At 40.9% G+C, this 288,358-nt stretch overlaps 7 protein-coding genes and 3 long non-coding RNA genes across 29 annotated transcripts in view; 4 read left to right on the top strand and 6 right to left on the bottom strand.

Annotated features, from left to right (window-relative positions):
* Positions 1-53,075, bottom strand: part of prdm16 (PR domain containing 16) — a 149,263-nt gene extending 96,188 nt beyond the window's left edge. For 4 of the 7 annotated variants that reach the window (XM_088369962.1, XM_088369954.1, XM_088369956.1 and 1 more), the window contains exons 1-2: positions 52,812-53,074; positions 1,378-1,808 (exon numbers count right to left, since the gene is read on the bottom strand). In XM_088369962.1, the coding sequence (XP_088226088.1) occupies positions 1,378-1,808; positions 52,812-52,848 (468 nt within the window). In that variant the 5' untranslated portion in view covers positions 52,849-53,074. Of the gene's footprint in view, positions 1-1,377; positions 1,809-52,811 lie in introns of all 7 variants that reach the window. The other 3 variants (XM_088369958.1, XM_088369957.1, XM_088369959.1) reach the window with 2 other exon arrangements.
* Positions 52,615-62,089, top strand: LOC148402747 (uncharacterized). 2 transcript variants are annotated; one of them, XR_015857313.1, is made up of 5 exons: positions 52,615-52,928; positions 53,058-53,269; positions 53,864-53,901; positions 54,522-54,596; positions 61,737-62,089. It is a non-coding gene; the product is annotated as an uncharacterized LOC148402747 (long non-coding RNA). The 2 variants fall into 2 exon arrangements; XR_015857314.1 differs by having other exon boundaries at positions 52,615-53,006; positions 53,162-53,269.
* Positions 62,090-102,028: 39,939 nt separating this feature from the next.
* LOC148402746 (chymotrypsin-like elastase family member 2A) lies at positions 102,029-104,053 on the top strand. Its single transcript, XM_088369025.1, has 6 exons — positions 102,029-102,225; positions 102,941-103,063; positions 103,202-103,338; positions 103,451-103,596; positions 103,678-103,830; positions 103,949-104,053. Exons 2-6 carry the CDS (start codon positions 102,966-102,968, stop codon positions 103,964-103,966), a joined length of 552 nt encoding a protein of 183 aa, XP_088225151.1. The 5' UTR covers positions 102,029-102,225; positions 102,941-102,965; the 3' UTR covers positions 103,967-104,053.
* Positions 104,054-104,368: 315 nt separating this feature from the next.
* tmem51a (transmembrane protein 51a) lies at positions 104,369-110,310 on the bottom strand. 7 transcript variants are annotated; one of them, XM_088369020.1, is made up of 5 exons: positions 109,079-109,875; positions 108,540-108,765; positions 107,725-107,817; positions 106,781-107,254; positions 104,369-106,347 (listed from the first exon to the last, which is right to left on the bottom strand). In XM_088369020.1, exons 4-5 carry the CDS (start codon positions 107,200-107,202, stop codon positions 105,957-105,959), a joined length of 813 nt encoding a protein of 270 aa, XP_088225146.1. In that variant the 5' UTR covers positions 107,203-107,254; positions 107,725-107,817; positions 108,540-108,765; positions 109,079-109,875; the 3' UTR covers positions 104,369-105,956. The 7 variants fall into 7 exon arrangements, with proteins under 7 accessions (XP_088225146.1, XP_088225144.1, XP_088225147.1 ...); XM_088369018.1 differs by lacking the exons at positions 108,540-108,765; positions 109,079-109,875 and adding an exon at positions 110,046-110,310; XM_088369021.1 differs by lacking the exons at positions 108,540-108,765; positions 109,079-109,875 and adding an exon at positions 110,092-110,310.
* A 2,000-nt stretch (positions 110,311-112,310) lies between these two features.
* kazna (kazrin, periplakin interacting protein a) lies at positions 112,311-217,655 on the bottom strand. Of its 3 annotated transcripts, XM_088359624.1 has the most exons (20): positions 217,565-217,655; positions 217,224-217,310; positions 214,669-214,771; positions 191,325-191,482; positions 175,571-175,760; positions 144,776-144,883; positions 130,830-131,021; positions 124,678-124,814; positions 124,058-124,228; positions 123,327-123,410; positions 122,072-122,261; positions 121,040-121,176; positions 119,958-120,078; positions 115,468-115,667; positions 115,038-115,156; positions 114,555-114,786; positions 114,364-114,465; positions 114,088-114,254; positions 113,865-114,006; positions 112,311-113,270 (listed from the first exon to the last, which is right to left on the bottom strand). In XM_088359624.1, exons 3-20 carry the CDS (start codon positions 214,742-214,744, stop codon positions 113,112-113,114), a joined length of 2,685 nt encoding a protein of 894 aa, XP_088215750.1. In that variant the 5' UTR covers positions 214,745-214,771; positions 217,224-217,310; positions 217,565-217,655; the 3' UTR covers positions 112,311-113,111. The 3 variants fall into 3 exon arrangements, with proteins under 3 accessions (XP_088215750.1, XP_088215755.1, XP_088215761.1); XM_088359629.1 differs by lacking the exon at positions 123,327-123,410; XM_088359635.1 differs by lacking the exons at positions 144,776-144,883; positions 175,571-175,760; positions 191,325-191,482; ... (1 more) ...; positions 217,224-217,310; positions 217,565-217,655 and adding exons at positions 140,114-140,204; positions 140,329-143,524.
* On the top strand, positions 126,734-127,727 carry LOC148402744 (uncharacterized). Its single transcript, XR_015857063.1, has 2 exons — positions 126,734-127,212; positions 127,463-127,727. It is a non-coding gene; the product is annotated as an uncharacterized LOC148402744 (long non-coding RNA).
* prdm2a (PR domain containing 2, with ZNF domain a) lies at positions 217,427-225,348 on the bottom strand. 3 transcript variants are annotated; one of them, XR_015853970.1, is made up of 4 exons: positions 225,272-225,348; positions 224,062-224,126; positions 219,617-223,675; positions 217,427-219,058 (listed from the first exon to the last, which is right to left on the bottom strand). XR_015853970.1 is itself a non-coding variant. In XM_088359602.1 (4 exons), the coding sequence occupies exon 3, from the start codon at positions 223,616-223,618 to the stop codon at positions 219,695-219,697; it is 3,924 nt and encodes a 1,307-aa protein (XP_088215728.1). In that variant the 5' UTR covers positions 223,619-223,675; positions 224,062-224,126; positions 225,272-225,348; the 3' UTR covers positions 217,427-219,058; positions 219,679-219,694. The 3 variants fall into 3 exon arrangements, 2 of the variants coding, with proteins under 2 accessions (XP_088215728.1, XP_088215734.1); XM_088359602.1 differs by having other exon boundaries at positions 219,679-223,675; XM_088359608.1 differs by lacking the exon at positions 225,272-225,348 and adding an exon at positions 225,172-225,253 and having other exon boundaries at positions 219,679-223,675.
* LOC148402741 (uncharacterized) lies at positions 224,905-227,114 on the top strand. Its single transcript, XR_015853987.1, has 3 exons — positions 224,905-225,153; positions 225,322-225,419; positions 225,765-227,114. It is a non-coding gene; the product is annotated as an uncharacterized LOC148402741 (long non-coding RNA).
* A 3,997-nt stretch (positions 227,115-231,111) lies between these two features.
* On the bottom strand, positions 231,112-243,572 carry pdpn (podoplanin). Of its 2 annotated transcripts, XM_088369503.1 has the most exons (5): positions 243,242-243,572; positions 235,171-235,560; positions 234,953-235,061; positions 234,348-234,384; positions 231,112-234,007 (listed from the first exon to the last, which is right to left on the bottom strand). In XM_088369503.1, exons 1-5 carry the CDS (start codon positions 243,288-243,290, stop codon positions 233,942-233,944), a joined length of 651 nt encoding a protein of 216 aa, XP_088225629.1. In that variant the 5' UTR covers positions 243,291-243,572; the 3' UTR covers positions 231,112-233,941. The 2 variants fall into 2 exon arrangements, with proteins under 2 accessions (XP_088225629.1, XP_088225628.1); XM_088369502.1 differs by lacking the exon at positions 234,348-234,384 and having other exon boundaries at positions 243,242-243,568.
* Positions 243,573-245,204: 1,632 nt separating this feature from the next.
* LOC148402739 (forkhead box protein J3-like) lies at positions 245,205-288,069 on the bottom strand. Of its 2 annotated transcripts, none has more exons than XM_088369294.1 (12): positions 287,759-288,069; positions 276,420-276,907; positions 266,155-266,229; positions 264,876-264,959; positions 258,561-258,662; positions 256,443-256,589; positions 255,178-255,382; positions 251,514-251,741; positions 250,367-250,468; positions 249,176-249,430; positions 248,125-248,253; positions 245,205-247,667 (listed from the first exon to the last, which is right to left on the bottom strand). In XM_088369294.1, the coding sequence occupies exons 2-12, from the start codon at positions 276,807-276,809 to the stop codon at positions 247,549-247,551; spliced, it is 1,836 nt and encodes a 611-aa protein (XP_088225420.1). In that variant the 5' UTR covers positions 276,810-276,907; positions 287,759-288,069; the 3' UTR covers positions 245,205-247,548. The 2 variants fall into 2 exon arrangements, with proteins under 2 accessions (XP_088225420.1, XP_088225421.1); XM_088369295.1 differs by lacking the exon at positions 287,759-288,069 and adding an exon at positions 279,740-279,971.
* Between the last annotated feature and the right edge of the window lie 289 nt (positions 288,070-288,358).

Below are 288,358 nucleotides of genomic sequence, written 5' to 3'. Positions count from 1 at the left end.
ATATGCAGTTGACGGGCAGAAAAGAAAGAAAATACTTGGCGTGTGTCATTTTTGGAGCGGTGCCCTTTGCACCTTGAATGGCGACGCATAATATGAATGTTAAACAAGGAAACGCCGCTGCTGCTCAGCATGCATGCACCGGCGTTCTTTAATCACCAACACATTCTAAAATTGCTCTTAACGGAATGAAGGGACATGCATCAAGGTGAATGAAATCCCTTTTGTGTTACACCATTGTCAGGACAGCTGTTTTATTTTTTATCCTTCAATATCTATCCATTATTTTCTAAACTGCTTATCTTCATGAGGGTCACGTGCTGGAGTTTTGGGGCGGTGGGTGGGGTACACCTTGAACTTGACAGCCAATCTCAGGCTTCAAAACGCATTCATTTATTTTTCCTTACTACTCTTAGAGATTAGTCTCCAGACTCTGCTGAAGCATTCCACAGCTGACTTTGGGGCAAGAGGTAAACTGGTAATCAGTCAATTGCAAGGTACATTTAGACTAGCAACAATCCACATGCGCGTTCAACATTTCAATATTAACATTATTTTAGGATGAATAATTTTGCTAAGTAAAAGTTTTCATAATTTGTTTGGCCCTAAACAAATTAGTTCTATTTTAGCATTTACCATGGGAAAAACTATGCATTTAACAAAGTGTTCTGGGCAGTGAATGAGCAGTCCGACATTGAGTCAGTGAAAGGAAAAGTGAGCCAGAATATTTCATGTCTGATTGGCCACATGAGAGAGAAAAGAACAGACAGAAACCAGTTGACTTTCTTTTCTTAATGAGCTTAGTGAAGCAACTTCAATATCGCCTAATGTCTTGTCAAAATGAAAATTAATAGTGCAATATGCCGCCATTGCATTTGGTCATGCTTCTTCCATTTCCATATCAGGTGGCGTGACCAAATGAGCATGCCCGCTCACGGCGACGCCCCGAAAAGCTGATACCTCCGCTAATCAGCAAGATTTTTCCATCTGACATTGCTGCGCAGCTAGATATGTAGACGAGGGCGCATTTAGCGCATGTGTGTGCGTACGTGTGCGCGAGTGTGTGTAGTCAAAGATGAGGGCCAATCATGAGATGGTGATGCAAATAGAGCTGGCCCCAGCGATGATGATGAGATAGATGCTTATGAATGAACTGTGATTGCTCGAAATGTGCAACGTGCGAATGCAGAGTGACTCATTCATCACTCAGCCTCCTCACAGCAATATTACACCCCACCCCCCTTTTTGTCACTACTCTTTGTTAATATCATATGCACTGTATGTATTGCTGTTTGTGCCCTCACACTAAAGAGGTCAAAGGTGATACACAGTTGCTATGAATATGAAAAAGGGCATAGAAACAAAACACAAAGATCGTACCTCCCATCCGAAGGAGCTGCCTTTGCTGTGCAGACCGAACCTCTCGCCGACTCTGATACGGGTCTTGGCCCAAACGCCCAAGCCGGCACCCGGTACCGATGACTCCCGCAGCTCCAGATCGGCGGGAATCGGAATGTCGTCGGGAATGTAGACTGGTGCCTCGTAGGGCGAGCCTTCCTTGGGCGTAGTGAAGTCCTGGTCATTGCTGCTGCTGTTGTTGTTGAGGAGGTGATGGTGGGTGTTGTACATGTGGGGGTGCAGCAGCAGGTGGTGGTTGTTTGGGTGGGAGGGGCTCGGTGAGGGCAGGGGAGACATGTTGATGATGCCATCCTCTGCGTCGTCTTCAGGACTGTCAGTGCAAGTGCCGCCGGCCGCCAAGCCCGGAAGGTCGGCCTCTGTGTCGTACATGCTGTCCACTGGCTCGCTGTCATCTGATGACACAAAAGACAATGACTGTTGAAAAATTCTGCCTTGCTCATCGGTATTAGGAAAAACAATCGGAAACAAAACAAAATTCTTTGACAGGTTTAAATGCATACAAAATGTATCTGTGTCATTATACACTTTGGAAACTGCCATGAAGTCATTTTTATTTTTTCAATAAAATCCTATGTAAACGTGGACTGGCATTTGGCTAACTCAAGCCAAAATGACATCAGCAGTGTTTTTAATCAATCTCGCTCCATGTGGTGGAACACGCCAAGCTTGCAAGCTCGTCCCAGGTTGTCGTTAGCACCAAATGTTATTATTATACTTCTATTTATTTAGTTTAATAGCATGTGATGTTTGAAATGCATCAGTCATAGGTGCAGTACGTAGGTTATGTTTCAGTGCTGTCATGGTAATGAGGCTGTACGGGAAGTGCTTGGAGATGTATCGAATGAGCTAATCAAACACTTGTGGAATCATGGGAGATCATTTGCAGCACAGATCATCTTTTTGTTCTGTGCTAAATATTTGGCCTTCTGCCCGCCGACAGATGTGGCCTGTGAACGCTGTTAAATTAACTGGCATGTAAGTTTTTAATGTGAAACGTAAAACTAGCAAAGCACGGGACAGCGGCTGTCCAGTGCTTGGCAAAGCTGAAGCCGCTCCACGAGGCTCCAGGAGACGTATCACATAAAGTTATAGCAGTAAAAGTCTGCCTTTTATGACCGATTTTGCGTCATCCAGCGATTTTGACGGGAAAATACTTTTTTTTTCTTTAATGATCACCATTTCATTGGAGTTGGGATCAGGCGCACAGCTCCCACTGTACAATCAAAAATGTTTTCAGGCTGCTAAACACTTTTTCCCCATTCCTATCCCTTCGTTCATTCCTCTACTCGCGCTAAGACTTGACCCACTGAGAGCAATTTTGACAAGCGTAGAGACAGCCTCGGAAAATCTATTAAATTTGGCTTAAGAGCCTCCATGCACATACAATTGCCCAGATGACTTGACTGAATGCACAGTCTTCATATATACTACATTAAATTGCACAAAATGGTAAAAGAAAATACAAAAAAACAAAGATTGCACATGTACATTGAAAATCTGGTTTATTATTTAGGCTATATACTCCATCTTTACACATTTTTCTTTTACCTGAAACACCTAGTCCTTATTTCCTAATGCTTAAATTTGAAACTACTATGTTATAAGTCTTTTCTTATTTCATAAACAATAAATATTTTACTAAGTTTATGTTTTTAGCCTTAATCACTAATCATGTCACACTACTGTTTCAAAGTAGACAAAGTTCGGCGACATCCCATGATCTAAATTCCCCACACGATGCAACCAGGGTGTGTGGCTCAAAAGTTTGGGAAATACTTTTTTAACCAATATCAGCATAACACCACCTTCAAGGGTAAGCACTTCCCTTCACCCAAAAATACATCCAAACATTTAAAACCAAGCTGTATGATTTAACAAATAAAGATCTGGTGGAGGTATAAAATAAATAAAAAAAGAGGAAATGTTCATTTGCGAACCTTAACTTTTGCAAATACTCTGGGTGAAAAACATGTAAACGGGTAATTATTATTCCAGACCACAATTACAGTTTAAATATACCGTTTAAGAGTCCCTGCTCTCGGCTGTAAAAGGCAGCAGTTAAAAGAAAGATGAGAAAGAGGAGGAGGCGAAGAAAAGTGACGACTGGGCTGCTTTTAAACATCTCTATGTTAGTTCTGCGTCTCAGACAGCCAAAGGAGAGATGTTAGCTTCGCCTCCCAAAGGACCTCTAAAAAAACAGCGCGGCCAGATAGTGCCTTCCTCTCCCTGGCTGCCGATGTTGTTCTTTCTCTCTCTGCTCTTCTCACCATCTCCTTCTCTTTTACGGGCAGCTATTTATCCTGATTACATCAGGGGTCAATCATTAATTCGCACCTTGGGGGTCCCGATGCTGGCTGTGGCTACAATGGGCTGCTTGTGTTCAGTGGCTGTTATTCTAGCGGAAAACTCCACCTGAGAGCCAGGCGCAAGCCACATGAAGGCATCTAATTTTACTTGAACAATTATAAATGCACAAAATCTGTTGAACGCTCGCTCTAACAAAGTCATGCATGAGCTTCGATGCAAGCCGACCGCACAAACGTCTGTTTGCATCTGAAGGAGCTGCTACTTCACTCAAGGACAGGAGATCAAACGGTGGTTGGTAAAGATGATATCATGTAACTGGTGCACAACGGCACTAATACAGTTGAATGAAAATGCGCAGCAAAGTCAATTTGCAAAGGTAAGAGGCAAAAAAAAAAAAAAAAAATCATGATCACAGTCATCAGTCTTACCATGGCAAAATAACTTGAGACGCAGCTGAAAATCAGCGCTTTGATCGTAGGGTCTTACAACGGGTAAAGTGTTTTGTGGTTGAGTTTAATCAGAGCACTCCAGACTTAAACACAGTGAGATACAGATCTGCCGTCATTTTCTGCTGTCTGCCTGGACGTACACAAACACATGCTTTGTAGCCTGCAGAATAAGTTGGACTGTTAACCCGGGTTGAGGAACAAAATTCACTGCATAGATTACATCGGGTAAGAAATCTCCAAATGGGACCCAATGCACTCATTTAGTGGGGGAAAAATAACAAGGAATCTCTGAAAAATTCTAATCAAATAAACAATTCTAATTGCAGGCAGACATACAAACATTGAAAACCTCTGCAGATCCCAAGTTCCAATGGAAGTCAACAATAGTTTGTGCTTTCAGAGCCAGGTACATGGTTTGCAAGAGCATGGTTGTGGCTCAGATAACAATGAAAGAGAGCTGGAAATAGGACATGCACGGCAGTGACGGCCATCATAAAGTACACGCGTCCCATTTCCCTGTCTAACACACACACACACACACACACACACACGCACACACACACGCACACACACAGGATCGTTCTCCACTCGTAAAGTGATCTGGTTCAATTCAAAAACGAAAGGCCAAGGAAATGTCCAAACTATGCAGAATGACTCCAAATATGGGGAGAAAAGTGTGTCTCGTGGAAGGAGGGAAATGGCAAGAAAGACAGATATGAAAAATGAACTCAGAAATACGTGACTAAAACATTTTGAAGAGCACACATGCCCTTGGAAAAGTGAGATGCACGCACACTATTGGCCATCGTGACACTTTATGATGCTTTTGCACGGCACCATTCCAGATTGCTTTGGAGTGGTTGTTTTTCCAGCCATAAACTGTCAAATTCACATCACTCTGAATGCACTGCGACATGCTTGCAACCTGCAATAGTGGAGGGGAAGGAGACTTTCATTTTGGCCAAAGTAATGAGACAAATAAAATTGAGGGCCGCAATGAAATGGAAATACAACCAGGTCGTCACTGCTTTTTGCTACAACTGTAGCTGAGTCTCCCAAGTTTTGATAAGTCAACGTAAATATTTTACACAAGAAAAATATCTGGTTAATTATGTGCCTGCTGCCATCTAATGAAAAAGCATTTTGTTGTTATGACTGTTACTACATAGTTACTGGCATAGATAGATGAACAAAGATACATCATTTGCCATAGTAGATAAATAATAATTTTCAGAGCATTTAAGTGGAATTGTGTAAATTCTCGCCGCACACGCTGATGAGCTATCGGGGCAAACTATTGTGCTGTGGCACTGTGGTTGGGAATCATGGCACTGCACTAACCCAGAACACGACTACCAGGTAGTCCCCAAGCAGCAGAGATGAAGCCGTCAAAATCAAGTCAACAGATTCAAACGGCGAGAGTGTGTGAGTGAAAACCGAAAACCCGTATGGTGTATTTTTCCACCGAGGGGTGCCGGTTATTCAAGATGACGTATACATGGAAGCATGTTACCAGGCAGTCCATAAAGCAAAAAAGAAATGACTTAAATGGGGGCGGCTAGTTGGAGGAAAGGTGTGTATTTTGTGTGTGTGTTTACATGGAAGTAGTGAGAGTGCAACGAGGGCACAGTCAGCTACAATAGCAGCAAGCCACTCCGAATGAAAACACTGTTTCCCCTTGTAAAAGCACCAGGGAACATTTCCAAGCAACATGCAGAGCTCAAACTGGGCGTCCTCACAGTGAATGAGTGCATGAGGAGCGAGCATATGGAGGACGCAAATGGAGGAGATGAGTGAGAAAACGCAGCCTCCGAGAGGCACATATGTATTCCCTTACAGAGGTGCATACATATACCCTCTGCTTATAAATATACAGTACTGAACTGTGCATATGATTGAGGCCATGATGAGGTTTGTTTTTATGAGGACTTTTTTCTAGCAACTATTTTGGCAAAATAGTATAGATATTTGGCAGAACAAAAAAATACTGATAGCAATCAGTCTGCCTATTAAATAAAGAATACATCTAATTTAAAAATAACTCCTTTTAGTCTTTTATTACTTACAACAACAAAGATACATACAAACATTTGACTGTTTACAAATCTTATCTAACTACAACAGAGAAAAAAATCTGAAATATTTGGCTGATATTTTATTGATTTTAATTTTGAGGGGTTATTTGAATGTCATTAATATTGTCTCATAATGTACTGTGTAAATGTATAAGGGAGCTGCAAAGAAAAAATCATCAAAAAAAAAGGCTGATTTATTTTTTCCAAATTATAAAAATCGGCCGATTAAACTGGCCGTCTGATTAATCGTTTAGGCCCCAATAACACTTGAGCCATTTTTATTTGCTTAACTCTTTTTGTGCGTTTCTTAAAAAAAGCAAATAAAAAATAATTATCGATGGACTTAAACAGATTTTTGCTCTGTGCTAAATACATACAAAGTTACAGTTTTTATTTGTTTTAAATGACAGCAATTATATTATAATACTTTAATTATAAAAAATAGTCACCATTTTTACTTCCTGACACGGTTTTCTATTTCAAACTCTGTCCATTGTGCCACCAGGTTAATCTAATGCGCCGATCAAAACATTGTTATTGCAACACGAGTGTGTATGCACTGTATAACACTTAGTAGAAATGTAATGTATTGCATTTGCACAGAAAAAAAATACACTTATACATTTGTGTTTGTGTGCTGCACTGAAACAACACAGTTGATGTATTGATGTGTTATTTGTGCTGAAAAGGCCTCAAGGCATTGCATCCAGCAGCGTGCATGTGCATGTGTGTGCGTACGCGTGTGTATGTGTGTGTGCACTCGTGTTTACGCTAAAAGGCGCAATGGAGGCTCCAGGCAAATAGAAGACAGCGTGTGTACAGTCTCCTGCTGTGTGTGGTGTCCCCGTGGTCCCAAGAGGGCCCGTGGCCAAGGCTTGTGCAGACATTTATTAACAGGGGAGATTAATAGCACCATAGCAAAACATATTCACGAGCATGATAAATATCAATAATAATCAATATCGAGTTACATTTGCCAAATTGAGTCGCAAAGATCACCCAGGGGCAGGGGACTGGAATAGGAGAGGGAGTCATGTAAAAAGATGAGTATGACAAATTAGGTACACCTGCAAAACTAATTGAGAAACAAAAACAGGGCCTTTATAAAATGATACTCTTTTTAATTCGACACCATTAGAAAGATGTTCAGCGACTGCAGCAATGAGTACCGATGGGTGTTATCTGACATGAAACACCTTTCATAAATCAAATACACAAAGAGTTGCAGTCCCCTTTAACAGTGTGCATAGCAGCTCACTAAAATCTGATTTATGTATACACGGACTGTCGAACAAAGGAAGACTGAGAACAGTGTCAATAGTCAGAGGGGCCAATCAATAAAATCTATAGAACATTATTTCATTTGATGACAGCTTAACATGTCAAGTCAGAAGTAGGAGGCACTTTTACAAGGATGGCTGTAGAAACTCCAAGATGTCCTCCAACGTTCAGATGAATAGTTATAACACAACAGGCCGTGTGCAAGTGTACGTGCGTGTGTGTGTGTGTGTGTGTGTGTGTGTGTGTGTGTGTGTGTGTGTGTGTGTGTGTGTGTGTGTGTGTGTGCGTGTGTGTGTGTTGCCGGTGCAACTTCCTTTAACAAGCCTTTGGAGAACCCTCAAAGCGAGCGCAGCGACAGACAGCCCACACAACAAACTCATCCACGCTTATTAAATGGGGCTAATAAAGAGTTAGGTGCAGAGTGACCCATGGCGTTTTCTTTCATAGTTTTTCAAAGTCTTATCCTTTTGCTCATGCGTGATCCTAAAAATGTAAAAATGCTATCTATGCCCAAATGGATCACTTTGTCTTCATCACTTTTTGTACTTATTTATTAGAATCAAGCAATAGACACGACACCAGATGCAACCTGTTTTAGGTCCGCGCTCATTGTGAAATGTACGCCCCACAATTTGTTTTTTGTTAGGATGACTTATTCTCCAAGATCACGCATTTTACAGTGTGTAAAATAGAGGTCGGACAATATACCAATATATTGTACCGCAAAAAAAAAAACCAAAAACAACAAAAAAAAAAAAAAAAAAAAATATATATATATATATATATATATATATATATATATATATATAAAAAAAATATATATATATATATATATATATATATATATATATATATATATATATACTTTTTTTTTTTTTGCGGTACAATATATTGGTATATATAGATATATATAGATATATAAAAATATATATATATGTATATATATATATATATATATATACACATATATACACATACACACACACTGCACCACACACACACACACACACACACACACACACACACACACACACACACACACACACATACACACACACACACACACACGCACACACACAAACTATGACTCCGTTCGTTCGATTGGGCCTGCTAAACCTGCATATTGTATCAGTGAAAATGTCCTCACGTGATGATGGAGGTAATTCTATTCACCTCTGCCACTGCATGCAGCGTCCAGTCATACATCAGTCTATTACTCGCCAGTCTCGCTCCCCTCTGCTCTTCTCTTCTCCTCACCCACTCTCCCTCCAGTCATTAGCCAGTGAATTAACGGCAATCCAGCATGCTATTAATCACCCTGACAAATGTGTTTGCATCGCCTCGTAAGGCCGGCACGCAAACGGCGGCGTGGGGGCGCTGGATGGGCCAAAATGAGCATTGGCATGTGAGTCATACTGTGGCAAAGAAGTGCAAAGAAAATTGAGTTGTAGCAGAATGAAGCACTCAAGATGACATGCACTATAGGTGGCGCAAGAAATAAGGGTGTAGAGCTCCAAAAATAATGGACGTATAGTACCAGAAGTAGTTGTTGTAGGAGAAACATTAGTTGCTTTCATTAAAAAAAAAAAAAAACATTGAAATGATCATACCATTTAACTAATTTAAGTGCAAACATAAAGATAAACAAAACAAACAAATAGATGTATTTTTTAAACTTTTTAACAAGCTGTCTATTTATTGGCTTATAACATTTTATATATTTCTTTAATCTGGTTAGAAACGTTTTTAATAATTTTTTAATGTGGTTAGATAATTTATTTAAGTGTCACAATGCTTAGCCATCTCATTAAAGTAAATTATACACGAGACAAAGCAAAGCATGTACGTTGTAATGTGTATTATCTCGAACCCAAATCCGGCTCCCATAAATCCAACTAATCATCCCTATTGGTGTTACCTCCCTCTCCAATAGGGAGACCACCTGTGGGAGGCCCGAGCTGAGCCAGTCAGGTGGGTCGCAGCCATCATACAATCCCGTGTCATCAGGCTGTCACTACAAATGCAACTGACATGGGAGATATGCTAATCCACTTAGCTTCTAGATCAGCCAGGAGTCTGGTAAGCAGCCCTGGCTCAGTCGACAATCAGAGGAACACACGCACTGCACAGCCCAAGGCTCGACACAAAAGGGGGCAAATGCGGGATTTTTTTTTTAGAACATTTACAGGATATGAGTGTATAATAGGGGACCGTTGTAGATTGCACAGGAAACGTCATGATTTATTTAATTTGAACATTTGTAATCATTCTGATGAGCTGCCGTACTGAAATGAATCTAAGAATAAGTTGTAAAACAGACAGATGGATAGACAGAAAAACATATGGATAGTAAGGCTGACAGGCACACACATTTTCAGATCAACAACTTTATCCAAAATCTACACTATAATTTGTTCTAGCATAATGCTGAGAACAAGCAGGATGGAAACAAGTCCCTTGCCAAAGGAAAATACTGCAGATTGAAACATCATCTTTTAAAACCAATCAAAGAATGATGGCAAGTGAAGGCAATGCATCGAAATAGCGTATTCCTGCTTGCTCCTGATCAAAGCTTCCAGTCAGCAACAAGGTGTCAGAGTTCAAAACTATTGCGCCACTCAGTCAGATGATATCTCAGACGGATCCATCTTATTTCCCGGCCATGACTTCCCCTATTAGGAGCCGCAGCCTCGTTCTTACTAATCAGTTTGCTATCCCACAGAAACAGGAAGGAAGAGAAGGAAACAGATGGGAAAGCGGGACAATGGCGAGCGAGGGACACAATGCTGACTTCTCCCCTCCTCCTCCTCCTCCTCCTCCTTCTCTCGGCCGCCGCTGCCCAGCTCGCACTCTGTGGCCAGCCGTGCGGCCAGAGAGAGGGGAGGCTCACAATCAGCAACAATACTGTATACAAGTGGCGGTGAACAATGGAGGCCGGCCACAAAGAATTCTGGGAACAGGGGCGCAGCCTTCTTCTCCTTTGGGTCAGCTCGATATGCATCGGGCTGCTGAGACAGCCCGGTGCCAGACAGAGAAGGAGAGAGACACACACCGAGACAGAGAGAGAGAGAGAGAGAGAGAGAGAGAGAGAGAGAGAGAGAGAGAGAGAGAGAGAGAGAGAGAGAGAGAGAGAGAGAGAGAGAGAGAGAGAGAGAGAGAGAAAGATGAAGTTGGTTTACGAGAGCTGGAACATCACACACACACACACACACACACACACACACATGCGCACACACACACACGCACATGCGCACACACATACACACACACACACACACACACACACACCACCTGCTGTGCTACACTTTATCAGCCACAATGTCAGCATGAGGCACTCTTAATCTGTCCCTCTTCACAAACGGGCACACATTTAGGGTGCAGTATGGTCAGTCAATTCTGTGCATAATTAACCGCGCATAAGAACTACACAATCAACTGGGAATGGGTATGAAATGTGCGCCAATCAGGATTTTTTTTTAAGCACATGTTCATATAGACAGTGCTTAACATATTTGTATTAGACCACTATACGACTTTTTTTCCCCCCAAGAATTGAGTCGTCTTGTTTCATGACAGGTGGTCCATTTTGTTAGCCACTATCGAAAATTTTTTTGTGCTTCACATTTCCACAAAGAAAGAACTAGAAGTGGAAGTGCAGCAAGGCCATTCCATTTCCCCTTCCCTTAAGTGTTCAGCCTGCGCGGTGAATGAGAGACATTTGGAAATAATTGGCTGGTAATTAGGTGGGGGTCGACAGGTCGATTTAGGAACAAATGACTGTCTTTTGCTCAGGTGGCCCTCTACACGAGATAATGGGACCTTTATGCCCAAGCAACATCCCCTCCCTTCCGCGTCCTTCATCTTCTGCCGTGTTCCCTTCTTTACCGTTCTTCTGCCTCCCTAGAGTGCATTCTAACACAGTCTGGGGCCCTAAATATTAGCCCTACAGATAGCAAATACGAGTGATGACTAAAAGATATGGATTAAAAGCTGGAGAAGAGATGCCAAGGATCAAAATGATGCACCTCTACCCAAAAGAAACTCGTACCTCAAAATGTTTTTGTTTTTTTACCACCTCTATCTATTAATTTAATTTTTATATCTTCTCCAATCTCTCCATTTTAATTTGCTTAGCAGAAATACACATTTTTATTCGACAGATTAGTATTTAGATTATTAATTTTATTCGTGATGACATTTAGTTAATCAAGAAACAATGCGGCAACTAAAAATTTACAGACTTTAAGCTCGTTTTCCAACATTAGTGGCAACTTTTAAGAATGAAGAAACTTCTAAACGACAAAGGATGCAAGTAATGCATGAACCTTATTCAGCACAACCTTACACTCACTGTAAGGAGCACAAGGTTGTGCTAAATAGTCTCTCACTCTCTCTTGCTCTTTCCTCCATCACCCCATCCTCCTATTCAGCAGTAGTAGCCTCTTGTTTGGCTTCCTGCTGTTTGTGTTCAGACAGGGTCTTGATTTGAATACTGATTCCCCTTTGATAGGCGGCACTTCCGATCTCATTAACTTGTTTTGTCTTTGTTTAAATGGGAATGTCCAGAAAGGGTGAGGGAATGGGAAAAGAGAAGCGACACCAAACAATGCCGCGGATCTCTGCGGGAGAGAGATGCTCCGTAAATAACAACAAGCAAATAAAAACAGGATGAAGATAAAGGAAGCGCCACATGGAGATCAAATTTGATTGTGGAAACGATCAGTTAATGTCGGAAGGTACAATAGAGCGATGAAACGCAAAAGCTAAAACTTTGTTTTAAGACCAAGTTAAATTCCTCTTTAGTATGGAAATTATATATAAAAATATAATCTGGAATGCAGCACAGTGAAAACCTTTGACAAAGATGACGCTGACCACCAACTGGAATATTACTGCGGTATTCACTGACGGGGTTTCTCCTTTCAACAAGAATAGTATGCGTGGGAAAAACGTTCAGCATTAATTAGCTTCATTCGGGTCCACACATAAAATATTTTACTGCTGTCACTTCGTAAAGCTTCCTTCATTTTAATTTCCAGCTAACTGACAGTGCTAAAAAGATAACCTCATTGGTAACGGTAAGCATGACAACACTAACGTTTTGCTTAAAGAAGCCCCATTGACCTCCATTTGACCTCAAAGTTTTTGCAAGCCCTCAGGTTTTACCTGACTGGCTCCTTAGGCCCGTGTGCTTTAGTAATTCAACTCCTTACAGCTCCTTTCAACTTTCTCGTGTCATTTCCAGTGAAAGGATAACCATTCAACTGATACTAATTGACCTCAAATGTTATCATGTTATGAGTAATTTATACAATAATATTTTGCAAGGGGCACACCAGGAGATAGGATCTAAAATGCAACATATTAGTCATAAACTACAAACGGCGTACCAACAACACTGCTGGAAAAGAAAAGGCAGGAAGGCCTCGGGTTGGTAGGAGGGAGCAGCCCCTAAGATAAAGTCATAAGGCCAAAAATAAACTGCATAAACAAGAGAGAGCCAGAGAGGCTGAGGTGGACTAAAGAAAAGAGGAGAGGCGGGGATGGGGATGGGGGGAGGATCAAAGTTGATGTCCGCTTTTGATAGCCCACCTCAGATAATATGTGCACGCAATTAGCGAGCGGCGATGATTTCCATTAAGACTAATAAAATATTTATACTGCTTTGTGAGTGTGTCACAAGGCCACCCCAGCCTGCATATCATGGTGACAGTTGCCTAATGAAAAGGTGGGTGTGGAAAGAAAAGAAGCAAGACAGAAAGCAGGTAAGTCTGAAAAAAGAAAAGAAAGAGAGGTGCACATTTGGTTTGCAAATGGTAAGAATTGTGTCATCAATTACAAAGCTATTGTGTGTGTGCGCGCGCGCGTGTGTGTGTGTCAGCGCGCGTGAAAAAAGGACGCAGCGGAGATCTTCCAGAGTCATTAATCAAGTTGGCCCGCTGCACGAGCAGGCCAAATTGGGCTCATCAGTCTGAGCATTAAGCAGGAATGGAGGTACAAGGATGAGTAATGCATGACAGAGATACAATTTCTGGTTTTAAAGAAAAAGAAAAAAAAAACATCACCTAGTATTAGATGCACACGTGACAGTGGCACTCTCTTGTGAGAATGTTCCTCTTAATAATGATGCTTGGTCAGCAGAACTTGAATAACACCTCAGAGAAGAGCTAGGGTCTGCTTCACGTGGGAATTCATCGTGAGCGAATAATATAGCCAAATGCATTTTTATAACTCGCTCTTGCAGAGAGCTTCCTGGTTAGCTTCTTCCAACCATGAGGAACAGTGACTGCCGATGGTATGGATGGATATGTCACGCATGCGCAGAAGGTAAGCGTCATTGTCTGTCTGTCTTTCTTTCCAACGGGTAGGCGTCGGTCACATTTGGTTGATGTCAGATTTCTCTATATCGGCCTTTTCTTTTTTGGGTGCGGTATTAATTCAAAAATATGTTTAATATTGTAGCTGCTCTTGGAAGAGGTATAGAAGTACACTGCATAACACTAAGAGCCATTTCAGACACTGTAGTTCAAATAAACATGATAACAAAAAAAGGGAGAACATTATTATCGCACATTGACTCTTATTAGCTTGCACAATCATACCTTAATGATCACATGTATGTTGATCTTCCCTTCACATATGAAGCAGGCTTCCCAGCATTTCCTTTGAGCTGCTTTCAAAGCTGGTCAAGCAACACAATCAATCGAGGGTTAGTAGTAACAAGGTGGGCGGGCCCGTAGAGGTGAGAGGTCAAGTTTTGGCCCGATAGACTGATGGAGGAGAGTGGTCAGCACTTGAAGGATGAGAAAGGTGTGAAGGATGACCCTGCTGGGGTAGTGTGACAGAGTGGGATATAGATGAGCCTGCACTCTAGTGTGACATGGGAACATAAGATTGTTTACGTGAAACCGAAAAACCTATTTAGTGTAATCAAATTGAAGGTAACGAGGTGCAATGTTTTCACCTTTAACGTTTCTGAAACGTGGTACTTCAAATACTGCCTGTATGACAATTTGAAAGACACCGTGAAAACTAAGAGCACCGAGGCAGACCTCTCCGTCTAACCTACATATCTCAGGATAGGAGAAAATGTCCGGGTAACTTGTGAGGCAAACTAATCCCAGCACAAGCGATAACATTCAGCAGGTGAAGCCATGACGGATGAGTATTGATCTCGAGGTTGTTGGACGAGGGTAAAGTAGATAACTAGAGCGCTTTATTGATATTGATCGGCCAGTCAAAAGGGACCAAATAACACCCAACAACACGTATTGTGCAATAAACATGGATTACGCTCACAATAGTGTAAGTGAAAAAAGCGATAAAAGTGTTGCAAATATCTGCGAAATAGAGAAACCGCAACTTTCGTGTCAACCAAATGAAAATGTTGTCTCCTTCTAATTTTAAACGTAGGATGATCATCCTGCTCAGTGAACTGTACCATGGAGCAAAAAGAACAGAAATATCCCAACACAAACGCCTAAGAAATAAAAAACAGCACAAATAATGCTTCTAATATCACGTAGCACCACGCTCCATACGCAGGATCGGAACTCACCAAAAGCCGACTTCTCACTATGGTGCCGTCCAACTGTGAGATCCAGGCTACCCATAAACTTTAGTTACCAATTAACTGTGTGTGTGCGTGCGTGCGTGTGTGTGTGTGTTAGAGATACCCATGAAGCACAGGGGGTGTCTGGCAGGCCTATCTGTAGCGCTGCGATGCGCTAACGTGAAAGAATGCCAGCGTCAGTGCGACACAGATATGAGAAGTGCGAGGGGCTTGACAGGCGGATTGAAGGTCAATTTTGAGGTCAAGCCCCAAAGGACTGGACACACATATCGTGCCAAAGATTTCGAGGGCGCTGAGAGCCTCAACATTGGTCGTCAACAGATAGCTTGGAGGCTAAAATAATTTATTTTACATAGCTTGGGTGTTAATGCTGAATTAAATAGTTAACTATGGGCCAACTTGATTGGGAAATTAGGATTTTACGTGCAAATCTGAGCACCACTGTTTTTGGTCTTGGTTTTTGTAAAATATATATCATTTAATTGAGCAATGTATAGTCCAGTGCAATTATTTTTATTTTCTTAATCTTCATGGTGGTATTACTGAGCGTAAAAAAATATTCAATAATGTTGTCTTGTTGTAATACAGTGTTTGTAGTTGTACCACAGGGGTACAAAAGTATGTAGCGTCTAAATTGTGAGAAGATTTCATGGATGGGGGAGGTCATGGGACCTTACAATGCAATGACACTAGAATGATGTTGGTGGGGGCTTGAGGAATAGATGGCAAAGGCTTGGTACAAGGTGGTGGGGAAGAAGGCTGTTTTGGTGTATGTGTGTGGGTCATTAGCACTAAATCTCTTCCATATGACACACTCAGATGGCCTGGACTCTCTCTTTTTTTCCTATCTGTCCGTCAGACTGAAAGAGCAATGAGAGGACGTTTGTGTGTTTAGATGAGGAATGGAAGCACATTGGCCACACCTCATACCATTCTTAATACCGTGTTGTATGGACCCCGGGAAGATTAGCGCTTGTACATTGCATGAGCTAATGGGCATCCAATGATCAATAAACAATAACGCAAATTTTGCTACAACTGCAATATACCTTTGAAGGTTTTATCCCTCGTAACATAGCGACAGAGGGAAATACAGTCATAATACAAGACAAATATAAAAGGAAGCTAACGCACAAGAATAAGGAATTACTACATGGCTTATCAAATAAGACATAGAGGATATTACTAATAAGAGCAATGCTAGTCCCGTAAAGTCCCATAAGACCCCTTCGTTCTGTGAAGAAAAAAAAAAAAAAAAAGAAACAATTGCTATAACTTGAGTATGTTGAGATGCCATGTACTGGCACGCACAAAATTGAAATGTCAATCAAATGAACGGTGTTCTATTCACAAAACAGCACCTGTGGATGACATATCCATTGTATCCAGTAAGACGTTTACAGGTATTTGACAATACATAACTATAAATCCATTACTGTGGCTGTAGTTTCCAGGTGTTAATTATGAACACAATGTATATTGATTTAATACCATGACAGACTTCAAAAGTAAACCAATGATCCATAATGGTGATATGGCATGTCCGCGTCTTCTGACGATAGTGTTGACCCTTGCATGATACCCTTCTCCTCCATTTGACAAACTTGCATCAGAACATCTTGCTGCCCAATGTAATAAACAGATCATCATAATCAGCACTTGTTTAAACACAGATCGCTCAATGAAGATCTTTTTGTTTAGAAATCCGACATTGTTGATCATCTGTTCTCCATCTTTAAAGGCTGTCCTTTACAGTCCGCGAATCTTTCTGTCCTGGGAGCCTTGTCCGCCTTAACCCACATACAACTTCGAGACTGCATGTTACCAATCTTATCCAAATTAAAATTTGGAGTTGGTTAACTTTTATTTAATATCAACGGTCCAATATTTACCTGAACTTCTCTTTTCCTGTTTTTTTAAGAACCAACTATTATACTTACTTGTGAGCCACACACAAAGACACATCCAAGAGTGAAGTAGCCTGGCAATTGCCCAGGATCTTACACACAGACACACACACACACACACACACACACACACACGCACACACACACACACACACACGCATTCACACTAATCACTTTTTGACTCTATACTCTGTTCCTCTATCTAGGAAACAAAAGACAGCCTTGTGTGACCACCTCCACCACTTGTACAAGAGGCTTAGGACATTTTTCTCATTTTTTAACAGCTAATATCTTGCAAAAGTTCTCTAATCTCTATGCAGTTTAAGTGAGATGAGATTTGCACCCTCACCCACGACAAAACCTACCCACCCTCCCTTCTCCTCCTGTCTGACATCCCACTCTGCTGGGCTGCTTAACCCGACCGTTTTAATTAGGTTAGGTTTGTGTGTGTGTAGACATTCCAGTTGATCTAACGAAGTAAATCAGGTGAAGAATCTATCAGAACCACTAAAATATCACGATTAATAAAGCTAATCAAAAACAAAAAAAATCCAGTTATATTCTCTATCACAGCAGCTTATTTAGTTGAGCAAAAGCTTATCACAGCTAACAGGCCACATTTTGACCATTTGTACAACAAAGTCATATCCAATCAAGTAGTTTGACTTCACATAAATAGTGACCTGCTTTCACACTACCAAAGAGGTATTTAACATCTTTCTTATTGTAATTGCAGTGTGCAGTGATCTAAAATTTTACTGCAACATAATGAGAGCAAGCTAATATTTTGGTTACCTCAATTAACTTCATGGGCATCACCAGTGTAGTACCATAAACATCGAAAACAGAGACCGTAATGACATAAAATGGGTGCATTTCAATTAGTTGAAGCAAACAAGAAGCCAGTTGAGTGTGACAAAACCCTGGCAATGCATTGCCACTACAAATTCTCTCAGTCAAAGGAGCGAAGGCTACCAGGGTTACAGGAAGTGCAAGAGAGTTGGAAAGTGACAAAGAGACTCCAAAAGAAGGCAAAAAGAGAAAAAGAAGATGACGGTGTGCTTGTAAAGCTATAAGACAGACGACTGTTTCCTGAGAGTTGGCCATGCCAGCTTCAAGGGTTCATGTTGCGAGTTAAGTAGAGCACTTTCTGTAAGTCTGCATTATATTTTATTGTCTGTGTTTACGCAGGGTGAGAATGAAAGTTTTTATTTTTGTGTGTGAACACGATTCCATCTATACTGTCCAAAAGACAAAGCCCCACAGAGATGTGGTCTAAAATGTTGGCAAGCACACTTCTCACTGTGCTGAAACATTTTACCACAAAAATATGCAAAACTTTACCAACATTTCCAAGTAGATAATTGTTGTTTTTAACTGAAATCATCACATTCAAAAATGTTTTTACTTGGTGATTCCTGGTAGCACAGCAATAGAAGTGATTCCTATTGAATTTATTACAACAACCCATCACTTCATTTGAAGCCTATCGCAGCGGACCTTGGACAGGCCACTAGTCAATCACAGTCACAACACAGGCATTCGTGAAAATCCATCCCGCACCAACTGCACAAATGTCGACTAGGTGAACCACTATGTCTTCTAAAATGTACTGAAATCTGAACCAATTACTCATCACTTGTAACCAATAGAGCATTTAGCTGAAATCAATCACACAGATAGCTATGTGAACTAATACATTTCTGGTGGTCCTTGCTATATGAAACCGTTCTATACCCTGATGCAGGCTCGGTAGACTCATATTTTCACCAGCAAGTTGTACAACCGTTTTTGATTAGAGACCTCAAATGGATCAATTTAATATAGAAAAAATATCAATCATTCTGGGGTTATCTACATCTGTAGCAGTAAAATGTGCAGCATGATCATGTATTACTGTACACAGTTACAACTTACAACTGTCTTATGTCTTTTGCCAAAACTGACATTTTGCGGTTATCTAAAGTCTTCTGAGTTTGACTGAACGTTTGAGTCACAAGGTCAAACTGATTCCAGAACAACAAATACACTCAGGTTCTACTGTTGCCATTGTGTTGTATGTGGCAGCTGTTCTCCCTCTTAAAAAGCTGTAGACAAAATGTACATTAGCATAGTTTGGAAGAAAAATCTCTGTAATGTTCAAGCTTATATATTACTAACCTTTTATGTTTTTTCTATCTCAACATAAATGTCTTCTTCCCTATTAGAAAAAAAAAGCCCAACTTTTGCTCAGCTTGGGAAGTTGGCATAACACAGCAGCAGACATTCTCTTCCTCTTGCTTCATGTTTTTGGATGGCGGGAGCTTGTACATTGGACTGCTATGAGTTCACAATAATGTGTTTGAGCTATTTTGGGCCCAAATATGTTGTCAACCACCCTTAGTTGGTCACACAGGTCTAAATATCAAGAAAGAAGAGCAGAGACGGCTGGCTTTTTCCATTTTTGCTCATTGAGTTCTTGTGTTTGTTCACTTATTCAGCAGCTCTGATTACAACCGTAATTAAAAGCTTCGTTAATTGGTGTTGAGGCCAACAGCGGCCCAGTTCATTAAGGACCCCTATACAAGTCTCCTTCTACATTCCACTCAATGGCAAATGGACCTGCAATATTAATTGGCTACACTCAGGGGACAAGTCAAGTGTGAAGGAGAAAGACTGAGAAGAGAGACTGAAGTCAAGAGCTCGTTCTACATCGATCCCTCAAACATTGATCCCCGTGGTCAATGTTTAAAGGCAAACGTTGGATGGTGATAGATTGGGGCAGTCGGGATCAAAGGCGAGGTAGGAAGTTCATTCCTTGAGTCTGTTAAGTTATTTTACTGACCCATGAAAGCAAAAATTGAATAAAACTTCAACTACATTGAGACATATACGGTCAATCAGCAGGATTATCCCAATTACACCTCAAATTAAAATGTGTCCACAGAACTTTGACAAGAGATGAGACATGGCTAAGGGAAAACCCATTACAAATCTTAGTAGAAAGTGCACAAATCCTGATGACAAAATTTGCCGTCGACACGACAGTAAGTTTGAAAGTGTACAAACCGGTGTTGCTCTAAATGCCTTTTTCCCCTGACTTTTCCTGAATTTCTATTGGAGTTGGTTCACAGGACTAGGTGAAAACCATCCGTCCGTCCGTCCGTCCGTCCGTCCGTCCGTCCGTCCGTCCGTCCGTCCGTCCGTCCGTCCGTCCGTCCGTCCGTCCGTCCGTCCGTCCGTCCGTCCGTCCGTCCGTCCGTCCGTCCGTCCGTCCATCCATCCATCCATCCATCCATCCATCCATCCATCCATCCATCCATCCATCCATCCATCCATCCATGGTATGAGGGATAATGTATGCTGTTAAAATACAACAGTGTGCCTATTCCCTCGCTAATAAAAGTCCATTGTGTTGAGCACATGCCACATCTACAGTATATTAACCTCCAAATGCTTAATTTCTCACTCAAATGTCAAGTTAATGACAGTCCCATTAACGCAGTCTCCCCCTAATCACCAATCAGGAATCAAGAAGCAATTTATTCTCTCAGTTTGTCACAGTGAAAACATGCACTGCTGTTGGTCTTTGCCCATTTCTCATTGGTTCTGTGTGTGTGCATGTGTCACTGTGCATGTTAGCCTCAGGTTCCAAGGCATGCTGCTTTCTGACAGGCCAACAGTGTGCCGGCTGGAGTCTGTGACACCTGGAAAGCTTTAACACATCAATGCCAATATTCAGAGGGGCCAACATCAAGACGCCGTCTCCTACGTCAGTTTCCTGCCCTATAAACTCTTTGGGGGAAACAATGACTTTTTCATGGCTGTCTTGTGAAGGTGATACTTGGACACAGTATCATCACTGTAAGAAATCTGAGAGTGTTTCGTGATAAAAATGTTTGGTTAACGAGGTGCATGCAAAGGTTAAGTGTACATTAAATAACAGGCTCTTGTCCCGCTCCCTTTGTCCGTAAAAAGTCTAGACTGTTCCCCCCTATGGACTGTAGCAGGTCAAATGTTGACACAATGAATCCCTTGCAATAACACGCTTGTTTTCGTGTCCTCTCCCGTGGCATTTATATTCAACAAGCGCACACACACAAGGATGCTGTTCAGCATTCAGTGGCCAAGATTGAATTTGCGCACAGTGTAAATGAGAAGGAAAGTATGCAAGTAGGGGGAATTATCATTGTAATCACATGGTGAAATAAAAAAGTTGAGCCCTGCCATCACCCTAACCTACGAACATGTGCCATGATCATCACTGGCGATTACTATTATTGAATAGTAAAACGTCAGCATTTTGAATGCAAGCATGTGTTCATGCATGAGCAAACAAGTCAATATCACAATAATGCGCCTTTGAGATTTTACCATTGCAATAAAAAAGGTAAAATATTCATTAAACTTCAAGTCAAAGTCAAAAAGTCAAAGTCTGCTTTATTGTCAATTTCTTCACATGCCAAGACACACAAAGAGATCGAAATTACGTTCCCACTAGCCCACGGTGACAAGACATAGTTCACAATGTACATACAAGTAAACAACACAAAAAAATAAAACAAGAAGGCACAAACAATGAATAAATAAGAGTGATGAATAAATAATAAATAAACAAATAACACAACAAATAAGTACAGGACGCTACGCAGAAGGGGGAACAGAGTTCAGGATCCTAACAGCCTGGAGAATGAAGCTGTTGGTGAGTCTGGTGGTGCGGGAGCGCAGGCTCCTGTACCTCTTCCCAGAGGGCAGAAGATCAAACAAAGAGTGAGCGGGGTGACTCACATCACTCACAATCGTGGTCGCCTTGCGGGCGAGACGGGAGGTGTAAATGCCCTTCAGGGAGGGGAGTGAAGCACCAATAATTTTACCAGCCGTAGATTATTGGTGCTTCACTATGCGCTGCAGGGCCTTCATGTTGTATTTAGTGCAGCTACCACCCCAGACAGCGATACAACTGGAGAGGACACTCTCAATGGTGCCACGGTAGAATGTAGTCATGACGGCCGAAGGAGCACTTGCTCGCCTGAGTTTCCGCAGGAAGTACAGGCGGCGCTGAGCTTTCTTCGCCAGTGACGCGGTGTTGGCCGACCAGGAGAGGTCCTCACTGATGTGCACACCCAGGAATCCAGTGCTGCTCACCCTCTCCACCACAGCACCGTCGATGGAGACTTCATATGCATTGTATTGTTATGCTATTAAAAATGCACCCATGTGTTTTTTCTTTTTTCTTTTTCAAATTAATCTCCATCAGATAATGTAGATGGGAAGAGTCAAATATGTGAGCATACTGACAGGGTGGTCATGTTAAAGTTGACAACATCCAAATATGTAGTATAGTAAATTACAAAATATAGCATTGAATGTTATTCTGGTATGTGTGGAAATGTTTTATAGAAAGACCAGAGACTCATTATGTGCTAAATCTTTGTGACGAGTGAATGATTCTTAAAAGGACACCATGGGCGCTTTATCGTGGTATTGAGCAAAGTACACAGCTTTGGGCCCTGTTACATGGTTGAAGTCTTAAAAGATGATGATGTTTTCAAAGCAAAATATGATTTTTTTTTCTAACCCATGATATGGTGTGGCTGAGGTGCCACCATTTTCTGGACTTAAACCCAAGCCAGAGACTTTCCTCGTGTCCTGAGCAAACACGAGGCAGCATTCCTGTGTCTGCCATTTTAGCTGTAGTCAAACCCCACATTGACGGGAGGGCATTAAAGCATTAGGGGCTAATGTTTTTAAAAGTGTACGGTATCTTGGAAGGATTCAGGGGGTGGGCGTCATTTGTGTGTGTGTATGTGTAATGGTGGATGAGATGGGCCCGCACATGGCAACCATTACACACACAGGCCCTCTAATCGCTGCCGACCTGCCTCTTCGCCTGCAGCGATCCCACCTCTGACTGTGTGTGTGTGTGCGTCTGTTTGTGTGTGCCTCTGCGCACGTATGTGCGTTTGTCAGGGGGCATCCCAGGTTCAGAAGAGCAGAATGTTCACATAGATGCATATTTTCATCACATTAACACACCAACACATACATTGAACATACTTTGAACATTTTAACAAACAACAACTCAAATATTTACGTCTGCCAAGGGGTTCTTTGTTTGTTTGTTAGAGAACAACACGAAAAGAAATTGTAGCTGTTATCCCAAATCTTTATGGCGTGTTTGGACGAGGGAAACCGAAGTCATTACTTGAACGTGTATACCTGTGTTATGAGGATGCTCTGGGCATTGTAAACGGGCATGTTGTCATGACAAATCAGCCCTGAGGTGTTCTGGCACAATTGTTTAAACAAAGTAAATGTCACAGAATGTCTTTTTGGAGATAGCTCTGGTTGATCATTTGGCCAATGCAGAGGAAAAAATAAACTTCTTTACTTCATATGGTTTAAAAATCTATAGTTTGAAATGCATCTTTTCTAACACCAGTATGATTTATTTTATGTGCCTGGCGATTGACTGGGGTGTACATCACTAATGTCAGTTTTGACCCCTATGAAGATGAGCACAAATATGCACATAAATGCATACATCTTTTTGTGGCTCAATACAATTCCTAAAGAAAAAAGGATAATAATTATGGCGTTACATGAAAATATTGAACAATGCGTCTTTGTGCATGTCTGCGGTACGTGTGTGTGAAGGGTTTAGTCTAAATATTATGGAAGGTTTTGTTGTATGTTTATGCCATGAAGTTGTGTATGCATAGCCATGCTTTTGATCCCCGCGTGTGCAGGACATGGCTCGGAAGAATTTGGTGATGACGGGTCACATGTCAAGCGTGGCCGCTACTCGTCTCCATGAGGACGAGCACACACAAATACACAGGGCATCAGGTGAGCATCTCTATGTTTGTGTGTATGATCTGGAGACTAGGGGGGGGGGGGGGGGGGGGGGGGGGGGGTAACTCTGTGGTTAGACCACACAGAAGACAGCTTTCAACTGCATAAATACCACATCAAAACACACTCACAGCACTGGGTAGAGTTTACTCGCCTCCCTCTTGTGTAATTGACAAAAGGTGCCACCCATTAAAACTTGCTGACATCACTGACAGCTAAATATGCAGGGAACAAACAAGCTTCCAAACAGGTTCCAACTTTACTGCCAGCTACCTGCAGGATTGTGCACAGGCCTGCCAAACACGCGCACGCATACACACATATTCACACGCATTGCATTTTCCTATCACAGCTCCCATTTGGGTGTGCTAGAGTGGGTGTACTGCTGACATCCATGTGAGAACATGCTTTTGCTTCATATGTTTTATGCTTATTTTCAGGCGTGCAGGAAACCAAAACAATAGAGCCACGATGGCAAGCCTGTATTCCTCCGTCCCTCTCTAACGCACCTAAGATGAGAAGAGAAAGATGCAAGGTTTGCTGCAGCCTGAACAAGCCTAATTAAGTTTAGTTAACTTAGCTCAGAGACTTCTATTTCACGCGTGTGCTCTTACATAGACACACACACACTTGGGCACATATGCACACACACTCAGTTTGGCTCACTCCCTTTCTCTATTAACACCTGCTTCTTTTCCAATTAGCCCCCCCTCTCTTCCAAATAGAGACAAATGGGCCAGTGGGGTCTGATTAATTCACTTCTGTCAAGGACTCTGAACAATGCCATCACGGCACTCACACAAGCGTGGACGTGCACAAGCGCACACACAGACACACACATATACAGACTACGACTAACCACATGACATCACACTGCAGTACTGACTAGAATGGCACTCAGAAGAGCACAGATCGCAACTGAGGCTGAACAACCCTAACTTGGATCAGCTCCCGACAGTCGGGCTTCTCACCTCCTGTAAAGTAGCCCCTTTTGGGGCAGGGAAGTAGTCGATTGATCGATCTTCATATCATCTATGTATGGGATAGGGAATGTGTCATGATGGTAGAAAGTGTGTGCTACGATGGTGAGAAAAGATGAGTGACAGTTCAAATAATTAAAAAGGAAATAATGTAAAAAAAAAACTAGAATAAATAAATTGTTTTTGCCATCAATAGCCCTTTTTTGATCTTCTTGATCAGTCTGACACTCTTTTGCATTGTTCGGTGCTCATATTGTCACAAAACACAATATTCTGCGTGTCTGTGAGCAAGCAGCGAATGACAAAACATTTAATAAACATCAACTAATTGATTCGTGGGTTGATAATAGTTCCCATGGTCTATTGAGAAAATCATAGTGCGTCCCTGCAAAATAATAGATACCGTATCCCTGACTGTGATGACTCAACATGTACAAGAAATGCAAATTTACAAGTTTTTCTCTCCTTTTCAACTTTGGACCACTCCTCTTCCGGGGAAAATTCCTCTTGTATTTACGTGAGGGTTTTAAAGGGTGTGTATCGTGTGTGTGTGTGTGTGTGTGTGTGTGTGTGTGTGTGTGTGTGTGTGTGTGTGTGTGTGTGTGTGTGTGTGTGTGTGTGTGTGTGTGTGTGTGTGAGTCTGTGTGTATCGTGGACATGTGGACTCAGGATGCGTGGATCCCATCAGTTTTGCTCTGCTGTCCTCCCTTGTTTGTTTAAGCTGAGATGTGTGTTTGCTTAGTGCTGCATGTCCTCCACAGAGACTGCCATGCAACACAACCACTTCAAAAACCAACCTATATGCTGAACACCCCCCCCCCCCCCCCCCCACACACACACACACACAGAGGCAGCGAACAAAGACAAGCCAAGGCCTCTTTATCTATACCTAAACAACACAATATCGTTTACAGTAAAGGTACAAAGTCTGAGTTTTACAAAAAATACCATTAGGTAATGTTTGATGAGGATGATCATGCATACATGTATTTTCCTAGAAACAGTTTCTTAATTATTGGTTCCAAAAGTATGTGTATTTTGCTTTGTCAGCAAGGGGGTAATTTGACAAATTGTTCAGAGGAAAAATTTGACAATGTCACCTTTGACCAATGAATAATGACGACTAATCTTTTCCTGAAGATTACCCTTGTTTACTCAGTGGGTGGAGGTACACGTTTCCTTAAAGAGACAGTTTGGTCCAAAGCTTTGTCAGATAGGCAGGTGTGTTTTTCTTGTCTACATTATGTTAAAATAGAGCACCAAGACTTGTATTTGCAGCTAATTGTAAGGATCACGGAAAAAGGAAAATAACATTTTGTTGCCTTTTGCATCCAAAAATCAGCATTTGTCCTTTTCCATAATAATTTTAGCAGTTTTCTTACAGACACCAATTCCATCAACCTCAATTGTCAGCCGTCTTGAAAATGGTATAAGCGCCACTGACCACCGGCTTATCCAAGCACACGGACCGAGTCAAACACAATGCTAACATGGCTCCAAATCTGTGTACAATAGCGCTGCCACACATTACTCCCACAGCAAATAAATAGCTGTTGCTTCAGTTCATAAACTCTGGGTTCAGAGGTCAAGCAATGTCAAGTAGAGAGCTGAATGAGACGCCATGGGATAAAGGGAAGAGAGAATAAGGGATTTAGACAAGGGGGTGTATGGTGGGGGTGTTGGCTTATAGAATACTCGTCATCTCCTTTTCTTCAGTCCACCCGTCGCGTCTCGAATGCCACTATAGTGTTGGCCCTATTGTGCATCCATCCCGAGAGCTTGTCTTCAATTAGCCCGATAAGAGGAGAGCATTGGGGGAAGAAGTTGGGGCAGTAAGCGCTTTGATGTCATTGGGCCCGCAGAAGCTTTTGTCGGTTTTGCCCCCCGCGTTGGTGCCGGGGCAAATGGCAGGTCTGGAGGCAGACACTTTTACTTTTATTGTCTTGAAAGATCTGTTTGATCGTGTGTGAGGTACGAAAGGAAAGTGAGGCGTGAAGCTGAAGTTCGTTTTCGAGCATAACATTGATTATTGGGTGTCCTTGGACCAACAGAAACAAAGTATGCTGATTACATTTTGTAGGCCTACGTCTGTGTTGGTTATAAGGATCCCTTAGCACCCTGGATTTGTATTATTTGTGCCTGAAGCATGTTAGGGTTCAACAATTGAATATAAAAACAATCCCCTCTGACACTAATTAGGAGTTTCCTTCTTCCTCAATATTGTGCGCGATAATATAGTGCGCTAAAATGCATTACAGCTCCTGTTTTGGTAGTATTTTCCACCTGTTGTTGCATTGAGATGTCATCAGAATTCACCAGCCTGCGAGTATCTTGTCACTGTCTTATCAGCATGAGGCCCTCATTGGCAAGGCCACAGGCTGTGACAGCTGTGAACTCTCACACGACTACAGAGCAACACAACGGGCAGCTCCCTAACCCTAAAATAGCCCATTTAGAACCGTTTACCCAACACAAACAGCACTAATATAAAAAAAAAAGGAATTAAAATATGTCATGTTTATGAAAACCACTTGTCACTCGTACAGCAACCATTTGTTGAAATATTCTGCCTCGTGCCGATAATGCAAAGTAATTAGTACTGTAGTTGACTAGCACGGGTTTGGAATGCGTTAAGCCAGAGTTGGGTTCGGAAGTGTTAGTGTGTTAGCGTTGTGTCTGTGCTGTTGTGTGTTTGTGTTTTCCCCCATGTGTTAAATGTCCGGGCATTCTACGAGGGCTCTACAAGCATTATGTCGTCTTGCCTAATCACTGTCATATGGAAGGGATTGAGGTGACCACTGCCACGCAATGGGCTGTACCACAACACATCGGTCACCAACTAAATCCCTTTGTGTGTGTGTGTGTGTGTGTGTGTGTGTGTGTGTGTGTGTGTGTGTGTGTATGTGTCTTTCCCTGCTATTGATAGGTTAAATTATAATATGCATCGTTCTTAAAAATAATAGACAGTTTGTATTCCATGCGGTCCCGCTTGTTGTGGTGGGGATAAACCTTGCACAGTCACTTTGCGGGCAACGGCCTACCATGGTGCAATCATTTAATTGCAGTGTGTCACATGTAAGACAAAGTTTGTATTGTGGTTGGGTAGAAGGTGGTTCAGGGTAGAGCAGACGGTTCGTGAGAGACATGCATGAGGTGTGCAGGAGAAGCTACATTTTTTAAGTGAAACGGGTCAAGTGCGGCAAGCAAACAGCGCCAGCGGATGACCATCTGTTCATGCTTATCATGTCGAATACCGCCCTCTGACCACACACTCAGCTGTTGGGGAGGGACAGAAGACAGAGACAAGACTGAGGCCATGAGAAGAGAGACAGGTGACAGAGAAAAAAAATCATAGAAGGGAGACTGGACAACACTGAGGTCTGCACGTATCAGAACAAATATATCTAATCACATAACAGAATGCAATGGACTACTCTTTCTGAATCCAAACGGATGTGGTTGGAAACCCGGTTGGAAAACTCTGCTTCTATTGTTTTATAGTTTAACTTTGCTACTGACAATGTAAAGCATTTAGAACCAGACCACCAAGTGGTGTAGATGTGTCCCCAAAACAGCGGCAATCCCCTCTGACCCCACATACCCAAACACTGTTCTCAAGATCATTTGTCCCCACAACACATCCAAGGCTTCCGTCACCTTGGACAACTCTGTTTTCCGCGTCTCCCGCTGACTACCCGGCCGGCATCCAACCCAAGTCCAGCCACAGAGCGGCCCATTCTTCCTTGTGCCCCCTTCTACTGACCCCTGTTGTTCTCATCCCTTTGCCAGCGCTGCCACCCCCTTTCCCCGAACCCCGTTTCACACTAATTAATTTAATCCTGTAAGCAGGTGTAAGCTCTGTCATTAAGTGGTGCCAAGTCACAGTAAATGGGGGTGAAGTGAAGAAGGGCACATTGTGAAAGCGGGGGAAGACTGGGCATAAGCAACAAATAGGGAAATTGGTGTCAAAGCGGAAAAAATCCCATTTTTCTTACAAAGGAATGAGGGAAGCCAGGGCAATGGCATTGAAAAAAACAAAATGGGAACTTGTTCTTTTTACTTATTCCAAAGAAGTCCAGCGAAGGCGCATTCAGAGAATGTTACATCGATATGTCTGACTATCAATTTCTGTTTAGCTCTCTTTATGAGCCTCCGCTTGGTGATCATTCCATTGGCAGCAGACTAAAAGAAAAAGGAAGAAAGAGGTAAAAATGGCCACTCAGGGCTTGGAATAAACAGAATCAGGCCCAAGTCCAATCACCCTTTCTCCATCTGTGTCTTTTGCCTTTTTTGTGAGACTCGGGGTGTTTGAATTGGATCAGTGCGGAGGTTGTGTGTTGTAAAGCAACTGGTGATGTCCCCTGGAGTGGAGCTGCAGAGATGTGGCTCGAGAAAAAGATGGCGAGGGCACAAAAGAAAAGAGGGGTCGGATTTATGCGGTGGCATCCAGACACCATGCCAGGGGTTCCTGAGTTTCTTCCGCTGTGGCTTCTGTGTCTGTCCTCCAACTGGGCATGCATGCAGTTCACAGCCCAGGAGAAAGCAGGCCGAGCAGGCCGCCATTCTTCTCCCCTGGCCTGAATCCCTCGGCAGCAGTCAATCAATTACACTCTCCCATCTCCTTTCCTTGTGTCACCTTCTATCAACACTTCCATCTGCCTCCCCACGCACATCTTCTGGCAAAATAGAGAACACAATTGAGACGCTCACTTTCTCCAACTCTCGCTTGCTCTTCCCTAATTCCTTTTTAACTCAGTGAGAGGGTGTCAGGGATACAACCCGGTGCATTCCTGCTTGGCTTGTAGCGCAACAAGCTATTGAAGAGAAGATAAGCCTCTCTTTTAAAACGGGTTGAGGAGGATTGAATTCAGGCCCTGAGTGACGGGAGGAGGAAGATTTATCCCCTCGATGGACAATGCCGCCTTTTCGGAGACTTTAATCTCCACAGGACAATTGGCGTGGTTTTCATCCTACCACCGACTCTACCACCGCCACTGCCTACATGCTCACGCACTTTTCCCACGATAGTTGTTGATGAGCATTTTCGGCTGATTGGACTTTGGACATTTGTGTCGCCTGGTTTCTTTTGAATTGGGTGTCATCTGTTCTTTTCATGCCATAGAAGACCTTTGGAGGAAAGAGCTAAAATGATGGGGCTGACATGAGGTAGAAGGGACGCCAGGAGAAGTGAGTGCCAAGTTCACTCAGTGTGCCAGAGACAGAGAATGAGTCGTCTCGTCGGGAGAGACATATACACGAGCAATACATTAAGCTGTGCACCCCAGGCCAGAGTTTTCCTTGTTAAAGGTAAGCTATCAAGTAAATCTATGAAAATGAGAATAAGCCTGAATAATTTTTAAAACAATCGTGGCACAAAAACTAACTGGTTCTAAAACATGGATTACATTGATCTTTGAGATTATAACAAAACAAACAAAACTGCCGAGTGACTCACAACCAATGCCCTTGATGTTATATTGAAATGGAAGAGATGACGGTGTTGTATATAAATGCATTCCAAGTTCCACGTATATGGTTCTATATTTGCAGACTATTTGAAAAGCTCTGATCCAAAATGCAAAACTGCCTGTCAATAAAAACTTTTTGGAGCAGCATCACAAAGGGACGGATGTAGGTATGTTTACAGACATCTGAGGTTGAAAATATCTAAACGGATCCAATCGATTGCTTGAGCATGACAAAATGTATTAAAATTTTGCATATCAGGGTAAATCGTAATTTTTGACAAAAAATAAATAAATAATAATAGACTAACAACTCTTTGGAGATGAGCTCTTTGATTAGAAGAGAAAAGATAATTTTGATATAAATTAAAGAAAGGTTTCTGGGTAAAATTCACATGAAGACTCTAACCAATGGTAAGTGTTGTATGTATGTATTGTATGTTGTTCAAAGCAAACAATTTTGAGGACAGCGATAGTCCCATGGTCCGCATGGGCTACCCAACAGTACTTGAGTTCACTTTTACACACACATGAAAAAAAACAAAAAAAAACACTCACTACACTCACATTGCATTGGCTCCCTGAATTACGGATTACCAAATGATATTCAATGGAGTGTGCTCCCTTTTCTTCTGCTCAGCTGGAAGTTTTTGAGCAGCGCATGTTTCCACGTCCAAACCACACCACGGGGCGCTCCTAACTCGAGTGGTACAATCTGAAAAAATAAATACTGCCATAATTACAGAAGAGAGAGACATTGGCGGCCATGTCTGACATGACAAAGCCCAGATGAATATCTTCGCTCTAACAGTGTGCGTGTGTTTGTGCGTCTTTCGGAAACATGACCTGCATTCCACATCTACATGAGCTCTGCTGTGTGTTTGGTGATGGATCATGATGGCGAGAATGTGAAAGACCGCAAACTTCAATGAATCGGCACAGACTGGAGAAGAACAGATAAGGGGTGAAACCAGAAGGATGGAAAAAATTAAAATAGAGGACGATGAAAGCAAAAGTCACCGTAGACAGAGGGTATCCCTGGATATGATTTAGGGAAGTAAATATTTCCTGAATCTGTCACTGGGAGGATGATGGATTCCCAACCTGTTGTGCTAACACACATTCCAGGGACTGTTATACGACTATGACATGAACTTAGACCGAGACACACAAAGACTGACACATCTCGAAAAAGCATTCTTCCGTTGAAGAGAAGATTAGTAACTCAGATTAACCCTACTTGTTTTTCACATTTTCCTCTAAGTGTGCTAGCATGTGTGTTTCGCAGCCATTGATCGTGCTCAGTGTGTCGACACAAGCGTCCTCCTGAAGGAGAATAGCATGAGCCGCAACCTTAATCACACTGGCTACCTGTGTAACCCTAAAGCCTTAACGCGACAAATTTGACAAGAAAATGAACAACATTCTAACACAACATGTTAAAACTGAACCCTATTTCCAGCCCCACTCAACAAGCCTAAAATTGATGCCAATGGTCTTGATACAGACGAGATTTGTGTTTTGACAAAATTTGAATTTGGTGTTTGGTATTTTTGAGGAACAAAAAAAAAAAAAAAAAAAAAACACGCTCAAAGTCAATATTCCAATAATTAATTACAAAGAATTACTTTTGTACAATGCGGCTCGGTGGCGCACTGGGTAGCACGTCCGCCTCACAGTTAGGAGGGTGCGGGTTAGATTCCACCTCCAGCCCTCCCTGTGTGGAGTTTGCACGTTCTCCCCGGGCCCGCGTGGGTTTTCTCCGGGCACTCCAGTTTCCTCCCACATCCCAAAGACATGCTTGGTAGGCCGATTGAAGACTCCACATTGTCCCTAGGTGCGAGTGCGAATGGTTGTTTGTCTCTGTGTGCCCTGCGATTGGCTGGCAACCGGTTCAGGGTGTCCCCCGCCTACTGCCCGATGACGGCTGGGATAGGCTCCAGCACACCCGCGACCCCCGTGGGGACAAAGCGGGTCAGAAAATGGATGGATGGATACTTTTGTACAAACGGTTTAAATAATCATTCTGATAATGGAAGAAAATCATTTACCACTGCCTGAATTCTGAAATTTTGGATGTTGCAAATGCAACTTCTGGCGCTGGTTTGGTCATAACATCTTATTGCGTGCTTTGAAGCGCACTTGATTCAGCCTAACCTCACAATGGTTACAATCGGTTGTCAATTTGCAAACGCAGTAAATAAGCATCTTCAAAGTTTGAGGGTTCTTGCTATGGGGAAAGGAATACAAATAAAAATTAATGGGCCGAATCACTTGTTTTGATCCATGCTCATGACATTCTAAGCGGTGATTTAGTTTTATTGAAATGCCTGAAAAGACAAAGGAAGGGCAGGGAAGACAACATTTTGATGTTCTTTGTGACCGTCCAGTCGCTTCACTAACGATGTTTTTCTTTTTTCATTTTCTCACTCAGGGTTATGAAATCCAGAATGATCAGTCTCAGGAGACTATTTTCTCAGAGAATACAAAATTGCTGGAGATCCCTCGTGCAGCACGCCTGTGCGCTTTATGTCCCTCTGCACTTCTCCTTCTGGTCATCTATCTCCCCTCAAGCCCTCCATTTTTTTTTTAGGTTTTCCTTCCCATCTTCCGAAATAGTCTTTGTAACGAATGCAGGGCCATCCCTGTTCCCAGCTATATAAACAGGCCCTAGTGGCCAAAGATGCTGAGGGAATGTGGTTATTATTGCACACACACGCACACATATTCAGAGGCCCCTTTCTGGTAGTTCTCTAAATGATGCCCCAAACTAAGCTCGGAGCAGGACTGAGTCCAAGGTTTCGTCTCATCATCATCATCATCATCTTTCCTCAGTGGGCCCATGACTCAGCCTGGGTGACATTATTTGTTCCAGAGAAAACATTTTCATGTCTGTCAAGGCTCCCATCTCGGACTCTCGCTCTGTTATTCTTACTTTTCTTATCGTTGTGTCTCTGCCTGTTTTGGTCCGGCTGCAAATGGCATCTCAAATTTTTCTCCTTCCCATTTTGTGCCTCTCACTCTCACAAAAGACGATCCCTGCCCTTTTCCCCTTTTTTTTCCACGGACAAGCTCGTCTTTTTAAGGAGCAGACCGGAGTAATTCAAAAAACATGGTTCTAATTTGCTTTGACATGTTTCATGTCTGACCTCACTTCAGATAACCATCTTGCATATTGCTATTTCTTTTCAGTGTACATGTCCCTTTTCCCCTCTCTCATTCCGGGACAGGCTTTAGATGAACCCTGCCTATTTGTGGAAGATGCATTCATGCTAACACTTTTGTGGGCACCCAAAATGACCAAAATGTTTGCATTTGCTTTATGGAGCATAGAAATAACCAAGGTTTGCTGGAGGGCTAAATTTGTTGAGAGGCACCGAGAAATGCCTTTTCGGGGTTTTATCTGAAAAGGCTTTCAGTGACAAGATTTTGTGAAGAGACTGTTACTTTCAATATCAAAAGTCACTGTTGAAAATCCAAACAAACATTGGCAATGTTTCACCAAAGCCAAAAATGTAATTTGACATTCTTTGCAAAATGTGAACGAGCGACGGTTAAGGAGGAAATGACTAAACAGTTCAATTTGTGTGCTCGGTAAGTCAGAGTGAAAAAAGCTTGACGAGCGCAGCACACTGGGCCGCCAACCCCAGAAGCCACAAATATGAGCGTGTTCCCTGAGAAGCTGGCCTTGTGAAAACAAAAGTGGCTGGCAGTGGGCAGCTGAGGGGGGCTGAGGCAGGAGACGGGAAGAAGGACGGAACCGCGGAACTTTCATTTGGGTGAGAGGTCAATGCACAGCCAACGAGGACACTCAAGTTGCTGATGCGCTATGCTTATCCAAAACACGACAATGTCTATCAAGGACCTTGATCGAAACCTTTGCTACAGTTATACTCACAACAATTGCAATGGTGGTGTGGTGGTACACGTCGCTGCCTTTCATGAGACGGCACGGGTTTGACTCTCGGCCAGTGCCCTAACACTGCCACTTGAGCTCTCCGGTGCCTCTCCCAAGATAAATGCGAGGTTTGCGTAGAGGAGGGTGACCAGCGTCAAAGCTGCGCCAAACAAATCACACCAGTGACGTTTTGTGGCAAAAACCTGGTGCGAGGAGCCAGACGTAAACTACATATTCTGTAAAATTGATTTGAAGCGTAAATTGTGGAAAGTGCTCTTCAATTTATCAACTTGCTTCAACAAAATCTACTGAACATAGTGTGGGAGGGCAAGCAAGGCCTCAACAATTTGGGGCACGCAAAATACCTCGCCAATAAGTAGTAGCTACAGATATAATAATTTCTAAATTACACTGGGGGGCATATACAACATTCAATTTCCTCTACTTACTGTGCTTGCCCTTCCCATACCCATTCAAGAGTCTCTGTCGTCACAGCCAACTGTGTGGAGCTCTCATCAGAATGATATTTGCATTGTGTGCATATAAAAACATAAATGTTACATAGCTGCATAAGGCATATATTGCTGACCTTGAGCTAGTAGTTACACAAAACATTTAGTGCACATGTCAAGGCTACTGGATGATCCGTGGCTTCATAGTCGTAATGATGACTATCATAAAGCTGCCAATTGTTATGCATGTGTGCACAAAATTGTACATTTATGGCTCCCACACAAAGACTCTAGCCATGATCCTTATGTAGATCATGCACATCCCTTACAGAGGCTGTATTATTGTGGGTGGGGTAATAGCATACAGAGGCCAGTAGTGTGTTAAAATGTGGCATCAGGGCGGCCTCGTGCTTATAGTCCCAAAACTTGAAGTCAATTGTTTACTTGGAATCCTATTGAACTCCACTGAGGTCCACTGTGAAACTATCATGCAAAAGGGGCCTTAATGTGGAAGCTATGCTTTTGCAAGTCATAGATAGGCTGTTTTCTTTCCTCCCATTTTGGAACCATAATACGTGAAGCTTACCAAGCCACTATACTACAAAATTCAACTCCAACTTTTCCTTATATAATCTTTGTCTTGAAATGTATCCATGCCAAATAATGTCATGTGATCTGCCTACTTTACCTGCTATTTACAGGACCTGTTTCCTGAAAACCATTCATAACATCCATCCATTTCACTTTGTGATGGCTTCCTGAAGCCTAAAATTGAACCAATGACCCTTCAATGGCTGGGACTTCCACTGATGACAGAAACCTGCAGAGCCAATTTGATTAACCACCACGTTTTCTTCCAGTGCAGCCTTAGGTAATGCGCAATGTCTGGAAGCTAGTGGTGGGGGGCAGATAAGAGAGGGTTGTTGGTGTTTGGGAGCTTGCCTGTGTGTGTGTGTGTGTGTATGGTTTAGGGGGTGCAGGACTCTCCAAACTTCAAAGGCTTCATATTGGACATGAAAAACACACGTTATGAGGAGCAGGCAGATCTAATTTTCCTATAAAGGGGGAAATACAGACAATGAGGAGTTGAAGGTAAACTACTTTTGACCCTACTTTTACCTGTTTAACCCTCACCCCAATCCACTCCTCATTTAATCCCTCTCCAGATTTGATTAAGCCACATCGGAGGGAGCCCTCACTTGTTGACCAACCTTGTCATGACAATGACAAACACAAAGCATGACCTTCCTTAAATTGGAAACGGATCCACCGTGGTGGACTCGGAGGAAGCATGAGAGATAATCGAATTAAGGCTGTTGGGGGCAGTTGGACAGATATATCTTATTATTGATACTTCAGTACAGCCAAGAAAGAAATTGATTATTGAGACCACAGGAACTTTACACCAGAACGAGGACATTTTGTGGGACTATTGTGTGTTCAGGCCACGGGCTTTGTGGCTTAAATATAGTTTGGGTGTAATTTAAGGACCGGTCAAGATCTCATACTATGAGATCTTGCAGGATCAGAACGCCACGAGAATCCAATGCATTATTATTATTATTATTATTATTATTATTATTATTATTATTATTATTATTTGAGATCTATTTTATTTTTGCTATCTTTTTTTTGTTTACAGACTGATTGGCACAAACCAATTGGGGATGTTGTCATATGCTGGAACAGCTCTTCTGCAGCTCAGAGCTACATCAAAAACTTGACACTTTGGATTGCAGTGACATTTTCGTTGTTGAAGATCTAGCGAGAATCCTGGGTCCACTCAAAACTGTTACCACTGCTTTGTGCAAAGAAAAATACAATGCGGAACATATGCGTTGGATAAATACTCATGTTTGTAAATCATTCATAACATTTGAAGTGTGTAGTGTCTTTCACACAGTTTGATGCTGCAGCAACTCCTTTTATAACTTTATATACCTTTGAAAGCCCTTACTATGCCAGTGCTTAAATCAATGACTCGGACATTTTTCTGGGGAAAAACAGTCTCATTACTGCTAAAATGAGGATCAAAAGACATACCATCATTGTTGGGGTAATCCAATGTCTCCCATGAAACCTCTTAAAAATTCAAGTTCCAAAAATGGAAAACAAAAAGGTGCAAATGTGGATCTGTTTCTTCCCAAGACAAAGTATTCCCTCCAAAACAAATACAGAACAAATGTGTCATTCTTCAGCTTTCCAAGGGGCTAATTATCTGCGGCGTCATGTTGGTATTTTATTGTTTCTCTCCACAAGGATGCCAGTTAAAACAATCTCTGTCTTGGTAACCATGTTCTAATAGATGGAGAAGCACTTATATTCCGTCACTTGCTGGCTGCCAGCATTGGGCACTTGACTAGAAATTCACAGTCATGCGTTACGAGGTGCATGCAATGAGCTAACCTGCATAAAAAGTTCTGAGTGAAAAACAGAGCCAGCTTGTGGCTAATTATCATCAACAGTGTAAAGAATTCAATGACTTCTGATCAATGGAGCCAAACGCAAACACTCTAGCTGTTGTCTCTCTATGTTGTCGAATATTATTGTTCCCAAGAAAACACGTTAACCCATCCAGCGTTTGCTGCGAGGACTATTTTAAAGCACTCTGTGCAATAGACTTCAAACATAGCTTATAATAATTTGAACAGGAATGAGGAGTTCTTTTTTATCCAAATCAGAGCTGGCAACTTGCTGTGTGTACTAGTCGCAGTATACGAATAACTGAAATGAGGTCAGGTTTCTGAATTAAAGTGCGAAAAAAATGATAAATGGGTGCCCAATGCTTAACCAACAGTAGCAGACCGCACTCTTGGGGTGTTCTTGTTCCTTACAAATAATTAAAGTAGTATAGCCACAGGGAAATGCGCCAAATGGGGAAAGTGACTGTCAAACTTTATTTTGAGCAATTAAATTCAGCATCACATTGTGTGCCTGAATAAAACAGGAAGGAAGTCATTTAGCTCAGCAGCCTAGGGACTGTTTGGGAGATTTGTAATGGGTTTGAACACGCTGCAATGAATAAACATGTTCAATAATAGATGAAGAAGATAGCAAAGGCTACGTGGAAAAACACAAGAGGCAGGAGAAATTGTGCACCTTTCGTCATCTCATCCGGCAGTCTGTCCCCCGATATGTATGTTTACAAGTGAGAAAACGTGCCTCTGCCCAAAATTTGCGGTCAGGGCAGGAAACACACATCCAGACAGAAATTGAAAGGCAGCTGCTATTTGACACTGCCTGATGTGTAAATAAACACCTAAGTGCTTTGCAGCCAAACAAAACCAATTTCTCGGCCTCTACAAACACACATGGGTGACATTGGCCTTTTCTTTTCTTCGGAGGAACCGCTCAATTAATATGTCACCACTAGTCATGACCACAAGATCCTGCTCAAATAAGTGGGCCACTTCAGCTCTGGCCTCTGGAGAGAGACGGACGGGTGAGGAACATAAATTGCCCTCTTTAGTGCAAAAGAGTCATCCAAAGAGCCAATAAGCTGTGAGCGAGCACCTGCAGCACTCAAAATAAATAATTTTCTTTTTACCTCAATTCACTCTGCTTGCACCTTCGTTTATTCATGAGCAACCTGTGAAAACAATTGTGTTTACCCAATTCCATCATCCTATTTGATCACGCATTCCTACAGAGACACAAATCACATAATTGTGTTTGACCAAGACAATTCTTACCCCCAACCATGGATTATTTTTTTTAGCTAACACGGCATTTACATTAAAAAGAAAAACTTATATATTTGACATACTGTTAAAAACATAAATGCTTTATAATCTGATGATATGGGCACTACTTGACTTCAGTCACAACATTGCACTAACCTTTTCACATAATTTACTAAATTCTCATGGGAACTATTTCATCTCTATTTCAGCTCCTCCGTGTGATCGTTGTATCAAAGGTGAGTGAAGACACAAGAAACTGCTTGAGCCTAACTTAACTTGGTTGTGCACGTACAGGTGTGTGTGTGTGTGTGTGTGTGTGTGCGTCTGGTGTCCCTTGACAGACCCAGATGGCAGACGGGTAGGCAGCAAGGTGGGTCAAGCGGACAGGAAGCGTTAAGAGAGAGTTTTGATTACGGGGATCAGACGGCGAGATGAATTGCATCCAAAGCGACCGCCGCTACCGTACTCAAGGTGTTGCTTACACTACTAACACACGCATACATACAAACACACAACATATACACACACTTTTTTATATGTAAATATATATATATATATATATATATTTCAACACTCTCCACCTCTCCGAAACAAATCCACTTCAAAGGCCGCATACCAACTTTCAGCAACCATCTTTAATTGATCATCACTCCACTGATAAAAACCAGACAATAAAAAACCGCCGGCACCTATCAGCAACATGTTGCCTCTAATAGCGACTTAATAAAACACCCACCCCCTCCCTTCCCGCAAGACTTCATGCACATAGAGGAGGAGGATAAAGGGATGAAGTGCGTTTCCTCGCTAAGCGATTGAGACGCAAACGATATGGTGATACACATGAAAAAGAAGCGGCGAGTGCAAATAAAGCCATAAGTGTGTCAATGAAAGATGACAAGCAAAGCGGGAAGCGTGTGGGCCTGCTGCTAATTTCCCGCCCTGAGTGCGGTAATCTGAGGGGAAGATTAAGGTTGGGGAGTTATTCTTGACTATTTTATTAAGAGGCGCTTTAGGCGCTGGAAGAAGGGGCTTTAGCGCTCCTCCAGCAGTGTGCCATACAATACAAGACAAACATTTGCTGTTATTGCACCAAAGTACTCTCAGATGTGCTGGGTCGGGCCTTCGCCTTGTGCTGCAGAAGAACCCAAATCAAAGTTCCCTGCTGTTTTGTGAAAACAAAAAAAAATGCAACCCTCTCTTCCGGGGATCCTGCCTTCAGCAACTGTGAGGTGTCAAAAGTAACGGTGATGTTTTTAAAGCAACCCTATTTTGTAATTAAAAAGGGGACAAAGGGATCAACTGAAAGCAAAAGTTACACACACATAGTCTCATTATGTTAGATCATATCTCTCACTGCTCTTGTGTTACCAAAACTGATCAATGCAAATCAGCACATTTCTGTGCAAAAGTTTTTTTTTTTTTTTTTTTGCTAGCTTCACGCATTTACCTTCTTTATATGCTTTCTCGTTGCTTTGCCATTCTTAAACACTTACAGCTCTTCTCAGCGCTGTTACAAAACAAAACGCATCTGTGAGTGCATGCGTGCGCTCATCCAGAACGTGAAGAGAAACACTTTTGCGAAGACAACCCTGCACTGAAACCATGCCAGTGAATTAGCACCAAAAAAAAGCGTGAAAGTGAGGAAATGGACTTGAATGAACATTCAAGTGCACACAATTTTTGGAATCCCGTCTGAAGTGAGACTCACAAATCTTGGGAAATGTCAAATGATCAACGGAGATAGACAAATCTCTGAAATTGTTATTTTTTACACAATTTAAGATGTGGCTCTTCCTCCACACTTTTGAGGGGAAGAGAAGATGTGGTAAAACTTGATAAAGAGAGATGTAAAGAACGGCACACAGGGTGATTGGAAGCGTCTTCTGACAAAGTCTAATAAGAAGATCACAGCCATTTGAGGCTTACAAACGACCAGACAAGAATTCATTCTTAATATGGCAAATCTTTGCACATTTTATCATCTTCTTAATGAGAGTAGCTGTAACTGAAAGTCCCAAACACATCCACGCTTTCAATTAAAGCATTGAACACAAATTGTGCAAATAGAGCCTCCTGGAAAAACACTAGAACATTTCCGTGTGTGACTCCCTCCATGACATTTACTTTTGATGCTCATTATGGTCAAAATGGCAGAGGAATCAAGCAGCCCGGTTCATGACATCATCACTTGTCCTGGAGGTGATGATGTGTGAAATGTACAGGGCAGGGCAGCTGTGGCTGGGGGAAAAATGCAGCAAGCAGAGAGATACTAACAATATCCAGGCCGCATGAAGCAACGCCAGTGAATAGATGATGACACCAGCCTAGTTTCTCTCCCCTCGTGTTCAAATACAAACCCACTTCTAAATCAAATTACTTTCATTTTACCTTTTAACAAACCAATGGGAGTCGAATTTTGCCAGATGAGTGTAACAGGTCTAGGTGTACCATCCAATGCAGCCCGCATTGTGCTGCGGTCAGCATAAACCAAGGGGGCACATCTTTGCTGAGTATTCATTCTGTCACTCTAAATGCATGGGAATGGCCCGCTGGCTGACACATTTATCGGTACATAACTCTCTGTTCTGTATGAATATTTTTATTCACCTCGGGTAGATTTTCTTTTCACACTGCTGTATACATTTGCTATACACGTGTAACACGTTCCCACACATGCAAGGAAAGGAAATCGTAAGAGACTGTGAGTAGCTTTGAGATGTCTTGTTCAAGGGTGCCTTTTTCCAACACTGCTTTCTATATTTCTAGCAATCATATTTCCCGTTTGGAAAGGAACATGTTACTGGTGGGGTCAAGTTAGCGCTGTCTTGTTTTCCCTCAGCTGACAATTATAACTGTGTAACCATAAAAATATACACACTCCTCCTGCAACATCATAAAGGTGCTATGTTTGGTTGTTATTTACATGCATAGCGTGTCCTTTGCATGTATGGCTTGCCCCACAATTGTTTCCCAGCTTTCCATGTTGAATTGCATAAAGGAAGGTGGAAGGCCTTGAGTTTGTTAAAAAGCTACTTAAAATTTAAAGGAGTAGAAGTGCGCTTAAATTAGTCATATTTGTGACCTGCGTATGTTGCTACATTTCATAGTTCTGCAAATGGTAGCTTCGCACCATTGGCTCCTCAAAAAGCAATTCAGTGGGAAGGTTTGCCAATTGGCAGAGCACTGGGCCTATGTTGAAAAGCAATCCATTCAGCATGTGAAGAGAAGGTCCGATTAATAACTGATGCTCAGAGTCCCAGAGGAGATGCGTCTGGTCACGCGGATGCAAGAGTGTAATAGAGCTATTTGTTTTCCTCAGAAAGCTGTCCGAGTGCCCTCGCTGGAATCACCAGACGGCACAAAGACCAGCTATGAATTGGCCAAATCCTCTGGGGCAGGCTATTGATTTGGCCTGCAGGCGCTAGAAAGCAAATATGCAATTAATTAGATATTTGTGTTTCGACGGGTGAGTGGATTAACACCGCTGCAACAGCGAGTCAATCTGCATTCAGTGCTGTGGTCAGATTGTACAAGCTACCACATTTTAGTTTCTCACTTTGTACAAGGTGTGGCTGACATAAAATTGTCGATGGAATAAAAATCAGCATTGTGGTCATACTTCCTGTGCAGGGAAACATGGCTCACAACCTAAGAAACATAAAGTAAAGGTTGTGGGACACCCGGTTATTGAATCTAAAATAATTTCAAAAGGAACAAGGGCCTTTTCCAAACTATTCCCAGTGACCAACTATTCTCAGTGGCCAAGTGTCTTTGATTCATAATCCCTGAGTGGTCAACACATTGTTTGATAGATTAAAAGATTGATTTAATTACTTATGGCCATGTATTGTACGTATATGCTATACAACCTTCAGCATCTCGCACACATCCACGGCATTCCTTCGTCAGCATCTCCATTTCCAGCGAAAGTAGATTGTTGGGGTCAGAAAGCAATTTAAAACCTCTATTAATGAGAGCCGAAGTGAGGGAAGATGAAGAGAAAGAAAGAGATGAGGCAGTGGGAGAAGAAGAGGATGAGGAAGAGGAGGGAGGGCCAGGCCGGGGTGTCAGCCATCAAAGCGGGCCAGGAGAAAAGAAGGCCAGGTGCTGGTTGTGGGAATGCGCCGTCCATGCTAGCAGAGACCAGGGAGCTGGTGGGGGCTGTGAGGGGTAATTAGCCAAGCCTGAAGGAGAGAGCAAGGGAGAGCGGGTCCTCCGGGGCCCGCGGGGATAGCCCCTCCGAGAGGATACCATTTGCACTTCTACAGGAGCCGCCAGCCTTGGGACACAAAGAAGGGGAAAAGGGGAACTATGGCATCCTTTATCAGGCCGGACAAAGACGCCGCATCGTTTCAAAGGAGGCTAGAGAGAGAGAGAACTTGCAGTGTTCCAGAGGAGCAGAAAAACAGACGGGAAGAAAGAATCCTTGGACTGATCATGAGCTAGAGAGTGTCAGTGTGTGGGTTGCGGAGCAAGACAGGAGGGTACGGTCACGCTGTGAGCCAGTCAGTCCTCTGAGACATCAGAAATCCACTCATGTCCAGCCCCCAATCCCACCACCCACTCGACACACATACAGACCAAGTTACTCAACTTGATTGCCAGCGCCCCAAACAGGCAGCCTATTTTCAGTGTCTCTATCAGTCATCGCTTTTGTGAGCATTACAACGTGTATCAAGTTTGATTGATAAAATGGTCGATAAGGGCCACCCTCGGGGCATCTCGAGAGATTTGCCCTCGTGTCGAGTGAGGGAAAGTGGAGGTCAGTGACATTACTTTTACCTATTTACCTTTGGAAGACGACTGCACGGGAGCCTGAATGGTGGCCTTTGAGGCTGTGGGGCTTTGTGCCCCCAGTTGGAGAGGAGTCTGACAGCCTCCGCTGAGTGGAGGCCAAGGGTCAGACGGGTCATGTGATAAGGCGTTTTCAGACCTACATTTAGGGCCTCTTGCTGAAGAGACTTGAAGAACTTCAAGATCTCCCCCCCCCCCCCCCCCCTTCTCTCCATCTCCTCTTCCTTTCTTTGCTCCGTCCCCACTCTCTGGACACAAAATGCCATTTGTTGTCCGTCAGTCAGTAGCACGGGTCCTGGGCCGGACTCAGTGCTGAAAGCTCCATTCACACACCCTCTCACCCAGGGATGTTTTTGCAATTCAATATTTTCACACGCAGGCTGCTTCGTCGTTACTTTGGAACCGTACACTTGGCAGGATGAGGTTGGGGGCCTCTGGGACAGAGGGGCTGAGAGGTGCAGAGGGGAGGTGGAGGGGGTCAGCAGAGAGGAATCCCAGTGTCGGGAAAGGGGAAGAATCTGCAGCGGCTAATGGGCCATCTTGAAATGTTTTAGTCAAGACCCCTCCAACAACTACACACACAAACAAGTGCACGCACACTCATGATCACACACATTCCAACCACCTCATCGCTTCAAAACCAATCTGACTTTGTGTTAATGAGGGAAGGGGGGCTCTTATTTCACCCATCATAACCTTTTGGCAAGTAGTGTCATTATATCCTAACCGAGGCTTTCCTCCATCACCATCACTCAGACTGCATAGCATCTTTTAGGGTCTGTTCACTCCCAGGCATTTTTATAGTCTGAACAAATGAAATGTTGAAAATGATTGCCTGTGATAATTAGAAGCATTCAATTTGAGTAGTCATAACAATGACAAGTAACATTTCTGCTGTTACAGTGAATCTAAAAAGTCTACACACCGCTTTTCAAATGCCAGTTTCGGTAAAATCGAAAAATCAGACCAAGCTCTATCATTTGAAAATGTTTACCACCATTAATAACGTACAACACAATTGTAAAGAAAGGGAAAAAATATATAACCAATTAAATAATGTATGCTAACACAATCAACCAATCACACTCAAACAGAAGTCAGAACACACTGGCCACCATTTAAAGTGCCACTGATTACCCCAATTAAAGTTCAGATGTAGGGTTCCATTTATGAACTCACATCTTACAGGACAAGCCACAGCATCAAAGACATCTCATCAGTTAGCAGACAAACAGAAAAAAACAAATCAATATTCGGATATAGATTCAGCATTCAAATATCAGTAACATTACGAAGACCAAATTCAAATACAAGAGGAAAACTGGTCAGGGGGGCTGCCAATGGGATGACAGCAATATTGAATGAGCTGCAGAAATTTCTGTCAAGTACATGTGACGTGTCTGAGCTAAGGGGTAGGTTGGCGGAAACATTCAAGCCTGGCTACATTTTGCCAAATCCGACTTGACAGCTCTCAAATGCGATTACGAGTCGATAAAACAAAGGTAGATTTTTTTGAAAATTACTTACAAAGATTTGGAGAAGTTTTTTGTTCATTTTATCTTTGCAGAAGCAGATTTACAGCCAGTTTAATTTTTAAGCATCGCCAAGGCCTTAATTTTGAAAAATGAATCCGCAAACAGCGCTTAACTTTATCAAGAACTCTGCTCAAATGCTACAAATGTGTTTACTGAGACAGCAAACTTAATACCGTCCCTGTGCACCGCATTCTACTTAATTGAATTGAAAAACACTAGTGAAGGAACTTTTCTCTGGGGGGTTTCTGTAATCAACATGCCAACAGCTTTCTTTTATAAATAAATAGCAGCTAGTTATATGGGCCTAATTACGCTGCAGCGTTGAGGAGCTAAGAAAAGAAACTTACATCAGTGATGTAGCAGAGCCAATTTTCACAGAGAGCGGCGTTGAAGAGAGGTGCACCAAATAAGTGGAGACATTCATCTCTGGGCTGACACTCCACTTCCGTACCACCCCCCTTTCTCTGCTGTCCATCATAGTCACAAAGAAAGTTATCCCAACTATTAAACAAATAGGACGCCTGCCGAGGCCTACGCTCTAGCACCTGGCAGGGTCACTGGATAATGACAGCTCAATTACTGTGAATCTTCTTGTCTGCCGTCTGGCCAGTACAAACCCCACAACCGCCCCACCCGGAGCAGCAAATTTGTCAAAGCCACCAAAACGACGGGCCTGACAGTGTAATCGCTAACCGTCCTGCCGACATGAAAGAGGTCTTTATCTGGCCAAATCAAAGAACCTGATCTGTGAGAGAAAAGGGGCTGGGGGTGGCGACCGGAGAACACAAACGTTCCGCCTTGGTCGGTCGGCCCTTGTGAGACGCGGAGATGTCTCTAATCCGCTCTAATGAGACACAGCGAGCACATCTTTGCGGTAATGATGAAACCCAGTGAGAAACGATCGTGAGGAGGGAGGGAAAGAAAAGCAGAAGAGATAGAAGTGAAGATGGAGCCAAGGCTTTGAACTGGCGGCTCGATGAAAGGGGATGGAGGCTGAGGGAGTTGAGAGCCACGCTGCCTTCGCACACTGTGGGCTATTTAAGGGGCAGACAGACAAACAGCCCAGGGGAGAGCAGTTTGTCTGCTTATCATATCTGGACAGGATGAGCATCATCAGCAGTGCCAGGCTGTGACTGAAGACATGTCCACACATCCACTGGTGTTTTGACAAACATATTTTCCCTACGCTGGAATCGGACAATTTCTTTGATCGCAACAAAATATTTATGATGAACGCTTTGCTACGTTGGATGTGCTACACATATAACTACCAGAATCTTAACATGTACGAAAATGCAGAATAATATTAAATTACAATAAGATAGCTCTTGGCACACAATATAACTACGCTCACGGCAGTGCACAGAATCGCAGGACAAGAGTGGAAAGTGATTGACAGAAAAATCAACAAAATGGACTCAGCTTAATTTGCTCTGGTGGGTCCCTGGGCTCCACAGGTTAAATGAAGGCTAAATTTCTTCATAGGTGCTATGTCAGTGTGAGCCATTGTTTGTCTAAATGAGCCCTGAGAATGGCTGATGACCAGTCCAGGCCCCAGCTATCTCTCATTGGAATAGGCTCCAGTGACCTGAACGAGCACAAGGGTTACAGAAATTGAGGGATTTTGTGTCAGTTGCTTCTGGTCATTCTGGATTTACAATGGTCACAGACAAACAATGGAAAACAAGTACCCACTGTTAAACCCACACAAACATTTTCGAGACAGAGAGAGGTGGCACTGGGGACAAGGGCTTGAGGATCAAATGAGCAGAGTCGGGACAAATAAAGAAATAAAAGGGGAAATGGGAGAAAGAGGGTAAAAGTGACCTGGCTAATACCAAACAAATCGGGATTAGACTCAGATAAGACTAGTCACAATGCTGAGCAATCCCTAGGACGCCGTGACATGGAGGGAATCATGAGGGCTGCTGCAACAAGCTCATTAGGACTCCACACATTCGGCCCTCGTCTGGCAAACAGCGCGCGCCGCTTCACAGTGGGTGGTGCAAAACCCATGCCAGAGAGAGAGAGAGAAAGAAAGAGAGAAAAATCTTAGCAATAGTTGTACCCTGGAAATTAAGATAGAAGTGTTGTATCAATGTTGTATTCTTAGCTTAAAGATACTAGACAGTCAACAGTAACATGTCAGGCAGAGAAGTTGCTCATCATCATCTTGATAGTTTTCATTGGATGCTTCGTGGCTATTTTTAACAAAGACTCTGCCCCATTTGCCCAATTGAAGGTTAGAGGAGGCAGTGGCACTAAAGGAAACATCAGGGAAATATCTGAAACTGCCAAACCATGTTTTCACAAACACGGTAGATGAAGTCATGGAGCAAGGCGGGGAAGAGGAATATTTGCCAACTGGATAAGGTGAGGTCAGCGTATCAGTGGAATGAATGGGATTTGGAGCCATGTGCAAGAGCTTAATGGTTCATGGTATTTGCATGTCAACTCAATATGCGACTAGCAACTGCACCACACTGCAGAAAGAAGCCTGGGTGTATGTTTTGGAGGTGGCCACCCATCGTTGTGCCATACTGAACAAGAGCCAGAGCAGTGACAGGACCCCCATCACCTACAAACACGCAGACTCACAAACACACACACACACACACATACACACACACACGTTGCCAGCAACATTGCCAACTCCTGCTGTTTAGATGACATTTACACTCAGCCTTTCCATTTTGTGATTGATGGAGGTTAAATCCTATCATTGCCTCGAAATCTGTCACCTCAAAGTTGTCTATGTATGTTTACATGCATGTGTGTGGTCACTCACTCAGTATAATGGCACTTTACTTGAATATGCACTTAAACCCCACCACAAAATGGAAAGCTCAAATATTTCCGAACCATCATTGGATCTCATCACTCCCAGGCATTTAATGATATCTATTATAACAAGCATTTAACCAACACTCATGTCATAACATTTGGTTCACCTGCATATACGTATGTGTCTAATACTTAATATAAGAAATATAAAGTATATTTAAATTAACAAAGACACTGCAGATATTCCTACTGATTACCACTGTACATGAAAGTCAAAATACAGTGGTGCCCTGAAAGGAATGGAAGTAACATTATTCCATTTCAGACTTTCCCACACCAAAAAATGTGTATTTTTATATGCAAAATATATATCATATTTATGAAATATAATTGCATAGAATTTAAAGAATTACAGAAAACAGTAGGTAAAACATGATTTCATCATTCCTCATTATATACTTTCACAGAGCAGTGCAACACAGACATGCAGGCAGAAACGTGAGAGTTTCTCAACTACTTTAAGTGACACAGCAAGCTGCAGCAATATTCATAGTTTTTCTGCGCAGGACAAAAATTATCTGCCTGTGAATATTATTATTATTATTATTATTATTATTATTGTTTGTCTTCATGTTTTGCTGCATCATTTGTGTTTATGTCTATTGCTTAAAGGTCTATTAAAATCGTCACGTAGACACTATTTGTTAGCCCCTCTATGGATGTTTTCATTCTTAGCATTAAGTTGAGTGCCTTTCCTAAGTTAAAGCCCTATGATTATTTTCAATACACACTGTTATTTTCTCAGTTTTATGTTTACTTTGATCGTAAACTTCAACTGGGAGTGGCTACCAAACTGTTGCTTGTTAAGTGCATGCAGCACTTTGGTCTAAAATTTTATATCACAAATCGGGAAAAAAAAAATCGGATGAACGTCGGCTCTAATCTCAAAAACTCGTAGGTCGGTGACTCGTATTCAACGCATGTCTGTATTTGAAGCAGCTCTTAGTATGATGCAGTGCTGCCTTACACCACTGAAAACTTCAACCACGATAATAAACACAGGATTATCAAATTACTGTCAGAATATTTGTATTTGATCACTACGCTTGATATTTTATAGCTATGCTTGTCGTTCGGACATTGCTGTTTTGTTTCTAGTGCTTTGTTTTTTTTTTACATTTAATGGCCCATGTGTGACCAGTTTGGAGTCCCCCAAATCTATCATTGGCAAAGCAGCAACAGCACCAGAGGAGTGACTCAATCACTATGGAAGTATTTTCCTGGAGACAAACAACATCAGAGTGTGAGTAAGAGCAGAACAGTTGTAAAAGCAACTAAAAATATAATATTCTAATAAATGCATAGGCAGAATTGAGAGCAGGTGAGTCATCATTGTCTCATATTTGAATTTGTTCTTGGTAGTGATTTAGCCAATATTGAACGAGACCACAAAAACTATACAGAAGAGTGAGGAGGAATGAGACCTGTACATTTAGTACTCAAAGTGGGAAGAATCTGCTCTTTCGATTCATCTTAACTTATGGTTGCATAAAGCAATTCATCTGTATTTGTATCACTTTATGTGAATCAAATGAAGACCATATGCTACAGAACCAGACACCAGATAGACTTTGGACTTACTGGAATCGTGACAAAAACTCAACTCAAATTGAAGGAATAAAAAAGTTACACTTTGACAAGTTACAAAGTGGCAAAATCATTGTGAGGTTTAATATGATCCAACAGATCAGTACAAAACAAGTGTGCATGCGGTGAAGGAGATTTTATAGCAGACATGGAGACACATTTTTTTTCAATAAATATTCTGGAAACACATTTGGGAAGTAGACTTCGGGCCCAAAAGTCCACAATCAGCTCAACATAACATGAGCAGATGTGATAGGACGAGGAACCTGCCTCCCAAGCCCAAAACTAAATTAAATGAAAGTAAAAATGAAAAGGTCTGGTGCAAATGAATGGCAAGAAGAGGCAAACTTGTCACAATTAGAGGGGGATAATTGAAACAAACACTTGGAATAAAATATTAAATGACTGATGTTTACAAAGAGCAAACAGCAACATATCAAGCATGAATGTAGCAACATATTATATTACTTTTGGTTTTGGTTTTGACAATATAAGCAGTGAAATCCAACACTATAATGATGCTAACCTCAAGCTGATCAAATAAAAGCCATCATGTGCAAATCAAAGTGACTTGTTACATTACTGACAGAAAACATGCCAAATCCCCAATCATTGACAATGAAATGAGTGAAACATGTGCATGTGTGTGCAGTTTGAAGTGAGGTAGGTAAGATGGGAACCTTCAGCCAGGATTCAAACCTGAACTTTAAAGCATTGTGGCCTTCTTATTACATCTGTCAAAACAATCGTCAAATGGGCTAAATTCAAGAGAGCAGCTTCTCCTAATAATTGCCATTGTGCTTAAAACAATCTGGTAATAGTATGCAAAAAGTTTCACAGAGTGTGGGGGCAATAAGAGGTGTGTTGTACGCATACACACGCAGACACATACACACACACTGGCAGACACACACACACACACACAATATCAATCCGTCCTTTTTTACGACAGTTATTCGGGTGAATAATGAGCTGGAGGCTACTCCAGCTGACTTTGAGTGAGACCTATTCGCAGGACAACACAAAACATCCAATATTTTTAGCGACTTTATGACAGACTCCACAACAAAGCAAGCAATCAATAATGTTTGTTTACTTCAGACGTGTGTGTGTGTGCGTGTCCGTGCGTGTGTCTGTGCGTGCGTGTGTGTGTTTATGCATACGTGCATTTCTGTGTATGCACACGCGTTTTATTGCTGTATTGCAATACTGTTCTTCGTGTGTGTGTATTGTATACAGGTTCTGTACGCACGCACGCACGCACACACGCACGCACGCACGCAATACATATATTAGAGTTGTCAAAGTCAAAGGGTGGCCATTGTGGTAATTTGAGTATATGAATAAATAGCATAATCATATATATATCATATAGCATATATAGCATATATATGTTGATAAGTGTATTTGTATACTAAAGCTGAGGATTATGAAAAACATCTTGAGCACGATTATTATGGTAATACTTTAAATTACAATTAATCAATCGATCATTTTTGTTACAAAACAAAAAAATACCAATACATTTATTCGAAACTCTATAATTATGAAAGTTCGTTTTGAATTAACCCTAATTTATAGAATTACATATTTTAAAACATTAAAGAAAGGGTGAAAATGAATGTTAGCGTTTGGTGTCCTTGTATGAACAAACAGTGCATTGAAAATCAATTAATTAATAATCCTTTTTATAAGACTATGCCAATGTTGTAGTATTGTAGTCTTTGTAGTTTTTTTTTCGTACTTGTAATTGAATTTCAACAGACTTAAGAAATGCATACATGCGTGTATAGTATGTAAAAAGTGTGTGTGTGTGCGTGTGTGTGGGGGGGGGTGCGCGCGCGTGTGTGAGCGTGCGTGTGCATGTGCGCGTCTAACATAAAAAATATATTTATTGTGTTGGAATCAAACGTGGGAATTTGCAGAGCCTCACTGACTGTAAACATTGCACATCACACACACACGCGCGCGCACACAAACACGTGCGCGCACATGCTGTGTGTGGTGGCACACGTTTTAATGGGATCACAGACTTAACTTTGTGAGAGAATGCGAAGGGACTGTAATTCAAGGAAAATAAGTTGCTTCAAAACAAAATTCACACATGCACACGAGGTGCACGCGCAACTGGCTGCTTAACACCTCCCATTCAAAATTACGCTGCTCGTTTTGAATGCCCAAATGGGTTTTTGTTGCCCATTCCCGCTGATCTGGGGTCTGTGCGAGGAGGGCTCAACAAAGCCAGGTATTTGTGTTCATTAGCACCAGGATCAACAGACTAGCAACTCGGGCTGTTTGCAGATCAGGACCGAGAGTGCACACTGCTCACAAGGAGCGCTCTGCTCGACACGTTTAAGTAATTATACTAAGCAGACCAATTAGCTGCTTTCTTTTATGCCCGAAAACCTAAAAAGTGCATGTTCTACGCGAACGGGGGCTTAATAATAATAATTCAAAAAAAAAAAAAAAAAAAAGGCTTAGCAAAATGTGATTTTAAGAAAATAAGAATTGCTTTATCATGGCCTGCGAATAAACAGTTAAATCAAATTTTAGCATTAAGAAAAATGTGAGAAAAAATAAGAAATACGTGCAGAATTGTTTTTATATTATTTTACAGCATTCAATAAAATGTAAGCCATCAGTGGATAAATCTTATGCTGTTGCCCACAGTCTGACAGTGATAAAATGCTTCCCGAGGCCTGTCAGAATGATCAGCATGTAAAGGGAGGGGGGAAATCAGCATTCAAATATTTAGGCCGAATTAACAAATACAAGGCTGCATACTTATATTTCTGTCCAATTTGGGACGTGCGCATGAAAGCTCGCAATGTGTTGAAATAGAATGTCGCGGAGTGCCTGCCAGCAAGCCTATACACAATTAGGCCACTTATCATCATCATCATCATTATCATTAGGTTATCACCTTAATGAGTCGCGTGAATAAACTGATCACAAAGGGTGCCAACAAACAAGTGGATTAAATATCAGACCGAAGAAAGAACTGGGGAGAAAATATTAAAACAATTGTACGTATGCAAGGTTAGTCTGCAATTCCAAGTATCAAAAGAAAAAAAATGTGCTCAGTTGCGTCTCTCTTTGCACTTATTGATTGGCACTTCCTTGGAGGGCGGGGGTCAAAAAAAAAAAGGGGGGGGGGGTTACCATTTGTGTATGCATGTAAACGGAGAGAGAGTGTTGCAAAACAAACGAGGCACAAAATATTCACCCCCACCCCCACATACACAAAAGTAAAAATAAAATACAATACAATAAAAATGTACGCCCCGGGAGGAAATGTTTTGGGACAGTACCACAGCGCCCACTATAACACGAGTAGGGAATTTTGTGATCTTGGAACACCTCTATTTACAAGAAGATTCGGATGCATTTTGACAAGTTTGCCGAAACTTTCAGGAACTAGAAAAGTAAAAACCTCGCGTGAAACGAAAGAGCGAATCTGGAAGCTGCAGTCATGAGCGCACTGAAGCACCGGCGTCAAAGTTTTGCGCAAGGAAGCATACACCGCAAAGTGCACACAAACTGTAGTAGCCCGCGCGAGCAGCCGCAACGAAGGGTCCCCCCCAAAAAAAGTTAATCAGAGTGGCCGAAGAGTATCGCCCTCCTTCTCCGCGCAGACACCGGACAGGAACGCGCAAGAAGCGCTTTTTTTTTGTTGTTGTTGTTTTTTTTTTCCAACCCGGGAAGGAAAAGACCATAAACGCGGAACCTACTTTTGGCCAGTTTTCTTGCCCTCGCCTTGGATCTCATCTTGTCGCCTTGTAGATTCCTCTCGTCGTCCACCGTGAGCCCAGAAGCAGCAACAACACTATCTTCATCTCACCAGCATTGTCAGTTTGGACACCTTCGCACATGCGCACAGCTCCATTCAATCTGACACCCTCGCCGGGGCCAAAAAACTTTCCAATGTATTCATCATCATCACTTTTTTTTTTTTGGTCCTATCGTCTCCCCTTTAGATCACTTATCTCTTCCCCTCCTCCTCCTCCTCTACCTCCTCCTCCACATGCTGCTCTCTCCTCACACTCGCACCTTCTCCCCCTCCCTCCTCTCCCTCCTTCAGCTCCGTTCTCCCAGCCCACCCAGCTCCGCTGCTGCCAGCACCCACTTGCATTTAACCCAAGGCGGCGACGCGCTTCTCTGCAGCCGGCCCGTGCACGCCACCATGCAGGTAAGAAGACAAAGATTATTATTATTATTAATTATTATTATCATTATCATTATTATTATTATTATTATTATTATTATTATTATTGTTATTATTATTATTATTATTATTATTATTATTATTATTTAAAAGAGGACAGTGCACATTAATCAACATTATACAATGTAAATTTACCCGAGTTAGTAAACTAAGTTTATTATCATTATATTATAATAATATAGTATTAATATTAGTATTTGTATTTAATTAATGGTTTTATTAACACAAGCCTGTCTTTTTTAACATTTTGCAGACTGCTTGACGTGCAAGTCTGGCAAAAAAAAATTGTTATTTGATGGCTCTCCACTAATTGCACAGTTCAAGGGATATTTCTTGTGCGTGTGTGCGTGCAATGCAGCAGCTAGCAGCTGTTTGACGCATGCATGCCCTCCTCCTCCCCCTGCTGCTCCAAACCAAACATTCTGTTGGCTTCATTCTGTTGGTTTGCCGTAAATAATACATAAAATAAAAAACGGTGCATTCAAGGGATTATGAACTGCAGGCTGGGTAAGCATGACTCTGCACCTGTCTGCTTGTATGTTTGTTTGTGTGCTGCAGGCAGGAACTATGTGGCTTTGACTGGGCTCCAAGTACAGGTAATGTTTACCTTCAAATTTGACAAAATGTACAACATAATAAAGATCTTCTTTTTTTTCTCTCTTTCATGAAATGCATGCATGATATTATTGTAATTAATCTGGTCATATTTAGACGTAGGCCTACAATGCAATTATTATTGTTAATGAATTGTTCCATGTTGCAAAATGTGAGAAAACTCTGTCAGCGTGCATTTGAACCCGAGCGGTGGACCGGGCTCCACATGGTGCCTGGGCCTCTAGCCTACATGTCATATGGGAATGGTTTCCGTCTGGTTTGGCTAAATAAAGGCGGCTCTGTGTTGGGGCCTATTAAAGATCTGCGATGATGGAGCGACTGCAGTCTGCTGGATGTCGCACACATCCACTCACTGTTAACATAACACAACGAATTTGCAATTATTGTCATTATTATTATTAGTAGTATATTAGTAGTACACTAGTATAGTAAAATATTAGTAATAAATAAAAAGTGTCAGACAAATACCGCATATCATCATTATTATTATTATTATTATTATTATTATTATTATTATTATTATTGTTATGATTAATGTTAATCATAATGTGTTTAATTTGAACTTCTTGACATTATACTGAAGGATTTTGAACTCTCACAGGCTCATCAAATACATCTCCAACACTGCAGAAATCGCCTGGGATGTTTCCCCACGAGTGGATGTGAAATGCAGACGGTAATCATTAATCAATAATAATAATAATCAGTAGCATTTAGCATATTTGGTGGATACTCTAGGGAGCCTCTCTTGGAAAACTGGTGGTGGCGGAGGAGAGTGGAAAGATTCCTCTGTTTAGTAACGTTAAAGCGCATGTGGCACTTAAACACTGGCATCATTTTAAACATAATAATGCTGTTTTTTGACACTATTATAGAAGTTGATTAATTCAACAATATATTAACCAGCAATGCAGACTTATAATCAGTAGCTATTAGCATTTATTTGGTGTTTCCTCTGGGGAGCCTGTCTTGGAATATTGGTTGGGGGCGGTAGGGGGGGGGGGATTTTGCCTGTTTTTTTATAACTTTGAAGTGAGGTATATAAGCCACTTACACAGTGGCATTATTTTAAATATAATGTATTAATTCAAAGAGCTTTTTTAAATTATTTCGACAGTCAGAAACAAGCAAAAATAGTGCCATACAAAAGAAAGGACGACAAACAAATCATAAATAATGTGGTGTGCAAAGGTTGAGCCCTTTAGTGGGCGAGGAAACAGCGTGAGAATGAGCTATTGTCTTGATCAAATGACTCAGATCGATTAGGTCGGACTCAAAGACAAATACGGAATAAAACTGTGCAAGGGTGCAACACACGCTTAAGCACACGCATATATATATATATATATATATATATATATATATATATATATATATATATATATATATATATATATATATATATAATTATATATTTATATCTATATATAATTATTTAATTAATATTTATCATGATCATGACGATGACTATGACTATAATCATTATAATAAATGTTATGATGAATGATTGTTGTTATTGCTTTGGTTACACCCTTGGAAATTGCCCCCCCCCCCCCCCCCCCACCCACCCCCCAAATAGCACCTTCAAAACAAAATGGTCGACAACTTGCGTTTCACAGCCAGGAATTAGGGGCCCCGTCTGAGGGGCGGGGTGGGGGGAGGGAAGCGAGATGTAATATATTTAATTTTGTGTTTTGGACCCTTGTTTTGGTCGTTTTATGTTCTGGGTTTTTTGGGGGGGCTGCGTAAGTCATAAGTGTAAAAACAAACCTACAACAAGAAAACCAATATGATTTCAGGGGGCCTTGCGCACATGGTCGCACCTTCATACTAGGGTTCTAATTAAATTGGAGATTGCAAAAGTAAAACATGCAAGCAAGAAATGAATCCACTTATTCCACCATATGCACTATCATGGCGAGGGTGCGCGTTTGGGATACAGGGACGCAGATGAGAAGTTTTATTTTCACCCCAAATTGCTGCGGTCAAGACTGTGGTGACTGAATACACAGACGTACACAGACGTACACATACACACGAACAAACACACGTACCCCCCCCCCCCCCCCCCACACACACACACACACACACCACCACCACCACGCACACACTGCGAAACCGAAGCTTGGTCCGCGGTGGAAAAGGCTGCGGGTTTCTGGATTAAGCGCAGATAACATCGGCGCACACTGGACATGTGAGACGACCGAGTGCTAAGGCCCGCACATGAGGCGAGCTTGCCGGCAGGCGGGCGGGCGTATAGCTAAAGGTACATGAAGCAACGAGCGCGCACGTACAGAGTCCATAATTGTGCTAAAGCACGTAAATATGATGACTCTGGAACATAATACAAGCTTGAAACCACGCATGGATGCACACACGCGCGTATACACGCGTACACGCACGCGCGCGCATATACGCCGCGCGTGCGCGCACACACACACGTACACACAGATTTATTGCACTTTTCCTTTTCTTAGTTGCACTCGCTTTAGACATAATGAAAGGCAAACAGCAGAAATAAGCGACTTGAATGTCTCACCATTTGTATTGTCCTAGTATTTCTATATTTCGATCTCTATTAAAGTGAGCACTGAAGCTGCTATTTTGACTACTCTTTTTGTGTTCTCATCTTCATTTATTTAGATGATTTGATTTCATTATTCATTTTATTATTTTTTAAAATGGGATATCCCATGAACTTGGTCAAGCGGGTATTTACAGAAGATGATGAATCACGAATAGTAAAATATAGCATTTAATATGTAAATATGAAACAACAAATATCGTCATAATAAAAGCAAAAAAAAAAGCATCAGCGTCGAAATGGAAATAACGTTATTCTGATTTTCACGAGCATTCTGGAGTGTATAATTTGATGTTAATCTAAATAATAATTAAAATATACACCTCTACTCTATTGATAATAACTCTTGAATGTAAAATCCGTGCGTAAAAGGCAACATCATTTTTCAAAAGGGAAAGCAGCCGTGCTATCACCATTAAAATTGTTGTTTTTAATTAATCGCTCGTTAATGTCGCCATCTATTTTCCGTAGATGAGACGAGCGAGAGAGAGAGAGAGAGAGAGCTAGAGCGAGCGACAGCAGCGCCAAACAAATGCACATTAAAATATGGCCCGGAGGCTCCAGTTGAAAATTACCCTGATGTCGAAATGACCTTAATACAATGTGATGTAATCAATCACATTGTCTACTGGGACACTGGGAATCACAATGTTAATCTTTGAGTTTGAAAATGGCCTGTCATAATTTTACAAGTCAGCCAAAGAGCGCGCAGACACGTGCGCACACACGTTCGGACATACACGCGAGCGCGCACACACGATGTAAAAATCCCTATCACATTATTATTTGGCATATACAGCCTACACGCAGAAATTGGAAAGGCCAACTGGGCCTCAGGCCTTTTTGCCCCCAAGGGAGATTTAAAAACAACAACAACAAAAAGACAACAACAATACACGCATACACCCATTCAGACTAAGTAAGACTTGTAACGTTATGCAAATATAACGGTCACAACAAACATCTCCATTTGTGTTCATATTAACTATTAGCTAATAACTAAATTCGGATAAAATAAAATAAAATTTAAAATTGCCACAATTGTATCCCCCTTGAATTTTGGTGATATTCTTTAAATCGATTAAGATATTACACAGTCGTAGAAACCTCTAAAACGCCGTATGAACTCAGTTTATAGCAGCATTAAACTGTATGAAATATGAAATTTTACAAATATGTTATCTAAAATAAGCGAATGAAAATGTATTATAAAAATGACTTTCGATACTACTACAACTCCTACAACTACTACTAATAATAATATGTATACACATTAATAGCAATACCTTCAGTGTAATATAATTGTTGTTACGGTCATTAATAAAAATATAATCACTGGCAATAACAACAGTAATAATACTAATTTTAGTAATAATAATTTTAGTAATAATAATAATAATAATAATAATAATAATAATAATATAATGTAAAATCATCGTTATCATTTTTATTTAAAAACAATGATGTTGACGATTTAAGTAGCCTATCATATATCTAATTAAAATGGTTGCCTTGAAAAACTACCGGAGAAACAGATACATTTTACCCAGTCATCGTCTTGAAATGCCATAGAAGATCATACTTAGTAGGAGTAATCTGTGGTTATCACACAATTAGAAGTGAAACTTATTTGAGAGCCATCACGCACACACGCGCACGTGCACGCACGCGCACATGCACGCACGCGCGCGCACACACACACAATTTGGCAGGCTCTACATGAGTCTTATGTGGGCAGCATCAAGTGGCGGGGCCGGTTATCGACACGTGTTATCATTAACAACTGCAGACAGATCCAGTAGAAGAGGGCCAAGCCCACGAGTGTCCATTTGACACCCACCTGGCATGTCAGTGGGTGAAGACTGGAGAGGGCGCCCTGGCTGCCACCCCATCAGCGGCTCTTTCAAATTCACCAGGATCTCGCCCACCCCCCCACCACCACCAACCACCCTGAAAATCCAACATGGGATTCGTGTTCTCACCTGCTGTAAAGGTCCGAACTGGGATTTGGTCCTACACCTACAAGAGTACATCACACGACGACTGGGCCACCATTCAACTGTGAAACCAATTATTCCTAAGCAAGATCTGTAAAAAAACAAACAAAACAAAACAATTGAGAAAGTGTGCTTTGTTGAATATGAAATCAAACTTAAGTAGACTGCAAATACTGTTGGGTTTGAAAACAAAAACTCAAAACAATGCATCCGCACAACATCGTAAGCTTGCGTAGAGCACAGTCAACAGAAACAGGCGTAATCATTATACCGCATGTGGGGGGGTGACGTAAGTGTAGCTACAGGACCCCCACGCACACATGAAACAATGACAATGCTCACCAAAAGGAATGGTAAGGATCGTCTCATATTGCATTTAGAGATAATTTCAAAGATTAGTCCACCTCAGGGCGCCAGAACCACTTATAGGAAGGTTGATGGAGAAGCCTTATGAGCTTAAACTTAAATAGCTCCAAGCCTAAAGGGGCCAGTATTGGTGCTTACACAGCCAAAGGTATGCACAAGCTCAATCCAAAAAGGGATTTTTGCAAATCACAACAAATGACTACAACTTAACCTCAAACAGCAACATGGCTACACCCAGTAAAGTGCTGCGCTACTGAGTGAGGAAGCCTATTTTTGTCAGCAGCAGCTCTTCAAGAGTTACTCTTTTACTCAACATCAGCAAAATAACTTATGGGAACAAAGAGGGATTACATACAGAAGGGAAAAGTGGGAATGGCCACATTCAATTTACTGATAGAAACAATTGTTTATTATTGAACTGGATTGAATTGGATTCTAATCCTGAACAATTATCATTTGGTATGTGTTGTATTATTATATCTCCCCAATATACTTGGAGAACAGTCAAGACTGACAATTCAATCTGTTCATATTCACGATCCTGTGGAACTCGGCTTCAGGCTGGCATGGTGGTTTTTGAGCGCCTCATTGATGGTGTTGAGAAGGAGTAAGAGCAAGAGGGACGACAAAAAAAAAAAAAGTCTGACATGACAGTCTGTGGACTAGGGCTTGGCATTGTCAGGGCATTCGAGCACATCAGCCTACTTTCAATGTATCCAGTGGATATGTTCACAGCATTGGAAAGTGGAAGGAATGGCTCGGTCTTTCATCTTTTGAAGCCTCATTGTAGAAAACTAGGCATTTCTTTCACTCAGACAAATGTGTAAGGCCTGTTAATACTCTTCTCTGTGGTGTGTCGAGTGTATAAAACATATTTATTATTTCACTTGCAAAACATCTTTGTATTTTCGGGCAATCTGTAGACCCAATGGCACCACAGGTCAGTACAAGTGCTGCAATATCCTTCTGGTTTGTGATCGTTAAGTGTGCGGTGTTGTGTTGGACATTTCCAACTATATGGCTTAAACGATAACTGCAGCAAAAGCACAGCGTTTGATTGTTTTTATGTGGGGCCTCTCACTTAAAAAACTGGTTAAGGTGTTAAAAATCTGTGTCTGTACCAGGCTTTACTGCACATTTGCGAACCAAGCTATCCACACTCATTAAAAAGATGAGAAGCTTTGCTCATCAAAAATCTGACAGTTGAAAGTCTTAACACTTACGGATATGGTCTATCGATTGAAGATTCTAAATTGCCAGAAGGTGTGAATGGGATCATTGTTCTCTATTAGTATGTGCCAGAGATGACTGCACTCTTGCCTGAAGTCAACAGAGATGAGCTTTCTTCTCTTGAGGACCTAATTAGGACAAATTTTAGCAAATGGAGTAATGGCTATAAATTGCCGCACTGTTAATCATGCATTATATTCAATCATTAAAACAATTTTGTATATTCAAGATTGCAAGTAAATAGCTATAATGAAATAATTATAATTTGGTTGATGAGTATAATGAAATTTCTGGATAATACTAATTATATGATAGCATTTAAGGTATAGGTAATTTGAGTTAAGATAAGTGCTAAAAGCCAAGGCACATATAGTATTTTATGTTAGAAGAATAATGTTGGAATTGTTTTATATTTCATCATGCATGATATAACAGCATCTGGATTCAAATACATTTTGTTAAGCAGTAGTCTACCTATAAAATGCATCTGAAGCCAGATGTTCTTATTTTGCACAACCACTTGACAAAATAAAAATGAGTACATTCAACACACGTTTTTAATGTATAATGCATAACGTTTTAATACCGATCAATAAATGTTAGCCCTAATGTTAACTGCAAATTTTTATTTTATTTATAATTATAAACCAAATGATATAAAATTGTGCACATTTACTGTGAAGTCAAAGGTAATTGAAAGCAAAGGTGAATAAAGTCATTCAGATCATCAGTTGTACGATAAAAAACAAACACTTGAAGAAAAGAAATTTACACTCTCAGCCATTTTAAGAGAAGGGCTTCCAGCACCACTACTGTAAATCTAAGCAGTAGTGAGATCTGCCTACATGCGGAGGAAGTGTTGAAAGACTGCCCTCCTGTGTTGGACACATAAACACATGTTGCACAATAGGCTTGCACTCAGCCTCCCTTCCTTCCTTCCTTCTTTGGCCAGACCTCACCTCTGTGATGGGCTGCCTGCATCAATGAAAAACACCCAAAGCAGAGAAAAAGGCAACCTGCATGTGATATATGCTGATTGTCTCATTAACTGAGAGAGTAGAGGCGTCAAAATCAGAATGTCTTGATTTGTGTGAGGGCAAGACACGAATGTTGGCTTTCGACCAGGCTCGAGACTAACATTTTTCTTTCAGCACAGAGCTCCAATCACAAGATGATTTTAAGCAGCGAACATGCGTAAGGAGTGACGGTCTCTCGTGCAAGATGAATTCCCACACACCATTGCTCATTTCTCTCTCTTGTAAGCAATTGTGCTCTGCTCAGTGCTTTCTGCTCCGTGATTTTAGAGCATCGACTTTTTTCTCCCACATACCAAAACAAGCTTGTTACATTAATTATTACATAAATCTAAATTCTTGTGAACATGAGTGTGGATAGTTGTTTTTTTATGTGTCTGGGAGTGAAAATAGAAATTACAAAATTAATAGAAAATGGATAGATGGTTGAGCATCAAGAATCACTGACAAAAATCTGTTTTTTGCCCAATCTTGGTGACTTTAACATTTCTGACCATATTGAAGACTGGACAATGTGTCACTTCGTTTTATATAGTTATTTAATTTACTGCCTGACAGTTGTAACAGAGGAATACTGAAATAAGGTTTTGTTTTGACCTTTGCAGGAGTGAGAGGGAACAAGGCTACCGTGTGACACTTATAGCCTTGTCAGCTGCCAGCATTTCACTTCATGCAAGGCTCAGCTTAGGGGCACCTGTAAGCTTTGGCTCACGCTGGCACCTCACCACTTTTCCAAGCCTCTTCTTCTCGGCTACATACACGCTCATTCCCTTTAGATTCATTAAGTCGACCTGTTCTGCTGTTCGCATTTAGCTTGTTTTGTATTGTAGTATCTAATTTTTGATGTACCCATGGCAATTCACTTCAATATATTTACAGTCCATTATTTTATTTTATGTTCTGTGCCACCGTCTATGGGACTAAAAAATGTTAACTGAATATAACTTCCCTTGTCCAATCACGAGGCGAATAAATATTGCACCTAAAATTCTAAATTAGTTTTTCAGCTCTAAAACAATACAGCAAGAGCATCATTTGCAGTGGGGGTAAAAATGTCACAGTCAAGAGAAAAAACATTTTTTTTTTTTTACGCGATGTATAGAACTCAGTTTTAGATCAAGATGGGAGAAATAACATGATGTAAGGAGCAGAAAGAGGATAAAGATAAATGTGCATGTGCGTATGTCTATAACTCGGGGGGGCATGATTCTCCACTACTTTGAGCTTATCCAGAGAATCTGTTCCGTTTCAAGAGAATGAAGGCTAGAGGTCCGAATTGACTAGTGTGCCACACACTTGCTCCACGATGTACACACAAGCCAGGACTTTGTCAGCATGACCTACCGCGAAGCGTCCCGGCACCCCCGCTCCCAAAATCGGAGCTCCAATAACAAACTCCACTGGCTCTTCTGATTGGTCGTGACAAATGCTCTCCGCAAGACTGGCTACGGGTAATGTCGGCCAAAAAGGGTTCGACGGCCTGTCGGCCCGACTCCATGTCACTCTGCGAGTGCATATGCATGTGCACGTGTGTCGCTGGATGAGTGTGGATATGCATTTGTTTGTCTGCTTTAAGATGAATGTAAGCACTGAATCAAGCAGCATTAAACATAACAATGGTGCATTCATGGGAATTTTGCAGGAGATTGGGGATAAAGTCAAGTTTAAGCACTGAAATATTTTCCAGCAGTGAGGTGGTCCAGAAAAGCAAACTATGTTTCAATACATTCCACAAAAATGGAAGACATGTTGGGGACATGTTTAATTACAAATAGGGCTCGTAAAAAAATGCTATTCCGATCTCGTTCGATAAATTTTGTGCAGTAGGGCATTGTTTGATTTGCATCTGCTATTAAACCTGCATATACAACAACGTCATCTTGTTTTTTCTTGTTGTACATTGTTTGAATACATGTAACTCCATTGTGAAAAGATTTAGAATTACATTTTCTGTACAATACCAACTTGTCATGTTTTACTTAAATAGGACATTATATTTTTACATTTTTGTTTTGTTTTAAATGTGATTGAAAACAGCAGTATGACATTGATGACTGAATTGTATTGTGATACTATCACTATCGCAAAACATTTTGTCGCTTGAGTTCTTCAGTTATTACTATATTTGAAAAACTATCAAATCTGTTTGACTGTATGGCAACACAGCTTTTGCTTGACTTAAGTGATTGCAAAATTATGGGAACAGTAAAGACAAAAAAATTCTACTGAACAAAAAAAACACAAAACAAGACAAACAAACTTGAACTGAACATGGACAAGAATCCATTTGTTTTCATCACCCAATAAAAAAGTGACACTGATTGCTCCTCTTGATATCTTAAGGACAGAACATGTGACTGCTTCTAGTCTAGTCTGCTGGATGTGGACCCCACAAGAGCAGCAGGTAGGGTAGTAAGCTTGCACTAGATGACGGAAAGCGGGGATTTGTGCAGCGAAGCTCGGGCATCTGGTGGTGGCCCTCAAGTGTTGGTGACAGCAGTGGAAAAAGGAGCAACCCCATGCCTCCTCGGTTCACTGAAGCAGAGCGGGATTTACAGTATGCAGGCCTACCTCCACTTTGAAAGGCTTCTCAGTTTTGTTTAATTGTAGCCCAACGTCAGCCTTGTGTTGAGAAAGAAAATGTCACTTCCTGGCTTTACCTAAGAAAATAGGTGAGAGCCTCCCCACTGGATAATTACTGGAGTGACTAATTCTACTGGCAAAAAGACGTTTAATCCCAGCTGCAATCAAATGAGTGGCTTTGCAGTCTTTAAAACAATAGCCACTAAGGCGGTCAGTAAGGATCTATACTGAGGCAGCCAAATTGCTTAAATGGCAAAACTCACTTTGCTTAAGGGGTCCCCAATTCTAAAAAATAAGACAAAGCCTAACTTAGATTCTTCAATTAACCAAACATGCACATTTTTGAAATAGTAGACAACCACGCCTCCGCCCTCCTTTCCATAAAGACGCATATACTATCTCCAATATGAGACTTGTGGAGCAATGATACAAGCGCATAAAGATTAATCAAATTAAAAATTGCGAGTGCAAGTAGTGGCCTAAATGACATGCCGATGGACGAGCAGTGATGCGGTCACTAGTACTTGTCATCATCAGTCCCGTCCCATTAGCTATCCCGCCCCCGCCCTATTCTCACCGTGGCCCGTGTGCCGTGATGCGCTGCGGTAGGTCAGGTGAGGAGAGACCCAGAGAGAAAGAGAAGCACAGAAGGGGTGAAAGGGGAGACTTTATTATCACTATTGTTTGCCGCTCACTACCTCCGCATCGCCCGCTGCTCAAATGTCCACTCTTTTCAACACACCTGAACTCTCCCCTTACCCCCACACTTTTCTCTTAAATCTCTATTTTGCAAATCCACCTTTAGCCCGCCTAACAACTCCCCCCCCCCCCCCATTTGCTTCACTCCTGTTCCGATACCCCCCGCCCCTGCACCTTGCCTCTAAATGGGCTCACACAGGGAAGAGAGGGTGAGAAAGGCAGACGATGGGAAGGAGGGAGAGTGGCTTGGCCTGTAAGGGAAAGTGCACCTGGATGGGCAGACTTCCTGGACATGCTGTGAGGGGCTATTGTCCTGCATGTCAGCAGCCCCTCTCTTTTAATGGGGCCCGTATATCATCGTTGTGATTATAGCAGATGACTGGAACCTGCAGGGAAGGAGGGGCGGAGCTGGCGGAAGACAACATATACTTATGAATGTGTGTGAATGAGTGAGAGAAGCGAGAGATGTGGATGAAGGGTCAGTTTTGGGGACAGAGGACTATAGACGCAGGGACCCCCAAATCCCCCACAGACTGAAATCCTAGCACTTAACCCCAGCTATGGTATTGTGTGCGCTCCCCTGGGGATTATTTCCTCTCCTCTTTTTATGTGGCTCTCTATTCATCGACAGGATTCTTGAGTTGACATTTTTTTTCATGGTTCATGATTTAAGAGGTAATCGTGAGGGAGTTACCAACTCAGAAATACAGCTGTCTATGCGACTCGCAAAGTCAAGAAACGGAGACCCAGGCAATAAATCATCATTTTCAACCAAGACTGCTGCAGTCAAGCGAATGTCGCGTAATTGCAAGTTGTACAAGTGCAGCAAATAAACCTGCATATACATCCTATAAAGTATATTGCATTGCCCTACCCATAATATATTTCTTTACAGATATATACAGTACCTAAGTGTTTTTACATACTGTACATTTAGGAAATGAAGTACCAGGGGCTGATCCAGTTAAGTTGCTTATTATGGAGTGTTTGTACAATGAAGAGCAGGTCATTCATTCAAGGAGACAAATGGCTGCTAATTGACGAGGTGTTGTAAGAACCTGTCTGGATACCTTTCAAATGAGCAAAGGGTCATATCCCTTCTTAATTAGTTTGTGTGTGCGTGCGTGTGTGCGCGCGTGCGTGTGTGTTGGACAGATTTCGGCAACGAATTATCACATATTCAGCAATATATCACGACATACATTGTTTTTTTTCTCTCAATATTAGTACCATTTTTTAAATGTTTTCATTTGAGTGTTCCTCTTCATCAACAATTATACACAGTTAAAAAGGAAAATGGCTCTAAGGCTAAGTTGCAGTAAGAAATATTTGCTGATGCCTCAAATAGTTACAAGTGGGCAGTTTATCACGTGCATGTCAGATTACTTCCCAGTTGGACACAGGAAACTGTGCAGAAGGAAATGCATAATGCCTCCACTGGGCCTGAATCGTGTCATTGCAAAAACACAGAGTTAATGTCCGCTAGCTGCGCCAGATGAGAGGCACTTAACGTGTCAGTAATTGGACAAGCAGTATATTTTGGGGAAAGCCCTTTATAAAAATATCCACCCACACTCGTAATGTGTGTGGCGCGCTCATAATTTTAATTTACGGCTTGAAAAGTAAACAAACAAACATATGAAAAGGGGAATGAATGGAGGTGAGAAATGAGGTCGAAATAGCAGCTGTGTTCTTCGGGCAGCTCTTAGGCGGATTGGTGGGATGCAAGTCGGCGCTGGGGATGACATCACACCAATAGTAGGAGCTTTCCTTAAATAAAAAAATAAAATAAAAAGCTCCTTGGTTTGTGCAGAGGCCGGTTGCTAGAGCCAGTTTGTGGGCGGGGCGGAAGCATCATTAGTGAGGTTTTATTAGCGCACTGGGGAGAAATCACTGCTGCATGGGTGCAGACGCACAGGAAAACAGGGTTCAGACGGCCTATGTAGTGCAACCATTTGATTGCTCCCAGACTCTCGCTGCAGTGTGAGAGAAAGAACTGTGTGTTTGATTTGACAGTGATTAACATGAATGGACCAAAACTGTGTGTACGTGTGTGTATGTGTGTGTGTGTGCCATGCTTAAGGCTTAAAACACAGAAGTCTGTTGTGTGTTTGCAAACATTTGATGGCACGCGTGAATAATTGTCCTTTCCTTTATAGCCGTGCGTGCGAGTCTCATCCTGATGAAAACCAGAGTGATGTTGCAGCCGCGGGGGCCAGCTCCGCAAGTGGGCCGTGCAATGACGTTGACTCCAAGTTCTCATAAAATGCGTCCAGGCTATGAGGCAGAATGGCTCGTCTTTTCAGAGCCAGTCTAGCCACCTTTTGCCTCTTTGTCCCGATGAACATTGAAACAGCGACAGCTAAGAAATCCAGGGCTAGCGTGTACAAATCCCACTCTGTCACCCCCAGATAGGATGGCTGCCATTTTCACTCAGAGCTTAGCAGTAGCCCGGTGCGTTGTTTCACTCCATATAAAATGAAATCAACCACATCTTCAGAGGGCGGCAAAATGTGATCCCGCTCCTCCAGTTACAAATGACTAAAACCATTTGGAGGAGCTTTGACTTGGGTGAGCATGAGCCGCTTCAAAATGCCCAATCCGAGTAGTGTGGCGTACATGAAACAGAACAGGCAGACAGTGGTTCGACACACCGTAGATTTGCTCTGTCTGCCCAGCCCGTCACTCACAGCCTGGGGGAAAGGCTAGCACCACTGTATCCTCTCCATCACACCACAGCTCAGAAATGAGCCATTCATTCTGGCCGCTGCCTGTCGGGCCGTCTGACCTCTCAGGGCTCAGAGGACCACCGTGGTCTCGTAAAAAACGCCAGTCATAAAAAGAGCCCGAGGGGCTGAGACGCTCCGCGGCGTTTAGGAGGCGATGCTGGCTGAGGTTTCAGTAGGTATCAAGTGTTTGATTGGATGATACGAGCAGGAAGCCTTGTGTCACATGCGGGAATGATCTACCTCTCATTCTTAGCCAAGTTACAGTTCAATAAATTTAGCACTTGACTATTATATAGTATTTCCCATGCATGCCGTATCCTTTGTATAGTGGTGCCTTGAGATACAAAATTAATTCATACAATACTTGAGAGAATTCAAAGACAAGTCCGTCGTCACCATACACTGGGTATCATAAACATTTGCTCAAAGTAAAAATAAAATTCTCAATAATGTTGGGGAAAAACTCCCAAGTAAGGTCACTCGTATCTTAAGGTATTTGCTTGGCAACCAGAGCCTGAATGACAAGACCAGTAAACACCAATTAGTCAAATAGCCTCAAAGCTTTTAAATGCTCTTGTAGTATCAAGTAGGAGGAAATAATTATTCGCGCTTAGCTGCTTTAATGGTGCAAACAAGGCTACCTAAAGTAAATATTGGGCTTTATGACTTCCTGCACTTCAAAACAGCCCATGTTTGATTGCATTTGCTAATGTTACAATAATTAAGGGCACCCGGTTAAAACAGCATGCTGAACTCTACCAAACGCAAAAGTCTCAGGAACATTTTGATTTTGTCAGGGACACTTCTGACTCAGGAAAATTATAATCTGTAACTTCTTTCATTGCATACACCCTGAACTGGTCACCACCCAATTGCAGGGCATGTAAAGCCAACAAAGCATTCACACTCACAATAACACCTATGAGCAATTCAGTTGTTTTGGAATATGGGAGGAAACTGGAGTGCTCGAAGAAAATTCACGCAGGCACGTGGAGAACATGCAAACCTGAAAAATTGATTTTTTAATTTTAAATAGTGATGCAAGACACATTTTTTTCTAGATGTTTATCAATTTGTTGTTCATAATTGATCTCTATTGAAACGAATGTGGTTTCAGAGAGACTTGTGTAGAAATTGTCCTGCAGCCTCAATCATTTATTTCAAAATTCCGTGCTTAGATTTAACAATACATTAGTGCCGAAGTTATTCTGTTAAATACACCTCATCCTTTTTGTGTTGTCAGAAGTGCCACTTATTGGCCACCATGCAGGTCATGATTATAGTGACTTTTCCACGAGCGGCTTCTGTTTATACATCTTCATTGTTTTGTAGATGAGGGAAGATGCGATGATGCCAGAAAACGTCGACACGATTTACTTGGTTGATGGGTAGAGTCCAAATCCCCAAATCAAAATCAATCAATCACAACCTATGGTAGTTAACAGACGCACTTGCAAACTCCAAGTTATTTATTTGCATATGTCAATGTTAGTCCTCTCCGCAACATTTTTGACTTTTCTAACATGGGAATACATGGCAACCGCCTGTAACAGACATTTGTGTGTATTGTAAAGATGGGGTAAGTTAAAGGTCAATTGCAAGCTTGTCTTAAAAAAAAAGCGCTTCACAATCAATGAAAAAACTTGGTTTTGAAGCCTATTGTCATTAAAGAAAAACAAAGCCAAAATATGTCTTATTTTTTAAAGATATTTTGAGCATTATGTTTCACATGAAATCAGTACGCAAATGAGCGCAGGATTAACACACTCATACATTCACAAGTGTTCACACATACCACCAGTTCTTAATCCTGTAAATATTTTCACAAGTTGGTCAGTCAGTGTGTGCATTGGACACTGAGATGTTTGCATTACACTAGCCATGATAGCTAGCGGCACTAGGTCGTCTATCAAAATTGAAAGTGCTCTCATAAACAGACTAATTAGAAAGTACTTGATTTTTATGTTGCCCACAGATCATTAACTTGGTGTAAACAAGCATATTAACCCCTGATTACGTTGGCCATGTTGTGTCATCACTTTGCCACATTTGTCATGAACACTCGGGGCAACGTCATCTTTAATGAAGCCAAAAAGTACTGCTCATTAATCATGGTTTATAAAATTAGATGTCCAACTTGACAAATGCTCCATGATTGAAGCAATAAATGACTTGTGAGGATGCCACACATGAAATGAACTTTTTGGAAATTGTGGGCATTGTTTTGTTTGAAAGAAGTAATTAGTTTGGCAAATGGACACGACACTTGGACAGATGCAGTGACATGGATATTGCAGGAAAATAGCCGAGCCATCAAATTAAATATTTAATCTAAATGTACATGATATCTGCTTTATTTAATTATCCATAAAAAGCAGAGTATTGTTCTTTTTTTAACTTAAATTTGAATGACTTTTTATTAAATGCCAATATCCTTGGGGAAAAACATTTTCAAAAAATATTTTTTTTGGCCTTTATATGGATGAATAAATGCACTAAATAGGCAGACTGCACCTGAGATGTACTGTTTGGATCAGTATTAAAATAATGCTCCAGCAGATTTTAAATTTATCAGAAACATTTTTCTTGAGCAAACACTTCTCAGTCAGACTACACAAAATAAATTTATGTTGCATGTACAAGTCTGACATTGTGTGTTAAGAGGTGACTCTACATTGCCGTAAAGTGTCATGCTACCTCAATCGTGGAACATAAAATCCAATTTTTCCAAACAGTATACGTGACAGGTGCGTTACGTGTCGATTTTCTAAAAAGGAATTTGACTTAAAAAATGTAATTGTTATGATAGCTGATGTCGTCAAATGAATGATCAATATTGTACAATGAGGAAACGAGGAGCTGGCGCAAATCAAGACTGACTGCAGTCCGCGTCTGTTATTGCTGTCATAAGTGAACTAAAACTTTAGCTGATCTTGATGTCAGTTTAAGGAAGAAAAATGAACATGAATTGAAGCCTATTTTCCCCAACTCTAGGATTATGTGCACAAACAACACAATGCTGGATGAAACCGCATTTCATCCCTGGTTCTCCTTCATGATTTATGTGAGCCATTATCAATTTCAAATCTTCCTTCTTCTAAACAATTCAATCCTGCCTAAAATCTTGACAGATTAGGTTAAATCCAGAGGATGGTTTTGCGATTACAGTAATGACTTCAAATAGCACATAATGACGGCCACGGTGGAACAATGTGCAGATGGGGGAGAATCCCTTTTGGGAAGGAGAGTTGATATCACAATAATGTTTTGTTTGTTTGTTTTTTGAAAAACAACTTTATGATTCTAACTGGGAAGGAAAATCATCCAATTTGTAGCTGAAACATGGCTCAAGATATGATTAATTTCAAGCATGGTGCATGCATATACAGCACAGCACATGCGAGCTTTCTCACAGGCAGATCTTTGCGTGAGTATAATTGGCAGCAGAAGGAAGCATCTGCGAACTAACATCTGCAGCTGATTTTGGGCGATAATAAATCGGATTTCTCTCTCGGCTGGTGTGCCTCCACACTGTTCCCCTGTCTAGTTCACTATGTCTTACACTCTTCCTCACACCAAGGATTGGTTATATAGAGTAAGTGCAAAAACACTGGACTCTGCCTCACTTCTGGGGTGGCCACACAAGTGGAATTGTGAACCTTGCTTCCAAGTAAAAGCTGTACGAGCTGGAGAGAAAAATGAAGTAGAGAGACTGCTCTGTGATTACCAGTCTGTGAGGAGGTGTACGGAGACAATGAGGTGTGAACAGACCACAGCTGGAGGAAAGTTCTGCAAAAACCTAAAACTGCCTATGTCGAGCCCAATTTATGCTGACTGCACCTCGAGTACCTATGCCGTACCACCCGTGGTACGGCTGAGCTGACAGCAAAGGGCATTTCTCTCCATATCAATTTCCTGTTCAGAGACTACCTCAAAACCAATTTTGGTGGGCAATGACAGCTGTTTTGATGATGATGTTTGCTCAAGTAAGTATGACCAAGAGACAGCTGAAGTTAAAAAAAAGAAAGATGGAATTTTTTTGGGGGGGGGATTTGAATAATTAGTTAAAACAAAATTTGGAGTACATATTCCACTGAGGTTTATGGACCTCATCACACACATCATTGTCTATGACATAGACTCTATGTGGTTGCTGGGGGATAAACAATTTTGTGTTGTATCATTTTTCATATACTGGACCGTAAATTTGAGAGAAATTCTCTGACGTAGGGAGAGAAGTAGAACAGTAACATCTTCCAATCAGATGATTTACAAACAAGCCATTGTATTATAATTCAATGATTTTGAACAATTTAACATTTTGGGGGATGGTATAATGACAGAGGCAGTAGTTTTGTTTTTGTTTTTTAAATCTGTCTTGTTAAACAGTGAAGTCTATTCTATTAAAAACAGCAATTCTGGGGAGAAAATATTATATCTATCTATCTATCTATCTATCTATCTATCTATCTATCTATCTATCTATCTATCTATCTATCTATCTATGTGTGTACACAAATATTTTCATTCAATTCACTTATCAAAACCACACCTTAACTTTAATACTATGTTACTCCAGTAGGAGATTAAACATGGATTGAAAAATTATAGACAATTCTATTTATTATTATATTATAGACACAATTATAGAATTTTGGGGCGGCGATACTGAATTGTGATCAAAACACATCCAAATTTAGTTGGAATTTAGAAAAGAAGAGTAGCCACATTAAAAAAAAAAACACAATAAACAAAATTAGAATCCACGAGTAATCTCAGATAACACAAAGTTGTTGATTCACAAATTCATGAAATACCCCAATGACAACTAAATCTCAGCTCTTGTGTTACTAATTGAAATGAGGATAATGGTGGGGAAATACAATTTACAAGAAGCAGCTATTATTTCTATGGTAAAAAGGAGGAAAAATTGCAGTTGGAGTAATGGGGCTGGAAAGAAAAATAAAATCCCATGAAGAACTAAAATTATATTAGAAAATAAATCACATTCGACTCAAGTACTTTCACGAAATTCGGGTGATGAGAGCTAATGAAACTGGCTGTCAGTCTGTAACTGCTTTATCCACTCAATCAAGTAGGAAACTCGACAGTATTACTGAAACTATATACCACTACCATTGTACTTGGAGTATATCTACAATCATGTTTTCTTCAGCATCCTTCCATACAACTGTAAACATTGAGCCTCAGCCTGTCAACACCGATGTGTGTTTCTGTTTCAACCGCAACTTAGCACTGATTGTCAGCATTATGTGGCTGCAGTGTAAAGTTACTTCAGTACAACCAAATACATTTCGTCAAGCACATTTGGATCTCATTCTAAAGAGTCTTTAGTGGTTGTGGTGGAGGAAGATCTATATTTCCTTGCTGTTATGAAATTTGTAAGACCTGCTAAGTGTTAGAATATTGGAGTGATGTCCTTGTAAAGTGTCACATACTGTAGATTACAACCATGTTGTGAATTATGACAATAGGAGAAATGTACGACACAATTTACAGTACTGCTTATATTCATTTATATCCATTTACTTTGAAAAAAAAAACTACTAAAAACATAAAAACATTAACTTTCTTCAGACCTATTTGGCTTAGAGGGCATCCAGCATTATGATAGCGCTCAACCATATAATTATTATATCATATTGATTAGGTAGTTCAAATTGAATTGATTTCAAATTGAATATACTTTATTTAAATGTATCAAACAAAACATGACAATAATTGTATTTTTCTATATGATGACATGTTAAAATTTAGAAAAACAATGAAATAAAACTTTATGCAGCAGTAGCTTTACATTAGTTCTAATTTATCAATCATTGTACATCTGTCTGTATCAAAGCTGGCCAAAATTGATTTTTTTATATTCTCCATTATATTAGATGGCCTTATATTTATTTACAAACATACTCTAACATGGTCTCTATGTCACACCTAATATGTGACCCTGGACCAGGGCACAGTTGAAGTATACATGGAGTATTAAGCTTACTATACACAGGGGCCGTGTCACAATTTTATTACGGCTTTACAACTCACGGGTGAAATAACAGACACTTTTTCTGTTGGCGGTGAATGAGAAAACGAGCCTTGTTTTGACCAGGTGTTGCCAGATTTTAAATATACTAAGTCGCTAAAGTCTGAAGTTAACTGTGTCTAGCCACTTACAAAATACTATGCCATGTATGTGTCGTAATATTTTTAAATGTTCTTTCTTTCTTTCTTTTACAAATGTTGGAAAAGTATTAAATCACAGTGACTTGCGAAACATGTTTAGGCAAAATCCATGTTAACATTTGTCTTAGTTTGTGTTGTGTTTTACACAATACATAAGTGATATTTTTAATAATAATAATTTTTAATAAATAATAAATATAATGAAAATTCTTTTTTTTTATGCCTAATGTCCAGGAAGTCTCTACAAATTGCCCATTCTTCTTTTGCACAGTTGCGTGTAATGTAAATTCCCTGCTTGCAATATATATCAAATATTAGCAATAACATTTCGGGCAAAATATGTCAAATGTAAGAGTGGGGATGGCCTTCATTCTAAAGAGCAACGTAAAAACATACAAAACGCTATACTGACACTAAAACTGGAGACTTGCCAATGTAAAACAATCCCTTCATTTATTATAGATCTATATAATGTGAGATGTTCAGGTTATTGGCACAATTGACTTGAGTTTATAGCTTTATAATCTACATAGCTCTGAATGAATGTTGTCGGGCAGTGCGAGGGATCAATTCACGGCGGTAAGGTCTGCTATTGAACACGACACCGAGGGACGAGCGTGACTAATCCAGCTTTTAACTTTAAGGGGGCGTGGGCGTCTTTCTTCTGAACATGACCATTCCATTCCAGCAGACTTACGCCTCCAAAGCAAAGCTGGAAGATACGGTCGTTCAAATTATTATTATGTACAAGTGTTAATGTTCATGTGGGAGATGGGAACAGGACCGGCCTCTGTTCCATGCCTCATGCCCATCAGCTCGCTGAGAAAATCCCAGTTTGCCTGCGATGCCATAGTTCCAACCAGGTGTTTTGCTCATTAGAAATTCTGCCCGTTAGAAGCACTACGGTGCTTGCTGAACTGTTATATGACCAAGCGCCGTGCCCGGATCACACCTCCACAGCTGTAAAGAGCAGCAGGGTGAGGTGGCATGCGCAAGGGGGGGAACAAGGCCAAAACGCCAGCTTTGTTCTCTGGGGGCTCCAATTACCCCCCTGCTCTCCTCACAGACCGTGTGACATTCAATACCGCAACTGTAAATTTTACATTGTGTGTGAAATCACAGATGCACATGTCACAGCAGTGTCATAAAATGAATTTACTTACAGCACGCACCTTAACTCTTCAAGTCTCCATGGGTATTGTTGAGGGGAAATTACTGCAATGGACCCCAAAAAGTTCAATATACGTCCATTATATTCAGGGTGGACACCTGGTCCCATTCAGCTCGGCAACATTAACCCCCCCCCCCCCACACACACACACACCCCAGTGCTGCAGTTTCAATGGTAGTGCATACTAAACAATAATTGATATTTGAATATGGCTTACAGCTTGTTAAAGCATTAATGGTCTGTGAATGTGAAAACTAAGAGAGTGTGAATGACCCTTACAAGAATAGCTCAGTGGCTGTGTAATGTATACAACACATGGAGTGCAATTAGGAATACGAAACAAGATGGGGCATATGTATGTTTTTTTAATCAAAATGTTATTAGTTCTTAAACATCCCAACTCAGCAGGCCTGCCAGTCCAAGTGTTTGCTGTTAACAGCAAGATCCACCTGTTCTCATCTCTAAAAATAAAAACATGGGAATCCTGACAAGTCACAGAGACCGAGAGACATCCTGACATTAAGCTGCCGAGCTGTGAGATCAGATGGGAAAATGGGATGAAAAAACACAACGTAATACAATTAAACCGCAAATAATTCACCAAACAATTTCTCCACCAATTCCAAAGATGATGCCAATGCCATGTAACAACCTAATTTGTTCTGCATAAAATTGTAAATCTGATACACTGGGCATATGCTGATGGGATGTTGCCTCCCTCTTTTTATTCTGCAGAACACCGTGAGCCGCCGATCTCGTGAGAGTATTCCGCAGCTTGAGGGGTGAGGGGTAGCCAACATTAATGGCTGGTGGTTTGTAAAGTGAGCTGGGAAGTTTAATTGATCTTCAGGAATTTTATGTGGCGTACTGAATCGCTGCAGACAGCAAGGATTTACATCGCAGCCCGGCAGAAATGAACATAATATCGCAAGGCTTTTATAGCAGGAGAGAGACTTTTTTTTTATCGTGGCCACAAAAATGATTTAGGTGGTGTTGAGTAAAAATACCGTTCATTAACAATTCTCGTAGCCAATTGTGACTCCCATTCTAATGCACCAAGATGGACTGCAAGGTTCGACTTCAAGCTTCAAATATGTTCTTTCAAAAGTATCGGTTTAGTTTAAGATAATCAATGGTCTACTGTCAAATCAAGACTGATTTTCTGATTTAAATCATTTCCGTATATTCTATTCATATATTCCGTGCCGACTTCCATTTGGTTCTCAGATGGACAAGGGCTCCTGGTGAGTTGAAACAAAGTTAAACCTACCAGCCCAGACAAGCACCACAACTTTGCTATCCATCAAGCATGACAGAATTTACAGTGTGACCCAATCGATCATCATTTATTACTTCACTGGCCCTAAGTGGAGGCAATTGCAGGCTGGTGTTTGTGTAAGAGGAGACCTCCACCTGCGAGGGTCTCCCATTAAGAGCATGGGGGGTGGGGTGCAATATAAGTCATATGTCAGTATACGTTTGGAGTGGAAACCGGATTTTGCCCAGACCAATTTCTGTTGTTGATGCTTTCCTGCTCGAAAGGTTACTTGAATCAAACTACACAAGACGCTAATGTTAACGAGGCATGCTCGCCTTCACAACAGGCCTCACGACTGGCCCCTTAAAGGAACTGTTTGAAAAATTATTCATCTGGAATTCACTCAAAACCACATCTTTAAACAGCAGCAGTACTACTATAGTAGAATAACCATTGGAAGAGAAATCAGCCAACCGTTTATGTCCATGTTGTCTCCTTTTGATCAGTGAAAGATCTCAGGGTTGGCCTTAAAAAAAAAACAAAAAAAAAAAAACTCCAGGCCAGATGATGCTGACCTTACACCACTGAATACCTTCCCTGAAGCTACTCTCACCTCGGGGTATAGCCACAGCTTTGAAGTGAAGCTAATATTGGCCTCTGTTCCAGCAGCAGGACACGTTCTTTAAACGCTCCACTGAACGTGATCAGTCACTCTGCTAATAAATGTATAACCAAGAAGAAGGAGGGGGGGTTGGGGGTGTAATTTGAGAGAACTGAAGAAGGAAGTCATGAATCATTTGCATACATGGACAAAAGCTCTGGACACTCGGGATGTTTTTAGAGGGAAAAAAAAACAGAATTCAAGTGTAGGGAAAAGGGAAAGCATGACGAAAATATGCCTGACTCAGCACAATATCCACGTTTATGATTTTTTTTCCCACCTCATTTCCCACGATATCAATGAATGGTCATGTAAAGTCAAAACTATGATCAGTATACCACAGCGATTTTTTTTACAGTATAAAAATCAACTATTTGGAATTTGCATAAACACAAACACAAGGGTTGGTCATTTGTGTTCGTCTTTAGCCACAAACAAGTTGAGCTGGAATCAACAGCCTTCCGGTCAGATTTGCCCCACTTGCTTCATTTGTCAATCAATTCCACACAATCTACTGGATTCTTTACAAGTTGTAAATGAATTGTAAATTACAATCAATTCATGAATAACTATTGCCATTCTAATGGAATTGAAAAGAACATGTCAATACTTGTAGTGGTAAAAAAAATCTCAGATGAAGGACAAAACTGGTTAAGTTGTTCCCTTTGTCAAGATGTGCATAATTTAGTTCAAAAGGTCCAGGCGAGGAGACAAAAATACCAAGAGACCCGAGTGAAAACATAACATCCGATGTGGAAATAATTATAGAGCATTTATACTGAAGATTATTATGTTAAATGGCATTTCTTGTAATTGTGTGCAACTCTGAGTCGATGTTTTCTTGGGCAGGCTCAACCTACTAAAAAAGCACCAAAGTATCTCTTGGCTCCTTTCTGCAAAGCCGCACAAAAAGCGTCCTCAACTGGCCCATGTAAAGGTGTGGGAAACTCAAGCCGCAGCCTGGCATTGCATAGCTGACAAATAAATAGCATGCCCTCTGTCAACTCTCATCTAATTACGGGTATGGTTTACCAGGGCTGCCTTAGTAGGGTTTCCCCTGCAAGCTATAAAAACTAATGACACTATTTTGTCGTTACCTTAGTTTTCTTGCACCTCCCTTTCTTTCCACGTTTGCAGATAGTGTTGATTATTTTTAGCCCTGCCTGGTGAAACTTAAATACCTATGGATTTCTATCCCTGGCTCAGCATTGAATACACAGCCTTGGGTTTTAAGGCTTCTTTTCTGTATGTGTACAGAATATGCAGTAGCATTTCAGCAGAAGATAATCAACTGGATGTTATAAGAGAGCCGTTCTGAATTTGAGCTGGAAATATATTTTGCCGCCGTCTTTATTTAATTCACCACAATAACTGCCACAAATTGACCGTGGTGTTAAACTTCCTCTCTAAATATTCTGACAGGCAGCCTTTGGTACTGACTACTTCTGGTAGGCTTGCTCCCCCTGGTGTCAGGGGCTATAACTTCAAAAAGAAACTCTTGAAATCATTCGCACTGTTGATTCCGCAAAAGATAAACGTCTAGCATTACCTTTTTTTAGTTCTTAAACAAAATGTATAGCTGTAATGAAATACCCAAATGTCAAGCCATATAAAGACAATGTGAGTGAGCTTACATGCCTGTGTTGGGCGTGCTTCACTGCTGTGTGAGAGCATTGGATTGTCCAGACACTAAAGCAGGCTTGAGTGACTTTAGTGCGGTCCTGAGGGCAGTCAGAGTTGCTTTGACCTTCCTGCATACGCAAGAGCGACAGTGCTCGTGAATGCTGTGTTAACAGTTGGTTCTGCTTGGTTAGGATTGGGCACAATAAAGGTTGCAAAATATGACCTCGAAGGTCAGTACAATTGTTGAACAGTGTTAAAGGTGACATTTCTCCAAAAGTGGTTTGTCACAGGAAACGCTTGCTCACGTTGGGCTGCATGAAACATTAGGACTAGTGAGAGAGAGGAAAAAAACAAAACACGGAAGCAAAACTGTCACAGCCGTTTTGCCTAAAAGACCATGTGCATGTCTTGCGTCCATTATCAAACATGCAATGGCATCCATTAAAACATCTTGTTTGCCTGTTTGTTTTCTTGCACCAGTAGAAGCCCACAGCTTGTCAGCATTCAAGCCATTCCATAGTGTTTCAATATTCACAATGATGTAAAACAAGCACATCTAATATATTATTTAATCACGGTTCCTGTTAATAAAACACTCTTTTGATCCTGACATTGTATTTCCATTATTTTCTCTTTAAACATTAACCATGGCTCTGTTGAGGATGCATTTCATCATCGCCTTCTGCTTAAAGATTCAAATGGCGTACTGGGCTGGACAGACAGGCCGTAATGTTTTAACAGAGCAGACAGAGGAAGTAGAGAAAGGAATGTTTGACCTGAAAATGTGCTGAAAAATCTTTTTTTTTTTTCCCACCCCATGTCTTTCACCCATGCCTCCATTACAGTTACAGTGCTCTGACTGCACTTTCTCCTCTATTGGAGCTGTGTAAGGACTTTCAGCACCAGCCTTATAATAACCCTATGATACAAACTCACAAAAGGATGAATTGTATCGACCCCTGCTATTTTGGTGTTGACTCTGCAAGACCCAAAATAAGCTCTTGTCAAGATCCAAGATGTGCATCACAAATTTCAGGACACACATTCAGGTATGTTCTTAAGTATGTCACAAAAATCACTTGCGAAGGTAGTCATCAAGACTATGCAAATATCAACATACAATAGCTATATGAGCTACTTCATATTTTGTCAGAAGTCAAATGAAACTGTACGTATGTGTGTGATGGATATTTTTAGACACAAGGTAGGAAAAATGAGAAGACACACGAAGCTGAAAAGTATATTTTTGGGTTACGGTATGTTACGCAAAAATATATATATTTTTTTCAAATGTGTAATTTATTATGTGATAACTCCAAACAGCTCACTTAAGGTGAAGAGAATGATTACATCGGCAACAACATAAAAAAAGTAGACGTTATTAACAACATTGATTATTCTAAGCCACTGATATTGTAGAGGTGGTAAGAATCTTGGTTATTTGATTTAAGAATCAATTGATCATTTATACCGTAATACAAGAACAAAACCAGATTCCATCAGGGGTACATTTATAAAACAAGTGAATGGCCCGATCTGGTAGATCCAGATTTTACCAGTTGGTTCAGCAGATCAACTGCACCTGGTTATTCAAAATTTAAGTTGTGGCAATGACTAAAATCACAAAATGCCTTCTTTAAATAATTACTGCAAGATTTCTGTCCTTTGATATTGTAAAGCGTCTGACTAAATGTTTCTGAACGGTGACAGGATTTTGAGTGTCATTATTAAAAGGTTCCTATTCTGCTCCAGCGCTCTCCTCCGTAAACCAGCCCGCATGTCCCTTCATGCTGATAGTCTGCTGATTGTCAATCGGCTGCTTTTCTCACATGGTGCCTCGGCTGAATCCGAATCAGATGCTGATTAGACCAAATTGCAGAGAGAAACCTGTATGCCCCTGTCTGCCCATCTTTGTATCACACCAGTGCCTCAACTTAAATTGGACTTTAGGACACAGGAAAGCCGAAGCTTTGATTAGACATTGTCATCTAGGGCAGCGGTCCCCAACCACCGGGCCGCGGACAGGTCCGTAGGTCATTTGGTACCAGGCCTCGCAGAAAAAATAAAAAAAATAAATAAAAAAAATAAACAAATAATATATATATATATATATATATATATATATATATATATATATATATATATATATATATATATATATATATATATAAATAAAATCAACGATCAATTAATTCAGGTCAAGACGCTTGTCTTGGTCACATGACGTTTCCCCAGTTGAACTCGCAAAGTTAGCAAAAACGAGTAAGAATTTATTATCATTTTATTTCATCGTATTTGTATATTTATTAGAAATGTATTATTTTTTCATATATTTATAGAAAGGCCGGTCTGTAAAAATATTGTCTGTAATGTAACTGGTCCGTGGCGCAAAAAATGTTGGGGACCGCTGATCTCGGGGATATTGAAATATATGGAGCTGTGGGCTTGCTTGTTAGGAGTAGTGGAGTCCAAACTGCAGATGGGAAGTTCACACAGGCTTGCCATCAATTGCACATCCCAGCGGCAAGCAGAGAAGTGCAAGTGATCCACAGCTAGGCCAAATAGTAAAGGCCTCCAATTTAATTTCTCAGTGGCTGCAGATTCCTCCTTTGTGACACCGCAGAAGTAAACTGAGAAGCCATCTCAAAATCTCTTGCAGTACAACTAGTGTCTAATCATATTCATAAACTACTCAATATTATTATATACAGCAACGATCAATTCAAAGGAAACTCTGTGATGTAAAGCCTGATATTCCCCCCAAGAGCAATAGGAAATGATGGAATTTCACTTGATTGGCCAAGAAAATAATATATTCACAACTATTAATGTATTAATAGTAATAATAATTTTTGAGACATGTTCACTGGTGTGTTGAGATTTTTCAAAAATGTGTGCTTTGGCTCAATAATGCATACTGCACATCATCATGGGGGGGTCATCAGGATTTATTTAGAATGGAGCTAGGTAATAGGGAAAAAAGGGGAGGGGAAAGAAAAAAATCATTTGGGAGTGGCGGGGCCGTATATCAACGGCCCACTGAGGGGACAACAAGCTGAGAGGCATCATGACCAAAGCTATAGATCAATAACTCCACAATTATGGGGTGGGAAAAGAGAGCAATGTTTTGGTAGCGGGTGGGCCAGGGGGGGCAGTGAAGCAATTATGGATTTGCTTGACAAGAGTATATGCATATTGAAGGGCCGCATAAACAAGTCCACAGAGGACCAACAGTGATGCGGAGAGGGCGGTACACCGCCAGAGTGCAGCAGGGTGAACGCCCCGGACGTGCTCCGGCATCATCCCTCCCTTAGCAGATGAAAATGAAAGTCAACGGGAAAGGGCTGGTGCGCGGCTGCTGCCATGATAGCCAACATCCGTTACAAGTAAATTGAAATGTCAAACGCACTGTGTCATTTCCATAGCTGGATGAGAGGGAGAAGCAGAGGCAGAGAGAATTATGGCTGTATTCACAGGGTGATAATGTGCAGCGGGAATGTTCTGGCAAATTAACTCTCAGCGGACGGCTGTCAGGAAGATAGAAGGATGGGAGGATAAACAGGCAGAAATCAGAAAGGAGTGCTCATGAATTCAAGGCTTATTGCTCCATTTTCTGTCTTTTGCTCACTTATGGTATGAAAACACATTTTGGCAATGACCGCATTTGGTTCATAACCGACAATTCAACTCCCCCAAGTCATGAGTCATCTTTCTAGACAGTGTTTGCAGCAGGACAATGTTCATTTTCTGACAGCCAAGTATTTCAAAACTACGTACATGAAAGCTAGTCCAGAGCCCTACCCTTAGAAAAATGTTTTTTATTGTAACTGTCGCAACAGACTCAGCTCCAGGACGCTGTCGTGATGAGCCCATTGTGTTTCTGTAAACATACTGCCAATCTCATTTACTTCCAAATGTTTTCAAAAAGCTAAAAAAAGGATGTGATCAGATTAAAAGAATTACCTAATGAATTGAAAACAGCCATGTAATTAATCATGATTATTTGCACAACCAATAAAAAGTCTCACATGATGCCAAAACTCCAGTTTTCAGATCCCTTCACAATAAATGCATATCTTAACTGACACTCATATTTATATATATATATATATAAAAATATATATATAAAATACAAACCGCTCTGGTCAGTTGGTTCAGGGCTTGAATTTCATGTTTTTCTTTTAAACATGTAACTGTTTCTTATGGTAACTTAGCTTGTCTTTGTTAGCCATACATGGGCAGAAAAATGTTATCCATAAATAAATGTGTTTACTGTACATTATGCTGGGACAAATGTCAAAGCTGAGTGTGCTGTGTTTACAAAATCTCTTCCAAATTGACATCCTACCGCTCTCGTGCGTGTTTCTGCTGTTAATCTGCATGAGACGACATGTGCCAATGTTACTTTATGTGCATGCATATTAACTGAGACCCGCATCCACTCTCTCAATCCTATTAAATATTTATAAAGATACCTATTATTGTATTAAGTATTTATTGATTTATAATTTAAAAGATTTATAGTGAGTCTTTGGAACTGCAGGCTAGAACAACTTTAGTTGTGACATCCATGGGCATTTATTGTCTTAAAATGTTAAAGCTACATATGCCCGCGAGCCCCCGAGTGCTTAACAAAAGACAAATCTGAACTCAAAAGCAAAGTCAGACACAGACAGGAAAAAAAAGTGAACCGGAAGCAAAATCGGGCTCAATATTGCTCCTGGTTAGACATTGTTGAGCTATTTTTGCTGATGCTTGTCACGCACTGACAATCCAGACAGAAGCTGGACAATGAGAATGCATTGCCTTGCTCCATCTTTTATTGATTTACACCTAGAGCGTCTTTGGAGTTGAAGTGCTTTGCAACTGGCCTCCTGCTCTCACCTTTGCTGTCACTGACTAAAAACTATGTACTGCAACAGAGCCATTGGCATTTGGCGAATCTCACCTAAATACCAGCAAAGAACCACAAGTGTTACCGAGATATCATCTGAATCACTATGTACATAATCTATATCCTGATGTATATATAAAAAACATACCATTGGTATTCGAGTTTTGTAGACGAGTCTCAGTGCACGTGTTTCAGGTGCTTAATTGAAAAGCAGGACAGAAAAGACACCTGGAGTGGTCAACAGGTGGAAGGATAAATGTTCTGCAAGTGGCAGGCAAGAGGAAGTGGAACCAAACTAAAAGATGGCTGCTCGGGAAAAGCAGAGTGTGCTTTTATTCAGTGCCTGGTGAATGACCAGGAAACCATTAACAGAGTGGTGCTGGCCAAAGGGATTAAATCCACATAAGCATGGCTATTATTCAGGCTAATTAAAGCTCTTTTTAGCCTCTGTGCCCTCTTATAGCTCAGCAACAAAGCCAACTGAGAGAAAGGCAGAAAACCATTCAGGGATTTTTGCTAAACAGACCGATATTTGCTCCCAGATGATTCAGCGGGATATGTCAAAAGGTTTGGGGAAGTTCACTTAAAGAAAGATAAAATGCACCAAATGTTAAGTACAGATGTATTAGAGACATTAGCCCATTTAACTTATCATTATAACTTATCAATCATCTTTATGACAGAAGCAACTATTAAAAGCAGAGATATAACAGAATGACAGGTGCTTCTGTCAGCTGTAAATGACTGTCGGGTATCCTCGCTTTGGGAATTTCACGTTAACAGCTCCTTGGAGACCACGTGAGTGTCGGCAGTGGCCTCTCATCATAAGGAGCTCAGTGAGCCAGACAGCCGAGCAGATCGAGGGATGGAAGGGGGAGACAAGCGGGGATTGCGGAACATCACTTTTCTGATTTTACACCCACGCCACAGTGGATCCGTCTGCTGAGATTGCAACAGACACTTGATGTGCGACCAAGCAGAGCAGACAGACATGGAGGGAAGAGACCAAGCGTGAGTGAAAGCAGAAGAGAAGGCAGAGTGAGGAGAGGGAGAGCTGAGTGGATGACGGACAAGGTGCTTATGGAGAGAGGCGGGTGTAATGGGGTGTGAAGTGGAAGACCTCGGGAGACAGCAAAAGAGCCAGTCTGCCTGTCACACCAGCGCTTTACTCCTCCTTTCTTACAATCTCAATCAGGCTGTCACAACACACAAAACACTTCACTGGTCAGGTCAAGAGGGGAGATAAATCAACTCGAGAGATGCTCCATTTTTCACTATAACTACAGTATCTGACATTTATTGGTGAAGGCTGCTGCTTACAAAAATTCACAACTGAAACAAGAGTTGACAGCGCCATGGAAAAGAGTTGATGCAAAGCAACCTGAGGAGGAAAAATAAATAAATCAGCAAAGGCTGCTAAACAGTTAACGTTGTCTGTATATTGATTACAGAACAACAACTTGAATGAATTTATGATGGGCTGTTAATATGGGGGAGGAGTGCTTTTAACAGTTTCCTGTCATTTCCAAGTGACAATTAAATAAATCTTAATGACATGCAGGAACAATTAAGCGCAACATTTGGTGCGGTGTATAGCGTAGAAAAGGGCGTTTCAGTTTCTTAATGTTTTGATGGCATGCTCATCCCACAATTAGATTCCACAGAAGTAATCTTTCCGAATGTTTTTTTTTTACTTCTCTCCTCAGTTTACATAACTCGTTGTTAGAAACAACATGGTGAGTGATCACCGCAAACCACATCATCAACCCATTAATGGTCTCGCTCTCTAGTGTTTCAACTTTGCAATGGCATAAACTTTGATAAGAGTATTGAATAGTTGATAAGTGTGAGCTGAAGGAGATAACGAAATGCTTCTGTTGAACCATCCATCCAACCATGGCTTCTGCTGGAGGCTCTGTTTTTCTTGCCTAATTACATCTCTGTCGTGGGCTAGGCCTCTTTGCATGTCCACCTGAGGACTGTGATAAAAAACAGTAACACTGGAGGGGGACCCAACTACTTCTTAATTTTCCCTGACAGCCCCCTTTAAACACACAGGCCCAAATCCAGGATCTAATTGAAAGCACATTGCTATTCCAGACAAATTAAGCCCAATTAAGGCCCCTGAGTTATGAGAATCTATCAGTGTGCAATGTTTTCATAAAAATCACAGCGCTTCAGATCAAAGTCTCTCGACCCCTAGCTTTAATTGCCTCATTAAGCGCTCCGACTTCTTTGTGCTTCAGGCATCATAAACGCGGGTCTGCTCATTTCATTTGGGAATTACACTAAAAGACGCCCCCTTAAACTAATCACTTCCACGTTTTCAATAAAGGCTCATCAGTTTTATGGTGCAGGGTAAAATGTGATTTTCTTGCATTTATGGAGCAGTTTGCAAGGGCCCTTTGCCTGGGAATGCGATTTATCATTTCATTGTGTCCGTGACAAACCTGCGAGGATGTTTTGCAACTTGACAACACATGTTACAAAGACCGCTATAACTTGCGAAGCGTCCGCTTGCAAGACCCGAGGCCCCGCAATCCTGTCTCTATTAGCTCTCAAGTCCTAGGTGTGGCATTTGACACATCATAGCAGGTGAAAGGAAGAAGGTGTCACCGCCAGGAACCAGAAAATCACAAGACAGGAAGATGATTGTGCGCAGCTGAATGGAGGCCCCTCCTCACCAGTGCCCTCATCATCGCAAAACGCAGTCCAAGCATGGCTGGCTTTTAATTTAATCTAATAAATGAGGTGCTCACTCAAGAGAAAACATGCTGTTTCAATTTGAGAAGGCTGCTTTATTGGGGGACAGTGACACGAAGGGAAGAAGGGGGCAGTGGTAGTGAGGCAGGAGAGAGAGAGCGAGAGCAAGGCAGGAAAAAAGATGGCGGTATGGAACATTTGTTAGTAATCCCATTCCACATACCATATGGCTTCATTACCATTATGCGGGAGAGAAGACTTCAGTCAGTCTGAAAATAAAGAGCTACTTAGCCCCATCCAAACTGACCCCAAATGAGACATGTTTGTCTCTGTGTGACAGTGTTAGTGTTATTGCCCTGCTCTTACATTCTTTGCGGTCGCCTTGCAGCTGTGCGTGGTTTGGCATGTGTGTGCGCGCATGCATGTAGCAGCCTCGGTGTGGGTGTGTGCTAGATAGGGATCGGGCTCTTTCCCACTGACTGATTATAACGGAAAAGAGTCCTTGGTCATGACTGCAGCGGGTGAGAGAGAGAGAGAGAGAGAGGGAGAAGAAGGTTTATAAGCCAGCTCCATTCACATGTGAAGATGACTGATAATGCGGGAGCAGCGGGACCCCTAGCTGGGTTCATTGGCCCCTAAGTGCTGCTTTGCCGAACGCGTCCCTTATCTTGCCCTGACAGCAGTAATAGAATATGCATAGCTCTATTAGCATACAAGGTAATGGCACCCTTGAGGGAGGGCCCTGACATAAAACTTTAAGTAGAAATCAAAACATTGGTGAAGGCGGACGTGGAATAAAAGGTTATTGTCACTCAGTGCAAACATGGCCCGAGGACTTGACTGTGGCTGCGCGCAAGCTATGCTGCCTTTAACGCTTCTGTGCACATATGTGCACGGACGTACGCTGACAAAAAGACAATTTAATTGGCTGTCCTATACCTAGTTCATACATGTGTTTAACTCAGTGCTTCTCACTTATGTTCTGTTGTGCCCGCCAGGAAGAAAATATTCCACACCCCCACCAACTCTCAGCCACGACAATCCAGTAGATAGCATCATTTCTCTATTAAATTTTTAGTGACCCTCTGTATAACATTCTATCCTTGACAAAAAATGAAAGCACTAGAGATCAACTTACAACAAAGAAGATTGTTTGTTTACTTTCTCTTTACATTTCTTTTCAACCCTGTTAAATATTTTTTCCAGGATGTCTCTCAAACTTCACCTGAGTGCTACCACACTGACTAGGAGAGCACCACTACCACCCACTGTAGTGGCTATGCAATTACACTTTATTTGTGGGGCAAAAAAATACAAATAAAATTTGTTTCCTAGGTCACGAACACTGACAAACACAAAGAAAAAAACACGAAGAAAACAACACTACCCAAGAACGTCAACTAAAGATGTAGCAGCATTAAGGAGTTGCGGGTCGGACAAAAGTACACAAGTCCCGCCTGCGCACCCAGCATGAGAAAGCAATTTGCTCACCCCAAAAAAATGATAGCAAGAGGTCAGGTCCACGGAGAGCGCTAATTTATTCTAGAGGGACAGAGCAGGAGAATGTTAGCTTTTGCACATATTAACTTTTATTAAAGACATTAACCTTGAAGGACGATGCCGAGGAAGTGGTGTCAGAAAGGTTAAGAATTAACAGCAGCGGTTGGAGAACTTTAAACTTTTTTCACGGTGTATGTTCAATGCAAAAGCAGGACTATTGAGGGAATAATATCAGTAATTGCATCCTCGCTAGTAATTATTGTGGTTATGGAATCCTCTTTGATGTGCTGCTCATGCCCACTGTCAATATGAGCCACATGTGAACATGGGGAAATGATGCTAAAGCAAAAAATGTAAAGTGAAACAGAGTTCAACACCATGAGTGGTAAAGCACGTTAAGGAATATTACTCCCTGTGTAGCGTTTTCAATTGTTAGAAAGTGGAAATAAAGATGCGGCCAACTAGCCATGTAGCTCTTTTTACATGCTCAGTGTAATAACTACCATTAATATAAGACAGATATTCTACAACCAGTGCATAACTACGTAGACAAACTGCATGGCACGAGAGATCAACTTGACCACCAGCTAACAGCTTATGTGCAAACAGGCAACAGGCGCAATTAAAAGCCATCAAATCCTTCTTGAACTCACTCACTCTCATTTGCAGGGTGACCAGGTAAACAAAATAACTAACATTCATTGGGTGGTTGGTCACAACAACATTTCATTTAAACAGCGCATGGGCAAAAATGACTGTGACAAACCTAGAAATACAATATGAGCACAATGTATTACACCTGAATATTACACTATAGTTGTTGTATGTGGCGTCTAGGTTGCACTTTAAAATTCAGACATTTATCTATGATGAAAAAGGTAGTCGTAAAATTAATATCTGACGCACAGTCAAAAGGTTTGGTTAGGCCTTTTAGTGTGGAATTTTAATTTTCACATTCCCAAAACATAATTAGCTTCACCTAATGTGAGTGGGCTGCTACTTTTTGAAAGCGAATGAATCGCAACCAGTGAACTGTGTATGCCGCCTATCACCCAATTTCTGCTACGATGGGCTCCAGCTCATCAAGTAAATTAATTAAATCTTTTGGCTAATGTCAATATCTCAAATTAAACCGAGACCTGCTTTCTACGCACAAAGAAATCACATGTGGTGGGCAACTAAATATCCAATGTATGCCAATTAATCATTCTGACATTAGTTGTGACCTGTTCGTTGCCCCTGCGACTTCGTTTTTCAACATTTAAGACTTTTGGACAAAAGTGGTGTGTACATTGTGGGAAAAGTTTCGTGCAAAGCGCTTTCCAACATGACAGTACCCGAGTGCACAAAGTGAGGCCCATAAAGGCATGGTTTGATGTGTTTGGTGTGGAAGACTTGGCGAGCATAACCTCAACTCAATTATGTAGTCATAGTTAAGGGTTTCCGTTTCGTTTGTCCTGCCCTGTGCAGTTAAAGATGGACTGGAGAAAATACTGTTTCCCTCTTGTCCGTGCAGATGGTTTGGCATGGTGACAAGGCAAACTGAGACTTGTATCAAAGACCGACCTCTTTTTTTATAGTGGTTACTCTCTTGCTAGATCACTCGATAACACTTGTTGTATGAGTAAGGCGGGAGGGAGGTTGGCCCGTCCTCTGACCGATTTATCAAATCCATTTCAAGCTCTTATTTAAGAGAGAGGAACAAACAAGAATAGTGTTGACAGTTGAAAACAATGCACAGCCATTTACATTCAAGCAAAATAATGCGCCTGGATGGCTTTACTTTGCAAGCAACATGATAGATGATGTTGCACTCCAAATGAAGAGCATGCTTCTTGCCACATGGCCTTTCCTCCAGGCCCAGGCTGGGACTCGAAATGAAAGTGCTCAGCTCACCGCACAGTCTCACCAGGATCCTCAGAAAAGGGCTTGCAATTTTTAATGATTACTTTGTGAAGCCCTCCAGTATACAGCACATGTATAGACAGATTCATGACTGGAGCAAACATACACAAATCTCGTGCACGTTTCACAAGCCACAAAGAGGATCAATCAAGAGATGCAGAGGAATGAGATGACTTGCGGCGAATGAGAGACTTCTGTCTGACCACAAACCAAACAGATGTCAACATGCATAGTTGGCTATAGTACTGTGTTCACATTATTTATTTATGTACTGTATGGCTGCCACTCCATTGGTGATAGTATTACTGGTGTTGATTTCATTCTCAACTGCCTGCAAATGCACATACGCCGTCAGCTATCACATGTATAGTTTATTTTTGTTATATTCTATTATTATTGCTGCGGTTCATGCTCACTTCTATAGAACTGTATCAACTTATTCATGTGCAATTTGTTGTTCACATACATAAGTTCTCGTTTTCAGGGATACTTTGGGGAAATTTCATTAGTTATTATTATTATTATTATTATCATTATTATTATTATTATTGCCCACATTGCTGCTGTAAAAACATTTTGTGGGACTGAAAGGGACTTCTAGTGAAAAAACTGTTGATAATGCCTAGTTGAAGAGTAACAACTAGCATGTACTTATTTGACTGACAATATCAGTTATTTGGTATATTTTATGACCATCAGAATGTGCTGCTTGTATTCAGAGCAGGAATCATATAAATGTTTACTAAAATTATGGTTGCCACATTGCCCGTTTGGTGATGTATATCAGTATGGGGTACTACATTTTGTTGAAGAACTTAAAGTTGCTCACAGCTTTATGTACATTGTGGACTTTTTGTGGCACCAATTATTTCACAGCATCATTAATGAAGTCGCTGGCTGTAAAATGCCCATGACCGATTCCCTTTTAACTGCTCATTTCTGCTCATTTGTTACTAAAGTATATGCGTAAATGAAAAAAAAAGGAGGGGGGGGGGGCTTAGCAGTTCTAAACAATCCAATGATCACCTCCCAATAGTACATATATCCCCTCGCTCTGCAGCAGGTGTCCTTGGGATGGTCAGCCCAGCACAGCTACGGTTTACCTAATCATGAGATTGACTGGAGTATCCACATGCAGAGATGGAATTATTTTGATTACCTATTACTTAACTAGTAATGTATTCTGCCTCTTTATTTTGTCTGCATGTCCCGCACAGCCCCCACTCCATCTCTGCGCTCCCCAAATAAATGGAAAAATATTCACCGCCGTAGGCTAGTGCTGAACTTCTCACTCTGCATCCAATTTGAAGCAGAGCTGGCGTGATGTCACTGGAGCGTCCAAACCGGGAGACAAAAGGAAAGGGAGGAGGCTGGCAAGCAACAAGCAAGGGGAGATGGCAACCTACAGACCTCCAAGGTCACACATCTTAACCCCACCGTGGAAAAATCCAATAACACTTTATGAATGTTTTAGTTAGAAGTCATTAATGCAGCCAGGCATCTGCTTAGAAAAGAATACAAATGAAGTGCTGTCCAACTGCAGACTTCCCCCAGCACCACACTTGCAGATACGTACATACGCACACAGTGCCTCTGGGTAAAACATCCTAATGTTCCGGGGGTTGGGGGGGTGGCCCGAAGGATCTGCACTCCATAATGCTAAGCCAGAACCATCTCGACAGATTTGACTGGCTGCATATTTTAAGTCACCCAGACAGGTTAAACATCTGGCTCCCCACATTTCAAGTTATTCAGCAATGCTGCTGCACATTCAGTTGCTGGCTCATGTTACCTATAAAGTGTCAATTTAGGAATAAGGCATCTGCTGTGCTGACTGTTAAATGCACACTGCACCCAGCATAGGCATCATAAATGCATTCGGCAATCACATGAAATTAAAGATTCCATGAAAGGGGTTGCCAGGTCTTGAAATGATGAAGAATTAAATTTAAATTAGAACATTTCTTTGGTTTTGCATTTGCACAATATTTGCCACAAGTGCTGCTTTAGTTGCTCTGGCTAATCTCTTGTGACCAATGAGAGACCAAAGTGAAATCATGTTTTATTTGACAAATTTTGACAATTTAATTATCTTATTGATCAGTTAAATTTAGTTGAATGGCGATCACCAACAGCATCATCATGATCCTCCCCCACATAACTTCAGCTCTTTTAGGTGAGTGTGCAGTCGACCTACACTTACTATATTGCCAAATAGAATAATCTCCCAAGCATGACTCCAAACACAAAACCTCCCGACACACTCGATTCAATCTCTGCAAACGGAATTTAATACAACTGAATAAAAGCTCAACGTTGAACAAAGGATTGTGTGTTTGTGTGTGTTGCGCACATGAGCGCCTCAGAGGCACAAAAGTGAGTGAGAGGGCTCAGCAGTTTAAATAAGCCAACAAGCTTTGCCTATGTGGGCGCCGGCGGTCACAAGAGGAAAGGCCACGGGGATGGAGGGAATAGATGTGTCGTGGTGGCCATGATGATGATGGAGTGTCTACAAATATGAATCCAAACAGGGTCATTTTGATATGGCGGCAGTACGCAAAGGCTGGCCCGTTAACTCCTGACCTCTTGAGTATGACCTGCGGGGGAGGGGCCCATCCGCTCGGAGAGGACCGAAGGAAGGAGAACACGGGGCTGCGCAGTGTCAGGCCCATTATGACCTGCTAAAAACTCAGGTCGCTCCACGGTGAGGAGCCATCCATCATCGGGGCCTCTCTAATCAGCATGTTTGTCACTGTAACTAAACAGTGGACTGAGCCACATCGCCACACTATTGGTCCTGACAGGGAGAAATAAATCTGCCGCTGGCCAATGGGCTGCAGGCAGCCGAGCATGACAGGAAAGGTGACAGACTCTTGAGGTCTCAAGCATTGTGGAGATTAAGGGGAAGTAGTCCAGAATCTGGGGCGGAGGAAACATTTGAGCACGTTTGCTAGGCTACATTGGCGTAGGTGCCTTTGTCCTCCAACAGCAGGACAGGTCCATTTGTTCAGTCAGACAGAAATCGGGCTCAGGTAACGGATAGCCGCTCCGTTTACTTTCCTCGCGACAATTTGATTTGAGCTGTAGAAATCATTTTGGTGGCGGCCACACAGGACTAATGCCTGACAAAGAGGGAATTGTATTCAAGCACATAATAATAAACTCACCACGAGTAAACACCGACTTCAATCCTGGCGCCTTGGGAAAATATCTTACAGTAAGATATATGAATAAAGTGCCAACTGACTCGCACCAAAAAGTAAGCAAATTAACTATATAGTCAAAATAATCCCTTTTTGGCATTACCAGTTGAGACTACATACTGTATTGAATCTCATTACATAAAAAATAAAGTATCTGGCCTGTTGGGAATAAAGTCTACTCTGCATTGTCTGAAAATATATTGTATACCTTAGCTATTTTACACTAACCTCTGTCTTGCTTGCTCATACTTGAGCAGACACCGTGAACACATATGTGTCCGCATGGAGAAATATCTTCTGACTAACAGGAATCTTTGTGTACAGCAAGCAGTTTCTCACGGTGTTTTGCCGCCAGCTTACAACGACATTTTTCAAATCTGGAAAGTATCAATAAATCAAAACTGTCATCATATTTTCAAGGGCTGACAATTTGTATCATAACTTTGTTCTTGGCCATGGTTTCAGCAAACTTGGCTGTGGGTTTTTCGGCATATGTGAATTATACATGCAGATTCCTCGAACTGAGAACACACATGCACGCCGGCCCTTCACAGTCCATCATAGTGAACTTTTCTACACCCGACCGGCCCACTAAGATTTGGAACTATGCAGCCTGAAGTTGCTTTGTATACTTTGAATCTGGGCGCAAAAAAAAAAAAAGACTAAATTCTTAAGGTGTTAAGGTGTACGATGCTTTAAGATTCAAAATCTGAAATTTATCTTCATATTTTTCCTCCAAGAATCAACAAAAGCAATCTTTAAAGCAAATCCGTGTGAAATTTTTGGGATGATTTTCAATCAAATAAATAATTCTAGGGCCAATTTGCAAAAATGTATTATTTTCTTGCCCCTGGTTACACTGGTCCTAACACCAGATTGCATTTCTTTCTTAATGGCTTGCCGTGGTGAGCTGCAGACAGGGGGGAGAACATGCATACGCCCATTTCGGCAAAGTAAAATGACACTATATCAAATCAAGCATTTCCATATGTGGACTGTCGCTGCTGTTGTGGGTCTGGCACTGGCAGAGAAAGCACCGGGGCAGGGCAATCTACCAAAAGATGGCTGAGCTCTTCCAATATGTGAACTCTAGAGCCCCCTACTGTCCTAAAATAAAAACTGTCTCTTCTACGGGGTGAGCCGGTGTCCTGTTTTCCAGGTTTTAAGGCATATTAAGCAATATTGTAAACCACATGACTGATGATGACTTTAAGATAGCTCTACTATAGACAACAAAGAATTTTAATGTCCACTTTCGACAGCTGTAATCACTGCTCGCCCCAAAAATTTTTTCAGACTAACCTTACTCCTGAACATTGGAATTCCGGCCATAAAGCTCAAGGTCACAACTACATCTAATTGGGTGACCCTCTGCCACATCTTTCTTCTGTAAGAGGAAGTGTTTCATATGTCAGTGAGCTTCAAGGCGTCAGCCATTTAGGATTTGCAGCAAGGTCAGCGTGACCCTCTTCCTCTAATCACAAGAAGTCTTCCTTGGGTCAAGGAAAAAATACATTCAAGGGAACATGTGTGTAGCCTAACATTTCCAAAGATGGTAGGGTATTTTTCCTTTTTTTGTGGTAGTAGAGACATTACTGCTTCCTTCTCTCGTCTAAAAGAAATTAAATTAAATTAGTCATCATGTTGGGGTGCGGGTCAGTGGCTAAGGCAATGGCCTTTTACTGGAAGCTCTCCTTGGCCAAGCTTGTCTTTAGAGAAATAAATTAAGTCTAGGAGTGCTTGGCTAAAACTGTCAGGGACAAACGAAGATTGAGCGATGAGGTCGAACAGGGCAGTTTGAAGACCGCAAGCACTAGCAAAATGGGGAAACTCTTGTCCTTCGCCCCTCCCTAACTGACCCCCCCCCCCCCCCCCTCCTTCAGCCAAAATAACGGAGGAGGAGACCTCCAGGTCTGAAGTACACAAATTGGCACAAGTTAGAGTTCAGGAAGTCCAAGAGACGCCTCTGCTTACCCCAAGAGTGAAACTTAAAACCAGTGACATAGCCAATACATGTCATATTCTCTCAGTCATGAATGGTTTATTTTTCGAGGAATTTCAACCTAAAACCTGTTCTTCATAATTACCCTGATTTGTTTGGAAAACCAAGGTGGATAGTCTCGGCCCAATTGCCAACAAGAGACCACTGTTATGTTCTGCATCATTTTTCACATTTACAAAACAATGACAAACTACATTGAACCTGTATACAGTCCACAAACATGCAGTTATAACAATTCAGTCCAAAATTCAGACAATTGATGCATCACAATGTTGTAAAAACGGCAGATTTAGTCAAACACATTCAATGTAAAGATTTTGCAAGCTGTGTGGCTAAATAACTCGGATACTGAAAGAGGGACTAATCCAAGAGCACTCTGCTTGAGGCCTCTGTGAGACATTTGTGCAAAAGGAACAAAAAAATAAATCATTTTCAATAGCAAACACACATACCTCAGGCAATAAACAGCTGATGATTTTTCATACGGCAAATAAGTCTTTACTTCCTGCAGGGCATTTATAGAGAATGTAAGGATACAGGGTGTACCAAAAAAAAAAAAAATCAAGTACTTGAGATTTTAAATTATAACCATAATATATGTGTCTATTTGGGGAAATTTGATCAGTCATTGCAATTGCAATCAAGGCTGAATTCACAATAATGCTGTTGCTATTCATCACTGTGATTCAGCATCCAGGTTCAGTGTGCCAATGTGTTTCAGAAGAGACAGAAGTTTTTCCGTTTCGTCCGAACAAGATACATGACGATATAGGTTCAGATAATGTATGCAGTTTTGTTCTTGGCCTCTGCCGTTCACATGAATAATCTCATCACAGTAGACATCACACCTTTTAAATTCAACTGTCATAAATTTGGGAAGTTTAAGGGTGCTAACCACCAGTAATAATAAAAAATGCGTACAATGCACAGTAAAATGCAATTCGCTCAGAAAATTGGAGCTAAAAGGTGCTGTATTCTCCAGATATCATATATGACCCATTAAGATGTAGAGATTTCATTAGAGCCCTCTAATGGGATGCGTCGAGATTTGAGCTGATCCCATGACATGATTGCGATGTTCTCTGTGATCTTGTTTTGAGTTATTGGGTAAGGAAAGTCCAAAATTTGGGCTGTAAACAATAAAAACATAGCTGTGACCTGCATGTTTTAATCCAGTCTTGTGCACCATTAAATGTAATTAAAATGAGCAGGGCCATCATTCTTTGACATACGTGTATAACATGATGTTCTCGGTGCAAATACTAAAACTGATGACATAAGGACGTGGGAACAAAGAGATTCTGATCAAATAAAGCATAAAATACACAAATAAATAAAACTAAATTCTGCACATGCTCTGTGCTGTGCCTGCTCCAAGTTTTTTTTTTATAATAGCTCCAAGTTGGTGAGGCTTGCTACGCAGTGGGTAGGGTGGAGGGGATCCACTCTTCTGTTTAAAAGACCCTGAGGTATTAGGGTGGACTAATCTTTAAAAGGTTAATTTATTCATAGAGATTTTGACAGAGATGTATGGCCGAGCCAACATCTCATGCACCTCTTCCCAGAGGGAGACGACTTGTGCACACAACAGAGCGAAGGGAGGCGGGCAGGGGGGCAAGGGAAGGGGTGGCTTTCCGACTTGGTCGGAAAGATGGAGTGCAGAGAAGAAGGAGAGTAGGAGTCAACATGATCTAAACACAAACACATAATTACCTCATAGGGACTGACAATGACTGTGGCCTTCAACCCGCTACACTGAGCTCTCCAGCCGGCCTCTTGGCTCAAAAAGAAAACTGGTCGCCTATACGCAGCGCAAGTTTAAAGAATTGGAAAATATGGTGCTTTGTAGCCACGATGTATTTTCCTTTGTGCTGTTTTTCATTCATACAAAGAGAACAATGAAGGGATTTACAGTAAGTGTGGCAGAGTTGTCCCATATTTATTGATAATGACTGAACTCTTTGCAATGTAGAGTGAGATGGTCAGTAATGGATTCATGGTTAGAACCTTTTTTTTGGGGGGTTCGTACCCCGCGACTGGCTGGCGATAAATTCAGGGTGTAGTTTGCCTCTCACCCAATATCAGCAGGGATAGGCTCCAGTACGCCACGCGACCCTGAATGGGATCAGCGGTGTTGAAAAGGGACGGATTGATCATTTTGAATACTTTGGGAAAGTAAGTTACTAGGGTCACAATGTTGCAATTGCACCCAAATTCAGGACACATTCAAGACAATGTATTGATCAATGTCAACCGTCAAAACATAATACTTTGTCCTAGGACCCTTTTGACGGACGTTTGTTGTATTGTTGATCAATCCAGTTTCTGTTTAGTGACATTTGCAGTGGTTGAATTAGCTAGTTAAGGGCAGTGCCTAGAATTCACCGTATCAAACTATTTTTATTAATTTCTCCTTTTTGTACCTGGCTGGTTGTGGCAATGTCACAGAGGCAATCAAGCTAAAGAATTTCTATGTTTTTTTTTTCATAGAATACAAGAATGCCTGCATTAAAATGTAGAGAGGATCGATGGGACTGTCACTACCAAATAGTTTGACTTTATTCCAGGGGTTTCTCCTTGAAGCCCGTTATGCGAATGAACATGCCATCCTCAGATGTTCCTCTGAGTTTATGACACAAATGACTTGGCAACAGTAGCATAGAAAGAGTGAATAAAGCACTTCGAAGATATGCAGGTGAGACTAATATTAACCAATCATCTAGAAGTGGTAAGAAAAAAAAAAGAGAAAATACAGCAGAAGCTATTTCTAAATGCTTCATATTCTCTCGCTTTGTTAAAAGTACAAATGTGAAATGAATCCAAGCTTTGCCCTATAATAACATTTTGCTAGTAACGGAGGGAATTTGTGTCTTTTTGAAAAATTTCAATCTTGCTTTTAAAGTGGTTAGGGGAGTACTAGATGCATTTAAAGCCTTCACTTTGAGTTAAAAGATGTTGAAAGCATGAGGCAGAGATTTCACGCTGTCAGTTTTTGACGACGAGGGTTTTTTCTTAAAAACGTTTAAAGACTATGAAAATAAACAGCCTATTCTGACCAATCAGGGTTTCCGCATGCCTCATGCCACGGAAAACCCAAACACGCCGGGGCTCTATGTGGCAGCTTGTACAAAAGGGTAACGAGCAGGGAGACGGCAAACGAAGGAGGGGCGAGAGATTGTAAGACTCTATTAAAATCAGTGATGGCAGTTTTTGGTTTATCACTTAAATTGTGGTATCTTCTATATGCATATACTACATACATAGGATTGCTCAAGAAAAATGTGACCTAATTGGTTTTGTACAAAAAAAGGCTTGTCCAATTTTTTAACCCACTTCTCAGTTCTGAGGTGGAGGGGTCGATTCCAGCCTTCCTGTGTAGAGTTTGCATGTTCTCCCTGTGCCTGCTTGGGTTTCCTCCAGGTACTCCAGGTCCTCTCCCCCCTGCCCCTCCTTCCCAAAAAATGCATGGTAGGCTGATAGACCACACCAAATTGTCTGTAGGTGTGATTGTGAGTGTGGAGTTTTGTTTGCCTACGTGTTCCCTGCAATTGTGTACGTACTCTGCCTGCCGCCCGCAGACTGATGGGATCCAGCACACTTTGGGATAGCTGAAATACCATCACATATATAGAAATAAAAGTAAGGGAACTTACATTTTGCCTTGAGGTTCCAAGCGATGCGAATCCATGTGGATCAGTATGACTTCTGGAATATTCAAAATTTTGCAGAGGAAATAATGTGTTAGTTTAGCAAGACTGGGTGAGAACCAAAGAACAATTTCACCGAAATGTTTAGTTTTTTTTAAACAATACGATAAGTACAACAACAACAACAACAACAAATAACATATAGATAGAATATGAAGTAAAACAAATATGTAACAAATACTTTTCCCTAAAAATTCAATTGATATATTGTATGGTAAACTCTAATTTTAGAGAGTGGGAGTTGGCAACAAAGTGGATTTGCCCAACTTTCAAAGTAGTTTCATTTAATCTGTTTTTAAAATTCCCTGAATCGCTTTACCTCACGAGGGTCGCGGGCGTGCTAGAACCTATGCCAGCTGACAGTAGGCACTCTGAACTGGCCGCCAGCCAATCGCACGGCTTTTTAAGCCAACGAAGCACTCACAATCACACCTAATTTAGAGTGCCCAACGAACCTACCATGCATGTGTTTGAAATGTGGGAGAAAACCCTCGCAGGCACGGAGAGAACTTGCAAACTTAACACAGGATGGGCGGAGTCGAACTCAAACCCACAATGTCAAGGTCACTGCATAACATATATATTTTCAGTTCATTCTATTCTGCATGTATTTGCTGGAGACGCGAATAGCACAAATTTGATGGAATGGCCCGTAAATTTAAACTTGTCTGGAGTTCACATTTACTGTACTGAGTATCCAAGAGTACACGGTGGGGACTCGGGAGACCAATCTATCTCGATACTTGAGAAATTTTAACGTTTATGAAATCAAGTGAAATCAAAACCCCTTTGCCAATGGAAAAGTGTGATTGTCAAGTGGCCCACATTTTGTGGGGTTAAACTGCAGCTCCCCACTTGAAAGGCGCTTGGACAAAAGGGCTTGAACTGGACTTCACTCAGTGATCATGACTGTTTTTTTTCCTTGTCTTTGTTTTATTTTCATCTCCAGCCAAACACAGCCAACACAGGTGAAAAACCTTAAAATAAACACAAATAGATGGTCAAACTCTAAACCATAATTAGGCTTAATTTTTAAATACTAAGTCAGGATGACTTAGCCATACAGCTTTCAACCCTGGTAAGTACACACAAACATTTTTCCCGATTTCTTTTTTAGCTTTTACTTTTTAAAATACACCACATGATTAACCACCATTTCCAAAGCCACCCAGATGTGAGCCCCATATTCAAATGTCCAAAGGCTCACCGGCTCCTTCTTTTGTTTCGTCTACCAAGCTTTCCGCTGCAGTCCTGCCCTTTGGAAATGCTGCCTTGCCAAATCATAGCAGGGTACCATGAGCTCCAACACTCTCCCTCATAATTAACCCCACCTGGTGCTCCCAACAGCCTGCCTCCTTCTGTGTGGCGGAGACACACCCAGGCAGAGAGGGTGCGGCTTGCAACTCGTCTCAACACAAATCGTGTAAAAACTACAATACCTACTCATCTGCGCTATCCCCCTGTACCTTTGCTCTGGCCGCATCTAATTGAAAGCAATCTTGAGCTGCGAGGGTTCCGTTTCTTCTCTAATCCAGTCCAGTGGATATAAGGATTGGGGGTCTCACATGGTCTCAATTACCCCCCATCCCAGAACCCTGGATCCCCCTCCCTACTCTCTATCCGTTTCACCAAGGTGCTCCTCTGCCAAAGCGCAGGCCCGGGTCCTTTTCACCAGTTCATGTTATTAAGTACATACTGCAGAGTTCCTGTTCCTCACCGGAGCCTGGAGATGTTATCTCCCCTGCTGTCGTATACAGTTACCTCCAAAATATTCCATAAATTAGATTGGGATTGGCACATCATATCATATAGAGGTGGAGGCCATGGTGGTCAGGGACTGGTTAAGGATGGGAGGGTGGAGGAGCGCTGTTGAGAAACCAGGAAGCAAGGCAACAGACTATGAGGATCCTCCGGTGTTTATACTGGATTGAGAAGCACAGTGAGGTCATTGGAAAGGTGAAGGTGAGGGCGCTTAAAGGCTTTGGTGGATAAAGCAAATCCTAGTCCTATACGGAAAAAGTTGATTGTCTGACGAGAGTCAGATGGAGCTTTATTTGGGTTGAGAGAAGGAGGTGGCAGAGCAGCAGGTGGCGGTGAGGGTGTTCAGGTTTTGTGTGGCTGTGAGCATGCATCAACCCCTGATGACTTCTTTTTCTAGCTCTCAAGAGCTTTGTAGTGAGCCTCTGGACCCACACATATCTAATGGAAGGCAGAACCTGTGTGGTCGGCACATTAAATGATCATTCTTCCCTTGGAGGGACATCAAGTCACAGGAATCTTTTCCAGGAAGATGTTTGGGTATAAAATAATGTTGTTGTTATTGTTGTTGTTTTTTGAAGCAGCAAATAATAGAAATATAGAGAATCCGTTACAAGGTCCAACAATACTTATGATCGTAAAACCTTGATTCATTTCTTAATGTTATGCAAAAGTCAACATAAAATGTGTATTTTTTCACGTTGTCAAAATACTCCATGGATCAAGAATTCTGACATATTTTACCACATAGTTCAAGCTATGCTGTGAGAGACCGACTGGGTGAGACACAGATTATACAGCTGGACAATTTGTCACTAAATCAAGTTTAAGACAGGAGGGCTGCCTCGTCCAAACTCACCTCAAAGGGCATTGTTGACGACTAATACTGCAGTAGACATAGAAAGTACATATTGATTCATCAAACTATCTGTAAAGCAGTATCATGATGGCCTAGGGCAAGTAGGGTTATTTCATTGTTTTCAAATGAATTTTCATCAGAAAGGAAATGCCCTTGGCAAACGTGTCGGTCAAATGTCTTCATCTGTTGTATTCTCTCCCGAAGCTGGACTGTCATTTCTTGACGTTGAGTAGCAGTCAGTCTGTGTTTGTCTGTCCTCCACTTTGGAACATGTGGTTTTAGTTACACAATGTTATAATGCTCAACAATGTTTCTGCCTTGGATCTCGGCACACTGCATAAAGGCTACTTTGTCCCATGATGCCCCCCCCCCTCTCACACACACACACACATACACACAGACACACACACACTCACTCATGGTGATGATGACTTCATCTATATGTTGTTAAAGCCCTGTCAATTAGGGCGCTCACCCTTCCTGCTTGACCAGCACACTTACCAAGTTTGCGGTGCATTGCAATATTGGAACCACCAAACTCGAGGTCTGACACAATTTGGTATTCACTACACAACAGTACACAAAGTAAAGGAAAAGGATACAGGATTTCTGTCATTTTAGCTTTGGTCAAACATTTTAGGTTCATGTTTGCCATTTCTCAGAGCCCTTTCAAAAAAATTCAATTCTACCAAATTTGAGGTACTTATACAAGATGAATAGGACTAAATTAGGAGAGGAAAAAAAAATAAGGTTTTGCCACTGTTCAGGTTCCGAGCATGGCAGCATGTTTTCAAGAATCATCATCATAATTATTGATAATTTAATGATCACGCTGCCTCACAAGTTCAACGGCAGCCCACACTTCTTGTGTGTTACGATTATAAGATACTTAATGATAAGAAAATGAGACTCCAAAAGTCCTCAGATGTATTTATAACTACTGAAAAAAAAACCTGAATATAACAATGTCCCTTAGCACCAGGACTTTATGAACCCTGTTTTGAGCCTTCAGACAAAAGAAACTCAACAATCATCAATGATTAAATAATTGATGAAAAAATGATTAAATAATTGATGAAAAGTTGAAGTACACATACTTGATACAGTTGCGATGTAGTCAAGGAGACCAATAAAGGCCATAGACGCCAAGGGGTTTACTTTTTTTTTTCAAACCATTAAAATTTAATTTCTAATCTTACTACATGCAGTAGTATAGTGGTGTCAAGTACAGTGAGTAATCAAAATAAAATCATGCCCAGATAAAAATGCTTAAGTATTTCCACAAAACCAAATGCAATCATTTGTCTCCATCTTGTGTCAAACTGCAGTACTAGTAAAGAGCCCGATTGATGTGTTTTTCTGCAAGGCATTTTACTGAAGTATGTTGGCATTTGTCTGCATCAATTGATGATATCTGTAATAATTTTGCACTGATTTAAAGGCCACATGAGTTACTCACAGATGGGTCCTTTTTTTGCAAGCTGCCATGGATCAAAAATAGGCATTTCATACTGTTTGCCTGCTACGTAATCGTGTTGTGCAGGTTTCCCTCCAGTCAGACAGCAGTGGGCGCTGGAGTCATGTTTGTGGAGGAACCTTGATTGCATCCGAGTGGGTCCTCACTGCAGCCCACTGCGTCAAGTAAGACTGACTGAAAACTATATGAACAAGTGCACAACGCAAAAAGAACTCAGTCGGTAGGGGACAAAATGCACAATAATGCACAAAAGTACAAAATAACAAAGAAATACTTGAGAGAGACAACTGTGATGGAAATCAAGCACACAATCAAACAGGACAACCAGCAAAATGCAACATTGGGGCGGCCAGCTTCCATCTCCTTAAACAGCCAGCTCATGAGGCTGCCAAACAGGTGTGTGCCAGAGGCTACGCCCATCCACCTGGCTCTGGCAGTGGCAGTGGAAAAACACCGGACAGTCAGTAACAGAACCAAGAACCATGACAGGGGTCAATTGCTTGTTTAGACCAAGCAGAGGGAAATAAATATGACATCACTCAATTCTGAGGGAAAGAAAATACAATCATCTTGAAAATTTTGATTCTCAAAATCAGCATTCTGCATCAGATTAGATCTTTTTAGTCTGCAGTTAGGCAATCACAATTTAGAGGTGAAAATAAATAAATAAATAAATACATATATAAATAAATAAATAAATAAATAAATAAATAAATAAATAAATAAATAAATAAATAAATAAAATCCCAGACTTTTACAAGTGTAAACAAGAATTACTACAAGCAGTCCTAAATCATCATAAATATGGATCACACACAAAAAGAGTCAATATTTCTGTCTAATCTCTCAAAGGAAACACTGTCATGTACCCTCCCACAGTGGCCATTACAACTACAGAGTGGAAATGGGTAAACACAGCTTAACGGCGAGTGAGGAGAACTCAGCAGCTCGGTGGGCCGCCCGGATTATCACCCATGAAGGCTACAACATCCTGCTCAGCCGGTAACACCATCAACACGACAGCCATCCACATGACTTCATAACGGCAGGGCCACATCCGAAAATGAGCTCTCGTTGAGGTGTCAGAACTTTTGGTTTGACCTACAATCATTCGCTTAGTATGTCCTGTGGCTTTTGCAGCAACGACATTGCCCTGATCAAGCTTTCTACCCCCGTGGTCTTCTCTGACACCATCATGCCATCCTGCCTCCCACAACGTGATGCCGTCCTTCCCCATGGCACTGAATGCTACATAACTGGCTGGGGTCGGTTGTCCAGTGAGTACGCAGTCAAGGGTCATGTGTCAATTGTGCTCTGCTGAGTGGCTATTCAGAAAGCTCAAGCAATAGCCCCTAGTTTTACTTAGCATGTCTGTGTTGTTTCGCTCAGCTGAGGGTGCACCAGCTGACATCCTGCAGCAGGCTCTCCTGCCCGTGATCAACCATGACACGTGCTCACAGCCCGAATGGTGGGGCGTCCTGGCAACCGACAAGATGGTGTGCGCTGGTGGAGATGGCGTCACTGCTAGCTGTAATGTGAGCTAAAAGGGAAACTGCAAATCAAGTCATCGAGATAGTAAACAAACCTGTAGGATTTTTTTTGTGCATGATTGACAGGGAGACTCTGGGGGTCCTTTGAACTGCCAGAACCCTGATGGCTCCTGGACTGTACATGGTGTGGTGAGCTTTGGTTCAGGGCAGGGCTGTAACTTCTTCCAGAAGCCAACAGTGTTTACTCAAGTCAGCTCCTATCTGGATTGGATTGATAGAGTAAGCAACACATTTTGTGACTCATTTCCACATGCATAGCCAAATGTGAGGTAGATAAAAAGCTTTGTTTGAGCAAAACCAGGGTGTGTATGTAATATGTTTTCTCTTGTGTCTGCAGGTTGAGAGCAACAACTGATGCGGCTGTTAAAACTTATGTCATTGGTAAAATGGAAAACTGAAATGGTTGGATTTGAACAACAATAGAAAATCTTACTTTACGGCATTGCTTCTCAGTTTTTTTTTTTTGTTACGTGTTACACCCCCCCACACCTACTGTTGAGGATGTGCGATTGCGCATCATACTCCTACTGAGAAAGAAAAATATAACATGTTTCCTAGCATTACACACCCGACAATTTGCAAAAGTCCGTTTATGGGTATGTCGGCATCGTGCTGCTTTAATTTTAGTCGACTGCAGTTTCCTCTTCGCCCTTGTCTCCTTTCTTATTGCAGAAAATAAAAACATATTCGGTTTGAAGTTAGCTTAGCAGGTTTAAAAACATCTATCATGTTTTCATCTTTCAAAGTAAAAAAAAACTGCAGTGAAATCTTTATTTCAATATAATACTCTCAAAATAATGTGCTTTCAGTTCACAGTGGTGAACAGTGGTAACCAAAATATTTTCACAATAGATAAAAAAACACATTGAAATGAATCCCTTAAAAATACAAAACAGCATTACATGTTTTCAGACATTCAACGGAAACACGTTTTCAGCAATTGCCATCGACAAACCAGCATATTAAAATCATTATTCTGTAAAATAAAATCTTACAAGCAAATGAGGTACTCCATGACCAGAAAAAGTAAGTACAACAGAGAAGGGTTATTCCAGCAGATGTTAGTGACTCAAAGTTATTTGTTCTTTCATCCAAATGCTCGCAGTGTATCATTTTTTTCTTTCCCCAATAATAACACCACTTGACTCCATTCAAGCACAGGGCCGAAGAACGCTTGCAAAGTTCGATCCGTGTATTCCCATGCGTGTTCTTCTCATCTGACATTGGCAGGTAGTGATAAAACAATGCATGCTAATGGCAACATTTGGCACTGAATGGAGAGCTTTGTGCTGCGGGGCTCATTGCCAACATTGGGAGGAGAAAACAGGGCTGTGAGTCAAGTTACGGTTGATGAGCAAGCCTTGCAGTTAGAACGGTGCAGCTGCACACTCAAAGACACTCTCTGTTGGTCATCTTGACTAAGACGTCAACCACAAAAAAAAAAAAAAAAAAAAAAAGGCCTATGTGATGTCTACGCCTCTGCTTTCTGAGTGCGAGTGCTATTCCCATGACGATGACTTGAAGTCGAGCCCCGTGGCTTTTCACAAGCTTCTTCTATTGTTCCCTTCTCTTTCCCAACAGGATGTTTTCAACAGAACAACTGACAGTCTATTGGGAATAGCACAAGTCAGTTTGGTTGGTAGTAATGATTGAGGTAGGGGCAGTCAAGTTGCAAAGTGGGGGCTGAGACAATGGTCATGATTTCAAAAGTACATCATCGTGCGTTTGTAACAAGTAAACTGTTTGTTGTTTGGTGATGCAATAAGTGTAGAGTCACAATCTTTAACCACGTCCACAAAGTCCTGTGGAAAAAAAAAAAGCATTCCACAACATTATGAAAATTACAAAATGTATAAATATAAATGAAAGGAGATGGTTGTCAGAATGCAGTCACAAGTATATAGAAAAAGAAAAATCCACACTGTAATTAATACAATGTAAAGTGTTACATGAAAAAAATATAAACGAAATATAAATCTTCTTGCTTGGAAGGTGACGCTGCATATCACGCTGGTGAAGTGATGTTTGTTGTGCTGGGAAATATACAGTTCCAGTATAATACTGTCGCTGATTTTAGCATAATTCCCTGCTGAATTCTACTCCAGATTTGATTAAATCAAAAAGCATGTTGGTCTTAGGTAATGAGGGATGTGCTTCTTGAACAGAAGCCAACACTTGTCCAAGTTGTCTTTGTTATGAAGCTAAAAAAGCAATATCAGCGTCACTCGGGGTGTGGGGGTCAAGCCTGCAGAGACAAACATCATTCGCTCTACCAGGTGGATTCAGTGAGACTTGTTTCAAGGCTAGTCCAAATGGAAGATTCTATGCAGGTTTAAGAGTCATCATCAAAGTGGGGCCACCTTGTCATCATACTGTGGAGGAGGGGTGAGAGGTTCTATACTAATGCTGGCGGTCGGTTGACAATTGGGCACCTTCTCCGATTTGATCCTGCGGATTTTGATGGGGAGGAGCTTGCGGGCACTTTTACCAGGTTTTCGATTTGAGGCAGAAAGAGCTGCCGGTGCGGTGCTGGAGGTGGAGCCAAGCTGCGATCCAGGATCGGCAAGTTCTGCGCCTTCAATTTCATACTGCACCCCGTCGACCTGCACCAAGTCATCGTAGGAGGGCAGCTGGGAGGGGCTGGGCTGAAGATTACTTTGACGGACAGGGTAGTGGCCACTGCCTACTGCCTCCTCATAGGTGGGCACAGCATAGCGTTGGGTGTCTTGGTCGGCACTGCACACAGGAAATGTTGGAGTTACCAAACACCTTGACATAGTATCTTGGATTGCTATCATATGCTGTTGCACACCAACATAAACCAGACAAGAGGGCCACTCCTTCGCATCGCCAGTCAATCTGGTGACCAATAGCTAAATGCTACCTGATGTGAACAGTTAATTAGCCAGCAAATGTTTCTTATTATGAATGATGAAATCTCTCGCGCTGTTATGCATGGCAAAAAGAAAGACAGCCTTATTTGATTCTATCCTTGGCTACAGTGCAGAATGGAATCCACGTTCCAATCTGAACCTGAACGAAAAAGCGAGCACCAAATAAGACACTAAAAGCATTGATTGTATTTTCACTTGTGGGGGCAGCACTTCATCAATATTGAATTACACTTATTTTAACACTGTATTGTAATGTCTTTATACATTCCACTTACGTTTCGACATCCCCATTTTCCCTGGCTGTCACGCCTCTTCGGTTCTGGGCTTCCTGGAGCATGCGCTGCTCCCTCTGCTTGTTCCTCATTCCCAGACACAAGGACAGCATCAGCATGACCACGCCCGAGGCCACGAGGACAAAGGCCACAGAGGAAGCTTTACTTTTCCTGTTCCCATAAGAATCACCTTCTCCTCCACCTGCACCACTGTTGCTGTTGTTACCAGTCGGGCTTGCAGGCACCACGCTCCATACGATCATGACAATGCCCAGTGCTACGAGTCCGACGCCCAGAGCGCAGAGTGCATACTGGGAACCAGAATTTCCATTGTTTTCATTGATGCTGCTGCTGTTGTTGTTGTTGTTGTCATTTGTGTGTCCTCTGCTGAGGGGGCTGGCTTGTCCATCCACACTGGAATGCATCTTGAGAGTCACTCCAATTCAGTCAGCTGAATATGTGCAATGTGGTCAAAAACTAGAGCAAAAAACACACAAGTAATTAGCACTTCTGTGAAAAATACTTGGAACTATCTGGTGAGGCTTTGACTGGTCAAAACATCAATGTCATGCATGAACCTATGAGATAAGAATTTGCCTCCACCCACTTTGGGTCAGATTTCATAGGAAAACCCATAAAACAAAGTGACACATAATTCCAGGGGCATGTCTATGTGTGTTGAAAAGTTAAATATTTGCAAGTAAGGATTTTCCGCAGTGAAGAAAGACGCTGAATATGGTCAGCCGCAGCGACTGTAAAAGACATACAACATCCAATGTGCTATATGCTATACTGGATCCAGCTACATTGAATATGGTTAATTCTGCTTAGCATCATGGCAGCCACTGTTTTTGGCTGTATCATTTCACACTTGATGGGAGAGCAGGCACTCAACAGATCTAAATGTATGGATACCAAAGACCAAAACAGAAACAATTAAATCTTACCAAAAGACCGTGATCTCTTCTTGGCTGCTGCTGCTTGCAGTGTAAGTCATAAATCTCCTGTCATCCATGGCAGTGCCTGGGACTTGTGCCAACCTTAAAAGCATTGAAACAAATGTCTTGAAAATGTCTACTTCTTGATGAAATGATTATGCAGATACACAAAATGTTAAATAATAAAGAAAGGGACACACCAAATATTTTTTTTTTTATATTCTTTGTATGCAAATATTTGGTTCTCTGGTGTGCCAAGTCATTTTGTTTGCTTTATCCCCAATTTATTTCTGAAAATGTTTCTGTGATGAGTCCATTCTTAATTTTGCAGCGTCAACAACTACGTGTACTGTAGTAAGTACCGTATTGGCCCGAATACAGGACGACCCCGATTATAAGACGACCTCCTGTTTTTCAAGACTTAAATTTGAAAAAAGACTTGACTCAAGTTTAAAAAAAAAAAAAAAGACTTTTTGAACACCAAATTTAATTTTTATACAGAAAACAATTACAGTACATCTGAAATAAATGATTATAACAATCCTATATTCGAGAGAAAAAGCATATTTTGCCTCATTCAAATCATGCAAAAACGTCTATCACATCTTAATATTTGAACATTTAAATACGTAACCTAAAGTGCAATCACATTTGTAAATTAATGGCTTCTGGTTTTTGAAATGTAAATAAACCAATCCAATGTGATAAAACAACAAAATTGCAATAACCGCATTAACCATCAAAGTGAAGTCTAACTGTAACTGTAGTGTTGAATCAAATCTGAATAAGGAAAATCATTGCAATAAAATAATGCAAACTGCTACCGCTATTGTTGGGGAGCCTGAGGACTGTACAGGGGGTTGGCTCGGATGGTTATGCTCTTTTCGCCTCCGGGTGTCGGTCAGAACACAGGCGGGAAGATGTGATTCAGTTTGATTGCTTTACTGAATTATTGGCAAAAAAGTAACAGGCACTGTGGCTCATAGGGGCACACAGGCAAACGGGTATTGTGTGAAGGGTGTGTGTGGTTTGTGGGGTGTGTGTGTGGTTCTGCAACAGACAGAAATACAACACGTAAGTCAACGCTCAACCTCTGACATCACACGACGCTTGTAGGCGGCACACATTACATAACTAACGGTTCCGCTATACTAAATAACCATACATGAAATACTCTCTGCAACACACCAAACATAAGTCATCGAGACAACAAAATACATTTGCTGGCGACCGTTAGTCGCAAGATGCGAGGCAAACTTAAAGGAGCGCGCCGGAGCTGTCAATCAAACGGCGCGCACACAAACCGCGATCGGACAAATGGCAAAACAGTGGACAGTAGTAACAATGAAATGTATATACTCACTTTGTGTCAAAGACGCACACGATCACAGCAACATACTCAATCGATTATGAGCTGAAACATATTCAGTCGATACCAGCAACCTTTAACTTACCGCTGCGCACAAGTGAAAATGGGTATAATGTCCAGACCCCGAATATAAGACGACCCCCACTTTTTCAGTCTTATTTCAATGCAAAAACATCGTCTTATATTCGGGCCAATACGGTACATTCTTGACAACAACAGACTGGGCAGGCCTGGAATAATAAAATGACTGACATGCCATCACTGCAATTAAGATAGCGGACTTTTCCAAACCACTTATAAAACATTAAATGAATCGTAAGTCAGGGCAGCAATGTCTTTTGCCATGTCAAAAAGAAAAATATTCCAATCCTTCCATCTCCCCAATCGTATTTGAATCGTACATGCGTCGAATAGTAGGAAAGACCATGTGACCAAACACGATGACATATCAGGCAGTAGATATCTAAGACGGTCAATTTGAAAATCTTCCATGAAAGCGCTCTCGCCCCACAATCAGGCCCTATATCGCTCCAGGCATCCACTGTGCAATGCACTCCACGGAGATGGTCAGTTTACATGCAGTCGCAAACAACATGCACACACAATAGATCGCCAAAGAATGTGTGGCATGAACTTAAATTATGACGTGGACAGCAGAACAAAGTCTCCCATTTATGTCAAGCGGTCTCTGTCGATGCCTGCTACCGTCTCAAAGCCACAATAAGGCGACTCAAGGGCAATCAACAAGGAAGTAGAATCCAAAAAAAAAAAAGTAAATGCAGAAGTTAAAGCGATAAAATGCTACCGTCAGCAGTTCAACCCGAGTTCAGACACTCTGGACGCCCAACGCAAAAAAAAAAAAAACAAACATACATGTTACGTCACACCAAGTAGCGACACACCCCGCGGTTGTTGTAAACTTTGTAAATAAAAGAAGTGGTCGACGTATAATTTCTAGTACCGTATGAGCTTTGGAAGAAGAAAGCGATGAGATTTTTTGTAGTCACCTCCCGTAAAATGGTTCTCAGGATCGCCACGTTGTCTGCATTTGGTCGTCGAATGATTATGATGCTCAAATAAGTCGCCGGCAGTACATTTTAGTGGCAAAGCGCCTTGGAATAAACGAGCTGCTTTGGTTTTGAATTAGACGGTTGGTTCCACAAAGAGCGCTAGAGCGAGAGACAAACACACTTCCAGTATCAGACAGGGAAGGAGGTTGCTTGCTTCTACTTCTGGGTTAACCCTTTACTGACCTCAGCTACTGACCTTTACTGTCAGCCTTTCTCGGGCAAATCTTTTGGTTTAAATAATATTTATTTTTTTCAAATAATAATAAAATCATTATCTTAAAATGCATGTTGTCGGCATTGTGGACTAATGGTTATGTTTTCCGTATAATTGAGAGCTTCTTATTTCCAATCTACATTTCCAAAACATTCATTTTGCGTGAACTAAATATTTGTCTTAAATCACTGGTCCCCAACCTTTTTTGTGTTCTGGCATAGAAACAACCTAATTACTGATGCCTACATCCAGTTTTCTTTTTTGTTTGTTTCTGTAATTGAAGAAAATCACGCTTCACAACCGATATTGAATGTTGGTAATTGAAGCAAGGTATTGAGAGTTGTATGGTTCCGTAAGAAGTAGGACTGCTAATAATTTATTTCTAGGAAGTTGAAGACTCTTTTCTATCTTATGACGTGGCCTATCCGAAGAAGCCTTCAAAGATACTGGTGTTTGTTTTGTGGGCTTACTTTTTTTTTTTTGCCTTACTTTTTTTTTTTTTACCTACATTAAGCTTATTTTTTTTTAAAAATAAATGAATACTGTAATTTGAAAGGTGAGTGATAACAATACCAGGTAGTCCATACTCCTTGGGAGTTTGTGTTGAACATGCATAGTCTGAGTAGTTTTGCCTAAATAATACACTGCACAAACTGGAACTTTAACATGCAACACATTGTGCTTGAGCAAACATGTGTGCTTCCATTAACAGTCTGACGTAAGCAACGTCCTGCAGAACTTACATGCCAGAAAGAGTTTACATATTTGAAAGCAAGAGTTATGTGGTGACATGAGACAATAGCATGAAAAGTAACCCACAACCTAATTAATGAAGGCCATTCTGACAAATGTTTGAAGTTCAAACCTTGGCCATTAGCCAATTGCTAGTTCTCAAACTGCCATCCGCTTTATTTTTCACAACCGCTATTTGTTTATGGACATGTCAAAAGTTGCACAAACAAATCCACTCCATTTTTCAGATGTGTTTCTCCATGACTTAAGCAAAGGCATTGTTTGACAACAATGACAAAAGCAACCTAAACCCAAGCCACTTTTCTTCCCATTCACACTGTTTGCCCTCTTTTTTAAGTCACATGCAGGAACTGAGACAGGAAAGAACAGGGAAAGGCCTTGATTGCAGCTCGGGCTTTCCCTTGAAGCAAATAATTCAATGTAGTGTATAAATGGAGCATATGTCCTATGTGGTTTAAATGAAATTGTATTCGGTCAAATAAATTCACATTAACCATGCAGTAGATATTGATATTTTTGATTTTCAAACCATACATTTGAAATTGATAGACCATGTCTTCGCGCTACAGACCATTAAAGTAGAAAAAATATAGTAATAAAAGTGCCTTTTGGCTTTTCTTGTCTTTCGACAGCTGTCAAAATTAAGGCCTGACTGATATGGAGTTTTTTTTAGACTCATGATACTGATATTTGGCAGGGGAAATAAAAATAGAATAAAGCACAAAGGAAAAATTTGGTTTTATGTTAACACTGTCAGCCAGTCAGACGACAGTCAACTCATTTCAGGTTGTGTCACCATTAGAAAACTTTATAGGTTACTGGTCATAATGACTAACAGGAGGAAGTTGCAAAATGTTAACAGGGAATTGAGAAAACCTGCAACTCATGAATGAATCATCAGAATACTGTAAAGCCCAAGCTTCATACATAAATTGCATTTCCTCAATTACCTTTTTTTTTTTTCCAGGTACTCTGTTTTCTTCCCACATTTCAAAAACATGCAGTGTAGATTAATTGAACACTCCAAATTGCCCGTAAGCGTGATTGTGTGTGTAAATGGTTGTTCGTCTCTGTGTGAACAAACACACACACACACACACACACACACACAAACACACACACACCTGGGATAGGTTCCAGGGTGCCCACGGCCCTCATCAGTGAATAATAAGACAGGGCTGCGAGGATCTGCAGCGTTAATTAATGAACCCTTATTTTATTTGTTGAAACAGTCAAGCAATGCCATTTATCTGTTAAACGAATAGGCAGAAAAACACAAATTGTTGAGCTGCATATGTCAAGTAAGTTATACAATAATATCCTATTGGCATCTCTCTTACACTGTCCCTCTGAGACAATCTATTTAGGAGGTTGCATCGTTCTTGTTTAGCATCACCTTTAGCACTTGCATCTTGTTCCTGGTTCCTGCTGGCTGTGACACGGTACACATAACTCATTTATATTCGATTTAAAAAAGAAAAAAAAAAGAAACTGCCTTTAACTTTCACACACAGCTTGTATTCATTTCGAAACCACAAATGAAAGTCAAGAACTGTGTATGTGAGTGCGTGTGCGTACAAGTGTGTGTGTGCGTGCGTGCGTGTGTGTGTGTGCGTGCACACATGCATGGGTATATCTGTGTGCAAAATGAAATTGACCAACATACTCAGCAGTTTTTGTTAATTGAGATTTGCTACATTGACCAGGCATCACACATCAGAGCTTGAATGCTAATCATTTTACATTTGTAAGACATCTTTGTAATCAAGTACCCTATTGAATACATAATCCATCCATACAAATCTCATTAATCCAGACAAACGACAAATACAAAAATAATTAAAATAGCTTCAGATCTCCATCTTTTGATTCTGTTAAAAAAAAAAAAAATCAAGGTGATGCCATTTTTTTTAAACAGATATTTGAATGAAGACGTAAGTGCAATCTGTCATCAAAAGGTTTCTCGGCGCCGTGTCACACTGTCACAACCTCACACATTGGTCACCCCGATGTTGGCGTAAGCCCGGACGGGGCTCCCTTGTGTCCTCGGAGGTGTTTGCTCTCTGACCTCACGAGGTAGTGACCCATAGCTGCTGTGATAGCTCAAGTCCTGTCCGTTGCGTGCCTTAGGGCTGAATCCGGTCGGCGGCTGCAGCAAAAGAAATGAGAGAGACACTTCTTGGGTAGTGATTCATGCCAAGGCAAATCATATGATGCACACTCATGAAATAACAAATGCTTTCAAACGACTTAATAATAGGCAACAGATAATTATATGCAACCCTTTTTTTCAATAAATCTCTGGCAGTGCTTCTGCAACTTTGGTAGAAAATATATCAACTTTCCCATCACAGGCGCTATTTTTAGTACAGGCTCACAGGCTACTCGTGTGGTCCTTGGGGGCTACCTGGATTAAATGTACCTTTTGGCATTTAGAAACGCATTTGTTTGTTTTGCCTCTTAATATACGTTGCATGGAAAAAAATATATTATTATTTTGTAGGAAATAAAAGTGTAAAACTGTATGAACACTTGTATCTGTTGCACTGTTCCTCTTTAGGGCCATCAATGTATTAAGGTTAGAGAAGTTAGTATTTTGTTATAAACTAATTTCTTTTGAATAGTAATGACTCAAAATATAACACGTATATTACCAGTTATATTTTGCCCAACACTAATTTTGATATACATACTATACATTTCGAGTTCAAGATGATAAGATGAGGTAACTGCTTTTTCCCACCTTGACAGCCCTCCTCCTAAGTGAGCCCTCATCGTCCGTGTGTCGACTGGCAGAGCCAGGCGACCTGCTCGGGGAGTTTTGGCGAATGGGAGTTGGCGGTGTTCCCAAAACTAAGCGCTCAACCCCTTGCCTTGCATCTGCCCTGCAAAATGCAAAGAAGATTTAACAGCTCTTGCTATGAGTGGGTGCTAAAACAAAAGTGTACTGGATGGCGTGGGTTTACCTGGCCAGGCCGATCAGATTTGTCAGCTCTTCTTCGAGGTGTCTACGAATCATGTGCTTGCTGCTGGGAATTCCCATTGTTGTGGCCAAAGTGTCGCTGGAAAAACTCGGTTCCAGCACCATGACAGCTCCATGAATGCCGTTGCTGACGACACCTTCTGTAAACTCCTGCACAGATGGACGGAAGGTTTACATGGTGATTCAGCCAAGCACAGTGAGCCAGGTTCAATTTGGGTGTAAGAAAAAGTGAATTCAGTTTGAAATTACTTATGCTCACCTTGAGGTCGATGTCTTTAAGCCATTTAATGACACGATGAGAGGTCCAAACCAAAGGGTCCGTGTTTTGGTGCTCACACTGTACTCGGCGGGCCTGCAGTGCCTGGTGAGCATTTCGACAAGCGCCTTTTATCCAAGTGAGATTCTCTCAGGTTTTAGAGGCCAGATGGTGCTGTGTGCATTGCCACTTACATCCTTGTCAAAATTTAGCGAGTGCAGCAGTTCGATGCCCAGCAGCAAGCTGACCTGGTGGAACTTTTTGGAGATGTTGAGATGGCGTTCGAGGTCACGGCGGGTCAGGGAGTGGAGCATGCGTCCGTCCACCAAGTGCGTGTGAAATGCCTGCGAGTACTGTGGCAAGCCCACGTCGCTGAGCCAGGCCTTGGCTACCCAGTGGTGGTCCATGTCAGCAGCTTTGGATAAACTGCAGAGGAGCAGTGTCAGTCATGGTCGTGGACAGCTACTTCAGTGTGGGTTCAGTTCCCAATCAGTCTTGGTCAGAATTTGAGGATGAATGATTGTCTGTTTTCCTATGTGCCAATAGAAATGGATTGATAACTGTTGTGGTATTATGGAAATGAGGGCAGCTTGCTGGACCAATAGCTAACCCAGCCATATGATGGAAGGCTCCGCCTGCCATATAGTTTAAGTCAAGGTTTGTCTCGCCTTCCTCACCCTCTTCCATCTTCAGCTTCCCTGTAGTCTTCAATGGCCAGACGCAGTTTGCGACGATGCATCAAACTGGTTACGCCCAAACCTAGCTCCAGGTCCTCATCGGTTAGCCCCAATAACACCTACAAAACAAACATGTCAACATGACCCTGCTCATTTTGAGGACCACTGATTTACGTTGAGACCCCAAATATTTGCAGTTCGGTTCGTGTCGATTAGCACATTTGTTGTAATCCGCCGGTTTCATTTGCTCAAAAATGTAGCCATTAAGTGTTAGCGCCATCAAGAATGTCGATGTGTTTTGAGGAATTTCATTTTGACGCAAGTAGTGCTCTACAGGCTATTCTTGGGTTATGTCAATTACACTTGGATTTTTGTGGCACGGCTTGGTCCCTATCGCCCATGAATAGTAGTGGTTCACTGTATTTCTTACCTTGCCACTCTTGACATTCTCCGAACAGGTACGTATGTACATGGGCATCGCCATGACGACCTCTAGCCACGCCTGCACAGTGCCCGCCCTCCACTGAGACATAGGTGTGCCCCTGGCCAGCTCCACCTGCTGCAGGCGGTCCAACGGCTCCTCCGGGCCATCTGGCAAGCTGAGGCTGAGGCGATTGAGGCTCTCTGAGTCTGGGTGAGTGGGTGAATGGGGAGAGAGGGAGGGCAAGAAAATGTGGGTGTTGTGGTTGGCAGTGTGAGTGAGGGCAGAGAGTGAGTTGTGACATCACACATTCTATTTTCAAGCGCAGCGGCGGACAAATTTGGGTGCTCACAGTCCACATTGGATAACTATTAACCACATTGGCTCACTATTAACATCTTTTGAAAACACATTAAAATGTGAATGTAGAATTATTTACAATGCAATTATGTATTAATTATTTTATGGAAAATATATTTTGCAAATATTCAACATATTAACATGTAATCAATTAGCCCATTATTTGAGGTAAATGAAATTTAAAAAAGATAAACAAAGAAATACACATTAACGGACCAATTTCATGAAAAACTGTCTGAATTAACACAGCTCAAATTACAGTACTTGTACTGTGAAAATATCAATGCTCAGTGGGCCAGATTAAAGTATGGAGCAGACATTTTGTGGCTAACAGGCCTGGTAATAACTTTCCTTCACAAAACAGTTTCTGTTAATAATATTAGCCCTGTTTTGTGCACTCGTTGAAATGCAAGGACATTTCAAACACACATTTTCAACCCAGAATTGTTGCAGTACTGTATTGTAGTTTTGCTTTGTCTGACACTGCAATATACAGGGTAGGTAACAAGAAGTATTTGCTGGGTGAGCTTGTTGGCAAGGGCTTCACCACTAGATGGCAATGTGGAGCCAACAATTGTCAGACGGGCAAGAACTCGAGACTTGGGCATCATCATGAATCATGCGCTTCCCAGTGCAAAATTAACCATTTACCCATTTAAACTAAAATGCACTTCATCCTGTTTGTGTACCTAAAATAAGCTAATCATGCAATGCTTTTAAAAATATATGTTGGAAAACACTTTCTCGTTTGCTTCCTGTTGGGTACAACTGTACATTTTCAAATATGCTCGTATAGGGTCAGAATAAATCAATACTTATTAGCCCACATAGAAGAAAATCATTATGTTTTTCCTGAGCTAAGAGAGGAATTTAAATCAAAGCATTAATAAAACATGCTCTGAAGTAACTATTGCCAAACAGCTTGTGATAAAAAGGAAAAAGGCTGTTCATTTTCAATTATGTTTGACACAAAGTTGCATCATTTCAATCTTGACTCCTAAACTTTAAAATTCTTCATGTTCTTTGTCCCACACATCATTTCCCACCCAGTGCATCTAGAAAGTAAGTTGTCCACATATTGTTTTACAGGCTTAAACCAAAAATGATTTTAAAAAATCTCCCCTTCAAATTCTTACCACGACATCCCATAGGGCAGACATGAAGGAAATTTGGGAGGCGCTGCAAAGAGAAATGGGCCAACCCTATCCCCTAACTCTGAACCTAACCCTAGGTTGAAAAGATGACTTTAGTTTGAAATTGTACTATGGCAGTTAATCAATAACACTCACCCTAAAACCTAAACCCAACCCAAACTCGAACCCCTAAATCCTAAACCCCAACCCCAGAAGTACCAAAATAATTGAACAGTTGGAAGGTTTAGAGAAGGTGAAATTAAGTTCACTTGGAAAGGTTCCAGTGCAGCTTAAAATGAAAACGAAATAAATGCAGCTTGAAATTTCACCTGAAATCCGAACATCTCTAACCTAGTTATTTATGTTTTCAATTTGACATTTTCTTAACTTCACTTCTCGATTTCCTCAACGTCAATAAGTGGGAAGCGATGAGAACCAGTGTAGTTAGTGCAAACGAGTTACAGTATGTCACGTGTTTCCAGCATGGTGTCCTTTCCCTCTCAATGTCAGCTGCGATTGTACGCTCACATTTGGCGGGAGAGGAAAGGAGGCCATTTGAAAGCATCCTTAAACGCATGCACACACAAGGCATACAAGATTAGAACCATGAAGAATGATCACACACAAATATTAATACACAGGGAAAGAGAGGACAGTCACGTAAAAATTCAACATGATTTATTTTCATTTTAAAATACTCTTACTTCTTTAGATCTTATATCACCTCCTTGTTTCTTTGTCCTTAGTTTAACCATGCCTTTTAAATCGTCACACATACACATCTCACGACTTTACAATTAAAGGCCGCTCTCTGCTGAACCACTGTCATTCTTAATATTCTTCAATAATATTAATTTTCCCTATTGTTGTCCCATTTACAAAGAGTGAAAGATTTGAGCAAAAAAATAATTTAAAAAATAAACACAAATGGTCTCAAAGACTGAAATGACCTCTTGGCTTCTTCTGAAAGTTGGCACGAGAACAAAATTAAAGCCGAAATGTTTGGTGAAATAAACAATTGGAAGTGCTTATGCATACAGTCCAATTCATAATTGATTTTATAGCTTAAATTTTGTAGGGCGAGCTTTGTGCTGAAGGCACCCACCACCGCACACAGCCAGCAAAGGGTGCAGTCACTAGTGTTGCAGGGGAAAGTGAGGTTAGATTAGGATCTAGAGATGAGATTTCCTGGGGGTGAGGCACTGCAGATTCCAGCCCGATCCAGCAAAAGAGCACTAATAACACTGGTCAACAGCAAATGTTAGTCAGAGATGGCTACATGTGTCCCTAAATGTATTGTTGATTCAGATATTTTTCGTCTATGTATAGCTTTGCAGATTTTGGATTTTACCATGCGTCATAATTTATATAATTATGACATTTCTGAATTTGTTTTTTAGCTGTTGCTGCTCTTAACCCTTAAATCACGAGTATTACAAAATATATTCCTATATTATGTATTATATGGTTATTTTATTATTATCATTATTATTATGAAAAGAGCTCATTATTATTATGAGACGCTCATACATTTATTTGGGTTGAAGGTCATATTGGCCCTCCAAAGGAAACTATGGGTACGATGCGGCCCGCGACAAGAATTAGTTTGACACCCCTGTGCTAGAAGGGGGAAAACAAAGGCAGATTCAATATCAGTGCATAAAAGTAATCTAGAATGTTTTTGCAACTGATTTGAAATTTTTTTTTAAACATTTGTTGTAGTTTTAATTATGTAAAGCACATGGAGTTACCTTATGCATTAAGTGCACTATTTAAACAGCAGAAGCTCAGTTGTTCTGATTAATCCATTTCAAAACACTGACCCAAACCACATATTTTGAAAACTGGCCTAATTTTCTACAAAAAAATAAATAAAATCAAGTAAATACAGTTTATCAGTTACAGACACCTTGAAATGTTGACAAAAAGCATTTCATAAAGATAAATTATCGTTCAAAAGAATACCTATCAAATTTGCATGACAAATGAAACCGATATATGAACACTAATCATCACACTTTAACCGACGTGACATAATTTTGGTGGAAAATAATAGCTGAAAATCAAATCTTATGAAAAGGTTCCACTTTATGCAGAAAAGCATCAAATTTTCAGAAACCACATACGTATGGCATACACAAGATTCTTTTTGGAATAATTTTGGTTGACTTAACTTTCCATTCATGTTTGATTAGTCACTGTGTGTGTTTAAGAATTATTGAAGTTACAACGGCTAACAAGTTCCTGACAAGTTTGAGAGTGTGGCAGGGGTAACTGACCTCTCTTTTCTCAAAGCAGACAGTTGTTAGTTCATTTTACGGACGGTGGCGTCAGAGTCGCATGCGCTGTGGGACAGTATGTGCATGCATGGCACAATACGGCACGCATGTATGTACAAACGCTTCTATCTGAACAGATAGAAATCGCATTTCCCACAATCCCTGCTAGGCCTCGTGTTGCTAGGGAACAAAATGCCTTGAGAGGACGATTCATTCCGCTAAAAGAGGCGCTTGTGTAGTTTGCCTGACTGTGGAGAGAATGGGATGGATTTGAGGAGTCTGCATGCCGCCCACAGGAAAACTGTTCTCAGGACGGGGAATGAACCAGGCAGGCAGGACGGTAAACGTGGGTGGCAGGGACTTAAAAGGTAGTCAGGGTTACATATCAAAAATAAGAAAAGGCATTCAGGACATGGAGACATTTACACACACACACAAAGTGCACGTCAACTGTTGTTATTTACATGTACAGCAGTCCTTCAAGTTTGCAGTTGAGTGAAAATCAAAGTAGAGAATTGAAACTGATATTCACCATGTTGCGCACTATTTACATGAATGTACATACCGTACAGGTGCAATTTGCTAGCTCACACTCGCACATCTTCACACATGCTGTTTGTTACGCACATTAAAACCTAGCGCCATCCTCCGATCATTTCTACAGAGGCTCTGTGTGGCCTTCACCAGTCGGCGTCCTCCTCTATGTAATAATCGGGTGTTGCAGTACCATCAAACAGACCCGGGTCCAGGGACTTGCGTTGTTTTCGGGTGAAGACTCGCGACAAAGAGCCCAGGCCCATTTTGTCCTTCTTCTTCTTACATTTGGCCACCTCCAGATCTTCTAGAGACTGAAGGACAAACAAAAGGAGGCGGCACAAAAGATGCGTGATAAATGCCTGGATACAAGCAGTGTGGGTGACATTTGTCATGCTGCCAGCCGAGCACACACAAACGCAGCAAGAATGTCACTTTGATATGCCGAGCATGTAATGGGGAAGCAGTATATCTCCAGTTTACATTTTCCAACCTTTAGTGAGCCAATTAAGGCACAGGATTTACATGAAAAAAAAAATCTCACGGCACAGCACCAAACAAAGATGTCACAAATGAATCACACTGGTTGTCCAGAAAAATGAGCTCATGTGTTGCCATTACTCCTATTTTTTTTAATTTTGGTTGCAGTGCTTAACTTTTGTAGGGAGAAAAATGTCATAAAGTGCTACTGGCAGTACAAAAACATTTTAAAAAATTTGGAGGACAATTTTCGAGGCATCCACCAATGGAACGAACCACCGCTCACATCAGAGATAACTCCGAAGCCCAAAATGGTTACCTCGCAAAATCAACAGTCAAGAAATTGAAAGAAAGAATTGGAACACGGCGATATTTCACAATGTTGTTGAATCCGTTGGTTCGTGTTATCAGCGTCGTAAAATAGTGGAAACCAGTGTGCAAATCAACAAATATGCAGGAATGAGTAAAGGAACGCCACTCAGGTTTTCTTATATGCCACTTTTATACTTTTGTCCCAATCCTTATATCTGATGTGGAAATTAATTTTTTGTTCTACTATTAGCATAATCCTCACCGACATTGAGCGGATACAGTTGAATAAATGAAATAATAATGTGTTGAATTGTTTGTATCTGCTGAATAAAGAAATTCAAATAGTAATTTGGATTTAAGGACATGAGCGATGTCATCTTTTGTCTTCGTTTTTGTCAGGCTCTGTTAAAAAAGTTGGATGGACTCTGTATTTCAAGGCAAGGATAAAATTTTGATGCTGCGGTGTTAGCGGGCGTCTCTTACATTGCAGAGTGAGTGTGTCCGATGACGTGGAGAGTTGATGTCACTAGGTGTGGACGACCTGTCTCCCTCCGCACCCGAGGCATCGGAGATGATGGAGGGCTGACGCGAGTGGCACGGGCTCAACCTCACAGCAGCCACTAAATGGGATGAAAGTGGCAGGGGGGATTGGGGGATGAAAGCTTGATTTTTTGATTTTTTTTCTAAAGAGAGGGAATGCAACAACTGGGAAAATAGGATTCTTGTGACATTCTTTGGAGTCACAAATAAACATAATACCAAATCAAAAGCCTGAAATTACATGCAATCATGTGCAGTTGCCAAGCAACAGTGAATGACCATGTACCAGTGAGACTGCTACGTACACATTGACTGTGATTTTACGGCCATTTCCTTTTTTTCTGCTTGTGTGTTGACTCAGTTTGCATTACCTTATCAATTTGAACAGCATGACTCACAACAACTGCACACGTTATGAAGTTAAATGACTAAAGACTGTTTTGTAGATGCCTAGAATGCGATCAAAGACGAGTCGAAGTCGATTAATCTATGGTATTTTCTTGTCTAGAAACATTAGTATGCAACGCCACCAAGCGCTGTGAGCGCCAACTTCAAAGTAAAAGACTAACAAGGTATTGATGTCAAAGTATTACTGTATTTAGGCCTTTATTTTGCCTCGACAGCGCATTGTCGTTATGCAAAGTATGAAGTATGTTATTGTGGCTGGCTTGACTCAAAACTACTCAAGCACTTGTTTCACTTCAGTCCTTTTGTCAATCTTTTATATAACTCAATAAGAAATAGAAACATGTTAATGTTAACATTGGGGATAAATCAGGTGGCCACCACATTTGGTTTGATTCTGTCGATCTGCGGCTTTTTATAGCGATGCATAAACAACTGGAAGGAGCAAGATAAGGTAGGTGAGCCCGCTGCTTCATCCAAAAAGCGCATGGAATGATGGCTAACAGCCCGCCCACAAGAACACACTTCATAATCGGGTGCATGCGGGCCAGTCAGTGAAGCTACTTCTACCTTGTCTGTCGGTGGGATGGCCCGTGTGCACGTAGAGGGTCTGCTGACTCTGTCTGATGGCAGCAGTGAGGGGAAGGTCAGCTTGCATCACCCACTCCTGGTTGTTACCGTTGACAACCGGCTCTGTTGGCATTGCCAGGGAGTGACGTTTAGGCACATCCTTGGTAAGGGTAGCTAGTGACTGTTTGGCCTTGGGAGAAGTGAAGAGAGACAAATAGACACATTTAGGGGGATTTACTGCGTGCTTACCGCCCATACAGGTATGAACTGTGCATTCTCCAATGGAACGAGATTACGATGTCAGTGTTGGCTATTAGGATCGGTGCTGATATTCAAGAGGGAGGGGGACTGAGGTCTGCGTTGTAATTGATGCCCCCCTCCCCGCGTTTAGTTCTTTTTCAGTGAATAGCGAAGGATAGGAACCACAGGGGGGAAAAAAACAACAGGCAAGTGTTCACACTAATCTTTTTGTTTTCAATTTATCATTCAAATATTCTGGTGAATGTGATTGTTTTATGTAGATTATTGTCATTAGCCTATGGGGAAGATATCATTGAGCAGCATGAATGCCACCTAGTAATAAGCCAGGAGAAAGAATTTTGTTGTCATTGCATTTTCTGGATGGCAACTAAAATCTACAGTTGGTATGTTTCTTCATAAATCAGAAACAATGTGCATTGCCCATACTATTTATAACAAACATTGCAACTGGAGTCTGGGAAAATCACATCTGATAAAATCGGTAAAACGGAGGATTATAATTTTCCTGTTATGCAGTGTAACTAAGTGGTTGTTGCAAGTCGATTTTGTCAATGGTTATTTATGTTTTAACTCTAATAAGAATGTCCGCTAAATTATGCTTTAAATGTATTGTTTTGTTCCATGCAAAGCAAGGAGGGTGCAAATCACCACCACCGGCACCACAATCATCTTTCTTGCAAACAACCACTTCATTACACCGGTCAGACAATCATCAATCACCAAGGCTGACATGCAAAACAAAACGGAATCACACCCCTTCATTCGTGGTCACAATACTGACGTCTCGTTCCTGAATTAGAGCTCAATCACATTCCAATCAATCACACGGGCAATCTTTGGGATCACCGCTGGTCAAATGATCGGGCTCAATTGGGGTGAGCTGGGGATTAGTCAAACACGTATCCATGACAACATTTAAGGGATCTTTTCGAGGAACAAGTGGGGGTTAAGAAAAGTTCAAGTCAAAGCTGAACAGGGCGAGGCTCCATCTTACCGCCATAACCCTCGGGGAGAAGTCCCTGTCCCCGAGCCGCTCAAACACCCGGAACTCCATTCTTTGATTGACACAGTTACTGATCTGAAGGGTGGGGGTGGAGACATGAGGCAGGGCCAAACTGCACATTTAAATGACTTCACGATTAATTTAGCATATACCTAAAATGTTGTGGTCAAGAGGTGTTTTTTTTTTTTTTTTTTTTGTATGATCATGATAAAACAAAATCTATAAACCTGACTTTACGGAGGTGTCAATGAAACTAACAGGCATAATTGATAAGGGGATTAATTGTCACTAACAATTCAATTCTTGAACCATGTGAGGCAAAATTGATTACATGATTTCATTACTTGGCTGAAATTAGCACTGGTGATATTGATTCAATCTCAACTAGTTGACAGTCGAAATTAACATTCTAGCATTTAATTCAACCTTTAAAAACAATTATTGTTATATATTCTTGCAATGGAGCACGTGTTGAGAAGAGACCAACCAACATTCTAATTTAATGCATATTGCATTGAGCACAGATCCAGATAAAACCGGGATTGAGGAATTATTGCAATAAATAACCCGTTAACATGTCTATAATGTTATGTCATCCTTCGTCAAGCAGGAAGAAGCCTGCTAATTAAAGTAGTGATGAATAAAGACACCAACATAGAGTGCTTTGTCATTCATGCATTGAAATAGTTTTTTTTTCACCCCCCTCCCTTCTTCCATCTCACCATTGCCAGTTCAGCCTCCAGCTCCTTGATGCGGTTTTCCTTGAGGTCCAGCTGTGCTCGCAGCATTCCCGTGTGCTCAGTGGCTTCCTTGGTCTGTCGCCGCAGGTCCCACTTCTCTCTCTCCAGCATGTCTTTCTCTTTGGCAAGAGCTTTCACCGCGTCCTCGCTCTCCTGGTGGACAGCAAAAAACTGAAGTTAGTGCATACATCTCAAAACAATATTCCCTGGTAAAAACACATACTGATGACAAGTAGCTATCCCAAGGTGCTACACAAAATAACGGTATGAAAATTATGATTTCTTTACAACAAATACATCTGTTTGTCTATGTATCTGTATGCCATACTCTACGTCGTGACAGGCAGAACAATTCCACTTCCACTAGATGGCAGAGATACAATTAACCTGTGTATCCACCATTTTTTGCCTTTTAAAGAGATTAAAATCAATGTGTTATTCTACATTTAATAAATTGTAGTGTAATTGTCGGTCTTTGAATATTTGCTCCAAGCCAGTGTAAACAAACAGGAAAAAGAATCCATGTTTGTGTGCTTAATGGGGATCAGGCTGAAGTTTCTTTGAAATTAAAAAAAAAAATGCTAATGCATATATTCTTGTACTTTTCTGTGCTGGTCGTAGTTGCGAATAAAATCCCGGAGCTGCTCCTCTCGGCTCTCCAGTGTGGAATAAAGTTGCTGCATCTGATTCACCAGGTCTGCCTTTTCCACCTTTAGACGCTTTCGGTCTGACTTCATGGCTGATAGAAAGGAAAGGGATCACTAGTTAGCACTGTTTTGTGTGCAAGCACAGGCTCACTGGTTTTACATGAGAAAACATTTGTAGGTGCACCTCTGCAACATTACGAATTCCCAGGACTATCATTGGTCATTCTCACACACGATAAACCTGGCTCGTTAGGTGCAATATTTACACAATGTATTTTCAAGTTCTATAGACATTGATACAAGGATGTGTTCGTACATCAATGGTTTCTGAATCTGATTAATGAGTAACACTGTTATTTGAACAGAACACCTCAAACCAGAGAACCGATTTTTATATTGATTTGTGGGCAACCTTTAATAGGCCCTCTCAAAACCATGCAAGTTTGGGAAGGAAGGAAGATGACTCAGAAAGAGTCGCAGATTTGTCAGATTCTGACTAAGAAAATGACACAATGTATCGAGGAGGCGGCCGAGCCAAGACGCCACTGTGTCACGGTCCTCCTTTGTCTCCCCTTTTCTTTCCGGCAATATGGCTGCGCCCAGGGTATCTCAAGAAATAGGTTCGCACGGCCGCACACGCATCCATCCGTCCGTCCGTCCGTCCGTCCATCCATCCATCCATCCATCCATCCATCCATCCATCCATCCATCCATCCATCCATCCATCCATCCATCCATCCATCCATCCATCCATCCATCCATCCATCCATCCATCCATCCATCCATCCATAGGTACATTTTAATATTGATTCAACACTTTGAGCTCTTGATACTTAATTGTGTATGCCTGGTTGTATCCATTTGCATGGCTAAGAAGATGCTTTCAAGCATTTGCACAAGCGAGGAACACTAAAGACACATAGATACTATGGCTGCATGCTCACAAAAAGCAATCTCCACATCTCAACTTGTATAGTCTGCTCTTTAGTCTCATTGTCATATCTTCCCTCTGTGGGACACACGTGAAGAATGTTATAAAACATTTTATTCACGCAGCCTTTAAATGTCTCAATGATCCTTCCCTGTCTCTTTGACACAAGCTTGAAATTTTTCCAGACATTGGCTGACAGCTTCTATTACGCATTTATATGATAAGCTCCATTTTCACACTTTCCATATCCATCTCATAACTTGGCTGTTATTTGTGCACAGAAGCCCCGTGACTGTTGGATACTTTGAAGGATCACATCAGTTTCCCTCTTGATGCGCCTTTCTTTGTTTACCTCGTTTGTGCTCCGAGCCATCTGTGTGTCTGTGAACGAACTTTTTAACAGCTCCGCTTCCAGAAGTTGCATCTGGGGAGAATGGTTGGGGACCGGGAATATCGTACAAGGACAATGTCTGTAACGTTCTCACTATAGATAAAAAACACATTGAGATTAATGTTAGTGGGGGCTACTTGAAGTGACCTTTTTTGGTCTTTTGGTATTACCCAGGGGTCACCGCAGCAACTCACCCTTTTCTATCTGTCCCTGTTCACTGCATCTTCGGTTACAGTTCCAATATGCATATGTCCTCTCACATCACATCTATAAATGTCCTCTTTGCTGCCTACCTGGCATCTCTATTTTTCAGCATGTACAAACCTTTTAAATCTGGACTCTCTTGCTTGGTATCCAGTATGTGCTGATCTTATTTCTGAGGTTGTCCATCATTGCCAAGGTGAATTTTCACACCTTTAAGTTTCCAACCCTTTCTCCTGCCTTTTAGTCATTGATACCACCTCCAAACCATACATGGTTGGTGTTACTACCATGCTCCCTTCTACTCTCTCCATTGCTCTGAACAATAGATCACATGCACTTAAACCTTTGCCACCCCCACTGGCCTTCTTTTTATTCCTACACATACTCTGGCGTGCTGCAACTGACCTTCATTCCTCATTTCTTGAGCGCAAACATCAGTATGACTCAAGCCCATAAACATAATTATTGTCATGTCTCTCATCTCTTTGTAGTCTGTGATCAGTGTTAAGATAGAGTAGGTCACGTAACTAGAATCAGGAAGCAAGGGCATGTTTCAGCACAGTGTTGAAAGAGAACGCTGCTTGTTCTATTCTCTCCTGCAGTTCGGCAAAACAACTACCTACATTTTGTGTTATACAAGGCATCGTTGATATGTATCTTTGTTTAAGTTATTATGGATCGAAATAGATCTTTTGAGTTCTGAAATTATAGTTTTCTGTGATGTTAGACGATAAGATAAAAGCATGATTGAGATTTCGTGTCGATTTGGTTCATTTGGTTCGTATGACTGATTATACAATGTGGTTTGTATTCTCCCAGTTTCACCTTTCCTTTGTTATTAAACCTGGAGTCAACCTTCAACCTGGCCTTCAGAGTCTTGATGAGTGAAAGTGGTTGAGCTTACTGTCTTCGGATATTCAACATATTTGGAGGGCAGGATAATTATATAAATGGCAAAAATAATGTATGTTTGCTATATTTGGGATGTCAAGACTTAAGATTCCATACAATACATCAACACAAAATGCGATGTTTGTCCTTGACTTATGACTGTTTAACATTAATTTTAGCTCTACTAGTAATACAAGACATAAATAATGATTAAAATATTGGAAAGAACTGGTCAGTTTAAAATGCAACCTCAATTACTGTTTTTCATTCTGTCCCTGCACAAAAACCCATTGCTCCCTTTCTCTGCGTTTGCACGACAACAGGTTTCTTAGACTAAAAAAGCTCCTATATGGGCAAAGAGAAAGAGGAAACCTCGTTGCACCTGCCTCAGTGAACTCAAAGATGCTGCTGAGACGAGCCAAAAACACTGTAGCTGTCTTATATCCTGCACCTGTGACTGTTGGGCAGCAGCCATCCGCCTGATGTTTGACAAGACAAGACGCCCACTGTGACTCAGTAAAAGAAACCATTGATGGTTAGGAGGTCGTCAACATTTGAGTGTTTATGGAATACAAATGATAAAGAGAATCTTGTTGTGCTGATAAACTGTGTCGGAAAAGGTTAGTTGACAGCCGTATTTACTCCTTCATGTACTCTTTGGCTTTGTGTCGACCTGTCACATATATTTCACAGTTGGAGTAGGAGGTGTTTCTGAAGTACAATTTAAACTAATGTCTACTTCTGTCTGATTCATGGACTCCGAGGGAACTATTCATACCAAACAACAAAAATAAGACAGGAGTGTTTCCAGGATTGCCCAATTTAGCGCTAAGGTCTTTCAGGATACCGCAGTGATCATCAAAGTACACTTCTCCAAAATTATGGTTTAAGGTTTGAAGTCAATGGATGAATGTGAGACTGAAACAGATTGTGAAGACGACAACTATACAGCTGGCTATGGCTAAAAACAGGTAATTGTGATCCTTCATCTAGCAGCCAGAAAAAAAGACCAAAACACACATTAAAAAAAAAAAAAAAAAAAAAAAAAAAAAGATGTTTATCAAGGAAAATAAGTGGACACCGTCCCAGCATGCGTGATCAGGGTTTACCTAATCCAAAGCAGTGGAAATTGTACTGCTCGGCACATATGTGGCCTAGAGGTGCATTGCTTTTCCATTTTCTGAGGATACAATAACAACCACCAGATGAGGCATATGACATGAGTGGCAAAAGGAAATCTAAGAGGAAGCAAAGTTTTTTAGACCAAGTAGATGCCTAATACAAAATAACAGCCTGAGTCCTCTTCCCTAATCTCTTTCCAAACCGGCCTATACTTTCTGCTGCCAAAACCCTTGTGTTTAATGGGAACATCCGTTACTGCAATGTGTTAAAAGCCTTTGTGTGCTGGCCGCTTTCATGGTACTTTGCTCCTGAACAGCTTTGACTGCCCACACAGGAAGGGATACCGTACTGTATATCACTGGCTGCCAAACAGGAAATATGGACACTTCAGAGCGTTGATAAAGGCTTAGCTCTACGTTTTCCTGTTGACACAACAGCTTTAAGCTCGCACGACTCCCAATTCTATCTTAAATTACAATCAAAAGTCCTTTCTGGTGAGGTTGTTTCGAGAGATAATAATGCACAAGTTATGTCCAAGTCTAAGAACACGATTAAGGAGGGCCACCGCTTCTTTCACTAGTTGATACTGCAGTATTTGTCTTAAGGTAATAAAGAAACTATTTGTTTTATGCAAGTAGAGTGAAATCCCTCCATTGCAGGTTCTGCGGTTCACAGTCCCAGTATTTCACAAATTTGTTTGAGAAGTGATGTCAATATTATACTTTTACCAATTGCCAGCATTTTAAAGTTAAATCCTGCCTGCCATGAAACAATGCCCGTATTTACTGATTCAGCCTCAGTCCCGTTTCATCAGCCACGGACTAGCAGTTGTGTTTTATCAGGAGAGAGAGGAGCTGCTGCCCTTGCTGATCACTTTGATGTTTTCCTTTACTGTACGGAATGTAATGTTAGCTAAGTGGGATCATAAGGAACGTACAAAAACTGCCTTGATGGAGCCATCCAGGTAAAGAAAAGAAGAAACGTAGCCAGTCGGCAACTGCCCATAACCGTGTCTGTAAAATAAACAACTGAAAATGTGTTTTAAAAATACCTGGGTCCTGTAAAGAGGTGGTTCTCAGAAAGTGTGGTCTAACTTGATGGTCAAATGCGGACTCATTTTGAGTCATTATTTCTTTGCCTTTACAACGAATCACCAGATCTAATTGTTTACAATATTGCAGACATACTGCAAAGAAAACATAAAAAAAAACTTGACTAAGGTCTGTGTGTGTGTTAGTGCGTGAATGTATTTTGAATGGTGAAAAATAGCCATTGCAGCCACTTCCTCTTTACATTTGTGTAAATTCTGATTAATTTTACATCCAATGAGAGCGTGTTTGAAGACAAAACAGCACAACATTTTTTCTACAGTATGCCAATGTGTTGGTCATTTTTCACAGCAAGATGGAAACAGAAACAGAACACGACTAGAGAAAAAGCCAAGGCTGTATCAATCGAATGTACAAATCCCATTTCTATTTGCTCAGTAACCTTAAGTGATGCTCACTTGCATAACGTTTTAGATCTTACATTACTCCATAACCTGCAGGGGTACATGCAGTCCACTGAAATAGGGAACAGGGTAGGGGCAGTAATAGCCCACTCACTGTTCAAATCATTACTTCAAAAAAATACACGTACTCATAATGTTACCTGATGGATACATTACACAAAAAATACAACTTTAGTCTGATAACATTCTCACATTTAGACCTGTTCATACCGGTTCTCTTTTTCAAATAAAGCAAAATACCCAACTTACCCAGTTAATCACTTGCTTTTTTGACCTTACCCCCAACAAACAGTATAGCTGACAATTTCCTGTTTTTTACTTTCACAAGCTGTCTTAATGGTAAAGCAGCACATCCCCAGCTTGATATTTCCCAAACTTGTAAGCCAACCCAAATTCCCCTTCTTGAAGCTTTTATTAGCAGCTGCTTACTATCACTATATGCTGGGCCTGGTCTTTTTTTCTTGATACATTCCTTCCCAGTAGAAAGATTTAGTATGATAAAATTTTGAATCAACTCTCAAATAAAAAGTGCCAAAAGATATTTCAGTAGTTTAGAGTTCACTTGTGCATACCGGTAGTTTGAGTGATTCCAGCCTTACTAAAAATAATATATTTCAAGCTTGAAGAAAATATGAAACTATAGCAAATGTGCCTCATTGAACTGCAGCAGCATCCCACGGGCCCAAACACTGACTCGTGGTCCATGATACATGTTACGTATATCCAGCCGCGAACGCATCTCATTATCATTATGGTGACATGAAAATAATGCCCTGCTTTCCGGTCGGGCCATAAACAAAGACTGGAGGACCTGTGGGCACATTCACTTTTGAGAATGGAACTTGAATGTAGCATGTAAATGGGCACGGCAACCACAATAATAAACATATAGCGTACTGTAACTGATACCTCTCGGACAAGTTCAAGGAAGGAAAAGCGGCCTGACCCTTTATATTTAATTATCACGAAAATGAAATCACAGCAGGTCATACGGGTGACTTTGTTGCGTATTAAAGAACACACACAGCTATTTGTTGCCCGGCTAAAGTTCTGACCTTGCAAAGCCTCTTTGGCTCGGCCCAGCTCCTGCTCCTTTTGGGCCAGCTGCACGCGGAGCTCCGTGGCAGAAAGCACCTCGGCTGAACATCCTCCTTGGCTCTCCTCCAGGTCCTTACTCAACATATCCTTCATCTGGCGCAGCAGGTGCACCTCTTCCTGCAGTTGGGCCACCTCCTCACGAAGTAGAACTACAACAACACACACACAGGAAGGACGGTGAAGCGTCAAGAGGCTGCATGGATTTTTGTAATGATGTGCGTGACTGAGACGTGCGCTAGTATAAGACACCTGCACTCTATGTAGCTACATTAAATTACTGACAACAACAAATAGAAACACCAGCACAGTTATAAACAACTGTGAACCCTGGAAGTAGAAGATGCGGCACTTCCTCTTCTATGTCTATAGCGCTCTCTTGCGGTTTAGTGTGAAAATAACAAGTGAAATGATATAATGTGTAAATAATTTCACAGTTAAGTCACTTCTGTGTATAAGTCGTACCCCCGGCCAAACTATGAAAAAAAACTGCGACTTACAGTCCAGAAAATACGGTATTAGTGTGATGTGAGCTCTCTTGATAAGTCAGACTGAAATCTCAGTGGGTTGGAACCAGTGGACAGCCACCTATTTTTCCAAATGGCCTCCAGGTTGGCAAAGACACATGCACTGAAGCTGCGAATTACAAATGACATTCTGAGTGGGTGCCCACTGATGTATGCATCCCCCTGCAGGTGTACACAAGTCCATGCAGCATCCACCCTGCTGCAGTTGCCAATTTCACTGTGGCTCACAACAGCACAAAAAGTTACATGTTTTGTTTGTTATTTTTTAGGCACCCTAACATGTAGCATATTGTTTTTGGCTTTAGTTTCAATGTCAAATAATTGTGCTTCTGCAAACAGACGGTACAGAAGCAAGCTACATAGTAAAGCCGAGATTGCCGGTAGGTAAATGTGTCAAAGGTAAATGCTTCACTGTCAAATAGATTATTGAATAAAAAAAAATGTTTTCATTCCTGATGCTGACCACAAAGTAAGTAAACAAATAAATACAAAATTGAGGGCAATCTAAAAGTCACCACTGCTAAAATTGGCAATGTTAACTTGGAAAAAAAAAAAATTATCAAGCAACAAATGGCCCAAATGGAGGCTAATGGTATCTGACCTTTGTTTGTGCATGCATCAGCAAATAAATATGTGAATCCACTGTCATCCATCTACGCCTCCATTCCATCTGACTGTCCTAAACAGGCTCCGCTCCATTGTGATTATGGCTCACTAAAACAGTAAATTGAACCTCCATCGTTGGTCATTCATGTTAACGAGTGCTTCAGTCAACAACAACAATGCAGACCTGCACGCGTTATAAATGGAATTGCTGTCATTTTCTGCTTGTATGGTTTAGGGAAAATAAATTGAACTGCGCCCTTAAATAATAAGACAGCCTTTGTGGGACTGCTTTGCAGCTGCAGAAACCGGTTCGAAAAAAGTGGTTCCAAAATATCAGCGCATCTCTTGCGGGACAGAATCTGTCATCTTCTCTCCTGACATCAAATATGTGAGAACACTATGGAACCTTTTTAGAAACATACAAGTGACTCATCTTCATGCAGTTTTTAAGAATGATATCTTTCAATTCATCTTGAATTCATCATCTTTCTGACTTCACCTTTCACAGTCCCTGAAATAGTTTCTGGTGATATATAGTAAGTTTAACTGTAGAGAGCAATTTGAAGGCATGTATTTTTAACACTTGCCTTCTTTGGTATTCACAAATTAACCTATTTTGTGTTTTTTTGTTTTTCTGAAGAGGCTATTCTCAACTATTAAATGAATTATCTCTTTTGGTGCCCTTTCTGAAACGGCTTTCTGAAAAACACCCACGATGCCAAAAGATGGTGCTGGAGTGCTGTGATTGACAAAAGTAGTACACTGGTACCAAACAACTATATAGAACTGACAAAGGTCAACGGTGTTTGTCTGTTGGGGAGGAGCTAAGTTTAGCCTAGCAATAAGAGAGTCTTTGTCGCATGGACGTAGATTTTGAGAGGTTTTTTTTTCTCCAAACTTTTAATGGTCAATCAATGGTAATGATCATTATTCATGTGTGGCCAGAAAATATCACATTTCAACTCAAAATGTTGGTGCATCTAGTCAGAATAAAGCTTAAGGAAAACAGCAGAACACATGCAATGATGGTTTTCTTTTCAAACAGTAATGACATTGGCTTTGCTGTGGTGCTGAACAGAGAAAGTTGCTTTTAGACAATACATCAATGGAGCTTCTCGATCTGTCAGACTCAGACTCACCTCCCCCCCATTATCACAAAAAAGCACAAATTGGAAAGCAAAGCTAAAAGAAAAAACACATCCAACAGTTTGTCACAGAGGCCAGTGGCCATGAGGCATATGAAATTGGACTTGGCTGATTTGAGATTGGAGGGCAAAAGCTGATAGTGAATGACACAGCGTGTATATGTGTGTGATCTTGTGTGAGATCTGCAGTGGGGGCACTGTCGTAACTACACAGAGTGTGTGCAGAAAGTGTGACTACATGAACTGCCGTGACATGATGGAACAGCGACACTAACATGGAGCCTCTATGGATTATTTAAATGTAGTTTGGGCTCATTATGATTGTGTAGCCTTAATTAATACAATACGCTACATTGCACATTGTTAAGACGATGACTACAGTTAAATGGCAACAGACTCACCCCAACAAAAGCGTCTCCATACAGGGCATGCACATCTAATGGCACGCATCTGATGAAAATATAATTAATACGGAAAAGATTAATGTCATAACACTGTATCCTCAGCATAAAATAAAAAAATACAGACTTTAATTAGTTGGGACTGCCGTAAAAACTTTCACTGCCAGTTTGACTTCGAGTCATCCACAGTTTTTGGCATAGGATACACGAGGGAAAACAATAATGTGACCCCTGCATGTTGCCGTTTCGGCATTAGCGATTTAACGTTTTAACAGAGTTATTTGGAACCGATCCCTTATTGTTCACTGAAAGTCTTGGCTGTTTGCTGTTTTTGGGCTCAGGCCAAAGTAATTAAACTCTGGTGCCATCTGGTAGTATCATGGTGTTGCCGTTAGGTTTAATTCACTGGTGATCTGTATTAGAGATTTCCTGTTTTGGGGTGGCCCTTGAATGCACGTTTTGAACCTGGTGCTTGTCAAAAGTGAACGTATATTCATATTTCTCTCCCAACGCAGTTACTAATAGTTTATCTTACTAATGGTCATTTATGTTTAAGATGCTCAACTTCCATCTGGTAGGCACAATTCGATTTTTTAATCGGCAATCTTGGCGGGGCTCAGCTCCCAGGAATAGTGGGGGTTCACTGAGTCTGAATTTCCTTGAATGCACCATTGTGGTAACAATGTGTATTCTCAAGGCAACAATGGATCCCATCAACACTTACCAACTATGACAACTTCTATCTCGTGCCAATTTCAAAGGCTTTCTCAGTGGAGCAGATTAAATGGTGATATATCACTGTACCATATTGGGGGGTGGGGGGGTGGGGGGCAGCAATGATATTTTTCCTGACATTCAGTCATGTCCCATCTGTTGTGTTGCACATGGGAGAAATACATTTCTCACTAATGCCAAGTGTGTCCTTCATAACGAAAACTATAAATCAGTTGAAGTGGAAATAGTTTAAATGGAACTCGCATCTGTGTATCATTCTAAAAGATACTACTCTCTGAACTGAAAATAACTGTGGTAGAACAAATCTAACTAAGCCAGCACTTCATCATGCAAACTCCAATGATGCAGTGACAAGTGTTGAGACATTATTCCAAAAATCTTACCGGGAAGCAAGCCCCCGGGCTAACAAATCACCTCTGACATCTCTCTCTTCATTTTGCCCAATGAAGCAAAGAAATTCCATGGATTTAGTCTTAATCAACCAATTCATACATTCAATATTAATTGCATTTTTCCATATGAATTCAAGTTCGATTTGAAATGCTGAAGTATATTAAAGGTGTCCAAACATGAAGATTGACTCAGTATTTTAGACACCAAAATTAGGAAATTTAGCAGTCCGATGGCAACTGCAAAAATCAAGTACATTGCAAGAAAAAACCTACCATGAGAAATTAATCACTGTAGTTAGTCACTGCAATATTAAAACAAAAGATTCACTTTGACAATCACTGATGAGAGTGTCATGCAAAGGCCCTGCAGCTACATCTTTGACAGCTCAATTTTTTTGAACAAGTGCAAAAAGAAGCGAACAAACCACAGTAACACAAACATAACAACAACAACACATACGGCCTCAACTTTGAGAAGAAACAAAGCAAGTGGTGGCTTGGGTATCTAATAATGATAATATTTTCTCTAGGTGAGGCTTGGCACAAAAACAATCCCAAAAATAAATAGTCAACTGCAGCTTTTGAGGCTCTCTGGACTGAGGCTTTGGTTAGGTACGTGGCAGTCTTGTGTGACATCTTGCGTGACGGCATTTCAGTCCCGGGAGTTTTGCGAGTCCGCTGAGGCATATTGTTACGAATAGTAGAACTTGAGAAGCATTCAAATATTTCAAGTTCCACTCTCATATTGTATCATTGGAGTTTTCCAAGTAGCAGAGATTGTAACTGAATAGAGTAGGATGTTGAAATAATCCAGGAGTAAAGCTGCCTGAATTTTGACTGCTATAAAAAAAAAAAACAAAGTAGATTTGTAAACTATGTTAACTCCAAAAACTGCAAGCCGCTGATTGCGAATTCATCAGCGGCTCATGACGATAGCAGGTGTGAGTGATGAAGGCAGCTTTCAGAGTTGGTCTGTGGGTGCTTGGAGCAGGATTAGCGAGTCAATTCTCATGAGCCGAACAATCTTCCCTGTGTTGCTGGAGGGAATGAAAGGGTCACAGTTGATGAAAATGAGAAAGGATGGAAGGAAAAAAAAAAACCTTCCCGCAGGGCACTCAATCACAAAAATCAAACGGTAATATTTTGTATTACTGGCGAGGACAATGAAAAAACAAAAAGAGTATTGAATTAGTAGTGAATTGCTATTTATAGATGAGGGGAAGTGGAATCAAGTGTCTGTGGTCTGTGCCTGCTTTTAAACACGTTTATGCTTTTTCATTACATATTGCTAAAATATATCACTGAAATGAGATTTGGACTTATTCAAATCCACTATTAAACAGAGATGCAATAATTTAGAAGAACATCCTTCTACCCAGAATGGTAACAACCACTAAAGTGAAAGGCTATTCTGCCTGATTTGGGGCAAGTGGTGGGGGTACACCCTGCACTGGTGGCCAGTCAACCATGTTGATATTTCCCACTCTTCAGATCATGCATGCATCATGCATGGGGAGAAGCCAGAGTACTGAGAGAAAACCCACACAAACGCAGGAAGAACATACAGGAAGGCCAGGGACCAGATTCGAACCCCAGATTGCAGAATTCTGAGGCAGGTGCCCTAACCGTTCATCCAATGTGCTGTCACAAAGATAAAATGTTTCCTCCTCATCACGAGGTTAAGCGTTCACATTTTCTTTATATGGCTGCATCCGAAAAAATTGCATGGCAACTTTCATATTCTTTGCCTTTAGTTGGAGAAAAAATATCTGCGTTAGATAAAAATATTAGTCTTTGCAGTTGAATATAAATATTCCAACGTTTAAACATGAAAAGATAAACAGGAGGAACACTTTGCTCATTTTTACTTTAATGATAAGAGTGTCATTGAAAGAACAGTTATTTTACGCTGTTACTCCCCACCGCCCCCGTATAAACAAATTTAGCAGAACACAACGCTTCACATCAAATGCCTTTAACTAACAATGTTGATCGTTACACGACTCGCTTCGCTCTCATCAGTCACTGCATAGATCAAGGAGTTTCCATCCCACCACGTGACATCCACAAGCCTCGAAGCGAGACTATTTCATGCTTGGAGTCCTTGCATCAACGTCGACTGAACTCGAGAGAGCGGGGTTAAAGCGGCACTCGAGTTGACTGCGAGCAGACAAGTGATCAGAGCGAAAGATAGGCCGTAATCTTCACATTCCACAACAATCTCTGCGTGTTGGCCTTGTGGCTCCCGATGCTATCATTTATGATATCTACAACTCACATTTCTGAAGAGAGATAATGTGGAAATGTATTCACAATTTAGAAGATCTAAAGAAAAAGGAAAAATCGGGTATATCCGCTTCATGCTGGCTCGCAGTCAACTCGAGTGCCGGTTCAAACATGATGTTCAGGCCTCAATTTGTCCTGGGTTGTACAGGCGGTAATCGTTTTTGACCGTGAAGACTTTGGTCGAGCAAGTGTAATTTTGTTATGTTTGCTAAGGTTTTATCACCTTTTTGCAACATGTTTATTTCTCGTGTTCAAACAAGGTCGTTTATATTGGATAGATCCATTTAAATATGCATTCCGAATGTAATTTGTTCTTGGAAAAATTCTTTGTGAAAAGAAAATAATCTAAAATTATTTCACAATGAGTCAATGATTGCCAGTTGTTTTCGTCCAAGGGACAATTCTTTGAAGGCTCAGAACGAGTCTGCACTGTGGATTAAAAGTAATCCTTTGATAACATTTGCTTTTGTGAGATTAAGCAGCGTTTCCAAGAAACTGGATGGATGTTGCAGTGATGACATGGGGGTAGAATTGTTGTTTGTGATGAATGTACTGGTCACTTGGACTCTTGAAAACACAACGACAGAAACATGTGGCAATGGAGTTGCAGGCTGCCATTTAGCCACCTTCATGATCTCATGCAAGTTTTGCACTAACACGTGTTATGCTACAAAGTAAGCAAAAGAAGACAATTGAAGAATGTGTCTAGCTAACATTTTTGGGCAATTAATGAAATTCATCATAATGTTGGAAAATAGTTTCTACGGGTTTAGTTTATCTCACCAGACATGATGTGTCATAGTATGTGGGACAGGAGTTGTGCTGCTGTACGAACATGATTTCCATTCAACTTCCATCCATCCATCCATCCATCCATCCATCCATCCATCCATCCATCCATCCATCCATCCATCCATCCATCCATCCATCCATCCATCCATCCATCCATCCCTCCCTCCCTCCATCCATATTGCAATAAAGCAGAACATACAGAACAAAGAAGAAACAATACTGTCTATTTTGCTACAAGACATTCTTGCAGTGAGATTCGAAACATAGCAAAGAAAGCGGTTCTCTTTTGACAGATTAATCCTATTATGTGTGCAAATATATTCATTTACACGGGGAACTAAGAGGTTCATATCTTTCTGACAGTGCAGGTGTCTCTGTTTGTCTATTGTTCAGAAATAAACTTTGCAGCTGAGGATAATGGTGGAGTAAGAGGGCACACAATGCCAAAACAAACAACAACAACAACAAAAACCAGAATGGTAATTGTGTTGCTAAAAAATCCAAAATGGTGTGTTTGAATATGAAATAGAGGTGTGGTTGTGGAATTATAGAAATAAGAATATTTTTATGATGTGAGGCAAAATGATTGCATCAATGTCGAAAAATAACTACCAGTCAAAGAAAAGTTTTGTTCATAAAGAAAATATTTTTGAATCCAACTAAACATGCTAAGGCACCCAAATATCCTCACATCCATAGACTTATAAATGTTTTCACTGTTTTCAAAATGACATAGCGGTGGATGAGTTTTTGTAAACAATGTACACATCCCCTCTGGTTTGCTTGGCGTTCAACCAAAAAATTCCAAGCGTACTAATGTGTCACAAAAAAATCACTAAGGGGTTCACAAGAATGTAAACAGGAGTCCGCTATGCGGCACTGCAAGCTTAGCCAAGAGCACCAATAAACAAATGACTGCTGGTTGTTAAATGTATGAGTTATGTGGAAAACATACCAATCAACAGCACACTAGCACACAAGTGAGGATACTTTCAGTTTCGTTTTTTTAATAATGTTTGGTACTACACAAATGCTGTGTCGCAGAGAGAAGTTGGAAAACAAAGGTGCTTAGTAAATGAAGGTTGTAGCAGGTTGAAGGGGGAAAGTGCCCTGACTCGAGATAAATGTGAGTTCCTTGACCAGTGGTGATCTTACTTCCAAATCTAATTAAGCAAGCCACGGTGTGATGGAAGTAACCAACATGCAAGGCCGAGGGAGCTTCCTGCTGCCATCCCCTGTAGCACGCTACGAAAAAAAGAAGGCAATTACACGACAAGCTCACTCAGCTTTAAACACGACAATGCTGACATCGTCGCTTCTTTCTCAGTGTCAGTGCAAGTATCAGACAGGGGGCAAAAAAACAGTCTTGTCTTAGAGTTGGCTCGTACTCAAAGATCAAACATCAATCTACAAATTATTCGACACAATGCTTCGATTGTCACAGGCTTTAATGACCAAATCTTGAATGTTGTCCAGGTCTACTTTGCAAAGCCAAATAGCCAAAGAGCTGACCTAAGCAGGATTCACAGACGCTATCACAGAAATCCGAGATGAAAAGGTGAGTCATCAGGCACAATTGCAAATGCATTGCAACACTTGAAGTTTTTACACAACGAAAGCACTCTGTAGCTTCCAGGTGTTTATTTTGCTGCAAAAATCACCAATTATCACAACCAAACCTTCACTTAAGCTTGATGCAAAATAGACTGCTTTGTCCAATTTGACACATCAGTGTTATGTGGCTTGAAACACTTTCATACAGTTAACGTGACAAGCAGGGTTTCCGTGCTCCTCTGTACGTATGTACGTATATTTTTGTCCAGCGCGGAAACTAATATCAAACATAATTAGTCGGAATGAATAAGATATAAAACTGTAGTTGGAATGCAAATGTACAATCACGACAAACCTCTATGAGTGTGTTTACAGTAGACACATTGACCTTTTACAGAGTGAAGCAACAGCAAAACAGAGATTGAGGGCAAACTTCATTTTACACAATTTGAGAGTGACCTCGCCGAAAACCTTCAACACTAATGCAAAACTCCACTCTTGTCTGTGCTGTTCAGTCATTTGAATTTGTAGGTTAAAGGTCGGAACAGAGTTCAGACTGGGAAAGAAAACAAAAACCTCCACTGAAGTACAGGCAGGTTAAAGTCTCCCAACGGCTCGACCGTTAAACAGGTGACTGGATGGGAGGACTCACCATCAGATAATGCTCCCTGTGGACACAGGAGCGAGTTATTCAACATGCGAAAAAGCCGGTGGGATCCTCCCTTCTGGAAAATAATGACCCACTGCTGCATTTCCATTTCAAACCCTTACAAGAAAAAAGGCCGGAAGCATTTATTTGCACTCACCACACTTGGTCTGCTCCCTGTCTGACTTCATCCCCTTCTGAGAGGGGTCTTCTCCAAAGGATTCCAGGATCAGTCAGTAGTCTGCCAAAGCCTTTGACGATTCACAAAACTTCCTTAACAGCCGACACTCAGCTCACAAGTGCCTAGATTTGCATCGACTCCAGCAAATATCCAGTACCCAAGTGCTGCTGCTGCAGTGTTCCCTCTTAGTGTACCTGTGAAAGGCGACTCCAACCATTTATGTACGGGGCTCCTCCTTCGCCATTCAAACAGTAGACTGAGATCAGTGGGGCTGTCACAATTTCCCCATGTTGCTCAAACACTCTCACCGAGACACACAAACAAAGGCGGAGCCAAGTCAAGGTGCGGCTTTGCACACAGGTGAGTGCGAATGCGTGCTCACCATGGCAGGATGCACAGCAACACGCCTGACAGCTGGTGACTTGCTTCAGGGTCTACACAAACAATATGCTAATAATGCATGGCTGTGCTAAACACAGAAGGTCTTTGTCCCACAAAACTCACTTTCTTAGATGAGAAAATGTTGCAGTTCTGTAGAGATTGCTGCAAGTATTGTTGGATGTTTTATCCGTAACTGTTTTTGACGTGTTTATGCTAGAGTAACAGTCTTGATGGTTAAAGATGAGCGCATTTGCAATGATTTCCAGTCGCTGTCTATGTTGTCTAAATCGTCATTAAGATAGCCGACTTAGGTTAGGGTAGTTACCATGGCAGTGAGGCTGTGTTGAAAGTACTTTGAATGAACATTTATGACATATAAGCAGTTTGAAGCAATAACACTTTACCTCTCATTTGGAGAGATTTGGGATCTGCCAAACTAAATATTGCACATTCAGGAGAGAGCTGAATACACAAATATAAGGGGAAAAAAGAGCATGAATCAGATTGAAGGAAATAAAAGGTTGAAACGGCACAGGTCAACAAAATATACGCAAAAATATGCACAAAAATATGCAGATATTTTTTGCATGAGGGTAGTATACCAATCCAAATACTTCAGTCTGACAGAATCTGATTTAAACAATTTTGGTGACTAAAGAAAAAGACTAGAATGAGACACTAATGGGGTGGTGGAAAGGCCACATATAAATCTATAGGCAGAAGTGGTTAAACCTGGGGAAAACGTTGCACCTTATAGTGCAAATTTTACTGTACACGGGATACAATAAGAGGTTACGCTGAAACTCTGTGTTAGGAACCGGTTTCATGACGACGGGCTAACAATTGTGATTCTATTTAATGACATGTAATGGCATTGCAAATTTGAGTTTGCTTCAATCAATTATTCAATAACAAGCCACAAAACTGGGCTCAATTGCATGGTTAAGTGAGACACCCACAACTACAAAATGAGCGAACATCTATTTGAGGAATGACGTTACGAAACTCATCCGTGTTAAAATAATGATAATAACTCAAATTCAAAATCCCTTTTCACTGACTGGCAACCTTATTTTTTAATATAATATCACTGGATTAAATCACAGAGGATGATAGCAGAAATCTTTTGACGCTGGATGAGAGGATGGATGGGTAATTTGGTGTTACAGTCACATGAGTTCATAATGAAAGTGAAATCAGATAATGTAAGTGGAACTCCAATCTTTTTGGGCTGTGGGTTTTCTCATAAGAAGCTCTTAAAGTAATTTTAAAACGGGTAAGAATCAGCTTTCTAAGGTCAGCAAGAAATTGTTTCTAAAGGAGCTCAAACGCAATAGCCTTGTATTCGATATCTTTGAATTGCAAGAAGGAGAAACTGGAGAAAAGCCGTAATAGTGTAATTTATCATGTCTCCCTATGGGATGTAAAGCTACTTAACTAATCTGCTGGTCATGGCGTCTCCTGGAGTTCACTTGAGGCTTCATTCACTGTTCCTTTATGAATAGTGGTAGTTTTTTTGGTCTCTGACTTGTCTTTTTATTCATGCTGGCATTCATTTTTTTGTAACTAATCAATCACACATTCTTCTGCAATTCATCATAATGATATTTTATACTCGTACTTTTATTTTCCAAATAGAGTAGTTAAATAGAATACATATTTAGAGTCAGACTACAGTTTAGTTTCATTCTTGAATACAATTCTTCTAAATATATCAAAAGGTGACTCAGCTTTTTTGGCATGTTATATTATTCTTACAAAAAGAGCTCTCAAAATGTCTCACTTAAACTTTTAATCAACCCATGAGCGCCAGCAGTGTTGATTGTCAGGCGAGTTCTCATGGAGGTAACTCGGGCAACGTTTTTTTCTGTCAGATGAGATGCTAACAATGTACACTTTTGAACTTGGCTTTACGTGTTCAATTTGTTTTAGATTTCTACAATGAGTTGTCCAGCAATGGAAAACATATACATAAAACTATTAAAAGCCCATCTTTGTTCCTCTTTGCGGCACTGACTCTAAATTTAATTACAAAGTGAGCAGAAGTCACGATGCCACGGCAAGTAAATCAAACTGAGTATACGGCTTTATCTTTACCACTTATATCATTTAAATTCATCTCCAAAGCTAATTTTGACAGCCAGCCCTTGGCTTTACTGTTTCTGAGTGTTTATAAACTAAATTTTCTGTACGTAGCCTCGTGTTTTGGTCTGATTGATGACTGGCACTTGGACTTCCCTGTCTTTGACAAGTGATTCAACAGGCTTTCGGCTGGTCCTTGTGGTATCTGGTACAGCATTTTGTAAAGTCTTGGTACTTCTAAAAACCTATGATTCATGTTTGTACTGTTTTGCGACCAGTTTTTTTAGACTGATATTAAGTTACTTCTGTCCCAAGCTGAGTGGACTGCAAAATTCCCCCACACCCAAAAAAATCAAGACGTGGCAGAATTTCCCAAATGCTCATCATGTTTTAGCTGGAAAATGTGTCGCTCTGCTTGTTTCACTGTGGTAGCGCAGTTTGTGAATCCCCGCATGAGCAAAGACAAGAAAGTTGTTGTATATGTCAGCACATTCCTCACTGCTTCAGTTTCATACATTTCACCACATGGGATCTCTGGTGGATAACCATTGGGATTTGATGTGTTCAAATCTTGGGGATATCCGTTCCTCTGCCACAACCTCCATCTCACCCTGCATCGTTTTCTTATGTCACCTTAGGCACAGCCTATAAATGGGCAGTGTGACTCAACAATGAAATATCAACTTGAAGACTTTTGTTTTGACATCAAACTAAACGGTGTACGAGCATTTATTGCTGCTCTGAAAATATTATAACGTTTGCTTACTTTGCCACATTTTGCCATATTTTTCTACTTTAGGCATTCACCTTTCATTCTCCTCAGAATCTAGGGCAATAAATTAAAAGCACCATCTGGCCACCCTTTTGCTTGAATAGATGAGGGTTAAACCACAATTTGATTTCATTTTTCATCTTTCACGAATCACTTCTAAAATCCACTGAGAGTTTGAGCAAGCAAAGAAGACACACTGCAACATGACCATGAACATCAAAAACTCGGTCCACAGGGTCATAATTACAAGGTAAGAGGCAGTAGAATGTCTCACCAAGCCATTCTGAATGAGTTTATTGGCGAAGCTATTATTGACGCATGGAAATGGCAGTGGAGATGCTTGGATATTATTTATGGTGGCGATCGTCTGATGGGCTTCTTTAGGGGACAGGTGTATTTGGATATCTATATACATTCTCCTGTCTTTTATCACCTGTTTTTTTAACAGCCAAAGTCAAAGTTTTACTCTAATTTCCTAGCTGAATAACCAGCTCATGTAGCTTCATTTAAATTTTGTGTGTTGTTGGTTTATGTGTATTTTCATTTTGAATGGCACTTGTGCTGCAACTCATGACGTTTTACAAGATCGCAAGGACGTAAGAACGGACAAGAACATGAATTGTGAAACGACTATACATTTAACAGAGTTTCTGAAGCCAAAAGTAATAGATCAGCATGAAGATGCCGGTGTGACCCAGTGACCTGTGATTTGTGTTCCCACAAGAACAAAGCAAATGAATCTCACATTTTGTATCAGAATGTTGGTTTTCCGAGTACGGTCGTTTCTAAAATAAATAAATAAAGGAATAAATAAATAAATAAATAAATAAATAAATAAATAAATAAATAAATAATAAAGGCGCAGGATGCCTGAAAGACATCTCCCCCCCACATATCACTTTCTTAATGAGTCCGGTTTATACAGGCAGTTTTAAAATTGAAAACCCTTCCTCCTTTAAAGCTGGAAATTGGGTGATAATGTGCAAGCATGCAAAGTGTGCTCTCTGTAGTATTAAACATTATCGTGATTAATTGGGTGTACATATTTTATGTACACCTGCAATGAAAACTGATTGACCAACAACAGAGCAAACATTTCCTCTCTTTACAGAAAGTCAATATATGAAGATGTTGATAAAGATGCATGATGCTATTTTGTTGACAAGAGACATAATGCAGTGAACTACAGACAACATTATTTTTGGGACACCTGGCCAAAATTACTATCACAGGTGAGGCAAATGGAACATCTTTGCAAGCTTGTACTCTTCTGGAATTCAAAAAATACCATCTACTTAATGACAAGTAGATGTTGGCTGAAAGAACGTCTACAACAAAGAGTATTCCTGAACCCGTGGAAACTTGCAATCTTTTTCACAGTGTATTCTTGAGTGAGAAATGTGCACCTTTGTCTAGGGAGGCATCAGGAGAGTTGAAGTCCATCAGACTGCTGATTTCACTCATGTAGCACAGGTCAGTGGAGGGCGCCTTCTGCCTCGAGTGCGGAGAAGTATCTGGCACAAAAACAAATAACAGACATTGGCGATTCAACATTCAAGATTTAATGGATAAAAATTGAAATATTTGACAGCTCTTCATGAGAGCGCAAACAGATGTGATTCAAAGGCTCACTTAACCCTTAACTGCTCCAAGATGTGAATCAACAATCATTTTGAGAACATTGTAGGACATTTAGGACCGCGCATCACATTACAGTCACTTACGTAGTACAGCTTTCTCCTCAATACACATTTCACTTCACATTCTATGCAATCCCCCGGAGAAGCCTATTCAGCATTTAATGAATGCAACGTCATGGAAAACAGCCTAAACTCAGCACAGTCGCGCAAATATTAGCATTTTTATGACTCAAGTTTGATTCGCTTGTGATGAGGTTCAGCGACTTTAATATAGTTTTCGGTAACCACCGGTGGCACACAGTGATAGTATAACTAATCCATTGCTACCGGCCACCTCCCTAAAGTGTCCACAAAACTGCAGCGAGCGCATTCAGCGTTTGATGTTCATCGAAATAAAAACAAGCGAGACCATTCCAAGTGTAGTTTTTGTCAAAGTGGACATCATGTCGGAATGAAATAAGAGCATACTGCAGTAACCACTGAAGGCTTGACTGATATAAAGGATTCTTTCACTCAGACCTTGACTTGTTTGCTGTGTGGTGGTGGGGACATGCAATACTTTTAGTATTTATTTATTTAAAGCATGATGCAAATCTTGAGATAAAAAAAAAAAAAAAAGAAACATCTGCGCCCCTTTGCTCAGCTACTCTTCCTCAACACACCACCATTAGTACCCACTGTTGAGCTTTTAGGAAACCATTAGTGGTTGAACTATTTGTGGTAATTCCACGCTAATGTGTCTGGGGGAGAAACCAGGGGGTCAAGGGGTGGTGCTGACTTTTTTTTTCTCTCGCGAGATTAGTCATCGCGCTTGCCATAATGGACTTAATTAGGCAACAAATAACACACTGTCAGGATAAATGTTAAGCTTTTCCGGTGGTGGTCAAAAACTACTAAAATGTATACACATTCATGATCAAATGATCACTTGACATTTTATTATATTAATGAAGGTGGTATTATGTCATGAATTCTAATCATTTATTATTATTCTAATTATTCTAATCATTCAAGGAATGTAATTAAAAGGCAAATACATTTAATTTAATTATTATTTCCTAATACTGCTTTGAACAATTTGAAGCATGACCCAAAATGTTCCGCAGGATCAGTTTTTGACAGACATCAAGCAACAAGCCTTCTAACTCAAGTCAAGTACATGTGATAATCTGAATTGCAGATGCTCATTCTTTCGTTAGGTGTTGGGAATGATTACCAAATCCCCTTGATTTACTATGCATGAATGTGACACTTAATTAGCTGATGGAATTGTTGTTTCCTTTAATAGAATCGAATGAGCTTTTTACGTATAATGAAGCTAACAAAAATACAGAGAGTGTTTCTGCTATATCCCAGATGCCTTCTTCAAATTGCTAAAGAGAGTGCAAGAGAGGTGTTAAAACATTTCTGCTATAGTTCCTTCACTCCCTTGCATTCAAATGTCTGCCTTTGAGTGAATGTGACAATCGAGGCATTTTCATACCTGTTCTATAAATCCCATGTGGGATGATTGAGCAAGGCTTTGGGATAAGAGCATCATTTTCTTTTTGCCTCCATCTTGTTTTTTGTTTCAACCCTTATCTTCCCAATATGCCAACAGCAGCAGTATTACAGTGTTATCATCAAAGCTTTGCATCCAAGCTTCCATGCGTGGATATCTGCTACATTCAGTGACAAGACTAATACTGTTCGCATTTTCAGTTAGACAACCACCTTTCAGAATAATGCAAAGAATGTAGCATGCTTACAATAACACATTGGTTGTATATATAAAAAAAAAAAAAAAAAAAGTAGTGGGATTGTTTTTTAATACAGGACACCTTGAAAAGATTATTTTAAAGCTTTTCAAATGCATGGTAGATAACAGGCTTCCCAAGCTTCATTGCAGCTTTGTGTGATGCATCAATTACATATCCCCATAACTGATAATTATTTATTTTTAACTGCTTCAATTAAGTTGACAATAAATTAGCACCTCAACCACCAAACACCTTGTTAATGTAATGTTAAGATATATATGTATGTGTGTGTATATATATATATATATATAAATATTTAAAAACGGTATAACGGGTTTACGCATTTAGCTTATGTCTGTATACAGTAATCCCCTCAATATTGTGGTCCCGCAATATCGTAGACAAATTTATCTTGTGTCTGTATACAGTACCCTAACCCTCTAATATTGCGGTCCCGCTATATCGTAGACTTCATTCTTTGGTAGTGCTGCATTACAGTTGTTATTCTATTATTGTTTTAAATGTCCGTCCAACACCTCTTTTCCACAAAAAAATAGTTGCCGCTGACTTTGTTAACAAACGGCATGGAAAAAATATATCAGCTAGACACACAGCTAAATAGAGAATTGAGTTTGTATACTTGACAGTCTAGCCCTGACAGGCTAAGATAAGGTTAGGTAGGTTTTTGTGGTCTTTTCTAGCAGACTCTTCTCTAATGACATCATACCAAAGAGCAGCAAGATGACTCTGATAAGACTCTTTTAAGATTTGCAATGGAATTATTCAACAAAAGCCACACTTTAAATTGAAGTCCCTGCATTAGTTCCCATTGTGCCACACTCAGAGAGTTCAAAGTTAGAACATTCATTTAAAGGTAAATCAAGTAGTCACGGCTACACCGAGCTGAACTTAACATGATTCCGAGGTAAAATGTCTCCCATTTGACACTCCTCAAGGGAATGATGAAAATGAATTACTACAGTGCTCATGGTCCGTCTGTCCCTGTGAATTCTGTCGTCTGACTCCATCACCTCTCCTTCTTCCTCATTTTCTCTGTGACTATTTTTTAATGGTGTTCCCCCAGCACTTCTCACTACTGTGCCAGGCAAATTTTATCTGCAAGAAAAAGCGACGGGTGGAACAAAAGAAGGCCCTAATGACTAGTGGAGGTGATTAAGGACTGAATAGGCGCTATTGCTGGGACCTTCACTGAGCTGCCCGCGTTCTTCAAGTCGGTCTGCAATCTGCAGATAGGCAGTGCTTTTTTTTCCGCCTGCCACGCGCCTTTAATTGCACCGACATCCCCGGTTCACGAGCTGCCGAACTTGAGATAAAGCAAACGAATTCATGCATTAATCACATCCACCTTCCCCAAGACCCCAATTTCAGGGTCCCTCTAAATATACAGCACATAATAATGGTCCAAGAGTGTGATTGAGGGGAGTCTCTAGTGGTTAACATTTTTCGCCAACACCCACTGCCTGCCACCTAAATTCATATTGTAATGAACGTCAGAGCGACATTTTGTGTAAAAGCTGAGGATGAAGAAATGATGAAGGGAAGCCTTTTGCGACAGTGAAAATGTCCTTTTGACCAGCTTTTTGAAAGGCAGGAGACATTTTCTTAATCAAAGTACCCAATAAGTGAAACTTCTGTCCATGCTGCATCTACTGCATTTTGAACAGAGACTAATACTACTTATCGGCAAACAGGTATTTCGCGTCAAAAGAGAAAAGGACATGACAAATCATATTATAGCACCTTTCCGGTGTATTGAACCATGCGTTATATTCACTGCCTTGATGATCATGTTCAACAAGCAAATCATAATTGGCAAGACCTCAAATGTATCATACAAAATGAATAAATTGAGTAGTCATAGCGACTTACTTTAATCACGTGACAGTTGATTAATTGCAGGCACGTGCACTCATAGGAGGCAGGTGAGGCAGTGCCTCACCTTGTCACCAGGGGCGGTAAAGGGCTCAACATGGTTTCCTCAGCTGTCACCATAAGTTGTTAAAAAATGAGTAATATAATAAAACATAATATAATATCTGTCCTGTGGTCTATGCTTTTAATGCAATTTTGGTGTGTTTCCTATACATTTGGATCATTTTCATAGTCAAAATAGCTGTAGTTCTTGTCTCGGGAGACGAGATTCATGGAGGCTGAGGCAGTGACAGGTAGTGCATCTCAGGGCGTGCGTGTGAGAGTGTGCACCACTCACACACTGTACTGAGCGCGCGCAAACGGCGCGTGCTTGCAGTCAGCGGGAGAATACGGGCCTTGAGGCAGCCAGTACTTTTGCCTCAAAGATGGGGCGATAGTGAGCCTGCAGCTAATAGTTCACGACACGAGTAAATGCGAGAGTAAATTGAGAAGAAGAAAAAAGAAAAGAAAAACCACCAACAACATTCGGTGCTAACGCGTTGCTATTTGGCTTTATTTTCCCTGAAAATGGAGGATACAATCTCGAAGATAAGAAATTTTTCAAAACTTGACTTTCAGTCAAAGCAAGAAATCATAAGTAAAAGAAGACCAACGCCAGATTTGCGAGGATTCATTCAAACTACGGGCCTCCCGGGACACGTTCGTTTCAAAAGGATTGGTACTCTTAAAAAGACTTCATTTACAAGTAAAGCTAAGAATACTGCAGTGGTGTGTTTAAATATACAGTGGTGTGTTTAAAATGTTATTCAGTTTAATCAAGAATGGGATAACAACCATGCATGCTTGTAAATCTGACTTGTGAGTCAGTGGCTCACCAACCCCAACCCTCACCGCACGTCACTGATTAATTGACTCTAAAAGTAACTACAGTAGAATGTAGTGTGCAACAACCACCAATGGTTCAATCTAAGCTCGCCTGTGCCCTGAACAAGAACATGACATCAACCATGAAATGTTGAGAATACAGTATAACATGAGAGAAATAGGAGTTCAGAACAGTCAGATTCTGTCATTTCCCAATAGTGAAAGTGAAAAGAAGTTTTTATCCTATAGCTATGCAGTTGTTTTTTTGTGAAGACCTCATATTCTAGACTCACCTGTTTACTGGTTAGTACCTACAAATTGTCTGCTTCTTTGGGAGGCTACAACTGTGACTCAGCCCTTTTCCTTCCCACTCTGCATCAACACTTCAAGCACGACCTTCTGTGCCAACATATAGGCAAATTGGAGTGATGGGGCTACACGGGTGAACATCTGTGAATGCACTTTGGCACAGTTGCCACCGACAACCGCTTTACACTTTCTTTTCTAGCTTCTTCAACATACAGACGGAAAGCAAGTGCCTGCCAATTAAAGTGCATCTCTGGTTTTCCTATACATGCTGCTAAAAGCAGAACGTAAACCCCCATAAATGTAACAAAGCAGTTCAAGTATGATTAGCGTAATCAAGTATATCACAATAATATATTTGATATTGTTTCATTTCTATTTTGAATCAATCATTTTACAATCTAATTTTCAACCCAAAGGTAAACCATACCAGTGAAGCCAAGTAACATTCCATCCTAACAATCATTTTAATTTATATTTCAGTTTTGAAATATGGAGAAATTATCCTTTGGTAGTTGCATTTTTGGAACTTCCAATCAGTTCACCACCTTTTACTGTAGAAACAACGGTCTTAATGGCAGCAATTTTACTTCTTGCGCATTAAAGTTTTTTTCTTGGGTCATTGGTGATACACTGGAAAACATTTGAAGTAATGAATTAAATCAAATAAAAGCCTTTAACCTGTTTAATAAAATACAGTATTTTATAAAAACATGATCAAGACAAAAAATAAAATATATAGTATTTTATTCAAATATATAAAAATACGATCAAGACAAAAAATTAGGGAAAACAAATGCTTGCTGTTGGCTTTCCGATCTTTTAAAACATCAAGCAAGCTGCATGGTGTCAAAAATTATATTTTCCTTTTCAGCGAACCTTAGATAGTCCAGAAGATCCAAGATAGATGAGTCCAAAGACAAAGAATTGAACATTGAAAAGATGCAAGAGCAGATTTGAGCGCATTTTCTGAAATCTAGACAAAAATACAGTTCGATATTTATTGAGCTGATTTCTTTCTGACAACAGGAGGAAGTGCTGAAAATTCTTCTACTTTATCCAAGACTTAAAAAAAAAACTTTTAAAGGAGGCCAAAGTGAACATTGGACGGAAAAATAGAGAGAGTGTTGTGTGTCCCCCACAGTGACATCCAAGCAGAGAAAGTAAGTCAATGGCTTCAGATAAGGTTTGGAAGGTGTGGGTTGAGGTTGCCTTCAACAAGGCTCTTAACCTCCCACCGCCACAGAGGAGAGCCTCAGTCGCGACTGCAGATAAGCAAGAACCAACAGAAGATGCAAAGGGAGAAGTGCGGAAAAGAGTGTGGGCGAGGTAGCAGTAACGCCACAAAAGCAATATCTTGCATAGAGTTAATCAAGGTATTGATTGTCGACTGTGGAATATTGATACACTCCTTTTTAGTGGCATTGCGAGGTTGCTCGACATTACCAGCAAGTGTACGCATTGATTCATCCATCCATTTTCCACATTTTCAGGGTCACGGCTGAGCTAGAGGCGGGCTACACACCAGACTGGTGGCCATTCAGTATTGAAAACGAACGGGGAAAAAAGTAGGTCAACTATGGTACAACATGACCTCCATCACAGAAAGTTGTTAGTGGTCAACAATTCCTATTGGCGATTGATGAGATTTTGTATAAATTGTGTTGTATCTTCTTTGCGCCAACGGTCCCGTTTGTTCCTCGGGCCAACAGCAACATGCTATTTATCTGACAAATATACAGCACAATACACAGTCAGTTGTTCTCTGGAATCAAAGAAAAACTGTGGCCCATGTTCTGATGGCGATGGGGACCTGGGCTGGAAATAAACCCAAAATTGTCTTTGTTTGTTTTGTTTTTGCTAGTGAAAGAGTACCTGTGGGAAATTTAGGAACTCGACATGAACATGTGTGAGCATCCAAACTTTGGCCAATTGATTTAAAAAAAAAAAAGTGAATCCATCTCATACTGTTCAGGCAATGCTGTGTTTAAAAAAAAACACTATTTGACAACATTGTACAGACCAAACAGTTTCAGTTTTATTGTGGAAGCCTGACAATATGCAACTACAATTTGCGGAGAAGCCAAAAGGAAAAGAAAATGAGACTGAGTTCTGCCACGAATAACAAAAAACTATTGGACACCCCCCATTAAAAAAGCCTATTGAGCTTAAAACATGAGTACGCACAACTAAAATTGCCCTTAAAAGTAAATGGCTTACAAGTGATTGAGCTTTTTAATAGCTGCTCAGTAGAGCAAATAATATACATAAAGACAAAATGTAGGACAAAATAAATATAAAAAAAAAGACAAAAAATATACATAAAGACTAGTTAGTTTCACAGTCCTTATGCATCACTTCAACATAGTTCCTCGACACAATTACAGCTTGAGTGTTACCTGGGGCTTTGACACCCTTTTTCTCGTATTTTAGAAAAAGAAAAAAAACAGGCAAAGGGAACAAACATATACGTTAATTTAAATAGGTACATTTGTGAATAGCCATCAGTGAGATAGGTAGCTATCACATTACATTAGGTTACCATTTTGTCTTTTTGTATAGAGTTAAAAAAAATTCCCAGCTATGTGTGAATTTGACTGGTGAAATAAGTTTGCAATTCCACCTTTAGCAGTAACATTAAGGACTTGCTGGTTCTCCTCTCGTGTTTGGGCTCATAATGTATAGTGTGTCCTATCTGACAGGAGAAATAGGTACATATATGCCTATAAGCCCTTTCAACAAAAATTGTTTAATAACAGCAAATGTCCAATCTCCCTCTGTACACATGATGTAGTGTATATATACAAGTGACTTGCTCTTCCAAGAGAAATTACTTTCTGGTAATCAAACAGTAATTTCTAATCGTACTCTGGTTGTTTGTCTTCTACGTTTCAATCCATTGGCAAGCAAATATGTTCAACAAATTGCTTAGTGAAAATTCAACAAAGACTGAATTATAGTAGCTGACTGACACAAAAGAAACACTCTTGCTCCCACAAGCCTGTCTTCGTAACCTGTGTTTAAAAGTGGCATGATAATTCACTTGCATGGGTGAATATTAGAACAATTCTACTAATGTGTTAAGTAGGTCTTCCGACATTAGCTGTCTTTTTTTTCACAGTAATGGACTTGCTGTGAAATTAAGTGTTTGTGCATTAAATTCACATAATAATCCTACATAGCTCAAGTTTAAAGCACTGTCACCCTGCTGGAAAAGGAAACAGCCAATCAACAGAGAAATTACTGAAGGAATGAATGTATAGATTCCTTTCTTGAGTCCTGCAACGCACACATCTTAACCTGCGCCCTGTCAATCAAATGATGTAAACAAAACATAAGCAGGGTCTCTAAGAATCCAAGTAAGAAAACACTTTTCAAGTATTCTTTTTTTTAATTGCAGTTAGTTAAGTTCTTACATCTCACAGCTTAACTACCTAAATAGAGGCGTAAAATTCTAAGTAGAGAGGTTGATTTAAGCATCACTCTTACAAGACAACACAGTGATTCACTACACATATTCACATTAACATAAAACTTATTATTATCACTATTGTTCTTATTTTAGAACTGTTGTGCTAAATTGTGTGTGTGTGTTTTTTTTAGTTCTGCTTCTCATTTGGGGCATTTGAAAAAGTAATAAAAATATGCAGAGGATTTGAAAAAAAACAGAGTGTGAATAAAGATGTCAAAAATAGAACTAAATCAAGTTCACCAGTTGATAAGCGACAGTTAATGAAGAGACACGCGACCTTCCTCTTTTGTTTGCACCTTTAAAACACACCATCATTTATTTAGGGGACGGAGGGAAAGGCATCTGGCATCTCCTGTGGTGGGGGAGAAGAACCAGCTGCTATCCCAGTCTCAGGCATTGAATTGACCCTCATTGACAGGACAGTAAGCCCCAAGAGGTTAACTCAGCTGGCCTACAGGCCCTCTGCATTAATAAACTCTCCAATTATAAGAGCTCTATCTGGAAACTCACTTTTGTGGTGTTTTTATTCGCTTGCCTTTCTTTGTCCAAGCTTGACTATTCAGAAAAGGAATTGTAATTCCAGCATAAACGTGATCTTTAGTTGTGATTTACTCCAGTCTATTTCTCGACTGCACTGCCACTGGATGGCAGTGAAGCATCAGTTCTAGTCCCTAAATTGGACTCAAAACAAAACCCCATATTTCTAGAGTAATTATGAAGAGATGCACTAGACGTTTGAAGCTAGTGAGGGGAGGACAATATATTTAGCATTTTCCAAGTACCAGTCTCTACAAATGTGGTCAAAGAATTCTAAATTAAAGGCATTTTCCTGCCAGAATGTTAAGCTTCTACAGACTAAAAGGCATCTTTGAAGTTCCTGAACAAAATCTGTCTTGCTGCAGATTCAGTTTGTGAGACTTTGGCATTGCACAAGCTTTGGAAGATAACTAGTTGACAAAAATAGTTAGGATTTGAAATAAGACAATACTTACTGTGAATATACGTATATTTAAAAAGTGAACATCTCTGTTGTCAGGTGTATATTGTCCTTATTAGGGTTGTGAGTGAGTTGAAGTCAAAGCCTAATATAGTATATATATTTTTTTATAAACAGAATTGTCTTCAATCAGCAGCCTGTGTGACAACAGTAGCCAATGTGCCCTTGTGTTTGAAACAACCACAAGCTTTCCAGCTCATCAGTAATTCATTAAGAACAAGGCCTAGAATGAGATGTGGAAATAAAACCAAACAACTCACTGAGCAACATCATTTAAGATCAGAGTGTGACAAATTGACTTACCTTAAAATAAAAATGTATCAAGATTGAAACATTTTCTGACAAGCAAAACCATGCCTCACCGTTTGCATCTGATGAGGCAAATAATCAATAGTGTTGTACAGATGAGCAGTCAAGCCCTGAACAACCAAGCATGTGGCTGCATTGAGCCATGCGTTTGATTAAGATACTTATCTGTCCATCCATCCCTACTTCTTAATGTATTGTTGAGGTATCGACTAAACTAGTTATCAGCCGATACTCCAATTCAAGTGACTCAAGGGCAAAAAACTTAATTGGAACATTTCTAATAAAGAGCACGAGAATTTCTACTCTTACCATTACACATCATATTGAATCTGTAGCAGAAATCATTGTGTACACATACAAAAAGAATCTCCTCAGTCATGCTCATCACTGTTCTCACTGCAGGTACAAACTCCAATGCATGACCCTGCGCCGACATGACAATGCATCGTTCCATCTGTGCTTTCACTACTCTGAAGAAAAACAGCCATCTTAGAAACCACTACTATGCTAGAATGCATAACTGCAACTTCTTTGAAAATGTAGTCACTACAATCAAAGGATTGGAGCCAGTTGTGAAATTACTGCAGATGAAGTTTGGACATTTACCAAAAGCGTGGGAAGAAATTAGTTTTCTTTTAGATATTCCTTGTGATCCAGACTAAAACTTCAATCTGTGTGTGCCATGTTAGCGCCTCCTAACGGTGAACCAATTAGCAGCCAATTGAGATTTTATCCACAAGTAGTTTACTTATTATTTTCGATTCATTCATATCACTCATATTTCAATGGTGACAACAATAAAGAAAAGACAGTTTGTGCATATAAGCCAGACACTTGGCAATACCAAATGGGTTGGCAAAATGTGCCTTTTTCAGTGGTGGATCTTTTTGAGTGAATGCTACAACAGGAACAGGACAAAAATAAAAAATAGAGCTGTGGCTTCAGTGTTGGCTGGCTGCTTCATTGGCAGCCGAGATGATGTGAGTTAGGGGGAAGAGACTCAGAGGTGAGAAATGATGTGATAATAACAGTCAAACACGCCCTTTTTTATAACACGGCTAGCTCCTGCGCCAGGGGGACACAAACATGTGGGTGATTACATTTAACAAATGACTGTCTCATTAGCTGCAGCCCCAGTGTTTGGAGTGCGTACACATTCAGGACATTCACGGACACTGGCATTCACATAAAGTTGTACAGAGAAAAGGGCAGCACACAAAGGAAATGCTCAGGAGGGGACAAGTATCCAGTTGGCTAATTAAAACATCCCCGTAACCCAAGCCAACACTATATTGTCACTGTTCATTTTGGAGGAAACGAAACAAAACAGCCATGAAGGTCCGTGTTCACAGGACAAAGTTGCTCACTCACAGTCATGATAATGACCGCAATTAACAATATTAGATTTCAAGTCTCAAAATCATTTACATAGTACTGCTGGTCAAAAACTCCCAAATGGATATGGATGACTCAACCTCTTTATTCTGCCACAAAATGAGAGTGAAGTTGAGTTGAATTGATTTAGCCAGATACGAGTCCAGAATTCCTTTTGGATCCAAGACAACCTGATAATATTTGAACATGCTATTGCAGTTCTTCAGAGTGAATGTGTTTATGAACTCCACTGCGGAGAGTTACAGGCATTTATTTGAAGTAAGAAGTTTATTTTGGAGGAACTTTTATAGAAATGTGTGCTATCTATTGAATTGTCATTACGGTAGAGTAATGGGTGGAAAACAAAACTGCAAGATGGCAAGTGTCATGGTGGCTTTACAATGGTGGAAAGATTTACACAGTTGTGCTTTAGACAAAATGTCAAAATACACGTGTTATTTTCTTCATTTGTTGAATTTAGAGAATGGGTTAAACGTCATGGTGCTGTAACACCAGGCGACCCCTAAGTTAACAAAATTGTGGTAGAACATACTGAACTAAACGTTACCGTTTGGTAGAAAAGCAACACACAGCTACACCGTTCTTTTTGACTGAGCCTATCATAAAGGACATCAGAATGTAACTCCTTCACCAGTGATTCAAAATCATAATAATAATAGTACAGTGCATTGGTGTACAGGTGGTTACCAAGAAAACCACTACGAACTTCATATTTAGTGCAGTGAATGACGACTGCATGTGTACAAGGTTTTATTCTGTACTCTGGCTAAAGTCTTCTTTCAAAATAAAAACTCCTGGGACACCAATTAAATTCAGTGAGAGTATAGTGTGTATACATACGGACGTCTGCCCAGTGGTATAATTGTCTCCCGGCATCTGGCTCATGACCATTAGCTACGTAAATAATGCATCTGACGCGAGACCGCTCACGTCCGGCATCAGGTCAGCAAACGAGCTGGACAAGGAGGACCATGTAAATTGTGGTGACCCAGCATCTTAAAGTGCAGACTTGCATCGATTAAAGAAAGAGTTTGATGCGTCAAAGCTAAGTCAAGACAGTAAAATGTGACCCAAGTTTAAAACATGAGCAGCAAGAACAGCATGTGAACTACACTTTTGCCTCAATATATTTCACTGACCATGTGGATTTCAGCCTGCTGCTGACACCCAATGGAAGAGTTCGACCACAGAATAGTGAGACACTTACTGCTGTGCAGTCTGCAGAAACATTTCTGCTGACCCAAAAGTCACAGTGACCCAGTGCTCTCTTCAAGCCCTCAGGAGAATTTCCTGTTACAAGGATGAAACACTGCCAAAGACATTTTACTCCTACAATGGCTTATATGGGGGAAACCTAATCTTAGAAGACTCAGCTAAAATAGGATGACGAGGTAGAAAATAGAAAAGACACTGTGGGAACTGGATTTAAAAAGAGGTTTTATTAACATTAAAGAGATGTTTTGTTGTGCTTAAGTGTCCCGATAGAGCATTATTAAAATATCACACTCAAGTGTGTCTTTGAACACTTTCACTTCCTGCACATTTTGATTTTTTTTATCACAGATGTTTGCAAACTAGAGTCATCTGTCCAAATGAGCTATCACGGAATACATCCGAACTCTGCCAAGACCCTCTTTAAAAACATGTTTTTTCTTTTCTTTTTTTAACAAAACACAAAATTTGAGTCAAACGTGCGTACATTGCTGTCGTAGTTTTTACAGTATTGTCACCCTTTAGAGGAAACCACAGTGAGGGCCACCTAGTACTTTGAAAATGTCCATGTTGCCTCTTGCCATGCACTTTTTTTGCCACCTCTTGCCAAGTCTCTGAATGCTGAAATTCTACACTTTCAAATCTCTTGAGGTTAAGTCTAAGAGCAAAATTATAAAGTATCACTACTTCTGGCAGAAATATTCTCTGCATTGGCACCAGATAGCAGAAGAGTATAAGATGAGATCCAGCAAAACAACAAAAGTTATGAAAATAACATTGAGTGGATATGGCTGAGACTCACAACGTGGGATTGAAGAGTTCAGCGAACAAATGTATTCATTTATTCATCTGAGGATAACTGCAAAGTCTCACTTGAATGGAAACATTTTCAGCCCCGGCGGATGCACTTTTCACCTTCATTTGAATATAATTTTACTTTGTAAAGTACAGAGTGGAATCCATTAGACTCCACACTGGAATTGGACTTGGAGCCTCAAAGTCTGACGACATGAAGAACGTTAACTCTGGAATTTGCCTGTTTGGAAAAAATAAAGGGATATCTTACCTAAATAAGTCTTACATTTGGGTTTTGAGCATTAGTACCAATCTGGATGATTGGCAGTGTAGCGCTACAAGTTACTGCCATTCACGTGGTCTGAACACCCAAGTTTAAGAGTTGTAAAAGACAGAAAACTCTACTGACATAATGTTCTTGCAAACACCGGACTAATTTGCCAAAACTAAACGGTTGGGACCCTGGGGGCACCACATCACACGTGTTAACAAAATGTCTTTGGAGTGCAGTATGGACCGTTGCTGCATTTAATAGCTAGTCCCTGAAGAGCCCCTAACCCTAACCCTAACCCTTTTGCAGTCAGTCTTCTTCAAATTGCACCATATACTGTGCTCTTTTTCAGTCTCGATAGAATTCGCTCAGATGTTCAATCACAGGAGAGACAAACAGCTTAGCTGCGAGAGCTACGACACGTGTCGGGTTGCAGGTGAGCAGGTGTGAGTACCGTTTAGTAGGTGAGTTAATTGCAACACCTTCAATTGCATCACGCATGAATGTGTAAATTATAAATGTGCTCATGCTAAGTGGGATGGTGTGCCACCGGAAACCGTAATGCTGCTTGTGTGGGGGGTAGAATATATTATTCTAACCTTTATAAGATAGAGTGGTGCCGTGAGATGGTGCTCGTATAGCAGCATTGTACAGTCATGCAAAATGTTTCAGCACTGTTATATAAGTACTATACTTAAACATATATATATGGCAATTACCATTGTATGTTAGCATTAAGCTTGAGTGCACTTTAAGGTCATTTTATGATTTTTTTTTTTTTAAATGCATGTATAAATCACTCTGTTCATATTTAGTTTGACAGCAAACACAACTGGGAGTGTCAATAAAAATGTGGCAATTTTAAACAGTTGGTGCTAAAATTCATGCCTAATTCACTGCACGGAACAAACTGCTGATAATGAACAAAAAAGTAGCAATTGCAAATGTGGGTGTGCGACACGCATCAAAATACGTGTGGGACATGAAGAAGCTGAAGAAGAACCGGAAGCAATTGTGTGATTACTGCTCATGAGTTGTGATGACGAATACGAATCAGCCAGACCAGAACTATGGCCGTAAGAAACACCTCCATCTTTGACCTTCCTGTGCTGCTTCTAACTTCAGCACCAACGCTTAGCCTGATACCACATAAAATCAAATAAGTACGTCTAATGCCAAGTGCAATGTTTGTGTTAATATTCTGTGTAGTCCTCCATCTTCTTGAGAGCTAACAGTACAGTAGATTGAGATGCAAATTGTCAGTCACTTTTAATTGTGACTGATGGAAGTACCAGACAGATTATTGCCCAACATTCATCATGTTAACTTTGCACATTACAAGTCAGAAGGAGATTCGATCAGAGGTAATTACAGGTTGAGCAGTGTTTTAAAGGAGAGAAACTCTTTTATGAAAGGGGAGTATGCACCTTCTGGAATTGAAATGTTCTTCCAAGTTCTTGGAGGAAAGATGCAACTTCCTGGATGCTTTCAGTCAAGAATATGTCATGTTACCCTGAAGTTTTAAATCCAAGCCAAACCAAAACACTGGTGAAACGTGCCCAAAGTTGAATCATGTTTGAAGATGTCAGCATAATAAATGAGCGCCACCAGACCAGGCCTGAGCATTTTGCATTTTTTTTTGGAAAGGAAAAATCGTGGTAAGCGATTTGAGTGGTCCAGTAATTTGGTAGTCACAACTGATCATGTTTCAACGTGCACATATGAGCGCAACTATTACTTGTGTGAAGTGATTTTTACCCAGTAAACAGAAAATATTTCATTTCGGACCATGCCCAAAATGAATCACTGACAGACAAGAAAATCATACAAACAAAATATCAGTCTATAATGTGGTCAGGAAAAATAATTGGCACGAAAGTTAAGTTGGTTAAATTTAATTGAAAAAAAAAAAAAGAAAGAATCTGCAAGAGCGTCCAAAAAAGAGAAAGTGTACTATTGGAGAAATTGTGGAATAACAAATGACCACACAGAGATTTTACATCCTCTGCCAATGTGTGTGTATAGAAGTAATCTATCTCTCAGTTTTTTCTTCCCCCTTCCACTTGCTGCCTTCAATCCCCTCACTGAATATTTGTCACTTTGTTTCTCAGCCCACTCTGGAGCCTTCCGTCTTGGCAATTTCTCTTTCCAATTTCCTGTCTCATCTCTCCGCCCTTTGCTGCACAGAGTGGTAAACCCAGAAAATCCTCTTCATCGTGCAGTGCAAATACCAGCTGTATTGGGTCTGCCCTCAGTCCCAATTAAGGCTGAGGTATGACCTCGCTTTTTGGGACAGGCACAGAAGGAGTCATACAATGTATGCACAAAAAGCATCAGACCAGAATTCCTGCTAGACTACACGTTGCAACAGTAACAGCAATATAATCTCAACACTCTTGTTGAGATGTTAAAAATGACTTTTTAAAATTTACTGCAATACACAGCTACTGTGTGTCTTCTAATCAATACCTCTTGATGCTGAGGAGGATTGAAAAGTGGTTCTTTTTGAGATTTGGTTTCTATGATTTCAATTCCTGGGAATCATTTGTTTGCTTGCCTGACATTTCATCTTGTCGATTCCTCTCAGCATTCCAGACGCTAACGATGGATTTGCCGCAGAACATAGAGCCTCAAGAGAGGCGCCAGCCTGAGCCTGGCTGCCCAGACGCGTAGCCTACTGGTTAGCGCTCGGAATTCTCAACCGGGGGATGCCAAAGTAATGTGCCTTTGAGCCACAGACTTGATCGTGCAGGATGACCATTGTCACGGATGAATGAGGTCCCTAGTTTTTGTGTGAGATGAGTCACTTTGGATGTTATGCACTGACATTGCATGAAAAGGAAATAAATGCTAGGAAGCGATTTAATAACGCAAACAAGAAACGTACGCAAAATAAGTCTAACACTGTTTAAAGTAGAAATGGACGGAGGCATGGTTTGTTGACACGACAAGTAACTACGGCTTTTTCTTTTTCTTCTATGACTATTTCCGATGCATTTGGTCAATCTGTGCATGTGATGCATGAACATGTAAGTCTTATATAGTCCTCTATAAGGGAAAATGTCAACTTTGCTGAAATTGAACAAAAGGCTATTTTTGGACCATGTTGGAATTTTAAATATTGTTACAAACAGAATTGCAAAGGGACCAAATCAAACAAAGACATGCTTTTTGTGCACAACCAATCTCTGTCTAATATGTATCCACAGCATGCCCTGATGGGATCTAACAATGACTCAGAGAGATATTGCTTTGTTTGCATTGTTCGCACTGTATCTTACCAGAAAATGGTTTAATATTTTAGAAACTAAAGTTGGTAAAACACAAGATGCTTCTGGTGCCACAAAAAAAAAAAAAAAAAAACAATGACACACCATGGAAGCCAATCTTGACAAGAAACATTGACACAACCTCCTGCTCTTGTCTTCTGTGTGTGGGCCGATACCACTTCATGCAATTAGTATACAAGCAATAACTTTCAACTGCAATACAGCCGAGGCAGCAGTCGAGAGCTCAAATGGGTGAAAAAAACAAACAAAACAATGACGCGGTTGCTTTGTTTCCTTGTCAAGACTTCTGAACATTAATAATGAAATGTAATAAAAATAATAATAATAATAATAATAATAATAATAAAATAATAAATGTGGGTAGCTTAGGGGGTGATTAAGGAGACAGTGAAAGACTTAGAGTACCACTATTAGAAGGAACATTAGAAGGAACCAGATAGTTGGAACTCTAATAGCTCTGTGGTACCACAATATGGAATTGGACCAGAAGGGGGTAAAAAATGGGGCCAGTCAAGTCAAAAAGGCACAGTGATTTTGTCGCGAGTTCTTTTATTATAGTGGTTATTATTTCATTTTTTTTTTTTTGATTGAAAAAATAAGACAGGTGGTATAGGCCAACATTGACATCATTTCCAATGATGAAAATGGCTCCAGAATATGAACAAGTCAAAAGACCCAACAGCCTCCGGAACTATGGTGAGTTGGTGCTTGACTTTCCATGCATCCATTTTAAAGACTGTTAAAAAAACATTTGTGTGAGACTTTTGGCTTTTTTTTTTTCTGTAATGAAAACAATTCATTTCTAAAAAGGCGAGAGAGAGGATTGCGATAAATCAAAGCAAAATGAGCTTTGTTTCAGAACTAGGGTGGTCCAGCGTGTCCGTGAAGAATGTCGGTTGCCTTTGTGATCGCAGATGGTAAACGAGACCCCTAGGAGCGTTGACCTTGGCATTGTTTGCTCTCGCCGCAGCATTCAAAGAGGCAGCGCCAAAAACTTTACCTCAATCTCCATGGTGACGGCAAGCTTTGGACTGGGAACTTTCCAGACTCATTACCAGATGAGGCGGGAGGTTCCACCTCACTGCCCCACTCTATTTGCTCTCACTCCGCTCGTGGATCCAGAGACAGAGAAGTGGAGACATATGAAATTGCAAGAAGGGGAATAGCAGAAAGACTGCCGAAGGAGAATAAGAGAAGTGGAGAAAGGTTAAGTGAAAAGGACGGCAATGTCTCTTAAATGCCAAACGAGCTCCTGAACAGCCACCCAAGAGTTCATGGTCTATTTAGACACCAAGTGAGAACAGTGGGAGACTTTCCCAAGAGATTATTTAAGACTACTCCAGAAACATCCAAGGGAACCTTGGAAGTGATAATAGATGTTTGAGTGTTGATTTTCAGACAATGTTGCAACGCTCATCATTCGATTACTATCGGATGTCTTTGCAATAATAAACATGCCATTAGTTGGATGCTGGGCTGTGGGAAAACCAAAAAAAAGATGAGTGTTCTTGGACACCGGCCAACTAATGGAGAAGAAAATGGAAGAGTCATGGTCCTCTTATCTCTCCACTAATCACAGTCAGAATGGCAAAAGTGGGGGGAGGAAAAAAAGGGAGAGAAGACAGAGAAAAGATTGAGGGCTGCTGTGATGTTAAATCTTGCCTTTAGATTTTTCACTCTGATGTCAGTATTGTTTTGCTTGCTCTGTTTGCATTACTTTTGGCCAGCTAAGTATTTCATTCTTCTTGGTGTTTCGCTCGCGAAGCGCCTTATCAAACACATCCATCCTTACAGAGACAACATTCCTTTCCTTTCCGCGTCCACTTTTAGTTTGGATTTATTTCTGGCTCTCTGTTGCATGCCCTCTCATCAGCCCTTCTCATCTGAGTCTCGTCCAGCAGCCAGTGCGGAATCCTAATGAGCAGCCGACGCATGCGCCGGCCTCTGAGCCCTTTGGCGAGAATGCCGCCGTCCACGCTTATCTCACGTGGACTCTGTCTGAGCTCCTGCAGCGGCTGAACCAACAAACGCACTTAACTAGGCATAAATTAGCTTTTTTTTTTCTCCAATTTTGTGGCGCTGTTAAATTCTTAGAAGGCACGGTGCTGTTTTATGAGGGAGCGTGGACTGGTGCTTTGATAGCGTGATCATGAGGCCACGATAACCATGATGAGCATAACCGGAGGGGGGCACATTCTGATCTTAATATTTGCAAAGATGAAGCTCACTACCTTAGACACAATTTGGGGATTTTGCACAGGACTATAGGGTTATAATCAAGTGAGCTAACCTCTCTTGATTACCTTATCTGATCATTAGGAAATTATAGTCGATTGTGTGCAATTGCTGAATTATGTCTTGAGGCAACAGAGGGAAAGTACAGTGCAACACTTGGCTGTATTTTTTATATTGTGGCCTTCGGGAGTTTCAGACAAAGGTAGTGCTTTGCCATCACAATGTGCCATCAATAGTCAATTGTGAAATTTGGTGGGAGATGCAAAATCACTGTCTTAGAAATTTTGGCCAGTCTTGGCATGGCTTGGTTCCTATCCCCACCAAATAGCATGGGAATACTACACATCAATACATAAGTAAAAAGGAAAAAGAAATTAAAAATACAATAAAGGTGGCATCTTTTACCAGCCTTGAACAGCCCCATTCATTGGATTTGCTGCTGCCACATGAAAAGTTTGAAACCATTGACATTTAAGCAGACACTACAGTGGTGGGATTTCTTCCACGCAAGTCACCGTGACATTTAACTTTGTCAGCAATGTCACCGGAAGAAGAAAGCCATAGATAATGTCATTTTAAACATTCTTTGAATTTCTTTTCCTCATTTCATTCATGATTACTGAAGTAAACACACACCTGTACTGTATAAGGATAAGTATTTTCCCCCTTTGAGTGTCATTTGCAGGAGCAGACACAGTTGCAACAGTCATCACATCAATTCAGTCAGATACCTTAAGTGAGGTGGAGCTTTGAACAAAATTGCATTTGTAAAAAAAAATGCTTCAACACCGTTGATGGTTCTGACAACATGATGCTGACAAATGTTTGCGGAGCACTACGAGATCGACATTACAAGAGAAATGTTACTTTAATCGCATTCTTGCTGAAATGTGTACGAGCATCCCCCAATCAAATTGGTACAACCGTAGTCAACACACAATGTGGCATTATTGCCGTAGAAAGAGAAAATAGTGTGAGCTCATCAATGTATTCAAGTGAGAACTAAATCCCAAATGTTTGAGAGAAACAGACATGAGGGGAAGCAGTCACCTCTCGTCCTCCCTCTAAACTTGTCTTTGAACTCTGGTTGAACTCACCTTGTTTGGATAAGCGATACAAGACAAAGCCGCTTTGCAGAAGAGAGATGATGTGTCAAGAGGACTTGGAGACTGAGAGAGAAACTGGCAATCCCTATGCTTTGCTTATGGCTTAGATACTCTACGTGCAACCTTTACACTAGAAATACTTTTGCCTTTAGTTAATGTTGGCCGATTTGACTACCGCTGCTACTCTCTGAATCGGAGGTGGACCATCTCCTTGTAAGCGTTGCCAAGATTACTGAAGGCATCTTTCTACAGCGCTTCATCTAATGAAATGGACTACTTAATTTCATACTGTTTTATATTATATTGTGTGTTAATTGTTGCAGACTCTGCATCCACTGCAGTCTGGCAGTCCTGGAAGGAGGATACTCCCATCTGTTGTGCCTGCTCAAGGGTTCTCATTTTTCCCCAGTTCAGGTTTTTGGAATTTTTCCTTGCCCTCCTGGGGGTTAAGATCAGGGGATGTCGTTAATATTCGTCAGCTGTGGGCATGTGAAGCCCTTTAAGACGTTTCTGTGATTAAGGGCTATGTACATGTACACACATTTGATTTGACTTGAAATTTGTGTGCAAAGTCAGGCATTATCGCTAAGCACTTTAAGATGTTTGTAAAAGGTCACAAAAAGGACAAAACATAATTTAGAATGGATTAATACGACATGAATGAATGGCCATTGGGATTTTTTGCTCCAAAGCAGCACAATACAGAGCCATCATGGCAGCAAAGAGTGAAAATGAAATTGTATAAAACTAGATCTACAGATCCAAATCAAACCTTTTCCAGTATGGATAAAAACCTGTGTATCAGATACAATTAGCTCTGATCAAATTAATTATAATTTGTTCACTCATTTGATTGGGCATGGCATAATGAATATCGATTCATGATTTTGCGCGGTCACGGCCCATTATAGATTAATCGCCCTATCAACGTAGCAGCCTTTGCTAACCTCGACTTGTTTACAGTGTTAATGCTAGTTTATTATAGTAATGCTGCTATTTTGCTGAGTATATGAATAGATGCGCTCTCTGTGACAGTTTATTGTGTGTGGGGGAGAGTTTAGAGAACCATTACATTAACCTTCCCTTGACAAGATTATCAAGATTTAAATATGTTAACATTTCGTTTTCCACAGGGTAATACTTTCTGATCGTTAGGTACTGATGCTTAAATGACAACCAGGGAAGTTGTGCAAATAAAATTGGGTCAAAACCTTCTCTTGAGCTTCCATTGTTGGTCCTTCATGTGCCTGCAGTTTTCTGCTGCTATAAATTCAGTGACTACTGGTGGTTACAGCAAATTGACACTGTTTAAAATGACTGCATGAAGAAATCACAACTACAGTTTTTCACTCATGTGGTCCAACATGAAGGGTCATGTGTCATTCCAGTTCGGTGCTGCCATCCGACGTATCGACCTCAAACACATTAGCTCGTTACTCTTAGCCGCACTCGGGCAATCAATGGGAGTTCACAATCAACTTACAATACAGGACCGGAGAAAATAGATTGCACTATTTAATAGCCTCTTATTTATATGGCTAAGAAAGTTCTCGTACTTTCTCCGGCGTATACGTATAACGAGTATAAAAGTGACTCCTCAGCATTTAAAAGTAATTTTCATATATAAGTTTGTTGGAACAAAAACACTAATGTGATCATTGATGCATGGAATAGCTATTAACAGTACACCTCACACATATTGCGTACTTGTGAAAATAGCAACATTAGCATTCTAAGCCCTATTAAAGGGTAGCTCCTTCTTCTCTTCCTTTCACACACAATTTTGACACATATTCTTGAAGTGCATGTTCATAAATAGTGTCCCTTCCCTCTGCTTTAACATGATCTCACAGCTGTGACACGTACATTCACACATCTGCTTCTTCGTATTATAGCAACCTCAGAAGTCACAACGGCTCTGCCTTCCAATCCCCGACAGGCCACATCCAGTTCGTCAGGCTTGGCACTTCACTCTTCCGCAACACGCCCTGTCCATTTCCCCATGGAGCGGCTCTGAGTGGGTCCAGTCTGTCCCAGTGAGCAACCTGGTATCTGATGGCAGGGCCCACCTGCACCCACTGTGTTATCCAGGCGTACTCAATCTGCTTCTTCATCCCAGCAGGCACCAGCTGGCTGGACAGCATGCACGCTGATAAATGGACAATTTACAGCCGAATGATTCACAGCTACCACACCTCATATCAATATACAAGTCTGGTTGTATTGTGGGAGCTTTAAATAGAATATTTCCCAAGTACAGGTTATAAATGTAATGTGGCAACGATTTTGAAATGTCAATAACCGTCAAACTGAAATAAGCACCTACTCACACTCCACATGTGTAAGTAACAGAAAAACTATGTCTTCTTGCACTTTTAAAGTAATATTTCATTGTAAAATTTATTTTGCACCTGGAGCAACACATGTATCTCAACCAGCCTTTGTCAAAAAGGTCACGTAAAATGGGTCTGTATTAATTGGGTCACCGATTGGCAGAGTCAAGCTGTTTATTGATGAGCAGGCTTGTGTGCAATAAATACAAGTTTTGTTTTTATTTATTCAATTATGTACGTATATTACTTTTGTTTTCAGTTTCAGTGGAGAAGCTGAACGTCTGTGAACCCTTGATCAAAGGCAAGTTTTGATTTGAAAAGAATAATAATAGCTATATTAAGCCTGGCAGATATGGTCTAAAAATAAACTCTCAAATTACTTTTTTCCTGCTTGCTGACATAAAAAGAAAATGACACTTTTCAAAACCACCCTTGCATCAAATGCATGTTCTTTTCTTGAGTTGCACAAATGAAGTTAGGCAACCTCAGCAAAATATTTGGGGCTTGGAAACACATATATTGGGTCAAAGGTTTCCAAAACATCACTTTATTTGCAAGTATAGAATAGGCACAAATGGCAGTGCCAGATACACACATATAGCACCTTTTAATTAACACATATGAATGAAACAAGGGTGATGAGAAGTGTCCATTTCACGATAATTATCTATCGATATCTATATAGGTATCTTTATAGCTATCTATATATATATATATATATATATATATATATATACATATACACACGCTCCACTTTTGTGACCTGATATTTTATTATTTGTGTGTATGCAAGCTTTGAGGAGATTTGAAATGTATTTTCAGTGTAAGAACACACTGATGAATGAAAAGAATGTGTGCATCTCTGGCAATGTTTAATGCAAGTGAATCCGATTGCCTTCCACTGAGCTGCTTTTTCGTCATACTCAAAAAGTATGATGACACGTCCTACAGAGACTCAAACTTGTTAGTTGCTTTTTTGAAAGATAGAGGGGTCAGAAAAGTTGCTAAACATAGCAACCGGATCCCAAAATTGGAAACACAAACTCCATGTTAATGTTAGCAAACGGACAGAGGGACTTGAATTATCCATCCTTCCACCCATCCATTTTCTGACACGCTTCTCCTCACAAGTATTGCTGGCCACTTGAATGAATAAATAAAATGTATTAATTGTCCAGCCCTAATGCAAGTCATATTTGTTTAAAAACACAAAACCATTTGAATTTTTGCAGCCCCAGGAAATGTATAAACACCCCCCCCCCACCAGTAATAAATCAGACAGATTAGGAGTTGTTAGCGTATGCCAGAGGTTTATGTCCAAGTTCCAACATTCTATGAGGCATGTTGGAGGTTTCCATCCACTGAATTGTTTATTGCGCAATATTAGCCTCATCATTCTTTCAGATTCATGTTAACATTGGCTGTCCTTTAGCCTTAGAATAAACCACCCTATACACAAAGGCTGAGCCTTGCAAAACCCTTCACAGCTCTCCTGGCCTCTGTCCTCACAGAATCGCTGATCCCATATCCTGCTGTATTCGTCAGTTCTTAAATGCTCACATGGAGGAATATGCTCGTGAGCCATGTGCAGATGTATGAAAACGCTCCAAGGCATGGCAATCCATCTGCAGAACTATACAGTAATGCCATTCATCTGTACATCTGCCAAAAATATCTTTTTCATCTTGGATTTCACATGCTCTGTTACACCCAGACGAGGATCCTAAATTAATTCCGTCCAGTGGTAGCTAAATAAACCTGAGCAAACACATAAATACACACTTTGAATAGGAGAATGTACAATGCTGTCTGTAAAGTTTGGAGAGCTGCATATCTTGCTACTCCTTACCATGACTAGAACAAATGTGTTAGATGGATGTTGGAACCTTTACACAGGTTCATGCCAGACGTACAAAAGAAGATGACACTAAGACATAGGCAAATTTTACTGCTGCAGCATTAGTCACGTCAAACACATGTACTGCATGGGCCTCCCAGAAATGGGACAGGGGACAGAAATAGATGAGGCTCACATCCATTCAATGTTCAAGAACCAGAAATGAGATGAACAAGGCAAATGTCATTTTATCGGTTCTGCTGCCACAGTCGCTAGTATGTATGCACCACACTGTGAATAATTGGTGACAATATATTTGAAGGCCCTGCAGCGAACCCTATACAAGCCACTCTCCGCTTTTGCCTAGACTCTAAATTCACATCATATCATTCACCCACATTTCTCAATTGATGAGGAGTCAAATGGCTGGGGCTACAGTGCAGCGCAGGCCACTTGGCTTTGAGCAAGCAGGCTAGCAAGTCCCCGAATGCGATATAAATTCTTGTCCAACTTTTGCTGATTTCATTGTTGCTGGCAATGGTAGATCCAAAATACATTCATCTCCTCCACTGTATCGAAAGGTTCATTTGTTTTGCTGGGCCTTTGGCAAAACATCAACAAAAAAGTAGGCCATGGAGACTAATGGGACATCATAGTTGTTACAATGGGGAACAAAATAGTTTTTCATCATGTTAGGATGACTTTAATCGTCGGCCACAATAGTTTTTTTTTATTTGCTATGCTATAACTCACTTTGGCTTGTCACCTTCAGGGAAATACAAAATAGTAAATGCTTTGACATTTCTACTGCACTTTAGTTCTGCAGCATTTCCATATGACACAGCAACTTTGGCGTGAGGTTTGCATTCTAATACAGTGAACCCGCGAATGCCAAGTAACCTATTTGGAAACAGTTGACGCAGTCATATTCATTACCTCTCATCTTAAATGCCAGACAAGTGTAAGTAAATAAAATAAAGTAGTAAGTAATCCACTGCATATCTTAGTGCCTCTCACTTATTTTATTAAACCCCATCCACCCAGGAAGAAAAAAATATTTTACGCCCCCCCAACTCTACTCAGTGACAATAATTAATAGGTGTTTATGAAATTGTTATATGAACACCTCTGCATAACATTGTATGCTAATTAAGATGTTCCCTGGGGTCACCCGCAACACTTGGCATCGCACCGCGCCCCCCCCAGGGGGGCCCGCCCCACTATTTGAGACGCACTGGCATATCTTAACATATCAAATGGCGAGATCTAAAGAAGCATGACAGAGTAATGGAGAAGAGGGATGATTGACAGTATGTGCCTGGGAGAAGCATCTCCTTACCCAAACACATTTTTTTCTTTGTTCTTCTTTTATTGACATCAATTTATTGTCATTTCATCCATACTGTACTCAGCAGAGACCCATTTGCCTCTTACTCTCCCTTTTTTACCTCAGCTTAAACGGTGGCACAAATAAACAGTCAAAGGGTTCCGAAAAGGAAAAGGACAATTGTGGAAGTAATTCTTTTGACTCACTCGAAAATTCTGGTCCACTGTAACATTTTATGGGGCCCGCTAAAGCTGAATAATGTGCATGTTCTTCCTGAAGTCTGTACCAAAGTTTAACATTGGATTCACTTTGTTTTTTTAAAAAAAAAACATTCATCTGTAGTTGAACATAATGTTCTACTTGACTTAAAGTATGATTTTAAAAGTATAGTTGTGAACACTTAAAAATATTAACAAATATATGATTTCGACATTTGTGTTATAGATTCTTAGTCTTGAGCAATGACTGTTCCGCCTATAAGTGTTCCTTAACATTTTGCTTTGACTTTTGAAATTGCACAACCTTTCCCTCTGTACAGTGATAGTAACACAGAACAATGTTACTTGCCCATCACTGTTGTAAAATAGCAATACTCTTAAGCACATTTTTTGGCTCTACCCACGTCTGACTCGATGGCAACACTAAACACACCGCACACTCTGCTGGACCATCTGCTTCTGCATGAACGTGCTTAGAGAATCTCTTTTGAGAAAATACATGCAGAAAGAGAGAGAATGGTCTACATTTACATATTGGAGAGCCACTCAAATTACATCAGCAAAAAATATCAAAGGTTTCCAACTGGTTTGACCTATCAAATTGCAATGATGGTTTGCTAAAGTCAAGACAACTATGCGAGTATTTTAATGTGTGTTTGAGAATAGGTCCAGTGGATGACTAATGCCTTTCCTAATAGGCTACAGTATATGACCACATTTGGGTTTGAGAGCATCAGTGAAGTGAATACACACCCAAAATGTGGCTAACACCAAGTTACAGCTTTGTATGGCTTGTTAATCTAAATGACACAGTCCCGTCTCTCTCACTCTTTCTGTCTCTCTCTCCAATGATCCCTTTGTGGACAGTATATCTAAATGAGTGCCTGGAAAGCATATGGTAGGGTTCCAGACCAGCATCAGTCATCATCAACATGCATTACAGGCAACTAATTACTCCCTTTATTCACTTGTTAAGGTTTTAGTCTTATTAATTATGCCAGCGTAGATCGTTACATTTGAAATACTATCTGCGGTGGGTGACAATTCATTCCTAATGTAGGACTCATCAGGAAAGTAACGGCAACAAGAGATGTGCTCAATGAAGTCAGCCAAAGGAAACTGTGGGGTTTCACTGCTTCAATGAGTAGCCGTATGGACAGCAACTGTCAAATAAATGTCTAACAATCCTGCCATTGACATGAGACCTGCAAAGGGATATCGGTTTGTTTGTTTTTTTGGTCCTGTTTCCCATTGTGAAGTGGATTTCCAATACCATCTTCATCAATAGTAATTATCTCACGGGTGTGGTTTACACATCTAGAACTAATTGACCACTGCCATTCATGATTGGACTGTCCCAATACGTTTCTCCTTTTTTTTGTTTATTTCTATGGTTATTCCACACCAAATGCTTCTGTGATTGACAGCAAGTTTAACGCTAGTTCCTGTGTATGTAAAAAAACATGAAAATAATGGTATGTTATAAAATGTCAGGACTAAGTGCTGTTCAAGCAAAAACCCATCATCTAAAGTCAGGAAATTGTACACCTCAAGAAATCGGATGGGATTTTGGCAGGACCTCAACCACCCACCAATAGACGTAAGCGGTCTGGGAATGATATTCATTGCAACCATGAGGCATTGATGTGCCTTAATGCATACCGTTTCAACATTGGGAAATGCACTACATGGACAAATGCAGTTGGACACCAGGCTATTCTATCTACGGCCGCCTGTTCCAAACTCTAAGCCTCATACCACTTTTAACATGCCGGGTGTAGGCGTCTGGCCTGAAGGAAAAAGTAAAAACTAAACTTGTCGTTGGCCAATAAAGGCACCTTGTACAGCATAAACAAAGTGATAGAAAAACGCTATACTTCTCTTGCATGTGAGTTCACCTAAAATGTCAAATTAAAATGTCCTTATTCCCATTACTACTACTATTGATGAGGGGTTATGCCGACCCCTGAATAGTTAATCAATTTATTAAGGTGTGTTCAGATATGCAAGGCTCACACAGTGAATATTGAATTAATTGGTTTACAGAGAAGCAGACTCTCTCAGTGTTCCCATCAAGGGTTCCGTTGAACTGCTCTAATGGACTATCTATTCAAAATTACTTTTCAATGAGACAGCCTCTTGATGTAACAATTGTATCGAAGTTAATTTCCAATGTTAGTGGCCAGGGAGACTTTACATGAGCAGAGCTACAGCACTGCAGTCTTCGTGCCATTTTAATGTTTAAATACGGCTACTCATTAATGATGCATGTAGACAGTAAATCCCTTGTGCTAAATAATATTGTATAATCAGGCTAATTCAGCTCTTATCTTCGACCTAACACTCTCATCAAGAATGTTATAGATTCAGGTTTTGAGATGCAATTAGGAAACAAACAGATGTTTAAATTGCGACTTGCAGAGTAAATTCAGAGATTGGCTTATAAATTAGAGGCGCTCCAGATCTCCGATCCATCGTGCACCAATCAGCCAATCTCTGTGATTGTCATGTGTTACTTTTATTGTCGATCATAAAAAACGATCACCCATAGCTCCGATTTTGCAGCTTGCCGTCATCTGGAGAGCAGCCTGTGTGGATGTAGCGACCATCTCCTATTCCGTCAACTTTTTACATGTGAAACAATCTATTCTTATCCGTCGTTTACAGATGGCACGACATTGATCAGAAGAGCAGTTTTACAGCTGTGTGCCATGAACAGATTGTTGTAAACATTACATGATGGATTTCAGTTGTCTTTTTTTTTTAGCACAGCTACATATTATGTTTTATTTTAGACTTTTGTCAAAGTGACAGCATTCTAAAATTAAGTCGCGTGTATTTGAAAACAAGCTTTCCCATTGTAGACCAGGTCGGGAAGGAAGCGACCATCCAGTGCATAAATGGCAAGACAGAGCATGAGCAGAGCGGAGACAGCGGACGACTAAAGTGTATGTCCGACATTTTATTTTCACTTTAGAGATACTTGGAAAGATTGGTATAAACAATAACAATTGAGCCCTGGACAGAGAAAAACAATTTCTAACCACTTTGTAAGCCTGCTGATCTTGCTTGGCTTAATATTTTGTTGCTATCGATTTCACCATTTTAGTCACCTCCAACTAAGCTTTAAAATTGAAGACTGAGAACCTTGCTAATATTATGATTACAGTATGCCTAAAGCCTTGATAATGTGAGGAATTTAGAAAGGTTGGCACAGAAAAACACTTGAATGCACTTCTTATGTCAGTCACTACTATGTTCCAAGCACAACAACATGCACATGAAACTATTTGACTGCTCATGAAAATGATCTCCACATCATCAGACAGATCTAAAAAGTCAAACTTTCCATGAAGTGGCTAAGTGCACATATGCAAATGAGGGCATAAAATTTGATATTAATATTTTTTCACCGTACGGCACAAGACAGCCTCGAGGTAGAAGCAACGTAATTGAAGAAAACTATCCTGCTGGCGAGGTCGCTGCTTCTGTTGCTGTGCTTCCAGGTAGCACCAGCAACTGCTCTTCCCTCAGGACACGCGCTGTGCCGGCTGTGCAATGAACCGGCGACCCTTGGCGCGCACTTCCCTTCCAAATGTAGCCACTGATGATGAATTACCTAATCCACCAAGCCCCAGCCGTTATTCGCATACACCTCGGGTGGTAAAGGACAGCTCCGGGGAGAACGAACAGATAACGAGAGATACGCATGAAGCAAAAATAAAGGCGTTTCAAAAGGAGTGGAAAGGTAAGCAGGTCAAATAAAAGCAGGGATATTTTTAAATGATGTTCAAACTGGGAATTATGAAACACTTGGTTGCAGACCCAAGATCTATGCACACACATTTGCTTCTTCAAAGAGCATTTTTGCTCACAGAGAAGTCAAAAGAATTGAAATTCATGTAATTTCCATCACGAAACATGAAGCCGGCGGCCATCATTTCATCTAAGCAGCCAAGCAGTTCGAGGGACAATGACATCAGCGCTCTCAGAGGAACGCTTGTCGTCACTCACTTTGGCACAACTGCTATGGTAACGGCGGCAATGACAATGTGTATGAGAGTTAAAGGGGACAATTCGCAGCAAAGTCACCGGCTGTGTCATGCCTAGGCTGTGTTTAACGTTTCCTCAGAACAAAGGTCAACAAGGACTACATGACTTTTAGTCATAGCGGGGAATGCCGGCTGACCTCTTTTTCTCGTGAATATGCAAAGAGGAAGTAGTGCAGACCTTTACGGCATGAGTGTAGCTTGACCTCTGAGGTGTCTCAAATATGTTGGTTGGGAGGGAACATGCTGCAGACAGACAGCTGGCTGGAGCAGCTGACTGCTATGGAAACAGGCAGAGTGTGGAAGTACGTCTGTGTGCCAGGATTTGCTAAGCCGAGCATGCTTATGTCACCGACCATGTGTAAATACACACATCTGTCCGCTGTTTAAGCCCAACCGAGTATATAGGAAAGGGTAAACAATAGCACGCACACACACACACACTGGACAGCATTTTACAGACGGGACAACTATTCAAGAGCTTTCTGTAATCATAACCCACGGCAACCCGAAAGCCGCCCACCTCTTTAGGGTACGCAGATCCATTGGCCAGCATAGTGTGAAATGAATGGACTGGCAGTCCTGTGTGTCAGGAGACAAAAAAAGAGGCTGTAACTTTACCCACTCCAGCCTTACCAAAGTGCAGCACTACCCCCTCTTAAGGGTTCACAGGGTTAATTATTCAACAGAGGGAGGGAAGCAGGGGGTGAGAGTGGACACAAGGCAGCCAGAATTGCGACTCCCATCTCTATTGTGCAACTCAACCACTCACTTTGACTGTGTGCGTTTTCTAACAGTTTGCAGCACGTGCTCTGTGTCTGCTCGTACTACACGGCAGCACCCGTATGCGTCTCTGCATGTTTGGTGATTATCCGCACATGATTCCACTCTGGGGCAGGCACCGGCGTCTTACCGTTGTGGTTGTGCTGCCTGCTCTCAAGAATGCAGCCAGAAGGGTCAGCAGCACCCAGCTCGGTCAGTCTGCGGCTGGTGGCGCTCAGCTCTGAGCGCAAGTTGGTCACCTCCTGGCTGGCCGACTGAATGGCCCCATCTATGCGCTGAGCCAGCTGCTTGTTGTCATCCATCATTTTCAGGATTTTTGCCTGCCAAAAGGAGAATCCGGAAAAAGTGTCATGCTGACAAGTTGTGCATTTCCAGCGGAGCCAAATAAATCCTTCTTTTTGGCCTTTTGATGACAAAGCCAAGTTAAATCCTCAAAACAGTTTGTCCTTTCGTTTGCTTCTCCTCTGGGGAAATGTGGATCTGCTGGAGGGACACTGTGCGCGTGTGCAGGAGAGTGTCCGTGCGCTTGTGTATGTGTCTGCTTGTGAGTTCTGTAAGCACATGTGTGAGAGTGTTAGTCTGCAGAGCCCCTCAGTGAAATGTGCTCCCCGCAGCTGACTGTTGAAAGGACACAGCGCTTTGAGAGATGACAGGCACCTTTTTAAATGGACTGTACCACTTGCGCACAGAGTCGGGGGGAGTAGTCTCCACATGTGAGCTCAGGGAGGTCACAAGTCTTTTTTGCACAGCTGTGTTGTGAAGATACTGCTGTTAATTACTTTGCAGTGTAAATAAATGTAGTCCTACAAAGCGTGAGAAAAGAGATTAAAGTGAAATTACGTTGCTTTGTCCTCTTTCTCTGTGTCTTCTCAGTGGTCAAAGGGAAGAGACTTATTAAGTTATTAGGTTGACAAATAAGTATGGAATAGTAAGGCAAAAATAATTGTTGTTTCACAACTCAAGCTTCGATCAAAATATCACAGTAAATTATTCCTCCTGCTGTGAGGATGACTGGCATTTGTATGCATCCAAATGTGGTGGATGCTACACAAGTATATTCCTTTGAAAATAGTTGAGGGAAGAAGGTCCAAAAATAAACAAAAGAATATAAATTTTGCTTTGATTCAACAAACCAATGCCAACACCTGACATATTAAATATTATGTACTTGTATTAAGCAGGGGATTGACAATGTTTCTACCAAACAGTGGTAATTAGGTCCAAGTATCATGTGAATATGTAGGCCATTAATTGTGCCAATTTCCATGTAAAATATAAAATTAATGCTCGGAACATCTTGTAAAAACATGTTATTTAGTTGTTGTGTAGCCTGAGAATGTAGTGCCCTCTTATTCTGCTGGAAGGCTGCTATGTTATTGTTTCTATTGTTTCTATTTCTTTATTATCTGCTCTTCTCACTGGAGTTGAGTAAATAAACGCCACCGACCATTATACAAGGAAATACTATATCAATGTGGCTATAGTATACTGGTTAGCGGTTGCTATTGATTAAGTTGATTGTGGTCATCCATTGTTTTCACAATAAACTGTATATTGTGTTCATTGTAACCATATCCTTAAAATCACCTGCATGTGCATGATGATGAATATGCAATTAGAAAATAGCTTGGATAGTTGTTTCAGATGACTGTCATTGTAAACACTAATTAAATCTCCAAATGCTTGTGGTTCATTTGTGATCCAAGCCCTAATCTACTCTATATCTTTGAGATGACGGCATGAATATCCCATTGCTAAAGTCGGAGGTCTTGAATGCGTGTGCTGGTCAGTGGAGTGAATCAGTGCCTAGTGACGAAGGACTGGTAATTAGAGAGCACGGCGGGGTTTTGGATTTGCATGTGAATGGAGCCAGTGGTGAGCGGACTCGCAAGTCTGCAGCCATCCTTCATTGTGCTGAGGTTGAGGATCTGTCTATACACTGCAGACCTTTTGCAACCAAGGCAAGGCACCAACTCTGCTTTTAAGTCATGAAATAAAAGTGCTCCATGGACACTTCAATACAAAAGCTATTAGGATGCTGTGATTTTTTTTTTCAATTTTTTTCCCATCCTTAAAGTAGAGATGAATTGTGTTGCTAAGCAATATCATATACATGCTGCATACACATAGTGAAGCTATTTACTGCCTGGCAACTATATAAAGGAAAGTTTATTTCTGTGCAAGTCTCATTATTTGACAATAAATGTGAGCACTTAAAGGTAATCAGGGCTAGTATATACAGACCCTGAATAAAATGATAGACTTTCTTCTCCCATGTGTTTGCTGTCAATCAGGTGAACAGTGTGTCAAACACAATAGGCCACGAGTTTATGTTGTTGTTTTTTTATTGTTATGAACGATGTCATTTGAAACAAGAGCTGTATCTCATATTGTTGTAATGCATGTGACTTAAATCTTTAGCTCCAGTTTTGGTATCAAGTTTTGTTATGAAAAAATGATTTCACTGATGATTGTCATGCTGATTGACACACATTTCTGTTCGTTTAGGCAAGGTTGGAGTGGCTAAAGGCGGGGATGTATTACTGGGAAGTTACATGACAACTGTCCTTGACATGACAAATCTCTGAACTCTCATCTTAACTTTTGGTGACACCCTCCTTATGTTATGTTCCCGATGTCAAAGGAAACACATAAAACGAGTGAGGAAAGAATTTTGGGGTCAATCCTAACACCGACGCCTCAATTGAAATGAAACATTTACTCTCCAGAGCAAATATGGACATAAGAACTCACACCAGCCATTTTGACAATTTCACGTGTGCCAAACATGTCCTCATCAAAAATAGTAACTATTATTTCACTTGAATAAAAATAAATTGTAAAATGCTTAGTTCAAGGGGACATATGCAATTTTCAGACAAATGAGAACAGTATGTATTAATAAAATTGTTATTTTGAAAATTAAATGCAAGTGAGTGCCAAAATGGTGGCTCCAATTCCATGCAGGTTAAGTGGGATCATAAGAAATTGAGGGATGGAAGTTATGACCAAGAGAGCAGATGGCTCATTACGTTTTTAGTTGTTTTTAGATTGTTGTCTTGTAAATCTACCCACAGATTGTGCATGCTCAGAGTAGACAACTCTTAACAGGATACAACACATGAAAAAAAATGTCACACCATAAATGCTGACTGAACAGCAAATGAAAAAAATAATTAAAAAAGTGAACGAAACCCCAGCCACTGACATTTGAACAAGTCCTCAACAAGTGCATGCCAAAGTAATTCATTGGTTGTTGGCCTCAAGTGCTTACAGATGGATCATTTTTCCAGATGAAAAATGAGCGTGGTTGCACATCTGATGATGAATGTTGTGCTAAATAAAACCTCTGCGTAGGTGTGAATGAGCTGTTGCGTGCGGTTTGTTTAAATTTGAAGTGTGTGTCAATATGCCTGCCTCTGCGGCTGTGCGTGTTTGAGGGAAAAAGGAACTAGAAGGATGGCAAGGGAAGGGAGTGTAATTGTCTGTTTCAGGTTGAGGGCAGCTCTTGTCTCCTCTGCTTAGTATTCAGCAACTGTCATCTCAGTGACAAGGATTGAGAGATGCTCTGTTTTGGGTCTTGGTGCAGCTATTCCAAACCAATTTCCTTCAAAAAGCCTCATACGACAGATGACGTGCATTCTTTTCTACAATACAGATGTAACAAAATATAATATTTAAGTTAGCTTTCACAGATGTGCTGATGAGGGGAGATTAGTCAAGACAACAATCTACCTTAATGTATTCATGGGGCAGGTAAGCAGCATGTCTATTGGCAAAATATGGAACATTAATGCCTTCACGTTTGAAGCTCACTATTTGCAAATTCACCCATCCCCCCCAGCTAGTCACTGAAAAAGTCCTTGATTTGCAGTTTTTCGACTCTTTCTGCAACCCTAAGATGTCAAGAATAAAAGCGGTTTGCCCCAGAGAGAACAACCTTAGGATGGCTGCCATATAATATTTTGTACGACACCACAATAACCGACTTGGATTTGATTCTACCGCGGGCTACAATGCAGAGTGGGATTCTGGTAAATGAGTCATTTTCAACCTTGTGGCATTGATGTGCGTATTGTGACAGCTTCCGTTAAAAAGCGTTATGGAGGAGGAAGGTGGTAGCGAGACTGACAGTGACAAAGAAACAGTATGACACAGGAGAGTGACCAGCAACTCCCCACCTTGCGTTGCCGTGAATCGCTTGAGTGATATTACAAGGACAAATTCTGCGGCGATTGAAAGTGTACTGCCTCGCGGCACATGGCGGCTCGAGCGGTCGCCGCGAAAGACAACATTAAATTCTAGTCAGATTTCGTAGCTATCAATTAATCTGATATGCTCATTCCGAATCGAGAAAAAATATGTTTAATTAATGTTAATAAAAAGGACACTTTGGACTATTTTCTCTTGTCTGTGCACATCATTTCAGACTGCCTGCAAAATGGCATTCAAAAATGGGTGGCTTTGGCATCCAGATGAGGAAAAATACTGTAGTTCCATTAAAGAAGATGGACTGAAAGTTGTGATAGAGAACAGTGACTAATGCAAATTGTGCCAATTGGAGGATAAAGTGGCAGTGTTTGAAGATGCCTTGCAGCTGTTAACACTGCAGTCCAGAGGCCTACACAATCAGCACATTAGTAGGCCAGCTGTGTATTAAAAAAAAAAAAAAAGTAATTTTCTAAACCAGTAATCACGTTGCGGCCCCGTGCTAGGGCAAATTACAAATGGGAATGTTTTATCTTGAAATGAAACAAACCCCAAGCAAAATGTCTATGCGGCATAAAACACGGGTCTTCCAACGCAACAAGCATCAAGAAAGAAAAAGTCACGAGGACCTTCGTGACAACAAAACACCAAGGGACAGGGCTGAAATAATCTGATGTGATTTTATTTATTCATTTGTTTAAACTCTGCAAAGGACCTCAGTTGAACGAGCCTGTGGCTATAGTACAAATTATCTTTGATGAATTACATCACTCAGTGCATCAAACCAGGTCAACAAATTCCTTATGATTAGAAAGATTAGCTGGAAAATGGGAGATCTTTTTCAACTTTTAGAACTTAAAACACGGTTGTATAAAATGATGAGAACTAGAATGCAGAGTTGAGGTTTGTCTTTATTTTCTCATTAATATTCATACATATATAATAAATTTACTTATAAGTACGCATAAAAATAGATGGACTTCATTTAGTTAATCAGTTTGATGGTTTTGGAATAGTCTATTTGGTGAAAGAAAACAATGTTAAGATAACCTCCTTCACAGTGTTAGCAGCATTGATTTTAGGATTTTGTAGCAAAAAAAGTTAAAAGAAATGACCCAGAAATTAACGTTATTCCATTTTTCACAGAAGTGAAAAGGCAATGTACTTAATTTGTATCTACAATACAGGACTCACAGGTGGATTTTAAAGACAAGCAAGTGATAAATCTTGGTGAGGGTTTGAGAGAGACTGAGGAAGAATGAGCATGATTAATTGTCTCCCAGGGTGCTATTTACTACGTGTGTCCGAATCAAGATAGAAGATGGAATTCAAATGGAGTGGGGGGGAAATCAACATTAGTGTAGTGCAAGACTTATGACAAATAGACTGAATAGTATCAATTTAAAAAGGTATCCGCTTGGGCTGTGCAATTGTTTGAAAGTCAATTAGAATTTCGATAATTACTCTCTACAATTACAAAATCGGCATGATCATAAAAAAGGTTATTATTGTGTCCACTTGACATGACATGACCAATAAAATGGTTTATTCAGAGCAGAATTACACGTGGAACAAATTGATGTGTGGGAGGAAACAAGAAAAGAATACCTCAGTAAGTAAAAGCAGTTGAAGACCTTTTATATAATTTAGTATAAGATAACTTTGATGAGAAACTTTTCAGATTTGATCAAAACCGATGACATTAGACATTGATTAAAAAAAATGTTTATGAATTCACCAGTGAAAGAACCTTATATAGACTATGCTAATTATTCCAAGACTTCCATTTCCTCCAGTTAATTAATGCACAACACATATCCAATTCATCTTGCATCTCTATTAATTGAAAAATGTCAATCATATTCCTCCACAATTCACTGGCTCTTGCTGTGTGCATGACTCATTTCACATGCAATGTGTTGAATTTCAATGTAAATCAAAGTAAGTCGTTAATATTCCTTTACAAGCGATGTAAGACCCTTTTTTTTGGGATAATGAATGCTGTCGCCTTCAAAGAGAGGTCACCCTGCAGCTGAGTTGATGGCAGATTTTGCAGAACTGTGGTTCAGGGACTTTTTCTCATGCCTAAAACTGCAGTCTCTCTAATCACGCTGATATTAGCATACTGCAATGACAGATAAACAGGCATCGTCTTAATTGCTGAGATGCTCAGGTATGCTTCTTAGGGAAATTTTATGTATTCAGTATGACTAGTCTGGACGATTTCATGCTGTAAACCGCCTGTGACATCTTAAGTGGCCTCAGCTCAGGAAGTTTTGCTTTTCATCCAAGAAGGCTTCATGCAACAAGGACTACACCAGCCTTGCTCCTAACCCAGTCTTGCTGAACTGATTTGGCTTACTTGGATGAGTGACAAAAAATTTTCTAAGACAACTAAATCAGTGCAGTTGAAATCTGTGGTCGGAAAGAAATGACCTGGATGAAAGATAAGATTCACAAGCATATTTTTTCTGGTAGCGCCATTTCATACACACGTGCTTTACATGATTAGAAGTACAACATTTGAAAACATAAATGAGAAGGAATAAAAGTACTGTTTGTTCTTTTTGTAAACAACCGCCGCGCCACGCCGCGCTGCTGACGTCACTTGAAATTCAAATTACAGTAATCCCTTGCTACGTCGCGGTTTGTTTATCGCGGTTTCACTTTTTTTTTTTTTTTGAATTTTTTTGAAAAAACAACGCATATAAGTCGCTCCTTATTATAAGTCACCCCCCCCACCCAAACTATGGAAAAAAACGCGACTTATAGTCCGAAAATTACGGTTTATGACAATTCAACAATTGAGAGATGGATTGGGATACGAGTAATGCAGCAGAGAACGAGGTAATGCGCAAGACTGGCGCAGAGAGAATGAGATATTTCAATTTATCCAACACTGATTGATGATACAACTGAGTGCATATATCCCTGGAGCTGTGTTCCCCCTGCAAAAAGCTGAGGAATGGCTGTAACAGCACAGATAAGAGACAACTCAAGCTGCGTTCGGCATGCCGGCTTGCCCCCAATCACACAAACCAGCATCTCATGCCAGATAGTCAGATGCTTTGCACTATTACCTTAATCCAAATGTGTTCCTGGGAAAGCGCCTCCAAATCACACTCACTTTCCTCCTCCAATCAATAAGTTGTTGCACCAACAATGTTACACACGCTGGCACATTGACAGGGTTACAATAATCTCCATAAGCCATTTTATGTGGCAAAAACAAATGGGCAAAAATAACAAAACATTTGACGTGTACATGCGTAATGTACAAAGATGATGGAATGCTCACTGTGGATAAGTAGAAGCTCAACAATTGGCTACTGCGGCAAAATATTAAAATACTATCTATTTTTAAGGTTATGATGGCAATTTAATTGCTGCTTTAAATGGTAGCATACTTATCGAGTATTTAAATAAAGTATTTTTATACTTGGCTCCGACCATGCCTTATTTGTCCTTAAAGATCATATGATTTTTTTTCACGTCCCAAAGGGCAAAACGAAAATGTTCATTCTTATCTTAAAGCTTTCTTGAGATTGTTTTCCCACTGTTGTACAACAGAGATAACTTCAGAGCTGAAGATTAGTCTCAATTAATGTATGAGCAAAACATGTTACTAATTGCAAAGATTAGAAAGTTTAGTTTACAATTTCCATTAAAGATTCCCAGAAAAACAAAACCAAATGTGGCTTTCAGTGATGGTGCCCGTCAGACAAACTGTGTTGCCAAGCAACCATAATTTGACATGGTGTGTTATGGAAATACTTCTATTCAAAGACCCAAAGCTGAAATGAAGGACTTTTGAATTTGTCTAATGAAACATTCAGAGTTATTCAACATAACACTAAAACTATTAATCAAACAGGACATAATACTCAATTAATTAAAAATGAATGGAGGGAGCGGCTATAAAAGGGCTTAATGAATCATAACAGGCAACAATTTTGTCAGGTAATTATAATGCATCGGCATGACCCAAGATGATGATATTTCCTATTACATATTTACCACCTACAGCCTCACAAAGGCTCTGCAGTGTATTGCATTGCTGCAAAGTGAGGTGATTCCCAACTGATTTTGATTCACTCATTGCCGAGGTGACTGTGAAAGAAAGTTGAGCTAAGACATTCCTTGAAGTACAATCTGATATCATAATAAAATTTAACATCAGTCTTGGTGTTGAAGAGCTGCATTTTCTTAACCAGTACAAGTCCAGTGAAAGCACAGTTTTTTACACATGAATGGAATTTTGTATTTATTTTTTTTAATTTTGGTAGACAGGGGCAGGTATGATAGAAAGGTATGTTTACATTGTTGTGTACCATTGTGGGAGGGAACACAGTCGACTTGTTTGCCATCCAATGAAACCGTTTCCCCTTTTTGCCTGTACATTAAGCATGTTAGAAGTGCACAGTTCACATTGCGGAATTACTCGGTGGAGTCCTTCCATAAGATCGCTACCCGTAAAGTACATTTAAAAAGAAATGCAAGAACTGTGTGTGACAAATCGCGCACACCGAACCGTAGTTGGACAGGTGCTTTTAGAAATATACTTTGATGATGACAATAGTGATAATAATCATAATCATTCATAATTCATTCAATGAAGTGAATTCTACAATGACTCATTGGGATGAAATAGAATGACATCCACCACATAACTACGTCAGAATCTGTCTGCACCACAACTTTGACCTGCTTTTAGCTGCTCTAAATTTGATCTACTTTCTGTCACCAAATTGTCAGGTGCACTTGGGGCGTGTAATAGAAAATGCCCCTGGTTCGCTAGAATTTCCAGCGAGGCGCAACACAATCTGTCAGTTTCCCAAACATAGGTAAAACTAGACATGCCCCGGCACAAAAATGAAAATGCACCTGTCTATGAAAATGGCTCAACGCATTTGAAGGCTTTATCTTCTGTGTCCCTGGAGACCACAAGAGTATGGTATCAAGTCTGAGTTTGAGTTGGACCGTTGATGCTATTTTAAGGCTTTAATCTTTCATCAACAGAATTGTCAATTTCAAAGCATATTCTTCAATGATAAAATATTTATTTATAGCTCGGTTAGATGACTGAAATGATTCTGTGTCTATGCAGACCTGTAACAAAAGAAAGCTCGTCCTGATTTAAGATATTGGATTCTAACCCTAACTGGTAACACAAAATAGCAGTTAGCGTTTTCATTTAAACGAGTGAATTAATGAGAACATATTTGCAGCCTCTCCGTTATGTACATCTACACATGAAGTCTGTAATCTTCATTAGCTTTTTGAATTACTGTACGTACTTTAGTAGGAAGATAATTATTTAGCATTAATCCAGCGAGGATTACATTTTTGTGATATAGTACTGAGAGGTGTTTGACAAATTTAGGTTTCATCATTTTCATTGTTTATAACAGTACACTACAGTTATGATTTGAGATATTCATTTATTTTGTTTTGTGACCATGCTCATACCTCAAAATGTTCCTATCTCAAATCCCAATGAAATTAATTGGAATACCATTAATCTGTTCCAGCCCCCCACGCACACAAATAACTAACATAAGTTATTTTTTATATGTTTTTCGAATACGAAAAATAGCCATCAAAAATGCTGTTCTTTATAAAATAATATTAAAAAGAAAAAGAAAAAAAACGTTTCAGACAGTTAAGATAGGCTCACGATCATCCTAAGGATAAGCGGTTCTAAAGATGGATGGATTTTTTTCCTCATCTGTTGCATATTTCATTTTATGCACTGATCCTTCTGGTGTGTGTGCATTGACCACTCGTGGGCCATATAATACAGAATTACTTGTGAACATTACATGACCAAATGCAAAAAAAAAAAAAGAAAAAACCTCAGGCACTGTGATGTCAATGTCAGTTAACGGTGAGTGACAAAATGGCTGCCCCCTGAGATGAATAAAAACAAGTGGATTTTTCTGCTTAATTTAAACTACTACTTACTTACTTGCATAGAACATATTATTAGATAGAAAAGTTTTGAATTGACTTGAATTGCAAGTGAATTTTCATTCACTTCAGTCAAGTAGTGCATTTTAATTAGTATCTTTCTACCTCTACTTACAGATTTGGTTCCTTGACCTATCAACTTTATTAGGCTCATGCCAAAGGATTGCCAAATCATCATTCTAGGTAATCAGTCACAATACTTAAAAAGAAGATGTAGTTTCACATCTACAAGAACTCTCGGAAGAAAAAGCTATTGGATCTACACAAATCACACAAAGAGGGTTGCAAAACCTCATTGGTCCATTACAAATGTCCACTGGTGTCAGGGGATCGCAGACGGGACCAAGGCCATGCATAATGCATGAACAGAAAGCGTGTTTTGGAGGACCAGCTGAGGTCCCATTCTGAGAGGGACAGATTGACCCAGCGAAACCCATCACATACTCAATCCCTCTTCAGCAGCTCCCCCCCCACCCCGCTCTCCCACGTGCTCTTGAGACTGCAAGCGGGATGCACTCTTCCATGACCTTGGCACTTTTGGCACATAAATGCGGAAAGTGAGTCAGATGTGTTGTAATATTAATAGGATACTTCCCGGATAGCTGCATGATAATGCACATTTATGAGGTCGGCCTATGTAAGGTGAGTATAAAATTAACAGACAGCTTTTAACCATCCCTCGTTGTTCCCAAAAACAATGTTAGCATACTTCCAGTAATTTTTGAGAACGTGGTTGTCCTTTTGAATTTGATTGGCAGCAGCTGGCAGGCTGCCTGCGCACTGGCGTTCTATTGTTACAGAACAACAGACAATTGCTGCAAGAATAAGCTATGGGCAGGCGCTAAATTGCCAGCAGGTGTTTGGAAAAGAAACGGAATCTACCTGTACATCCACTCAGACAATTGGCGGGTGTTAGTTCGTTGTTGTTTTTTTTAATAGGTATGCGAAAATAATTCCAGAGTGTAAAAGCCAGGTTGGGATTATTGTTCAAGTATGGCTCTCGTGGTGAAGCCACTGTGTTGGCCAGAATACTGATGTTATTGCTTGATGCAAGATTAGATTTTCTGCAACAAAATAAAGACAGTAGAACAGTAACTCACTAAACTAGACAGCACCATCATGATCTGTTGCACTGAAATCCCTTGGGGTCTGAATTTTATTTTATCTCAGAGGACAAAGAGGGGGTGATTCACCCGTTAGGCAGTGTATTTATCAACTAGGGGGGTGGGATTTATTGGAGTGTTGTAGACAACGCCGACAAATGAAACTTAAATGCAAAAGTTGTATTGATGCGTAGGTAGGTGTGCTTCTATCCTCCAATCCCATTACTGTGTAGCACTATATATTCATATTTATCTGAGTTTTATCGATGAAAATATCCCCTGGCATCAGGAAATTAGGTCGGTGGCAGCGGGGAGAATTAACTTGAGCATTAGTACCATCCATAAAACTAAATGGACGAACTCAATAGATGCTCTAGAGCAGTGTTTTTCAACCGGGGTGCCGCGGCACACCGGTGTGCCGCAAAATATTCTCCAATTTGTGCGCCTGTGCGGTGTAGCGCCCAGGCAGAGTAATCATATCTTCCATATCAGAAGGTGGCAGCAGCAGGTAGCGATTTGCCTTGTGCTTGCAGACGAGAAAATTGGTGACGCATGGATGCAGCGGCAGGTATATGGGATGCCCATGCAGGTATGTGGAATGCCCACGCAGGTAGCACTGACAGTGACGTTGTCATTGTGGATAGCAAGACAAGTCGATAGTGACAGTGATGGAGAAGTTTTTGAAGACAAAAAATGCTGACACTGTACTCAGCACACACTGGTGTGCCGTGAGAGACGTTCAGCTGTGCCGTGGAATTGTCCAATATTAATTACGGAGCGCATCGTAAAACCACTGGTTAGTTCGCGCAAGGCCTGGTCAGCCACTTGCTAATCGTGCATGCCTGGAGAATTGGAGAATCTTGGGATTTCATATTGTGTCGGTCTGATTGTATTGCATCGGCACATACCGTATTTGCCGGTGTATTGGTCGACCTTTTTTGATCCAAAATCGACCGAAAAAAATCGACCTCGACTTATACACCGAGTCATAAAATTTAACTTCGTATTCATCGCTTCAAATGTGATGGTAACCAAGGCCGTTTCTCATGCATCTCATTGTGCGTTGCACTTAGAAAATTTGAACCGGGCAGCGTGCGCGAGTGCGCGGCCCGCTGGAAGTCAAATGAGGCTCCGCGATCTCCTCCGCGGTGCTTATAAACAGCCGATCCGCTCGGCTGGAGCTATTTCCGGCCACTGCGCATGCGCACGGCCTCCCGGAATTTGAACACATTTCGTCAATAAATTTCGCATATTTGTGATTGAATTTTGAAGTTTAATATAATGCAACAATTGAGCTCGACTTATAGAAAGGATATATCATAAAATCGTAAATTTCCGTCGAATTTTAGGGGGTCGACTTATACACCGAGTCGACTTATACACCGGCAAATACGGTATTCAGTTTATGTGTGTTGCTGTGTGCTTTTGCTAACAGTGACAGACACTGTGACGGTTGTGGTGCGTTTGTGGTCCAAAGGAAATCAGAGTATGCAGTTCAACCGGAGAACCTGGATTGGTTATTTTTCACATATATAAAATAAACAGTCAAGTACAGACACCTCGACTGTGATAGCCACTCAGCTGCTGTCAGAACAGCAGAGCATCTTTAAAAGTGACTTTGTTCTTATCGTTGCAATATTTATAGACTTAGTCTAAAATAGTAAACAAAATCACGTTGATTCTTTTATTTTAATCCCAATCACTTTAAATGGTTTATTTCTTACACCGTCTAAAACCTTTTTAAAAAACGGTCACTTTTATTTAAAAAAAAAAGAATACGATTTAAAGAATATTTAGTATTTATTTCTATTAAATTATTCGACTCTCCATACATATATATAGGAATAGGACTTTACGTCTTTCGTTGTAATATAACTGATTTTAATATAGGAGCTTAACAAATTTTTGTTGGCGGTGTGCCGCGAGATTTTTTCCAATGAATGTGCCGTGAATGAAAAAAGGTTGGTAAACACTGCTCTAGAGAGCAGATTTAGGTGCTATAATACAGTACACTGTGTCATATATGACCAAGGGCACGTTGACGTCACGGCGTAAACGCAAACCTCAAGGCACCACTGTATGTTGTGTGATAGATTACATTTTTCTTGACATCTTGAAATTGCTCATCAGTGCCTCCAGCTTGTCTTAAGCCTCAGTTCATAATGAAGAAAAACAAGGCTAAAACCTGACTATGGCTATGGTGTTTTTGTGTTGATATGCATTGTATAGTTTCTCAGAAAGTGAGGGACTTGTCAGCATCTCTTCACTGATGAATACATCAGCATGGGGGTCAGAGGGAGTCACACAGATCTTATTTATCAGCGTCTCCTCGGACAAAAGTCACCCTTCACTGACTTGTTTAGATGCATCCACATGCTCCTGTGCCCCAAACTCCTTCTCTACCCCCAGTTTTCAACCACACATGACTGACAGATCCACTAATGTAGTCAGAGCTGGTTACTGCAGGAGGAAGGAGAGCAAGAGATAAGGTCAGGAGCAAAGGCTCAGAAGCTCAGCAGCAAATTTCCTCCAAGACTGACTGCACAAAAATGGGGACTAAGAAGAGGCAATGTGAAGTCCCCATTGCACAGACTTTCCAATCGAGGGAAGTCGATAGGTGTCATCCATTGATATTGAGGTAACATTCTAAAAAGAATGCAAGTCAGAAGATGCTGTAAATGTCTTTCTACCAGGGATGATGTCAAATAAATTTGACTAAACACTTACACAAGAATTTCCTCTTTGAAACTAGTAAATTGTATGACTGCTAACATTTTGTCATGCAGTGTGCATACACAACGACAGATGTTGGATTAGGGTGCGTGACAACTCATCAAGCTCATTAGAATAATTTTGAATAAACAGCTCATTCACACTCTTGACATTGCCTCTTCGACAGCGGCCTCTAATTGGAGAGCACAGCCTCTCATCTTGGGCTCTTCATCCTCTTCCCACAAAAAGATTATCAACACAAGGGAAAACATCAGTGAAATCAGTGAAAAAATGGACACGGAGTTATAAAGTTCTATGGGCATAGTTTGTAAATAGTTATTTTAAACTTAGACTTTCAATATATGATTGATTTCATTCATTCACGGAGTGTCCATTTGGTCTTTTATATGGCATATTAATAGACTTCCATCCCCTCCAAATGATCTAAAGAGAATTATTTCATGAGATGTTTGTTGTATTTGCTCAAAAGAGGTAAATAAGGGATCAACGTGATGACATCAACATACTTTTCAACACTGAACAAGTAGGTCAATCTTGTCCCCCAATTTTAATTTTACTTTGATTACAACTTCAAAATAGGAAAAATACAAGCTATACCACAAGATGCAACCCACACATCAGCAAAAACAATTTGAAGGTGAGTTTGGATTTTGCAAAGTGCAAAGATGAGCCACAAAAGTTCTGGAACAAAGTTTTATGGACTGAGGCCACGATGAACCACTGCCAAAGTAATGGAAAGGACTACATAAGCTCATCTGTGAAGCATGCAGGAATTCATGTCATGGCTCAGGTTTGCATGGCCGCTTCTGGAAAAGGCTCAGTAGTCTATGATGGTAGCAGACAAATAAATTCTGAAGTGCACAAAACCATTTTGTCTGCCAATTTAATAAGAAATGCATACAAACCAAGCAGCAGAAGTGTCATCATGGAATAAGACAATGACCCAAAGCACACAGCCAACACAACAAAGGACTTCACCAGGGGGAGAGTGGAAGGTCTTAGCCTGGACAAGTTAATGACCCGACCTTAACCCAATCGAGCATGCATTTTACCTCCTTAAGAGGAGACTGAAGAGAGAAACCCCCAGAAAGAAGAATCGAAAGTAAAGGCCTTGAAAACTATTTCACATAAAAAAATGCAACAATCTGGTCAAGTCAATGAGTCGCAAGCTTGATGCAGTTATTGCAAATAAGAGTTATGCCACTATAAATATGAAATGTTATTCATTTTAACCTTGTTTCATTGGGTCTGTTCCAATACATCTGCTCACTTGAAAAGTGGATGGCTTCAAACAAAAAGGTGCTCTGTCCTGTGTTATTTAACACATCTACATGTAAATGCTATGAAATAAAAGCTGGACTTTTGTATCATAATCATCATTTGATCTGAACCCCAAATGTCTTCAGTATACAACAAAAATGAAGGAGTGGACCTTGCCATTCCAAAACTTTCAGAAGGGGCTCTTAGTATTTATGGGGTGGTACATGGTGTAAGAAGTTTGAAACACTGCAATACAATAAAATAATGACAAAAAGTAAAGCTGCCTGAGATGGGCCAATAAACATTTTGAGTAGTTTCTTGTATGTATTAACAGAATTATAGTTTTAAAAAAAAGATGGAACATTAAACTTATTTTGAGAGCAACAAGGAAATGGCACTGATTTGATAGAATGGCAATTTGGATAAAACTTTGTTGAGTGACGTGATGCAGTGCAAAGGGAAAAACATTTTGGTGAGGGTCAGAATAAAAGGTCTTGCTCAGAGATTTTCCCTAAATATGGAATAGGTGGATAGGGGCGGTGCGTGAATATTTATAGACAAGGATTTTTGTAGCCCCACGTTGCTTGCAAAGAGGTCCGATGTGCATACCTGAGCATCCACGAGGAGGTGTCTCATCAAGGTCATTGACTTTTGCAGTGTCTCCTTCTCAGGAGGACAATATGCGTGATCATTCTGCTCAAGTGATTTGGGTTCCGTCACCATGAAATTTGCGATCTGATCATTCAGGCTGTTCAGGGATTGCACCGCTAGAGGGAGACAGAGACACAATTGAATTGCATCAACTACAATACAGAAGACATTCTGGACATTTGTATACTTCCAAGTAAGTAGGACCAGTTTATGGCAAGCCCTTGGTAACAATGGCTGTCCTTGCCCCCCAAATCAAAGTCATGCACTTACGTTCTGACCAAATTACGTATTAACCAAATTTGGGTAATACGTTTTTTCACAACTCAGTATTATTGGTCAGTCTCCAATTAACATATGATTGACAAATCTTTGCCCATTCTGACGTAATGAAAATTGCTTACGCACTTTAATGATGCAATGGTAACGGCTCAGCAAACATGCCTTTCTTTTTTTGTTGTTCTTGTTTTGTTTTCCTGAAAAATGCCGGTTTGGAAGAAGTGAGAATTATGCCTGCCACCAGTAATAATCAGAATTCTTATTAAATGATCTTCTGAATGAACATTTCCATCAGACAGTGGAGGCTCTTAAAGGTCCTTATTTTCTTCCATGCTCTCATTGGCCAGGAATAATAGCAGAGGGGCAGAATGTGCTTTCTGACTGTCACCAACTCCCTTGGCTATCAACACCCTCTCTCATCCAGAATGTTCCTGAGAGCCATCCTGTTTTTGTTCCGAAGTTTTTGCCCTGGTGTGTCCTTTCAGGTTTCCTTCCCAGCTTCCCTCCCACAGTGAAAAGTAGCCAACCCGGCTGCATTTCCCCTTCCCAGTGCACAGACTTCCTCAAACCTCTTCCATTGACCTCTTTAGTCTCAGAGAGGCCACAGAAAATATTTCAGAGGTCACAGTGGCAAGAGAAAAAGTAATTTCCGAAAGTATGTGCGATTTTTTTACCCCCCTTAACGATCCATTTTATTTTACGTCACTGTGACTGTTCTAACCCCTAATGCCTCATTATCCATGTTTCCAGTGTTGAAACCTTCAAATTTACAAAATTGTCATTTATATACTTTGGGCACCTCTATTGTTGAGCCGGAAAAACAACTCTTAAATCGCTTGTAAATAGAGAAATTCATCTAGAATCTGCACTGAATGGGATGCATTTTGGATTTGAATTTGAGCGGGTGTTTGCGACTATAAAGCATTTCCCCCACACACATATTCCTTCAAAAAAAAAAAAAAAAAAAAGCAAGAAAATTCAGCATGGATGTTTGCGTTACGTAACCAGCATTCTTCCACCGTGGTTGACATTTCCAAGCAAACAAGCTTTGGCGGTTGAGATAAGTAGGGGATGAGGGGGCTGGAGAGGGCCGTGTCCCCTCGAGGTGAGCGTGGAGCAGACATCGAATGTTTGAATGTGTGAGTGGACTGCTTGTCATGCAGGAGTCAGCATCAAACATTGAATGAGGAGTCTTATCTATCTTACTGAATGACTGGTTAAAAGGTGAAAGGCTACGAGAACACGTATTGGAAGGCGCTTGAGTTGCTTATTCTTACTGCCCTCTATTGGCTTCAGAATGCACACACGGGCCACTGTGATGGCAATCCATTTAGCTGGTTCACCACTTCATGGTTACTGAGCGTGTCGCAGTGTCATCAGCAGCTTTTTATTTTTTTAAGAGTAATGCATAAAAAAGACTTGGGGAGACTTTGCTCGACCAAGCAATTCTAAATGTAAATGCTTGGTGGTAGTCTGAAGCTTGTTTTTAATAATTAATCTAATAAGCAAGTGTCAATAGACCTTTGAAACTACAAGGTGCAGCAATGCATGATTTGGATGCTTTGCATGTCATCTGATGAATTAACAAACTACATAATACTTTGAGCAAAACCAATATGATTATTTTACATAGATTATAATCAAAAATAGCATTTGTCATTAGCAATACATGGATAGATATTGTAGATTTATGATACACATGGAGAAGGATAGCTAGATTGGTGTCTTTTTTCTATTGGCCAGTCTTGCTGTTCACAACATTTGTACACATACTCTCATTCTGGTCAGGTCCATTGGCCAATGTAGGATTATACCTTGATTGTGCTTATTATTATTTTCTCTTTTAATTTTCCTCATTAGGACAAGCATGAATATTAGCAATGAATATTACTATGTTGCAACCGTCCACTTTGCTTCTGTTAGTCTTATTCTATTCTATTCTACATTCGGTTTGTTTTTCGGATTGAGAACGAGCATAACCTCATATTTTAATACTGTCTTGTTAATAAAAATGTAAAATATTTCTTTGAGAAATTGACATGTTGAAAAGAATGTGCCGTATTTTTTTCAGAATGTTGCGTCTTTCTTTAGTTCAGAGAGTTCTCAGCCGCATTGTCTCGCCCTTTGCTGTCTGCCGTATTCTCCTCTTCTGAATCGTCAAAATGCCTTGCATGTCCTCCTTTTGAGCAGCCGGTGCAGAGAAAAAAATAAGATGCCAGAGCAGTGCCCTGCCTGTCGAGCCTTTATGTTCACTGGGGAAGACAGTGGCTGCCAGGAGAAATGAAGATCACCACAGATGAAAAATGCTGGAAAGAACGCACACCGTTTCACTAATGGGAAACGATGCACGAGTCCAGGATGGAGTCCAGGGAAAAGGGCCTCATTTCATGGCAAATTGTTCATAGCACACAAACAAATCTAAGGGAATACTGATACATAGAGAGTGATGAGCCAAATGTTTTGTCATGTCAACCTATGCATATGCTGTGCTTGGTTGAACAGCGTGAAAGTAGTGTGAGTATATGTGCTTTGATTTGTTTAGTAAATAAATGTTTTTGGCCACTATATGAGCTTAATTGTCATCTTTTTCGAGAGTGCATTTAAGGTAGGGAGAGTGGGAATGAGAACACATTTAATGTGTCTGTTTGATGTGTAAAGAAATGGTTTGGTTAAAAAACAAAGGGATAAAAGGACAACTTCTAATCCTGAATACGATGAGACAACACACACAGCATCAAAAGCACTCGACAATGCTGTGCAACATTGCCCCCAATTGGCCAAACCTTGTTGCTAATGTCAAACTGCTGCACTTCCACTCTATTTAATCAAACCGTAAAATAAATGCAAATCAGTCAGATCACTTGGGTACGGACGAGTCCCTATCTTCAACCTCATAAATGATGGAAAGGTAAGGAAAAAAAAAAGTCTGCCAGTGTAGGCGTGAAAACACCAATGTTATGCTTTAATGGAGAGTTTTTGTCTCATGGGGAACCACTCATTGACCTACAAGGAGAAATTCAACATATTCCACAAACTCGCCACATGATGTATGTAGATGAAATGTTTGGAGAGCTCAAAGCATCACCATGCAGTATGCATGAACAGACTGAAAGTTTTGCCTTTTGATACAAAGGCCTGAAACGGATCCTTGTATTTAATGAACACACAGGGGGACTTTGAAGGTTGGACTTTGAATGACATTTGCTTGAGGTGCAGTGATGCAGCGTTCGTTAGTTCTCCATATTCATCGAAAGAGATGGTACGCGCGTGCGTGTGTGTGCCTTGGCCACCAGGAAGCAGTATAGTATAGAGTCTATACTCTATAGACATACAAAATACTCAAGGAAGAGTTTCAAAACTAAGTGATTCAGTAAGCTGCAGTAATATTGTGCATTTGTGGCAAAGAACAAAGAATGACTGCCAGTGACTATCGTGATATCATTTGTCTGTGTGTGTGTTGCTGCATTATTTGTGTTTATTTGTGTTCAGTTTGAAGGTGATCTAACCAGCGCAACGAATATAAATCATTTGTAAGCAATTAAATTTTTCAAGTTAATGTAAAAATAGTTTGAAGTTATGTAGAAGTATTTCAGGACGATGGTTTTGGGTATGTTTAATTTATTAAAATACCAGAAACATTTTACCAATAACTTTTTAAACGTTTTGGGGATCAATTTCTCACGTCTTTTTGCAAGCACAGCAGGACTACTACCGTATTTTCCGGACTATAAGTCGCTCCGGAGTATAAGTCGCACCAGTCATAAAATGCCCCAAAAAGTGAAAAAAAACATATATAAGTCACTCCGGAGTATAAGTCGCATTTTGGGGGCAATTTATTCAACAAAATCCCACACCAAAAACAGTCATGAACGAGCAACAACAGGCTAAACGATAGCAACAACAGGCTAAACGATAGGTATGCTAACGTGACAAACACAAACAAAGAGCTGAGAACGGGCCTGACGTAACATATAGAGTCATTAAGGACAACTATTACATGAATAACATGTTTATAAAACCATCGGTGTCACTCCAATTCATTAAATCCATCGATCGTTCTTTGTCAACGATGGGTGCGCACAGCTGAGGGCGCTTGCACTTCAAAATATTCCACAGGCTCATATAACGATAGATAAACTATATTTCAAATAACTATAATACAAGCCAATAATATTATCAAACCATCCGTGCACTTTAAATCCATTAAATCCATCGATCAAATTCCTCGTCCTTTGTCAACATCGTCAGCCTCGTCTTTATTCCACAGATCTACTATATAACTATATTGTAGCGTTAACAAAGTACAAGGATAGACGTGGGTTTGGTAAACGGCTCTTTATTAAACAAAACAAACTTCCAAGCGTGTGGCGGCGTGGACTTCCAGACACGAGAGCTCCATGGCATAGGACCGGGCGTGCGTAATGGCCATGTCCGAGCCCCACACACCGTTCGCGGACAGCCACTCGGCCGAGCGCCGGCCCCCGACTCAGTAGAGTAGGACCGGGTGTGCGTAAAAGCCATAATAGTTTTTCAAACCTTCTATGTCACTCCAAATCCTTAATTCCTTTAAACTTTTTGTCCTCCGTGTCACTTAGAAATGATCACCGCTGATGATGCCGGTAGTCCTTACGTGGGTCGCGCCGCGCGGTGCCACTGACGTCACTTGAAATAGTAATCCATTGGTACATCACGGTTCTCCAAACTTTCTTTCTGCTGCTCGATTACTGTTTTCAGCTGCATATTTTACAACTTGAAGTTTGTAACCTGCAAAATGTGAGTTTCTTTTTGGTGCCATTTTTCTTAAGCCCACCCAATTGATGAGTCACGGCCAACGGTGAAATTTAGAGCGCCCTCATCCAGTTTCGTCTTAAAATATAATTTTTTTTGGTTGTTTTATCAAAGTCAAAGTCTGCTTTATCGTCGATTTTTTTTTAACATACTAAGACACACAAAGAGATTGAAATTACGTTCCCACTATCCCTCGGTGAGATAGTACACATATGCATACAAGCAACACAAAAAAAAAACCAAGAAGGCACAAACAATGAATAAATAAGAGTGTTGAATAAATGATAAACAAATAATAATAATAAATAATAATAAATATAAGAGGAGCAAAAATGGAGCAAGTGTACATACAGCAGACAGTGGAATTGGATATGGTGCTTTAAAGTGTTAATTGCTTTATTTGATGTTTTCTCTATTTTTATGTTTTGAATATGTTCAAGATAAAGATATAAAAGCATGTGAAGTGATCAACTATACTAAAAATAACATGGGAAGTGGTCAACTATACTTGTAAGTAAGTGATGTCTTAATGATCGAGTAAACATTTTTGAAAAAAACATATAAGTCGCCCCCCCACCCAAACTATGAAAAAAAAAACGCAACTTATAGTCCGGAAATTACGGTATATCTGTTGACGATACTCCAAATATAACTGCGTCATTGAGTGAATTGAGGTACATCATTCCAAATAGTCACACACTTGGTTCACTCCATACATACGTGTCAACAGCACACTCACAGGTAGGCTACAACATTTATTAGACATTCAACAACACATACATTTGCTACTACGTCCATCTTCCTTTCACTACACAAGAGAGATCTGCGGAAATGAAAAAAAGGGGGTAAAATCCTCAATTTGTCTGAACACTTATTGTTTGCTGTATGTAGCAGTTCTCAAGGGGGTTCTGTAGTTGCAAAGCAGTACACAGCAATCAGAACGCTACTCTCTACAGAGCTCATTAGACTCAACTAATCATATCCATTAGCACCGGAGCTGGCTGAGCAAAAACAGATATGGGACGAGGCTTCCGAGGTGACGGGTTTCAAAATGGAATGTGTGTCACTGTATATGCGTGCGTGGAAAAAAACACAGCCTGGCTCATCATAACCGCCTCTCCAGCAGCTGACGAGTCCCCCTTGATTTTTGATCAATTCTCTGCTGAGCTTTGCACAGCAGCTCGCGCAATCTCTCTGTCCTCATTCTCATGTTTTTGTGCGGTACTTGAAACAACATCTGCGATTGTTGGAGGGATTACATAGCAGCTTGAATTTGTGCCCCATTTTGGTGCAATAAATAGAATAATAACTATAGTATCTGATGTCTTGCAACAAAAGGCGAAAACGGATTAATGTTTGTGCACCGACTTCATCTCATCTTATTGTGACCTTATAAACATTGGATGCTCATAAACAGACTCCAGGCACCAAAGTTTAATGGAATGTTTAATGAGTTTTAGCCTCAAGCTACCTCCATTAGGGAGCTTGTGTTTTCATTAAACATTTTGTTTGTTTGCCTCATTTGCATCATGAGTCAGGCCTAGATTCCACCCCCCCCCAAAAAAATTTGTGTACCCCAAAAGACCCAACTTTACCATGCATCAAAGGATTACAACTGCACATTAGGCTTTGACGTTGGCATTTTTTCTCTCATATTCCAAAAGAAGGAGTGATGAGATGAGACAAACAGTAAGACTCGTGTGATTAGGCAATCACGCATATGATGATTAGAGTTAAGGCAGGAATACCGTAATTTTCGGACCATAAGTTGCATTTTTTTTCATAGTTTGGGTGGGGGGGCGACTTATAATAAGGAGCGACTTATATGTTTTTTTTCAAAAATTTTCAAAAAAAAAAAAAAGTGAAACCGCGATAAACGAACCGCGATGTAGCAAGTGATTACTGTAATTTGAATTTCAAGTGACGTCAGCAGCGCGGAGCAGTGTGCGCGGCGGTTGTTTACAAAAAGGACAAAGATTGATCACGGGATGACGAAGCTGACGAAGGGCCCCACGTACTACCGGCATCATTAGCGGCTTTGTTTCTAAGTGACACGGAGGATGAAGAGTTTGAAGGATTTAAGGATTTGGAGTGACACAGACAGTTTGAAAAACTATTATGGCTTTTACGCACACCCGGTCCTATTCTATGGAGCTCTCTCCACTTCCGTGGCTGGAAGTCCACGCCGCCACACGCATGGAAGTTTGTTTTGTTAAATAAAGAGCCGTTTACCAAACCCACGTCTTTCCTAGAACTTTGTTAACGCTACAATATAGTTACATAGTAGATCTGTGGAATCACGACGAAGCTGACATAAGGGCGCACGCTCGGCGTTGTTGACAAAGGACGAGGAATTTGATCGATGGATTTAATGATTTAGAGTGCACTGATGGTTTGATAATACTATTGCTTATATAATAGTTATTTGATATCGAATTTATATATCGTTATATGGGCCTGTGGAATATTTTGAAGTGCAAGCGCCATCAGCCGCGCACACCCATTGTTGACAAAGGACGATCGATGGATTTAATGATTTGGAGTGACACAGATGGTTTGATAACATTATTGCTGATATAATAGTTATTTGAAATATAATTCATACATCGTTATATGGGCCTGTGGAATATTTTGAAGTGCAAGCGCCGTCAGCGGCGCGCACGCATTGTTGACAAAGGACGATCGATGGATTTAATGAATTGGAGTGACAGATGGTTTTATTAACGTGTTATATATGTAATAGTTTTTTGAATAACTGAATGTTACGTCAGGCCCATTCTCAGCTCTTCGTTTGTGTTTATGTCACGTTAGCATACCTATCGTTTAGCCTGTTGTTGCTCGTTCATGTCTGGTCTTGGTGTTAGATTTTGTTGAATAAATGTCCCCCCCAAAATGCGACTTATACTCCAGAGCGACTTATATATGGGTTTTTTTCCACGTTATTGGGCATTTTATGGCTAATGCGACCTATATTCCGGAGCGACTTTTAGTCCAAAAATTACGGTAGATCACTTCTAGAGAAATGTTTGACTTCTAAATCCAAACAAATTTCAGTTGGATCTGTTCCAAAATCATTAAAGCTTTCAATGAACTTTCATTTGTGTGTTCGTAGGACTTAGTATGCTACAACTTTGTTAAGAATATCCATTCTACATAGAAATTGTAGACTACAATGTTTTGCACTAAAAATCATGATTTTATCCATGTATTCTATTCCAAAAAAGGATGAGCAAATGTGTCTGGCGTGGGAGTTGACACAAAGCAAAGTTCAACAATGCTGTCATAATCTTTACCAAAATGGGAGCTGCCAACTTTCAGACATGTCACATTTTCAACATGTTCCAAATAAAACTGTCATCTGGCTTCGGCTTATATAAACTCTGTGCTGAATGTGAGGAATGGAAGTCTGTATTTGCAATGAGCCCAATTGGACGCAATAATCCTGTTTTAGACATAAAAAGAGGACAAACCAGGATTATGTATATCTCTTTGTTATCTTTTATTTTTTAAGTCGGATGTTTCACTTCCACCTCATTGACACTTCTTCCAATTTGTAGGCTTCTCTTAAAGGATTAACAAAACATTATTGCCTGTGAAATGGATATGAGCATTATATCCGACCGTTACTTAATTTAGCTAAAAAAAAAAGATGGATTTTTACAATCCAACCCAACCAACCATTTTCTGTACCGCTTAGTCCCCACGGGGGTCGCGGGCGTGCTGGAGCCTATCCCAGCCGTCATCGGGCAGTAGGCGGGGGACACCCTGAACCGGTTGCCAGCCAATCGCAGGACACACAGTGACAAACAACCATCCGCATTCGCACTCACACCTAGGGACAATTTGGAGTGCTCAATCGGCCTACCAAGCATGTTTTTGGGATGTGGGAGGAAACCGGAGTGCCCGGAGAAAAGCCCGGGGAGAACATGCAAACTCCACACAGGGAGGGCCGGAGGTGGAGGATTTTTACAATTATAGTGAAAAATTGGGCAGGGTATTTCTATTGCTGAATTGAATTTTATTTCTCAGGGTGATTTTTTTGTCAGTTTACGTAGGTCAATCAAATCAAATTATTAACTAATTTAATCGTCAATGAGTTGTCAATTAATTGATTAATTATTGTAACTTCTGCTGCCTCCCGTGCTTGTCCTCAGTCACGTCCCCGTTGTTCACAGGCACGCACCGCTATCACCGTTTATTGCCGGTACCTATCCCTTGTTAGCTTCTCATCAGGGCGGGAATTTTAACGCCATTCTCCCGTCACTCCTGGTTGGTTAGTGTAGTTTGCCACAAATTCTTTTTTCCATTAATTTCTTATAAAACCCCACAAAATAGTGAAGCCACAATAGGTGAAGCACGAAGTGGCAAGGGATTACTGTATATTATTTTGGTGCAAGTTGACATAAAGCTTGATTTTGCTATCACTAGAAATGAAACAAATCCTAGAAGGGACATAAAAGTATAATGCTAAGGTAATTAGCTCTTTGGGGAAGTAAAGGGGAAAAAACACGGGTACAATCATGATTCTTATTTGGTGAGAAAAGTCTGGAATCTTGTGGGATATGGACATGCTGGTTTGGGTCATAAAGAACAAGCAGCAAACTAAAGACTGGCAAATCTATCAAAATTTAACAACTTTATCAACTTAAAATATTTAGGGTCTTGATTTATTTATTGATCTAGGGTGGTCTGAGAGTGAACCTTATCCAATTTATCACTCAAGTGCAAGATGACACGTCTTTGTAAATGCTGTCACAGTTTGGAATTGGGCCAAGTGTCGAGAGACAAATGAATGTTTGCTTCTGTTTGGTGTCACGGCAGCCTTTCATTTTACTCGTTCAAACAGCTAAAACACATACACCAGCCCTGGTAAAATAGCTCAGGAGTTAAACTTCACACCCACACTGAGGCGAGATTGGATTTTTCTTGCAGTGATGCCACTCTTAGTGTGAAATGAGTCCTCTCTAAGTGGATTACGCACTCTGTCTGAACCCGGAGATGAACAGGACTTGGCTAATGCTGAGTGCATTAGCAAACATGGAGCAGTTAATGAAAGCATGAAAACATTCAGACTGATGAGGAGCTGGCCTAAATAAGATTATGTTTTATATATCTAGCAAGCAAACACATAATCACATTCCTGTGGTTTGAAAGTTCAATAATCATTGATAGTTCTTGGGAGACATCATATACTGAACAAAAGCCGCTTGTCTTGGTCGACCATGGTTAAAATGAACACTCACTTCACTGGTTCTTCAAACTAATTATTTTAGGTGCATTACCTAACATGTTTCGGCGGGTTCTTCCGCCTTCATCAGAGTGTCCACACTCTGATATAAAAGAACCAGTGACGTGATTAAAAAGGAAAAACAAGATGAACTAGCTAAAATGAACACTGATTTTTTTTTTTTAAAGGGATAAGAGAATCCTTGTCTGAACAGTCTTAAGTGCTGTTTGTTAGTTGCCATTGACGTCCCATGGTAATGTCATGTTGACCTGACTGATCTGAAACTGGGGTTCATCCCAAAATCCTCACAGCTGGACTGCCAATAAAACTAACATACTAAAACACATACTACAATCAAACTAAACAAATAACTCCTTTTGACCTTAGTTTGAGTCACTTGATAGCTCGGATAAGATCGTAACACATCACATTCATCTGACGTCCAGGCGAGCAGCATTTCTAGGCAAGATGAACTTGGGCGCACATAGCTCAGGTCAAAACTTTTCTATATGTTGGCAAATCACTGCTTTTGAAATGTATAAATGGACACTGAGCAAGTGATTCTGTGATTGCCTTCCACAAGCCTTTCTTGTCATACAGAACACAATGCCAAAAGGATTGCGCTCAATTATCTGTTTTTTTTTTGTTTGTTTGTTTTTTTGCGGGAATTAAAGTCACAAAAATAATCACTAGAGGCTTCATGAAAAATTTTACATTACTGAAAAGATAACACTGACTAGCTTCTCTCTGTTGGACTGTTCAAATCAAGTCGGAATAAACAGCACCTCTGGTGGTTGCAGTCAGGTAACACAGTTAATTTCTCCTCAGTTACAACATAATTCTTTGGAATTGAGTGATTATAGTACAATGCCTGCCCGTACTAGTGTCCCCAGGAGGGGCTGGGCAGTCTGTTTCTACACCTGACGAGAACAATTACTTTTCCAGTCATCACCACTGATGAGCCCAAGGAAGCTGCAAGCTGCTGTCGGCACTACATCACCGAAACAAAAAGGGATGACATGCATAACAGCAGTCCCCTGTCAGGTAAAAACTGTTTGCTTTTCATCATGAAGATCTGATCAAACTAAACCGCACTTATTGCTTCAGCTGTCTAACTGCATTACTGAATGGTTGTAGACCACTTAATAAGTTAAAGGCGAAATAAAGTTAAAGGCATCACTAGCTATGTAAACCTCTCCTCTAATTCCCTGGAGTTGACTAATTGTGTCAGGAGTTAAATGTCACACTGATTGCTGAAATAATTGGATTAGACAGCGTTGAGGGGGTCAGCTCAGTCCAACATCTCGACTCTCGCTGCAATGCAACAGCTCGCCTCTGCCTGATGAAATTACAGTGAAAGGTGCAATTTTAAATGTCTGTGAGCATTCAGGGCGAGAACACAAAAGAGGAAGTTGCTGCTGTATCCAATGCACTGCAATTTTGGATCAATTATCTAAAAGTAGTCTTTTGCCATGTGTGGATTTTATTAAATTGTGTCTTAAACATATCGTTCCACCGTTTTTTTGTTTTTTTTCTACCCTTTTATCAAGTTTGTAATTTGGATTAGAAATCAGCAGGATGTATTTCTACATTTGTCACAAATGTCTGATTTCATTAATGATTCAAGATGTAACCAAGGGTTAGGGTTAACTCTTAGTTTAGCTCTTAGTTTATTTTGCTAAAATCAACATTCCATTGTTGTGGACACTCGACGACCTCGCCTGCCGGCATGAAGCCACAGTGTCCTCCTGGTTTTCAGTTGCAAAAAAACTTATTTTTAAACACACCTCCATGGTACCCTGCAAGACCTCACAGCCGCCAGAGGGGACTGACCAATGTGTGTGTATAAAGTGGCTGTATTGCTCAAAAGAGGAACGACATCTGTAGAGTATGAAAGCGTACGTTGACCGAACATCTTTGAGGTTGGCAGCTGATGCCTAGTTTTAGCTTTGCACAAGACCCAAGCGTGTTTTTACAACGTGTATGACTGTATACATTCTTAAATGCCAAATTGTAATCTGCTCATTTTGCAGGCCTTCAAAAGCTATTGCAGGCAAACCACCAATCACGTAGATGTAAAACTTAAACCATGTCACAGACTCATTCTGTCCTATGTTACGCATAAAACTGTGGGAAATTTTCATTTTGATGGCACAGGACCTTTAAAGAAATAATGGCAAAAATGGAGTGCAATACTTGGCTGCAACCTGCGGCGGTCTGGTTGAATTAGTCTCAACTGCTATTTAAAGAAGTTGTTCATAAGGATAGCGAAGGAAATTTGAGCTTTCTCTACGCGGACCTTCACCACAGAAAATCTTATGAGGAGTGTTAATCCACTCAGGACAATATCGACATGGAAACTGGAGTTTAAAACAGTCAGCCCATCCATTAAAGCTTCATTGGGATTGATGGGACATTGTTTTTTTTCTGTTATGTGGCTTTTCAGTCTTTACAAGTGCTGTTGAGAGAATAGAATACACGGGTACATTTTTATCTTGAGTTGTTAAGACTGCAGCTTCAATTTGGAGGTCATCACTTTTTATCATACGGTCTCAGGGTAATATATTGCCCTTCATAACATTTTGTGTGCGTTAAAAATGAGAATGATGTTTCTCTCGTTTCAGGATGTGACAAAAGGGGACCGACCAATTTTTCCAAAGCAGATTTATAGCACGTCATGCTTATTAAATAGAGAGCAATAGCATTTCTGCCACGGGCCCTCTGTGAGTCCTCATTCCATTTTCAACAAACTGGTTTGAGATAAGAAGACTGGATGGCTATTCCTAGATCGAATGAGGGGGAATATTTGGCAGAATGAATAACTGAGACCAGCTATGCTTTAGAAAGCCCTTAAAAAATTGGAATGAAAGAGACTCAGTCAATGTTTTATTATGGGGGCAACCAAATATGTTTGGGAACATTTCCCCAACTTAAGTCGTCACTGCTGCAAGTAAACAAGAAACATTTCAAACTCGGGGCTCTCAAAGTCTCAACAGGGGCTTTTTATTGCGTTGAAGTGTGAAATAGTGGTTTATATTTTTGGGGGGATTAAATTCAGCCATTATCACCGATCAATGCTCTCTCGTCTTACAGCTCGGCACAGATGGATTGTCTAGATGCGAGCCCAAAGACGCCTTAAGTAAGGATTTAGATACAGGCAACTGAGGGATTAAAGACGAGGACTGATGTGCTTAGCAGAGGGATTGTATGCCACTGTTGACACATCATCCACCTGCCAGCAGCGATAAATGCAGTCGGAAAAAAAAAAGTGTGTGCCATTTGAATAGCGGAGAGGAGGAAAAGCGTTTTGAAACAGTAACAATCAACTTGCAGTGATTAGTGAGGATTACAGATGCCTCGCAAAGGTGCCAGAAGGGAAGTCATTTGGTACAACACTACATCGGAAACTCTATGCTCACACTGATTGTGATGTTCTGCCTTTTTATCATTTTAATTTTCTACTAAAAGTCTACATTGACAAACTCTGCAAGCAGCAAGGAAGCGTGAGCTCCTAAAATGCCGCTAAGTACAATTTAGCAAGCAATAATAAGATGGAGATTAGACCGAAAACTAAATCAACAGCTGTCGTATGTATGCCAAGCCTGTAGGCAGCAGCACATTTTTGTAATTTCACGCTTCTGAATAAAATGACACTTATACTGAATGATTTTGGAAGTACAGGTGAACCTCGATTTGACAGCCTCAGAACCAATGGACCCTGGTCGGATTCAATGATCAGAAAATAGTGCCCAGTCCACTGGAAATGCCGCTCTGAAAGAAGCTGTTTAAGTCTGTTAGTTCCGGAATTGCCCGAAATTGGCCAGTAAATCAAGCAGTGGTGCCATCAACAGATGGAGACTGTTCATGTGCTTCCAGCTGTGCTGCAGTCAGGCCCTGCCAGAAGTGGAACACATGAACCAGTCAGAGTTCAGCAGAAACAAAAAAATGTAACTGTATTCTGTTACAGTTACGGGAGGGAAAACACAATCAGATTAAAAATGCTGATTATTTAGCAGGATCCCAATTTCCATGCGGACAGAGAAGCCACTGCCATGGTTGTTTATTTCAGCTCCCAGCGCAACAAGTGGATAAACTGTTATAATATATACAGCTCAATAAGCCATCCGACTCCCCTTGCACTCTCGTTGTGAGCAAGCGGCAGTACTGTCAAGAGGAGAGAAACAGGCAAAACTGGCTGTTCAGTTTCCCAAATCTTAAAAGCAACACAAACAAAAGGACGACTGGAAATGGTGGCTGGCAGGGGAGCTCGGGGACAATTGTAACAATTTTGACATTGGTGTTTCCAAACTTACACTCTTTTGACCTACGGTGTTCAAACTAATTATCAAGGAAAATTCCTGTGCAAAGCACAGAACATGCATGACTTGATCTCAAACACAAAAAGTTACAATAAATGTTACAATTGATGACATTGTCCGAGTCAGCTGTACAGTACCTTGGGGTAAAATGCAACGTTATGAAATAAAGCCCACGGTGATGACCACAGATACTGAAAATGTTTTGTTCAAAACATTTAAATGAAATTGTTGTGATTCTCCAGAGTAGGACTTCAAATACTGAATATTTATGAGAATAAAATAAGTAAGAGTCGAGAAACTGTTAGATCAAAGTTTAGCCAAGTCAGATTCTTCATAGGAGACATTTTGAGTGGCTTGGTTCATAGCTGGATCAGAATTCCAGTAGTCAGTCAGTAGAAGCTTGCTCAAAAATTGGGGCAGATGTCATTTTTAATGTTTGCGTATATATAAACTACTGCCAAAAAGCTTGGGGTATTGAGCTGTCAGGATGAATCTAAAATTGGCAATGTAATGAAATCAAGAGAAATTATTTCTACAGTTCATAGGTTCCCCCATGACTGAAGCTTAATCTCTATATTTGGAGAGGAAGGCTGCACATAATAAGAACCAGTTGCTCTGTGGTGCACAAGAATGACGCGCCTTCATCTGTGGTTATGAACTGGACATATTCTGTGTGTTTCATTTGATGTTTGGCGCCATTCATATCGATGTGCATCCTGCTGGAATGTACCCACTAGTGCAGAAAAATATCTCAAAGTTCATGAACCATTCAGGAACTGTTCTTAGCAAGAGTTGCATCATGCTGAAACTTTTTTTCCTTCAGACATAAAAGGACCTTGAATTGATCCACCCCACCAAAAGCAGTAATCCGACATCACAAGTTTTGCTTTTCTGGGGCAAACTGCATAGTGAACTGAAGCCACGATGTTGTCACGATAACGCCGTCTGACTCGTGCCTCAACAACAACAACAGCAAAACAGAGCAGAGAAAGCTGCAGTGAAAAACAGCATCACTTGCAGAATGGTGATAAGCAAAAGAGGTGCACAATCTTTGAAGGAATGAAAGACTATTCGTTCTTTTTGAAAACTGTGCTGATGTAAACACTTTGTAAGGATAAAATATAGGAAACGGTATGTAGACTTGACATTCAGATTTGTAACGGCCTACTTTGCATGCACCAGCCCAAAGCAGGGTTATTTGACTACAGTCATTGTCAGATGTCTGAAAAGAATCTTCAGACACAAATCACATGTCACAAATGGAACTCCAGCCATCCATTTTCTGAACCGCTTTTTCTCACGAGGGTTGCGAGCCGGCTGGAGCCTATGCCAGCTGTCTTTGGGCAGTAGGCGGGCCACACCATAAACTGGTCGCCAGACAATTGCAGGGCACACATAAACAAACAACCATTCACACTCACACTTACCGACAATTTGGAGAGGTCAATCGGCCTACCAAGCATGACTTTGGATTGTGCGAAGAAAACGGAATATTCAGAGGCATGCAGGCACGGGGACAACATGCAGACTCCACACCATGCCGCCCTTATAGAACTCTTATTATTTTTATTATTATTACAGAGATCACTAAAGGATGCTGTAATGAAACTTAACTAAAAAAAAGGACACATGACTATGGTTTTACAGCCATCCAGCAAGTGCAAACTGAATAGATTGAAAAAATTTAATTTCTTCTGCTTTAAGAACCCGCTCTTCTCTGCACTGTGTAAATGAGCATCTACTAACCCTATAGTGAGCCTGTATCTGAGTCTGAAGCACTTACTAATGGGGTGAATTTATTTCCCCCTGCATCCCAGAGACTAGATTATATACCTCTCTTGGCTTCCTGCATCATGTACATACAAATGAGTAGAGTAAAAATGCTCCTGTAAAATCTGTACCTGTACCACAAAAACAAACACAAACAAAGGGGAACAAATGCCATCCATCCATCCATCCATCCATCCATCCATCCATCCATCCATCTTCTTCCACTTATCCGGGGTCGGGTCGCGGGGGCAGCAGCTTCAGGAGGGACTCCCGGACTTCCCTCTCCCCAGCCACTTCATCCAGCTCAACCCGGGGGACCCCAAGGCATTCCCAGGTCAGCTGAGAGACATAGTCTCCCCAGTGCATCCTGGGTCGTCCCTGGGGTCTCCTACCGGTGTCACATGCCCGGAACACCTCCCCGGGGAGGCGTCCAGGAGGCATCCGGATGAGATGAACGAGCCACCTCATCTGGCTCCTCTCAACGTGGAGGAGTAGCGACTCTACTCCGAGTCTCTCCCGGATGACCGAGCTTCTCACCCTATCTCTAAGGGAGAGCCCGGACATCCTGCGGAGAAAACTCATTTCGGCCGCTTGTATCCGAGATCTCGTTCTTTCGGTCACGACCCATAGCTCGTGACCATAGGTGAGGGTAGGAGCGTAAATCGACCGGTAAATTGAGAGCTTTGCCTTTTGGCTCAGCTCTCTCTTCACCACAACGGACCGGTACAGGGTCCGCATTACTGCCGACGCTGCACCGATCCGCCTGTCGATCTCACGCTCCATCCTCCCCTCACTCGTGAACAAGACTCCAAGATACTTGAACTCCTCCACTTGGGGCAGGATCTCATCCCCGATCCGGAGAGGGCATTCCACCCTTTTCCGATCGAGGACCATGGACTCGGATTTGGAGGTGCTGACCCTCAGCCCGACCGCTTCACACTCGGCTGCGAACCGCTCCAGTGAGAGCTGGCGATTATGGCCTGAAGAAGCCAACAGCACCACGTCATCTGCAAAAAGCAGAGACGCGATGCTGAGGTCCCCAAACCGGATCCCCTCAACGCCTCCGCTGCACCTAGAAATTCTGTCCATAAAAGTTATGAACAGAATCGGTGACATAGGGCAGCCTTGGCGGAGTCCAACCCTCACTGGGAACGAATCCGACTTACTGCCGGAAATGCGGACCAAACTCTGGCATCGGTGATAGAGGGACCGAACCGCCCTTAACAGTCGGCTTGGCACCCCGTACTCCCGAAGCACCCTCCACAGAACCTCCCGAGGGACATGATCGAACGCCTTCTCCAAGTCCACGAAACAGATCTGGACTGGTTGGGCGAACCCCAATGTGCAGGCGCCCAGCCGGGGGCAATAAGTATACCCACACCTGCTCGACGCCTCTCACCGTGGGCAACTCCAGAGTGGAAGAGCGTCCAGCCCCTCTCGAGAGGGCTTGTACCGGAACCCAAACTGTGCGCGGAGGCTAGTCCGACTATATCTAGTCGGAACTTTTCCGCCTCGCACACCAGCTCGGGCTCCTTTCCAGCCAGAGCGGTGACATTCCATGTCCCAAGAGCCAGCTTCTGCAGCCGGGGATCAGACCGCCAAGGTCCCTGCCTTTGGCCGCCGCCCAGCTCACACTGCACCCGATCCCTTTGGCCCCTCCCACAGGTGGTGACCCCATGGGAAGGGGGACCCACGTTTCCTTTTCGGGCTGTGCCCGGCCGGGCCCCATGGGCGAAGGCCCGGCCACCAGACGCTCGCCTTCGAGCCCCGCCTCCAGGCCTGGCTCCAGAGGGGGACCCCGGTGACCCGCATCCGGGCAAGGGAAAACGAAGTCCATTTATTTTAGTCATCATAAGGGGCTTCTGTGAGCCGTGCTTTGTCTGGCCCCTCACCTAACAAATGGGGAACAAATGTAAAAAAAAAACCTTCTAACTAACTGATCTCATAGGACAAAGTAATTCAACGTTACTCTTTCACATGATTACCAGCAGCAAGACCACAAAGCTAATCTCTCACTGCAAGAGAGCCCATCCGGCAAGGAGGTTAGTTAAATCTCTGCATGTGCATGTGGAAGACCAAGAGGAATTAATCTCTTCAAAGAGTGGTCCTGGTTTAAAAATTCATATCAGGTGCACCTCTGCGCTGCTTTATGAACCCATCTTTTAATGTGGGGTATTAGGAGGATGATATTAGGTGAGAAAAGAAACAGAACTTAACTACCCTAGAGAAAATTGTCTTTTTTAATGTTCGCTTTAACAGTATCGCAATGCTTTGGTGGTACTGGGTAATTATTAGGGCTCTATTTTTGAAGACATTGCTCGAGCAACTGAAACTGCCAAATGTTGAATTTTTGCAGGTGCGGGTCTCTTTTAGTGTGTTTTGAAACTAGGCAGACCACGCATGTTGGGTGGCATTTTCAATTACAATCCCCCTCCTGGCACACCTGACAATCTGGAAGCAGAAAGTAGACTTATCTTTAGACCAACTAAAAGCACATCTTAGTTCTATACGGGGCTGGTGGGGTAACACGATTTGAGTGGATTTGATCAAAGTGCAGGCAGACAGATTTTGGTTGTATATCTAACTGACTACTAACTAGTCCTGTAACGAACCAGGCAGGACAACCAACTGCAACACGAGTCTTGTTAATTGAACAGAGGGAGAGGGGAAGTGGAGAGCTGGCGCCTTGCAGGTGTGGTGCAGCAGGAGGGCGAGGCGAGGACAATCAAGGGTCGAGGCAACAAGCAAACAGGACGTAAGGTGAAATCGTGGTCAAAGGCGGGCAATAGGTCAGGGCAGGCGGCGTTCGGGCGTTGGACGGGCAAACAGGATCGGCAACAGGAAACAACAAAAATGCGAGCAGGGAGCAACACGGGTAGCATGACAGGACGAACTGACAAGAAGTGATGGGAGTGCAGGTTTTAAATAGGAGAATTGATGAGCCGGGAGCCGGTGAAGTGAAAAGCGCTGATCACTGAGGGGCGGGCTGTGGGCGGACGTGAGAAAAGGAGGGGGCGTGTGCGTGTGGCGCAATGTGCATAACAGGACCATAGGGGCAGGAGCCAAGAGTCTGAACTGTCCAAGGTGCTGATTGGGGAAGCAGACATGCGACAACTCCAGGGTGTTGTCTGTCTTTTGCATGAAGTCAGTTGCCATAAACCCCAGCTCACCAGGAAACTTTGTGAGGATAAGCAGTTCGGATAGTGAACGGATGGATTTAGCGCAGCATCTAAAATGCCTGACCACATAATTTCCTATTGAACACAAGGATGGTGATGTACCTGAAATGGGCAAACCTTGTGTCAAATGTCAAACGTCAGCAGAAAACTTTTGCAGAGTTCTTTTTTAACTGTTTCAAAGCCAGGGAGGTAAACTGTCACACTCTGCTGACAAAAGGGAGCAGTGGGTGGGAGTTTTGACGCCACATCACAACAGTGAGCAGAAAACAGATCATAGCACCAGTGGGGAGCAGGGGAATTGTTACAGGATTATGCACCTGGCAGTACCACGTGCCACATACTCACAGTCTTGCGTGTATATATATTCTGTTAGGGTCCCAGCAGAAGGCTGCTAATATTCTTTGGATATATGCAACACTCTGTGGATTTTTCCCAATGGCAGCTCTTTGCTTTAGGGACTTGTGATGCAGTGATGGGTGACAGCCAAAGATAACAAAAATCCCACTATAATTACTGTTCGGATGTTGCAAGCCAGCACTACTGCGGATTAGTCTTCCACTAGCTGTGCGACACTATGTTAGGTTGCGGCTATAAAAATAGTACCCATCTCTTATTCTCACACTTTCTCACCCTATACCTCCTCCCGCTTTCCATCTCCCGCTTGCCTTCCTTCTCCCAAATCAAAGGCCTGCAGCATGAGCTTCAAAGAGCATAGATAACTTGGAGGGGCTAGAACTTAAGTTAGACTGTAATTCATAACAACGTGTGCATGATGATAGAATTTTTTTTCATTCATATGCACTGGCATTTGAGTTTAAAGCACCCTGCTTGCTCAGTGCTAAACAACACTAAAAGTGAGTGTGTGTGTGGGGGGGGGGGGGGATGCGCATGTGTGTTGTACAGCACAATGTAAATGGGAACATGTCAAAGAAGAAAAGTCATCATTAGCTATGTGCTGTATGTGTAACGAATGCACTACGAGCAGCATGAACGTATGCTCCATGTGAGCAAATTTTAGCATCACTTTCTATGGTTGGGGACCTGAGCCCTGGAACAAACAGTAAAAACTCATCTCACAATATTATAAAATAAATGGTTTACAAATGAATTGATAAAAAAACAAATTGTAGCCCAAGTGTGTGAGTACTTGCATATGCGGCAAAAACACAAAGTTGACTATCACTAAAAATCAAGGCTAAAGGTAGCTCTTTCCTGACTTTTACTTTCTTGCCACCAATTATAATGTTCCTATTAGCCAGTGATTTGGTGCCATCTTGTGTCATTTCAAGGCTTTCATTATATTATATTGCTGATTTTGTAATATTTTCTGTTCCGGGGGGAAAAAAGATGCCTTGGAATTAGAAAATGAACTCTTGCAATATGTTCTTAACCAAACAAATATTGTGAGAGAATGTTAATGAATTTGACTAAGATAGAACATTGTACAGTGCATTTTTGTGGGTATGGCTTAAGACTTACTATATTACCACTAAATGTATTGTTTGTTGTTTGGCCTCTTTTAAATTTATGACCTCAACCACTTCAAATTAGTCCAAACTATGCTTTTGTTTTCTGCTGAGACTCCAAACAAAGAGTAACAAAGCGCATGCGTACATGCACACTCAAATGCCAAATCCAGTAACAAACCAGCAAATCCTCAAAGCAGAAATGTATAAAATCCTCCTCAATATGCTCGCCTTCTAGGCACACAGCATCATCCTCGCTCTGAATGTTTGTCATCAGTCAGTGGTAAGCAAATCATTTCTTATTTTCGTTTTATTATACAGTACAATGGGTAACTCTTCGTAAATTCGAGTATGACGGTTAATCATGCAAATATATGTACAATTTCAGCTAGCCATCTCTGCCTTACGTACTACACCTTTGTCATGTATTGCTATAAAGCACATCGCGGTGCAGCCGTCGCTTATCCTTAGGGACCAGACATAGGGACTGGGTTACAGACAAAAAAAAAAAAAAAAAAAGAAATCTAACGTCATTGGTACAAAAAATACAATAACTGACCTTTATGGACTCAGGAATGTGGAAGACCGCTGGGTTATGTGTTATGTATTTAAACATTACTGTACATCACATGCATGTTGTACCAAAAAAAAAAAAAAAAACCTGAGAAAATCAAATAAATTGCTCAACAAATGAACAATGTGTCTCTCTTTGTTAAGGTCAGAGTTAATGCTGATTGTATTACTCTGTTGCGAAACTAATCTTGAGTGAGGAAACTATTTTTTTACATTTGTAATAATATTTTTATTTAATTTTGAATGCAAAAAAAATGAATGTATTGTTTTAGGATTTTGAGCATTTAAAATAGTCCTGTAAAAATATTTCTCTTCACCCAAGTTGCGCCCATCATGAAGATAACAATGATTTATTGATGAAAAGATAAACATTAGCACACATATAAAAATCTTCTATAAATCTGCACTCAGAGGTCATGTACTCTATTGCTCTGAGGGTGTTATTTGTGTTTTTACAGGATGCAACACCTTTGTTATGCAGTGCGTAGGTTTAATGTCACATGGCATGCAGTCTCTGCCCTCAAAACAATTCAAGAGAAAACTTAAACCAAATAATTCATATCTGGCGGGTTAGTGGGTGTTGTTGGCAACCACGCTCCATTCAATCTCTTTTGCCTCAAATGTGTGTATGAAGATGTTTCAAACACAAATATATCTTAAGTCGATCCTTTGTGAAGAGATGGGGGTGGGTGAAGGTCATGATTCTTCAGCTTCCACTGAATAAATAGATTGCTATACTATATTTAAGCAAGACTTTATGAACCAGAAAGCATTGCACGTTGTAGTCATGACTTAATCTGTTGAGGTGTGGCAGAACACAGACAAGACGACACAAAAATAATGTATGTTCTATATAAAAAACAAAGGCATATAGATCGTTCGGGGGGGGGGGGGGGGGGGGGGGATTATGAGGGCCAAGTACTCCAATTTTTATCCAGTTTAACATACTGAAAGGTATAGCGGATGATAACATTTTAAAAATCGTGCACCAAACAAAAAATTAATAGTTAGCACAAATTATCCAGCAGTTATTTCAAATTAAGCAAAGCAGTTCCGACCTGATGTTTCAAACCTGATGGATTGTTAGTTTTGCTTTTAGAAATGTAAAGTACGTACCATGTTTATGCTTTTGCAATTTATTTTTGAATATTGTATTTTTTCTTTGTTGTATTGTTTTTATATGGGGGAGAAAGAACCAAAAAAATTCAATAATATGCCCTTGAGTTCAATAAAGTTGCTGTAAAATCAAAACACTATGATACCAGGAACAGTATTTAATGTAGGATTATCACGACCTCATCCCTCTTTATAGCCGTGAATATTAAATGTAATTTCAGCCTGGTTGATGAGTTAGTTTCCATTTTGCCAGCCAGAGACTACATTATTAGACCCATATGTCCCATTTGGATGCAAATTCACTGGCACGTTTTCCTTCCACTCTCCTGAGAATGATGGGATGGTTTCATTCTATCAACATCAACGCATCTCGTGTCACGGCACAATACACGGCTACTGATGCTTGCCACTAGACATGCACGACATGAAATGCAAGCTCTAGCAGCAAGCTGGCAAGAGATGATGACTAAAAAGTTCAACATATCACAGCTTGATATACTTTGCATTGGACACCCAACATCAAAAACAGAAGTTCAGGCAACAAAGTTATTTCCAATCAAGCAATGTGTTATCGACGTGAACACTCACTGGCTTGCATGAGCTGACCCTGGCGCCCAAACACCTGGGAGAAGGGGCTGCGGCTGCAGGTGAGCATCTCCTCCATGACTGGATGCAGGGAGGAAAACCGGTCCTTGGCAGAAGAAAGAAGGGAAGAAAGTGCAGGTTGGCAGTTGCAGGCGAATCAAGTCCCTTCCTCTCTGACTGACTAATTTGTCTCGCGATCTCTCCCTTTGGCTTTGCAGATCAGCTTTGTGTCTCGTTGCCTCTGATGTTTGGCCGTAGCCCGGCTGATGAGAGATCAGTGCTGCGGGGTAGCTCTAGGCTTGCTCATTAGTGCGACACTGTGTGCATGAGAGTGAGTGCGAGAGAGAGAGATGGTGGGGAGAAGATGACGACTGCAGCAGGGTAGAGACTCTCCCCTGACTATATGGAGCGGAGAGATGAGTGCGTTGCCGCTTTTAACCGATACTTGGACTTTGTGTGACTCTGTGGTGGGGGCTTAATGTTGGCCATGTGTCAAGTATCATTTTGGACAACTGCACAGATGTTTGCTCAATTGCAAATTCCTGACTGATCGTATTCAGAAGCTCCACCCGTGCAGTGATTCACAGCCGTGAGTTATTTTCAGGATGCAAGAAACAATCCAAGTTTACTTTTCGATCCTCCGAAAATATTAACCTGCATGTATGTATAATGAGGGCTGGCAAAATCTAGTGACACATAAGAATTAAATCCTCTTTCACGAAAAGGCAGAGGGTATGTACAATTAACCTACGTATCAATCTTTAGCTATTCACATTACGTTAGCTGGCAATTGTCTGAGGACGAGTCCAGGGTGTTAGACTCAGGAAAGACTTCAATTTACCCACGACCTTAATGATGCTTCCTGCTAGTACGTATATCAGTCATGTGTTCAGTTAAGCATACTTGGACTTAAGGAAATACATTTGCAAAAACACTGAGACGAAATTATCATTATTTCCCATATTTTTGTGTGCAGTGGGATTATTATCATGTCAACAGTATGTGCCTTGGCTCAATTAAGGTTAGGATGCATTGCACCAGTGATTTATAGTTACTACAAGAACACTACAGCACTTAAATCAATCCAATTCATTTTTTGGGAAACCCACAACAAAACTATTCAGCAGTGATAGCGTTTTAGACCAAGAGGATTTCTCAGATTCTTGTTTCTGCTTGAATCATTTGCTGCTAGGCAAAAGTCATGGGGATCCATCAGAACTGTCTTAAAGAATAAATGGAAATTTGCAAGCCCAGGCTACCCAACCAGTGACTCCGAATCAATCTGACGCGATACATTAGTCTGCTGTATCAATATGTCAATTTTATTTGTATAGCACGTTTCATATGGCTAGCATGAATAAAATGGGCTTGAGGATAAAAAGCAAACAAAAAGCAAACAACTAAAAAGTAACTAAAGGCCCATTCAGCAGATTTTGATGTGCAGGTATGGCTCCAGGATTTTTTCCTCCCGGGGCTAAAGGGGGGCTGAGATTTTTTATATATATATATATATATATATATATATATATATATATATATATATATATATATATATATATATATGTGTTGGAATATCAACTAAAATGCTGTAGGACATTAACTGGGGCTACAGAGAAGCAGAATTTTGAATAATCAAATGAAATCACACCACTAATGAAATCTCAAGAGCATCAATATATTCTAGAGAGAAATAAGCCGCTGAGTGTCTGAACGCTTGGTCTTGTTATCATGTCTTGTTAACAAGATCATGTCCCAAAACACACAAAGACAAGCAGGCGATTATTGCACTAAACACACAAATACACAAAGACAAGCAGGCCATTCTTTTCCCAATTTTGCACCTCCCTGACCAAGGACATCAAATTCACAACTATCTTGTCATATAGTATATCAGATTGTCCTTTAACATTATCTTCATGTCGGAGGTGTGTTGTGGATTTGTCCCAAAATAAGGTTCATAACGAGTCAGGCAGTTAGATGTTAAACGTGGAAAAATATTTACAACCCAAAGTCTTGGTGGCTTTTTCTTTTTTAATCTTCACAGATTTCTTCTGTATGTAACAGATCAAACAGCATTGTGATCTTCCTAACTGAACTGAAAAGCCTATTGAAATCTGTTGGAGCTGAAACAAGTCATCTGGCGAAAGCACCCCTTCAAATCTGACACAATTGCAGCAGTTTGTTTATAGAGTGGGTAAAAAATACCTGCTGAGAGGTCCATAAATCTCATTGAATCCTCCCCCAAAAAAGTTTGTTTCCATAAATTTATATCAATTACTTTAGTCAGATTCAATCTTTGTCTGCAACAAAATGTGGGGTTTTCTTTCATTAACAGACAACTGCTAACATTTAAGTCACAAGTTAAATATGACAAAGAATGAAAAAGAGAGCATTAACACCAATACAACAGGAGAGCTCATAAAGAGCATGCCTTAAAAAAAATGGGCTTGGATTCAAGCCAAACAACATGAGTACCACATCAAACAAAAGAAATTAACAGAAAGACAGAATTCCTGCAAAGGCGGGAGAGTTTTAAACAATATGCCGGCATTTGTTACCTGTTACTCTATCCTGCTCTTGGAAGCCAAGCTAATTATAATGCTGACCAGGCGTGTGCTGAAGGTTCAGCCCATCATGACAGCAACCTGGGGAAAAAAAAAAAAAACAGACCAGCAAAATCACAGGCTCATGTCATAGCACATCATCTTGAATGCATTTTCATCTTTTTGCTGATTGTAATCAAAAACTTAATCTCAAACGGTTTAGTTCACAATTAAATTTTTAATCTGCCAAATTGACAATTATAGAATGCATTTGTAGATTTAAGTCGGATAAAATGTTTTTTTAAAACGGAAATTTCCAGAGAGTGTTGGGGGAGAAAGAGAATCAAGAGACAGACCTTCAGTGCTGTTACAAAATCATGTCTATTCAAAATCTGGTGCAACGGTTACAGTCTTTGGTTGGTGTGAGAGAAGTGCGCCCCCTTGTTGTTGATTTCTCAAATAACTTGTTCGAGCATCTGCTTGCAAATAAATATACAAACCGTTTTTAGACATTCTGCATTTATTTTGGCCACACGCTTGAGGGGGAAAAAAGTGCAAATCATCTTCCGACTTCAATATCATTTCATGGTTTTAAATTAATAATAAATATACATGACCATTTCTATTTTGAAATGCTACACAAACGTTCACAGTCAAACAGCAGTCCCCCTTAAACCCTGTACATCCAACACAATGCAGTCTGTGGGAGAGTTACAAGAATTGCAGAGACAAAAGTTATATATTTTAGAAAAAATTACTCTCTCACGTGTTTTAATTCCCACAAGTTAAAATGGATTTGATAGAGATATACTATAATTACTTAAGTACCCTGTTCAAACTAGTAGCTTATGAATATTTATGCAGATAAGATTAGATGAAATCTTCAACAGTCATTTTCAAAACTAAACAAATTTACCTTAGCATTTTACTTTCACATTACAATTGAGAGTAGTACATACTTGATCAATAAAATGTTACAACAACAGTAATTATGGATGCTTGTATTCTACAGTTGACGAATACTTTAAAAAAAAAGAAAAGAAAAAACCTATATACCGTATTACATTATTATGATAGTAGCACAGTGCTGCTTTTCACCACTTCTGAAAATTTTCTATCTTCGATTTGTACGCCAGACCATTTGCAATTGATGTCAGAAATACGAGCGATCAAAATTTTCTGAAAACCTTCATATCGATACACAGAAAGGACACCAATGAGATTTACTCAGCTTTTCTCTCATTAACCCCGCCCACTCCACCACAAAAAAAACCATTCTCAATAATTCTTCTCATGTTTCCAACAGTATACGTAAGCTAAAAAACCTTCAAGAGAAGCTTTAATACTTGCGTGCTCTGTCCACAGATTAGACTTTTAAGTTTTAGGTTTAAGGGCAAATCCTATTCATTGTTTAAAATACCGCACAACTGTAGAACAAGCACAAAACATGCAGGAAAGAATTTCCACCCAAAAGGCAACATACGACAGATAAGGAAAAAGTAGTGCAAATCCATGCTGACAGTGATTGCTGCCTGCCATCCTCAGCGAGTAGCCCGCCAAGCGAGAAATGAGAGGCCTTTCAGCTTCAACGCTTCCCCATTTCCTCGACAACACGTTGCTGTCAGATTAACTTAAAAGTGCAAATCCAGGATGGCGACGGAAAGTTGATCAAATGGAGGACTGTACTAAACTCCAAACTGCCACAGCTCTCACACACTTTCTACTGACAAAAGTAGTTCATTTGTGTTCAGTTCAGTTTTTTTTTCTCTCCTCGGTTCAGTCATCTCTTGTACAGTGTCATGGACATTAAGCCTTCGCTGGGTGAAGAAGTGTCAGGGGTGCACATCATCCTAAAAGTGATAGAGCATACGTTACGTTAACAAAGTGTTTGATTCAATAACTTCAAACTGAAGAGGACAAGATTCGTCCTTATTTTCTTACGAACCATTATAGCTCAATGACAAATGATAACGTATTGGAAAGGGTACGCCTTCAAACAAAACGTGGTTGGAAGTCAAACAATCTTGACTGGGACATCTGTTAGTGCCACCCAGAACAACAGAAATGAACAAAAAGTCCAAATTTTCACATAGTCAAGAGAGTTATAGTTATGCGATACCTCTGAGCTTATTCAATTAGCGCCCACGGGCCACATGCTACCGTAATACTGCGACAGTGTTGTTTTGAATCATGGCTACCGGTTCTATAAACATGACAAGTGGCAAGATTTATCCATTTTGAAACTTGAATTTGACAACGAAACCCGTCGATTCACTTATGTGTATGGGCCGAGCTACACTTCTTGCTTTGAAATTTTGGTCCAACTGAATTTGTAATTCAATAGCCCTGCGGGAAACATCATCATTTAAGTGATGGTGCAAGTAAAGGCGTTGTGTGATAGAAGTTACCCAAATAGAGTCCATGAAGGCCATAACACAGGTTATTTCATTTGTAACATTTTTCAAACTACCTGACAGGTAGTGTCTTCAAATTGTAGCACTTTGCAAAGAGCTGCCGGCAGCAGTTGTTTCCTCTCGGCTCGGCGCGGTGGGCTCACTTTGTTGTTTCGCTGAAGTGAGTTTAATCCGCGTGTACTGACGAAGAGGAGGGTTGAAAGTACGAACCGTAGGGAGTTCGTTTAAAGTGGAAATGTCATTTTTTGATTCCTCCTTTATGGCTAGTTTGGGCCTTTTGTTTAGAAAGCTTGTTGGTGCAGGAGGCGAGGCGGGCCTTTTAGGCGGCCCTGATGTCTGCAGTCGTGTCCTAGGATGCGCTGAGGCTTGTTGCTCGTGAGTGCGGGAGACCCCACTGTGAAGTCTTCCATCGTTTTCCTTTGTCACAGAGATCCCTCCGTCTTTCCTTGTCCTGGCTTCCCTGGGTTTTTTGGGACAGACAGCCATGTGCTTGGTTCGGCTACGGCGCATTGTGAACTCCCTGCTGCAGTGAGGGCAAACAAACATGTCGTCATGCGCGTGGGAAGGGGACACTTTGTCTGGCAAGGACTTGTTCCTCTGGGGCATGACCCTTTGAACCAGCTTTCGCTTCCGTTTGTTCAGTAATTTCAACTTCAATTTGACTGATGACTCTGTCCTGTTGGACTGGCTGGCTCTGTTTGAGGCGTTACTTTCGTTTTCTGAATTGGTGGTGGACAGGACTCCGTTCTGGCTTTTCGCAAAGTGTCGGAGAGGGATGGGATTCTTCTTGGGCGTGTAGCGCCTCTTATCGCTAGCATTGGCACAAGCCAGGATGTGCTTGTGCAGTTCTGGCATGTTATCGAAGCTTTTTCCACATTTAGTGCACCGAATAGCCGTACTGAAGGTTTGCGGAATGTTGTGGGTTGTGAAATTTGTGGCTGACGCCTGCGAGCCAGCAGGTGACCTGTTATGGTAAGGAAAGGGCGGAGGCTTAAAGCTGGGGTAATGCTGGTTAATGCCAAGACGGACATCAGGCACTTTGAGTTTGCCCCCATCTGAGGCCATGATTTTAATTGTGGTAAACAATTCTTCGGCAGCCACGTCAACTTCATTCTCTTCCTTTTTAACTTCACTTCTTTCTTTCACTTCTTCAGACACATCAGGCAATGAGGTCTCTTTGCTGGCTTTTGTGGGGTAGTTGAAATTCTGAGGTCGGACTTTTCCCTTTTCCTCTTCCTTGAATGTACATTGCTGGGCAGGATGCAATTCCTCCTGGTGCTGTTTCAGATTGCAAAGATAAACAAAGTCTTTAGGGCATGCACTACAAACGTAAGTCTTGTCAACACCGTGTAGGCTTGACCGGTGGTCGAGCAAAGCCGAGGGCTTTTCAAAGAGAAGAACGCAGAACTCGCATTTGTAGGGCCATTCCTCAGCATGGTCGCTGACGTGATGGCCCAGTTCTTTCATTGAGTGGAAGAGCAGGTTGCAGACATTGCAGATGAAGTTCTTGGTGAAAGTCTGCGGCTCTGTGTCACTTGCTGCATCGCTCGGCGCGTCACTTTGGGGGTTGCTTCGCGGGTCGCTTGGTGGTTCTGTCTCTTCAACCTTCTCAACATCGTTTGAGTTGTCAGTCGTGACTTCCACTGCTGAATCACTTCTTTCAGGATGTTCCTCTTCGTCCACATTTGTAGCCTCTTGTGGTGGTTCAGCCTCGGCAGGACAATGCGGCATCACCGAGGTGCTTGACGACAATGTGACGGACTCTTCAATGGAGGACATGAGAATGGTGGGGTCCTCTGTTGTTGTGTTGGGTAATGAAACCATGTGTTGCTGTTCTATGTGATTAACAAGCATCTGCGTGGATACTGAAGCCTCCGTGTTGTCTTGCACACCAACCTCAGCGGGAACATTTCCTGGCGCTTCAAGGGAAATTGTGCATTCTATCAGCACTGTGTTACTCGTAATGTTGTACGAGTTGATAAGGGGATCGTTTAACGCTGAAGTGGGTGTGAATGGCACCTCGGACATGCTTTGGTCTTCGTTTAATGGCGCATCGAGAGAGATTTGATCGGTGAGAAACATGTGACCGGGCAGATTTATAGAAGGGTCAAGTGGATGCGAGAGAGTGACAAGGTTTGGAGCATTTGTACCTGCAAACGCAGAGGTTAGATCACAATGTGTAGAATTGATGGCACCTTCTGTGCAAAGTACCAGCGGCTCTGCTGATATATTTGGTGCCAGCACTTGGATTGGTTGGCTCGAGGGGCTAGGAATAGATAGTGGCGGTGCCAGAACTGTGATTAATGAGGGGGTGGTTGGTAGAACTGGCGGTGCAAACGATACGGTGCACGGTGAAGCCGGTGGGAAACCGAGAGGGGTAAGGGTGGCGGATGCAGAATTTAGAGGACAGGAGGGGAGCGAAAGTCCATACACAAGTCCCTCTGTGACAGAGTCCACTATATTTGAACCTGTCACAATGGTGAGGTCTGACACAAGAGGTGCTTCGTGGTTTGCCACACTTACATTTGCCTCTTCGGCACTCAGAATGGCCCTCTCCCGCATGCACGCATTTAAATGATCTTCCGAGGGGAAAACTAAGTTTGATCTCAGCTGAGATTCTTCGGGGCTCCTTTTTTGCAAACTTAAATCCAGCGCGGCATCATCTGAAGTCCCAACTTCATTTCGTTTCATTGAATTGGAGAGATCCAGTGGTTGCTGACTACAGCAGTTGTCGACAGTCACAGGAGTCCAGCTCTCTGTTGAAACAGGAATCACTTGAGGTTCCTCGATCTTCTGGGATGTAGTATTTGCATTTTCAATGGCACTCCGCTGCATGGGAGAGCCGTACTGGGTGTCCGTGGACATCAAAATGACAGCATCATCATCCGTATCTGTCATTGCTGCTTCCTCGTCAGATGTCGTGTTGTGCTGAGGAGAACTTTGTGGAGAGCTGGTCCTTCTTTTAAACCTTCCCGCCGCAGCAGACACAGATGTGCAAGGTGTTTGGCCATCTAGAAGATGACTGTCCTGCTTTTCTTGGAGCGGATTCAACTTGGGGGACGGAAACCCAGGGGTTGGTTTTGGGGACGCAAGTAAAATCTCTGTATTCTGAGGAAGTAGAGTTTCTATAAACGACGTCACTAGTTCCGAGGGTGACGGCGACACCACCACCCCCGATTCTAGTTCGGTTTGAATCTGGGGTAGAAGAGGAGGTGTTGCGGTTCTTCTCTTAGCAAACGCTTGACCCGGCAGCTCTTGGTTGCTCAGAATTGACTCGATACCTAACCCCAGGTTCAACTGGGAGGGATCCACAATCAGGGCATCAAGTCCGAGCAAAGTTGAACACGCAGCATGGACTTCAGCTGCTTCGCAGCCACTCACTGTGCTTGTTGACATTTTTCCATCAAAGTAAAAGCTGAGGTTCTGCGAGACACTGCTGGAGACATCAAGCATGTAGTTTCCAATGTGTTCCGTTTCATTCTCCACAACATCTGTAGCAAGCTCGGCTGCGGGATTTGACGTTGCGATGATTATCTGCTGATGATTTTCCTCTTGGGGCATCTCACTTTGTTCAACATGTGCAATTTGCAGATGCTGCTGGTGGACTGTGCTCTCATGCTGCTGTTTGTTGGTATATGTCACAAATCTCTTCTCACAGAAGCTGCAAGCATGATGCTCAGGCACCTGCTCATCAGGCTGCACAGAGCTGAGTCCAGCCGAAGCAGTTTTTCCCTTCTTGCTTTGATATGTATGTGGCATATTCTTCATCAAAGTGTGACAATGCATGTGTCGTTCCAAGCCTTGTTGGCTGGCAAAACACTTCTCACAGTGCTCACAGGGGAAAGACTTCCAGTCTAGGCGAGTAGCATGGCCAAGGTAGTCATGAACGTCAGGCGTGTTGGGTTCCATCCTGGTGTTGTCTTGACAAATGTCGTCATCTTCCTGCTGTAGATCCTCCCCATCTCCAAATTCAGACATGTGAGGGCTTTGTGCCATTTTCACTAAAGTTCGTATCCACTTCTCTGAAGAAAGGACCTGTTATAGTTGTCACACCTGATGAAGGAATGAATAGATGTCATTTCAGAAAACTAGCTAGGGATGGGCATATTCATAAATGCCCATAGTCAGCTGGGATAGGCTCCAGCATGCTCGTGACGACAAGCTGTTCTAAATGATGACCATGTTTATTCTTCTAAATACTAAAATAGGGTACATTCAGAGAGATATGCCAATTCTAATAAAAGAAAGAAATAAAGTTGACTTTTAAGTTGAAAAACCTAAAGTACACACTGCAACACAAAGACCAGAAAGTTGTATAAAAAATACTTTGATAAACCATCCATAATACAAGCACTACACACAAATCAGTTATTTCACTAAATAAAGGTTAAATCAATAAACACAGTAAGAGTCTACATTATGAATTTGTTTCTACTTACCATTTTAGTAGTTAGTGCAGAGACATAGGGATGCCTTAATCGAAGATGACGACAGACCTCGCTTACTGTTAAAATAAGACACACATTAGGAAATAGGTGACTTTGTACCTATGTAATGCTATAAAAACTCATGTTATCATCATAAGTGTTGTCTTTGTCTAAATTATGATGCATTCAAATTACACTCAAAAACATCAAACACCTAAAAGTTTGAAGGGGACTTGGGGGGAGGTGGGGTTAAAGGGGCAATATCATACGGGTAACCTCGCATTCTATACTATCGTTCTATCAATCTCACTTGTATGTACTGGGTTTTTCATCAGTAATGTTGCACTTCAGTTATAATCCTATAATGATCACACTCAAATGTTAGAGTTGTGCAAGAATCACACATGGGTACAGACAACAAGAAATAATTTTGTATTTTTAGTTTTTTACAATGCCTGATTTTGGGGGGGGGCAATGACAATACAATGGCAGTGTGATCATGTGGCAAATTAAATTTATTGAGTCTTTAAACAGGAATTGTAAGTTGTTGTTTGAACTATACACATGCCGTACATAGCAAGAGGGCCCGAAAGAAATTGTAAACAGCTAAAATAACTAGACATTTGGTAAATTGATAATTCAGACAAAAGCCCAAGGGCTAATATTAGCAAAAATGCCACAAAAACACTAATAAACGTTAAAATGCGGTTAATACCTAATTCAGGTGCACTCAATATGAAATGCAATAACTGTCAACTAGGGATCATGCTTTAATCTTCTAATTCAAAGTCATAATTGTCGTGGTGGTGCGTTCAAGTGCTTCTCCCACACTTGGCTTGATGACGCTTGCCGTCCTTGCACCATTGCTAGTCGTCCACACGACACGTCGCATTTCCAGCTTTGACGACAGAGGCTTCTCGCTAGCGCATGGATATACACACCGACTCCTTTAATATATCGATGACATCCACCATATACGACATGAAACACAACACAGCTGCGATCTGTAATAGGCTTTTGACGACCGTCAACATATGCATCTGCGCAGTACTATCCTGCAGGCTCCTCTTATTATCTGACTTAAGCTACTAGCTAGCTCCGAGGGTAGCACACAGACCTTACCTTGGCTAAAAACTTGAAAATCAGATTTACACAGGACGTTTAATAGCACGCTTGTCCGCATAAAACCGTTCGTTGTTGTATACGTTTCTGAATTACGTACTTGATTTGCAAACACATGTCGATCAGTAATTTCATATCCCTGTTGTGCAGGTTGTAAACAGCTGGGTGTTCTCCAACGCACCAGCGATAAACGCTTGTTTCGATTGGGTTAGAAAAGACGAAGTCAAATTTCAACCAATCAGAGAGAGGTTTATTCAGGAACGCCATACAAAAAAGCAACATTGCAAAGAGAAACGTTTTTCGTCAGCTTTAAACAATACAGTTCTAAAAATAGAGTACACGACACGTTACGCATTAACATGACATTTGTGGGTATATTAAACAATACAAAACACGGAAGATATTAAATGTCACTCAATTTTCATGTAATAACATTGACCTGCAGATGGCGGAATAATACAGTATAGATTCATGTATGGATTATAATGGTTGCGCCTTCAGCTATACAATATAATATACATATTTGTAATATAAAATTATTTCCATTTATTTATTTATTTATTTATTTATTTATTTATTTATTTATTTATTAGCAGCACAATGAGGAGTGGTTGTCACATCTGGCTCAGATCTCTGAGGTTCTGGGTTTGAATCTCAGCTTCAGACTTCCTCTGTAGAGTTTGCATTTTCTCCCTATGCTGTGTGGATCTTCTCGGGGTACTTAATTGGAATTCCTTCATTCACAAGACACTCCAAAAGATGGATGGACCTTAAAACTCCGACAAACAGATTACACAGTTCAAATCTGAAATTTGTCTCCCTCCCACTCCTCAGGTGTCCTACCATGTTAAAAGAAACACGTCAGTTAATGAAATTGTCCATTGGTGTAAATGGCTGTCTATACATTAAGTGCCCTATGACTGAGTGAGAACAACCATGAACATCATTTCTTGCCCATAGTCAGATGGGATAGATGCTAGACCACCTGTAATGAAGAGAAGATATATACAAAAGCGATAGATTAATATATTGTCAAGAGTTGTTTTAGTGAGTTTTTTTTTTTTAAATAATTATTATTGCTTAAGTTTCCAATTGTTTCTTCACTGGGAGAGCTGACAGATTTTTGATTAATGGTGAGCTCTGCATTCTTGTCCCCCAACCCGTGTTTTCTCCAACAATACTGTCAATTCTGTCATCGATGGAGATCCTGTTGTCCCTTGCTTTGACGGACAACATATTTACGCCCCCTATAGCCATGTCAGCATAAAAGACAGCTTTGAACACATATGTGGGATTTCACTATAGCATATGTGACATTGTGTGCCATGTGGGTGGTGTTCCCATGGCAAGCAAGAACTTCTGGTTCCCGTTGTCAGTGGCGGGAACTCAGGAAGTTACGAAGTTCAAATACATTTTTACTGCACTCATGTAGATCAGTAGAAAAGACAAATGGAGCAAGGTAAAGTCAAGTGTATTTTAATTCCTTTAACCCACAGGTGTCAAACTCAAGGCCCAGGGGCCAGATCCGTCCCGTCAGATCATTTTATGTGGCCCGCAAAAGCAAAACCATGTGTGTCTATTCATTGTTTCTTGTTAAAATGTTGCAACATTTTTGTTATAATCCCAATTTCAAAATAAATTACAAAATTGTTGAACTTTTCTGTTGCGTGTATGTGATAATATCCACCCATTCATTTCTACTGAAGTCATTGATGGCCCCACGAGGAAAACCATAAGTCTGACGTGGCCCACAACAAAAATGAATTTGACACCCTTAAGGGTTAAAAACCTGATGTTTTTATATGCCAATACAATTGCAACGGATTATTTTTGAGAAAATGTGGAATGCTAGCTACTTGATGCATCGATGACACCAAACGTGCTGTTTAAGGTAGAATGTGGTTGAAGTTGCCAATAAAATATGCTGAAAGAGAGGTGAAGAAGTGAGATACAACCTGTCCATGGCAATGGATGTCATTTTGATCCTATTTCTTATGTGGTTGCCACTCAATACCTGTGACCTGGGATGCTCTTCTTCATATTTAAAGGGAATTGCAGCTGTGGGTTGTGTCTGATGAGAAGGTCACTTCTGCTTGTAACTGAATATATCTTGTAAGCTTGAAGTTTATAGAATTCTAAATAATTTAACGGCATGGCAATTCTAAATGACAAATATGAATTGTAAAAATAAAAGTTTAAGCACATTAAGTGTTCACATGTTGAGACACTATTTCAGATTTATGACCTTTCAGAAGTTTGCCAGAAGAGGCAGATCACTTGTCATATCATGTGTGCAACTTGTATCAATGTCCACTCTTTTTTTTTGCCATGCATTCCAGAACACATAACAGACTCAAAAGGCAAACCTCATTGGATTATGGAAATATCCTTTACGGGGCGACAGATAAAAAAATTACTTGAGGTGTCAAGGGTCTCTGAAGTGGCTACTCACCAGATGAGTGGGAAAGTAAACAACCAGCAACCTGCTAGTTCTGGTAATGAAAGCCACAGTGAAAGCCATTAGACCAACTGAGCCAGGGCTCAGGTTCAAAACAGCCTAATTTCAGCGAGCCAAAATTAGAAAGTGAACAGCCCGTTATCATTCTTCATCCTTGCTGGATTTTGATGAACGTATGTTGGGAATATTTGGCTTTGGAGGAAAGTTTAGAATGAACCGAAGATGCGCTGTAACTTTTCCAGGTTAATTTAACTTGACCTTCTTGAAACTCTTGAATGCACAACTCTAAATTTTCAGCATTCCAATATTTTCTACACAATTTGCTCGTCTCTAACAAGAAGCTGAACGGCAACATTCACGCCAGGTTTTTAAATTCTCTATTTAATCCTGGTTTCAAATTAGAGCTAGTATCATAACAGACCAGCTATACTGTATTGCGTGTATCAAGCGGCAGCGGGCACCTGCTGGTGCCAATGACTCTGTGCACAATGAACCATTGAACATCTACATGAACATATAGAAACTGTGAGACAAGGGGGGGTTACAGGGAATGTATGCGCTCACGCAGCAGGAAACAATAAGGATGTGTCATGTGGCGCAAACAAAGCTTTATCTGAAAAGACAATCTGCCATGACACCTCGCAGAACACCAGATATGTAGACAAACATGCTAATGCAAATGTGTGTGAGCACAAAGAATGTGCATATCACAGAAACAAGGGCTTCTGTATGCATGTCAGCTGAACGCTGGAAAGCACACAATATTCCAACAAACAAAGCTCATTAGCATGCAGTACATTTGGACCTCCTCTCACTCCTTGACACTCCAATGTCGAGATGCTCCATAGAGCAACACACAGCACAGACAAGAGGGTATGTAATTACTGGAAAAAATATGATAAATTAAATAATGCCCTTAATAGTAATTGCAGAAGATTTATGTTGCGCTTTCTTGACACCATACGTTTCTCAAAACCTTTTAAAAAACTAGACATTACATTATTTGAAAATGTATTTTGTATTAAAAATGTATTTTTTGGTGAAAATATAGACAACAAATAACACTAGAATGCATTACTGCAATATAAGCAGCTCATAGTAAGCTCTAAGCGGCAAAAACATCATTTGAGCATGAAAATCTAAACGAAAAACGCATACAAATTTGTCTAACTTGATTTAAGATAAACTCATTACCTCATTAAAGTGAATGGTGCTGGAACAGTTTGTTTCCACCCGAATATAACGGGCAATGACGTGGTCACACACACGTACGCACACGATCACGTACGCACGCACGCGCGCACACACACACACAAACACACACGCACACAAACACACACACACACACAAAGCATGCACAATGCACTGAATGCAACTATGGTGGACCACACAAAAATGTGGTGAGCTACTGCACATATTTTTATGTGCACACCACAAAAACACGGTGTTGTAGAATCAAACTGACGTGTCTACACACATAAACAAGTGCTAAAATTCGTCGTACACACTCACTGACGTTACGGAACTGTCATTTGTTTTTACATGAAATAGGCTTAGCTCTATGAGGGCATTTGAGTAAACGTTTGACGCCAGGCCCACCCAGGAAGTGACTCCACCCTGGCGCGATGCATAGAATTACACAATCCCTCCCCTTTTTTTTTTAGCTAAAGAGTTGAGCGTGAGTGCTTCCCCTTCACGTCTGCCAAAGTGAAAAGCCTCGATTGTTCCCTGTGGTGTGAAGAGAGAGGCCGAGCTCAAGGCAGTCATGACGCTGACCCATGGGGCAGAGTCGTAGGACATTGGCCTGCTGCCTGAAACCACACAGGGGAGCCAGATACAGAGCATCACTGTGCAACTCACCACCGAAAGTTGGATGCCGTGCCTCGGCCCAACGGCAACTTGTGAAAAAGTCCACAACATGACGTTAAAAAAAAAAAATGAAAGAAAAACACCAAACTGTCAGCACAGCCCAGCGGGTTCAACTGACTCAACGGCTGCTTGCGCTGCCATATTTGGTGGCACCCTGAAATGGGGGTTGTTAGGCCTGAAGGTTATTTGCGGGGCAAAAGCATCTTGAAATTGTTTGCTTTCAAAAGACATAGGAAGTCTGCCATTTTGCTCTCAAGCAGCCTTTTTGGGGAGATTTTGGTCATTTCCAGGTCTCCTTCGAAAATAAACTTGTTCAAGAGATTTTGTATGATTGCTACCAAATGTGAAGTGGTTTACGCGCTAGTCATTTAGCTTCGTACGGTCCTTATATCATCCATTTAGAATACTACTTGAAAATGTATTTATGACCAACAAATAATTGGGGTCCTTGACCAAACCACGTTAGACAGAAAGTCCCGTAGGATCGAAGCGAGTAAAATCGAGATTTAGGTGTATTGATAAAAGGTCACTCAATAATGTACAGTACAGTAAATTTTATTACCATATGCAGTATATCTAAGTATAATTATTTTAGCCCATCAATGATAATTCACATTCCTGCATATGTTAGCATTATGTTAAAAGACACTTAGAAATAATAACACTTGGTTGAACATCTTGGTTTTTCATTATGTAATGTTTAATCTCACATTTGTATGCTTTGTTTTGCTGCTATGTGTGTATCAAAGAAACAGTTGTTTGAATGTTTCCAATTACCATAACATATATGTTAGTTTACATTAGCACATCTATATAATTTTCGATTACATGTTAGCCTTAAGATAGTGGACTAATTTTTGATGCAATTATGTGGTTTGGTTAGACATTCTGATGTTTAAATATACAATGGCTAATCCTCTTTTGTATTATGTGTCAGTCACAAAACTTTAATTGGTGTGGTAGTAAGAAATAAGCAATTTGAAGCAAGCATTGCCTCTTATTTGTAGGTCTGGGAAGTAGCCCCCATGATTAATGGGGCTTCCCCTTGACACACTTGTCGAAGGTTTTGTGCAGTGGTTCTGTTTCATGCAAATTGGTCACTACCTCCTATTTCACAGGTCCAATGCACTTTTGCGGCAACAACAACTACTGGGCTGCTTATCAGAAGAGAAAAGTGGAATTGAAGTAAGGGCCTCATTCGTATTTTCCCTTATGGCGACATCACTTCATCAGCAATCCTCCAAATTATACCTGTCAGTCACTTGCATGTGGACGCTTTGCCTGGCTGCCTAGTTACAAACAGAGAAAGTTGGTGTGGAGGCACTATTGTATATTGTAGACCCAATGTTTCAGTTCATTTTGTTTTATCTAGATCAAAACGAATTACTCCCAGACACTTTTTATAAGTTATAGCTTTTAGAATGATTAGGTGAAATTGTATAATTTCACATGGCACAGCAGATGATCCGTAATCACAGCACAGCAGCTGGAAATTACTATTGACTTGAAACACTGGGTCTTGGGTTTGTCAGGTAAGCATCAAATCAGATATGAGGGCATGGATTTGAAAGGGCAATTCAAAGACAAAAAAAGGCCACTCTTCGCACAGCATGGTGTGTTTTATGTGTTTGTTTTTTTATTGAAACAGTAAGAACAAAAGAAATTAAATTAAAGGGTTCAAACCATTCAAACGGCACGCATTAGAGACCTGTTGGTAAAAACAGCACATGGCAAAGCAGGAGGAAGGAAAAACAAAACACGTCTTTGCAAACATTTGCTGTGTCTTAAAGCCTATTCATTAAGGATTACATCATTCAGTCAGTGCACATTACGCAAGTTTTGCAAAGCCAAACCAAGACTTAATTTGTACACCCTTTAATGCCTAAAGAACAGAACAAAGCAGGCCTGTTGGACTTCAACTTAGTTTGAAGACTGAACAACCGTTCTGCTTATCAGCTATTACAACAATGATCGATATGTGTGAAACTTCAACAGTGGAGTTGTTTCTTTTTAAGAGGTGTCAATAGCAAAAGGGCAGTCAATTCACATTGATAACGCATTCTAACATGGTTCTGATCTACCAGTGTCAGTGGCGCAAATCCTTCAGCGAAATGTCACAGATACATATTCGGGTGTTTTTTATTTTTAGATGGCAGTGTTATAGGAAGCAGAATGTTGCTTTCATTTCTTTCTTTAGTTTTTACAACCCACACTCTGGCCCACTCTAAGCCAATTTTGTACACAGCACTTCTTTGCACAGTTTTCCAACAAAATGTCAGTTAATGTCACTAAATGAGGAAATACTTGCTAACAGGTCTGGCTGTGCACGATGTCACTAATGAGAGCTTGTGCTACGGTACATCAGTGTTGACAAAGTCCCAAGATATTGTGTCTAATTTAAAACCATCGTTATTTACTGCTTTTCGCTTTGCGTTTATTTATTCATTCATTCGTCTTCATGAGTGTCGTGGCCGTGCTGGAGCCTATCCAAGCAGTCAATGGGGGTGGTAGGCGAGGTACACCCTGAACTGGTCGCCAGCCAATCGCAGGGCTCATAAAGCCAATGAAGCATTCACGCTCACAAGGACATCTATGGACAATTTGGAGGGTTCAGTCGGCCTACAATGCATGTTTTTGGAATGTGGGAGAAAACCAGAGTACTCTGAGAAAACCCACGCAGGCATGGGGAGAACACGCAAACTCCACACAGGAAGGCCAGACCCAAAATCGAACCCTGCACCTCTGAATTGTGAGGCAGACATGCTAACCAGTGCCACCCTTGCATTTAATGATCTCATTCGAAAATCTTTTGTTGCTCGGTTTGTTAGGTAGCAAGATTCTGAATGGGAAATTTTTACACAAATGCAGATAAAAAATAAAATAACATTTTTGTGCAAGTCTGACTAAATGTGGATCATTTCTTTTCTCTTTTTTGCCCACTATTTGAGGCAGGATGGAAAACATTCTGCAGAATATAAACTGCTGTTTTTGTTTGATCTTTTCAGAAGGTTGTCAAGCATTTCTCTTGAATTAGGAAGTAGCCTTCATGTGAACACACTGATGGACAAACACGAATATGTTTTTTCACAATCTTTTCATTTATGTTAGAGAAATATATTTTCTCTTTTTGCCATCATCTCAAAATGGGTAGAATTCTAGTGTTTTTTCTTCATTTTTATAAAAGAAATGTATTTATTTTGTCATTTTTCTCCATTCTTTGTATTTCTTTTCTAAATGGGAAGTATCTTGCTAGTTAAACAACAACAGCAAAACAAAACACAAAATAGATGGATACACAAATGATATTTGCTTTTTTGACTTTTGAGTCATAATAGAAAGTCTTCTGTCAGGCATTTTGGTGGAGAAAGACTCCTGCAAACTAACAAACAAAAACAAATATAGAACTTCATATTGTTACTTTTGTTAGGAAATGTGTTTCTTTTTCCACAGTGTAAATCAAAGTAGAAGCATTCCCACTGACCAAGAATGCAAATTGGTGGGGTACTTTTTGTCTATTCGCAGAGCCTTTCATCAGTCTTCAAATTAGGAAGTAGCCTGTACTATAAAATTCCTGACAAACACAAATTCAACTATCAATGGAATTTTCTCTGCTTGCCATTTGAGTCATGGTAGAAGTCCCAAGGTTTGGAAAAGTTCATTTTGGCTAAGCCTTAACTACTCTCTCATTTGTCTTGAACAGAAAGTAGCATGTTAACTACAACTTAACAATAAAGTATGGCACTCCATAATGTTTTCACTTTTGTGAAAGACATTCATTTTTTTTTTTTTGTTTCTGCAATGTAAATTATGAGAAAATGCAAATCAGCAGAGTCCTTTTTGTCTAATCCTAAATTTTACATGAGTCTTCTTAAACCAGGAAGCAGCCTGCTAACAAACAAACAAACAAAAATTATGTTGCCTGTTCATATCTTTCACTTTTGTTATAGAAATGCATTTCTCTGTCCACAGTGTAAATCAGCCTCGAATCATCCGCCCTACCCCAGAATGCAAATTGGTAGGGTAATTTTGCCCAATTCTTAATATCTCAATGTCAGCATTCTTGAACCAGGACGTAGCCGAGCTAACAAACTGACGAACGTCTCAATGGAAGTTTCCCATCCCAAAATAAAAAAAAAAAAAAAAACCCTAAATCTAATTACTATATCACTATAGCGCTGATGCCAGATCACGTCTTACTGAGCAATTCTTTTGTGCATTATGTTTAGAGTATATCAATAACTCAATTGGCTTTGTGGTCAGGGAGGTAAATGAGCGACATGACTCTTGTCTTACATACTGTACATGCAAACTATCCTCCCATCCTTTTCTTCGAGCAACATAACGGTTCGAGTCCTGCTTAGAATCATTAGGTTCTTGTGTTATAATTATTCTTAATAGCTGTTTTTGTTTAATTGATTGTAATTGACCTCACAGTTCAGTAGTTCAGAATTTCCAGAACTTTGACAGCTCCTGCTGCTTGGCCGCCTTCGTCTTAGTCTTCTTCAGGGGCTGGGGAAGAGAAGGAAAGCCACTGTCACGCAGGAGATCAAATTGCAGGGGTTAATTTTTGTAATAGCAGTTAGATTGGGTAAATAAAAGTTACCAGTAGTCATTTTAGGGGGGCTATGAAAAAATTTTGTAAGCAAAATTGGGCCTTCGTGTGCAAATTGGGAATTAGACAGTTAAAAAAAGATTTTTTTTTTGTGACGATGATCTGAATCAGATTTAGAGAGAACTGCGGTACTGTGGTTATATTGTAAATGATTAGCTGAAAGTAAAATATACAGGGGTGGGGGGGGGCGGTGTAATGTTTGGGGGATGGGGTTCTGAAAATCACAGAAGCCATTACATTTTCTTTTTTCACTGGCTTTTTGTTGCTGGCAAACCTGTGGCACACACACAAATGCACACAAATACAATTGCATCATCAAGAAACGCACACAATAAAAACAAAGCAAAAAGAACATAAAAAATAACAACAGCAGTGACAATATTCATAATAGCAAATAATAATAAATAAATAAATAAATAAATAAATAAATAAATAAATAAATAAATAAATAAATAAATAAATACATAATTTCTCATGAATAAAAAACATGCTTCTAACGCATGGGAAACTAAACTCAGGTGCTCTGGCTTTTGTGTTTAATTACATTCGAACGTACTCGAAAATACATTCCAACATACTTGTGTCGTACTTGAAGCTAAATGCTATCATAATTTGTTCGACATTCTTTTCCCCATAATGCAACAGGCTACTTACTTCCATGTGCGCATAGTTTAAGACAAATACGTATTTGAATACATTCAAATGTATTTGCCTGTCAAACATTCACGCTTCCGTAAATCTGTGATCAGTGAACCCAGATATAAGTATTTACTGTGATGTAAATACTCATATCCATTCAGTCAACACAAGATGACAATTTAAAATTAAAGCAAGGTACTCACGAGTATTTTCCCATCCTCTTCACAACAGCAATCACTACGGCAATGACGATGACGACCGCCAGCAGAGCGCCAATCACGATGCCGACAACCTGGCCCGAGCTCAGGCCTTCTGAAGGACACAAGCCAGAGTGTTCGGGACTGTGATTCTCAAAGTTTTATTCGTAACAGCTAAGAACTAAAAAGTGAAATACAACTGAACTCATCTATTCAGTGCTCACCCTCTACACCATCTTCAACAACCACCTCATCCGCCGTTTCCGCCTTGACAGCTTCTGTCCAATGAGGGATGACCTCAGCATCTTCGGGGGCCTCTGTAGGGCCGCTCTCCACGGCAGGGGGCTCGGTGTTAAGGGGTTCGGCGGCCTCAGTGGCAACTGGAGTGAGTGTTTCAGTCTCGACGGCGGGCTCCACAGTGCTGAGCGTCACCTGAGCAAAGGGCCCCTGAGTCGTGACGTCCACCACATCTTGTTGTTCAGCCGTCACTGGGTGGGCTGACGGAAGACCGGTGATGACATCAAGCTCTTTGCTGGCCTCTGTGGCCTCCAAGGTGACTTCGGCTACGGAGTCGGTCGCCACATAGTCAAGGTCTGTTGGGACCACCGTGGGACCTAGAGAGCAATCATTTTAACATGTCACACGTTTGCTGTCAGGCTTTTCTTTTTGTATGTTTTCAATTGAAAGAAGTATGACATAAACTACAAGGACCATAATTAACATTGGGGGTTCTGCAGTTAGGGTTAAAGGGAAGATGGTGCTGTTTTTCTTTCTTTCCAGTATAGGAAGCATTTTATGTTTCATACAGATCTATGGTTCACTTAGAAATGCAAATGTTTTTTGTTTTTTTTTTACCGTTAATATGTGTGTTCTTAGAATCATTTTGAACTTTTATTCATTTTCAGTATCTGAGTGATAACTTCCTTCCATTCCATTACTCAGTCACTTTAACATACCTGTTTTACACTATGATTAGTAAAGTAGTTGTATTCTGATTTGTAGTAAATTTAGAATTTTAACTTTATTCCAATTAAAATCAACATTGATCCCCTCTGATGGATTAAAACATGAAGTCTGCTTAACTGCTTAACACTTAATTACCCTTTAAGGCATTTTCCCCATGCCAGGAATTTTGTCTGGGTACAGTACTGTATCCACAAAGATGTATTAACATTCTCTTTTGTCCATTTCCTGCATAAACATTCTGTTTTCCATTTTTTCAGAGCAAATAAAAATGACAGGAATTACATTTGCCAGACAGTGCACCTAAAGCCCTTACAATGCATAGTAGGCGAACAGCAACCATGTGCTGTACAGCAGGACAACACATTAGACACATTAGTTGGGCACAAGTCAAGGAAGTCTCCGAGGGCCTTGCAAATCTTTGGGTAACCCGAGAGCTGCCGCTCACTTTGGACCTGAGGACCTTACATACCACTCTTCTCCTCTTACTGCCCTCTTGGACAACTCAAACCTTGTGTGTGAATGTATTCATTGTTGGACTAAAGCCGCCAGGATGGCTGCCTGCCTCATGTGTTGGCCTGTATTCCGAAAAGCCCGACTCACACCGAAGTGATCCTTCTCCGTCACCACCACCATTCTGCCCGAACAATGCTGTGACGTCAGCAATGAGATGGAGTGATATTTTGGGATAGGAATAACTGAGAGAGCGAGACTGTGGGCCCATTCATGGTGCCCAAAAAAAACATTTCCTTCCATTTGTATATAAACAAAAACTTGCCTTCTGCTGCAAAATAATTATCATGCAAGCAATGGTTTAGCTGCAGTGGGTATAAAGCCACACGTTCAAAAAACACTTCAGGTGGCCACCATTATCTCCTAAGCTCAACCCTATTGGGAACCTGTGGTGCTTCCTTGAAAGTTAGATCTATAAGAGCAGATGCCACTCCCCCCCCAAACAGCATCTCTCTGAGGCATTTGGAACCCCTTGTAATGAAGAGACATCACAGCGTCATTAGACCGCCATCGCCAAAGGTCAGCTCACCCCACCCTGTGATGTAATAATGCACACAACTTCAAGCGATCCCTCCATCCTGTCTTTCAGGCCCTGTGCGCCCCAACATGCCACATCCTCTGCCTCATTTCCTGTGGAGGGAGCCACGCTGCACTAGTTGTTGAGTGAGGAGCGTGCGGCCAGCCTCTGAAAAATGTGGAAGTGTTCAAGGCCACAGGCAGGCAGGGCCACAAATGGATATTTTGTACTACTGGAGAGACAGAGACAGACAAACAGACAGAGAGAGAGAGAGACAGACAGACAGACAGACAGACAGACAGAGAAAGAGAGGGAGAAAAAGAATCTCAGGGAAATCAGGTACAATTTTAAGAATTGTTTGCCATGGTTTTAGCGGTGACTATATTCCTGGCAGTAGACACCCACACTATTTTGTTCTGATCCATGTTTTAAATTTGATACAGAGCAGGAATTTAAGAGTGAATATTGGGGCCATGCTTAAATAACTGCCAGTGGAATAAAATTGCAATATTATTTTGGTAAACACGATAAAAGATAGTTGCGTGTGTATCACTTCATTTGATGTAATTATTACTTTCAATAATACAACCATATTCTCATAACTTTATGTTTTTGTCATATTATTGAGTTGAGGGGTTGAACGCTAGACCTTATCCTATCTGATTTTGGGCAAAAGGCAGACTACCCCCGGATTGGTGGCCAGATAATTACAGACTTCATTGAGAGACAGACAAACGTTCACTTATACAGTACTGAGTGGGAACTGAACCCACACTGTCTGCAACAAATTTGGAATTAGGAAAGTTACAGTCTATCACGTTATGTAACTATTACTTAGGCTTTATTTATTTAAATTGTTCTTTTTAATAGGAGGAGAAATTGAATGACATTGACTAGCTTTGTGGTATTGTTCCATATGAAAGCTATGAAAGCCATGCTTTGGGGTGAACAAGAATCTTCCATTATGAGTTTTGCAGCTGTGCGAAGACATGCATCTGTCCTAGTGTCTTTCATCGAGGTCTGCGCTATGAAGCCGCCTTGAGCTCAACCTGATCATTACCCTTCAATAAGCCAAGCTTCATCCCGCCATGATCAACATTTTCCCAACCACAACTGAAAGCTTGGCCTGGACAGCGCCGCGTCCAAATCAGGGAGGGTACATTTCAGATGCACCAAAATTACGGACTAGACTCAACTCGGGTTGGCCTGAAATGACTTCTCATTGGAAAGAAAGAAAAAACCAACAACACGCTTGACTCTTGTACTGCACAATATCTGAAACTTGAAAGTGGCCAATGTGCCAAACTTTCCCCAGTACAGATCTAAATACCTTTACTTGAAATAACTGAAAATTCTCTATATGGCTCAAAATAACTGCGCATCAGGGATTTTGTCTGACAAGAAGTGCATCTATTTCTGGTCATGTGCCAGCCGAACGGACGGATGGCTGCGCTCATTAGCAACAGGCGTGGTAAATAGAAGAAAACATTTGTTTCCATTGAAAAGGAAGGGGGTTTCGAATGGCGCCTCAGACCGTTTGTTTGGAAGGCCTGTAAGCAAAGATAAATTGGCCTTACGCTATGTGTAATCACCCAGACCACCAGCACCACTAACAATCGCTTCATTATGTGCTCAGTTCCCACAATTAGCTCTGAGTAGTATTTCCTTACTCAGTGTCGGCAACGGTCGGCACGCACAGGCCCTGAGATCAGTGATGCATACATCCCTTCTGCTTTCTATGCCTTGTAATCTACATGTTGCCAGTCTTCCTTGGCTACTCCCTGAGGAGTGCACCATGGCAGCTGAAGCCTTTGAAGAGGTGAAAAGCCGGAAAGGGGAGGGTTTCCCCAAACAGATCCTTCTCGTGCGACATCAGACCCATGCCACTAACTACAGCAGGGTTGTCATTTTTGTTGGGGGCCACATCGTAGTCATAGTTTCCTTCGGCGGGCGATTATGACTGTCAACACAAATAAATGTATGAACGTCTCATATTATATACAGTATAGGCTACACAACAAACTGATTTAGTAACTAGTTTTGAAATCAGAGACTAGTAAGAACTGTTTACATTTTTAAAAGATGAATGGTAATAAAAAAATGCTAGAAACAGCTCTATTTTTTAAAAGTGAAGACAATTTGCAATTTTAGTATTGACACAAAATAGATGCACAATTTGTCTTTGCGGGTCAAATATAATTACACTGCGGACCAAATTTGGCCCGCGGGCCAGAGTTTGAAATCGATGCAGTCGAGGAGGACACCAACTAATACTGAAAGTTGAAATGCGCATTTGTGATTGACAGCGAAAATCTTGGTACAGTAATCTTCCACATATATGGAGTTCACTTTTCACAAATTCCTCTATTGGCTTCTTTTTTTTTGGTTATGGATGTTTCTTTGCTATTCATTGCAGGGCTTACTGTAACCTTAAATCTAAATAAATTATGTTTCCTTTGATTGATATGTCAAAGTTTGATCAATAGACTATCAACTGAGAGCTTCTACTGATTCAAGTAGATGTACTGAAAGAGCAACGCTCGATGGACCGAGGAAGTTGACTGGGAGCATGAAGACACAGGCAGAAGAGTCACCAGAGTCCTAAAAGAAGTCTTAAACACAGATCTATAAAAGTGGAACTGCTCGTCTCTGTCAGATGATACGAAAGTAAAAAAAATAGGCCTACAAACTAGCAAAATTGAATACAAATCCAGAGGAAAACTTCTTCTGACTGAGGAAAAGGCCAAAGATGAGAGGAGAGCCTCCAACTTTCAAGTAAAAGAAATCTTGCGAAGACACACTAGCAGCAGCTTTCCTAAAACATTTTTTTCCCACACAGCGAATTCGTAGACATCAAGCCTACCTTGCGTAATATGTCACGAAATGATCATAAATGAGACAATGAAGCCTTAAAAAAATGCACCCCCTCCAAAACTCTTGAACACCTTTCTCCCATTTCCCACAAGAGTAATTATTTTTCTTTCTTTTTTTCAATTATTTATGTGGTGCGCCATCAAACTATTGTTGTTGATTCAAGGAGCAAAACAGGGTTGGGGACTGGAATAAAAAAAAGGATTTCATTTGCTTACTGTAGATTCTCTTGTTCCATCCAAGTGTTAAAAATGATGAAAACTGCAATTGTAGTAGAAATCATCAGCCAGAATAAAACACAAACTAATGCAAAGGCTTTTGCTGGCCACATCAATCATGGCCCTAAAGTTGGACACCCGCTGGGAGGATGAGACAATAAACCAGTAGAAACATGAGAGAAGGGAGTACAACAGGCTGCATCCATTAGAGTCAGCTGTCAATGAGGCCCCCGCCTCGTGCGTAACAGTCAAAGTGTTGTCCGGGAGGTGTGAGGGAGTGTGTGCACGTTTAACCTCAGGAATGTTTTTAGGGTGCTGCTCAAGATAGACACTCAGCCCATGTCGGGTCGTGCCATGCACCGTGCAACTCACATCTGATGTGAGCCCACTTGTGGAATATTCTCAGCCTTAGTGTTGTCAATACACACGGTAAGAGATGTTGCATCTGGAGTCTATCGTCTCCAGCAAACCTTTCATCTAGTGACTAAGACATCTGAAAACAACTAGCGGTACCCCTGGACATAACACTATATCGCTCATACTCATTAGGGTCGCGATAAGCCTTTTCTAGCTGACTTGGGGCAAGAGGTGGTCATCGGCCAATGACAGACATTGCTCTGGTCCAGTGCTGTATCTTCCCTGACAACCAGTTAGGAAACAGGATGGTAGAACTTAAAATAAAACTTTTTTTCCTCCACTAGATACCACAATGGTAAAAGCCTAGAAATGTCCAGAATGTTTTGGTCAAAGGTTTGAAGAAAAACAACAGGTTTAAATCAAGCTTCTTACGCCGTTTCTAATCCAAACTCCAGCCCCGCACACTGCGTAAAATGCCCACCCAATTGAGTAATGTGTTCCTGAGTCAGCGTCTCTCTCTCTCTCCCTTTCCGTCTCTCTCTCTTTTTTGTCTTGCTCTATGCCTCACCCACCAGCACACGCACAGGACATGCCAGACACATGAGACATACAGCTGTGGTCAGTCGTGTAAAACGATTCAGCTCTCCTTCTTTGGTCTTCTCTGACTTGCCCTTTGTTGTGAGAAGTGGTCGATCAACACCGTGAAGGAGAGCCTTAATATGTTGTTAATTCAAGTCAAGTGGTGTCCGCGAATGCTGATAACTTGGCCTAATTTGAGCCTTCCCCTACTCTGATCACATTTAGAAAAGCCCTATTTAGTGGATGTCTTTGGGAAATGATCATGACTGATTATCGTCTGGTACGGTATGTGCTAAAATTAATTTTTCCTTCCCCCATCTGGTCGGAAAATATTTGGGGCCGATCATCATAAATGTTGACCATGTTCACTATTTCCACTCACATAAGACAAACTTTCCTCTTAATATGGAAAATTAATGTTGACCATGTTATTAAAGAAAATCTTTCTTTCTCGACTCTACTATGGAAGAAGAACAATTCAAATAAATCACCAAAAGCTCCATCTGTGCTCATGATGAGTGTAAACTTCTGAGCACGACTACATGTGCTCATAAGATCTGATACTTCAGTCAAGTTGCCAAAAGAGCAACTGCTCCCCAAACAGATGTTTCTTTCTGCTACTAAAAGGATTCATGAGTGGGAACGTTTTCTCCCGCATGGAGCTTTAGTGCCAGCCTCATATTTGGAGTATGAGTGCCACATTTGAGTCATTTCTAAAAGTGGGCCGATGACCAAAGGGGCCACTGACCTCTCTTGTCAGCAGCCAGATGTGACGACAATGTTATTAGCCTGCAGAGGCAGACAAAACTCATTAGGACGGAGACTGCAGGAAGGAGGGGGGAGGAAGGAGGCAGGCAGTGCTGTGTTTAAAATGTTGAAGAGCTGTTCTCTGTGTTTCCAAACACTTTATGGAAGTATGCAATCAACAAACAGACAGACAAAAATCTAAATCTACCTTTGTAGACGACCCTGCCAGTTTGGATGTCCCTAGTAGCAAAAGCCTGTGCTCTCGGACAGAGGCCTCTATACTCAGGTGAGCTGGCTTTTGGGCACTCTTGACAGTCAACAACACCTGTCCATTGGGTACTGCCCAGGCACCGGCTCACTACATTCACTCTTTATATACGTATATACTACAGGTTATATAGAATTGCTCTCTGCACATATCTTTCGAAATGAAAATGTGGACACTTGGATTTTAGCTGTAATGCTTTTATCCCATGTGTAGCCCCTTACCCACCTATAAACCACCTAATACATACAGGCCAAGGAATAGTTTGTGAAAGAGGGCGGGGTGCCCCTTAGTGCGCTTGCATGCTCTCCCTCCATACCCATACTGCCTATATGTTCTCTTTATAATATTCTATTAATAGAAGGGGCTCGAATAAGTGAAAGCCATGAGGCCGCAGAGCTCCTCCGTTGCACCCCCAGCCCCCCCCTTTCACTTGGTGTGCAAATTAGAACAGTTAATATAAGAGGCTGCCATTTAGTTTGCAAACAAGTTAATATTGAGCTTTTGGCAAGAAGTAAGTATGTCTGATTATAGCTAATGACTTAATTTGACTAATTATGAATTTAGTGTTTATTGGGGCAACTACAAATTCAATCATTTTCGGGAGCACTTGTCCTGTTTATGGCTGCAGGTGAGGTGGAGCCTATCCCAGCTGTTTTGGGGCGAAAGGCACAGGTTTCATACACACCTATCACCTGTGAACAATTTAGAGTTTTCAATGAATCCATATAAGGACAGGGAGAACACCCAGACTCCAGGGAAACTCTGAGCAGGGATTTGAACCCAGGACCTGTCGACTGTGAGGAGAATTGTTAACCACGAATACACCACGGTGTGTGAGTTAAGATATAATTTACATTGATAAGTTAATGACCTATTTATCATGACTAAAGACAACAGTTTTCAATAATAACTGCTGGCTCACTTTATTTTGGCAACTATTGCTATAATTACACAGTTGAGAGGCAACGTGCCATAGAATATTTTAACATGGTAGTTTTCATTGTTTTTAATCAAATGACTTGGAAACACCTTATAAAATCCGAATAAGCTTGCGAATATCTGATAAGGATGATAAGGCAAAAAAGGGATCATAAAGGTAGCCCTTTTTGCAAAGTGGTAGCACACTAGACTGGCAAAATGAGGGATTCAGGCAGACAAAGGAGCAGCGGCGGCACATGGAGGCAGCAAGAGCGGACACAGTGTGCTCACGGCAGGATGGCCACTCAACTTTTTTTGGGGAAAAAGGAGACAAGTTCACTCACTTGCATGTGTGGAGGCACAGATCAACAGGAGCAGCAGCTGAACATTCATGGTGGTCAAGTCTGGTTCCTTGGTTTAATGACTGCACGACAACCGGATGTCCTCACAGCATCAAACGCAGAAGCCGCTTTCCGATGTGGCCTCCCTCCTTTTCCAAAAAAATGAATGAAAAGAAAAGTGCTGAGATCCAAATGGAAGCCCTTGAAGTCGGGATAAGAGAGGTGCAGTGTGGAAGTGAAGGAGGGCAAGGAGAGAGACTGGTCCACAGCAGACAGAGAAAGAAAGAGGGAGACTGTGAGCTGAGAGCAAAGAAGGGGTGTGGACACGGGTTTGTGCGCTGGCTGGGTGGGTTTTTGTCAGGGGGCAGGTTTGTGTTGGGAGGAGGCTGACTGTGAAGAGGTGGCTCTGTAAAATAAGCACGCGCGCACAAACACACACGCGTGTGCACACAAACACACACACTATAGCTACTATACAGTAAACACTCACCTGTATTTTGGGGTTCACATTCCCCAAATTTGTTTGCCATTTGTTTGCCCTGTGTGGACACTCGCCTCTTTCTATTTCTGTAAAATGCCAAAAGACTGCACTGAAGCCCTCAATGTAAAGAGAAAAGGTGTAATTGGTGTCAAGGAAGTCTTTTGAAGGGAACTTTCCCGAGTGAGGAATGCCTTGTATTTTGGGATGGAGCTAAATTTAGCCTGGGGTGTAGTGGATTTTATCTATGACAGTTTTGCATGTAAGCATTTTTTTTTTTAAATCAAATTTTATTTTTAAGGGTAACGAATAAGATCATTTTGAAAGGGTAAACAATTCTTTTTTGTAAACAGTAATTTGAAGTCCATTTGTGGTTAGAACCACTTAATTAGCCTAATAAGTTCACAAGATGGCGGCAAAAGATCCACGATGGTGTTCCTTGGGGGTAGGCAAATCTGGTCCTAAAGAGATGACCAACAGTCATGTAGTCATTCCTCACTATATTACGGTTCACCTTTCACAGCCTCACTACTTCACGGATTTTTTTCACAGTGCATTGTGATATGGCTTCAGATGAAAAAGACACTACAGAGCGGAGTCAGGCCACCATGATACTGATGATATTATTTTACTGTAGTAATCTGGAAGGAAGTGTTTACTTCTCTTTGTTAAACAAATGCTTTGGCCTGAAAACAAGTTTTGTCCTTTGGTTTCAATGTTATACCTGTATAATGGTAAAAAAATAATGGTTTCTACTTCACGGATTTCACCTATCACGAGTTCTTTTAAGAACGTAAACCCAGCGAAAAATGAGGGACTACTGTATACCCAAGTAAAGATTACCAGAACTCTTTTTCTTACAAACAGAAGTAGCAGTCAAGCCGCAAAGGTTTTTGCCTCATGAAAAGCAGCCATAAACACACAGTTGAAACACGGTGTGACTTTCTCATCGGCAAAAAAAAAAAAGTACGGGTGGTCGGGACATATTATGCTCAGGGTGGGCAAAGAAAAACTTTGCTTGGGTCTAGGCTGACACCTGTTGGATGACATGTTGGGCCCCCAATTAGGGATGTGGCAAATCTGTACACACGTCAGTGTGGAGTTTTATGGGGAAAAAAGTACAAAATATTTTTGATAATGACTTAGGTGTTGAGAACTTTAAATAAGTACATAAAGAAAGAAAGAAAGAAAGAAAGAAAGAAAGAAAGAAAGAAAGAAAGAAAGAAAGAAAGAAAGAAAGAAAGAAAGATCATGTACAACAATAACCGTATATGGTGTTGGAGATCAATTTTTTGCTCGGTTCTAAATATGTTATTATTGTACACTTCTATATATGTGCATTACGTATTATGAACATTATTGCATATATTTTATTTATGTGTAACTATCTATAGTGGACCTGCAAAGACTATTTCGAACATTACCAGAGGGACTGGAATTTTAAAAAAGTACACCAAACAGTGAAGTAACAATATGGCAGAAGCAAGGTTAGGGCAGTAAAAAGGGTGAATTGCCTTTTAATAAACACTGAAACAGATTTGTAACTGTTGTAGCATACACAGACTATTATTTAAGACACACCAAAATCACATATGTACAATATAATGACGATATGTACACACAGTGTATCCTTGAAGGACAAATAACAAAAATAATTATTTTCATGAGTCTGCATTTTTCTTTCTTTTTCTTAAGGGAAAACAGAGAAGAAACATAATGCTATTTACAAAAGGACAACAACGCACACACATACAAGTTATATAATGCTGGTCCCTGTAATACAGCATCAATGGCAATAAGGACAATTTTAGCCTCTCCTCCCCCTCCAAAGAGCACTTTAACCTTCCGCTTCAGATTGGTACGGATACTTCATTTCTTTTTAGCAATGTGGAGCTGTACACTCAAGAAAATCACTTTTTTCTTTTACATATAGACTACAACACTAGGAAAAAAAACAGAGGCTGATCAGAATTAAGCATTGTCTTTTTTTAAAGTTATTATTCAGCTATATGCTTAAAATGTGTGCAAAAAATGCATGTCTTCACTTAAATAAGTCATGACCTGGCTTTGCCATAAATAATAACGCATTAGAATTTGATCTTTAAAAAAAAAAAACATGAATTTAACGCTGCTGAGTGTTGCACAAGCTTATTCCACTGCTTTTGTTTTGCTTTTAAAACACAAACGTCACAGTTGTCAGGGGCCATCAAGAACTGAACGCTGCACTCACTTTACAAAAAATTAATGGCTTGAACTAATGAATCAGCAAATTACCCTGAGAACATGACAGCATACAAACATCATGACAATAACGACCAAGATAAATTCATGAATGCTTTTAGAACAGAAAACTCAGTTGTGTTTAGAATTATTGAGAAGACGCGTTGTGATGCTATATTTGACCGGCAGGTGGCGCGCAACCCATACACTCTCTTACGTCTCCTCATACAGACACCAGCAGACACCATAGAATCGGTACAGAGAATTTACAAACGTGAGAAACATCCCAAGTATTTGATTTTGACGAAGAGAGGAAATTAATATTCCTCTGTTAGGAAAACACGCTCAAGTTGCAGTGGGGGGTTGGGGGGGGGGGATATGAAGACATAGTTGGGCCACGCTGAAAGGAAAAAGAGAATTATACTTCGATTCTCTTATTACAATTCAAAGTAGAAAGAATTTTTGGGGAAAAATATTCAATTACAAGAGAACACGTCTTCAGTCCTATTCTTTAAAGACAAAACATGCTCCGAGAATGAAACCGTATTCTTGCAGGAATATCATTGTGATTTTGTTTTTGTTCACACTAAAAGCTGTATTTGTTGTAGTATACAGTCATGTCCATATCACGGGAATAGCTTTCCAGACTAAAGTCATATTTTCAAGAAAAAAAAATTATAAGGAAAATAAAGTTTTTGTTCTTTTAAAGAATAAAGGCAGACATTTTTGTCAGGAAACAAGAATAAAGCTATCTCAGAATAAAGATGTATTTTAAGAAAAAAAAAAAGCAAAATACTGAGGTTATGAGAAGAATTGTCTGTCTAAGACTAAAGTTGGATTTTACTACCCTCCTCAAAAAAGTCGTGTCTTTCGAGAATTCTTTCTTTCTTTAAATATGTAATGTCATGAGAATGATTTTAAGGAATGCTTGCCTTTGACTTAAAAAGGGGTTTATAATTGCTTGTAGTACGTCATGAAGGATGGCATCAACGCACTCCTGTTCTATTTAATAGGCGAATAAAACATGGTGAATAAAAATTGAATCTTGAATCTTTAGCCTCTATGAATAAAACTCCCCTCACTTCAGCATAGTTATCTGGTACAAAGATACAACGAGATGGCACCAAAGCAATTATTTTATGATACAGGACAAAAACAACAAATAGGCGAATATGCCAGCTAGGCGAATATGCCAGGGAATACTGTATCCACACAAGATTGACTTTTTTCTTGAAAAATATGTCTTTCACCTTTATAACATGTGTTATCTTGTTTTTGTTGTTTTGTGTGTGTGTGTGTGTGGGTGGGGGGGGAGGGCTTGTTATTTTCAATGTGGCCCAAATACTGCTTGGTGGTAATAAATGGAGGAAAGCAAAAGCAAATATTTCACAGATGAACTTTTGACAGTTTTAAATCTTGTCACCCACATTAGCATGAGGGAGAGGCGACTTATGATAAGACGTTGACCAGTGTCACTTCACAAGTTGGTCCACTGATTGTCTCCAGTTCTGTCCCCTCCCGCCAAATGCTCTGTTCTTTTGGATTGTCTTAAGTGATTTTAATGGGCTCATAGCCCTACTGTTGCCATCACTGCTTGTCTCTGACTTGCTGCTCACACGATGGAGTCCCAGTCAAAGTCATCATGGATGTCATCAGTAGCCAGCATGCGTCTTACCTGGAAGTGTCCTGGTGGCAACATGTGCTGCTGCTGACTCAGCTGGCTGTGATGCCCTGAACACAAGGCACAGACAAAGATGTTAGTCATTTTACACAAACAAGGGATTAAATCTTAACAAATTACAAGTGATAAATATTTTTTTATGAATAAAAACACTTGTTCCAGTTGCTCCAGTATCATTTTAACAATCAAATACGGAACAAAATACCAAAATGAAGAAATAATCACATTTTAGTTGCCGATTCCCAATTTGGAGGAAAACCACTAGATCACGACATTAATCGCAGTGTTTTTGTACTGATTATGTTAATATGTGTTGGGTCATTTTAAAGAAGAGTTTGTAAGTGAGCCTAGAACCATACTTTCCTTATTCCAGGTTTAAAATGATTGTCACCATTTGCTGATATGAAGTTACCTTACTAGCGCACGCACGCACGCACACGCTAAATAAAAAACATATATACATACACACATGCATAAAATAAAACACACACACACACTTACACACACCTGGTAAGAGCGTGACGGAGGAGTCCACCGTCATGGTGGGAGCTGTGCTGCTAATGGGAGGCATGTGGGGGTATCCAGGTGGGCCCATCAGAGACGGAATGTTCGGTCTGGAGTCCATGTACAGGTTTCCTGTGGGCGCATGTAAAAAGGGCCAATGACTAACACACACACACATAAACTGTCTGTGCTGAAGGACTCTGCGACCATAATTTCCCAGTCGTCACCGCTGAGCAACAGCCACAATTCCCTGGTAAATGTGTAACGCAATCACAATAGTGTAATTCAGCTTCAAGGCCTCCACTCCATTGCGCATAGTGTAGTAGAGCAAACCTGACTTGTGTCTTCATGTTCACAGTCACATGTGGAGGAGCACCCATTTAGGCCTGTGCAGCATTTCTCCAGCATGCAATATTTCACTAAAGACACTAGACTCATGTTTTTCCCTTTTGATGTTTTTTTCTCTGCAATACTAGACAAAATCAATTCACACTATGTGGCTAGTTAAGCCTAAGCGCATCCCACTATAACATAGAGTACACACACACGCAGTAGGAGTGGGAGTTGTCCAACACTCAAGGTCACAGTTTAATTGATTTTTTTAATAAACCACAAACACAAGAGGGTTTGAATATCAGCATAGCCCTGCCTATGCATGTCCTCCCCCTGCTTGCGTGGATTTTTGCAAAGTACTCTGACGACCTCCCACATTCACAAAACATGTATGCTATGTTCACTGAAATATTTTATATCATTGTAAACTGTGACCCTGCCATTCTAATGAGGACAAGTGCTCTAGAAAAGGTTGCTTAATAAAAGTAATCCACAGACTTCAACCACTAGGTGGAGATTATAATATACAGCACTGTATAAAGCATCACACTCACGTACAGATATCTTCTGGTGCTGATCGATCTTTCTTTCTTTCTTTCTTTCTTTTATTTATTTAATTAAGCATTTTAAAAATAACTTGGCTAAAGACGTGTGTGATCACTATTGGAAAACAACCATTCACAGCACTGGAAATTTCAAGTCCTCATTTAGGATTACAAACCTGTTCGAATGAGTTGACCGTGCTGATTGTGCTGGCCGGCCTTGGGGTGGATGGCGCTGTGCGGCTGAGCTGGGTGCTGCGGTGCCCTGGGCGCTGCTGGCTGCGCAACCTGAGGTTGGGAAAGGGCGGAGCCCTGAGGTGGGATGACGCCCGTGGCCGCGAAAAACTGGTTGACGGACGAACACAGGTCAGCTATCTGAGAGGCATCCAGGGACCAGTTGTTGAGCTCCGCCTGACGCATGCTCTCCTTCAGGCCTGCCTCAGATAGACAGAGAGGGTGAGAACGTGTTGTCTTATTTGTCCATCACACACGTTGACTGCAAAGCGCTTGCACTTGGTCCCATTGGAGCTTGCTGCTCTACAAAGGTTAGATGCGGGCTTGCCGGACTGCGTCAGGGTCAAGCGCAACTGAAGAGGGAGAGGATGGAGAGAGTCTGTCATCATCCAATCATGCGCGAACGTTGCTGGCTTTAAACACTGACCAGGAGAGACGGATTTAATTCGATTATTTACATGGCACAACCGGGAGAGCGAAAGACAAATGGAATTGTGTGTGTGTGTGTGTGTGTGCGTGCGTGCGTGCGTCGCAACCTCTCAGATGTTGGCTAATGACCTTTATTAGGCCAGGCCCATTACATTGTTATAACAAGGGCCTAACTACATCATCACAGTATAATCAAAATAACGAATGAGATTCATAAGAAGTGGATCCATTCTAAATGCGAACTCAGTAAATGACTATTGTAATCGAGTTAATCTCACGAATAGTATCATTTGGTACCACCAAAACGTTGGTGCGAGAGGCCATCAGCTGAGCCGCAAAAATGTATCAATTTTTCCCAGTTGACAAGATGGGGGCTGGCGGAAGCTGATGGAGAGTGAATGCCCACCTTACGTATTTGTAGACGTCTCTCCCAAAAGTTTCATTTCCATTTTGATCGGTTTAAGATATAAATCCTTGTGAACTCTAAATCTAAATATACTCCCAACTATTATCCTCATTGCGTATAGATCTGATCAACTCTGCCTTGAGGCCAAGTGACCCGCATTGTGTAAATTGGCTAAGAAAGAATTTGATCATGAAATTTGAAGTAAAAGCAGATTGGAGAGCAGAAGAGGAATGTTGCTGGTATAGCATTCTATTCCTCTCAATGCCCCACTGAATATTCCTATTATCGTGAATGGATTTACCTTGAAACGGAGAGAGGTCTACATCAGCCCAATTGTAACTTGTTGCAATGCGGCAGCTTTCCTTCAGCCAGTCGAGGTTTGGGTACCAATCCGGAGCCATGCCTGAAAGAAAGACAAAGGTGAAAATATGTATACAGGAACCTATCCCAGCTGACTTGGGGTAGTAGTTGGGGGACACCCGGAACTGGTCGCTGGCCAATTGCAGGGCATAGAATGCCACACATACTAGACAAACCACCGTTTGCACTCACACCTACGGACAATTTGGAGTTGTCAATCGGTTTTCCATGCATGTTTTGGAACATGGGAGGAAACCCGGCACCTCTGAACTGTGAGGAGGACACGCTCACCAGTGCCCCATCGTGCCGCCTGTTTTTTATCTTCCTATTTTTTTTTCGGGTCCCAGGTATACCCCACATCTTATCCAAAGTCATCCTGGACGGACTCCAGCTTTTGTGCCACCCTAATGAGGACAGATTAAAGATGGATGCATGGATGGACGTCAGTTCCGAAGTAAACCACATGGAGGCGCAGCACCACACAGAAATATTCCAATCACAGATCTGCTGTGCCAGACAGCCAGATAGCGTATATCCATACTTACCTTGAAAAACAAAATTACAGATTGAAATATAATAGTTGAATATTCGCCGGTTTAATTCTTGTTTAAGAGTTTTCTTGATACCACATGCCACGCGCGCATACAGTAACTGAGGAGATGCAGAAGAGCGGGATATGATATGAGAAGGAAGCACGTTGTTGAAAGCCTCAGTCGTGCACTTACTGCTCATATGAACCTCTGTGAGACGTGACAGTGCAATCTAAAAGCGATGAACGAGTGCAGAAAGACACAAATACAGTCCCCTCCACACTGTGGAATTGGAATAAGGGTAGAATTACGGCTTGGCTTTGAGTGGCATCAATATTTATTAGATATGAAACATAATGGATAATGTGCACTGGCAGAAAGTGTTGCTTTTATAAGACTCAGTCAAAAAGTATGGAGGAGACCAACAAGCTACACAGAGCGGCTTGGGTTGTTCTTTTTATTTTTGCTCTGAAAGATGTGAAACTTACTTTCTAAATGATTATGAGGACCATTGTGAGGAGATGAATTTGATTCAAGAGGGCAATTTGTGTGTCTCACCTGTCGTGGGACAGCTCTGTCCACTGTGACTCTGGTGGGACAGAGATGGGTGCTGGCCGTGGGTAGACAGGTGATGCTGAGGGTGGTGGGCGTGGTGATGGTTGTGTTGATGATGGTGGCCGCCACTCCCCGTGCTGCCACTGCCTCCGTTCCCCGCACCAGGTGAGTGCTGATATGAGCAGGCTGTCCGAGCAGAATGGTTCGAGTCCCCGGGCATAACCATCAACGCTGTTGGGAACACAAAACATATGCTAGATGACATCACCGACAAACACCTTGAAAATTAATTTTTCCAAAATGCTACCGTGGGAAACGGCAAAAACAACATTGCATTGCATTGTATGCATCAGTCAGAAGCAGACATCAATGGCTCTCCAGTATATTCAGCAGAGTAAGGAGATTAATTTTTTACAATTTAGTTTAGATCCAAATTGGGCAGCCTTTAAAGATCTTGTTAAATATAAACATTCACATAAACATTACTAACATTAGTAGGTAGTAGGTTTTCCTTCCTTTTCTTACATTATATTCTTTTTATCTCCAACCACTTTCCGTTAGCAATTACAATTTGCTCCCAGTTGTTGTTTTCCAAACAAAAAACTCATAGGTTATAAATAAAACATGCTATTTTGACCTAAAACACATTTACCAATCACTTTACCTTTCCATCCAATGAACCTTTATGTCCATGGATAGTTTCTGTGGATGATGGGTTTTCGCACATGCAAATTATCATCATGTAGAAGCCATGTTTCTTTTTATACCATGGGATGGAGTTAGAAACCTCACATATTTTGCTTGAGGTCATTGTGTCACCTTCAGGCATCCTGAAGGCCTCTTCCATCTCACTTGCTATAATGGCAGCCAAAAACATGGCCACCCTGTCTGCTCTTTATTGACGTTCCAGGTTTCCAGCCTTGCCTGAAGTAGATTTCCTTGGATAGGGCTCATCTGGTAAAGTAATTATCAAACTTGTCAAGCTTGGTATGACTGATTTAAACAGTCAAGTCAAGTCAAGTCAAGTCAAGTTTATTTGTATAGCCCTAAATCACAAACAGTCTCAAAGGGCTTCACATAGCCAAAAATTGACAATTATTCTCAAAGCATCCCCTGATCATAAGCTCCCAAAAGGGCAAGGAAAAACTCAAAAAACCCCTGCCAGGGGAAAATGAGAAACCTTGAGAAGGGACCACAGATGGAAGGATCCCCCTTTCAGGATCACCAGGTTATAATGGATGCAGAGAGTGCACAAGTAATACATAATATGAAAATCAATGAAAAAATGGATGTCGGAGGTGCCCTCGGTTGTCCTGGCCGTGTCTTCAAACAGATAGGATGATCTGATATAAATTGTGTAAAATATTTCCATAAAAACATAAACCTCAAATATTTTTCCAACTGAAATAGTTACTCATTCAAAGCATACACAATATACCAATTTACTTTTGGGATTTTAGCAGAATACATTGTTTCACATATGTACCTTGTGAAATTGGCATGAATATAAACTGTAAAATAAATGTATAGCTTCTCCCTTAGTACACAGTGATGTGTTTTGAAAGATTTCGATTTACAGCGTTTCAGTGAACGCTTTTTAGTGAAGACACATTTCATGATTTTTTTCATGTGATTCTTTGCCAAAGATGATCAAAGCATCTTTCTAAACGCGACTCACTTGGCACATGTACTACATCACCTTGCCGACCTGTTGCTGACATTTGTCTGAACGGCGCGACTGAGACGTCGTCAAAGATCAGTGAAGTGAAACAAGAGGACGGTGGCTCTTTATGTGACCTTCACTTCATGAAGTGTGACAAGTCCTCGAGAGGGGACGTTCGCTGCTGCCAACAGAGAGTCATTTTGCTTTACCTGCTTATAAAAGTGATTTTGTTTTATTCAGTCTTTTATCCCCTTTGCTCTCTGCCAACCCACTCGTCACTTCAACGTCCTTTTATCCACTTTTAACTACCAACCCCTTTGTGGTGTGTATTTTCAATGCTCCATTTTATGTCTTCATCTTACAGCTTTCAAGATCTAGTAAATGTCTTTTTTAATTTTTACAGTGACTTTGATAGATTCAATTAATGTATTCACTGATACATTGGATTAATAGCCTACCATAGTCACTGCTTTTGTCCAGATTTCGCTTTGAACGTTATTTGAAATTTTAAGATGGGCCAAACAGTTTATCTTCTTAAACGTTGAAAATGAAAAATGGAATTCGGAACATACCCATTAGGTACTGCGGCTGCACTTTAAGCGGACTTTCAAAACGAGTGTACGTGTCACTTGGCCCACAATTCCATTTGTATCTGAGGCAATACTCATACCTTTTACCTGATTTGACACAATGATACAACTTCAACGCAGTGCTAAATACCGTCTGAATAGGAGGCCGTGTTCGCTGTGCGTGTGAAGGTACATCAAGGTAAACATAGGTGACAAAACTTTTATCTGACTGCAAATTATACTCTGCTCACTCTGCGCTGCTCGACTCCAGCCGAGTGCCCGTCACAAAGCCACCCTGCGGCACATTGAAAAAAACCCATTTATCAGTTGTCCTGTCACAGTTTAAATTTATAACATGTTGTATTTGTAGTTGTGCATTTGTGTTCATTTTTTTTCTAATTTATAGTATCATCAATATGCGGTTGTGTATTTCTTTTTTCATATCAACATCACGCCCCTTACTCCGCCTGCACATGAGCAATGTGGCTGAACTCTCCCACAGCGTGTGAGGTTCAGCAATTAGTGTTCATAAGTGGATGATAGTCTGCCGCTGGTTTTACGACGATTAAAACATTTTAATCATTGTTGCTCAGTGTCAAAACATTGCAAATACAGAATACATAGTATATTGTGTTTTAAAAAAGTAACTATCGTACTACTATACTACTATATTTATCATTTCTGTCTGTGGATGAGATAATGAATCTTGAACGCTCTGTGCCCAAAATGGACGCGCATCGCGAGCAGTGCACTATAGAGTAGACTATTTATTCGAGGTGCTCCGTCAAGATCATCATCATCATTTTATCTTTTTTGTCTGTGCGTCTTAGACGAGAAATGGAAGGAATCCTCGCCGTGTATCCAGCAGATGCACAACATGCTTCTCAGAAGAAAGAATATCATGCCTCTGGAGGAAACAGAGAGAGCGAGAGGGGAGGTTGATCAGAGGGTGGTGGGATGCAGGGAAGGCCCAAGTGGGAGGAGGCCGGGTGACCTGAAAGCTTCGGGAAGCAATTAGCGAGATGCTTCACAAACTTTAGAAGCAATCTAATTAGCTTCTATCAAAGCTGCAGATGTGTTTGTCTTTTTCTTGCCTTCCGATGAATTCTTCGCTCTTAATTGCCTTTGCTCGTTTGACTGAGCGGGCCGTAAAATGCAGATATGCGGAACAGCAGATTGTTTGTTTATTAAAATACAATAGAGGCAGCGTGTGCTGGGAGGTTAATGCCGCAACGCTTCCCGTGCTGTGAAAGCAATATTAAAGTTGCACATCAATTTCAAGAGCTTAAGCTTGACAGTTAATTATGTGCAGGAAGTCTGACATGCAGACGTTTTGGTTTTTTGCCCCCATGAATGGGTGTAAGTGCAGACATCTGACAGGCAAACACGAGCAGATAAAGTGTAGTCCGACGACAAGACGAACGCCGACACCCACCTTGCTGCGAGAACGACTGCTCAAAGACACACTTGTACAGGCTTCGGAAGGACGCGCTCAAGTCCTCAAAGTCCGAGAAGCAAACGTGCTTGTCCCGCGACTCTGGCACGGGCAGAGCATACTGGGGTTGCGGAGGAGGAAGGGGAGGCCGTGCGGGCTGCTGAAGACTCAAGGACTGGGACGAAGGCTCGGAGTGACTACTCGCCTGTGGGAGACGGAGGAACAAACCGTGTGCAAATGTTAATGAATAGATATAATTATACAGTAAACTATTATTGGTGGGGGATATTAATGACATGAAAAGTTTAAATCCTAACGCTAGCACAGAGTTTGATCCTCATTTTGCAACAATTAAAAATTCATTCTAAATGGAAAAAATGGTGTCAGTTTTATATTCTTTCCCACCATCTTGCAGCATCTATAGGCAATTACAATCCCATTTTGGGGAAATGTCAAATACTCACGGATTTTCACAATTTGCAGCAGGGCTTGGCCCCTATCCCCTGCAAAGAGTTGAATTTTAATGGCTACTTAAAAAGAAGGCATTTCTTCTCCATCTGAATGCTGCTGACTTACTCCCCTCATCCCAGCTGTCATCTTCCTCAGCATCCACCCTTCTACAAAAGCACTTTGCTTTTATCCCTTTTCAATTTGAAACACACTTAGCATGACGCATCCTCCAGCCAATAATCGTGGACTTTCCATCAAGTGCATCATTGTCGGCAAGCTATCGCTCAGCGGTAATCACAGGCAACCAAGAGGGGATCACCTACGACAGGTAATAAGACCCAACTAACTCCCGAGCCGTGGCCATCCGGCCACACGGCATACAGTATGAGGTGTGAAATGACAAATGTAGGAAAGCAACGGGGTGGAGAGGTAGTAGAAAACAAAAGAAGGCCTGGTGAAATGAGAGGTTGATGAGATCGATGAGATTGAGCTGACCTTTGCTCATGCAGGTGGGGATACACAGTAAAAAGATGAGTGACACACACGATGAACAGATATTCTTCTTTAGTGCTGCACTTACTTTGGGGTAAAAGTCTTTTTGGACTTGATGATAATATTTTATTTCCTTTGAAGGGGCAGAAACCACAAATATACTTTTAACATCCTGCCAGCACAGCATTATGGGAATTAGAAATGGTGGCTGCACTGACTGACCATTCATCTAAATTTGTATACTTGAAGTGACTCGACAGAGAAGGCACAGAAATGCTATTTTGCAAGAAGACATGTAAAACAATCCCAAAATGACGTCTTACCGGGGTGTAGTTGTGCATACTGCTGCCACCGCTCACGGTAGAGTTCATGCTGTTCAGATTGATGGATGTCATGCTCTGCTCAGAGAGACTGTTGCTCAGGCTGCCGGGGCTCTCACAGTCGTCAGCTTTCGGGCTGTACAGTGCTACCTGCATGCACATACACAGGTATCTTAATTTTATTTTAGTTTGTCGCCTTTTACTCGGACAATCGATGATCTCCGGTGTAAAAATTTTGTCAAACAGGTCATGTGTGTGCCTCTCTGTGGCGACTCCTGACAGGGAAGACCCGAAAGCTGCTGCTTCTTCTACTTCTTCTTATCACTTATTCTGCAGTGCTAGAGTCTTTAGTCTGCTGCTTCTTCCACTTCTTCTTATCGCGTACACTGTAGTTCTAAAGTCTTTCCACTGGCTCCGTTTAGCTACAGAGTAGACTAGTTCTGCTACTGGTCAATAAATTATTGTATGTTTTAACTCCCGAATAAATAAAAAAAAAAAAAAAATGCAGATGGATATGAACCCAATAGGGCTCTGAGGTCTGCAGACTCCATTAGTGGAGCCCAGAGCTTAAAGTAAACATGGTGCAGTAGCATTTAGCTGTTAGGCTGCTACAAATGGAATAACCACATTTTTTTTGTCCTGGTTGTGCTTGAGCTCTTTTAAAGCGTATTTCAACCCAATTAAATAAAATACTTTTCTTATCTCCTGTTATCTAGTTTGTTTTCAAAAACTTTTATTTTTTTAAAACATATTGCGTTGTGTATGAAATTAATTATATAAACACAGCTGCCTTTCCCTGCTGCACAGATTATGTGTAACCACAGCTAACTTTACAATTACCACTTCTGTTTTATCTGATGGTGACCAATTGGAAAGCTTTTAAAAGCGATGCCTCGGGATTGCGTTAAATCCCAAATCTTGTTTGGCTGCATTGTCAGAGTGGTGAAACAGCATCGGTGCTCCCTTTGGGCTACATTTAATTGTTCAGACAAATGAGACACAAAGACTGAGTAAGACAAGTACATCAAAGTCTGTTGCAGCGCGCCAATATGTTGAAGTGTGGGCCTTGTCGCAGCAAAAAAATGTACACTCAAGTGATTTATGAAGGCATTTTAAGCTTTGCATATTAACAGAATGCCATCCATCTTTTCACTGTCTTTTTTGCTGATGGTTTTCAAGGTCACGAGTGGCATTGAGGCTGACTTATGGAGAGAGTCGGGGTACACCCTCGACTGTGCTGAGGGCTACTGTGAATGAGGTATTGACCAGTATGTTTTTGCTAGAACAGAATTAAGAGATTAGCTTTCGACGTGCTTGGATGCAATTGCTAATTGATGAACGTGTGACATATTGATGGCCACCTTTCTGTCAAGATGTGGGAGGGGACCGGTGACGTGTGCATCGTCCTTCCAATCACTGGATCACTGTCATAGCAAAATGCGTCAGCGTCTATGACGAGCTGTCCTTGAAGATCATTGGGAAGTAGCTCACAACTGTGTGAGGGAAGCAATAATCTATTCTTTTCTTTTCTTGTTTTTTGCACGCCTAAAACATTTTAATGGTGTTCGACTAATTCCGGGCTGCTGAATCCGAAAATGACATCTGTTGAATAAGCTTTAGTTTTTGAGATATTGGCAGATTTTTTTTATTATAATTAACTGATTGATAATTCATTTGGAAATACCCAAAATACACATTTTCAAATTAAAGTGAAACACGTTTGTTGTTTCATCCTAACACTGTCAAATTTTCTGAATTTTTCCTTGGTATTGAAACATGATTTACATGTACTGTAGAGGGCTCTCTGTGATAGCCATCTTTCATAATATTGCTTCTTCATAAATGACCCTCACAAAAGGTCAGAACATGCGACGTGTTGTGAAAGCTGTTGGTGCCGCTACCGCACAAACTCTCTGTTTGATCGAGGTCAGGTGTCATGTACCACACACAAAATCCCTGCAAGACTGCAATAGCTCAACCGTGATATTACGGTGGTTACTGGAGTGTTACTCAAATTTTAAAGCTTAAGTGTGAGAAAAGGGAAGGTAACTCTTTGTCACTATTTACTCATTAAAATAATTCAAAGTAGAAAAGCAAGAGGCATACGTGCATCCGCTCTACCTTGTTTGTCACCGCGTTGAGGGCCAGAGTGGGAGACACTCCACCTGACATGATGCAGTCCATTCGCAGAGACTCCGACTCCAAGCTGTAAGGGGTTGACGCCTGCAATGAGAGATAGAAGCAAAACATTTTTATAATATGAATTACTAAATGCTCAATAGAACAGAAGTGTTTTGGTTTAACCATGTTTACTGTTTTACTTATTTAAAGGAAAGACAAAAAGTTTAAGACATTGCAGGGAGAGCGATAGACAGGGCGAGAGAAAGAGAGCGCGAGAGAGCGAAAAAAATAGCCTAAATGTGCTACTTATTGAATTGGGAAGGACAGGTTTCCCTTCTTAAATTGCGGTATATTGTTCATTCAGTTTGATAACAACTTCAACATCACATTCCCATTAAATGTGCATATCAATAACAGGGTTAGTGTTAACCTGGTATTTCTCTTACATTCTGTGTTAAAGTGCAGATTTACAATATTTTTGTAGAATAACATCAGATTATTGTTATTTTTTTAGAAAAAGTTAGAAAAAGAATGCCCATATCGCCCAGCCCGACTCTTGTCTTTACGACTGCAACTCTATCCCCTTGGGTCCCCCTCCGCTGCATGCATGTCATCACATAAAGCACCTCGTGACATTCTTCAGCAACTTCACTAGCTAACGAACAAATTCACAGCTCAATTCAAGCTGCTCTTTTACACCTTCAACGCCATTCACAACATTGCACACCTGCATGACCACATTACCACTCCAGTCTACGCCCTCAGATCTGCCTCTCGACTGATGATTCTACTTGTCAGACCTTCATCCGCTCCGTTCCCAAGCTCTGGAACTCTTTGCCTCGAGACCTTCGACGCATCTCAGTCTCTCTTACCAATTTCAAATCTGAACTCACACCTATTTAAGATCACCTAGTCTCTTTAACTGCACTGCATGTGTTTGTTTTATATCTCCTGTATAATTCAGTTCTTACTGTTGTTTTATTGTTGCGCAGTGTCCTTGGGGGTCTCAAAAGGCCCTTGCAGATAAAATGTATTATTAATATTAAAATAACCTTTTTAAAGCTCAAAGCAGTTAACAGTTAATACTGACGTAGCTTCCACCACAATCGGCTCCATAACAACCGAAAATGCACCACTTATTTGACCTAGGCCAGTCCCACTGCAGGAAATGACAATGCGCCCCTTTTGACACGGAACCTCGAGTGCCAAAACGGTCAGTGAGGCGCAACACGGTAGACTAGACTAGGAAAATGAAGTTTTTACACGAGTTTTCACCAGTCTACAAAAATTGGGCCCAGTCACAAAATATTAATAGGAAAGTGGGCAAATGCCCACCAAAAATCAAGTTGCAGCGCTATATATTATTTCTGCACTGTAATTTATAGGAACCTTAACATTTAATATAGTTTTCAACTTCAACCGCTTTAATAATTCTTTGTGATGATAAGTGTCAGCTGTGTCCAATTCATCTCTACTGTATCCTCCTCAGCTAAAAGTAGGTCCAAGTTGTGGCGGGGGAAGCAAGCATGGCGACACTGATGGACGAATGAATGGGCGCTGCAATTAATTATGAAAATGGTTCCAACTCAAAAATGTGATATTTTTCACCAAATTTTGGTTGAACGTTTGGGTGTTGGAGCTCGAAAGTACCACTTGACATTGTCTACTATGCGCCAATGTCCTTTTGTGCGTTTCTTCCATTTACTCATACATAAAAGCATAGTTCAAATATGATCTCTGTTGATTAGAAATATGCAGAAGGGGGTGAGAGTACAAATGAGAGAGGAAATGAAAAGTGACATTGCTTATGAGAAATGTCTGAATGTTACAAATTTATGGTTACGTCGGGAGCCTCTTGAATCACCAGACCGCCCGCGGCCGCAACTCTGTAAACTATTTGAAGCGTGCTTCGTTTAAATTGCCGGACACTTAAGTGACCCACAAAGTGGACACATTGCACGCACTAACATGCATCAAGGCATCCTCATGCATTATTCAAACATGGTGAATAGATTCAGGAGAGTTCATTGCTTTGTGTCCTCAGAGAGCTGCGTATGGGTTAACGGAATTTGAGGCTACAGGGAACTAGCCAAAGATCAACAAGGGACAAATTTGACACCTGGAAAAAAAGAAAAAGGTGGATTATATTTTTTCGAGCCTGACTCCTTTTAGGGTTCAAGGCTGCTTTCTGTGCTGCCTTCCCAAACTGCTTACAGTAAGAGGATTGGTTGGTAACAATGCAATCTTTAATTTATGATAAACTCCCAAAGAAACAGGATCCTGTCTCCCCGGTGGAGCCAGTTACAAAGCAGACGGGATTCCGTGGAAGAAGGGAAGAGAGATAATTGAGTGGTGGCAGACAGTCCCAGAGAGAAGAAAATAAGGAGAGTGATTAAGCTGAGAGATGCAGGTAGGCTGCCTGTCTACACATTTAGACAATGCATGCATGCAACCGCTTTTTAGCCCCGCATCCTACTGACTTAAAGCAAAGAAACAGCCAGACATATTTAGTAGACCTTAGCCCCCCCCCCCCACCTTTCCTGATGATAACGCCTCGCACTTAAAACCCTCCTGCCTCGCCTCAGCCCAAGTGACAGCCCGCGGTGTGTCTGCCAGCGCTGTAAGCGAGGCGTAAGAAAGGAGGTCGAAAGGCCCATCCATATAAGACGACTTGACAAGCCTCGGAATTAATTAATGTTTGTAATTTGAAAGAAAAAAAATCCCCGGTGAAGAAAATATGTCTAACGGCAGCCCGAGGCTTTGTGTGGTAATTAACTGGAACATAAGAGTGGAATACTCTCCCTCCGCTCCCTCATCTCCTTGTTATCTAGTTCCCCTTGCAGCGTGACTTTTTCCTCTCAGTCTCATCCTTTAATTCCTCCTTGGATGCTCTCCTTTCACCCCTTCCCGTCATTTCTTGTGCCTCCTCTGTCTTTTACCTTCAAAAAGTCTGATTGCGCATTTTGTCACTGCGAGCCCGCCTGAAGCCTGAAAGCCTCCCGCCAGAGATGAGAGCAGGCAGGTATGCGGGCCCAGACGAACGCAGACACACAGACAGACAGACAGACAGCGCGAGAGATAATGATCAAGATTCAGCAGCACTGTCAGAGACAAACGATGAAAAGAATGCACAAGACTAGCTATGATTAAAAAGTGGTGTGGTTTTCCTGAATGCAATGACATCGCGTTTGTGTGTGTACTATGTGTGCGTGTGTGTTCACATGTGCTTGTGAACAAAAGGATCACATTCAATAACGGGTGACTCCACACAAATAGGGGAAAGATTTCTCGAGTTCCCATTTAGTCATGAGATAAATCAAGCTAACGTCATTGTTTCAAGGTTACTAGATGTCCTCTTTTACCAGGACTTATCCATTGTTTACATTTTTCCCCAAAAAAAAATCCAGCCAGCAATTAATTTGTACGATAACTTCTGTCCCACCTTCCAGTCCATTGGTCAAATTTCAGTCACCATAAACAGCACCGGTGATTGATTGTGACTCTGTCCTCGCCTCCTGATTCAAGGGCGACAGTATTTGTTCATGTATTATGTTCATGAACAGTTTTTAATAATCATTTTTAACATGTAGCCTGAGAGTGCAAAGTTAAAATATGATAAACAAGCATTTTAAGGGTTATTCTTAAAAGTACGCATTTTATTATTTTCAGAAGTGGATCGCAACTTAGATACAAGAAAATGCGAGTTGCAACCCAAAGGTCTAAGCTATGCAAGTGTTGAAGGCAGCATGTTGACAAGGGCGGTAAAATCTAAACTTGGCACTGCGAGCGCACGCAAAAGGCAACGGAATGGAAAATTCACTGGCGACACCATCTCAAGCAGCGTCATCGCTGAAGATGATTAAACAATAAGAACTTGCCGTGCTTACTTCAGGCTGATGAAAGTTTCATTTCTGGATCACACTGTAACGCAGACGCCTTGCACAGAGCAGTGTGTGAAGCTTTGTGTCATGTGTTTAACAAGCAGTGCAACCATTCATGCCAAGCGAAGGCGTGTGTTGAAAAGGCTCTGTTCATCCAGTGTTTTCCAGCCCGCAACTACTCATCCACTTCAAGCAACCCCAGGGCCAATTAATGCAGTCATTCCATAGCTGTACACATATAGGCTAAAATTATGCCCACCCAAAATGTCTCATTATTCTAGGATATGAGGCAGTGAATGATTGCTACAGCAATGTAGCCTAGAAAAAAAGAGGTGCAAAGAAGGCGACACTTGTGCCATCAAAGGACTTCATTGGCGTTTAAAAACCATTGTCAAAGTTGAATATGGGCAAGGCAGGTCACTCATTACTGTCACAACCTGATTTGCAGTCCTTGCTGATCTGCAACATAAGTGCGCTACGTCATTTCAGTAGTTTGACATCGTAGTGTTGATTAATAGTCATTGTCAGTACACGCCATCTGAACTTTTAATTGAAAGGAAACAACAACACTTTTTAAATAGTGGCTGCGTTTACATGGAATCTTTTATTCAGATTAAAATCTTGATTGGAATAAAAATGCTTCATGTACCCCATTCAGAATATTTTGACCATTCCAATCAAGATTTTATTCCGAATGAGAGGGTTGGCTTATGTCGACTGATTATCCGATCAGCGTGCATGAAAACACTTATTCTGACCTTTCTGAACAAACTGTGCACGTTTGAGACGTCAGTATACGCATCATCATCGCATGAGAATGTATACTTTAAAGATCAACACCAGCAAAACATGGAAGTCGCTACGGCTTTCAGGTATACACGACTGACTTTTCCAGAGAGGGAACATTTCTCTTGATTGTGACATTTCATAATCCGTTCATCGGTCACATTGCTGTGAAGGGGGTTGGAAATGAATGCCAATCTAGTTGACTGCAGGTCAAATTGAATCTCTCAGTGCGCTGAGGAGCGTGCTAATTATTTTGAAAATGTGCAATGATGATCAGAGTATACCCAGACAACAAGATGACGGCTGGAACGGAGAGCTCACTCTGTTTTCTTTGTATTCGCATTCACAGGTTCACGACTCAACCAGCCGCAGTCTGCTGGGTTGATGCAGAGTTACATATATTTATAGCCACAGTTGCTGTCAATCACTTTCCACAAAAACCCATTTCATTTTCCCTCGCATCTACTCAGACGCTTGTACCTGCTGTTTTCTGTGACGTCTTGAGTATGAAACAAGTCTACCAACCTGCAATTAGCACACACTTACATCTGGGTCAACCCTGCTTGATCTGAAAGAAAATGGCGTGCAGCAAAAGTAAGGTGTGCATATGAGATACCACTCTTGCTAGAGGACGTGGAATATAGTCATAAACAGCAAATCGACATATTCTGACTAAATGCACAATCTAAACGATTTCAGACGATGGTTGCCGCAAAAAAAACAAAAAAAAAAAATCAGCCACTGTACTTTTATTATTTGGGTTGTACTTTGCAGAGGTATACAACTGTCTTACACTGAGAGCTATTCCTAATATTCAGATTTTCTTTGATAGCTACACGAGTCAAAATATTAGAAACAGCTGCCTGTATGATGCAGTAAAATTTAACACCGGAGAAAACTGCAACCGCAATAATACAAATATGGTCCAATAAGTAGTCATTGGACTGTGTTTCTCACAAAGCAGCATTATTACCTTTTAAAATGACAGAATTCTTTATAACGTTCTTCTATTTTAAATGTGTAGCTGACGAGCGTGGGTGGAAATGTCAATGTCACTTGAGCAGTGAAAAGCAACAACAGCCCAATTCTGAATTATATTAAAGTGCAAATGATTCATTGAAAAAAAGGAATAGAAGAAAATAGCTGACAGAAAAAAATCCTAAGCAAACACCACCTGTAATTTTTTTCCCTGAGAGAACTTAGATTTTACACTATTACTGGAGTGCATACGTGTAGCATGATTTTTATGCAAAATATCTACAAAATGGAATATCCCCTCTCTGGGATTAATAAAAGGATTCCTTCAGTGCAAAAAAAAAAAAGCAACCGCGTGCTTGTTTAAAATAAGATGGAAAGGAACAATATTTGCAGTGAAAGCTTGTTCCAAATGTAATGGAATTCAACTCCCCAGGTTTCTAAGGTAACATCTTCATGAGAAATGTGATGCATGTGAGATCACGGGTCACAGTGACCTTAACAGTCAAGTGTATCATTGTAGTCAGCCTGCCAAGGACAGCAAACAGTAGAATTCATAGAACCGTTTTGTATTTTGTATTGGTGAATAATGATTTCACTCAGACATTGCATTCTGTACAATCGGAATCCAAGTGTGTGCATTTAACAATCGACAAGTGGAAACATGACCTACCCTTTCTCCAGAGCGAGGCCTCTTCTTTGGCCTGCTGGGTGCAGCGTCATCTTTAGGGTTGGTGTCTATGGCCCAGTAGGAACCCTGCCGGAGGAGCCCAATGTTACGTTTAATGGCAGCGATTAAATTAATATAAAATGACAATCATGATGATTGGATGCTTGCCTCTCAGTCTTTGCGCAATAGACGACAGGAAGTTAAGTAAAAAATAGTCCAAGATGATCTTTTGGTTCAGCCCTCCAAAACACTCAACAATTCAATCTGAGTATATATGCAATGTTATTTCCACAACCACTTTGGCATAATTTTGAGCAATATCGGGAAACGTTCATTTGATGTATTAATATATTTTACATGCAAGTGTGAAGAGATTTTGACAGGTATGTGTGTTTACACATGATGCCTTTATTGACCATTAAATATCTGTAGTTTATGTCAAATTCTTTTTGAGTATACATATATTATAGTCTACTATATTGGAGGGAGGCAGCGTGGCAATCAAGATCTACTTTTCGTTACTAGTTCCTTCATAAACAACGCGCAAGCACGGCAACAACTCTCAAATAAAGAATAGGAGCAAAGAAGTGAATCAATTTGTTCCTTGATTTCCTCCCGGTATCTCTCTTTCATTGTTCCCCTTGACTCCCAAAGAGGTCCAAAGCAGCAGACATAGAATTTCAGGAGGTTGATCCAGGCCATGTACACACACACACACACACACGCACACACACACACACACACACACACACACACACACACACACACACACACACACACACACACACACACACACACACACGTGAACACAACACACACACCTCTCCCTCATCTTTCTCCTCCCCCTGTCTCTCAGTCCCACATCACTGAACAGCACACAGCCAATTAACGTACACACATGCATGATTTAGTTTCTCGCCTCCCTCAATGGCTTCATACAGCCAATGTTACATACAAGTTCTCTCCCACCGTGCTGAGCTATCGACCACTTCGATCTGAGGTGTGAATTGAGGTGCCGGGCAGGTCCAAGCCGGGCTAATCAAGGGGGAGCTGCTAGCTTTATGTCTTCGCAGACCTCCACTCAAGCTCAAGGATTCACTCTGAATTATTTAAACCTTCTTCCTTCTTAATTCATTTTTCAATGGCCCCAAAATCCCAGCAGCATGGCGCACCCCCTGACGAGTGCACAAATGTGGCACGGGGAGGGGGTTGGGGGGGGGGGGGGGGGGGGGTAAAACTAACATGTACCAAGAAACACCAGCAATTTTGGAGACTGACTTACTTTGCCAGGATCGTCTTTGGAGCGAGGCACTTTCAGAAAACACTTGTTCAAGGACAGGTTATGTCGTATTGAATTCTGCAAAGAGAAAAGGGGAAGGAATGCTGTGAGAACAAGTGAAACGACAGTAGATTTTTTTTTTTTATAATTAACAATACACAAATGACATTAGGCCTTGCTCAGTAAAAAAAGTGAATGCATTCACTCCATTTGCTGCCCTTTAAACAGATGTGAGAATATGGACTCAAATCCGTGACAGAATTCTATGTAAGCCTCTCTGTGAGGGTGTCGAAATGATTTTCCTTGTTACTCAGCAGGCTGGTCAATATCGTCCATCTCGACGGATGGGTACATTTTGGGATGAGACCACTTGACCAAAATTGACGCAAGATGTCTCCAACATTGAGTCATCACTGGCTTTTGTGTGTGGTCCTCCCAAGCAGCCTGACAGGCATCAGTGAGGTCTGAAGATAGCAAGCATCATGGTTTACATTTGAAAAACATGTTTAATGTGCCTGTAGCATATCTTGGGATATGTTTAACAACTAAGGCTTATCAGTGGTGCCTCGAGAAAGTTTTACCGAAGGTGGTGCAAGAGGTTCAGTTGGAGGGCGGAGGTTAAAACTCTCTCGCCAACAATTGTTGCTTGTGCATCATTGGACATAAAAACCTGATAATGAAGTTTCACTTTATGTTGCTACCCTTGTTTCTTGCCGCTACGCCAATCTCAGGGCAGATTGAGACAAACAACCATTCACATGCTCATTTTTGGAATGTGGCTCAAAACCAGAAGCTCTTGGGTGTGAGGCAGACATGCTAATCACTACTTCACTGTGCAGCCTTTGTGTAGTTGTAAGTTGTGCAATGCTACACTGCAGAAAATTGAGATTAAGTGAAATGCATAGAGCATAACCCTTTAAGATGGTGCGATTGTGTCGAAGAACACTCGGTCGGTGGGTCGCGCTTATGCTCAAGTTGGCATGACTGTGAATATTGTGATTCACCCCGGTCATTGTATTCTCAGGGCACTAAATCGATCACAACTGTAGCTGTCTGTTTGTGCCCTGAAAATTGTGCACAAGTGACAAAAAGCCACAACCAAAATGGAGCAGGACACTTAATAAAAAATAAGCACTGTCATAACTATAGCCAAGTTTTTTTGGGGTGATTCTGGAACATATAAGAACAACTTTAAAAACAGGCCCTATTTCAACCTTTTTGTGGCAAAACCTTAACACGTTGCATAGTCGGTGTGTAAGAACGAAAGAAAGCAAAAGAAGAAGACTCATATCAGTGCAGGCTAACCTGGCGTGAACCTACTCTCCCTTCAGGCTTCTTTTTTTCACTCATCTGCTGTTGCTAATTAATACCAGGAGGAGATGATGGAGGATAGGAGGAATAACTACACTACACCTCCCCACTTATTCCACTCAGGCTTTGTTTGAGCCTCCTTATCAAGTTGAAGAGAAGAGCCGTGTCTCAAAACATGCTCTTCCAGGAGAAAATACTGTAGGAGTAGGGATTCTCAGCATTAGGACCATCTACAGCACAGACTTTGACGTTTATGAAGCAGCTTGGGTTTGAAGCCAGAAGAGCATTTCCCCCCTCACTATTAATGATGACTGTGTGTACAGCAAGTCGCGGGTGTTGTGCTGTTTAATGCGGCTTGCTAAGGAGTGCGGGCTCCTGGACTTGAGGATGTTGGTTACATAAGGCACGTTTGACAAGCATGGCTGACTTTTTGACAAAATACAATGTGATATAATGTGATGTGTGACAAAAAGTAAGGTTTGAGGGACACGCTTTGGGGTGGAGGGTGTGTGTGCATCCATGTGCCTCCGTGTACGCGCGCGTGTGTGTGTGTTTGTCTGCATGTGTGTGTATGTGTGTGATTGTGAGATTTTGTGTATGGATCAACTCAAGAAAGTTATCAATGCAAGTACTGTTTGCATGCTCATGCGTGTTCATGCTCGGATGCAGACAGGGAGAATGCCGATTTGGAAAACAAGAGGAATATTTTGCCCAAAGGAACAAAGGAAAAAAACAATGTGTAGAGAAGCAACAAGCAAGCGGGTCCCTGAAACAAAACCAAAGTTGAGTATCAAAAGTGCCTAAAACATGGTGTTTCCCGATATTAACGATTGTCCTGCAACCAGTTGAGGATGTCCCCTGCCTTCTGCCCAAAGACAGCTGGGATTGGCTTTTGCACGTCCGCAAGCCTTGTGAGAATAAGCGGTTCAGGATTAGTTTTGGATTCGTTTTGCCTAAATTGCAAGATAACATTAGCGCCATTAGTCTTCAGGCAAAAAAGAAACAACTTAATTATTGATGTGCTCTTAAATTGTATAAATTGTATAATTGTGTAATTGTATAAAACAAATTGTGTGTGTGTGTGTGTGTGTGTGTGTGTGTGTGTGTGGTGGGAGGGGTCACAAATCTGATCACTCATAATCAATTATTAGAGAAAACATGCACAATTTGATGAGGTTCAGTTCAACGTGACACTCACACATCTTTACAAAACAAAAAATGCAAGGTTATAGATAACCTTATACGTATAGCTCGAGGATATGTATGGAAACAATCCATTTATTTCCGCTGTCACAATTATATGACGTCAAGCTCTTTGCATGATGGACGACACCTCCGTTTCTACGTCGTTGCTACAGCCATCTGTCAGATGGGTCACTGATGTGGCCCGGTCTGAACAGGGCCAAATCCAATTTGGACGCTTACTAAAAACTGCGTGGACTGTCAGCCCTAAAAATTACCCGATTGTTCTTTTGTGCTCTCATGCATCGCAATCCAAAACATTTGCATGAGGAGGAATGCCCTTTTAAAAAGTTTTGTGCACATCATTATTCTGGGCTAATTTACAAGCCGTCACATTTCTTTTGCAATTCTTTCGTGTCTGCTGCCTTCCTACTTGGAAGCCAGCGTCTTGTGCTGCCGAATATTGAAAAAGAAGTTCACAGGCTAGCAACCATCCTGCTTGTGTCACATCAGCTTAGCTGATTTAAAAAGACAAATGCTCACAGCCTTTATTCCAATGCAGTCTTTCCAAAATAACAGCGGGACCAATCTGGGTTGCAGGGCGGCGAGAGGTCATGGTGGCGCGCTTCCTGCTTATAGTAGTGTCGGGCAAAAACACTCTGGAGAAGTGACAGCTTTTGTCAGCGACGTTCCATAAGACGAGGACAGAGAGCGAGGGAGGAGGAAGGATAAGAACGGGAGATGTGTGTTTGTACTCTGCATCCCCTAAAAATATGTCTGACAGGTTTGGCTTTCATTCATATTGAATAAAAGTATGAAGACAATTCAACAATGGGTTTGTGAACTACACAAGATAAGACCTTTCTCAGTTTGACTAGATTTTGGAGAAATAAACAAAATCAACAAGGTGAATAGACTAGAAGAACCTGTCTAAGTGCCTGTCAAATAGAGGAACTTTTGAGGAAGCTTAGAAATCCAGCCAAAATTTCAATTTTCAATGCCATTCACATATATATCTTTAGGTCTCAAATGGCTGCACAAAATAATTACATTATGATGGCTAAACCTGAAAAAAATGCATCAGAACATTCCTTCCTTCCTTTTTCCCTCCTTTCCTTCCTCGTCTTTACTTCCTTCCTTTTTCCTGTCTTACTTCCTTCCTCATTTCCTTCCTTACGTCCTTGCTTCCATCCTTCCGCTCGAGGCACACTACCACCGAAAATTAGCTAAGTGTTAGACGAGGTTTTATATTAAAATTAGTTGTTACGACAAAAGACGTGAAAGTGCTCGATAAAAAAAATATATATATATATATATATATATATAATAGACTAAAAATAATTATTTTTTTTTTCATTGTATTTCTTTTTTTCTAATAAAAGTGACAGTTTTTTAAAAAGGTTTTAGACAGTGTAGGGGAATAAACTCTTGAACATGATTGTGATTAAAATCCAAAAGAATCAACATGACTGTTTTTACTGTTTTAGACTAGCTCTTTAAATATTGGAACAATAAGAACAAAGTCACATTTAAAGACGCCCTACTGTTCTGGCAGCAGCTGAGTGGTTGTCACAATGAAGGTGTCACAGCTTGACTCTGTGCTTTATGTTGGTGAAAACTGCACAATCCAGGTTTCCAGTCAAACTAAATACTGGGATTTCCATCAGTCAACAAACGCACCATGGCCATCAGAACGTCACTGTTATCAAAAGCAGACAGCATTACACACAAAACCTGAATATGTGCCAATGCAGCACAATCAGATCATAACATTTCAAGATTCTCTGATTAGCCACGCTCGCACGATTAGTAAGTGTCTGACTAGGTCTTGCACTATATAACTTAACAGTGGTTTGGCGATCCTGTTTAGAATGTGCACCATAATTAATATTGGACAATATCCCACAGCACAGCTGAACATCTCCCACGGGACACCAGTGTGTCGCGGCACAGTGGTTGGGAAAACTGCTCTAAATTGTGTGTCCTGCAATTGGCTGGCAATCAGATCAGGGTGTCCCCCACCTACTGCCCAAAGTCTGCCGGAATAGACTCCAGTGAACCGGCGACCCTTGTGAGATTAAGCGGTTCAGATAATGCATGCCTGCGAAATTTTTTGGGAATAAGCGGTTTGGATGATGAATGAATGAATAATGGATATATGGATGAATAAACTCGTTTACTGGCACCCTCCTCCCGTCCTGAGTTTTTTCTCAGGATGGCTAATAAGATGTCGTATAATTGTTGCTTAGGCCTACTGTTAGCCATATGGAAGGATCTAGAGGCCTGGCTTCTTTATCAGGAAGATCCTAGGTTGGATGTGTGTCAAATCCTTAAGGAGATAGCGAATACAAATTCTTCTGTTTTAATTAAAAATGTTAGTCTTGGACTGCTAATATTGATTAGTACATAATTGGTTTTTCATGTTGAAATATAATGACTAGCTACATGTATACATGTTCCTTTATGCACAGATACGTATGTGTCAGTTTGTCAAGCAAAGGGAATCTACTGTTTCATATTCAAAAGATGCATCATGTTGGGTTCTTATTGAATACTTTCAAATAATATATGTAAAAAATGAGAATCTGTCACGGATTTTAACATAACACAAATGCTGACATGGAAAGTCATATGAAAATGTATCAATACAAAATGTAGACAAATACTTTTTCTTAGGCTCCTGAGTGATGCCGTCACAACTGCAGCTACTTCAAAATGGTTGCCCATTCACACTAACACTAGCATATATTATTGTGACACACCATATGTAAACCTCTTCAATCAAGGGCTGGCTCATCTAGGTTGCCATAGTTACATTGAAGGAGCAGTTTATCAACAAAAGACAGCGAGCCATTGGTCTCACTGTCTTAAAAAGTAAATCACAACATCACACTGCGTGGTTATACACACACACACACGCACACTAACATCTGGCCTACAGACGCTACCACCATGACATATAGACTGGGAATGTAGGCGTATAAAGCAGTGTGGTATGCGTTGCTTCTTTATATGGCTTCTGAAATATTCTGATAGTGATTGTGAGCAAAAGCATCACACACGGGTCACCATTTAGATTAAAGTGAGTACTACAGTATACTTGATCATAAAAAACTATGATGATGATGATGGATAAAACTAAAAAAAACAAAAACGGTTAATGCATGCAATTTTACTCAGTACCCAGCTGAACATTTTGACTGACAAATTACATAATATCTAATCAATACAATCACGCTCAACCACAATGTATGTACGTACCCTGGCTAAACAAGACTCAGTGCATCAGCTGTACCTTTACAGTGAGCAACCTGTGTTTGACAATTGCCATCTTGCACGCTGAGCTACAAAGATGCACACTCGTGTACTCTGCATAACTGTACTGCTGAATTGTGTTCTTTGCATACCATTGAAACGCAAAGTAGCAGCACAGCAAAGATATTTCAGTTGCACTCAAGCGACCCGAGGAGGCTTTGTGCAGCTAAAGAGCCGCTACGACTCCCAGCAGCCTTCCTCCAAATGCGAGCACACTTGACAGCGTACACCGACCTCCGCTGTGCTTCGTCGCAGATCTCCCGCCGAGACGCAGGGAGAGGATGGCAGGCAGAGTAATGCCTTTCTGATGATTCATATCAGGTGGTGATGCAGTGACGTCGGCAGCGCATGCCGCCAAAGGCCAAAGGCCATTGTGATAGCGCTGCCCTTTACTACAGCACATTAGCTCATGTTAATTTGCAGGTAATTAGGCCGGGTTGCATGCAAGCTAGTTTGAGGCGATGGAGGATGCAGGGGGTCAAGAGCAGGTTAGTCAGCAGAGACTACAAACAAGGCATTTGTTAATGCTGTAGCTCAAGTGTGCCATCTATGTATCTATACTTCAGTGTCCCTTTTACTGCTACGTATTGAACTGTGCAAAAAGGGGAAATCGCGGGGAGATGCATGGGTGTGAAAAAGGTGGCGGCGGGACCACTGAGGTAATAGGAAGGTAGTGCAGAGTACAATTTAGAACAAGAACATTTTCAATGCAATGCCTTTTTAACTGAAAATATTTTTTAAAAATAATAATAAGTGATACATTTGTTATTTGGGATTTTATTTAATGAGCTCACAATATTCTAATTTTACTGATGATAGTTACATTATCTGCAATTCACTGGTGACTTGTCCAAAATCTAGACAGTCTCTTGCCCACTGTCAGCTGGGATGGGCTGAAGCTCAGCCTAAATAAAAAAGGATAAGCTGTAAGGGTGTAATATAAAACAATTTAAATCGAATCAAATTTTAAAAATGTTGCATCATCGCATCATATTACACCCCATATGTCAAGATACATATCAAACATTTCAATATCACAACTGTAATTGCAATATGATGACGCCCATAAGCCACTTGATTTGTGCTCACAGTCATCATACAATACATTTTTATAGGGTAACACAACCTAACGAACATTTCCCATTAATTTGACACCAACATGTCAAATTTTACAACCTTGTATAGTGTCATGATAATAACAGCAAACACAAGTGGCCATTACATAAATTTGTATGTGGCCAGAATGTGTTGTCCTCATTTAAACTCTGTTTCCCCTGCACCCTCGCATTATCATACAGAGCAGACGTAGTGCGTGTACAGGGTAGTAAAAGTCTCCTCTACTCACTGACAGTCTTCGCTCCTCCCGCCCCAATTTTCTCTTTCCTGCTGAGCTCCCCATGTGTAATCTGCAGACTGCACACGTATACTCTGCTTACCTGGGTGGGTGCACAATCAAGTGCGTGCGTGTGTGCGTGCGTGCGTGCGTGTGAGGATGACGGAGTGGGTGAACATCATATGAAGCGTGTGTTGGTATGGGGGAAAAAAACTGTGTGTGCGTCTTGTGTTTGTACATTAAGAACATGTCTTTCTACGTGTGTGTCCAAATGTCTGGCCAACATGCCAACCAAGTGTGTTTGTGTGAGTGTGTGCAGCTGACAGCAATCACCTGAACTGGAATGACCCAAATTTACGTAATCTTCTGAGTGATGGTCATAGCTGGTATGAAACAAGGCTGCCTGACAATGCCTTGCCTCTTCCTTACACTCCTGCTATGCAATGCTAATTATTAGCCTTTCTTTTACAAAGGGAATGCATCAAATCACAGTTAAATGGAACCACTCGAGTGCCGCTTTTATGCAGGAAGCAGGCCTACCGTAAATTTCATCACACAACTTGCAATACTAATATATTGAACACGCATTTTTTTCAAAAGTACTAGTTCTTTTCTGACCGAATAATTTGATCAATGTTTTTTTTAACCACCCCAAAAATTGATATAACACAAATTGATTACACTCCAACAGCAAGGACAGTCTGAATATGGCAGGAGTTCTTCAGAAATCTCTAAATGTACTCTAAGCAGCAGATTGTATTAATGACATGCTAACATAAAACCATAATGGGAATTATCTGAATGGCAATGACCTCAATGGAAAGTATCCCGCTCTCTATGGGATATGGTCCTTGCTTTAAATACCCTGCACCAATCTCACGGACGAATGCCAGAGCGTGTGAAAGTAAATCCGCCACGAGTGTGCGGCTGTAATGATGCCACTAGAATGCAGCCTCACACGCAAATCAGTGAAGTGTAATTATGGGATCCCAAAACATTCTGGCACCCAAATACAATTGAAGAAAGGGGAAGTCATAAGCTGCACTGACAGAAACCCTAAAAGGCCTAAATAAGCTCTATCCTCTCTTCCTTAATAGGAAACAAATTGAGTGAGTCCTGCAATGGAGGTAAGAGGGTGCGCCAAGCCAAGCTGGTTTGCGTGTCACCACTTCAGGCATGTATCGTCACACAGGGAGCACCGGATAGAAGATTACAGACAGACAACAATTGGAGAACGCATATGGAAAAGACAGATGGTATAAAGAGGAGAAAAAGCTCTATTAGAGAACTTTGTCAACATAACGGAAAGACTACACTGAACCTGTTTACTACGGTTGACATGTTATCAACCAACCGCAATTGGTGAAAGTTTGTGATGTACAAAAACGACGTTAAAAGAATAAATAAATAAAACAAGGTTGTGGTCTTTATCCCTCCCACATGCTTAAAACACTTTTTAAGCGTATTTGAACACACCCAAAAAATGGAAAGCACAAAACGTATAGAAACTACTGTAAGTTCCTAAGTATTAGGAACAAGTGAGTACCACAACTAGTATCAATTTCAGCCTTATTTTAATGTATCGGACTTCGCGACAGCGGCCGATACCAGTCATCGATACTGGGGCGCCCTCTTGTGGCCGTTTTATTATCAAGAACTAAATGAAATGCATTGCAGACCGAACGTTATTCTAAATTAATTCTATCTATGTCAATCCTATTTTATGCTCATCAGGATTATTCATTCATTCATCTTCTGAATCGCTTATCCTCACGAGGGCCGCGGGCATGCTGGAGCCTATCCCAACAGTCTTTAGGCAGGGTGGGCGGGGTAGACCTCGAACTGGTCACCAGCAATCACAGGACACATAAAAAAACAGCAATGTTATCACTCGTGACGCAAAGACTGAGAAACTTGAGAATGCACAATGTGAAATTCAAGCATGGAATAATTGGTGTCATCTTCCTTTAGTTCACCTTCTCAAAAGCTAATTGCTCCAAAAGTGGAAGTCCTGCTACACAATGTCTGTGCTGATAAGAAACCATGGCAGCACAGGCTACTGCGACTTCTTAACTTTGTGTCAGCCTTAATGACCTCCAAAGTTTTCAGTGCAAGGGTTGTTTCTCTGTCTGACAAGCAGGTTGCAGAATTGATGTTAATTGGCTACCTAATTAGCCTGCTATCTAGTATAATTGGGACTCAAGAATGTTGTGTGATAGTGAAAGAGCAACAAGAGCACTCGGGGACTGCCAACGTCCGCCAACATCCACCAAATCTGAGTAAACAGCTATGACGTTAATAGTTACCAAATGAAGATGAGAGTTTTGTCTGGAATTGTCCAGCCATTCCAATTTCTACAGCATTTATTTATTCTATCCAGGCACCCAACAGGAGCAAGAGTTTATCAGAGTGGATGACTTGACTGCTCGACAGGGTGTTTTTTTTTTATTGGGACACGAACAAAAAAAGTGATCACATTTTAGTTGCATAAAAGTCATGTGATAAGATTTCTTGTGCTGAATTTATATGACTGAATCAAATGGGATCTCTCCTGTGTAGCGTTTCTATATTCTACCTGGTTTTTTTTCTCTTTACTCAGGTTTCCTCCCATAATCCGAAAACATTCCATCCATCCATCCATCCATCCATCCATCCATCCATCCATCCATCCATCCATCCATCCATCCTGTCTTCATTATGGCTTAGGTTTGCAGCTGAGCTGAAGCCTATCCTACCTGAGTTTGGGTAAGGGCCAGTGTACAGTGTACAGTAACTTGCCAAGTTAATTGAAAACTGGAAGTTGCCGATCAGAGTCAACGTGACTATGACTTCACGTGTGTCCAGCATTTGATTGGTGACCATTCCAGGGTTCTGAATCAGACATTGTTTTCCATTATAAACTTTAAACTTTTGACAAAATGAATATTCTCACTTAAATGTAACTAGTAAATCCTCTACCGATCGTGGAAAAAAATATAATTGATAGATGATAAGCAGATGAACAAATGAACACTGTACAAAGTCATGGAATCAAAATATAACCGTGGTAGCTTTAAAAAAAAAAAAAATTTTTCAGTTCACTTTCAAATCAAAATGAGCAAAGATGGAAGGATGTGCTGCTGCTTACCTTCCAGCCACTGCCAGCCTCTCTGTAGTAGGGGAAGTTGTCACAGATCCACTGATAGATCTCACTGAGGGTCATGCGTTTGCGAGGCGAGCCATTGATGGCAAAGGTGATGAGGCTTGCGTAGCTGTATGGTGGTTTACCGTCTCTTTGTTGATTACTTTCCTCCTGGTCTAAAGCTGTTCCAGGTTCTAACTGAGTGATTTTTTTTCCTGGCCCATGATGTGCATGATGGAGACCATGATGATGATGGTGGTGGTGGTGGTGATGTCCATGATAGTGACCGTGGTGGAGACCACCCGCATCTCTGTCAGTCTTCTGGATGGCTGCTCTCATGCCAAGCTGTGGAAGCCAGTCCATTGAGGTCAGGCTACTTTCCAGTTCAGAGGTCATAGTGCTGGAAAAGGATGAAGAATAAGATGAACAGCGGTTTATGGACCCTCTCCTAATGGGCTCAATGGGTACCGGGGTGCTGCAACCTTGGATCACATCTGCATGATAAGAATAGAAAACAGTACTAGTGTTAGTATATAGACCATGATCACAATAGCCAAATTTAAGACCTGTTCCGCTTTTTTGAGGCTACTTTGATCAAGAATTTGGAAAAAAATCCACTTTGAGTAGGAGATATTGTTTTGATATTAAATGCAACTTGCACAAAGCAGAATTCATTCCTGAAAATGACTACAAACATTGTTCAGTCTCATTTGGTTCACATTGAATCAGAAAAAGAGTGATGTGGTTTGGATTTTAGTTAAGTCAACAACAACATTGTTAAACCTGCTAACACAGTTTCAACTCTCACACGTCACTGGTAGTGAGGTCCATATGTGACTTTCCAAATAGTAAGTGTAGCTGTGAATGGTTATCTGTCTCTGTCTGTCCTGTAATTGACTGGCACCCAATCTAAAGTGTACTGGTTTCAGATTCTATACTGTGTCTCCAATATAATAAATAATTTGTCGCACTAAGACTGCTATTAAAGCATATATTACATATGCCAATTTGGCGAGGGCAATGGATAGAGGCTTCTGAACAAGACCTGGGAGCTGCTGATCTGTCTATATTCATATATTATTCACTGAGGAAATCTGTCTGGAATCTTTTTATGTCAACTAATGTGATAAAACATTGCTAGGTTTGAACTGAAATGCAACGGGTTGCTCCTAGACCCGTGCTCCCTACTTCTGCCAAGTATCATGCAACTCGGGTAACACAGCTAAACTGGTAAAGAAAACAGCAATAAATATACAAGTTGTGGCGGTGGTTTTTGAGGAAGGCAATGTGATATCTCAAAATCCGTACATTGTTTTCAGTAGTGAGGAGTTAACGTTGCACTTCCAACTAAAAGCTAGCTATGTACCAAAGCAAGATTTTCATGATGCCATTGAGTTGCTATGTTATTCCTTGTACCACAAAAAGAGAACAGGGCATCACAAGTTGATCTTGTGGACAATGTGGACTGTCACTGTTAAGTGGGTACTCAGAAGCAACTTAATGGGACCACCATGGCATTCTTTTGAACTCCCATAGACAGCAATGAATAATGGCCAAGATGCAGGCAGACTGTGTAACAGCAAAGACATTCAAAGATGTTCTAACCCAACATGGAAAATGCTTTTCTCCAGTCAAATGTTTTAAACTAATTTATGTCTGCACAGAACATCCTGTAGACTGGTTGAGAGCAAATCCCTTAGACAATAAGAAATGTTTTTTTGTTTGTTTATTTTGTTTTTCCATCAATGACACGTCAAACTGTCAATAGACAAGGAGAAGTATTAAAAAAAAAACAAAGGACATCATCTTCTCCTGTACCGTTGATGACTAGGCTTTGTCCATATCTATCATATCTTGCTTTGTCAGAGTTAAGTTAGATTTTTTTTCTAAACGAATCAACAACAAAAAAAAACTGTGGAGGTCCACCGAGCAAATATTTCTGTTATAATTACCTATTGAAAGTTCAAAATAAAACCGCAACATGAATTTGTAAAATGGAACATATCCTGTAATTCAAAGGCACGTAGCCTTTTAAGATTCTGGGTTGCATTGCGATCTGGCTACATTGGATTTCTGGTGTGTGGCTCTCCAAAAGTCAAAAGAGGAACCCTTCTACACCTCGGGATGTTTTCCCTACCAATCGACAACCAAACTTTTGTTTCTAATGGTAACATTTTAAATGAGTGGATAAAGAACTTGAATGAATACCATTGACAAAAAAGTAAGGCAAGATGCTAAAATGAAAAGTCGAAGGACTCTGGCAATTCCTGGCGCTGCTGCAATGCACAAACAGACAACCACACAAGACGGTGAGCTCGCTCCGCCAGCCTTCATGAGTTATTAATAACGTGCAAGCGCTCAACTTGGCTCGGCATCCAACCTGATTTCAACTCTTCTTTCGGTCTCTGTGTGCTCCGTCAATCTGGATTGCTTCTCATTCTCGTTGTTTCCCAAGTGGAAATGGCAATTGGATCTGCAGAATGACTAAAAGCTGCGGAATTGTTTTCACAAGTGGCTGCCAAATGGGAGACGAGGGCAACAGCTCCAAGCCTCTGAAGGAATGGAGAAGCTCGATTGTCTCCTATACCATATGTAAAGCCCACCAACATTCCACACTTGTTTGACGTGCATCTCATTAACATAATTGTTTTATAAAACTGCATGGCAGTAAAATGTGACCCTGTGTTACAGTGCCACCTGCAAACCCCACAATGAAACGCAAGCCCGATCAGAAGATATGCCTCATAACCGCTCATAATCGGATATCGACAAGAACTGTGTAAAATGCCCTTTTAAAGACTGACAGCTCACAATCACCACGCTTTTGAAAGTTACATACCTGACACTTCAATCCGGATGGGCGCAGATAAAGCAAAATCTTGCTGCAAAATGTGTAGGCCGGCAGATAGAATACTCACTGTAATTAGCAGTCAGCCTTCGAAGGATACCAACATGTACACTGAATCTGAACCTTCATTTTGCATCCCACACAGCAACCTTCGTGTGTCCTTGCACACAACAAAAAAGCCCACTGGCCCACACGTTTTCCATTCATACTCAGTGAATATGATCAAGGTTGGATCATTTAGATAAGCATGCCTAGGGAGAGAAATGCAAACCGTGTGTCTCTCTCAATCAATTCCTCTTGAGAGGCAATGTACCAGGAGGAGCTCCAGCAAAAATGGTGTTAATTGCAAATACAGATAAAATAATTCCGTAACATTTTTTTAGAAACACAAATATTTGGCAGCCATGTCAATGAGATAAATTCAGGCAGTGGTACCATGGCAAGGAAAGATAACACACAAAATATGTGATGAGGCTACCTGCACAGCAACAGCTCCCAGCACACCCTCAAGGTCTAGCGAGAGCTATCATCCCAGGAAGTCATCTTAATTGATGAAGCTCTACAGCTGGAGGAGAGGTAAAATTGCTAGCAGCGGTGATGGTATGTCCTGTAGGTGGGAGCGTGGGGAGGTAGTGACAGAACAACAAGTACTTATTTTCTCCTCATTAAAAGGAGAATAAAGCTGTAATTCAGTCAGCCACAAGCTGCAAACCCGCTGTGCTGCAATGGTTTACAGGAAGTTTGTTGGGAGCGGGGACTGTCTGGAACGCGGCCCAAAGTAGCTTCACACAGCTCGGCTGACGAGTCGTCGATTTGATGAGTAATAGGAGAGAGCGGAGGACAGGGGGAGGAGGGGCATGACTTGGCTTCGAGGGAGATGGGTCCTGCTGGATGAGCGAGGTGCAACCAATTACCTAGTCAACCCAGTCAACTGGTCCCACGGTGACTGGGCTGACCTCAACATAGTGCCTCTCTAATTCATGCTGTGTGTCATACCAGCCTCAGAAGCTCAGGGGAGAAGAATTATCAGTGTACAGACATCATGTAGAGTGTACCTCTGCAAAAGCTCCCTAACTGCACTGTAAGCTACTCTGTCTGAGGATACAAACACTTTGTATTTTGGGGAGCAGAAAAACAATCTTGCGTAGCATCTTGTTCATACACCACAGCATATCATTAGCATAAATTAACTACTTCTGCATAACCTTCTCAACCTCTCCAAACAAAGACACAAATAGATATAAAACTGATATAAAGACACCGTGGGGTTGTGTGACATTACAAAACATGAAACCCAAATAAATAATTTCAGAACATTTCCCACCATTACTATAACCTACAACCCTTAATTTAAAAGATTAATTCCTTTCAAAAGGCAAAGTAAAAATAATCGACTGTGATAATCTGATTGCCCAAGTGCGTTTACCTTTGAACAACTGCGGATAGCCTATGTTCATAATAACTATTCAGTTTCAAACTCCTGTTAAATGAGAGTCCACACACAAATGGCAGCATTTGACATGCATAAAGTTTGGAGTTTAGAGTTTTGGAGAAAATTTAAAAATGTTCATTTAAAAAAGCGCTATTCATACACGAGGTAACTCAATGTTGTTGAGGGACGAACCCACATTCTCAGGTTAGGAGACGGCTGCGCAACACTTTGAGCCATGCCACTCCTATGGTGTGTTAGGATATGGCTGCTGTCAGATGGAATCCTTGTACCTCCAAAAGGAGACCAGACGTTTTAGGTCTCATTTTGGGGACACCAGCAATAACTGACAACAACATGATCCCCACGAGCACCAGGAAGGGTACTGGCCTGTTGAAAATATAATTCACCAGTGAAATGATCTGAATTTTTATTTTTTTTGCTATTGCTATCTTTAAAATAATAATAATAATAATAATAGAGCCATTGTGAGTCATTAGCTGTTGATTGGTGCAAATAATTAAGCATGAATGACCAGACAGGAGCAAGCACCCGGGCATCGCTTCTCAGGAAAAGGCTAATAATTTTACACTTATTAATCAAAATAGATTTCCTGCCACAGCTTTCCCAACTCTAAATCTTGTCTCTTTCTAAAGAGTCGAGGGTGTGTGAGCGATTGAATGTATTAGACTTTGTAGTTGTGATGTATGCACTCAGCCACATGCATCAGCAACAGCTAACAGTCCCCTGCTGCTAGGCGGCTTTTAGACTGAGAGCTTTTTACAGTTCTGCATTTTAATAGGGAGTACTTTGAATGGAGTGACGGGGGGTGAGAGGGGGGTTTGGGGCGGAGAGGGGGGGCATCAAAATATTTTCAGAGGAAAATGAAGTAATGACAAAATACCCACCCAGAGCGTTTGGAGCAAAAGAGGTTGCCGGGAAGGGAGCACTTTGCCAGGGGTTGGGCTAATGTGCCAAAAGAAGCCATCCAAACAGCAGTATTGAACATTTTAATTACTTTCTGTTTTGATGCCAAAACACATCAGCCTGAATAGGTTGACTGCTTGAACATAAAAGCGAATCAAGCTGCCCTTATGGTGGCGGCTCACTCATCTCTCAGTGAAGTCGGTGGAGTAATTATCAGCCGCTCCTGTCAGCGTATTCTCAAAGAAGACCATTGATGTCATGTTTCAGTTATAGTCCTTAAAGAAAATGGTCAGACATATCAATACTCCAAAGGGGAAAGAAATAAGTAGCGGGAGCAGAGCGTTTATCCACATTTAAAAGTCTGGCAGCTCTTTTATAAGGCATTTCAGAAGCTTGCAAGTTGTCAGCCGAGGCAAGCCAATTTCATCTCAAATGGAACTCCAAGAGCACTCAGTCGCATACAGACCTCTACCGAGGTGTGGTCTGTATATCAACACACAGGAAACTTGCCTTTTCATTTTCAACCTCGACGGAGGTGTTGAGTGACTTCGTACATGATGCCATAAAGTATGGTAGCTTAATTAATATTCGTATATAATTCTATGAAGGTACTGAAAAGGTTTGGTGTATGTATACTGTAATATTCTTCTGGGGCAAATGATGAAACACTCAGCCAAGTTTAGGACTGGCCAGGAAAGAACAACCTTGTAGTCAGATCATAAACAGTCCCGCTAAAATGATATACAGTACAATGTAAACCTTATGAAAACATACAGCAACTCTAATAAGCTATGCAAAGTCAAAATAGATGTTAAGCGTAAAACATTTTGTTAAAAATGTAACAGGTTACTGCAGTGTCAGCCGTTTGCAGAACCTACTAAATAACTCACACAAACAAGGGCTGGGAAACAAAGCCACTTTTGCACTTTGCGGAGTTGGGTACCAAACAATTGTCGCCATTTTTCTCCGAATCATTGCTGGAAGAAAAGCTGATTGAGAGAGTAGAAAAGTAAACCTCCAAAGCCCTGGAATGAATCATTTAAGTCATTAAAAGCTCACCAAAGCTGAGCATAACACCTGAAAACATCTGCAGAGAAGTGCTACCGACCCAGAAGGTTTACCACGGCAAACTCGGTCGGGGGTGTGAGGGAAGCGATCGTGATTCGAGTTTTAGATAAAAACGAAAAAAAGTTAACAAGGCATATTTTGTCATAAATAAAACATAGGAATGCAGCATTTCAGTAAACTCCCCCAACGGAGGTCCCAGGAGAGAGATGTTTGTGAAATGGTGCAGCGCAGTAAAGGGGGCTATTGCACTGCGTCACTACAGCTCTAACTACATCCCCTCATCCCGCCCTATTCAACAAGGACTAGTCCTCTTTAAAAATTCATTAATTTACAGCAAAAATAGATTAAAGCCCTCATCTGCAACAACCTAAAAAGTTTGGCTTGTGAATAACATTAATAATGGAAGCAAGCATCCAAAACCTCGAGGCCCCTGGCTCGAAGGCAAAGCTTGGCTTTTGTTGCGCTTTATAATGGCGAGTCATTTACATGTTTTAGAAGTACAACAGCTTTCTTGTGGTTGTTTACAATTATTTTGTTTTACATGCAAAATGTCCAACAACTGCAACTTATTAAAACTTATCCAGCAGAGTGCAAAAACTCTCAACTTGTTGAAGATACTGTAGAGACTTTACATCAGACAGATGATGAAAGATTTGCACTGCCCTGCCTTGTTTGGCTGTTGAGTTCAGACTAAAAAAGTCATCATCATGTCTCTCATCTTTGAAATACTAATCTTAAAAAATAAATAAATAAAATTAAAAAATCACTGGCAATGCTTTCCAAGCAGAATCAAAAAGTATTCTTGATGAGATAAGAGGTTTTGTTGTTTTGGAATTCAAATGTTGTCCATTTTCCTGGCAATAAGACATTACAGGCACAAAATAAATGTTCATGGAGTTGTAATGCTCTAATGCGGCATCAGATGGTAAAGGACCTTTCTTCGAGGTCCGGTTTAAGGATGGCATGAAGAAAACACCTTACGAGTGACGACCACACAATCATGTTGTACAGATTTTGATTGTACGAACGAGTCGATCTACTAGACATGCTTTGAAACAATGCGTGTGTATGTGTGTGATATATGAACAACACATTTAAATGCATCAGGTGGGCTGGAGGAAATGATCCAATTTTACTTTATTGGGCCAAAGATTTTTATTTATTTACGACACATAATGCATCTTTCTTCGTCTATCTTTGACAGCGACATATAATCAGAAGCAAAACAATTAAATGAACTTCCAGTAGATGGCAGAAAGGACAGCAGGCCTGTTATTTTGTTGACGGTGGTGAGCTGTGAAATTTTTCTACTGTGGAAAAATACGTGCCTTGGCTCCCTTACAGGTTGGAAAACTCTGGCAGAGACGACTTACTCGTGGAGATTATTGCCTGACAGGTGAGCCGCTCCACATCGATAGAACTGACTGCAGTCCATTCCGCTCTTTTTCTTTCATATCAAACTAATGTCACTTTCAAGATACGGTACAGTATTGTGCTGAGCTGCCAGGACAGAGACGTCTGTTTTTCTTTTCAATAATAAATCTGAACTCTTAACTTATTGGGCATCAATTTAAGGGATTCTGTTGTATTTGCTTGTTTATCAGTTTTGAAGATTTGAACTGTGAGTAACAGAGGTGTATCAAATCTAACCTAAAGAGGAAACAATTTGTCAAATATTTGTATTGAATTTATTTCTCCTTACGCTACATTGAAACTGCAAAGTTGCAATGCACTTTTCCCCACAGCTGGTTTAAGGAGGTGTTGTGTTCAAGGACAGCGTAGAAAACAGAATCACGCAACACAACTGAGAGTCTCGGTGTATGCTAAAAAGATCCAGTTGACAGATTTCTTACTAATAAGATAAACGTACATTCAGGAAAATGGCATCAGTATGAAAAGGTCTTTGAAAGAGAACATACAGCGGACAGTATACACGCGGTACGATATATGGGTCAGCCCAGTGGTGAAGGCAAGCTACCCACATCAAACACATGTCTATTTTGGGCTTTTAATTAGGAGATGATACACACCAAGCAGAAGCTTCAAGATGCTGTAGAAAAAACGAAAAAAAATGTACTGTGTTACTGTGTAACAATGTCTACATGAAGCCATGTCTGAAGATTAGAGTTTGAACTCTCGTGCACAGCGCATACATCGGCAATCATCTGTCAATTGAAAGCAAAGATCAGATTCGTCAATAAGTAGATAAAACATATGCTTGCTTCTCTACAAAAGACATTTATGGACAGTTTGTTTTAATTCAAACATGTTTCCGTTTCCTTAAAAGCAAAGTCACGTAAGATGAATTTGTGAGTCGTAATAAATAAGTAAGGAGACAAAGAAATATCTTGACAGGCTTGACAGATTGAGAGAGTTTCATTCCGAGTTTGTTTTCAGCCAAGAAAATGAGACGCGTGTAACGCATTCACAAATAGCCCTTAATTCAACTTCCAAAAAGTCATTACCACAGTGCATTTACTGACATTGACGATAATTACGACGACCTTTTCGATGATAAAACACAAATCAGTAAAACATTATGGGTCCTTTCTCTTCACGTTTGACGCGATTTTGCATCATGTTTTAATGAAGCATTTAGGGGGTCTAAAAAGTGATCTAGCGAGAAGGTCTACAATGGCAATCAGCAGAGAATGTGGCAGCTGTTCAGCAATTAAAAAGCCAAATTACCCTCAATCAAGACCATTTACGAGCCCAAGTAAATCTCACAGCAAATAATGATGAGAGAGATCTGTTCAGACAGCTCTCATCTTGATAGGAATTAGAGACGCATCCAAACCTAGAGCGTGGCACGCTTTTAAAACCGCCACATACAAAAATATACACACACACACGTCACAGTTTTTTTCCACAGACATGAAAGCATGAAGGCGGCTCGGTGGCGCACTGGATAGCACGTCCGCCTCACAGTTAGGAGGGTGCGGGTTCGATTCCACCTCCGGCCCTCCCTGTGTGGAGTTTGCATGTTCTCCCCGGGCCCGCGTGGGTTTTCTCCGGGCACTCCGGTTTCCTCCCACATTCCAAAAACATGCTTGGTAGGCTGATTGAAGACTCCGAATTGTCCCTAGGTGTGAGTGTGAGTGCGATTGGTTGTCTGTCTCTGTGTGCCCTGCGATTGGCTGGCAACCAGTTCAGGGTGTCCCCCGCCTACTGCCCGATGTCGGCTGGGATGGGCTCCAGCACGCCCGCGACCCCCGTGGGGACTAAGCCGTTCAGAAACGGGATGGATGGATGAAAGCATGATGCATTAGCTTGATCTGCATGCTGCAACAAGATTGATGGGATTGACTTTTAACAATGTTTGTCATTGTCTACAGTGAGGTCAAGAATGCTTTTTGAAACATTACGTCAACATTTACAGCACCTGGGTGGGGGTTAACGTAACAGCAATATAAACGGGTCACCCGAATATGCTATTTGATCATTGAATAGTGCATTCGAGTGATTAAATTACTTTTTAAATTAGGGCGGCTCAACTATGGATAAAATCATAATCACGATTATTTTGTTAAATATTGAAATCATGATTATTTGCACAATTATGTTTTTGAAACTGGACAGCGTTTATTGAACACGTTTGGAACTGAATTTACTGAACATAGTTTAAAAGAAAAAAAACACCTGTTAAATATGACCTGGATCTGGCAGGTCGTAGCGGTTGAGTTGCGCATCTCAGAACGGAAAAAACTAATAATTTATTTTCCTCAATTTTAGGAATTTTGAGATCATCTGGAGCCAAAATCGTAATCATGATTAAAATTCGATTAAATGAGCAGCCCTATTTGAAATTAAATTTTAAAGGTTATAGGGATCAAACTCTGCCACCAATAGCAAAAACAATGCGAGTAATTGAACCCTCCCAAACCTCCAAAATGTTTATAATTTTCTTTATGAACTCATTCACTGACCTCCAATTTCAAAGCAGTTCCCCATATTGCCAGCCAATTCAGAGCATTTAGATTTTTGATCTTTCAGAACCCAGTGAGGATAAGCAGTTCGGAAGATGGATGAATGAATGAATGAATGAATGAATGAATGAATGAATGAATGAATGAATGAATGAATGAATGAATGATTGATTACAGTACCCAGTGGCCATTTACCACACAACTGCACAAATAGTCATAGTGAGTCTTGAGTTTGAATTACACAAGTACTCGCACAGTCGACTGTATGTCATTAGTTATTACATTGCCATTCTGTAAGTACTATCCTGTTATTGCCACGTTATTACATTAATTTTCAACTGCAATTACCATGTACACTACATAAGCAAAACAAGAACTCGTAAGTCTTATTCTATGAGAAAACCTGCATTACTATCAAGACGTTCATTTTTCGACATTTGCCAAAATGTACAAAGCACCTCTGATAGTCTTGGCCCAGAGGTTGCATTGGTGACCACACTTTGCATCCTGACACTTAAAAAGACCGAGAAGAAGAAAATCAATAGCAACCACCTGCTGCCATTTCTTGAAATTTGGGATTTTTATTAGTATCTAATTCCCTATAATTTTCACAACAGTGGTATGGAAAAAGTATTTCGTAGACCCAAATTTGCATACTTTAATATAATCATAAGCACAGTGTGGAATCAGTGTAGGTGGTTCAGCACATTCATCTTTCTGCTGTAACTTTTCCTCATACACATCTGCAAAGGTCACGTCTAGCAAACCTGCTTGATGTCATGGAGAAAAGAACCAGTCGCCTCTAAGCACACATCACTGTGCAGGCTGTGCTCACATGCACAAGACAGTTGTAACTGTCTACTGCTCACTTCAGTTTGACACATAGACAAATGTTTCAATAAGCAGACCTGCAAGGGCCTCAGTCAGTCACACAGTAGGGATGCTGCAAGGTTACAAGAGCAAGCGTATAGAAGTTTACTTTACCAGTGCATATAATTGCTTAAAAAGAGTGATACAATAATTGCATGCATGCATACATGTATGAATTTTGTGACATGTCATTTGCTAAAACCTCGCCGTTTTCTTGATACGCTGAAATTGGAAATGATAATGCATACATTACAAATTAGCAACGCAGAATACTCACTGTGATAAGTGAACAGGAACCGGGTTTTAATTTTTGCACGCCGGTTCGGAAGCTCCAGACTATGGCAGTACTGCACTTCCCGACGTGACTCGACGACAAAAGCTCCCAGTTGGTGTCTGATCTCTGTCACCGCCGGGGCTGCAGGCTCGGTACTCGGCAGGCGTGTCACTTGACGCTACTGTGGTCATCCGACTGTCATGACGGACGACTCGGCACGATGTCCGCGTTTGACTCCAGGCGTCTGGTGAGGACCCGAGGAGACCGCTCTCTTGACTTCCCTCCGCCGCCAATTCACCGGAACTACTTGCAACGGCAGCCGAAGCACGGGTTAGATGGATTCATACACCGCCGTAGGAAAGATGATAGCGCATCAAAGTATCTAGTCCCTAATATTCATGAAGAAATTCACGCCTGTGTGACGATGGACACAACAACAACAAATAATAATAATAATAATAATAATAATAATAATAATAATAATAATAATAATAATAATAATAATAATAATAATAGTTTAATAATAATAATAATAATAATAATAATAATAATAATAATAATAATAATAATAATAATAATAACTTTGACGCCCGCGATCCTCAT

This window comes from Syngnathus floridae, chromosome 2 (genome assembly GCF_059516105.1).
Source record: "Syngnathus floridae isolate MCC-2025c chromosome 2, RoL_Sflo_1.0, whole genome shotgun sequence".
NCBI lineage: Eukaryota > Metazoa > Chordata > Actinopteri > Syngnathiformes > Syngnathidae > Syngnathus > Syngnathus floridae.
This window is presented reverse-complemented; position numbering and strand designations above follow the sequence as displayed.

What these genes read in the sequence shown, in the direction of transcription:
- tmem51a (XM_088369018.1), bottom strand. Translation starts at nt 107,202, where the DNA reads ATGCATTCCAGTGTGGATGGACAAGCCAGCCCCCTCAGCAGAGGACAC. An exon ending in GAAAATGGGGATGTCGAAAC is followed by an intron (nt 106,348 to 106,780) that starts GTAAGTGGAATG and finishes TCCTGTGTGCAG; the next exon opens with TGCCGACCAAGACACCCAAC.
- prdm2a (XM_088359602.1), bottom strand. Translation starts at nt 223,618, where the DNA reads ATGGCACAAAGCCCTCACATGTCTGAATTTGGAGATGGGGAGGATCTA.
- kazna (XM_088359624.1), bottom strand. Translation starts at nt 214,744, where the DNA reads ATGGAGGAGATGCTCACCTGCAGCCGCAGCCCCTTCTCCCAGGTGTTT. An exon ending in AGCCAAAGAGGCTTTGCAAG is followed by an intron (nt 124,815 to 130,829) that starts GTCAGAACTTTA and finishes CCTTTCTATCAG; the next exon opens with CCATGAAGTCAGACCGAAAG. An exon ending in TTAAAGACATCGACCTCAAG is followed by an intron (nt 114,255 to 114,363) that starts GTGAGCATAAGT and finishes CCATCTGTGCAG; the next exon opens with GAGTTTACAGAAGGTGTCGT.
- LOC148402746 (XM_088369025.1), top strand. Translation starts at nt 102,966, where the DNA reads ATGGGTAAACACAGCTTAACGGCGAGTGAGGAGAACTCAGCAGCTCGG. An exon ending in TGGCTGGGGTCGGTTGTCCA is followed by an intron (nt 103,339 to 103,450) that starts GTGAGTACGCAG and finishes TGTTTCGCTCAG; the next exon opens with CTGAGGGTGCACCAGCTGAC. An exon ending in GCGTCACTGCTAGCTGTAAT is followed by an intron (nt 103,597 to 103,677) that starts GTGAGCTAAAAG and finishes CATGATTGACAG; the next exon opens with GGAGACTCTGGGGGTCCTTT.
- LOC148402739 (XM_088369294.1), bottom strand. Translation starts at nt 276,809, where the DNA reads ATGACCTCTGAACTGGAAAGTAGCCTGACCTCAATGGACTGGCTTCCA. An exon ending in GCAGTCGTTCTCGCAGCAAG is followed by an intron (nt 251,742 to 255,177) that starts GTGGGTGTCGGC and finishes TGTTCCCAACAG; the next exon opens with CGTTGATGGTTATGCCCGGG. An exon ending in CGGTCAACTCATTCGAACAG is followed by an intron (nt 248,254 to 249,175) that starts GTTTGTAATCCT and finishes ATGCGCCCACAG; the next exon opens with GAAACCTGTACATGGACTCC.
- pdpn (XM_088369503.1), bottom strand. Translation starts at nt 243,290, where the DNA reads ATGAATGTTCAGCTGCTGCTCCTGTTGATCTGTGCCTCCACACATGCA. An exon ending in TGTTGAAGATGGTGTAGAGG is followed by an intron (nt 235,062 to 235,170) that starts GTGAGCACTGAA and finishes TGTGTCCTTCAG; the next exon opens with AAGGCCTGAGCTCGGGCCAG. An exon ending in AAGAGGATGGGAAAATACTC is followed by an intron (nt 234,385 to 234,952) that starts GTGAGTACCTTG and finishes TGTGTGCCACAG; the next exon opens with GTTTGCCAGCAACAAAAAGC.